Consider the following 288,358-nt stretch of genomic DNA (forward strand, 5'->3'; position numbering starts at 1 on the left):
TAGTCGGGCATTCTCACCCTTTCTCATCAGCTTTTTGCAAATTATGATCTGACATTCACACCTGCTTTTGATAATGTATGGTTGGGCATTCGCACCTTTTCTTACCCATTTTTCAGTAATTATGGGTGGACATTCACACCTTCTTGCAGCTGAACACCTCTCCCGCTATTGATTGTGTACAGTCGGGTATTTTAACCTTTTCTTACCCGCTTTTTACCAAATATGGTCGGACATTCACACCGTCTTACAGCGGAACACCTCTGCTCCCGCTTTTGATGGTGTATAGTCAGGCGCTTGAACCTTTTCTTACCCGCTTTTTACAAACTATGGTCGGACATTCAAACCTTCTTGTAGCCGAAAACCTCCGCTCCCTCTTTTGATTATACATTGTTGGGCATTCGCACCTTATTTACAAACTATAGTCAGACATTCACACCTTGCAGCTGAGCCACCTCAGCTCCCTGTTTTGATAGTGTATGTTCGGGCATTCGAACCTATTCTTACCCCCTTTTTACAAACTATGCTCGGAGATTCACACCTACTCACAGCCGAACAACTCCGCTCCCGCATTTGATGATGTCATCAAGAGCGGGAGCGGAGATGTTCCGCTGTAAGACGGTGTGAATGTCCGACCACGGTTTGTAAAAAGCGGGTAAGAAAAGGTTCGAATGCCCGAATATATACCATCAAAAGTGGAAGTGGATGTGTTCGGCTGCAAGAAGGTGTGAACGTCCGACCAAAGTTTGTAAAAAGCAGTTAAGAAAAGGTTCGAATATCCAACCAAACATAATCAAAAGCGGGAGTAGAGCTGTTCGACTGCAAGTAGGTGTGAATGTCAGATCATAATTTGCAAAAAGCTGATGAGAAAGGGTGAGAATGCCCGGCTATACACCATCAAATGCGGGAGCGGAAGTGTTCGGCTGTTAGTAGGTGTGAATGTCCAACCATAATTGCTGAAAAACGTGTTAGAAGAGACTAGAATGCCGGACAAGACATTCACATCTTCTTGCAGCTGAACGACCTCCGCTCCCTTTTTTGATCATGTATGGTCTGGCAATACTACCTTTTCTTACCCGTTTGTGAGTAATTAATCCCAAAATATTGAGCATAAAATAATGCTTTATGCTGATGATGTATTACTTTTCCTTCAGAACTCACAGACGTCTCTCACTCACACGATCACACTCATAAATAAATTCTCAACACTTTCTGACTACTCTATCAACTGGTCTAAGACCACAGTTCTGCCCATTAACTGTAGGGTCCATAATATACCTGCGATCACTTTACAGTCAGGAAATATTAGATATTTAGGCATAAACATTTCCTCCAGGCTCTCAGAGCTAACAAAGCTAAATTATGTGCAATTATTAAAGACAGTAGAGGACGATCTCTCTCGTTGGAAGTCCTTACCTATATCACTTATGGGGAGAATTACATCCATTAAAATGATGATACTACCAAAAGTTAACTATTTGTTCTCAATGATCCCCATAAAACCATCTGCTACTTGGTTTAAGTAACTAGATTCATGCATCTCCAAATTTCTGTGGAAAAACAAACCACCACGTATTAGTTTAAAAACCCTACAGAAGACCAAGGACAATGGTGGATTAGATTTACCTCATTTTCAGCACTATTCCTTAGCCAATAGGTTACAATATATATCAAAATGGTTTAAACCTTGTTTTTGTCACAGTTCCCAGAGACGTTGTAATCGTTGAGGATTCTATATTCACCCCCTCATTAGAGGCACGTGTTGCAGATTGATGACACTGAATCTTCTTCTCTGTTCATTGCTGGCATCATTCCCAGCATCGTAAGTGTTCGTGGCATTGTTAGCCTCTTCTTCTGGATCTTGATATCGAGAATCCTTTTGTATTTCTGGTTTGTCAGTACTCTCTCTTCGTTCACCGGCGTCTTCGTCTTTTTGTCCTTGAGTTTGGTGATTTTTTCTTCTTTTGATGCCTTGACACAATGTGACAGGTGATACCACGTGGGAGATCCTGTAACTTGGACTGCTGTCCCTGTGCTGCGAAATGGCTGTGCTGCTCAAATGGTCTCTCCTTCATCATGGTTACATGCTGCCATTCCGACATCTCGCCATTCCGACATGGGTCTCCAATTGTCGGAATGGCGACACTTAATTTTTTATCAAACGTCCCACCATTCCGACACTTTTTTCCTCCTATGGTCGGAATGGCGGTATGTTTTTTGTTTTTTTTAACATACCGCCATTCCGACAGTTCCTTTTAATAGCCTATTTTTTACCCAAAACATTTTGCACTAATGATATGCCGGCGCAAATACGCCCTAAAGTTTGGCGCACAAGCTTTGCACATGCAGAGGCCACAGCCTCGCAAACAAACTTTAATAATCTATTATCAAAATCCCCTGAATTTCAAATATAAAAATACAGATATTAATGTAACTCTGGCGAGACTGAAACTGATTAAGCAGAAATACAGTGTCAGTGAGCTGTCACAGCAGCCAGCTGGAGCGGAGCTCTCCACAGAGCCCATGCGTCTTTTGCACGCTGTCATCATATGCAAAAGTAATAATTGCAATAACAGATATCACGGCTACGGCACAGGACACAGTTGCGAGCACTCTGCCTTGCCTTACCAATAGGAGAAGAGAGAAATGACAGCATAGAACGTGTAAAACACAACAAAATGCAGTAAAACCGTTTATTCATGTTATTCACGTGATTTATGAGTACTCGCTCCAATTTTGGGAAGCGCGGATGGGCTTTGCGCATTTGGCACAAACACACAGCCGTTGCGCAAGGCTTTATACAGCCTGTTGATATTTTAAGGACGTAACTGGTCACACCTGGGAGTAAATGTCATGTAGAGATTGTTTTTACATGACATTACAGCTGAACATATAGCTTTCATCCACAAACCAATGTGGGAGAGCCTGAAGACGCATGTGCCAGACGCACATAGGCATGCGTAAAACCAATTTTGACCACTTCATACTGTTTATTTGCTTTCTTTTAGTTAATTTTTGTTTCTTTTGGATTCTTGTGCGTGTTATGGAGCCGTTTTGGTCCATGTTTGTAAGCCTTTTTTTCCTGGATTAAATTTTCGGAAGTTGAAACAAGTGGCATTGGAGTGTGTGATTGAAAACCACCGCGGACTGCTTCTCCTCCTCCAGTTGCCGAGACTTTGTGTTTTTAATAACGCTTGTCTATAAACATGTGTTAAACATATAAATTGCATGAACAGAAAGAAGGGACTCACCTGTTGAGTAACACACATTTCCTTATACAGAAAGCCTTGTCGGAATGGTGGGACATTTGAACGTCGGAATGGTGGGACGTTTGCATGTCGGAATGGTGGTATGTCGGAATGGTGGGATGTCGGAATAGCGGGATGTCGGAATGGCGGGATTTCGGAATGGGTGTTGCCACCCCCTTCATCATATACACAGTTATTTATACATCACCTTCCACCATGAAGCGTTGTCCCTTTTTGTTTCTCTCTTTGTTCTTAAAATGCTGTTATGCATGTCTAAACCAATCCATTAAATTAGATCATTTTGTCAGTAAAGCGATCTACATTGTGCTTGGTCGCAAAGCTGCTCATCTGTGGTAAACAGCTCTTCAGAAAGGCATTCTTCAATTGATTTCACTAATTCTATGTAATAATTTTGTTATTTCCTACAAAACTACACTTCTTCTCCCATCTGTCTGAGTATTTAATATTGTCTGGGTCCCGTTAAAACATGTATTTTTCCCATCTAATTCCTTGTTTGCTTTAAAACAAGAATTCCCCATTTTCTATCCCTTCAGTAGCCAACCAGTTTGTATGGAGTACACTGGAGCAACTTGACTGATCAGTAAAACACTGCTTTTGTTGTCACCGCAAGGCATCCCCCGTCGGTTGTTTCACTGAGACACTACTGAGTAACTATAACTCAACACAGTTTATACACATAACATTCATATACATACTAACAAACAAACAAACAATTATTTATCGGGATTTTCTCATCTCTGTTTGAACGTACACCCAGGTAAATATTCCTGTAGTCTTCTCATACCGACTATGGACCCATTCATTGTTTAACTTCACTGTTTTGCAAATCCTAATTGAATATTACACATTGACATTGAACTTTACTGGATAAGCAGGTCTTCATTGCATTCAGCAACCTATATGTGAGCATCTATGTGTAAGCTGTTCTTCTTTGCATTTATCAGCAGCAAACAATTCTTCATTGCACATGCATATGAAAATAGTAAAACAATTCCAATGCGTTAGCGAAACCTTCTATATCAGGAGTGTCCATCATGATGCTGGGAATAGAACCTCTTTCCCAGAATAGTTCAACCTTCATTACTCAACTGATCATAACTCCGCAATGAGCACATTTCAAAGTATCATTCCTCTACATGTATTCAAAAATCTATGTGTAAATGTTTAATATTTCTTATATTTGTTGATGTCATTCTGTGTGCATGTGGCCTAAACCCAATCTCTGTGTGGCAATTTTAATTTAAACAAGTTGAACTCTGCCTCTGATCATTTAAAAAAGGTGTGTACCAATATCAACCTTTCTCAGGTAATTACTGATCCTACAAAACCAAAGAGATCCTTCAAGGTTGTCCCTGATTGGCTCAATCTTAACAAATCAAAGGTAGAATATCCGCAGTATCTGAACTTGGTGTTAGTTATCACTGCTCAATAGCCTGTATCAGAATTGCAAAAATGAAAACATTAGGTCCACGCTTGGTATCCAGATCCTGAAACATCTCCATGAGCAGGCTTTTTTTTAACTGATCTGTTGAATAGTTATATGACACTGTTAAAATCTCAGATGAAGATCTAGCACTTGACCATTTTTGTAAATCTTCTAATTCCATAGTTGATAAACATGCCCCTTTTAAAAAGTATAGAACTTAGAACAGGTCTAGTCCCTGACTTTCGGCAGAACTGTCTTCTTTACTTTTTTTTTTTTTTCCCCTTGTCCTGTTCAGCATTATGTCAGAAGAATTGTAGTCTGAATACCTTTGATGCCAAACAGATTTGCTTTGCCAAGGGAAGTTTTATAAATGTAAAGCTCCCCTTGATGCCCATTTATTTATTTCTGTTTACAATATATGACATGAACTGAACTGAACCGGACCGGGGGACAAGGAAAGAAGAAGAGGAAAGAAGAGGAAACAGAACAAAAATAGAAACAAAAACCAGACAACCAGCTGCTACACCTGTAAAAACAAAACAGACAACAATCCATGGCCTCTGAGGGGAATCCAGCCTTAGCGCCACCAGGAGCACCTGAAAGCAGACAAGCAGAGAAAAAACAAACACACAAACAACCAAAAACAAGCACAAGAAGCGGCAATCGCATACAACACAGCTGTGGATATAGATGACCTGAGACGACATGATAATACATCAACTGCTTAGCGACCATGCTACTGGACTAATGAATGTGTGTGTGTGTGTGTGTGTGTGAGAACATGCAACACCCATGGCACAGGACCTACATGATAACCGTGCTTAGTTATGAGTGTATAAGCGTACAGGGCCACAATCCACAGCCCCCCCCAAGCAATCAGAAGCAGGCAGAGAGGGCCACAAGACCCAGGCCACCAGCAGCCCCCACAGAGCACAGAACCCAGGCAGCCCACCGCAGGGGCAACCACGCATCCACCCAGAAGACTGCAGAGGAAGCCCCCGGAAAGAGCCCCCATAAGCATAGGGCAGAGGCCCTCCGGGAGCCAGGGGCAACAGCCCACCGACCCCGCCAGGCCCCAGCCGCCCAGACATGGGCCGTGCACTGGACCCGGGCCCCAGGGGCCCGAGCGCCCCCAAACCCCCCGGCAGAGGCCCCACCCAATACCCAGGAGGGCAAAGCGCCCCAGACAGCCACAAAGTGGCCTTTGCCCTTGCCCTTGCCAAGTGGTGACCTGGAAGTCAAGACGTGCCCACAGGTGGGTGAAGTTGCGAGCAGTGGGGAGAGGCAACGCTGACGCCCCATCGGGAGAAGCACAGGCAGGCCAGGCGACAGCAAGTCCCAGATCCAGGCCCAATCATTACCACACACACTTTCACGTCCCATACATCCACACATCCACACGTCCTACATCCCTCGACTCTGCTGGGGTATAGTGCAGCGGGCACACCAGGGGGCCAGCAACCCCCCAGCCACCACAGACCCCGAACCAGCAGAACAATTAATTAATCCTCCTGGCCCCTTCTGCCCCGAACAGACACCAGGAAGCAGGGGTGTGCGAAGAAGACCCCTCCCCTCACCCTTCTGGCTCTTCAATATTTTCTAATAGTGAGCAATTAAAATTCAGGGGCAGCCAAACTTGTAGAACTGGGAGCAGCCTACATACCCAAAGAGCCCCGCCCACCAGATGCCACTCAGTGTAACCACCCCCCAAGACCTAATGTGTGTGTGTGAGTGTGTTTGATAAGTAGTAATGTCTAAGGTGTAATTAAAACAGGGGCAGGGAACTGCAGAGTGCAACCAAAGGGGACCACCTACGTGGCCCCATCCACTACACCCCACCGAACACACACGCCCCCAAAACCCTTCATGTGTGAGTGTGTGCTGTGTACAGGAGCCAGAAGGGAGAGGGGTATGGGGATATATACCGGGGGAGCTACTCTCCCCCAGAGAGGGCAGCCAGGGACTGGCTGTAATAGGCATCCCTGCTACCTGGGAGCCAACAATGGGCAGGAGGGCCTGATGTCCACCAGGCTCGGGGCCTGCAGCGACCATATTCCGGGAGCTACTGTACCCCCAGAAGGTACCCATCCCGCCCCACCCCACTCAACCCAACCCCACCCCGGAGGACCTGTACAAAAAACAAACAAACAACATAAAAAAACAATCAAACAAACCACCCGGTCACACCAGTTGCAGCAGCCCGGGCCTGAGACCCACCATCACCCAGCAACCCACCACCACCACTATGTGATAAAACTAATCAGAGGGGACCAGAGAGAATGAAATTCAGCCAATTGATGTTTTGAGGAGGCAGACATTGTTTCCATGCTAATATAATCTAAAAGAAAATTTCTAAACTGGTTAATACACAGATTGTTCTTTGCTTTCCAGTTCATGAGAATAGTTTTCTTTGCGATACATAACACTGTGAGAACCATGTGTGCTGAGTTAATTTCCATGTTGATGTTGTCTAAGTCACCCAGTATGCACAGTGTGGGGCATGCTGGGATGCTACACTTTAGCCATGTTGATAGGTCCTCACAGACTTCAAGCCAGAACTTCTGGACAGGCGCACAAAACCACAAAGCATGTGCATAATCATCAGGTGTGTTATCTGTGCAATGTGAGCAGATGTTTGAGTGTGTTAGACCCATCCTGAACATCCTTTGTCCTGTATAGTGTGTTCTATGAAGGATTTTGTATTGTATGAGCTGTAAATTAGGATTTCGAGTCATTATGAAGGTGTTCAAACATATTTGTGGTTAGAAGCTATGACCAGAACTGATGGATAAATCTGCCTCCCATTTTGAGGATGGAAGAGACATTGTGTCATCTATCTTAGACAATAATTTATATATTTTTGATAGTAGTTTTGGGGTGCAGATGCTTAGAAATTCTGCTACCCTAGTCGGGAGTTGTAAGTCTGGTTGGTGGAGGATATATCCATCCATCCATCCATCATCTGCCGCTTATCCGGGGGTCGGGTCGCGGGGGCAGGAGCTTGAGCAGAGAAACCCAGACGTCTCTGTCCCCAGCCACTTCCTCCAGCTCTTCCAGGGGGACCCCGAGGCGTTCCCAGGCCAGCCGAGAGACATAGTCTCTCCAACGTGTCCTGGGTCTCCCCCGGGTTCTCCTCCCAGTGGGACGTGCCCGGAACACCTCCCCAGGGAGGCGCCCAGGGGGCATCCTAACCAGATGCCCGAGCCACCTCATCTGACTCCTCTCAATGCGGAGGAGCAGCGGTTCTACTCCGAGCCCCTCCCGGAAGACTGACCTTCTCACCCTATCTCTAAGGGAGAGCCCAGACACCCTGCGGAGGAAACCCATTTCGGCTGCTTGTATTCGCGATCTTGTTCTTTCGGTCACTACCCACAACTCGTGACCATAGGTGAGGATGGGAACGTAGATTGACCAGTAAGTAGAGAGCTTCGCCTTCTGGCTCAGCTCCCTCTTCACAACGACGGGTCGGTGCAGAGCCCGCAACACTGCAGACGCCGCACCGATCCGCCCGTCAATCTCCCGCTCCATTCGTCCCTCACTCGTGAACAAGATCCCGAGATACTTGAACTCCTCCACTTGGGGAAGGATCTCATTCCCGACCCGGAGAGAGCATTCCACCCTTTTCCGGCTGAGAACCATAGTCTCGGATTTGGAGGTGCTGATTCTCATCCCAGCCGCTTCACACTCGGCTGCGAATCGCTCCAGTAAGAGCTGAAGGTCACGGCCTGACGACGCTAACAGAACCACATCATCTGCAAAAAGCAGAGACCCGATTCTGAGGTCGCCAAATCGGACACCCTCAACGCCCTGGCTCCGCCTAGAAATTCTGTCCATAAAAGTTAGGAACAGAATTGGTGACAAAGGGCAGCCCTGACGGAGTCCAACTCTCACCGGAAACGTATCCCACTTACTGCCGGCAATGCGGACCAAACTCTGGCACCGGTCATACAGAGACCGAACGGCCCCTATCAAGGGGTCCGGCACTCCATATTCCCGGAGCAACCCCCACAGGACTCCACGAGGGACATGGTCGAACGCTTTCTCCAAGTCCACAAAACACATGTAGACTGGTTGGGCGAACTCCCAGCAGCTGGTCCACTGTTCCACGGCCAGGACGAAAGCCACACTGCATCTCCTGAATCCGAGGCTCGATTATCCGACGGATCCTCCTCTCCAATACCCCCGAATAGACCTTACCAGGGAGGCTGAGGAGTGTGATACCCCTATAGTTGGAACACACCCTCCGGTCCCCCTTTTTAAAGAGGGGGACCACCACCCCAATCTGCCAGTCCAGAGGCACTGTCCCCGATGTCCACGCGATACTGCAGAGGCGTGTCAGCCAAGACAGCCCTACAACATCCAGAGCCTTGAGAAACTCAGGACGGACCTCATCCACCCCCGGGGCCTTGCCACCGAGGAGCTTTTTAACCACCTCGGCAACCTCAGCCCCAGAAATGGGAGGCCCCGTCTCTGAGCTCTCCGACTCTGCCTCTTCCGAGCACGTGTTGGTAGGATTGAGGAGTTCCTCGAAGTACTCCCCCCACCGACTCACAACATCCCTAGTTGAGGTCAGCAAAGCCCCGTCCCCACTGTAAACAGTGTTGACTGTGAGCCGCTTCCCCCCCCTGAGACGCCGGATGGTGGACCAGAATCTTTTCGAGGCCGTCCGGAAATCGTTCTCCATGGTCTCACCGAACTCCTCCCAGGCCCGAGTTTTTGCCTCAGCAACCGCCGAAGCCGCGGCCCGTCTGGCCCGTCGGTACCTATCAGCTGCTTCCAGGGTCCCACTGGCCAAAAAGGCCCGATAGGACTCCTTCTTCAGCTTGACGGCTTCCCTCACCACTGGTGTCCACCAGCAGGTTGGAGGGTTGCCGCCACGACAGGCACCGACCACCTTACGGCCAAAACTCCGACCAGCTGCCTCGGCAATGGAGTCACGGAACATGGCCCATTCGGACTCAATGTCCCCCACCTCCCCCGGGATATGGTTGAAGCTCTGCCGGAGGTGTGAAGAAAATTTCCGAAAATCAAACCGCACATGATCATAAGTGGGAGAGGGGGTGTTCAGCTGCAAGAAGGTGTGAATGTCCACCCATACATCATCATAAGCAGGAGTGGATGTGTTCGACTACGAGAAGGTGTGAACGTCCAACCAAAGTTTTTAAAAATCAGTTAGGAAAAGGTTTTAATATCCAACCAAACATAATCAAAAGTGGGAGCAGAGCTGTTCGTCTGTGATTAGGTGTGAATCTCTGACCATAATTGCTGAAAAATGTGTTAGAAAAGGTAAGAATGCCGGTCCATACATCATCAAAAGCGAGAAAGATTGTGTTCAGCTGCAAGTAGGTGTGAATATCCAGCCATAATTACTCACAAACGGGTAAGAAAAGGTAGTATTGCCAGACCATACATGATCAAAACAGGGAGCGGAGGTGGTTTAGCTGCAAAAAGGGGTGAATGTCCGACTAAAGTTCAAATATATTAACAAAAGCGGGAAGAGAGGTCTTCGGATGAGAGTGGTTGAGAATTTCCAACCATAATCTAAAAAATGCGGTGAAAAAAAAGGTGTGAAGGAATGAATTTTATAGCAAAATCCGAAATCATGCATAACTCCGCAAAAGGAACGTATTGCTCAACCAAAGGGATGCTTCTTTCTCATTCAGGGTAATATGAGGAACTTTATGCTTGATACATTTTAGACATGGATAACTATGAAGGACAAAGCAATTTTAACTTGGTTTGAGCAAAGCAATTCATTTTATAGGAAAATATGAAATCGTGCAGGACTCATGAAAGTAAGCTTTTTCTCGGATTCCTGATCCTCCAGTTTTGCTCTTTCCTATACTGCAAAATACAACCTTGTTCTTTGTTGAAATCGATCTAGACATTGATAAATATGAAGGACAAAGCCGTTTTAACATAGTTTGAGTAAAGGAATTCATTTTATACATAAAATCCCAAATCATGCAGAACGTATGAAAAGAAAGCTTTTTCTCGGATTCCTGATCCTTCAGTGTTGCTCTTTCTTCTACTGCAAAATACAATGTTGTTCTTTGTTGAAGTCGATCCAGACATTGATAAATATGAAGGACAAAGCAGTTTTAACTTAGTTTGAGTGAAGGAATTCATTTTATACATAAAATCCCAAATCATGCAGAACGTATGAAAATAAGCTTATTCTCGGATTCCTGATCCTTCAGTGTTGCTCTTTCTTCTACTGCAAAATCCAATGTTGTTCTTTGTTGAAGTTGATCTAGACATTGATAAATATGAAGGACAAAGCAGTTTTAACATAGTTTGAGTGAAGGAATTCATTTATAGCAAAATCTGAAATCGTGCAGAATTCATGAAAGCAAGCTTATACTCGGATTCCTGAAACTTTAGATTTGCTCTTTCTTTTACTGCAAAGTACAACGTTGTTTTTTGTTGAAATCTATCAATAGATAGAAATATTGATAAATACCAGCTGAACATCTCTGCTGCCGCTTTTCATCATTTATGGTTGGACATTCTTACCTTTTCTTACCCGCTTTTTACAAATTATAATCTGACATTCACACCTACTTGTAGTCAAACACCTTCTCCGAGCTTATGATCATGTGCGGTTTGATATTCGAAAATTTTCTTTCATGTTTTCTAGCAATTATTAATGGACATTCAGACCGTCTTACAGCGGAGCTCCTCCGCTCCCTCTTTTGATGGTGTATGTTCGGGCATTCGAATCTTTCCTTACCCGCTTTTTACAAACTATGCTCGGACATTCAAACCTTCTTGTAGCCGAACACATCCACTCCTGCTTTTGATTATGTATGGTTGGGCATTCAAACCTACTTGTTGCCCGCTTTTCATTAATTTTGGGTGGACATTCACACCTTGTCACAGCCAAACATCTCCGCTCCCTGTTTTGATCATGTATGGTTGGACATTCGCACCTTTTCTCACCCGCTTTTTGCAAACTATGGTCGGCTGTTCACAGCTTCCTCTCCACCATACTTGTATGGTGGGTTATTCACACCCACTTGCATCCGAAGACCTCCGCCCCCACTTTTGTTGATATTTAGTCGGTCATTCGCAGCTTACCCGCTTTTGGCAAACTATGCTATCTATGCATCTACATGTGTTTTGTGGACTTGGAGAAAGCGTTCGACCGTGTCCCTCGTGGAGTCCTGTGGGGGTTGCTCCGGGAATATGGAGTGCCGGACCCCTTGATAGGGGCCGTTTGGTCTCTGTATGACCGGTGCCAGAGTTTGGTCCGCATTGCCGGCAGTAAGTGGGATACGTTTCCGGTGAGAGTTGGACTCCGTCAGGGCTGCCCTTTGTCACCGATTCTGTTCCTAACTTTTATGGACAGAATTTTTAGGCGGAGCCAGGGCGTTGAGGGTGTCCGATTTGGCGACCTCAGAATCGGGTCTCTGCTTTTTGCAGATGATGTGGTTCTGTTAGCGTCGTCAGGCCGTGACCTTCAGCTCTTACTGGAGCGATTCGCAGCCGAGTGTGAAGCGGCTGGGATGAGAATCAGTACCTCCAAATCCGAGACTATGGTTCTCAGCCGGAAAAGGGTGGAATGCTCTCTCCGGGTCGGGAATGAGATCCTTCCCCAAGTGGAGGAGTTCAAGTATCTCGGGATCTTGTTCACGAGTGAGGGACGAATGGAGCGGGAGATTGACGGGCGGATCGGTGCGGCGTCTGCAGTGTTGCGGGCTCTGCACCGACCCGTCGTAGTGAAGAGGGAGCTGAGCCAGAAGGCGAAGCTCTCTACTTACTGGTCAATCTACGTTCCCATCCTCACCTATGGTCACGAGTTGTGGGTAGTGACCGAAAGAACAAGATCGCGAATACAAGCAGCCGAAATGGGTTTCCTCCGCAGGGTGTCTGGGCTCTCCCTTAGAGATAGGGTGAGAAGGTCAGTCTTCCGGGAGGGGCTCGGAGTAGAACCGCTGCTCCTCCGCATTGAGAGGAGTCAGATGAGGTGGCTCGGGCATCTGGTTAGGATGCCCCCTGGGCGCCTCCCTGGGGAGGTGTTCCGGGCACGTCCCACTGGGAGGAGAACCCGGGGGAGACCCAGGACACGTTGGAGAGACTATGTCTCTCGGCTGGCCTGGGAACGCCTCGGGGTCCCCCCGGAAGAGCTGGAGGAAGTGGCTGGGGACAGAGACGTCTGGGTTTCTCTGCTCAAGCTCCTGCCCCCGCGACCCGACCCCCGGATAAGCGGCAGATGATGGATGGATGGATGGATATATCCTCCACCAACCAGACTTACAACTCCCGACTAGGGTAGCAGAATTTCTAAGCATCTGCACCCCAAAACTACTATCAAAAATATATAAATTATTGTCTAAGATAGATGACACAATGTCTCTTCCATCCTCAAAATGGGAGGCAGATTTATCCATCAGTTCTGGTCATAGCTTCTAACCACAAATATGTTTGAACACCTTCATAAAGACTCGAAATCCTAATTTACAGCTCATACAATACAAAATCCTTCATAGAACACACTATACAGGACAAAGGATGTTCAGGATGGGTCTAACACACTCAAACATCTGCTCACATTGCACAGATAACACACCTGATGATTATGCACATGCTTTGTGGTTTTGTGCGCCTGTCCAGAAGTTCTGGCTTGAAGTCTGTGAGGACCTATCAACATGGCTAAAGTGTAGCATCCCTGCATGCCCCACACTGTGCATACTGGGTGACTTAGACAACATCAACATGGAAATTAACTCAGCACACATGGTTCTCACAGTGTTATGTATCGCAAAGAAAACTATTCTCATGAACTGGAAAGCGAAGAACAATCTGTGTATTAACCAGTTTAGAAATTTTCTTTTAGATTATATTAGCATGGAAACAATGTCTGCCTCCTCAAAACATCAATTGGCTGAATTTCATTCTCTCTGGTCCCCTCTGATTAGTTTTATCACATAGTGGTGGTGGTGGGTTGCTGGGTGATGGTGGGTCTCAGGCCCGGGCTGCTGCGACTGGTGTGACCGGGTGATTTGTTTGATTGTTTTTTTATGTTGTTTGTTTGTTTTTTGTAGAGGTCCTCCGGGGTGGGGTTGGGTTGAGTGGGGTGGGGCGGGATGGGTACCTTCTGGGGGTACAGTAGCTCCCGGAATATGGTCGCTGCAGGCCCCGAGCCTGGTGGACATCAGGCCCTCCTGCCTATTGTTGGCTCCCAGGTAGCAGGGTTGCCTATTACAGCCAGTCCCTGGCTGCCCTCTCTAGGGGAGAGTAGCTCCCCCGGTATATATCCCCATACCCCTCTCCCTTCTGGCTCCTGTACACAGCACACACTCACACATGAAGGGTTTTGGGGGCGTGTGTGTTCGGTGGGGTGAAGTGGATGGGGCCACGTAGGTGGTCCCCTTTGGTTGCACTCTGCAGTTCCCTGCCCCTGTTTTAATTACACCTTAGACATTACTACTTATCAAACACACTCACACACACACATTAGGTCTTGGGGGGCGGTTATACTGAGTGGCATGTGGTGGGCGGGGCTCTTTGGGTATGTAGGCTGCCCAGAGTGCCGCGCTCCCAGTTCTACAAGTTTGGCTGCCCCTGAATTTTAATTGCTCACTATTAGAAAATATTGAAGAGCCAGAAGGGTGAGGGGAGGGGTCTTCTTCGCACACCCCTGCTTCCTGGTGTCTGTTCGGGGCAGGAGGGGCCAGGAGGATTAATTAATTGTTCTGCTGGTTCGGGGTCTGTGGTGGCTGGGGTGTTGCTGGCCCCCTGGTGTGCCCGCTGCACTATACCCCAGCAGAGTCGAGGGAGGTAGGACGTGTGGATGTGAGGATGTATGGGACGTGAAAGTGTGTGTGGTAATGATTGGGCCTGGATCTGGGACTTGCTGTCGCCTGGCCTGCCTGTGCTTCTCCCGATGGGGCGTCAGCGTTGCCTCTCCCCACTGCTCGCGACTTCACCCACCTGTGGGCACGTCTTGACTCCCAGGGCACTTGGCAAGGGGCGCTGGGGCAGACGCTGACCCATTTTGTGGCTGTCTGGGGCGCTTTGCCCTCCTGGGTATTGGGTGGGGCCTCTGCCGGGGGGTTTGGGGGCGCTCGGGCCCCTGTGGCCCGGGTCCAGTGCACGGCCCATGTCTGGGCGGCTGGGGCCTGGCGGGGTCGGTGGGCTGTTGCCCCTGGCTCCCGGAGGGCCTCTGCCCTATAATTATGGGGGCTCTTTCCGGGGGCTTCCTCTGCAGTCTTCTGGGTGGATGCGTGGTTGCCCCTGCGGTGGGCTGCCTGGGTTCTGTGCTCTGTGGGGGCTGCTGGTGGCCTGGGTCTTGTGGCCCTCTCTGCCTGCTTCTGATTGCTTGGGGGGGGCTGTGGATTGTGGCCCTGTACGCTTATACACTCATAACTAAGCACGGTTATCATGTAGGTCCTGTGCCATGGGTGTTGCATGTTCTCACACACACACACACACACACACATTCATTAGTCCAGTAGCATGGTCGCTAAGCAGTTGATGTATTATCATGTCGTCTCAGGTCATCTATATCCACAGCTGTGTTGTATGCGATTGCCGCTTCTTGTGCTTGTTTTTGGTTGTTTGTGTGTTTGTTTTTTCTCTGCTTGTCTGCTTTCAGGTGCTCCTGGTGGCGCTAAGGCTGGATTCCCCTCAGAGGCCATGGATTGTTGTCTGTTTTGTTTTTTACAGGTGTAGCAGCTGGTTGTCTGGTTTTTGTTTCTATTTTTGTTCTGTTTCCTCTTCTTTCCTCTTCTTCTTTCCTTGTCCCCCGGTCCGGTTCAGTTCAGTTCATGTCATATCTTGTAAACAGAAATAAATAAATGGGCATCAAGGGGAGCTTTACATTTATAAAACTTCCCTTGGCAAAGCAAATCTGTTTGGCATCAAAGGTATTCAGACTACAATTCTTCTGACATAATGCTGAACAGGACAAGGGGAAAAAAAAAAAAAAGTAAAGAAGACAGTTCTGCCGAAAGTCAGGGACTAGACCTGTTCTAAGTTCTATACTTTTTAAAAGGGGCATGTTTATCAACTATGGAATTAGAAGATTTACAAAAATGGTCAAGTGCTAGATCTTCATCTGAGATTTTAACAGTGTCATATAACTATTCAACAGATCAGTTAAAAAAAAGCCTGCTCATGGAGATGTTTCAGGATCTGGATACCAAGCGTGGACCTAATGTTTTCATTTTTGCAATTCTGATACAGGCTATTGAGCAGTGATAACTAACACCAAGTTCAGATACTGCGGATATTCTACCTTTGATTTGTTAAGATTGAGCCAATCAGGGACAACCTTGAAGGATCTCTTTGGTTTTGTAGGATCAGTAATTACCTGAGAAAGGTTGATATTGGTACACACCTTTTTTAAATGATCAGAGGCAGAGTTCAACTTGTTTAAATTAAAATTGCCACACAGAGATTGGGTTTAGGCCACATGCACACAGAATGACATCAACAAATATAAGAAATATTAAACATTTACACATAGATTTTTGAATACATGTAGAGGAATGATACTTTGAAATGTGCTCATTGCGGAGTTATGATCAGTTGAGTAATGAAGGTTGAACTATTCTGGGAAAGAGGTTCTATTCCCAGCATCATGATGGACACTCCTGATATAGAAGGTTTCGCTAACGCATTGGAATTGTTTTACTATTTTCATATGCATGTGCAATGAAGAATTGTTTGCTGCTGATAAATGCAAAGAAGAACAGCTTACACATAGATGCTCACATATAGGTTGCTGAATGCAATGAAGACCTGCTTATCCAGTAAAGTTCAATGTCAATGTGTAATATTCAATTAGGATTTGCAAAACAGTGAAGTTAAACAATGAATGGGTCCATAGTCGGTATGAGAAGACTACAGGAATATTTACCTGGGTGTACGTTCAAACAGAGATGAGAAAATCCCGATAAATAATTGTTTGTTTGTTTGTTAGTATGTATATGAATGTTATGTGTATAAACTGTGTTGAGTTATAGTTACTCAGTAGTGTCTCAGTGAAACAACCGACGGGGGATGCCTTGCGGTGACAACAAAAGCAGTGTTTTACTGATCAGTCAAGTTGCTCCAGTGTACTCCATACAAACTGGTTGGCTACTGAAGGGATAGAAAATGGGGAATTCTTGTTTTAAAGCAAACAAGGAATTAGATGGGAAAAATACATGTTTTAACGGGACCCAGACAATATTAAATACTCAGACAGATGGGAGAAGAAGTGTAGTTTTGTAGGAAATAACAAAATTATTACATAGAATTAGTGAAATCAATTGAAGAATGCCTTTCTGAAGAGCTGTTTACCACAGATGAGCAGCTTTGCGACCAAGCACAATGTAGATCGCTTTACTGACAAAATGATCTAATTTAATGGATTGGTTTAGACATGCATAACAGCATTTTAAGAACAAAGAGAGAAACAAAAAGGGACAACGCTTCATGGTGGAAGGTGATGTATAAATAAAAGTGTATATGATGAAGGGGGTGGCAACACCCATTCATCATTTATATGTTTAACACATGTTTATAGACAAGCGTTATTAAAAACACAAAGTCTCGGCAACTGGAGGAGGAGAAGCAGTCCGCGGTGGTTTTCAATCACACACTCCAATGCCACTTGTTTCAACTTCCGAAAATTTAATCCAGGAAAAAAAGGCTTACAAACATGGACCAAAACGGCTCCATAACACGCACAAGAATCCAAAAGAAACGAAAATTAACTAAAAGAAAGCAAATAAACAGTATGAAGTGGTCAAAATTGGTTTTACGCATGCCTATGTGCGTCTGGCACATGCGTCTTCGGGCTCTCCCACATTGGTTTGTGGATGAAAGCTATATGTTCAGCTGTAATGTCATGTAAAAACAATCTCTACATGACATTTACTCCCAGGTGTGACCAGTTACGTCCTTAAGATATTAACAGGCTGTATAAAGCCTTGCGCAACGGCTGTGTGTTTGTGCCAAATGCGCAAAGCCCATCCGCGCTTCCCAAAATTGGAGCGAGTACTCATAAATCACGTGAATAACATGAATAAACGTTTTTACTGCATTTTGTTGTGTTTTATACGTTCTATGCTGTCATTTCTCTCTTCTCCTATTGGCAAGGCAAGGCAGAGTGCTCGCAACTGTGTCCTGTGCCGTAGCCGTGATATCTGTGCAATTATTACTTTTGCATATGATGACAGCGTGCAAAAGACGCATGGGCTCTGTGGAGAGCTCCGCTCCAGCTGGCTGCTGTGACAGCTCACTGACAATGTATTTCTGCTTAATCAGTTTCAGTCTCGCCAGAGTTACATTAATATTTGTATTTTTATATTTGAAATTCAGGGGATTTTGAGAATAGATTATTAAAGTTTGTTTGCGAGGCTGTGGCCTCTGCATGTGCAGAGCTTGTGCGCCAAACTTTAGGGTGTATTTGCGCCGGCATATCATTAGTGCAAAATGTTTTGGGTAAAAACTAGGCTATTAAAAGGAACTGTCGGAATGGCGGTATGTTAAAAAAAAAAAACCTACCGCCATTCCGACCATAGGAGGAAAAAAGTGTCGGAATGGTGGGACGTTTGATAAAAAATTAAGTGTCGCCATTCCGACAATTGGAGACCCATGTCGGAATGGCGAGATGTCGGAATGGCAGCATGTAACCATGATGAAGGAGAGACCATTTGAGCAGCACAGCCATTTCGCAGCACAGGGACAGCAGTCCAAGTTACAGGATCTCCCACGTGGTATCACCTGTCACATTGTGTCAAGGCATCAAAAGAAGAAAAAATCACCAAACTCAAAGACAAAAAGACGAAGACGCCGGTGAACGAAGAGAGAGCACTGACAAACCAGAAATACAAAAGGATTCTCGATATCAAGATCCAGAAGAAGAGGCTAACAATGCCACGAACACTTACGATGCTGGGAATGATGCCAGCAATGAACAGAGAAGAAGATTCAGTGTCATCAATCTGCAACACGTGCCTCTAATGAGGGGGTGAATATAGAATCCTCAACGATTACAACGTCTCTGGGAACTGTGACAAAAACAAGGTTTAAACCATTTTGATATATATTGTAACCTATTGGCTAAGGAATAGTGCTGAAAATGAGGTAAATCTAAACCACCATTGTCCTTGGTCTTCTGTAGGGTTTTAAAACTAATACGTGGTGGTTTGTTTTTCCACAGAAATTTGGAGATGCATGAATCTAGTTACTTAAACCAAGTAGCAGATGGTTTTATGGGGATCATTGAGAACAAATAGTTAACTTTTGGTAGTATCATCATTTTAATGGATGTAATTCTCCCCATAAGTGATATAGGTAAGGACTTCCAACGAGAGAGATCGTCCTCTACTGTCTTTAATAATTGCACATAATTTAGCTTTGTTAGCTCTGAGAGCCTGGAGGAAATGTTTATGCCTAAATATCTAATATTTCCTGACTGTAAAGTGATCGCAGGTATATTATGGACCCTACAGTTAATGGGCAGAACTGTGGTCTTAGACCAGTTGATAGAGTAGTCAGAAAGTGTTGAGAATTTATTTATGAGTGTGATCGTGTGAGTGAGAGACGTCTGTGAGTTCTGAAGGAAAAGTAATACATCATCAGCATAAAGACTTATTTTATGCTCAATATTTTGGGATTAATTACTCACAAACGGGTAAGAAAAGGTAGTATTGCCAGACCATACATGATCAAAACAGGGAGCGGAGGTCGTTCAGCTGCAAGAAGGTGTGAATGTCCAACTAAAGTTTATAAAAAGCGGGTAAGACAAGGTGCGAATGCCCGACAATGCATGATCAAAAGAGGGAGCGGAGGTTTTCAGCTGCAAGAAGGTCTGAATGTCCACCCATAATTCCTGAAAAATGGGTAAAAAAAGGGTGCGAATGCCAAACCATACATCATCAAAAGCAGGAGTGGATGTGTTCGGCTAGAAGAAGGTTTGAATGTCCGACCATAGTTTGTAAAAAGCGGGTAAGAAAAGGTTCGAATGCCCAAACATAGACCATCAAAAGAGGGAGCGGAGGTGTTCCGCTGTAAGAAGGTGTAAATGTCCGACCATAGTTGGTAAAAAGCGGGTAAGAAAAGGTTAAAATACCCGACTGTACACAATCAATAGCGGGAGCGGAGTTGTTCGGCTACAAGAAGGTGTGAAAGTCCGACCACGGTTTGTAAAAAGCGGGTAAGAAAAGGTTCGAATGCCCGAATATATACCATCAAAAGTGGAAGTGGATGTGTTCGGCTGCAAGAAGGTGTGAACGTCCGACCAAAGTTTGTAAAAAGCAGTTAAGAAAAGGTTCGAATATCCAACCAAACATAATCAAAAGCGGGAGCAGAGCTGTTCGACTGCAAGTAGGTGTGAATGTCAGATCATAATTTGCAAAAAGCTGATGAGAAAGGGTGAGAATGCCCGGCTATACACCATCAAATGCGGGAGCGGAAGTGTTCGGCTGTGAGTAGGTGTGAATGTCCGACCATAATTGCTGAAAAATGTGTTAGAAGAGACTAGAATGCCGGACAATACATCATCAAAAGCGGGAGACGTGGTGTTCGGCTGCAAGTAGGTGTGAATGTCCAGCCATAATTACTCACAAATGGGTAAGAAAAGGTAGTATTGCCAGACCATACATGATCAAAACAGGGAGCGGAGGTGGTTCAGCTGCAAGGTGTGAATGTCTGACTAAAGTTTGTAAAAAGCGGGTAAGACAAGGTGCGAATGCCCGACAATGTATGATCAAAAGAGGGAGCAGAGGTGTTCAGCTGCAAGAAGGTCTGAATGTCCACCAATAATTACTGAAAAATGGGTAAGAAAAGGTGCGAATGCCCAACCATACATCATCAAAAGCAGGAGTGGATGTGTTCGGCTACAAGAATGATTGAATGTCCGACCAAAGTTTGTAAAAAGCAGGTAAGAAAAGGTGAAAATACCTGACTGTACACAATCAAAAGAGGGAGCGGAGTTGTTCAGCAACAAAGAGTGAAAGTCTGACCATGGTTTGTAAAAAGTGGGTAAGAAAAGGTTTGTATGCCCGAATATGCAACATCAAAAGCGGAAGCGGAGGTGTTCGGCTGCTTGAAAGTTTGATTGTCCTACCAAAGTTTGTAAAAAGCAGTTAAGAAAAGTTTCGAATATCCAACCAAACATAATCAAAAGCGGGAGAAGAGCATTTCGACTGCAAGTAGGTGTGAATGTCAGATCATAATTTGCAAAAAGCTGATGAGAAAGGGTGAGAATGCCCGACTATACACCATCAAATGCGGGAGCGGAGTTGTTCGGCTGCAAGAAGGTGTGAATCTCCGAGCATATTTTGTAAAAAGGGGGTAAGAATAGATTCGAATGCCCGAACATACACTATCAAAAGAGCGAGCGGAGGTGTTCCGCTGTAAGAAAGTGTGAATGTCCGACCATAGTTGGTAAAAAACGGGTAAGAAAAGGTTAAAATACCCGACTGTACACAATCAATAGTGGGAGCGGAAGTGTTTGGCTACAAGAATGTGTGACAGTCCGACCATGGTTTGTAAAAAACGGGTAAGAAAAGGTGCGAATGCCCGACAATGTATGATCAAAAGAGGGAGCGGAGGTTTTCGGCTACAAGAAGGTTTGAATGTCCGACCATAGTTTGTAAAAAGCGGGTAAGAAAAGGTTCAAATGCCTGACTATACACCATCAAAAGCGGGAGCGGAGGTGTTCCACTGTAAGACGGTGTGAATGTCCGACCATAGTTGGTAAAAAGCGGGTAAGAAAAGGTTAAAATACCTGACTGTACACAATCAATAGCGGGAGCGGAGTTGTTCGGCTACAAGAAGGTGTGAAAGTTCAACCATGGTTTGTAAAAAGCTGCTAAGAAAAGGTTCGAATGCCCGAATATATACCATCAAAAGCGGAAGCGGAGGTGTTCGGCTGCAAGAAGGTGTGAACGTCCGACCAAAGTTTGTAAAAAGCAGTTAAGAAAAGTTTCGAATATCCAACCAAACATAATCAAAAGCGGGAGCAGAGCTTTTCGACTGCAAGTAGGTGTGAATGTCCAGCCATAATTACTCACAAACGGGTAAGAAAAGGTAGTATTGCTAGACCATACATGATCAAAAAAGGGAGCTGAGGTTGTTCAGCTGCAAGGTGTGAATGTCTGACTATAGTTTGTAAAAAGCGGGTAAGATAAGGTGCGAATGCCCAACATTGTATAATCAAAAGAGAGAGCAGAGGTTTTCGGCTACAAGAAGGTTTGAATGTCCGACCATAGTTTGTAAAAAGCGGGTAAGAAAAGGTTCAAATGCCTGACTATACACCATCAAAAGCGCGGAGCAGAGTGGTTCAGCTGCAAGAAGGTCTGAATGTCCATCAGTAATTGCTTTAAAACATGAAAGAAAATTTTCGAATATCATCCGCACATGATCATAAGAATGAGAGGAGTTGTTCAGCTGCAAGAAGGTGTGAATGTCCACCCATAATTCCTGAAAAATGGGTAAAAAAAGGTGCGAATGCCCAACCATACATTATCAAAAGCAGGTGTGAATGTCAGATCATAATTTGCAAAAAGCTGATGAGAAAGGGTGAAAATGCCCGACTATACACCATCAAATGCGGGAGCGGAGGTGTTCGGCTCTGAGTAGGTGTGAATGTCCGACCATAATTGCTGAAAAATGTGTTAGAAAAGGTAAGAATGCCGGACCATACATCATCAAAAGCGAGAGAGGTGGTGTTCGGCTGCAAAAAGGTGTAAATGTTCGACTAAAGTTTGTAAAAAGCGGGTAAGACATGGTGCGAATGCCTGACAAGGTATGATCAAAAGCAGGAGCGGAGGTGTTCAGCTGCAAGAAGGTCTAAATGTCCATCAATAATTGCTAGAAAACATGAAAGAAATTTTTCGAAAATCAAACCGCACATGATCATAAGTGGGAGAGGAGGTGTTCAGCTGCAAGAAGGTGTGAATGTCCAGCCATAATTACTCACAAATGGGTAAGAAAAGGTAGTATTGCCAGACCATACATGATCAAAACAGGGAGCGGAGGTGGTTCAGCTGCAAGGTGTGAATGTCTGACTAAAGTTTGTAAAAAGCGGGTAAGACAAGGTGCGAATGCCCGACAATGTATGATCAAAAGAGGGAGCAGAGGTGTTCAGCTGCAAGAAGGTCTGAATGTCCACCAATAATTACTGAAAAATGGGTAAGAAAAGGTGCGAATGCCCAACCATACATCATCAAAAGCAGGAGTGGATGTGTTCGGCTACAAGAAGGATTGAATGTCCGACCAAAGTTTGTAAAAAGCAGGTAAGAAAAGGTGAAAATACCTGACTGTACACAATCAAAAGAGGGAGCGGAGTTGTTCAGCAACAAAGAGTGAAAGTCCGACCATAGTTGGTAAAAAACGGGTAAGAAAAGGTTAAAATACCCGACTGTACACAATCAATAGTGGGAGCGGAAGTGTTTGGCTACAAGAATGTGTGACAGTCCGACCATGGTTTGTAAAAAACGGGTAAGAAAAGGTGCGAATGCCCGACAATGTATGATCAAAAGAGGGAGCGGAGGTTTTCGGCTACAAGAAGGTTTGAATGTCCGACCATAGTTTGTAAAAAGCGGGTAAGAAAAGGTTCAAATGCCTGACTATACACCATCAAAAGCGGGAGCGGAGGTGTTCCACTGTAAGATGGTGTGAATGTCCGACCATAGTTGGTAAAAAGCGGGTAAGAAAAGTTTAAAATACCTGACTGTACACAATCAATAGCGGGAGCGGAGTTGTTCGGCTACAAGAAGGTGTGAAAGTTCAACCATGGTTTGTAAAAAGCTGCTAAGAAAAGGTTCGAATGCCCGAATATATACCATCAAAAGCGGAAGCGGAGGTGTTCGGCTGCAAGAAGGTGTGAACGTCCGACCAAAGTTTGTAAAAAGCAGTTAAGAAAAGTTTCGAATATCCAACCAAACATAATCAAAAGCGGGAGCAGAGCTTTTCGACTGCAAGTAGGTGTGAATGTCCAGCCATAATTACTCACAAACGGGTAAGAAAAGGTAGTATTGCTAGACCATACATGATCAAAACAGGGAGCTGAGGTTGTTCAGCTGCAAGGTGTGAATGTCTGACTATAGTTTGTAAAAAGCGGGTAAGATAAGGTGCGAATGCCCAACATTGTATAATCAAAAGAGAGAGCAGAGGTTTTCGGCTACAAGAAGGTTTGAATGTCCGACCATAGTTTGTAAAAAGCGGGTAAGAAAAGGTTCAAATGCCTGACTATACACCATCAAAAGCGCGGAGCGGAGGTGTTCCGCTGTAAGACGGTGTGAATGTCCGACCATAGTTGGTAAAAAGCAGGTAAGAAAAGGTTAAAATACCCGACTGTACACAATCAATAGCGGGAGCGGAGTTGTTCGGCTACAAGAAGGTGTGAAAGTCCAACCATGGTTTGTAAAAAGCTGGTAAGAAAAGGTTCGAATGCCAGACAATGTATGATCAAAAGAGGGAGCGGAGGTGTTCGGCTGCAAGAAGGTCTGAATGTCCAACCATAATTTGTAAAAACCGGGAAGGAAAGGCTCGAAAGCCCGACTATACACCATCAAAAGCGGGAGCAGAGTGGTTCAGCTGCAAGAAGGTCTGAATGTCCATCAGTAATTGCTTTAAAACATGAAAGAAAATTTTCGAATATCATCCGCACATGATCATAAGAATGAGAGGAGTTGTTCAGCTGCAAGAAGGTGTGAATGTCCACCCATAATTCCTGAAAAATGGGTAAAAAAAGGTGCGAATGCCCAACCATACATTATCAAAAGCAGGTGTGAATGTCAGATCATAATTTGCAAAAAGCTGATGAGAAAGGGTGAAAATGCCCGACTATACACCATCAAATGCGGGAGCGGAGGTGTTCGGCTCTGAGTAGGTGTGAATGTCCGACCATAATTGCTGAAAAATGTGTTAGAAAAGGTAAGAATGCCGGACCATACATCATCAAAAGCGAGAGAGGTGGTGTTCGGCTGCAAAAAGGTGTAAATGTTCGACTAAAGTTTGTAAAAAGCGGGTAAGACATGGTGCGAATGCCTGACAAGGTATGATCAAAAGCAGGAGCGGAGGTGTTCAGCTGCAAGAAGGTCTAAATGTCCATCAATAATTGCTAGAAAACATGAAAGAAATTTTTCGAAAATCAAACCGCACATGATCATAAGTGGGAGAGGAGGTGTTCAGCTGCAAGAAGGTGTGAATGTCCACCCATTATTCCTGACAAATGGGTAAAAAAAAGGTGCGAATGCCCAACCATACATCATCAAAAGCAGGAGTGGATGTGTTCGGCTACAAGAAGGTGTGAACGTCCAACCAAAGTTTGTAAAAAGCAGTTAAGAAAAGGTTTGAATATCCAACCAAACATAATCAAAAGCGGGAGCATAGCTTTTCGACTGCAAGTAGGTGTGAATGTCAGATCATAATTTGCAAAAAGCTGATGAGAAAGGGTGAGAATGTCCGACTGCACACCATCAAATGCGGGAGCGGAGTTGTTCGGCTGTGAGTAGGTGTGAATTTCCGACTGTAATTTCTGAAAAATGTGTTAGAAAAGGTAAGAATGCCGGTCCATACATCATCAAAAGCGAGAGAGGTGGTGTTCGGCTGCAAGTAAGTGTGAATGTCCAGCCATAATTACTCACAAACGGGTAAGAAAAGGTAGTATTGCCAGACCATACATGATCAAAACAGGGAGCGGAGGTGGTTCAGCTGCAAGAAGGTGTGAATGTCCGACTAAAGTTCAAATATATTAACAAAAGCGGGAGGAGAGGTCTTCGGATGAGAGTGGTTGAGAATTTCCAACCATAATCTATAAAATGCGGTGAAAAAAAAGGTGTGATAGAACACTAAAAGGTGGAGCGGAAGTGTTCGGCTGCAAGAAGGTGTGAATGTCCGACTATATTTGGTGAAAAGCAGGTGAAGCAAGGTCTGAATGCCCAACCTTACATCATCAAAAGCGAGATCAGAGGTGTTTGGCTGCAAGAAGGCCATAGTTTGCCAAAAGCGGGTAAGCTGCGAATGACCAACTAAATATCAACAAAAGTGGGGGCGGAGGTCTTCGGATGCAACTGGGTGTGAACATCCCACCATACAAGTATGGTGGAGAGGAAGCTGTGAACAGCCAACCGTAGTTTGCAAAAAGCGGGTGAGAAAAGGTGCGAATGTCCAACCATACATGATCAAAACAGGGAGCGGAGGTGTTTGGCTGTGACAAGGTGTGAATGTCCACCCAAAATTAATGAAAAGCGGGCAAAAAATTAGGTTTGAATGCCCAAGCATACATCATCAAAAGAAGGAGTGGATGTGTTCGGCTACAAGAAGGTTTGAATGTCCGACCATAGTTTGTACAAAGCGGGTAAGATAAGGTGCGAATGCCCGACAATGTATAATCAAAAGAGGGAGCAGAGGTTTTCGGCTACAAGAAGGTTTGAATGTCCGACCATAGTTTGTAAAAAGCGGGTAAGAAAAGGTTCAAATGCCTGACTATACACCATCAAAAGCGGGAGCGGAGATGTTCCGCTGTAAGACGGTGTGAATGTCCGACCATAGTTGGTAAAAAGCGGGTAAGAAAAGGTTAAAATACCCGACTGTACACAATCAATAGCGGGAGCGGAGTTGTTCGGCTACAAGAAGGTGTGAAAGTCCAACCATTGTTTGTAAAAAGCTGGTAAGAAAAGGTTCGAATGCCCGAATATATACCATCAAAAGCGGAAGCGGAGGTGTTCGGTTGCAAGAAGGTGTGAACGTCCGACCAAAGTTGGCAAAAAGCAGTAAAGAAAAGGTTCGAATATCCAAACATAATTAAAAGCGAGAGAGATTGTGTTCAGCTGCAAGTAGGTGTGAATATCCAGCCATAATTACTCACAAACGGGTAAGAAAATGTAGTATTGCTTGACCATACATGATCAAAACAGGGAGCGGAGGTGGTTTAGCTGCAAAAAGGGGTGAATGTCCAACTAAAGTTCAAATATATTAACAAAAGCGGGAGGAGAGGTCTTCGGATTAGAGTGGTTGAGAATTTCCAACCATAATCTATAAAATGTGGTGAAAAAAAAAGGTGTGAAGGAATGAATTTTATAGCAAAATCCGAAATCATGCATAACTCCGCAAAAGGAACGTATTGCTCAACCAAAGAGATGCTTCTTTCTCATTCAGGGTAATATGAGGAACTTTATGCTTGATACATTTTAGACATGGATAACTATGAAGGACAAAGCAATTTTAACTTGGTTTGAGCAAAGCAATTCATTTTATAGGAAAATCCGAAATCGTGCAGGACTCATGAAAGTAAGCTTTTTCTCGGATTCCTGATCCTCCAGTGTTGCTCTTTCCTATAATGAAAAATACAGCCTTGTTCTTTGTTGAAATTTATATAGACATTGATAAATATGAAGGACAAAGCAGTTTCCACTTTGTTTGAGTGAAGGAATTAATTTTATAGCAAAATCCCAAATCAAGCAGAACGTATGAAAATAAGCTTGTTTTCGGATTCCTGATACTTCAGTGTTGCTATTTCTTCTACTGCAAAATACAATGTTGTTCTTTGTTGAAGTCAATCTACACATTGATAAATATGAAGGACAAAGCAGTTTTAACATAGTTTGAGTAAAGGAATTCATTTTATACATAAAATCCCAAATCATGCAGAACGTATGAAAATAAGTTTATTCTCGGATTCCTGATCCTTCAGTGTTGCTCTTTCTACTACTGCAAAATACAATGTTGTTCTTTGTTGAAGTAAATCTAGACATTGATAAATATGAAGGACAAAGCAGTTTTCACTTGGTTTGAGTGAAGGAATTCATTTTATACATAAAATCCCAAATCATTCAAAACGTATGAAAAGAAGCTTATTCTCGGATTCCTGATCCTTCAGTGTTGCTTTTTCTTCTACTGCAAAATACAATGTTGTTCTTTGTTGAAGTCGATCTAGACATTGATAAATATGAAGGACAAAGCAGTTTTAACTTGGTTTGAGTGAAGGAATTCATTTTATACATAAAATCCCAAATCATGCAGAACGTATGAAAATAAGCTTATTCTCGGATTACTGATCCTTCAGTGTTGCTCTTTCTTCTACTGCAAAATCCAGTGTTGTTCTTTGTTGAAGTCAATCTAGACATTGATAAATATGAAGGACAAAGCAGTTTTAACATAGTTTGAGTGAAGGCATTCATTTATAGTAAAATCAATAATCGTGCAGAACTCATGAAAATAAGCTTATTCTCGGATTCCTAAAACTTTTGATTTGCTCTTTCTTTACTGCAAAGTACAATGTTGTTCTTTGTTGAAGTCGATCTAGACATTGATAAATATGAAGGACAAAGCAGTTTTCACTTGGTTTGAGTGAAGGATTTGCAGCTGAAAACCTCCCGCTCCCGCTTTTGATTGTGTATAGTCGGGCTTTCGAGCCTTTTCTTACCCGGTTTTTAGAAATTATGGTTGGACATTCAGACCTTGCAGCCGAAGACCTCCACTCCCTCTTTTGATCATACATTGTCGGGCATTCGCACCTTGTCTTACCCGCTTTTTACAAACTATAGTCAGACATTCACACCTTGCAGCTGAACCACCTCAGCTCCCTGTTTTGATCATGTATGGTCTGGCAATACTAAATTTTCTTACCCGTTTGTGAGTAATTATGGCTGGACATTCACACCTACTTGCAGTCGAACAGCTCTGCTCCCGCTTTTGATGGTATATATTCGGGCATTCGAACCTTTTCTTAACTGCTTTTTGCAAACTTTGGTCGGATGTTCACACCTTCTTGCAGCCGAACACCTCCGCTTCCGCTTTTGATGGTATATATTCGGGCATTCGAACCTTTTCTTAGCAGCTTTTTACAAACCATGGTTAAACTTTCACACCTTCTTGTAGCCGAACAACTCCGCTCCCGCTATTGATGGTGTACAGTCAGGTATTTTAACCTTTTCTTACCCGCTTTTTACCAACTATGGTCGGACATTCACACCGTCTTACAGCGGAACACCTCCGCTCCCGCTTTTGATGGTGTATAGTCAGGCATTTGAACATTTTCTTACCCGCTTTTTACAAACTATGGTCGGACATTCAAACCTTCTTGTAGCCGAAAACCTCCGCTCCCTCTTTTGATCATACATTGTCGGGCATTCGCACCTTTTCTTACCCGTTTTTTACAAACCATGGTCGGACTGTCACACATTCTTGTAGCCAAACACATCCGCTCCCGCTATTGATTGTGTACAGTCGGGTATTTTAACCTTTTCTTACCCGTTTTTTACCAACTATGGTCGGACATTCACACCTTCTTACAGCGGAACACCTCCGCTCCCTCTTTTGATGGTGTATGTTTGGGCATTCGAACCTTTTCTTACCCGCTTTTTACAAACTATGCTCGGACATTCAAACCTTGTAGCCGAACACATCCACTCCTGCTTTTGATGATGTATGTTTGGGCATTCAAAGCTACTTGTTGCCCGCTTTTCATTAATTTTGGGTGGACATTCACACCTTGTCACAGCCAAACACCTCCGCTCCCTGTTTTGATCATGTATGGTTGGACATTCGCACCTTTTCTCAACCGCTTTTTGCCAACTATGGTCGGCTGTTCACAGCTTCCTCTCCACCATACTTGTATGGTGGGATATTCACACCCACTTGCATCCGAAGACCTTTTGTTGATATTTAGTCGGTCATTCGCAGCTTACCCGCTTTTGGCAAACTATGGCCTTCATGCAGCCAAACACCTCTGATCTCGCTTTTGATGATGTAAGGTTGGGCATTCAGACCTTGCTTCACCTGCTTTTCACCAAATATAGTCGGACATTCACACCTTCTTGCAGCCGAACACTTCCGCTCCACCTTTTAGTGTTCTATCACACCTTTTTTTTCACCGCATTTTATAGATTATGGTTGGAAATTCTCAACCACTCTCATCCGAAGACCTCTCCTCCCGCTTTTGTTAATATATTTGAACTTTAGTCGGACATTCACACCTTCTTGCAGCTGAACCACCTCCGCTCCCTGTTTTGATCATGTATGGTCTGGCAATACTACCTTTTCTTACCCGTTTGTTAGTAATTATGGCTGGACATTCACACCTACTTGCAGCACCTCTCCCGCTTTTGATGATGTATGGACCGGCATTCTTACCTTTTCTAACACATTTTTCAGCAATTATGGTCGGAGATTCACACTTACTCACAGCCGAACAACTCCGCTCCCGCATTTGATGGTGTACAGTCGGGCATTCTCACCCTTTCTCATCAGCTTTTTGCAAATTATGATCTGACATTCACACCTGCTTTTGATAATGTATGGTTGGGCATTCGCACCTTTTCTTACCCATTTTTCAGTAATTATGGGTGGACATTCACACCTTCTTGCAGCTGAACACCTCCTCTCCCGCTATTGATTGTGTACAGTCGGGTATTTTAACCTTTTCTTACCCGCTTTTTACCAAATATGGTCGGACATTCACACCGTCTTACAGCGGAACACCTCTGCTCCCGCTTTTGATGGTGTATAGTCAGGCGCTTGAACCTTTTCTTACCCGCTTTTTACAAACTATGGTCGGACATTCAAACCTTCTTGTAGCCGAAAACCTCCGCTCCCTCTTTTGATTATACATTGTTGGGCATTCGCACCTTATTTACAAACTATAGTCAGACATTCACACCTTGCAGCTGAGCCACCTAAGCTCCCTGTTTTGATAGTGTATGTTCGGGCATTCGAACCTATTCTTACCCCCTTTTTACAAACTATGCTCGGAGATTCACACCTACTCACAGCCGAACAACTCCGCTCCCGCATTTGATGATGTATTGTCCGGCATTCTAGTCTCGTCTAACACATTTTTCAGCAATTATGGTCGGACATTCACACCTACTCACAGCCAAACACTTCCGCTCCCGCATTTGATGGTGTATAGCCGGGCATTCTCACCCTTTCTCATCAGCTTTTTGCAAATTATGATCTGACATTCACACCTACTTGCAGTCGAACAGCTCTTTTCCCGCTTTTGATTATGTTTGGTTGGATATTCGAACCTTTTCTTAACTGCTTTTTACAAACTTTGGTCGGACGTTCACACCTTCTTGCAGCCGAACACATCCACTTCCACTTTTGATGGTATATATTCGGGCATTCGAACCTTTTCTTACCCGCTTTTTACAATCCGTGGTCGGACTTTCACACCTTCTTGTAGCCAAACAACTCCGCTCCCGCTATTGATTGTGTAAAGTCGGGCATTCGAACCATTTCTTACCCGCTTTTTACAAACTATGGTCGGACATTCAAACCTTCTTGTAGCCGAACACATCCACTCCTGCTTTTGATGATGTATGGTTTGGCATTTTCACCTTTTCTTACCCATTTTTCAGTAATTATGGGTGGACATTCACACCTTCTTGCAGCTGAACAACTCCTCTCCCGCTTATGATCATGTGCGGTTTGATATTCGAAAATTTTCTTTCATGTTTTAAAGCAATTATTGATGGACATTCAAATCTTCTTGTAGCCGAACACATCCACTCCTGCTTTTGATGATGTATGGTTTGGCATTCGCACCCTTTTTTTACCCATTTTTCAGGAATTTTGGGTGGACATTCAGACCTTCTTGCAGTCGAAAACCTCCGCTCCCTCTTTTGATCATACATTGTCGGGCATTCGCACCTTATCTTACCCGCTTTTTACAAACTATAGTCAGACATTCACACCTTGCAGCTGAACCACCTCCGCTCCCTGTTTTGATCATGTATGGTCTGGCAATACTACCTTTTCTTACCCGTTTGTGAGTAATTAATCCCAAAATATTGAGCATAAAATAAGTCTTTATGCTGATGATGTATTACTTTTCCTTCAGAACTCACAGACGTCTCTCAGTCACACGATCACACTCATTCTCAGCACTTTCTGACTACTCTATCAACTGGTCTAAGACCACAGTTCTGCCCATTAACTGTAGGGTCCATAATATACCTGCGATCACTTTACAGTCAGGAAATATTAGATATTTAGGCATAAACATTTCCTCCAGGCTCTCAGAGCTAACAAAGCTAAATTATGTGCAATTATTAAAGACAGTAGAGGACGATCTCTCGTTGGAAGTCCTTACCTATATCACTTATGGGGAGAGTTACATCCATTAAAATGATGATACTACCAAAAGTTAACTATTTGTTCTCAATGATCCCCATAAAACCATCTGCTACTTGGTTTAAGTCACTAGATTCATGCATCTCCAAATTTCTGTGGAAAAACAAACCACCACGTATTAGTTTAAAAACCCTACAGAAGACCAAGGACAGTGGTGGATTAGATTTACCTCATTTTCAGCACTATTCCTTAGACAATAGGTTACAATATATATCAAAATGGTTTAAACCTTGTTGTTGTCACAGTTCCCAGAGACGTTGTAAACGTTGAGGATTCTATATTCACCCCCTCATTAGAGGCACGTAATGCAGATTGATGACACTGAATCTTCTTCTCTGTTCATTGCTGGCATCATTTCCAGCATCGTAAGTGTTCGTGGCATTGTTAGCCTCTTCTTCTGGATCTTGATATCGAGAATCCTTTTGTATTTCTGGTTTGTCAGTCCTCTGTCTTCGTTCACCGGAGTCTTTGTCTTTTTGTCCTTGAGTTTGGTGATTTTTTCTTCTTTTGATGCCTTGACACAATGTGACAGGTGATACCACGTGGGAGATCCTTTAACTTGGACTGCTGTCCCTGTGCTGCGAAATGGCTGTGCTGCTCAAATGGTCTCTCCTTCATCATGGTTACATGCTGCCATTCCGACATCTCGCCATTCCGACATGGGTCTCCAATTGTCGGAATGGCGACACTTAATTTTTTATCAAACGTCCCACCATTCCGACACTTTTTTCCTCCTATGGTCGGAATGGCGGTATGTTTTTTGTTTTTTTTAACATACCGCCATTCCGACAGTTCCTTTTAATAGCCTATTTTTTACCCAAAACATTTTGCACTAATGATATGCCGGCGCAAATACGCCCTAAAGTTTGGCGCACAAGCTTTGCACATGCAGAGGCCACAGCCTCGCAAACAAACTTTAATAATCTATTATCAAAATCCCCTGAATTTCAAATATAAAAATACAGATATTAATGTAACTCTGGCGAGACTGAAACTGATTAAGCAGAAATACAGTGTCAGTGAGCTGTCACAGCAGCCAGCTGGAGCGGAGCTCTCCACAGAGCCCATGCGTCTTTTGCACGCTGTCATCATATGCAAAAGTAATAATTGCAATTACAGATATCACGGCTACTGCACAGGACACAGTTGCGAGCACTCTGCCTTGCCTTGCCAATAGGAGAAGAGAGAAATGACAGCATAGAACGTATAAAACACAACAAAATTCAGTAAAAACGTTTATTCATGTTATTCACGTGATTTATGAGTACTCACTCCAATTTTGGGAAGCGCGGATGGGCTTTGCGCATTTGGCACAAACACACAGCCGCAACGGTTGTAGCTTTATACAGCCTGTTGATATCTTAAGGACCTAACTGGTCACACCTGGGAGTAAATGTCATGTAGAGATTGTTTTTACATGACATTACAGCTGAACATATAGCTTTCATCCACAAACCAATGTGGGAGAGCCCGAAGACGCATGTGCCAGACGCACATAGGCATGCGTAAAACCAATTTTGACCACTTCATACTGTTTATTTGCTTTCTTTTAGTTAACTTTCTTTTCTTTTGGATTCTTGTGCGTGTTATGGAGCCGTTTTGGTCCATGTTTGTAAGCCTTTTTTTCCTGGATTAAATTTTCGGAAGTTAAAACAAGTGGCATTGGAGTGTGTGATTGAAAACCACCGCGGACTGCTTCTCCTCCTCCAGTTGCCGAGACTTTGTGTTTTTAATAACGCTTGTCTATAAACATGTGTTAAACATATAAATTGCATGAACAGAAAGAAGGGACTCACCTGTTGAGTAACACACATTTCCTTATACGGAAAGCCTTGTCGGAATGGTGGGACATTTGAACATCAGAATAGCGGGATGTCGCAATGGTGGGATGTCGGAATGGTGGGACGTTTGCATGTCGGAATGGTGGTATGTCGGAATGGTGGTATGTCGGAATGGTGGGATGTCGGAATAGCGGGATATCGGAATGGCGAAATTTCGGAATGGGTGTTGCCACCCCCTTCATCATATACACAGTTATTTATACATCACCTTCCACCATGAAGCGTTGTCCCTTTTTGTTTCTCTCTTTGTTCTTAAAATGCTGTTATGCATGTCTAAACCAATCCATTAAATTAGATCATTTTGGCAGTAAAGCGATCTACAATGTGCTTGGTCGCAAAGCTGCTCATCTGTGGTAAACAGCTCTTCAGAAAGGCATTCTTCAATTGATTTCACTAATTCTATGTAATAATTTTGTGATTTCCTACAAAACTACACTTCTTCTCCCATCTGTCTGAGTATTTAATATTGTCTGGGTCCCGTTAAAACATATATTTTTCCCATCTAATTCCTTGTTTGCTTTAAAACAAGTATTCCCCATTTTCTATCCCTTCAGTAGCCAACCAGTTTGTATGGAGTACACTGGAGCAACTTGACTGATCAGTAAAACACTGCTTTTGTTGTCACCGCAAGGCTTCCCCCGTCGGTTGTTTCACTGAGACACTACTGAGTAACTATAACTCAACACAGTTTATACACATAACATTCCTATACATACTAACAAACAAACAAACAATTATTTATCGCAATTTTCTCATCTCTGTTTGAACGTACACCCAGGTATATATTCCTGTAGTCTTCTCATACCGACTATGGACCCATTCATTGTTTAACTTCACTGTTTTGCAAATCCTAATTGAATATTACACATTGACATTGAACTTTACTTGATAAGCAGGTCTTCATTGCATTCAGCAGCCTATATGTGAGCATCTATGTGTAAGCTGTTCTTCTTTGCATTTATCAGCAGCAAGCAATTCTTCATTGCACATGCATATGAAAATAGTAAAACAATTCCAATGCGTTAGCGAAACCTTCTATATCAGGAGTGTCCATCATGATGCTGGGAATAGAACCTCTTTCCCAGAATAGTTCAACCTTCATTACTCAACTGATCATAACTCCGCAATGAGCACATTTCAAAGTATCATTCCTCTACATATATTCAAAAATCTATGTGTAAATGTTTAATATTTCTTATATTTGTTGATGTCATTCTGTGTGCATGTGGCCTAAACCCAATCTCTGTGTGGCAATTTTAATTTAAACAAGTTGAACTCTGCCTCTGATCATTTAAAAAAGGTGTGTACCAATATCAACCTTTCTCAGGTAATTACTGATCCTACAAAACCAAAGAGATCCTTCAAGGTTGTCCCTGATTGGCTCAATCTTAACAAATCAAAGGTAGAAAATCCGCAGTATCTGAACTTGGTGTTAGTTATCACTGCTCAATAGCCTGTATCAGAATTGCAAAAATGAAAACATTAGGTCCACGCTTGGTATCCAGATCCTGAAACATCTCCATGAGCAGGCTTTTTTTTAACTGATCTGTTGAATAGTTATATGACACTGTTAAAATCCCAGATGAAGATCTAGCACTTGACCATTTTTGTAAATCTTCTAATTCCACAGTTGATAAACACGCCCCTTTTAAAAAGTATAGAACTTAGAACAGGTCTATCCCTGGCTTTCGGCAGAACTGTCTTCTTTACTTTTTTTTCCCCTTGTCCTGTTCAGCATTATGTCAGAAGAATTGTAGTCTGAATACCTTTGATGCCAAACAGATTTGTTTTGCCAAGGGAAGTTTTATAAATGTAAAGCTCCCCTTGATGCCCATTTATTTATTTCTGTTTACAATATATGACATGAACTGAACTGAACCGGACCGGGGGACAAGGAAAGAAGAAGAGGAAAGAAGAGGAAACAGAACAAAAATAGAAACAAAAACCAGACAACCAGCTGCTACACCTGTAAAAAACAAAACAGACAACAATCCATGGCCTATGAGGGGAATCCAGCCTTAGCGCCACCAGGAGCACCTGAAAGCAGACAAGCAGAGAAAAAACAAACACACAAACAAACAAAAACAAGCACAAGAAGCGGCAATCGCATACAACACAGCTGTGGATATAGATGACCTGAGACGACATGATAATACATCAACTGCTTAGTGACCATGCTACTGGACTAATGAATGTGTGTGTGTGTGTGTGAGAACATGCAACACCAATGGCACAGGACCTACATGATAACCGTGCTTAGTTATGAGTGTTTAAGCGTACCATTAACTGTAGGGCCACAATCCACAGCCCCCCCCCCAAGCAATCAGAAGCAGGCAGAGAGGGCCACAAGACCCAGGCCACCAGCAGCCCCCACAGAGCACAGAACCCAGGCAGCCCACCGCAGGGGCAACCACGCATCCACCCAGAAGACTGCAGAGGAAGCCCCCGGAAAGAGCCCCCATAAGCATAGGGCAGAGGCACTCCGGGAACCAGGGGTAACAGCCCACCGACCCCGCCAGGCCCCAGCCGCCCAGACATGGGCCGTGCACTGGACCTGGGCCCCAGGAGCCCGAGCGCCCCCAAACCCCCCGGCAGAGGCCCCACCCAATACCCAGGAGGGCCAAGCGCCCCAGACAGCCACAAAGTGGGTCAGCGCCTGCCCCAGCGCCCCTGGCCAAGTGCCCTGGGAGTCAAGACGTGCCCACAGGTGGGTGAAGTCGCGAGCAGTGGGGAGAGGCAACGCTGATGCCCCATCGGGAGAAACACAGGCAGGCCAGGCGACAGCAAGTCCCAGATCCAGGCCCAATCATTACCACACACACTTTCACGTCCCATACATCCACACATCCACACATCCTACCTCCCTCGACTCTGCTGGGGTGTAGTGCAGCGGGCACACCAGGAGGCCAGCAACCCCCCAGCCACCACAGACCCCGAACCAGCAGAACAATTAATTAATCCTCCTGGCCCCTCCTGCCCCGAGCAGACACCAGGAAGCAGGGGTGTGCGAAGAAGACCCCTCCCCTCACCCTTCTGGCTCTTCAATATTTTCTAATAGTGAGCAATTAAAATTCAGGGGCAGCCAAACTTGTAGAACTGGGAGCGCGGCACTCTGGGCAGCCTACATACCCAAAGAGCCCCGCCCACCAGATGCCACTCAGTGTAACCACCCCCCAAGACCTAATGTGTGTGTGTGAGTGTGTTTGATAAGTAGTAATGTCTAAGGTGAAATTAAAACAGGGGCAGGGAACTGCAGAGTGCAACCAAAGGGGACCACCTACGTGGCCCCATCCACTACACCCCACCGAACACACACGCCCCCAAAACCCTTCATGTGTGAGTGTGTGCTGTGTACAGGAGCCAGAAGGGAGAGGGGTATGGGGATATATACCGGGGGAGCTACTCTCCCCCAGAGAGGGCAGCCAGGGACTGGCTGCAATAGGCATCCCCGCTACCTGGGAGCCAACAATGGGCAGGAGGGCCTGATATCCACCAGGCTCGGGGCCTGCAGCGACCATATTCCGGGAGCTACTGTACCCCCAGAAGGTACCCATCCCGCCCCACCCCACTCAACCCAACCCCACCCAGGAGGACCTCTACAAAAAACAAACAAACAACATAAAAAAACAAACAAACAAACCACCCGGTCACACCAGTCGCAGCAGCCCGGGCCTGAGACCCACCATCACCCAGCAACCCACCACCACCACTATGTGATAAAACTAATCAGAGGGGACCAGAGAGAATGAAATCCAGCCAATTGATGTTTTGAGGAGGCAGACATTGTTTCCATGCTAATATAATCTAAAAGAACATTTCTAAACTGGTTAATACACAGATTGTTCTTCGCTTTCCAGTTCATGAGAATAGTTTTCTTTGCGATACACAACACTGTGACAACCATGTGTGCTGAGTTAATTTCCATGTTGATGTTGTCTAAGTCACCCAGTATGCACAGTGTGGGGCATGCAGGGATGCTACACTTTAGCCATGTTGATAGGTCCTCACAGACTTCAAGCCAGAACTTCTGGACAGGCGCAGAAAACCACAAAGCGTGTGCATAATCATCAGGTGTGTTATCTGTGCAATGTGAGCAGATGTTTGAGTGTGTTAGACCCATCCTGAACATCCTTTGTCCTGTATAATGTGTTCTATGAAGGATTTTGTATTGTATGAGCTGTAAATTAGGATTTTGAGTCTTTATGAAGGTGTTCAAACATATTTGTGGTTAGAAGCTATGACCAGAACTGATGGATAAATCTGCCTCCCATTTTGAGGATGGAAGAGACATTGTGTCATCTATCTTAGACAATAATTTATATATTTTTGATAGTAGTTTTGGGGTACAGATGCTTAGAAATTCCGCTACCCTAGTCGGGGGTTGTAAGTCTGGTTGGTGGAGGATATATCCATCCATCCATCCATCATCTGCCGCTTATCCGGGGGTCGGGTCGCGGGGGCAGGAGCTTGAGCAGAGAAACCCAGACGTCTCTGTCCCCGGCCACTACCTCCAGCTCTTCCGGGGGGACCCCGAGAAGTTCCCAGGCCAGCCGAGAGACATAGTCTCTCCAACGTGTCCTGGGTCTCCCCCGGGGTCTCCTCCCAGTGGGACGTGCCCGGAACACCTCCCCAGGGAGGCGCCCAGGGGGCATCCTAACCAGATGCCCGAGCCACCTCATCTGACTCCTCTCAATGCGGAGGAGCAGCGGTTCTACTCCGAGCCCCTCCCGGATGACTGAGCTTCTCACCCTATCTCTAAGGGAGAGCCCAGACACCCTGCGGAGGAAACCCATTTCGGCCGCTTGTATTCGCGATCTTGTTCTTTCGGTCACTACCCACAACTCGTGACCATAGGTAAGGATGGGAACGTAGATTGACCAGTAAGTAGAGAGCTTCGCCTTCTGGCTCAGCTCCCTCTTCACAACGACGGGTCGGTGCAGAGCCTGCAACACTGCAGGCGCCGCACCGATCCGCCCGTCAATCTCCCGCTCCATTCGTCCGTCACTCGTGAACAAGACCCCGAGATACTTGAACTCCTCCTCTTGGGGAAGGATCTCATTCCCGACCCGGAGAGAGCATTCCACCCTTTTCCGGCTGAGAACCATAGTCTCGGATTTGGAGGTGCTGATTCTCATCCCAGCCGCTTCACACTCGGCTGCGAATCACTCCAGTGAGAGCTGAAGGTCACGGCCTGACGACGCTAACAGAACCACATCATCTGCAAAAAAGCAGAGACCCGATTCTGAGGTCGCCAAATGGGACACCCTCAACGCCCTGGCTCCGCCTAGAAATTCTGTCCATAAAAGTTAGGAACAGAATCGGTGACAAAGGGCAGCCCTGACGGAGTCCAACTCTCACCGGAAACGTATCCGACTTACTGCCGGCAATGCGGACCAAACTCTGGCACCGGTCATACAGAGACCGAACGGCCCCTATCAAGGGCTGTTTGGCGCATAGGCACAAACAACAGTCAGGACGGCACCCCCCACAGGACTCCACGAGGGACACGGTCGAACGCTTTCTCCAAGTCTACAAAACACATGTAGACTGGTTGGGCGAACTCCCATGCACCCTCCAGGATCCTGCCGAGGGTATAGAGCTGGTCCACTGTTCCACGGCCAGGACGAAAGCCACATTGCATCTCCTGAATCCGAGATTCGATTATCCGACGGATCCTCCTCTCCAATACCCCCGAATAGACCTTACCAGGGAGGCTGAGGAGTGTGATACCCCTATAGTTGGAACACACCCTCCGGTCCCCCTTTTTAAAGAGGGGGACCACCACCCCAATCTGCCAGTCCAGAGGCACTGTCCCCGATGTCCACGCAATACTGCAGAGGCGTGTCAGCCAAGACAGCCCTACAACATCCAGAGCCTTGAGAAACTCAGGACGGACCTCATCCACCCCCGGGGCCTTGCCACCGAGGAGCTTTTTAACCACCTCGGCAACCTCAGCCCCAGAAATGGGAGGCCCCGTCTCCGAGCTCTCCGACTCTGCCTCTTCCGAGCACGTGTTGGTAGGATTGAGGAGTTCCTCGAAGTACTCCCCCCACCGACTCACAACATCCCTAGTTGAGGTCAGCAAAGCCCCGTCCCCACTGTAAACAGTGTTGACTGTGAGCCGCTCCCCCCCCCTGAGACGCCGGATGGTGGACCAGAATCTTTTCGAGGCCGTCCGGAAATCGTTCTCCATGGTCTCACCGAACTCCTCCCAGGCCCGAGTTTTTGCCTCAGCAACCGCCGAAGCCGTGGCCCGTCTGGCCCGTCGGTACCTATCAGCTTCTTCCAGGGTCCCACTGGCCAAAAAGGCCCAATAGGACTCCTTCTTCAGCTTGACGGCTTCCCTCACCACTGGTGTCCACCAGCAGGTTCGAGGGTTGCCGCCACGACAGGCACCGACCACATTACGGCCACAACTCCGACCAGCTGCCTCGGCAATGGAGTCACGGAACATGGCCCATTCGGACTCAATGTCCCCCACCTCAAATATGGTTGAAGCTCTGCCGGAGGTGGGAGTTAAAGCTCCTTCTGACGGGGGATTCTGACAAACGCTCCCAGCAGACCCTCACAATACGTTTGGGCCTGCCAGGTCTGATCGGCATCCTCCCCCACCAGGTGATCAGTTGACAGCTCCGCCCCTCTCTTCACCCGAGTGTCCAGGACATACGGCCGCAAGTCCGATGATACAACCACAAAGTCGATCATCGAACTGCGGCCAAGGGTGTCCTGGTGCCAAGTGCTCATATGGACACCCTTATGCCTGAACATGGTGTTCGTTATGGACAGTCTATGACTGGCACAGAAGTCCAACAACATAACACCACTCTGATTCAGATCGGGGGGCCCCCCGATCCTCCCAATCACACCCCTCCAGGTCTCACTGTCATTGCCCACGTGAGCATTGAAGTCCCCCAGCAGAATGAGGGAGTCTCCGGTAGGAGCATTCTCCAGTGCCTCCCCCAGAGACTCCAAAAAGGGTAGGTACTCTGAACTGCTGTTTGGCGCATAGGCACAAACAACAGTCAGGACTCGTCCTCCCACCCAACGGCGGAGGGAGGCTACCCTCTCGTTCACTGGGGTAAACCCCAATGTACTGGCACACAGCCGGGGGGCAATAAGTATGCCCACACCTGCTCTGCGCCTCTCACCACGGGCAACTCCAGAGTGGAAGAGAGTCCAACCCCTCTCAAGAGTACTGGTTCCAGATCCCAAGCCGTGCGTCGAGGTGAGTCCGACTATATCTAACGGTCTGATGAAGTTTCAACAATAAAGAACAAACTTTGTATTATGAGAAAGAACCAGACTCATTCTTCAGGAATCCGAAAATAAGCTCTATTTTACGAGTTATGCACGAATTCGGATTCTCCTATAAAACGAATTCCTTAACTCAAACCAAGTTAAGACTGCTTTGTCCTTCATATTTATTCATGTCTAATCAAGTTTCAATGATAAACAACGTTGTACTTTGTAGAATGAGAAAGAACTTCTTCAGCAATAAGCATCTCTCGACAAATGACGAAATACAGATTTTGCTATAAAATTAATTGCTATCAGCCTGACTTAAAACTGTTTGTCTTCCTTATTTATCCACTTCAAATCAAGTTTCAACAATTAAAAAAAATTTGTAGTTTGAGAAAGAACAACTTAATCTTCAGCAATCAGTATAAAAAGAGGGTAAGCAAAGGTGCGAATGTAAAACCATACATGATCAAAACAGGGAGCGGAGGTGTTTGGCTGAGACAAGGTGTGAATGTCCACCCATAATTAATGAAAAGCGGGCAACAAGTAGGTTCGAATGCCCAACCATACATCATCAAAAGCAGGAGTGGATATGTTCGGCTACAAGAAGGTTTGAACGTCTGACCATAGTTTGTAAAAAGCGGGTAAGAAAAGGTTCGAATGCCCGAACATACACCATCAAAGGAGGGAGCGGAGGTGTTCCGCTGTAAGAAGGTGTGAATGTCCGACCATAGTTGGTAAAAAACGGGTAAGAAAAGGTTAAAATACCCGACTGTACACAATCAGTAGCGGGTGCAGAGTTGTTCGGCTACTAAAAGGTGTGAAAGTCCGACCATGGTTTGTAAAAAGCGGGTAAGAAAAGGTGCGAATGCCCGAAAATGTATGATCAAAAGAGGGAGCGGAGGTGTTCGGCTGCAAGAAGGTGTGAATGTACACCCATAATTACTGAAAAATGGGTAAGAAAAGGTGAAAAAAAATATGTGAATGCCTCATAGAACACTAAAAGCGGAAGTGTTCGGCTGCAAGAAGGTGTGAATGTCCGACTATATTTGGTGAAAAGCAGGTGAAGCAAGGTCTGAATGCCCAACCTTACATCATCAAAAGCGAGATCAGAGGTGTTTGGCTGCAAGAAGGCCATAGTTTGCCAAAAGCGGGTAAGGTGCGAATGACCGAGTAAATATCAACAAAAGTGGGGGCGGATGTCTTCGGATGCAAGTGGGTGTGAATATCCCACCATACAAGTATGGTGGAGAGGAAGCTGTGAATGGCCGACCATAGTAAAAGGCGGGTGAGAGAAGGTGCGAATGTCAAACCATACATAATCAAAAGAAGGAGCGGAGGTGTTCTGCTGTAAGAAGGTGTGAATGTCCAACCATAGTTGGTAAAAAGCGGGTAAGAAAAGGTTAAAATACCCGACTGTACACAATCAATAGCGGGAGCGGAGTTGTTCGGCTACTAAAAGGTGTGAAAGTCCGACCATGGTTTGTAAAAAGCGGGTAAGAAAAGGTGCGAATGCCCGACAATGTATGATCAAAAGAGGGAGTGGAGGTTTTCGGCTGCAAGAAGGTCTGAATGTCCAACCATAATTTGTAAAAACCGGGGAAGAAAAGGCTCGAAAGCCCGACTATACACCATCAAAAGTGGGAGCGGAGGTGTTCAGCTGCAAGACGGTCTGAATGTCCATCAATAATTGCTAGAAAACATGAAAGAAAATTTTCGAATATCAAACTGCACATGATCATAAGCGGGAGAGGAGGTGTTCAGCTGCAAGAAGGTGTGAATGTCTACCCATAATTACTGAAAAATGGGTAAGAAAAGGTGCGAATGCCTAACCATACATCATCAAAAGAGGGAGCGGAGGTGTTCCGCTGTAAGACGGTGTGAATGTCCGACCATAGATGGTAAAAAGCGGGTAAGAAAAGGTTAAATTACCCGACTGTACACAATCAAAAGAGGAAGCGGAGTTGTTCAGCTAAGAGAAGGTGTGAAAGTCCGACCTTGGTTTGTAAAAAGCGGGTAAGAAAAGGTTTGTATGCCCGAATATACACCATCAAAAGCGGAAGCGGAGGTGTTCGGCTGCAAGATATTGTGAACGTCCGACCAAAGTTTGTAAAAAGCAGTTAAGAAAAGGTTTGAATATCTAACCAAACATAATCAAAAGCGGGAGCAGAGCTGTTCAACTGGAAGTAGGTGTGAATGTCAGATCATAATTTGCAAAAAGCTGATGAGAAAGGGTGAGAATGCCCGACTATACACCATCAAATTGCGGTAGGGGATTATTCGGCTGTGAGTAGGTGTGAATCTCCAACCATAATTGCTGAAAAATGTGTTAGAAAAGGTAAAAATGCCGGTCCATACATAATCAAAATCGGGAGAGGTGGTGTTCAGCTGCAAGAAGGTCTAAATGTCCATCAATAATTGCTAGAAAACATGAAAGAAAATTTCCGAAAATCAAACCACACATGATCATAAGTGGGAGAGGAGGTGTTCAGCTGCAAGAAGGTGTGAATGTCCACCCATAATACCTGAAAAATGGGTAAAAAAAAGGTGCGAATGCCCAACCATACATCATCAAAAGCAGGGGTGCATGTGTTCGGCTACAAGAAGGTGTGAACGTCCAACCAAAGTTTGTAAAAAGCAGTTAAGAAAAGGTTCGAATATCCAACCATACATAATCAAAAGCGGGAGCAGAGCTGTTCGACTGCAAGTAGGTGTGAATGTCAGATCATAATTTGCAAAAAGCTGATGAGAAAGGGTGAGAATGCCCGACTATACACCATCAAATGCAGGAGCGGAGGTGTTCGGCTCTTAGTAGGTGTGAATGTCCGACCATAATTGCTGAAAAATGTGTTAGAAAAGGTAAGAATGCTGGACCATACATCATCAAAAGCGGGAGAGGTGGTGTTCGGCTGCAAAAAGGTGTGACTGTTCGACTAAAGTTTGTAAAAAGTGGGTAAGACAAGGTGCGAATGCCTGACAATGTATGATCAAAAGCGGGAGCGGAGGTGTTCAGCTGCAAGAAGGTCTACATGTCCATCAATAATTGCTAGAAAACATGAAAGAAACTTTTCGAAAATCAAACCGCACATGATCATAAGTGGGATAGGAGGTGTTCAGCTGCAAGGTGTGAATGTCCACCCATAATTCCTGAAAAATGGGCAAAAAAAAGGTGTGAATGCCCAACCATACATCATCAAAAGCAGGAGTGGAAGTGTTCGGCTACAAGAAGGTGTGAACGTCCAACCAAAATATGTAAAAAGAAGTTAAGAAAAGGTTCGAATATCCAACCAAACATAATCAAAAGCGGGAGCAGAGCTGTTCGACTGCAAGTAGGTGTGAATGTCAGATCATAATTTGCAAAAAGCTGATGAGAAAGGGTGAGAATGCCCGACTATACATCATCAAATGCGGGAGCGGAGTTGTTCGGCTGTGAGTAGGTGTGAATCTCCGACCATAATTGCTGAAAAATGTGTTAGAAAAGGTAAAAATGCCGGTCCATACATCATCAAAAGCGGGAGCAGAGCTGTTCGACTGCAAGTAGGTGTGAATGTCAGATCATAATTTGCAAAAAGCTGATGAGAAAGGTTGAGAATGCCCGACTATACACCATCAAATGCGGGAGCGGAGTTGTTCGGCTGTGAGTAGGTGTGAATCTCCGACCATAATTGCTGAAAAATGTGTTAGAAAAGGTAAGAATGCCGGTCCATACATCATCAAAAGCGAGAGAGGTTGTGTTCGGCTGCAAGTAGGTGTGAATGTCCAGCCATAATTACTCACAAACGGGTAAGAAAAGGTAGTAGCCAGACCATATATGATCAAAACAGGGAGCGGAGGTGGTTCAGCTGCAAGAAGGTTTGAATGTAAAACTAAAGTTCAAATATATTAACAAAAGCGGGAGGAGAGGTCTTCGGATGAGAGTGGTTGAAAATTTCCAACCATAATGTATAAAATGCGGTGAAAAAAAAGGTGTGATAGAACACTAAAAGGTGGAGCGGAAGTGTTCGGCTGCAAGAAGGTGTGAATGTCCGACTACAGTGTACAGTCGGGTATTTTAACCTTTTCTTACCCGCTTTTTACCAACTATGGTCGGACATTCACACCTTCTTACAGCGGAACACCTCCGCTCCCTCTTTTGATAGTGTATGTTCGGGCATTCGAACCTATTCTTACCCCCTTTTTACAAACTATGCTCGGAGCTCCGCTCTGGTATTTGATGGTGTATAGTCAGGCATTCTCAACCTTTCTCATCAGCTTTTTGCAAATTCAAATTCACACCTACTTGCAGTCGAACAGCTCTGCTCCCGCTTTTGATTATGTTTGGTTGGATATTCGAACCTTTTCTTTACTGCTTTTTAAAAACTTTGGTCGGACGTTCACACCTTCTTGCAGCCGAACACCTCCGCTTCCGCTTTTGATGGTATATATTCGGGCATTCGAACCTTTTCTTACCCGTTTTTTACAAACCATGGTCGGACTGTCACACATTCTTGTAGTCAAACACATCCGCTCCCGCTATTGATTGTGTACAGTCGGGTATTTTAACCTTTTCTTACCCGTTTTATACCAACTATGGTCTGACATTCACACCTTCTTACAGCGGAACTCCTCCGCTCCCTCTTTTGATGGTGTATGTTTGGGCATTCGAACCTTTTCTTACCCGCTTTTTACAAACTATGCTCGGACATTCAAACCTTCTTGTAGCCGAACACATCCACTCCTGCTTTTGATGATGTATGGTTGGGCATTCAAACCTACTTGTTGCCCGCTTTTCATTAATTTTGGGTGGACATTCACACCTTGTCACAGCCAAACACCTCCGCTCCCTGTTTTGATCATGTATGGTTGGACATTCGCACCTTTTCTCACCCGCTTTTTGCAAACTATGGTCGGCTGTTCACAGCTTCCTCTCCACCATACTTGTATGGTGGGATATTCACACCCACTTGCATCCGAAGACCTTTTGTTGATATTTAGTCGGTCATTCGCAGCTTACCCGCTTTTGGCAAACTAAGGCCTTCTTGCAGCCAAACACCTCTGATCTCGCTTTTGATGATGTAAGGTTGGGCATTCAGACCTTGCTTCACCTGCTTTTCACCAAATATAGTCAGACATTCACACCTTCTTGCAGCCGAACACTTCCGCTCCACCTTTTAGTGTTCTATCACACCTTTTTTTTCACCGCATTTTATAGATTATGGTTGGAAAGTCTCAACCACTCTCATCCGAACACCTCTCCTCCCGCTTTTATTAATATATTTGAACTTAAGTCGGACATTCACACCTTCTTGCAGCTGAACCACCTCCGCTCCCGCTTATGATCATGTGCGGTTTGATATTCGAAAATTTTCTTTCATGTTTTAAAGCAATTATTGATGGACATTCAAATCTTCTTGTAGCCGAACACATCCACTCCTGCTTTTGATGATGTATGGTTTGGCATTCGCACTCTTTTTTTACCCATTTTTCAGGAATTATGGGTGGACATTCAGACCTTCTTGCAGCCGAAAACCTCCGCTCCATCTTTTGATCATACATTGTCGGGCATTCGCACCTTGTCTTACCCGCTTTTTATAAACTTTAGTCGGACATTCACACCTTCTTGCAGCTGAACGACCTCCGCTCCCTGTTTTGATCATGTATGGTCTGGCAATACTACCTTTTCTTACCCGTTTGTGAGTAATTAATCCCAAAATATTGAGCATAAAATAAGTCTTTATGCTGATGATGTGTTACTTTTCCTTCAGAACTCACAGACGTCTCTCACTCACACGATCACACTCATAAATAAATTCTCAGCACTTTCTGACTACTCTATCAACTGGTCTAAGACCACAGTTCTGCCCATTAACTGTAGGGTCCATAATATAACTGCGATCACTTTACAGTCAGGAAATATTAGATATTTAGGCATAAACATTTCCTCCAGGCTCTCAGAGCTAACAAAGCTAAATTATGTGCAATTATTAAAGACAGTAGAGGACGATCTCTCTCGTTGGAAGTCCTTACCTATATCACTTATGGGGAGAGTTACATCCATTAAAATGATGATACTACCAAAAGTTAACTATTTGTTTTCAATGATCCCCATAAAACCATCTGCTACTTGGTTTAAGTCACTAGATTCATGCATCTCCAAATTTCTGTGGAAAAACAAACCACCACGTATTAGTTTAAAAACCCTACAGAAGACCAAGGACAGTGGTGTATTAGATTTACCTCATTTTCAGCACTATTCCTTAGCCAATAGGTTACAATATATATCAAAATGGTTTAAACCTTGTTGTTGTCACAGTTCCCAGAGACGTTGTAATCGTTGAGGATTCTATATTCACCCCCTCATTAGAGGCACGTGTTGAAGATTGATGACACTGAATCTTCTTCTCTGTTCATTGCTGGCATCATTCCCAGCATCGTAAGTGTTCGTGGCATTGTTAGCCTCTTCTTCTGGATCTTGATATCGAGAATCCTTTTGTATTTCTGGTTTGTCAGTCCTCTCTCTTCGTTCACCGGAGTCTTCGTCTTTTTGTCCTTGAGTTTGCTGATTTTTTCTTCTTTTGATGCCTTGACACAATGTGACAGGTGATACCACGTGGGAGATCCTTTAACTTGGACTGCTGTCCCTGTGCTGCGAAATGGCTGTGCTGCTCAAATGGTCTCTCCTTCATCATGGTTACATGCTGCCATTCCGACATCTCGCCATTCCGACAGGGGTCTCCAATTGTCGGAATGGCGACACTTAATTTTTTATCAAACGTCCCGCCATTCCGACACTTTTTTCCTCCTATGGTCGGAATGGCGGTATGTTTTTTTTTTAATTTAACATACCGCCATTCCGACAGTTCCTTTTAATAGCCTATTTTTTACCCAAAACATTTTGCACTAATGATATGCCGGCGCAAATACGCCCTAAAGTTTGGCGCACAAGCTCTGCACATCCAGAGGCCACAGCCTCGCAAACAAACTTTAATAATCTATTATCAAAATCCCCTGAATTTCAAATATAAAAATACAGATATTAATGTAACTCTGGCGAGACTGAAACTGATTAAGCAGAAATACAGTGTCAGTGAGCTGTCACAGCAGCCAGCTGGAGCGGAGCTCTCCACAGAGCCAATGCGTCTTTTGCACGCTGTCATCATATGCAAAAGTAATAATTGCAATAACAGATATCACGGCTACTGCACAGGACACAGTTGCGAGCACTCTGCCTTGCCTTGCCAATAGGAGAAGAGAGAAATGACAGCATAGAACGTATAAAACACAACAAAATGCAGTAAAATCGTTTATTCATGTTATTCACGTGATTTATGAGTACTCACTCCAATTTTGGGAAGCGCGGATGGGCTTTGCGCATTTGCTTTCTTTTAGTTAACTTTCGTTTCTTTTGGATTCTTGTGCGTGTTATGGAGCCGTTTTGGTCCATGTTTGTAAGTCTTTTTTTCCTGGATTAAATTTTCGGAAGTTGAAACAAGTAGCATTGGAGTGTGTGATTGAAAACCACCGCGGACTGCTTCTCCTCCTCCAGTTGCCGAGACTTTGTGTTTTTGATAACGCTTGTCTATAAACATGTGTTAAACATATAAATTGCATGAACAGAAAGAAGGGACTCACCTGTTGAGTAACACACATTTCCTTATACGGAAAGCCTTGTCGGAATGGTGGGACATTTGAACGTCGGAATAGCGGGATGTCGGAATGGTGGGATGTCGGAATGGTGGGATGTCGTAATGGTGGGACGTTTGCATGTCGGAATGGTGGTATGTCGGAATGGTGGGATGTCGGAATGGTGGGATGTCGGAATAGCGGGATGTCAGAATGGCGGGATTTCGGAATGGTTGTTGCCACCCCCTTCATCATATACACAGTTATTTATACATCACCTTCCACCATGAAGCGTCCCTTTTTGTTTCTCTCTTTGTTCTTAAAATGCTGTTATGCATGTCTAAACCAATCCATTAAATTAGATCATTTTTGCAGTAAAGCGATCTACAATGTGCTTGGTCGCAAAGCTGCTCATCTGTGGTAAACAGCTCTTCAGAAAGGCATTCTTCAATTGATTTCACTAATTTTATGTAATAATTTTGTGATTTCCTACAAAACTACACTTCTTCTCCCATCTGTCTGAGTATTTAATATTGTCTGGGTCCCGTTAAAACATGTATTTTTCCCATCTAATTCCTTGTTTGCTTTAAAACAAGTATTGCCCATTTTCTATCCCTTCAGTAGCCAATCAGTTTGTATGGAGTACACTGGAGCAACTTGACTGATCAGTAAAACACTGCTTTTGTTGTCACCGCAAGGCTTCCCCCGTCGGTTGTTTCACTGAGACACTACTGAGTAACTATAACTCAACACAGTTTATACACATAACATTCATATACATACTAACAAACAAACAAACAATTATTTATCGCAATTTTCTCATCTCTGTTTGAACGTACACCCAGGTAAATATTCCTGTAGTCTTCTCATACCGACTATGGACCCATTCATTGTTTAACTTCACTGTTTTGCAAATCCTAATTGAATATTACAGATTGACATTGAACTTTACTGGATAAGCAGGTCTTCATTGCATTCAGCAGCCTATATGTGAGCATCTATGTGTAAGCTGTTCTTCTTTGCATTTATCAGCAGCAAGCAATTCTTCATTGCACATGCATATGAAAATAGTAAAACAATTCCAATGCGTTAGCGAAACCTTCTATATCAGGAGTGTCCATCATGATGCTGGGAATAGAACCTCTTTCCCAGAATAGTTCAACCTTCATTACTCAACTGATCATAACTCCGCAATGAGTACATTTCAAAGTATCATTCCTCTACATGTATTCAAAAATCTATGTGTAAATATTTAATATTTCTTATATTTGTTGATGTCATTCTGTGTGCATGTGGCCTAAACCCAATCTCTGTGTGGCAATTTTAATTTAAACAAGTTGGACTCTGCCTCTGATCATTTAAAAAAGGTGTGTACCAATATCAACCTTTCTCAGGTAATTGCTGATCCTACAAAACCAAAGAGATCCTTCAAGGTTGTCCCTGATTTGCTCAATCTTAACAAATCAAACGTAGAAAATCCGCAGTATCTGAACTTGGTGTTAGTTATCACCGCTCAATAGCCTGTATCAGAATTGCAAAAATGAAAAAATTAGGTCCACGCTTGGTATTCAGATCCTGAAACATCTCCATGAGCAGGCTTTTTTTTAACTGATCTGTTGAATAGTTATATGACACTGTTAAAATCCCAGATGAAGATCTAGCACTTGACCATTTTTGTAAATCTTCTAATTCCATAGTTGATAAACACGCCCCTTTTAAAAAGTATAGAACTTAGAACAGGTCTAGTCCCTGGCTTTCGGCAGAACTGTCTTCTTTACTTTTTTTTTTTTTTTCCCTTCAGAAGAATTGTAGTCTGAATACCTTTGATGCCAAACAGATTTGCTTTGCCAAGGGAAGTTTTATAAATGTAAAGCTCCCCTTGATGCCCATTTATTTATTTCTGTTTACAATATATGACATGAACTGAACTGAACCAGACCGGGGGACAAGGAAAGAAGAAGAGGAAAGAAGACTTGGACTGCTGTCCCTGTGCTGCAGTTCAGAGTACCCACCCTTTTTGGAGTCTCTGGGGGAGGCACTGGAGAATGCTCCTACCGGAGACTCCCTCGTTCTGCTGGGGGACTTCAATGCTCACGTGCGCAATGACAGTGAGACCTGGAGGGGTGTGATTGGGAGGAAAGGCCCCCCCGATCTGAACCAGAGTGGTGTTATGTTGTTGGACTTCTGTGCTGGTCATGGACTGTCCATAACGAACACCATGTTCAGACATAAGGGTGTCCATATGTGCACTTGGCACCAGGACACCCTTGGCCGCAGTTCGATGATCGACTTTGTGGTTGTATCATCGGACTTGCGGCCGTATGTCCTGGACACTCGGGTGAAGAGAGGGGCGGAGCTGTCAACTGATCAACGCCTGGTGGTGAGTTGGCTCCGCTGGTGGGGGAGGATGCCGATCAGACCTGGCAGGCCCAAACGTATTGTGAGGGTCTGCTGAGAGCGTTTGTCAGAATCCCCCGTCAGAAGGAGCTTTAACTCCCACCTCCGGCAGAGCTTCAACCATATCCCGGGGGAGGTGGGGGACATTGAGTCCGAATGGGCCATGTTCCGTGACTCCATTGCCGAGGCTGCTGATCGGAGTTGTGGCCGTAAGGTGGTCGGTGCCTGTCGTGGCGGCAACCCTCGAACCTGCTGGTGGACACCAGTGGTGAGGGAAGCCGTCAAGCTGAAGAAAGAGTCCTATCAGGCCTTTTTGGCCAGTGGGACCCTGGAAGCAGCTGATAGGTACCGACAGGCCAGACGGGCCGCGGCGTTGGCGGTTGCAGAGGCAAAAACTCGGGCCTGGGAGGAGTTCGGTGAGACCATGGAGAACGATTTACGGACGGCCTCGAAGAGATTCTGATCCACCATCCGGCGTCTCAGGGGGGGGGGAGCGGCTCACAGTCAACACTGTTTACAGTGGGGACGGGGCTTTGCTGACCTCAACTAGGGATGTTGTGAGTCGGTGGGGGGAGTACTTCGAGGAACTCCTCAATCCTACCAACACGTGCTCGGAAGAGGCAGAGTCGGAGAGCTCGGAGACGGGGCCTCCCATTTCTGGGGCTGAGGTTGCCGAGGTGGTCAAAAAGCTCCTCGGTGGCAAGGCCCCGGGGGTGGATGAGGTCCGTCCTGAGTTTCTCAAGGCTCTGGATGTTGTAGGGCTGTCTTGGCTGACACGCCTCTGCAGCATCGCGTGGACATCAGGGACAGTGCCTCTGGACTGGCAGATTGGGGTGGTGGTCCCCCTCTTTAAAAAGGGGGACCGGAGGGTGTGTTCCAACTATAGTATAACACTCCTCAGCCTCCCTGGTAAGGTCTATTCGGGGGTATTGGAGAGGAGGATCCGTCGGATAATCGAGCCTCGGATTCAGGAGATGCAGTGTGGCTTTCGTCCTGGCCGTGGAACAGTGGACCAGCTCTATACCCTCGGCAGGATCCTGGAGGGTGCATGGGAGTTCGCCCAACCAGTCTACATGTGTTTTGTAGACTTGGAGAAAGCGTTCGACCGTGTCCCTCGTGGAGTCCTGTGGGGGGTGCCGTCCTGACTGTTGTTTGTGCCTATGCGCCAAACAGCCCTTGATAGGGGCCGTTCGGTCTCTGTATGACCGGTGCCAGAGTTTGGTCCGCATTGCCGGCAGTAAGTCGGATACGTTTCCGGTGAGAGTTGGACTCCGTCAGGGCTGCCCTTTGTCACCGATTCTGTTCCTAACTTTTATGGACAGAATTTCTAGGCGCAGCCAGGGCGTTGAGGGTGTCCGATTTGGCGACGTCAGAATCGGGTCTCTGCTTTTTGCAGATGATGTGGTTCTGTTAGCGTCGTCAGGCCGTGACCTTCAGCTCTCACTGGAGCGATTCGCAGCCGAGTGTGAAGCGGCTGGGATGAGAATCAGCACCTCCAAATCCGAGACTATGGTTCTCAGCCGGAAAAGGGTGGAATGCTCTCTCCGGGTCGGGAATGAGATCCTTCCCCAAGTGGAGGAGTTCAAGTATCTCGCGGTCTTGTTCACGAGTGAGGGACGAATGGAGCGGGAGATTGACGGGCGGATCGGTGCGGTGTCTGCAGTGTTGCGGGCTCTGCACCGAACCGTCGTTGTGAAGAGGGAGCTGAGCCAGAAGGCGAAGCTCTCTACTTACTGGTCAATCTACGTTCCCATCCTCACCTATGGTCACGAGTTGTGGGTAGTGACCGAAAGAACAAGATCGCGAATACAAGCGGCCGAAATGGGTTTCCTCCGCAGGGTGTCTGGGCTCTCCCTTAGAGATAGGGTGAGAAGCTCAGTCATCTGGGAGGGGCTCGGAGTAGAACCGCTGCTCCTCCGCATTGAGAGGAGTCAGATGAGGTGGCTCGGGCATCTGGTTAGGATGCCCCCTGGGCGCCTCTCTGGGGAGGTGTTCCGGGCATGTCCCACTGGGAGGAGACCCCGGGGAAGACCCAGGACACGCTGGAGAGACTATGTCTCTCGGCTGGCCTGGGAACGCCTCGGGGTCCCCCCGGAAGAGCTGGAGGAAGTGGCCGGGGACAGAGACGTCTGGGTTTCTCTACTCAAGCTGCAGCCCCCGCGACCCGACCCCCGGATAAGCGGCAGATGATGGATGGATGGATGGATGGTTTAGACATGCATAACAGCATTTTAAGAACAAAGAGAGAAACAAAAAGGGACAACGCTTCATGGTGGAAGGTGATGTATAAATAACTGTGTATATGACGAAGGGGGTGGCAACACCCATTCCGAAATCCCGCCATTCTGACATCCCGCTATTCTGACATCCCACCATTCCGACATACCACCATTCCGACATACCACCATTCCGACATCCCGTTATTCCGACGTTCAAATGTCCCACCATTCCGACAAGGCTTTCCGTATAAGGAAATGTGTGTTACTCAACAGGTGAGTCCCTTCTTTCTGTTCATGCAATTTATATGTTTAACACATGTTTATAGACAAGCGTTATTAAAAACACAAAGTCTCGGCAACTGGAGGAGGAGAAGCAGTCCGCGGTGGTTTTCAATCACACACTCCAATGCAACTTGTTTCAACTTCCGAAAATTTAATCCAGGAAAAAAAGGCTTACAAACATGGACCAAAACGGCTCCATAACACGCACAAGAATCCAAAAGAAACGAAAGTTAACTAAAAGAAAGCAAATAAAAAGTATGAAGTGGTCAAAATTGGTTTTACGCATGCCTATGTGCGTCTGGCACATGCGTCTTCGGGCTCTCCCACGTTGGTTTGTGGATGAAAGCTATATGTTCAGCTGTAATGTCATGTAAAAACAATCTCTACATGACATTTACTCCCAGGTGTGACCAGTTAGGTCCTTAAGATATCAACAGGCTGTATAAAGCCTTGCGCAACGGCTGTGTGTTTGTGACAAATGCGCAAAGCCCATCCGCGCTTCCCAAAATTGGAGCGAGTACTCATAAATCATGTGAATAACATGAATAAACGTTTTTACTGCATTTTGTTGTGTTTTATACGTTCTATGCTGTCATTTCTCTCTTCTCCTATTGGCAAGGCAAGGCAGAGTGCTCGCAACTGTGTCCTGTGCAGTAGCCGTGATATCTGTTATTGCAATTATTACTTTTGCATATGATGACAGCGTGCAAAAGACGCATGGGCTCTGTGGAGAGCGCCGCTCCAGCTGGCTGCTGTGACAGCTCACTGACACTGTATTTCTGCTTAATCAGTTTCAGTCTCGCCAGAGTTACATTAATATCTGTATTTTTATATTTGAAATTCAGGGGATTTTGATAATAGATTATTAAAGTTTGTTTGCCGGCATATCATTAGTGCAAAATGTTTTGGGTAAAAAATAGGCTATTAAAAGGAACTGTCGGAATGGCGGTATGTTAAAAAAAAAAAAAACATACTGCCATTCCGACCATAGGAGGAAAAAAGTTTCGGAATGGCGGGACCTTTGATAAAAAATTAAGTGTCGCCATTCCGACATGGGTCTCCAATTGTCGGAATGGCGACACTTAATTTTTGGTTTTATGGGGATCATTGAGAACAAATAGTTAACTTTTGGTAGTATCATCATTTTAATGGATGTAACTCTCCCCATAAATGATATAGTTAAGGACTTCCAACGAGAGAGATCGTCCTCTACTGTCTTTAATAATTGCACATAATTTAGCTTTGTTAGCTCTGAGAGCCTGGAGGAAATGTTTATGCCTAAATATCTAATATTTCCTGACTGTAAAGTGATCGCAGGTATATTATGGACCCTACAGTTAATGGGCAGAACTGTGGTCTTAGACCAGTTGATAGAGTAGTCAGAAAGTGCTGAGAATTTATTTATGAGTGTGATCGTGTGAGTGAGAGACGTCTGTGAGTTCTGAAGGAAAAGTAATACATCATCAGCATAAAGACTTATTTTATGCTCAATATTTTGGGATTAATTACTCACAAACGGTTAAGAAAAGGTAGTATTGCCAGACCATACATGATCAAAACAGGGAGCGGAGGTCGTTCAGCTGCAAGAAGGTGTGAATGTCCGACTAAAGTTTATAAAAAGCGGGTAAGACAAGGTGCGAATGCCCGACAATGTATGATCAAAAGAGGGAGCGGAGGTTTTCGGCTGCAAGAAGGTCTGAATGTCCACCCATAATTCCTGAAAAATGGGTAAAAAAAGAGTGCGAATGCCAAACCATACATCATCAAAAGCAGGAGTGGATGTGTTCGGCTACAAGAAGATTTGAATGTCCATCAATAATTGCTTTAAAACATGAAAGAAGATTTTCGAATATCAAACAGCACATGATCATAAGCGGGAGAGGAGTTGTTCAGCTACAAGAAGGTGTGAATGTCCACCCATAATTACTGAAAAATGGGTAAGAAAAGGTGAGAATGCCCAACCATACATCATCATAAGCAGGAGTGGATGTGTTCGGCTACAAGAAGGTTTAAATGTCCGACCATAGTTTGTAAAAAGCGGGTAAGAAAAGGTGAAAATACCCGACTGTACACAATCAAAAGAGGGAGCGGAGTTGTTCAGCAACAAAGAGTGAAAGTCTGACCATGGTTTGTAAAAAGTGGGTAAGAATGCCGGTCCATACATCATCAAAAGCGGGAGAGGTGGTGTTCAGCTGCAAGTAGGTGTGAATGTCCAGCCATAATTACTCACAAATGGGTAAGAAAAGGTAGTATTGCCAGACCATACATGATCAAAACAGGGAGCGGAGGTGGTTAAGCTGCAAGAAGGTGTTAATGTCCGACTAAGGTTTGTAAAAAGCGGGTAAGAAAAGGTGCGAATGCCCGACAATGTATGATCAAAAGAGGGAGCGGAGGTTTTCGGCTGAAAGAAGGTCTGAATGTCCAACCATAATTTGTAAAAACCGGGGAAGAAAAGGCTCGAAAGCCCGACTATACACCATCAAAAGCTGGAGCGGAGGTGTTCAGCTGCAAGGTCTGAATGTCCATCAATAATTGCTAGAAAACATGAAAGAGAATTTTTGAATATCAAACCGCACATGATAATAAGCGGGAGAGGAGGTGTTCAGCTGCAAGAAGGTGTGAATGTCCACCCATAATTACTGAAAAATGGGTAAGAAAAGGTGCGAATTCCCAACCATACATCATCAAATGCACGAGTGGATGTGTTCGGCTACAAGAAGGTTTGAATGTCCGACCATAGTTTGTAAAAAGCGGGTAAGAAAAGGTTCGAATGCCCAAACATACACCATCAAAAGAGGGAGCGGAGGTGTTCCGCTGTAAGAAGGTGTGAATGTCCGATCATAGTTGGTAAAAAGCGGGTAAGAAAAGGTTAAAATACCCGACTGTACACAATCAAAAGAGGGAGCGGAGTTGTTCAGCTAAGAGAAGGTGTGAAAGTCCGACCATGGTTTGTAAAAAGCGGGTAAGAAAAGGTTAAAATACCCGACTGTACACAATCAATAGCGGGAGCGGAGTTGTCCGGCTACTAAAAGGTGTGAAAGTCCGACCCTGGTTTTAAAAAGCGGGTAAGAAAAGGTTCGAATGCCCGAACATACACCATCAAAAGAGGTAGCGGAGGTGTTCCGCTGTAAGACGGTGTGAATGTCCGATCATAGTTGGTAAAAAGCGGGTAAGAAAAGGTTAAAATACCCGACTGTACACCATCAAAAGAGGGAGCGGAGTTGTTCAGCTAAGAGAAGGTGTGAAAGTCCGACCATGGTTTGTAAAAGGCGGGTAAGAAAAGGTTCGTATTCCCGAATATACACTATCAAAACCGGAAGCGTAGGTGTTCGGCTGCAAGAAGGTGTGAACGTCCGACCAAAGTTTGTGAAAAAGCAGTTAAGAAAAGGTTCGAATATCTAACCAAACATAATCAAAAGCGGGAGCAGAGCTGTTCGACTGCAAGTAGGTGTGAATGTCAAAGAATAATTTGCAAAAAGCTGATGAGAAAGGGTGAGAAATCCCGACTATACACCATCAAATGCGGTAGCGGAGTTGTTCGGCTGTGAGTAGGTGTGATTCTCCAACCATAATTGCTGAAAAATGTGTTAGAAAAGGTAAGAATGCCGGTCCATACATCATCAAAAGCGGGAGAGGTGGTGTTCGGCTGCAAGTAGGTGTGAATGTCCATTAATAATTGCTTTAAAACATGAAAGAAAATTTTCGAATATCAAACCTTACATGATCATTAGCGGGAGAGGCGGTGTTCAGCTGCAAGAAGGTGTGAATATCCACCCATAATTACTGAAAAATGGGTAGGAAAAGATGCGAATGTCCAACCATAAATCATCAAAAGCAGGAGTGGAGTTGTTCAGCTACAAGAAGGTATGAAAGTCCAACCATGGTTTGTAAAAAGCGGGTAAGAGAAGGTTCGAATACCTGAATATATACCATCAAAAGCGGAAGCGGAGGTGTTCGGCTGCAAGAAGGTGTGAACGTCCGACCAAAGTTTGTAAAAAGCAGTTAAGAAAAGGTTTGAATATCCAACCGAACATAATCAAAAGTGGGAGCAGAGCTGTTCGACTGCAAGTAGGTGTGAATGTCAGATCATAATTGCTGAAAAATGTGATAGAAAAGACTAGAATGCCGGACAATACATCATCAAAAGCGGGAGAGGTGGTTTTTCGGCTGCAAGTAGGTGTGAATGTCCAGACATAATTACTCACAAACGGGGGTAGAAAAGGTAGTATTTCCAGACGACACATGATCAAAACAGGGAATGGAGGTGGTTCAGCTGCAAGGTGTGAATGTCTGACTAAAGTTTGTAAAAACCGTGTAAGACAAGGGGCGAATGCCCGACAATGTATGATCAAAAGAGGGAGCGGAGGTTTTCGGCTGCAAGGTCTGAATGTCCAACCACAATTTGTAAAAATCGGGGAAGAAAAGGCTCGAAAGCCTGACTATACACCATCAAAAGCGGGAGCAGAGGTGTTCCGGTGCAAGAAGGTCTGAATGTCCGACCAAAAATTACTGAAAAATGGGTAAGAAAAGGTGCGAATGCCAAATCATACATCATCAAAAGCAGGAGCGGATGTGTTCGGCTACAAGAAGGTTTGAATGTCCAACCATAGTAAGTAATAGGCGGGGAAGAAAAGGCTCGAATGCCCGACTATATACCATCAAAAGCGGAAGCGGAGGTGTTCGGCTGCAAGACGGTGTGAACGTCCGACCAAAGTTTGTAAAAAGCAGTTAAGAAAATGTTCGAATATCCAACCAAACATAATCAAAAGCGGGAGCAGAGCTGTTCGACTGCAAGTAGGTGTGAATATCAGATCATAATTTGCAAAAAGCTGTTGAGAAAGGGTGAGAATGCCCGACTATACACTATCAAATGTGGGAGCGGAGGTGTTCGTCTGTGAGTAGGTGTGAATGTCCGACCATAATTGCTGAAAAATGTGTTAGAAAAGGTAAGAATGCCGGACCATATATCATCAAAAGCGGGAGAGGTTGTGTTCGGCTGCAAGTAGGTGTGAATGTCAGACCATAATTGCTGAAAAATGTGTTAGAAAAGGTAAGAATACTGAACCATACATCATCAAAAGCGGTAGAGGTGGTGTTCGGCTGCAAGAAGGTGTGAAAGTCCGACAATGGTTTGTAAAAAGCGGGTAATAAAAGGTTCGAATGCCCGAATATACATCATCAAAAGCGGAAGCGGAGGTGTTCGGATGCAAGAAGGTGTGAACGTCCGACCAAAGTTTGTAAAAAGCAGTGAAAAGCGAGAAAAAGCTTTTCTTGAGTTCTGCATGATTTGGGATTTTGCTTATAAAATGCATTACTTCACTCAAACTATGTTAAAACTGATTTGTTCTTCATATTTACCATGTCTACAAAGATTTAAACAAAAAAACAACGTTGTACTTTTTAGTAAAAGAAAGAGCAAATCTAAAGTTTCAGGAATCCGAGTATAAGCCTGCTTTCATGAGTTCTGCACGATTTCGGATTTTGCTATAAAATGAATTGCTTTGCTCAAACCAAGTTAAAACTGCTTTGTCCTTCCATATTCATCAATGTCTAGATCGACTTCAACAAAGAAAAACATTGGACTTTGAAGAAGTTGAAATCCATCTACACATTGATAAATATGAAGGACAAAGCAGTTCCCACTTGCCCATAAGAAAATAAGCTTATTCTCGGATTCCTGATCAGTTCAGGAAACTTCAGTTTTGCTCTTTCTTCTACTGCAAAATGCAATGTTTTTCTTTGTTGAAGTCGATCTAGACATTGATAAATATGAATGAAAAAGCAGTTTTAACTTGGTTTGAGTGAATGAATTCATTTTATACATAAAATCCGAAATCGTGCAGAACTCATGAAAATAAGCTTATTCTCGGATTCCTAAAACTTTTGATTGGCTCTTTCTTTTACTGCAAAGTACAACGTTGTTTTTTTGTTTAAATCTATCGAGACATTGATAAATATGAAGGTAAAAGCCGTTTTAACATAGTTTGAGTGAAGGAATTGATTTTATAGATAAAATCCCAAATCATGCAGAACTCCTCAAAAGGGGCGTATGGCTTAATCACAAGTGTGGCTCTTTCTCATTCAGGGTAGTATGAGGAAGTTTATGCTTGAAATATATGTAGAAATTGGTACATATGAAGGACAAAGCAGTGTTAACTTAGTTTGAGTGAAGGAATTCATTTTATACATAAAATCCCAAATCATGCAGAACTCATGAAAAGAAGCTTATTCTCGGATTCCTGATCCTTCAGTTTTGCTCTTTCTTCTACTGCAAAATACAATGTTGTTCTTTGTTGAAGTCGATCTAGACATTGATAAATATGAAGGAAAAAGCAGTTTTAACTTGGTTTGAGTGAATGAATTCATTTTATACATAAAATCCCAAATCATGCAGAACGTATGAAAAGAAGCTTACTCTCGGATTCCTGATCCTTCAGTTTTGCTCTTTCTTCTACTGCAAAATACAATGTTGTTCTTTGTTGAAGTCGATCTAGACATTGATAAATATGAAGGAAAAAGCAGTTTTAACTTGGTTTGAGTGAATGAATTCATTTTATACATAAAATCCGAAATCGTGCAGAACTCATGAAAATAAGCTTATTCTCGGATTCCTAAAACTTTTGATTTGCTCTTTCTTTTATTGCAAAGTACAACGTTGTTTTTTTGTTTAAATCTATCGAGACATTGATAAATATGAAGGTAAAAGCCGTTTTAACATAGTTTGAGTGAAGGAATTAATTTTATAGATAAAATCCCAAACCATGCAGAACTCCTCAAAAGGGTCGTATGGCTTAATCACAAGTTTGGCTCTTTCTCATTCAGGGTAGTATGAGAAAGTTTATGCTTGAAATATATGTAGAAATGGGTACATATGAAGGACAAAGCAGTGTTAACTTAGTTTGCGTGAAGGAATTCATTTTATACATAAAATCCGAAATCGTGCAGAACTCATGAAAATAAGCTTATTCTCGGATTCCTAAAACTTTTGATTTGCACTTTCTTTTACTGCAAAGTACAACGTTGTTTTTTGTTGAAATCTATCTAGACATTGATAAATACGAGCCGAAACTCTGCTGCCGCTTTTGATAATTTATGGTTGGGCATTCTCACCCTTTCTCATCAGCTTTTTGCAAATTATTCTCTGACATTCACACCTACTTGCAGTCGAACAGCTCTGCTCCCGCTTTTGATTATGTTTGGTTAGATATTCGAACCTTTTCTTAACTGCTTTTTCACAAACTTTGGTCGGACGTTCACACCTTCTTGCAGCCGAACACCTACGCTTCCGGTTTTGATAGTGTATATTCGGGAATACGAACCTTTTCTTACCCGCTTTTTACAAACCATGGTCGGACTTTCACACCTTCTCTTAGCTGAACAACTCCGCTCCCTCTTTTGATGGTGTACAGTCGGGTATTTTAACCTTTTCTTACCCGCTTTTTACCAACTATGATCGGACATTCACACCGTCTTACAGCGGAACACCTCCGCTACCTCTTTTGATGGTGTATGTTCGGGCATTCGAACCTTTTCTTACCCGCTTTTTAAAACCAGGGTCGGACTTTCACACCTTTTAGTAGCCGAACAACTCCGCTCCCGCTATTGATTGTGTACAGTCGGGTATTTTAACCTTTTCTTACCCGCTTTTTACAAACCATGGTCAGACTTTCACACCTTCTCTTAGCTGAACAACTCCGCTCCCTCTTTTGATTGTGTACAGTCGGGTATTTTAACCTTTTCTTACTCGTTTTATACCAACTATGGTCTGACATTCACACCTTCTTACAGCGGAACTCCTCCGCTCCCTCTTTTGATGGTGTATGTTTGGGCATTCGAACCTTTTCTTACCCGCTTTTTACAAACTATGGTCGGACATTCAAACCTTCTTGTAGCCGAACACATCCACTCGTGCATTTGATGATGTATGGTTGGGAATTCGCACCTTTTCTTACCCATTTTTCAGTAATTATGGGTGGACATTCACACCTTCTTGCAGCCGAACACCTCCTCTCCCGCTTATTATCATGTGCGGTTTGATATTCGAAAATTCTCTTTCATGTTTTCTAGCAATTATTGATGGACATTCAGACCTTGCAGCTGAACACCTCCGCTCCAGCTTTTGATGGTGTATAGTCGGGCTTTCGAGCCTTTTCTTCCCCGGTTTTTACAAATTATGGTTGGACATTCAGACCTTCTTTCAGCCGAAAACCTCCGCTCCCTCTTTTGATCATACATTGTCGGGCATTCGCACCTTTTCTTACCCGCTTTTTACAAACCTTAGTCGGACATTAACACCTTCTTGCAGCTTAACCACCTCCGCTCCCTGTTTTGATCATGTATGGTCTGGCAATACTACCTTTTCTTACCCATTTGTGAGTAATTATGGCTGGACATTCACACCTACTTGCAGCCGAACACCACCTCTCCCGCTTTTGATGATGTATGGACCGGCATTCTTACCCACTTTTTACAAACCATGGTCAGACTTTCACTCTTTGTTGCTGAACAACTCCGCTCCCTCTTTTGATTGTGTACAGTCGGGTATTTTCACCTTTTCTTACCCGCTTTTTACAAACTATGGTCGGACATTTAAACCTTCTTGTAGCCGAACACATCCACTCCTGCTTATGATGATGTATGGTTGGGCATTCTCACCTTTTCTTACCCATTTTTCAGTAATTATGGGTGGACATTCACACCTTCTTGTAGCTGAACAACTCCTCTCCCGCTTATGATCATGTGCTGTTTGATATTCGAAAATCTTCTTTCATGTTTTAAAGCAATTATTGATGGACATTCAAATCTTCTTGTAGCCGAACACATCCACTCCTGCTTTTGATGATGTATGGTTTGGCATTCGCACTCTTTTTTTACCCATTTTTCAGGAATTATGGGTGGACATTCAGACCTTCTTGCAGCCGAAAACCTCCGCTCCCTCTTTTGATCATACATTGTCGGGCATTCGCACCTTGTCTTACCCGCTTTTTATAAACTTTAGTCGGACATTCACACCTTCTTGCAGCTGAACGACCTCCGCTCCCTGTTTTGATCATGTATGGTCTGGCAATACTACCTTTTCTTAACCGTTTGTGAGTAATTAATCCCAAAATATTGAGCATAAAATAAGTCTTTATGCTGATGATGTATTACTTTTCCTTCAGAACTCACAGACGTCTCTCACTCACACGATCACACTCATAAATAAATTCTCAGCACTTTCTGACTACTCTATCAACTGGTCTAAGACCACAGTTCTGCCCATTAACTGTAGGGTCCATAATATACCTGCGATCACTTTACAGTCAGGAAATATTAGATATTTAGGCATAAACATTTCCTCCAGGCTCTCAGAGCTAACAAAGCTAAATTATGTGCAATTATTAAAGACAGTAGAGGACGATCTCTCTCGTTGGAAGTCCTTAACTATATCATTTATGGGGAGAGTTACATCCATTAAAATGATGATACTACCAAAAGTTAACTATTTGTTCTCAATGATCCCCATAAAACCAAAAATTAAGTGTCGCCATTCCGACAATTGGAGACCCATGTCGGAATGGCGACACTTAATTTTTTATCAAATGTCCCGCCATTCCGAAACTTTTTTCCTCCTATGGTTGGAATGGCGGTATGTTTTTTTTTTTTTTAACATACCGCCATTCCGACAGTTCCTTTTAATAGCCTATTTTTTACCCAAAACATTTTGCACTAATGATATGCCGGCAAACAAACTTTAATAATCTATTATCAAAATCCCCTGAATTTCAAATATAAAAATACAGATATTAATGTAACTCTGGCGAGACTGAAACTGATTAAGCAGAAATACAGTGTCAGTGAGCTGTCACAGCAGCCAGCTGGAGCGGCGCTCTCCACAGAGCCCATGCGTCTTTTGCACGCTGTCATCATATGCAAAAGTAATAATTGCAATAACAGATATCACGGCTACTGCACAGGACACAGTTGCGAGCACTCTGCCTTGCCTTGCCAATAGGAGAAGAGAGAAATGACAGCATAGAACGTATAAAACACAACAAAATGCAGTAAAAACGTTTATTCATGTTATTCACGTGATTTATGAGTACTCGCTCCAATTTTGGGAAGCGCGGATGGGCTTTGCGCATTTGTCACAAACACACAGCCGTTGCGCAAGGCTTTATACAGCCTGTTGATATCTTAAGGACCTAACTGGTCACACCTGGGAGTAAATGTCATGTAGAGATTGTTTTTACATGACATTACAGCTGAACATATAGCTTTCATCCACAAACCAACGTGGGAGAGCCCGAAGACGCATGTGCCAGACGCACATAGGCATGCGTAAAACCAATTTTGACCACTTCATACTTTTTATTTGCTTTCTTTTAGTTAACTTTCGTTTCTTTTGGATTCTTGTGCGTGTTATGGAGCCGTTTTGGTCCATGTTTGTAAGCCTTTTTTTCCTGGATTAAATTTTCGGAAGTTGAAACAAGTTGCATTGGAGTGTGTGATTGAAAACCACCGCGGACTGCTTCTCCTCCTCCAGTTGCCGAGACTTTGTGTTTTTAATAACGCTTGTCTATAAACATGTGTTAAACATATAAATTGCATGAACAGAAAGAAGGGACTCACCTGTTGAGTAACACACATTTCCTTATACGGAAAGCCTTGTCGGAATGGTGGGACATTTGAACGTCGGAATGGTGGGATGTCGGAATGGTGGGATGTCGGAATGGTGGGACGTTTGCATGTTGGAATGGTGGTATGTCGGAATGGTGGTATGTCGGAATGGTGGGATGTCGGAATAGCGGGATGTCAGAATGGCGGGATTTCGGAATGGGTGTTGCCACCCCCTTCGTCATATACACAGTTATTTATACATCACCTTCCACCATGAAGCGTTGTCCCTTTTTGTTTCTCTCTTTGTTCTTAAAATGCTGTTATGCATGTCTAAACCATCCATCCATCCATCCATCATCTGCCGCTTATCCGGGGGTCGGGTCGCGGGGGCTGCAGCTTGAGTAGAGAAACCCAGACGTCTCTGTCCCCGGCCACTTCCTCCAGCTCTTCCGGGGGGACCCCGAGGCGTTCCCAGGCCAGCCGAGAGACATAGTCTCTCCAGCGTGTCCTGGGTCTTCCCCGGGGTCTCCTCCCAGTGGGACATGCCCGGAACACCTCCCCAGAGAGGCGCCCAGGGGGCATCCTAACCAGATGCCCGAGCCACCTCATCTGACTCCTCTCAATGCGGAGGAGCAGCGGTTCTACTCCGAGCCCCTCCCAGATGACTGAGCTTCTCACCCTATCTCTAAGGGAGAGCCCAGACACCCTGCGGAGGAAACCCATTTCGGCCGCTTGTATTCGCGATCTTGTTCTTTCGGTCACTACCCACAACTCGTGACCATAGGTGAGGATGGGAACGTAGATTGACCAGTAAGTAGAGAGCTTCGCCTTCTGGCTCAGCTCCCTCTTCACAACGACGGGTCGGTGCAGAGCCCGCAACACTGCAGACGCCGCACCGATCCGCCCGTCAATCTCCCGCTCCATTCGTCCCTCACTCGTGAACAAGACCCCGAGATACTTGAACTCCTCCACTTGGGGAAGGATCTCATTCCCGACCCGGAGAGAGCATTCCACCCTTTTCCGGCTGAGAACCATAGTCTCGGATTTGGAGGTGCTGATTCTCATCCCAGCCGCTTCACACTCGGCTGCGAATCGCTCCAGTGAGAGCTGAAGGTCACGGCCTGACGACGCTAACAGAACCACATCATCTGCAAAAAGCAGAGACCCGATTCTGACGTCGCCAAATCGGACACCCTCAACGCCCTGGCTGCGCCTAGAAATTCTGTCCATAAAAGTTAGGAACAGAATCGGTGACAAAGGGCAGCCCTGACGGAGTCCAACTCTCACCGGAAACGTATCCGACTTACTGCCGGCAATGCGGACCAAACTCTGGCACCGGTCATACAGAGACCGAACGGCCCCTATCAAGGGCTGTTTGGCGCATAGGCACAAACAACAGTCAGGACGGCACCCCCCACAGGACTCCACGAGGGACACGGTCGAACGCTTTCTCCAAGTCTACAAAACACATGTAGACTGGTTGGGCGAACTCCCATGCACCCTCCAGGATCCTGCCGAGGGTATAGAGCTGGTCCACTGTTCCACGGCCAGGACGAAAGCCACACTGCATCTCCTGAATCCGAGGCTCGATTATCCGACGGATCCTCCTCTCCAATACCCCCGAATAGACCTTACCAGGGAGGCTGAGGAGTGTTATACTATAGTTGGAACACACCCTCCGGTCCCCCTTTTTAAAGAGGGGGACCACCACCCCAATCTGCCAGTCCAGAGGCACTGTCCCTGATGTCCACGCGATGCTGCAGAGGCGTGTCAGCCAAGACAGCCCTACAACATCCAGAGCCTTGAGAAACTCAGGACGGACCTCATCCACCCCCGGGGCCTTGCCACCGAGGAGCTTTTTGACCACCTCGGCAACCTCAGCCCCAGAAATGGGAGGCCCCGTCTCCGAGCTCTCCGACTCTGCCTCTTCCGAGCACGTGTTGGTAGGATTGAGGAGTTCCTCGAAGTACTCCCCCCACCGACTCACAACATCCCTAGTTGAGGTCAGCAAAGCCCCGTCCCCACTGTAAACAGTGTTGACTGTGAGCCGCTCCCCCCCCCTGAGACGCCGGATGGTGGATCAGAATCTCTTCGAGGCCGTCTGTAAATCGTTCTCCATGGTCTCACCGAACTCCTCCCAGGCCCGAGTTTTTGCCTCTGCAACCGCCAACGCCGCGGCCCGTCTGGCCTGTCGGTACCTATCAGCTGCTTCCAGGGTCCCACTGGCCAAAAAGGCCTGATAGGACTCTTTCTTCAGCTTGACGGCTTCCCTCACCACTGGTGTCCACCAGCAGGTTCGAGGGTTGCCGCCACGACAGGCACCGACCACCTTACGGCCACAACTCCGATCAGCTGCCTCGGCAATGGAGTCACGGAACATGGCCCATTCGGACTCAATGTCCCCCACCTCCCCCGGGATATGGTTGAAGCTCTGCCGGAGGTGGGAGTTAAAGCTCCTTCTGACGGGGGATTCTGACAAACGCTCCCAGCAGACCCTCACAATACGTTTGGGCCTGCCAGGTCTGATCGGCATCCTCCCCCACCAGCGGAGCCAACTCACCACCAGGCGTTGATCAGTTGACAGCTCCGCCCCTCTCTTCACCCGAGTGTCCAGGACATACGGCCGCAAGTCCGATGATACAACCACAAAGTCGATCATCGAACTGCGGCCAAGGGTGTCCTGGTGCCAAGTGCACATATGGACACCCTTATGTCTGAACATGGTGTTCGTTATGGACAGTCCATGACCAGCACAGAAGTCCAACAACATAACACCACTCTGGTTCAGATCGGGGGGGCCGTTCCTCCCAATCACACCCCTCCAGGTCTCACTGTCATTGCGCACGTGAGCATTGAAGTCCCCCAGCAGAACGAGGGAGTCTCCGGTAGGAGCATTCTCCAGTGCCTCCCCCAGAGACTCCAAAAAGGGTGGGTACTCTGAACTGCAGCACAGGGACAGCAGTCCAAGTCTTCTTTCCTCTTCTTCTTTCCTTGTCCCCCGGTCTGGTTCAGTTCAGTTCATGTCATATATTGTAAACAGAAATAAATAAATGGGCATCAAGGGGAGCTTTACATTTATAAAACTTCCCTTGGCAAAGCAAATCTGTTTGGCATCAAAGGTATTCAGACTACAATTCTTCTGAAGGGAAAAAAAAAAAAAAAGTAAAGAAGACAGTTCTGCCGAAAGCCAGGGACTAGACCTGTTCTAAGTTCTATACTTTTTAAAAGGGGCGTGTTTATCAACTATGGAATTAGAAGATTTACAAAAATGGTCAAGTGCTAGATCTTCATCTGGGATTTTATCAGTGTCATATAACTATTCAACAGATCAGTTAAAAAAAGCCTGCTCATGGAGATGTTTCAGGATCTGAATACCAAGCGTGGACATAATTTTTTCATTTTTGCAATTCTGATACAGGCTATTGAGCGGTGATAACTAACACCAAGTTCAGATACTGCGGATTTTCTACGTTTGATTTGTTAAGATTGAGCAAATCAGGGACAACCTTGAAGGATCTCTTTGGTTTTGTAGGATCAGCAATTACCTGAGAAAGGTTGATATTGGTACACACCTTTTTTAAATGATCAGAGGCAGAGTCCAACTTGTTTAAATTAAAATTGCCACACAGAGATTGGGTTTAGGCCACATGCACACAGAATGACATCAACAAATATAAGAAATATTAAATATTTACACATAGATTTTTGAATACATGTAGAGGAATGATACTTTGAAATGTGCTCATTGCGGAGTTATGATCAGTTGAGTAATGAAGGTTGAACTATTCTGGGAAAGAGGTTCTATTCCCAGCATCATGATGGACACTCCTGATATAGAAGGTTTCGCTAACGCATTGGAATTGTTTTACTATTTTCATATGCATGTGCAATGAAGAATTGCTTGCTGCTGATAAATGCAAAGAAGAACAGCTTACACATAGATGCTCACATATAGGCTGCTGAATGCAATGAAGACCTGCTTATCCAGTAAAGTTCAATGTCAATCTGTAATATTCAATTAGGATTTGCAAAACAGTGAAGTTAAACAATGAATGGGTCCATAGTCGGTATGAGAAGACTACAGGAATATTTACCTGGGTGTACGTTCAAACAGAGATGAGAAAATTGTGATAAATAATTGTTTGTTTGTTTGTTAGTATGTATATGAATGTTATGTGTATAAACTGTGTTGAGTTATAGTTACTCAGTAGTGTCTCAGTGAAACAACCGACGGGGGAAGCCTTGCGGTGACAACAAAAGCAGTGTTTTATTGATCAGTCAAGTTGCTCCAGTGTACTCCATACAAACTGATTGGCTACTGAAGGGATAGAAAATGGGCAATACTTGTTTTAAAGCAAACAAGGAATTAGATGGGAAAAATACATGTTTTAACGGGACCCAGACAATATTAAATACTCAGACAGATGGGAGAAGAAGTGTAGTTTTGTAGGAAATCACAAAATTATTACATAAAATTAGTGAAATCAATTGAAGAATGCCTTTCTGAAGAGCTGTTTACCACAGATGAGCAGCTTTGCGACCAAGCACATTGTAGATCGCTTTACTGCAAAAATTATCTAATTTAATGGATTGGTTTAGACATGCATAACAGCATTTTAAGAACAAAGAGAGAAACAAAAAGGGACGCTTCATGGTGGAAGGTGATGTATAAATAACTGTATATGATGAAGGGGGTGGCAACAACCATTCCGAAATCCCGCCATTCTGACATCCCGCTATTCCGACATCCCACCATTCCGACATCCCACCATTCCGACATACCACCATTCCGACATGCAAACGTCCCACCATTCCGACATCCCACCATTCCGACATAAACACATGTTTATAGACAAGCGTTATTAAAAACACAAAGTCTCGGCAACTGGAGGAGGAGAAGCAGTCCGCGGTGGTTTTCAATCACACACTCCAATGCTACTTGTTTCAACTTCCGAAAATTTAATCCAGGAAAAAAAGACTTACAAACATGGACCAAAACGGCTCCATAACACGCACAAGAATCCAAAAGAAACGAAAGTTAACTAAAAGAAAGCAAATGCGCAAAGCCCATCCGCGCTTCCCAAAATTGGAGTGAGTACTCATAAATCACGTGAATAACATGAATAAACGATTTTACTGTATTTTGTTGTGTTTTATACGTTCTATGCTGTCATTTCTCTCTTCTCCTATTGGCAAGGCAAGGCAGAGTGCTCGCAACTGTGTCCTGTGCAGTAGCCGTGATATCTGTTATTGCAATTATTACTTTTGCATATGATGACAGCGTGCAAAAGACGCATTGGCTCTGTGGAGAGCTCCGCTCCAGCTGGCTGCTGTGACAGCTCACTGACACTGTATTTCTGCTTAATCAGTTTCAGTCTCGCCAGAGTTACATTAATATCTGTATTTTTATATTTGAAATTCAGGGGATTTTGATAATAGATTATTAAAGTTTGTTTGCGAGGCTGTGGCCTCTGGATGTGCAGAGCTTGTGCGCCAAACTTTAGGGCGTATTTGCGCCGGCATATCACGGGTAAGAAAAGGTGCGAATGTCCGACAATGTATGATCAAAAGAGAGAGCGGAGGTTTTCGGATACAAGAAGGTTTGAATGTCCGACCATAGTTGGTAAAAAGCGGGTAAGAAAAGGTTAAAATACCCGACTGTACACAATCAATAGCGGGAGCGGAGTTGTTCGGCTACAAGAAGGTGTGAAAGTCCAACCATGGTTTGTAAAAACCGGGAAGAAAAGGCTCGAAAGCCCGACTATACACCATCAAAAAGAAGGTTTGAATGTCCATCAATAATTGCTTTAAAACAAGAAAGTAAATTTTCGAATATCAAACCGCACATGATCATAAGCGGGAGAGGAGGTGTTCGGCTGCAGGAAGGTGTGAATGTCCACCCATAATTCATGAAAAATGGGTAAAAAAAAGGTGCGAATGCCTAACAATACATTATCAAAAGCAGGTGTGAATGTCAGATCATAATTTGTAAAAAGCTGATGAGAAAGGGTGAGAATGCCCGACTATACACCATCAAATGCGGGAGCGGAGGTGTTCGGCTCTGAGTAGGTGTGAATGTCCGACCATAATTGCTGAAGAATGTGTTAGAAAAGGTAAGAATGCTGGACCATACATCATCAAAAGCGGGAGAGGTGGTGTTCGGCTGCAAAAAGGTGTGACTGTTCGACTAAAGTTTGTAAAAAGTGGGTAAGACAAGGTGCGAATGCCTGACAATGTATGATCAAAAGCGGGAGCGGAGGTGTTCAGCTGCAAGAAGGTCTACATGTCCATCAATAATTGCTAGAAAACATGAAAGAAACTTTTCGAAAATCAAACCGCACATGATCATAAGTGGGATAGGAGGTGTTCAGCTGCAAGGTGTGAATGTCCACCCATAATTCCTGAAAAATGGGCAAAAAAAAGGTGTGAATGCCCAACCATACATCATCAAAAGCAGGAGTGGAAGTGTTCGGCTACAAGAAGGTGTGAACGTCCAACCAAAATATGTAAAAAGAAGTTAAGAAAAGGTTCGAATATCCAACCAAACATAATCAAAAGCGGGAGCAGAGCTGTTCGACTGCAAGTAGGTGTGAATGTCACATCATAATTTGCAAAAAGCTGATGAGAAAGGTTGAGAATGCCCGACTATACACCATTAAATGCGGGAGCGGAGTTGTTCGGCTGTGAGTAGGTGTGAATCTCCGACCATAATTGCTGAAAAATGTGTTAGAAAAGGTAAGAATGCCGGTCCATACATCATCAAAAGCGAGAGAGGTTGTGTTCGGCTGCAAGTAGGTGTGAATGTCCAGCCATAATTACTCACAAACGGGTAAGAAAAGGTAGTATTGCCAGACCATATATGATCAAAACAGGGAGCGGAGGTGGTTCATTTGCAAGAAGGTTTGAATGTCCGACTAAAGTTCAAATATATTAACAAAAGCGGGAGGAGAGGTCTTCGGATGAGAGTGGTTGAAAATTTCCGACCATAATGTATAAAATGCGGTGAAAAAAAGGTGTGATAGAACACTAAAAGGTGGAGCGGAAGTGTTCGGCTGCAAGAAGGTGTGAATGTCCGACTATATTTGGTGAAAAGCAGGTGAAGCAAGGTCTGAATGCCCAACCTTACATCATCAAAAGCGAGATCAGAGGTGTTTGGCTGCAAGAAGGCCATAGTTTGCCAAAAGCGGGTAAGGTGCGAATGTCCGACTAAATATCAACAAAATTTGGGGCGGAGGTCTTCGGATGCAAGTGGGTGTGAATATCCCACCATACAAGTATGGTGGAGAGGAAGCTGTGAATAGCCGACCATAGTTTGGAAAAAGCGGGTAAGAAAAGGTTTGAATGCCCGAACATACACCATCAAAAGAGGGAGCGGAGGTGTTCCGCTGTACGAAGGTGTGAATGTCCGACCATACTTGGTAAAAAGCGGGTAAGAAAAGGTTAAAATACCCGACTGTACACAATCAATAGCGGGAGCGGATGTGTTCGGCTACAAGAAGATGTGAAAGTCCGACCATGGTTTGTAAAAAGCGGGTAAGAAAAGGTGCGAATGTCCGACAATGTATGATCAAAAGAGAGAGCGGAGGTTTTTGGATACAAGAAGGTTTGAATGTCCCACCATAGTTTGTAAAAAGCGGGTAAGAAAAGCTTCGAATGCCCGACTATACACCATCAAAAGCGGGAGCAGAGGTGTTCCGCTGTAAGACGGTGTGAATGTCTGACCATAGTTGGTAAAAAGCGGGTAAGAAAAGGTTAAAATACCCGACTGTACACAATCAATAGCGGGAGAGGAGGTGTTCAGCTGCAAGAAGGTGTGAATGTCCACCCATAATTCCTGAAAAATGGGTAAGAAAAGGTGCGAATGCCCAACCATACATTACCAAAAGCAGGTGTGAATGTCAGATCATAATTTGAAAAAAGCTGATGAGAAAGGGTGAGAATGCCCAACTATACACCATCAAAAGCGGGAGAGGTGGTGTTCGGCTGCAAGTAGGTGTGAATGTCCAGCCATAATTACTAACAAACGGGTAAGAAAAGGTAGTATTGCCAGACCATACATGATCAAAACAGGGAGCGGAGGTGGTTCAGCTGCAAGAAGGTGTGAATGTCCGACTAAAGTTCAAATATATTAACAAAAGCGGGAGGAGAGGTCTTCGGATGAGAGTGGTTGAGAATTTCCAACCATAATCTATAAAATGCGGTGAAAAAAAAGGTGTGATAGAACACTAAAAGGTGGAGCGGAAGTGTTCGGCTGCAAGAAGGTGTGAATGTCCGACTATATTTGGTGAAAAGCAGGTGAAGCAAGGTCTGAATGCCCAACCTTACATCATCAAAAGCGAGATCAGAGGTGTTTGGCTGCATGAAGGCCATAGTTTGCCAAAAGCGGGTAAGCTGCGAATGACCGACTAAATATCAACAAAAGGTCTTCGGATGCAAGTGGGTGTGAATATCCCACCATACAAGTATGGTGGAGAGGAAGCTGTGAACAGCCGACCATAGTTGCCAAAAAGCGGGTAAGAAAAGGTGCGAATGTCCAACCATACATGATCAAAACAGGGAGCGGAGGTGTTTGGCTGTGACAAGGTGTGAATGTCCACCCAAAATTAATGAAAAGCGGGCAACAAGTAGGTTTGAATGCCCAACCATACATCATCAAAAACAGGAGTGGATGTGTTCGGCTACAAGGTTTGAATGTCCGAGCATAGTTTGTAAAAAGCGGGTAAGAAAAGGTTCAAATGCCTGACTATACACCATCAAAAGCGGGAGCGGAGGTGTTCCGCTGTAAGACGGTGTGAATGTCCGACCATAGTTGGTAAAAAGCGGGTAAGAAAAGGTTAAAATACCTGACTGTACACAATCAATAGCGGGAGCGGAGTTGTTCGGCTACAAGAAGGTGTGAAAGTTCAACCATGGTTTGTAAAAAGCTGCTAAGTAAAGGTTCGAATGCCCGAATATATACCATCAAAAGCGGAAGCGGAGGTGTTCGGCTGCAAGAAGGTGTGAACGTCCGACCAAAGTTTGCAAAAAGCAGTTAAGAAAAGGTTCGAATGCCCGAATATATACCATCAAAAGCGGGAGCAGAGCTGTTCGACTGCAAGTAGGTGTGAATGTCCAGCCATAATTACTCACAAACGGGTAAGAAAAGGTAGTATTGCCAGACCATACATGATCAAAACAGGGAGCTGAGGTGGTTCAGCACCAAGGTGTGAATGTCTGACTATAGTTTGTAAAAAGCGGGTAAGATAAGGTGCGAATGCCTTACAATGTATAATCAAAAGAGGGAGCAGAGGTTTTCGGCTACAAGAAGGTTTGAATGTCCGACCATAGTTTGTAAAAAGCGGGTAAGAAAAGGTTCAAATGCCTGACTATACACCATCAAAAGCGGGAGCGGAGGTGTTCCGCTGTAAGACAGTGTGAATGTCCGACCATAGTTGGTAAAAAGCGGGTAAGAAAAGGTTAAAATACCCGACTGTACACAATCAATAGGGGGAGCGGAGTTGTTCGGCTACAAGAAGGTGTGAAAGTCCAACCATGGTTGCTCGGACATTCTCGGACATTCAAACCTTGTAGCCGAACACATCCACTCCTGTTTTTGATGATGTATGGTTGGGCATTCAAACCTACTTGTTGCCCGCTTTTCATTAATTTTGGGTGGACATTCACACCTTGTCACAGCCAAACACCTCCACTCCCTGTTTTGATCATGTATGGTTGGACATTCGCACCTTTTCTTACCCGCTTTTTGCCAACTATGGTCGACTGTTCACAGCTTCCTCTCCACCATACTTGTATGGTGGGATATTCACACCCACTTGCATCCGAAGACCTTTTGTTGATATTTAGTCGGTCATTCGCAGCTTACCCGCTTTTGGCAAACTATGGCCTTCATGCAGCCAAACACCTCTGATCTCGCTTTTGATGATGTAAGGTTGGGCATTCAGACCTTGCTTCACCTGCTTTTCACCAAATATAGTCGGACATTCACAACTTCTTGCAGCCGAACACTTCCGCTCCACCTTTTAGTGTTCTATCACACCTTTTTTTCACCGCATTTTATAGATTATGGTTGGAAATTCTCAACCACTCTCATCCGAAGACCTCTCCTCCCGCTTTTGTTAATATATTTGAACTTTAGTCGGACATTCACACCTTCTTGCAGCTGAACCACCTCCGCTCCCTGTTTTGATCATGTATGGTCTGGCAATACTACCTTTTCTTACCCGTTTGTTAGTAATTATGGCTGGACATTCACACCTACTTGCAGCCGAACACCACCTCTCCCGCTTTTGATGGTGTATAGTTGGGCATTCTCACCCTTTCTCATCAGCTTTTTTCAAATTATGATCTGACATTCACACCTGCTTTTGGTAATGTATAGTTGGGCATTCGCACCTTTTCTTACCCATTTTTCAGGAATTATGGGTGGACATTCACACCTTCTTGCAGCTGAACACCTCCTCTCCCGCTATTGATTGTGTACAGTCGGGTATTTTAACCTTTTCTTACCCGCTTTTTACCAACTATGGTCGGACATTCACACCGTCTTACAGCGGAACACCTCTGCTCCCGCTTTTGATGGTGTATAGTCGGGCATTCGAAGCTTTTCTTACCCGCTTTTTACAAACTATGGTGGGACATTCAAACCTTCTTGTATCCGAAAACCTCCGCTCTCTCTTTTGATCATACATTGTCGGACATTCGCACCTTTTCTTACCCGCTTTTTACAAACCATGGTCGGACTTTCACATCTTCTTGTAGCCGAACACATCCGCTCCCGCTATTGATTGTGTACAGTCGGGTATTTTAACCTTTTCTTACCCGCTTTTTACCAAGTATGGTCGGACATTCACACCTTCGTACAGCGGAACACCTCCGCTCCCTCTTTTGATGGTGTATGTTCGGGCATTCAAACCTTTTCTTACCCGCTTTTTCCAAACTATGGTCGGCTATTCACAGCTTCCTCTCCACCATACTTGTATGGTGGGATATTGACACCCACTTGCATCCGAAGACCTCCGCCCCAAATTTTGTTGATATTTAGTCGGACATTCGCACCTTACCCGCTTTTGGCAAACTATGGCCTTCTTGCAGCCAAACACCTCTGATCTCGCTTTTGATGATGTAAGGTTGGGCATTCAGACCTTGCTTCACCTGCTTTTCACCAAATATAGTCGGACATTCACACCCACTTGCATCCGAAGACCTCCGCCCCAAATTTTGTTGATATTTAGTCGGACATTCGCACCTTACCCGCTTTTGGCAAACTATGGCCTTCTTGCAGCCAAACACCTCTGATCTCGCTTTTGATGATGTAAGGTTGGGCATTCAGACCTTGCTTCACCTGCTTTTCACCAAATAAAGTCGGACATTCACACCTTCTTGCAGCCGAACACTTCCGCTCCACCTTTTAGTGTTCTATCACACCTTTTTTTCACCGCATTTTATACATTATGGTCGGAAATTTTCAACCACTCTCATCCGAAGACCTCTCCTCCCGCTTTTGTTAATATATTTGAACTTTAGTCGGACATTCAAACCTTCTTGCAAATGAACCACCTCCGCTCCCTGTTTTGATCATATATGGTCTGGCAATACTACCTTTTCTTACCCGTTTGTGAGTAATTATGGCTGGACATTCACACCTACTTGCAGCCGAACACAACCTCTCTCGCTTTTGATGATGTATGGACCGGCATTCTTACCTTTTCTAACACATTTTTCAGCAATTATGGTCGGAGATTCACACCTACTCACAGCCGAACAATTCCGCTCCCGCATTTGATGGTGTATAGTCGGGCATTCTCAACCTTTCTCATCAGCTTTTTGCAAATTATGATCTGACATTCACACCTACTTGCAGTCGAACAGCTCTGCTCCCGCTTTTGATTATGTTTGGTTGGATATTCGAACCTTTTCTTAACTTCTTTTTACATATTTATGTTGGACGTTCACACCTTCTTGTAGCCGAACACTTCCACTCCTGCTTTTGATGATGTATGGTTGGGCATTCACACCTTTTTTTTGCCCATTTTTCAGGAATTATGGGTGGACATTCACACCTTGCAGCTGAACACCTCCTATCCCACTTATGATCATGTGCGGTTTGATTTTCGAAAAGTTTCTTTCATGTTTTCTAGCAATTATTGATGGACATGTAGACCTTCTTGCAGCTGAACACCTCCGCTCCCGCTTTTGATCATACATTGTCAGGCATTCGCACCTTGTCTTACCCACTTTTTACAAACTTTAGTCGAACAGTCACACCTTTTTGCAGCCGAACACCACCTCTCCCGCTTTTGATGATGTATGGTCCAGCATTCTTACCTTTTCTAACACATTCTTCAGCAATTATGGTCGGACATTCACACCTACTCAGAGCCGAACACCTCCGCTCCCGCATTTGATGGTGTATAGTCGGGCATTCTCACCCTTTCTCATCAGCTTTTTACAAATTATGATCTGACATTCACACCTGCTTTTGATAATGTATTGTTAGGCATTCGCACCTTTTTTTTACCCATTTTTCATGAATTATGGGTGGACATTCACACCTTCCTGCAGCCGAACACCTCCTCTCCCGCTTATGATCATGTGCGGTTTGATATTCGAAAATTTACTTTCTTGTTTTAAAGCAATTATTGATGGACATTCAAACCTTCTTTTTGATGGTGTATAGTCGGGCTTTCGAGCCTTTTCTTCCCGGTTTTTACAAACCATGGTTGGACTTTCACACCTTCTTGTAGCCGAACAACTCCGCTCCCGCTATTGATTGTGTACAGTCGGGTATTTTAACCTTTTCTTACCCGCTTTTTACCAACTATGGTCGGACATTCACACCGTCTTACAGCGGAACACCTCTGCTCCCGCTTTTGATGGTGTATAGTCGGGCATTCGAAGCTTTTCTTACCCGCTTTTTACAAACTATGGTGGGACATTCAAACCTTCTTGTATCCGAAAACCTCCGCTCTCTCTTTTGATCATACATTGTCGGACATTCGCACATTTTCTTACCCGTGATATGCCGGCGCAAATACGCCCTAAAGTTTGGCGCACAAGCTCTGCACATCCAGAGGCCACAGCCTCGCAAACAAACTTTAATAATCTATTATCAAAATCCCCTGAATTTCAAATATAAAAATACAGATATTAATGTAACTCTGGCGAGACTGAAACTGATTAAGCAGAAATACAGTGTCAGTGAGCTGTCACAGCAGCCAGCTGGAGCGGAGCTCTCCACAGAGCCAATGCGTCTTTTGCACGCTGTCATCATATGCAAAAGTAATAATTGCAATAACAGATATCACGGCTACTGCACAGGACACAGTTGCGAGCACTCTGCCTTGCCTTGCCAATAGGAGAAGAGAGAAATGACAGCATAGAACGTATAAAACACAACAAAATGCAGTAAAATCGTTTATTCATGTTATTCACGTGATTTATGAGTACTCACTCCAATTTTGGGAAGCGCGGATGGGCTTTGCGCATTTGCTTTCTTTTAGTTAACTTTCGTTTCTTTTGGATTCTTGTGCGTGTTATGGAGCCGTTTTGGTCCATGTTTGTAAGTCTTTTTTTCCTGGATTAAATTTTCGGAAGTTGAAACAAGTAGCATTGGAGTGTGTGATTGAAAACCACCGCGGACTGCTTCTCCTCCTCCAGTTGCCGAGACTTTGTGTTTTTGATAACGCTTGTCTATAAACATGTGTTTATGTCGGAATGGTGGGATGTCGGAATGGTGGGACGTTTGCATGTCGGAATGGTGGTATGTCGGAATGGTGGGATGTCGGAATGGTGGGATGTCGGAATAGCGGGATGTCAGAATGGCGGGATTTCGGAATGGTTGTTGCCACCCCCTTCATCATATACACAGTTATTTATACATCACCTTCCACCATGAAGCGTCCCTTTTTGTTTCTCTCTTTGTTCTTAAAATGCTGTTATGCATGTCTAAACCAATCCATTAAATTAGATAATTTTTGCAGTAAAGCGATCTACAATGTGCTTGGTCGCAAAGCTGCTCATCTGTGGTAAACAGCTCTTCAGAAAGGCATTCTTCAATTGATTTCACTAATTTTATGTAATAATTTTGTGATTTCCTACAAAACTACACTTCTTCTCCGATCTGTCTGAGTATTTAATATTGTCTGGGTCCCGTTAAAACATGTATTTTTCCCATCTAATTCCTTGTTTGCTTTAAAACAAGTATTGCCCATTTTCTATCCCTTCAGTAGCCAATCAGTTTGTATGGAGTACACTGGAGCAACTTGACTGATCAATAAAACACTGCTTTTGTTGTCACCGCAAGGCTTCCCCCGTCGGTTGTTTCACTGAGACACTACTGAGTAACTATAACTCAACACAGTTTATACACATAACATTCATATACATACTAACAAACAAACAAACAATTATTTATCACAATTTTCTCATCTCTGTTTGAACGTACACCCAGGTAAATATTCCTGTAGTCTTCTCATACCGACTATGGACCCATTCATTGTTTAACTTCACTGTTTTGCAAATCCTAATTGAATATTACAGATTGACATTGAACTTTACTGGATAAGCAGGTCTTCATTGCATTCAGCAGCCTATATGTGAGCATCTATGTGTAAGCTGTTCTTCTTTGCATTTATCAGCAGCAAGCAATTCTTCATTGCACATGCATATGAAAATAGTAAAACAATTCCAATGCGTTAGCGAAACCTTCTATATCAGGAGTGTCCATCATGATGCTGGGAATAGAACCTCTTTCCCAGAATAGTTCAACCTTCATTACTCAACTGATCATAACTCCGCAATGAGCACATTTCAAAGTATCATTCCTCTACATGTATTCAAAAATCTATGTGTAAATATTTAATATTTCTTATATTTGTTGATGTCATTCTGTGTGCATGTGGCCTAAACCCAATCTCTGTGTGGCAATTTTAATTTAAACAAGTTGGACTCTGCCTCTGATCATTTAAAAAAGGTGTGTACCAATATCAACCTTTCTCAGGTAATTGCTGATCCTACAAAACCAAAGAGATCCTTCAAGGTTGTCCCTGATTTGCTCAATCTTAACAAATCAAACGTAGAAAATCCGCAGTATCTGAACTTGGTGTTAGTTATCACCGCTCAATAGCCTGTATCAGAATTGCAAAAATGAAAAAATTAGGTCCACGCTTGGTATTCAGATCCTGAAACATCTCCATGAGCAGGCTTTTTTTAACTGATCTGTTGAATAGTTATATGACACTGTTAAAATCCCAGATGAAGATCTAGCACTTGACCATTTTTGTAAATCTTCTAATTCCATAGTTGATAAACACGCCCCTTTTAAAAAGTATAGAACTTAGAACAGGTCTAGTCCCTGGCTTTCGGCAGAACTGTCTTCTTTACTTTTTTTTTTTTTTTCCCTTCAGAAGAATTGTAGTCTGAATACCTTTGATGCCAAACAGATTTGCTTTGCCAAGGGAAGTTTTATAAATGTAAAGCTCCCCTTGATGCCCATTTATTTATTTCTGTTTACAATATATGACATGAACTGAACTGAACCAGACCGGGGGACAAGGAAAGAAGAAGAGGAAAGAAGACTTGGACTGCTGTCCCTGTGCTGCAGTTCAGAGTACCCACCCTTTTTGGAGTCTCTGGGGGAGGCACTGGAGAATGCTCCTACCGGAGACTCCCTCGTTCTGCTGGGGGACTTCAATGCTCACGTGCGCAATGACAGTGAGACCTGGAGGGGTGTGATTGGGAGGAACGGCCCCCCCGATCTGAACCAGAGTGGTGTTATGTTGTTGGACTTCTGTGCTGGTCATGGACTGTCCATAACGAACACCATGTTCAGACATAAGGGTGTCCATATGTGCACTTGGCACCAGGACACCCTTGGCCGCAGTTCGATGATCGACTTTGTGGTTGTATCATCGGACTTGCGGCCGTATGTCCTGGACACTCGGGTGAAGAGAGGGGCGGAGCTGTCAACTGATCAACGCCTGGTGGTGAGTTGGCTCCGCTGGTGGGGGAGGATGCCGATCAGACCTGGCAGGCCCAAACGTATTGTGAGGGTCTGCTGGGAGCGTTTGTCAGAATCCCCCGTCAGAAGGAGCTTTAACTCCCACCTCCGGCAGAGCTTCAACCATATCCCGGGGGAGGTGGGGGACATTGAGTCCGAATGGGCCATGTTCCGTGACTCCATTGCCGAGGCAGCTGATCGGAGTTGTGGCCGTAAGGTGGTCGGTGCCTGTCGTGGCGGCAACCCTCGAACCTGCTGGTGGACACCAGTGGTGAGGGAAGCCGTCAAGCTGAAGAAAGAGTCCTATCGGGCCTTTTTGGCCAGTGGGACCCTGGAAGCAGCTGATAGGTACCGACAGGCCAGACGGGCCGCGGCGTTGGCGGTTGCAGAGGCAAAAACTCGGGCCTGGGAGGAGTTCGGTGAGACCATGGAGAACGATTTACGGACGGCCTCGAAGAGATTCTGATCCACCATCCGGCGTCTCAGGGGGGGGGAGCGGCTCACAGTCAACACTGTTTACAGTGGGGACGGGGCTTTGCTGACCTCAACTAGGGATGTTGTGAGTCGGTGGGGGGAGTACTTCGAGGAACTCCTCAATCCTACCAACACGTGCTCGGAAGAGGCAGAGTCGGAGAGCTCGGAGACGGGGCCTCCCATTTCTGGGGCTGAGGTTGCCGAGGTGGTCAAAAAGCTCCTCGGTGGCAAGGCCCCGGGGGTGGATGAGGTCCGTCCTGAGTTTCTCAAGGCTCTGGATGTTGTAGGGCTGTCTTGGCTGACACGCCTCTGCAGCATCGCGTGGACATCGGGGACAGTGCCTCTGGACTGGCAGATTGGGGTGGTGGTCCCCCTCTTTAAAAAGGGGGACCGGAGGGTGTGTTCCAACTATAGTATAACACTCCTCAGCCTCCCTGGTAAGGTCTATTCGGGGGTATTGGAGAGGAGGATCCGTCGGATAATCGAGCCTCGGATTCAGGAGATGCAGTGTGGCTTTCGTCCTGGCCGTGGAACAGTGGACCAGCTCTATACCCTCGGCAGGATCCTGGAGGGTGCATGGGAGTTCGCCCAACCAGTCTACATGTGTTTTGTAGACTTGGAGAAAGCGTTCGACCGTGTCCCTCGTGGAGTCCTGTGGGGGGTGCTCCGTCCTGACTGTTGTTTGTGCCTATGCGCCAAACAGCCCTTGATAGGGGCCGTTCGGTCTCTGTATGACCGGTGCCAGAGTTTGGTCCGCATTGCCGGCAGTAAGTCGGATACGTTTCCGGTGAGAGTTGGACTCCGTCAGGGCTGCCCTTTGTCACCGATTCTGTTCCTAACTTTTATGGACAGAATTTCTAGGCGCAGCCAGGGCGTTGAGGGTGTCCGATTTGGCGACGTCAGAATCGGGTCTCTGCTTTTTGCAGATGATGTGGTTCTGTTAGCGTCGTCAGGCCGTGACCTTCAGCTCTCACTGGAGCGATTCGCAGCCGAATGTGAAGCGGCTGGGATGAGAATCAGCACCTCCAAATCCGAGACTATGGTTCTCAGCCGGAAAAGGGTGGAATGCTCTCTCCGGGTCGGGAATGAGATCCTTCCCCAAGTGGAGGAGTTCAAGTATCTCGGGGTCTTGTTCACGAGTGAGGGACGAATGGAGCGGGAGATTGACGGGCGGATCGGTGCGGCGTCTGCAGTGTTGCGGGCTCTGCACCGACCCGTCGTTGTGAAGAGGGAGCTGAGCCAGAAGGCGAAGCTCTCTACTTACTGGTCAATCTACGTTCCCATCCTCACCTATGGTCACGAGTTGTGGGTAGTGACCGAAAGAACAAGATCGCGAATACAAGCGGCCGAAATGGGTTTCCTCCGCAGGGTGTCTGGGCTCTCCCTTAGAGATAGGGTGAGAAGCTCAGTCATCTGGGAGGGGCTCGGAGTAGAACCGCTGCTCCTCCGCATTGAGAGGAGTCAGATGAGGTGGCTCGGGCATCTGGTTAGGATGCCCCCTGGGCGCCTCTCTGGGGAGGTGTTCCGGGCATGTCCCACTGGGAGGAGACCCCGGGGAAGACCCAGGACACGCTGGAGAGACTATGTCTCTCGGCTGGCCTGGGAACGCCTCGGGGTCCCCCCGGAAGAGCTGGAGGAAGTGGCCGGGGACAGAGACGTCTGGGTTTCTCTACTCAAGCTGCAGCCCCCGCGACCCGACCCCCGGATAAGCGGCAGATGATGGATGGATGGATGGATGGATGGTTTAGACATGCATAACAGCATTTTAAGAACAAAGAGAGAAACAAAAAGGGACAACGCTTCATGGTGGAAGGTGATGTATAAATAACTGTGTATATGACGAAGGGGGTGGCAACACCCATTCCGAAATCCCGCCATTCTGACATCCCGCTATTCCGACATCCCACCATTCCGACATACCACCATTCCGACATACCACCATTCCGACATGCAAACGTCCCACCATTCCGACATCCCACCATTCCGACATCCCACCATTCCGACATCCCGTTATTCCGACGTTCAAATGTCCCACCATTCCGACAAGGCTTTCCGTATAAGGAAATGTGTGTTACTCAACAGGTGAGTCCCTTCTTTCTGTTCATGCAATTTATATGTTTAACACATGTTTATAGACAAGCGTTATTAAAAACACAAAGTCTCGGCAACTGGAGGAGGAGAAGCAGTCCGCGGTGGTTTTCAATCACACACTCCAATGCAACTTGTTTCAACTTCCGAAAATTTAATCCAGGAAAAAAAGGCTTACAAACATGGACCAAAACGGCTCCATAACACGCACAAGAATCCAAAAGAAACGAAAGTTAACTAAAAGAAAGCAAATAAAAAGTATGAAGTGGTCAAAATTGGTTTTACGCATGCCTATGTGCGTCTGGCACATGCGTCTTCGGGCTCTCCCACGTTGGTTTGTGGATGAAAGCTATATGTTCAGCTGTAATGTCATGTAAAAACAATCTCTACATGACATTTACTCCCAGGTGTGACCAGTTAGGTCCTTAAGATATCAACAGGCTGTATAAAGCCTTGCGCAACGGCTGTGTGTTTGTGACAAATGCGCAAAGCCCATCCGCGCTTCCCAAAATTGGAGCGAGTACTCATAAATCACGTGAATAACATGAATAAACGTTTTTACTGCATTTTGTTGTGTTTTATACGTTCTATGCTGTCATTTCTCTCTTCTCCTATTAGCAAGGCAAGGCAGAGTGCTCGCAACTGTGTCCTGTGCAGTAGCCGTGATATCTGTTATTGCAATTATTACTTTTGCATATGATGACAGCGTGCAAAAGACGCATGGGCTCTGTGGAGAGCGCCGCTCCAGCTGGCTGCTGTGACAGCTCACTGACACTGTATTTCTGCTTAATCAGTTTCAGTCTCGCCAGAGTTACATTAATATCTGTATTTTTATATTTGAAATTCAGGGGATTTTGATAATAGATTATTAAAGTTTGTTTGCCGGCATATCATTAGTGCAAAATGTTTTCGGTAAAAAAATAGGCTATTAAAAGGAACTGTCGGAATGGAGGTATGTTAAAAAAAAAAAAAACATACCGCCATTCCAACCATAGGAGGAAAAAAGTTTCGGAATGGCGGGACATTTGATAAAAAATTAAGTGTCGCCATTCCGACATGGGTCTCCAATTGTCGGAATGGCGACACTTAATTTTTGGTTTTATGGGGATCATTGAGAACAAATAGTTAACTTTTGGTAGTATCATCATTTTAATGGATGTAACTCTCCCCATAAATGATATAGTTAAGGACTTCCAACGAGAGAGATCGTCCTCTACTGTCTTTAATAATTGCACATAATTTAGCTTTGTTAGCTCTGAGAGCCTGGAGGAAATGTTTATGCCTAAATATCTAATATTTCCTGACTGTAAAGTGATCGCAGGTATATTATGGACCCTACAGTTAATGGGCAGAACTGTGGTCTTAGACCAGTTGATAGAGTAGTCAGAAAGTGCTGAGAATTTATTTATGAGTGTGATCGTGTGAGTGAGAGACGTCTGTGAGTTCTGAAGGAAAAGTAATACATCATCAGCATAAAGACTTATTTTATGCTCAATATTTTGGGATTAATTACTCACAAACGGTTAAGAAAAGGTAGTATTGCCAGACCATACATGATCAAAACAGGGAGCGGAGGTCGTTCAGCTGCAAGAAGGTGTGAATGTCCGACTAAAGTTTATAAAAAGCGGGTAAGACAAGGTGCGAATGCCCGACAATGTATGATCAAAAGAGGGAGCGGAGGTTTTCGGCTGCAAGAAGGTCTGAATGTCCACCCATAATTCCTGAAAAATGGGTAAAAAAAGAGTGCGAATGCCAAACCATACATCATCAAAAGCAGGAGTGGATGTGTTCGGCTACAAGAAGATTTGAATGTCCATCAATAATTGCTTTAAAACATGAAAGAAGATTTTCGAATATCAAACAGCACATGATCATAAGCGGGAGAGGAGTTGTTCAGCTACAAGAAGGTGTGAATGTCCACCCATAATTACTGAAAAATGGGTAAGAAAAGGTGAGAATGCCCAACCATACATCATCATAAGCAGGAGTGGATGTGTTCGGCTACAAGAAGGTTTAAATGTCCAACCATAGTTTGTAAAAAGCGGGTAAGAAAAGGTGAAAATACCCGACTGTACACAATCAAAAGAGGGAGCGGAGTTGTTCAGCAACAAAGAGTGAAAGTCTGACCATGGTTTGTAAAAAGTGGGTAAGAATGCCGGTCCATACATCATCAAAAGCGGGAGAGGTGGTGTTCGGCTGCAAGTAGGTGTGAATGTCCAGCCATAATTACTCACAAATGGGTAAGAAAAGGTAGTATTGCCAGACCATACATGATCAAAACAGGGAGCGGAGGTGGTTAAGCTGCAAGAAGGTGTTAATGTCCGACTAAGGTTTGTAAAAAGCGGGTAAGAAAAGGTGCGAATGCCCGACAATGTATGATCAAAAGAGGGAGCGGAGGTTTTCGGCTGAAAGAAGGTCTGAATGTCCAACCATATTTTGTAAAAACCGGGGAAGAAAAGGCTCGAAAGCCCGACTATACACCATCAAAAGCTGGAGCGGAGGTGTTCAGCTGCAAGGTCTGAATGTCCATCAATAATTGCTAGAAAACATGAAAGAGAATTTTCGAATATCAAACCGCACATGATAATAAGCGGGAGAGGAGGTGTTCAGCTGCAAGAAGGTGTGAATGTCCACCCATAATTACTGAAAAATGGGTAAGAAAAGGTGCGAATTCCCAACCATACATCATCAAATGCACGAGTGGATGTGTTCGGCTACAAGAAGGTTTGAATGTCCGACCATAGTTTGTAAAAAGCGGGTAAGAAAAGGTTCGAATGCCCAAACATACACCATCAAAAGAGGGAGCGGAGGTGTTCCGCTGTAAGAAGATGTGAATGTCCAATCATAGTTGGTAAAAAGCGGGTAAGAAAAGGTTAAAATACCCGACTGTACACAATCAAAAGAGGGAGCGGAGTTGTTCAGCTAAGAGAAGGTGTGAAAGTCCGACCATGGTTTGTAAAAAGCGGGTAAGAAAAGGTTAAAATACCCGACTGTACACAATCAATAGCGGGAGCGGAGTTGTTCGGCTACTAAAAGGTGTGAAAGTCCGACCCTGGTTTTAAAAAGCGGGTAAGAAAAGGTTCGAATGCCCGAACATACACCATCAAAAGAGGTAGCGGAGGTGTTCCGCTGTAAGACGGTGTGAATGTCCGATCATAGTTGGTAAAAAGCGGGTAAGAAAAGGTTAAAATACCCGACTGTACACCATCAAAAGAGGGAGCGGAGTTGTTCAGCTAAGAGAAGGTGTGAAAGTCCGACCATGGTTTGTAAAAAGCGGGTAAGAAAAGGTTCGTATGCCCGAATATACACTATCAAAACCGGAAGCGTAGGTGTTCGGCTGCAAGAAGGTGTGAACGTCCGACCAAAGTTTGTGAAAAAGCAGTTAAGAAAAGGTTCGAATATCTAACCAAACATAATCAAAAGCGGGAGCAGAGCTGTTCGACTGCAAGTAGGTGTGAATGTCAGAGAATAATTTGCAAAAAGCTGATGAGAAAGGGTGAGAATGCCCAACCATAAATTATCAAAAGCGGCAGCAGTGTTTCGGCTCGTATTTATCAATGTCTAGATAGATTTCAACAAAAAACAACGTTGTACTTTGCAGTAAAAGAAAGTGCAAATCAAAAGTTTTAGGAATCCGAGAATAAGCTTATTTTCATGAGTTCTGCACGATTTCGGATTTTATGTATAAAATGAATTCCTTCACGCAAACTAAGTTAACACTGCTTTGTCCTTCATATGTACCCATTTCTACATATATTTCAAGCATAAACTTTCTCATACTACCCTGAATGAGAAAGAGCCAAACTTGTGATTAAGCCATACGACCCTTTTGAGGAGTTCTGCATGGTTTGGGATTTTATCTATAAAATTAATTCCTTCACTCAAACTATGTTAAAACGGCTTTTACCTTCATATTTATCAATGTCTCGATAGATTTAAACAAAAAAACAACGTTGTACTTTGCAATAAAAGAAAGAGCAAATCAAAAGTTTTAGGAATCCGAGAATAAGCTTATTTTCATGAGTTCTGCACGATTTCGGATTTTATGTATAAAATGAATTCATTCACTCAAACCAAGTTAAAACTGCTTTTTCCTTCATATTTATCAATGTCTAGATCGACTTCAACAAAGAACAACATTGTATTTTGCAGTAGAAGAAAGAGCAAAACTGAAGGATCAGGAATCCGAGAATAAGCTTCTTTTCATACGTTCTGCATGATTTGGGATTTTATGTATAAAATGAATTCATTCACTCAAACCAAGTTAAAACTGCTTTTTCCTTCATATTTATCAATGTCTAGATCGACTTCAACAAAGAACAACATTGTATTTTGCAGTAGAAGAAAGAGCAAAACTGAAGGATCAGGAATCCGAGAATAAGCTTCTTTTCATACGTTCTGCATGATTTGGGATTTTATGTATAAAATGAATTCCTTCACTCAAACTAAGTTAACACTGCTTTGTCCTTCATATGTACCCATTTCTACATATATTTCAAGCATAAACTTCCTCATACTACCCTGAATGAGAAAGAGCCACACTTGTGATTAAGCCATACGCCCCTTTTGAGGAGTTCTGCATGATTTGGGATTTTATCTATAAAATCAATTCCTTCATTCAAACTATGTTAAAACGGCTTTTACCTTCATATTTATCAATGTCTCGATAGATTTAAACAAAAAAACAACGTTGTACTTTGCAGTAAAAGAAAGAGCCAATCAAAAGTTTTAGGAATCCGAGAATAAGCTTATTTTCATGAGTTCTGCACGATTTCGGATTTTATGTATAAAATGAATTCATTCACTCAAACCAAGTTAAAACTGCTTTTTCATTCATATTTATCAATGTCTAGATCGACTTCAACAAAGAAAAACATTGTATTTTGCAGTAGAAGAAAGAGCAAAACTGAAGTTTCCTGAACTGATCAGGAATCCGAGAATAAGCTTATTTTCTTATGGGCAAGTGGGAACTGCTTTGTCCTTCATATTTATCAATGTGTAGATGGATTTCAACTTCTTCAAAGTCCAATGTTTTTCTTTGTTGAAGTCGATCTAGACATTGATGAATATGGAAGGACAAAGCAGTTTTAACTTGGTTTGAGCAAAGCAATTCATTTTATAGCAAAATCCGAAATCGTGCAGAACTCATGAAAGCAGGCTTATACTCGGATTCCTGAAACTTTAGATTTGCTCTTTCTTTTACTGCAAAGTACAACGTTGTTTTTTTGTTTGAATCTTTGTAGACATGGTAAATATGATGAACAAATCAGTTTTAACATAGTTTGAGTGAAGTAATGCATTTTATAAGCAAAATCCCAAATCATGCAGAACTCACGAAAAGCTTTTTCTCGCTTTTCACTGCTTTTTACAAACTTTGGTCGGACGTTCACACCTTCTTGCATCCGAACACCTCCACTTCCGCTTTTGATGATGTATATTCGGGCATTCGAACCTTTTATTACCCGCTTTTTACAAACCATTGTCGGACTTTCACACCTTCTTGCAGCCGAACACCACCTCTACCGCTTTTGATGATGTATGGTTCAGTATTCTTACCTTTTCTAACACATTTTTCAGCAATTATGGTCTGACATTCACACCTACTTGCAGCCGAACACAACCTCTCCCGCTTTTGATGATATATAGTCCGGCATTCTTACCTTTTCTAACACATTTTTCAGCAATTATGGTCGGACATTCACACCTACTCACAGACGAACACCTCCGCTCCCACATTTGATAGTGTATAGTCGGGCATTCTCACCCTTTCTCAACAGCTTTTTGCAAATTATGATCTGATATTCACACCTACTTGCAGTCGAACTGCTCTGCTCCCGCTTTTGATTATGTTTGGTTGGATATTCGAACATTTTCTTAACTGCTTTTTACAAACTTTGGTCGGACGTTCACACCGTCTTGCAGCCGAAAACCTCCGCTTCCGCTTTTGATGGTATATAGTCGGGCATTCGAGCCTTTTCTTCCCCGCCTATTACTTACTATGGTTGGACATTCAAACCTTCTTGTAGCCGAACACATCCGCTCCTGCTTTTGATGATGTATGATTTGGCTTTTCTTACCCATTTTTCAGTAATTTTTGGTCGGACATTCAGACCTTCTTGCACCGGAACACCTCTGCTCCCGCTTTTGATGGTGTATAGTCAGGCTTTCGAGCCTTTTCTTCCCCGATTTTTACAAATTGTGGTTGGACATTCAGACCTTGCAGCCGAAAACCTCCGCTCCCTCTTTTGATCATACATTGTCGGGCATTCGCCCCTTGTCTTACACGGTTTTTACAAACTTTAGTCAGACATTCACACCTTGCAGCTGAACCACCTCCATTCCCTGTTTTGATCATGTGTCGTCTGGAAATACTACCTTTTCTTCCCCCGTTTGTGAGTAATTATGTCTGGACATTCACACCTACTTGCAGCCGAAAAACCACCTCTCCCGCTTTTGATGATGTATTGTCCGGCATTCTAGTCTTTTCTATCACATTTTTCAGCAATTATGATCTGACATTCACACCTACTTGCAGTCGAACAGCTCTGCTCCCACTTTTGATTATGTTCGGTTGGATATTCAAACCTTTTCTTAACTGCTTTTTACAAACTTTGGTCGGACGTTCACACCTTCTTGCAGCCGAACACCTCCGCTTCCGCTTTTGATGATTTATGGTTGGACATTCGCATCTTTTCCTACCCATTTTTCAGTAATTATGGGTGGATATTCACACCTTCTTGCAGCTGAACACCTCCTCTCCCGCTAATGATCATGTAAGGTTTGATATTCGAAAATTTTCTTTCATGTTTTAAAGCAATTATTAATGGACATTCACACCTACTTGCAGCCGAACACCACCTCTCCCGCTTTTGATGATGTATGGACCGGCATTCTTACCTTTTCTAACACATTTTTCAGCAATTATGGTTGGAGAATCACACCTACTCACAGCCGAACAACTCCGCTACCGCATTTGATGGTGTATAGTCGGGATTTCTCACCCTTTCTCATCAGCTTTTTGCAAATTATTCTCTGACATTCACACCTACTTGCAGTCGAACAGCTCTGCTCCCGCTTTTGATTATGTTTGGTTAGATATTCGAACCTTTTCTTAACTGCTTTTTCACAAACTTTGGTCGGACGTTCACACCTTCTTGCAGCCGAACACCTACGCTTCCGGTTTTGATAGTGTATATTCGGGCATACGAACCTTTTCTTACCCGCTTTTTACAAACCATGGTCGGACTTTCAAACCTTCTCTTAGCTGAACAACTCCGCTCCCTCTTTTGATGGTGTACAGTCGGGTATTTTAACCTTTTCTTACCCGCTTTTTACCAACTATGATCGGACATTCACACCGTCTTACAGCGGAACACCTCCGCTACCTCTTTTGATGGTGTATGTTCGGGCATTCGAACCTTTTCTTACCCGCTTTTTAAAACCAGGGTCGGACTTTCACACCTTTTAGTAGCCGAACAACTCCGCTCCCGCTATTGATTGTGTACAGTCGGGTATTTTAACCTTTTCTTACCCGCTTTTTACAAACCATGGTCGGACTTTCACACCTTCTCTTAGCTGAACAACTCCGCTCCCTCTTTTGATTGTGTACAGTCGGGTATTTTAACCTTTTCTTACCCGCTTTTTACCAACTATGATCGGACATTCACACCTTCTTACAGCGGAACACCTCCGCTCCCTCTTTTGATGGTGTATGTTTGGGCATTCGAACCTTTTCTTACCCGCTTTTTACAAACTATGGTCGGACATTCAAACCTTCTTGTAGCCGAACACATCTACTCGTGCATTTGATGATGTATGGTTGGGAATTCGCACCTTTTCTTACCCATTTTTCAGTAATTATGGGTGGACATTCACACCTTCTTGCAGCTGAACACCTCCTCTCCCGCTTATTATCATGTGCGGTTTGATATTCGAAAATTCTCTTTCATGTTTTCTAGCAATTATTGATGGACATTCAGACCTTGCAGCTGAACACCTCCGCTCCAGCTTTTGATGGTGTATAGTCGGGCTTTCGAGCCTTTTCTTCCCCGGTTTTTACAAATTATGGTTGGACATTCAGACCTTCTTTCAGCCGAAAACCTCCGCTCCCTCTTTTGATCATACATTGTCGGGCATTCGCACCTTTTCTTACCCGCTTTTTACAAACCTTAGTCGGACATTAACACCTTCTTGCAGCTTAACCACCTCCGCTCCCTGTTTTGATCATGTATGGTCTGGCAATACTACCTTTTCTTACCCATTTGTGAGTAATTATGGCTGGACATTCACACCTACTTGCAGCTGAACACCACCTCTCCCGCTTTTGATGATGTATGGACCGGCATTCTTACCCACTTTTTACAAACCATGGTCAGACTTTCACTCTTTGTTGCTGAACAACTCCGCTCCCTCTTTTGATTGTGTACAGTCGGGTATTTTCACCTTTTCTTACCCGCTTTTTACAAACTATGGTCGGACATTTAAACCTTCTTGTAGCCGAACACATCCACTCCTGCTTATGATGATGTATGGTTGGGCATTCTCACCTTTTCTTACCCATTTTTCAGTAATTATGGGTGGACATTCACACCTTCTTGTAGCTGAACAACTCCTCTCCCGCTTATGATCATGTGCTGTTTGATATTCGAAAATCTTCTTTCATGTTTTAAAGCAATTATTGATGGACATTCAAATCTTCTTGTAGCCGAACACATCCACTCCTGCTTTTGATGATGTATGGTTTGGCATTCGCACTCTTTTTTTACCCATTTTTCAGGAATTATGGGTGGACATTCAGACCTTCTTGCAGCCGAAAACCTCCGCTCCCTCTTTTGATCATACATTGTCGGGCATTCGCACCTTGTCTTACCCGCTTTTTATAAACTTTAGTTGGACATTCACACCTTCTTGCAGCTGAACGACCTCCGCTCCCTGTTTTGATCATGTATGGTCTGGCAATACTACCTTTTCTTAACCGTTTGTGAGTAATTAATCCCAAAATATTGAGCATAAAATAAGTCTTTATGCTGATGATGTATTACTTTTCCTTCAGAACTCACAGACGTCTCTCACTCACACGATCACACTCATAAATAAATTCTCAGCACTTTCTGACTACTCTATCAACTGGTCTAAGACCACAGTTCTGCCCATTAACTGTAGGGTCCATAATATACCTGCGATCACTTTACAGTCAGGAAATATTAGATATTTAGGCATAAACATTTCCTCCAGGCTCTCAGAGCTAACAAAGCTAAATTATGTGCAATTATTAAAGACAGTAGAGGACGATCTCTCTCGTTGGAAGTCCTTAACTATATCATTTATGGGGAGAGTTACATCCATTAAAATGATGATACTACCAAAAGTTAACTATTTGTTCTCAATGATCCCCATAAAACCAAAAATTAAGTGTCGCCATTCCGACAATTGGAGACCCATGTCGGAATGGCGACACTTAATTTTTTATCAAATGTCCCGCCATTCCGAAACTTTTTTCCTCCTATGGTCGGAATGGCGGTATGTTTTTTTTTTTTTTAACATACCGCCATTCCGACAGTTCCTTTTAATAGCCTATTTTTTACCCAAAACATTTTGCACTAATGATATGCCGGCAAACAAACTTTAATAATCCATCCATCCATCCATCATCTGCCGCTTATCCGGGGGTCGGGTCGCGGGGGCAGCAGCTTGAGCAGAGAAACCCAGACGTCTCTGTCCCCGGCCACTTCCTCCAGCTCTTCCGGGGGGACCCCGAGGCGTTCCCAGGCCAGCCGAGAGACATAGTCTCTCCAGCGTGTCCTGGGTCTTCCCCGGGGTCTCCTCCCAGTGGGACGTGCCCGGAACACCTCCCCAGGGAGGCGCCCAGGGGGCATCCTAACCAGATGCCCGAGCCACCTCATCTGACTCCTCTCAATGCGGAGGAGCAGCGGTTCTACTCCGAGCCCCTCCCGGATGACTGAGCTTCTCACCCTATCTCTAAGGGAGAGCCCAGACACCCTGCGGAGGAAACCCATTTCGGCCGCTTGTATTCGCGATCTTGTTCTTTCGGTCACTACCCACAACTCGTGACCATAGGTGAGGATGGGAACGTAGATTGACCAGTAAGTAGAGAGCTTCGCCTTCTGGCTCAGCTCCCTCTTCACAACGACGGGTCGGTGCAGAGCCCGCAACACTGCAGATGCCGCACCGATCCGCCCGTCAATCTCCCGCTCCATTCGTCCCTCACTCGTGAACAAGACCCCGAGATACTTGAACTCCTCCACTTGGGGAAGGATCTCATTCCCGACCTGGAGAGAGCATTCCACCCTTTTCCGGCTGAGAACCATAGTCTCGGATTTGGAGGTGCTGATTCTCATCCCAGCCGCTTCACACTCGGCTGCGAATCGCTCCAGTGAGAGCTGAAGGTCACGGCCTGACGACGCTAACAGAACCACATCATCTGCAAAAAGCAGAGACCCGATTCTGAGGTCGCCAAATGGGACACCCTCAACGCCCTGGCTGCGCCTAGAAATTCTGTCCATAAAAGTTAGGAACAGAATCGGTGACAAAGGGCAGCCCTGACGGAGTCCAACTCTCACCGGAAACGTATCCGACTTACTGCCGGCAATGCGGACCAAACTCTGGCACCGGTCATACAGAGACCGAACGGACCCTATCAAGGGGTCCGGCACTCCATATTCCCGGAGCACCCCCCACAGGACTCCACGAGGGACACGGTCGAACGCTTTCTCCAAGTCCACAAAACACATGTAGACTGGTTGGGCGAACTCCCATGCACCCTCCAGGATCCTGCCGAGGGTATAGAGCTGGTCCACTGTTCCACGGCCAGGACGAAAGCCACACTGCATCTCCTGAATCCGAGGCTCGATTATCCGACGGATCCTCCTCTCCAGTACCCCCGAATAGACCTTACCAGGGAGGCTGAGGAGTGTGATACCCCTATAGTTGGAACACACCCTCCGGTCCCCCTTTTTAAAGAGGGGGACCACCACCCCAATCTGCCAGTCCAGAGGCACTGTCCCCGATGTCCACGCGATGCTGCAGAGGCGTGTCAGCCAAGACAGCCCTACAACATCCAGAGCCTTGAGAAACTCAGGACGGACCTCATCCACCCCCGGGGCCTTGCCACCAAGGAGCTTTTTGACCACCTCGGCAACCTCAGCCCCAGAAATGGGAGGCCCCGTCTCCGAGCTCTCCGACTCTGCCTCTTCCGAGCACGTGTTGGTAGGATTGAGGAGTTCCTCGAAGTACTCCCCCCACCGACTCACAACATCCCTAGTTGAGGTCAGCAAAGCCCTGTCCCCACTGTAAACAGTGTTGACTGTGAGCCGCTTCCCCCCCCTGAGACGCCGGATGGTGGACCAGAATCTCTTCGAGGCCGTCCGGAAATCGTTCTCCATGGTCTCACCGAACTCCTCCCAGGCCCGAGTTTTTGCCTCAGCAACCGCCGAAGCCGCAGCCCGTCTGGCCTGTCGGTACCTATCAGCTGCTTCCAGGGTCCCACTGGCCAAAAAGGCCCGATAGGACTCCTTCTTCAGCTTGACGGCTTCCCTCACCACTGGTGTCCACCAGCAGGTTCGAGGGTTGCCGCCACGACAGGCACCGACCACCTTACGGCCACAACTCCGATCAGCTGCCTCGGCAATGGAGTCACGGAACATGGCCCATTCGGACTCAATGTCCCCCACCTCCCCCGGGATATGGTTGAAGCTCTGCCGGAGGTGGGAGTTAAAGCTCCTTCTGACGGGGGATTCTGACAAACGCTCCCAGCAGACCCTCACAATACGTTTGGGCCTGCCAGGTCTGATCGGCATCCTCCCCCACCAGCGGCGCCAACTCACCACCAGGTGGTGATCAGTTGACAGCTCCGCCCCTCTCTTCACCCGAGTGTCCAGGACATACGGCCGCAAGTCCGATGATACAACCACAAAGTCGATCATCGAACTGCGGCCAAGGGTGTCCTGGTGCCAAGTGCACATATGGACACCCTTATGTCTGAACATGGTGTTCGTTATGGACAGTCCATGACCAGCACAGAAGTCCAACAACATAACACCACTCTGGTTCAGATCGGGGGGGCCGTTCCTCCCAATCACACCCCTCCAGGTCTCACTGTCATTGCCCACGTGAGCATTGAAGTCCCCCAGCAGAACGAGGGAGTCTCCGGTAGGAGCATTCTCCAGTGCCTCCCCCAGAGACTCCAAAAAGGGTGGGTACTCTGAACTGCTGTTTGGCGCATAGGCACAAACAACAGTCAGGACTCGTCCCCCCACCCGAAGGCGGAGGTAGGCTACCCTCTCGTTCACTGGGGTAAACCCCAATGTACTGGCACACAGCCGGGGGGCAATAAGTATGCCCACACCTGCTCTGCGCCTCTCACCACGGGCAACTCCAGAGTGGAAGAGAGTCCAACCCCTCTCAAGAGGACTGGTTCCAGAGCCCAAGCCGTGCGTCGAGGTGAGTCCGACTATATCTAGCCGGAACCGCTCAGCCTCGCGCACCAGCTCCGGCTCCTTCCCCAACAGAGAGGTGACATTCCACGTCCCAAGAGCTAGCTTCAGTAGCCGAGGATCAGACCGCCAAGGCCTCTGCCTTCGGCCGCTACCCAGCTCACATCGCACCCGACCCCCTTGGCCCCTCCCACGGGTGGTGAGCCCATCGGAAGGGGGACCCACGTCATCATTTCGGGCTATGCCCGACCGAGCCCCATGGGCACAGACCCGGCCACCAGGCGCCCGCTGCCGGGCCCCACCCCCGGGCCTGGCTCCGGGGGGAGGCCCCGGTGTCCCATATATACTTTAATAATCTATTATCAAAATCCCCTGAATTTCAAATATAAAAATACAGATATTAATGTAACTCTGGCGAGACTGAAACTGATTAAGCAGAAATACAGTGTCAGTGAGCTGTCACAGCAGCCAGCTGGAGCGGCGCTCTCCACAGAGCCCATGCGTCTTTTGCACGCTGTCATCATATGCAAAAGTAATAATTGCAATAACAGATATCACGGCTACTGCACAGGACACAGTTGCGAGCACTCTGCCTTGCCTTGCCAATAGGAGAAGAGAGAAATGACAGCATAGAACGTATAAAACACAACAAAATGCAGTAAAAACGTTTATTCATGTTATTCACGTGATTTATGAGTACTCGCTCCAATTTTGGGAAGCGCGGATGGGCTTTGCGCATTTGTCACAAACACACAGCCGTTGCGCAAGGCTTTATACAGCCTGTTGATATCTTAAGGACCTAACTGGTCACACCTGGGAGTAAATGTCATGTAGAGATTGTTTTTACATGACATTACAGCTGAACATATAGCTTTCATCCACAAACCAACGTGGGAGAGCCCGAAGACGCATGTGCCAGACGCACATAGGCATGCGTAAAACCAATTTTGACCACTTCATACTTTTTATTTGCTTTCTTTTAGTTAACTTTCGTTTCTTTTGGATTCTTGTGCGTGTTATGGAGCCGTTTTGGTCCATGTTTGTAAGCCTTTTTTTCCTGGATTAAATTTTCGGAAGTTGAAACAAGTTGCATTGGAGTGTGTGATTGAAAACCACCGCGGACTGCTTCTCCTCCTCCAGTTGCCGAGACTTTGTGTTTTTAATAACGCTTGTCTATAAACATGTGTTAAACATATAAATTGCATGAACAGAAAGAAGGGACTCACCTGTTGAGTAACACACATTTCCTTATACGGAAAGCCTTGTCGGAATGGTGGGACATTTGAACGTCGGAATAACGGGATGTCGGAATGGTGGGACGTTTGCATGTCGGAATGGTGGTATGTCGGAATGGTGGGATGTCGGAATGGTGGGATGTCGGAATAGCGGGATGTCAGAATGGCGGGATTTCGGAATGGGTGTTGCCACCCCCTTCATCATATACACAGTTATTTATACATCACCTTCCACCATGAAGCGTTGTCCCTTTTTGTTTCTCTCTTTGTTCTTAAAATGCTGTTATGCATGTCTAAACCATCCATCCATCCATCCATCATCTGCCGCTTATCCGGGGGTCGGGTCGCGGGGGCTGCAGCTTGAGTAGAGAAACCCAGACGTCTCTGTCCCCGGCCACTTCCTCCAGCTCTTCCGGGGGGACCCCGAGGCGTTCCCAGGCCAGCCGAGAGACATAGTCTCTCCAGCGTGTCCTGGGTCTTCCCCGGGGTCTCCTCCCAGTGGGACATGCCCGGAACACCTCCCCAGAGAGGCGCCCAGGGGGCATCCTAACCAGATGCCCGAGCCACCTCATCTGACTCCTCTCAATGCGGAGGAGCAGCGGTTCTACTCCGAGCCCCTCCCAGATGACTGAGCTTCTCACCCTATCTCTAAGGGAGAGCCCAGACACCCTGCGGAGGAAACCCATTTCGGCCGCTTGTATTCGCGATCTTGTTCTTTCGGTCACTACCCACAACTCGTGACCATAGGTGAGGATGGGAACGTAGATTGACCAGTAAGTAGAGAGCTTCGCCTTCTGGCTCAGCTCCCTCTTCACAACGACGGGTCGGTGCAGAGCCCACAACACTGCAGACGCCGCACCGATCCGCCCGTCAATCTCCCGCTCCATTCGTCCCTCACTCGTGAACAAGACCCCGAGATACTTGAACTCCTCCACTTGGGGAAGGATCTCATTCCCGACCCGGAGAGAGCATTCCACCCTTTTCCGGCTGAGAACCATAGTCTCGGATTTGGAGGTGCTGATTCTCATCCCAGCCGCTTCACACTCGGCTGCGAATCGCTCCAGTGAGAGCTGAAGGTCACGGCCTGACGACGCTAACAGAACCACATCATCTGCAAAAAGCAGAGACCCGATTCTGACGTCGCCAAATCGGACACCCTCAACGCCCTGGCTGCGCCTAGAAATTCTGTCCATAAAAGTTAGGAACAGAATCGGTGACAAAGGGCAGCCCTGACGGAGTCCAACTCTCACCGGAAACGTATCCGACTTACTGCCGGCAATGCGGACCAAACTCTGGCACCGGTCATACAGAGACCGAACGGCCCCTATCAAGGGCTGTTTGGCGCATAGGCACAAACAACAGTCAGGACGGCACCCCCCACAGGACTCCACGAGGGACACGGTCGAACGCTTTCTCCAAGTCTACAAAACACATGTAGACTGGTTGGGCGAACTCCCATGCACCCTCCAGGATCCTGCCGAGGGTATAGAGCTGGTCCACTGTTCCACGGCCAGGACGAAAGCCACACTGCATCTCCTGAATCCGAGGCTCGATTATCCGACGGATCCTCCTCTCCAATACCCCCGAATAGACCTTACCAGGGAGGCTGAGGAGTGTTATACTATAGTTGGAACACACCCTCCGGTCCCCCTTTTTAAAGAGGGGGACCACCACCCCAATCTGCCAGTCCAGAGGCACTGTCCCTGATGTCCACGCGATGCTGCAGAGGCGTGTCAGCCAAGACAGCCCTACAACATCCAGAGCCTTGAGAAACTCAGGACGGACCTCATCCACCCCCGGGGCCTTGCCACCGAGGAGCTTTTTGACCACCTCGGCAACCTCAGCCCCAGAAATGGGAGGCCCCGTCTCCGAGCTCTCCGACTCTGCCTCTTCCGAGCAGGTGTTGGTAGGAATCTCTTCGAGGCCGTCCGTAAATCGTTCTCCATGGTCTCACCGAACTCCTCCCAGGCCCGAGTTTTTGCCTCTGCAACCGCCAACGCCGCGGCCCGTCTGGCCTGTCGGTACCTATCAGCTGCTTCCAGGGTCCCACTGGCCAAAAAGGCCTGATAGGACTCTTTCTTCAGCTTGACGGCTTCCCTCACCACTGGTGTCCACCAGCAGGTTCGAGGGTTGCCGCCACGACAGGCACCGACCACCTTACGGCCACAACTCCGATCAGCTGCCTCGGCAATGGAGTCACGGAACATGGCCCATTCGGACTCAATGTCCCCCACCTCCCCCGGGATATGGTTGAAGCTCTGCCGGAGGTGGGAGTTAAAGCTCCTTCTGACGGGGGATTCTGACAAACGCTCTCAGCAGACCCTCACAATACGTTTGGGCCTGCCAGGTCTGATCGGCATCCTCCCCCACCAGCGGAGCCAACTCACCACCAGGTGGTGATCAGTTGACAGCTCCGCCCCTCTCTTCACCCGAGTGTCCAGGACATACGGCCGCAAGTCCGATGATACAACCACAAAGTCGATCATCGAACTGCGGCCAAGGGTGTCCTGGTGCCAAGTGCACATATGGACACCCTTATGTCTGAACATGGTGTTCGTTATGGACAGTCCATGACCAGCACAGAAGTCCAACAACATAACACCACTCTGGTTCAGATCGGGGGGGCCTTTCCTCCCAATCACACCCCTCCAGGTCTCACTGTCATTGCGCACGTGAGCATTGAAGTCCCCCAGCAGAACGAGGGAGTCTCCGGTAGGAGCATTCTCCAGTGCCTCCCCCAGAGACTCCAAAAAGGGTGGGTACTCTGAACTGCAGCACAGGGACAGCAGTCCAAGTCTTCTTTCCTCTTCTTCTTTCCTTGTCCCCCGGTCTGGTTCAGTTCAGTTCATGTCATATATTGTAAACAGAAATAAATAAATGGGCATCAAGGGGAGCTTTACATTTATAAAACTTCCCTTGGCAAAGCAAATCTGTTTGGCATCAAAGGTATTCAGACTACAATTCTTCTGAAGGGAAAAAAAAAAAAAAGTAAAGAAGACAGTTCTGCCGAAAGCCAGGGACTAGACCTGTTCTAAGTTCTATACTTTTTAAAAGGGGCGTGTTTATCAACTATGGAATTAGAAGATTTACAAAAATGGTCAAGTGCTAGATCTTCATCTGGGATTTTAACAGTGTCATATAACTATTCAACAGATCAGTTAAAAAAAAGCCTGCTCATGGAGATGTTTCAGGATCTGAATACCAAGCGTGGACCTAATTTTTTCATTTTTGCAATTCTGATACAGGCTATTGAGCGGTGATAACTAACACCAAGTTCAGATACTGCGGATTTTCTACGTTTGATTTGTTAAGATTGAGCAAATCAGGGACAACCTTGAAGGATCTCTTTGGTTTTGTAGGATCAGCAATTACCTGAGAAAGGTTGATATTGGTACACACCTTTTTTAAATGATCAGAGGCAGAGTCCAACTTGTTTAAATTAAAATTGCCACACAGAGATTGGGTTTAGGCCACATGCACACAGAATGACATCAACAAATATAAGAAATATTAAATATTTACACATAGATTTTTGAATACATGTAGAGGAATGATACTTTGAAATGTGCTCATTGCGGAGTTATGATCAGTTGAGTAATGAAGGTTGAACTATTCTGGGAAAGAGGTTCTATTCCCAGCATCATGATGGACACTCCTGATATAGAAGGTTTCGCTAACGCATTGGAATTGTTTTACTATTTTCATATGCATGTGCAATGAAGAATTGCTTGCTGCTGATAAATGCAAAGAAGAACAGCTTACACATAGATGCTCACATATAGGCTGCTGAATGCAATGAAGACCTGCTTATCCAGTAAAGTTCAATGTCAATCTGTAATATTCAATTAGGATTTGCAAAACAGTGAAGTTAAACAATGAATGGGTCCATAGTCGGTATGAGAAGACTACAGGAATATTTACCTGGGTGTACGTTCAAACAGAGATGAGAAAATTGTGATAAATAATTGTTTGTTTGTTTGTTAGTATGTATATGAATGTTATGTGTATAAACTGTGTTGAGTTATAGTTACTCAGTAGTGTCTCAGTGAAACAACCGACGGGGGAAGCCTTGCGGTGACAACAAAAGCAGTGTTTTATTGATCAGTCAAGTTGCTCCAGTGTACTCCATACAAACTGATTGGCTACTGAAGGGATAGAAAATGGGCAATACTTGTTTTAAAGCAAACAAGGAATTAGATGGGAAAAATACATGTTTTAACGGGACCCAGACAATATTAAATACTCAGACAGATGGGAGAAGAAGTGTAGTTTTGTAGGAAATCACAAAATTATTACATAAAATTAGTGAAATCAATTGAAGAATGCCTTTCTGAAGAGCTGTTTACCACAGATGAGCAGCTTTGCGACCAAGCACATTGTAGATCGCTTTACTGCAAAAATGATCTAATTTAATGGATTGGTTTAGACATGCATAACAGCATTTTAAGAACAAAGAGAGAAACAAAAAGGGACGCTTCATGGTGGAAGGTGATGTATAAATAACTGTGTATATGATGAAGGGGGTGGCAACAACCATTCCGAAATCCCGCCATTCTGACATCCCGCTATTCCGACATCCCACCATTCCGACATCCCACCATTCCGACATACCACCATTCCGACATGCAAACGTCCCACCATTCCGACATCCCACCATTCCGACATCCCACCATTCCGACATCCCGCTATTCCGACGTTCAAATGTCCCACCATTCCGACAAGGCTTTCCGTATAAGGAAATGTGTGTTACTCAACAGGTGAGTCCCTTCTTTCTGTTCATGCAATTTATATGTTTAACACATGTTTATAGACAAGCGTTATCAAAAACACAAAGTCTCGGCAACTGGAGGAGGAGAAGCAGTCCGCGGTGGTTTTCAATCACACACTCCAATGCTACTTGTTTCAACTTCCGAAAATTTAATCCAGGAAAAAAAGACTTACAAACATGGACCAAAACGGCTCCATAACACGCACAAGAATCCAAAAGAAACGAAAGTTAACTATAAGAAAGCAAATGCGCAAAGCCCATCCGCGCTTCCCAAAATTGGAGTGAGTACTCATAAATCACGTGAATAACATGAATAAACGATTTTACTGCATTTTGTTGTGTTTTATACGTTCTATGCTGTCATTTCTCTCTTCTCCTATTGGCAAGGCAAGGCAGAGTGCTCGCAACTGTGTCCTGTGCAGTAGCCGTGATATCTGTTATTGCAATTATTACTTTTGCATATGATGACAGCGTGCAAAAGACGCATTGGCTCTGTGGAGAGCTCCGCTCCAGCTGGCTGCTGTGACAGCTCACTGACACTGTATTTCTGCTTAATCAGTTTCAGTCTCGCCAGAGTTACATTAATATCTGTATTTTTATATTTGAAATTCAGGGGATTTTGATAATAGATTATTAAAGTTTGTTTGCGAGGCTGTGGCCTCTGGATGTGCAGAGCTTGTGCGCCAAACTTTAGGGCGTATTTGCGCCGGCATATCATTAGTGCAAAATGTTTTGGGTAAAAAATAGGCTATTAAAAGGAACTGTCGGAATGGCGGTATGTTAAATTAAAAAAAAAACATACCGCCATTCCGACCATAGGAGGAAAAAAGTGTCGGAATGGCGGGACGTTTGATAAAAAATTAAGTGTCGCCATTCCGACAATTGGAGACCCATGTCGGAATGGCGAGATGTCGGAATGGCAGCATGTAACCATGATGAAGGAGAGACCATTTGAGCAGCACAGCCATTTCGCAGCACAGGGACAGCAGTCCAAGTTAAAGGATCTCCCACGTGGTATCACCTGTCACATTGTGTCAAGGCATCAAAAGAAGAAAAAATCAGCAAACTCAAGGACAAAAAGACGAAGACTCCGGTGAACGAAGAGAGAGGACTGACAAACCAGAAATACAAAAAGATTCTCGATATCAAGATCCAGAAGAAGAGGCTAACAATGCCACGAACACTTACGATGCTGGGAATGATGCCAGCAATGAACAGAGAAGAAGATTCAGTGTCATCAATCTTCAACACGTGCCTCTAATGAGGGGGTGAATATAGAATCCTCAACGATTACAACGTCTCTGGGAACTGTGACAACAACAAGGTTTAAACCATTTTGATATATATTGTAACCTATTGGCTAAGGAATAGTGCTGAAAATGAGGTAAATCTAATACACCACTGTCCTTGGTCTTCTGTAGGGTTTTTAAACTAATACGTGGTGGTTTGTTTTTCCACAGAAATTTGGAGATGCATGAATCTAGTGACTTAAACCAAGTAGCAGATGGTTTTATGGGGATCATTGAAAACAAATAGTTAACTTTTGGTAGTATCATCATTTTAATGGATGTAACTCTCCCCATAAGTGATATAGGTAAGGACTTCCAACGAGAGAGATCGTCCTCTACTGTCTTTAATAATTGCACATAATTTAGCTTTGTTAGCTCTGAGAGCCTGGAGGAAATGTTTATGCCTAAATATCTAATATTTCCTGACTGTAAAGTGATCGCAGTTATATTATGGAACCTACACTTAATGGGCAGAACTGTGGTCTTAGACCAGTTGATAGAGTAGTCAGAAAGTGCTGAGAATTTATTTATGAGTGTGATCGTGTGAGTGAGAGACGTCTGTGAGTTCTGAAGGAAAAGTAACACATCATCAGCATAAAGACTTATTTTATGCTCAATATTTTGGGATTAATTACTCACAAACGGGTAAGAAAAGGTAGTATTGCCAGACCATACATGATCAAAACAGGGAGCGGAGGTCGTTCAGCTGCAAGAAGGTGTGAATGTCCGACTAAAGTTTATAAAAAGCGGGTAAGACAAGGTGCGAATGCCCGACAATGTATGATCAAAAGAGGGAGCGGAGGTTTTCGGCTGCAAGAAGGTCTGAATGTCCACCCATAATTCCTGAAAAATGGGTAAAAAAAGAGTGCGAATGCCAAACCATACATCATCAAAAGCAGGAGTGGATGTGTTCGGCTACAAGAAGATTTGAATGTCCATCAATAATTGCTTTAAAACATGAAAGAAAATTTTCGAATATCAAACCGCACATGATCATAAGCGGGAGCGGAGGTGGTTCAGCTGCAAGAAGGTGTGAATGTCCGACTTAAGTTCAAATATATTAACAAAATAAATCCAACCATAATCTATAAAATGCGGTGAAAAAAAAGGTGTGATAGAACACTAAAAGGTGGAGCGGAAGTGTTCGGCTGCAAGAAGGTGTGAATGTCTGACTATATTTGGTGAAAAGCAGGTGAAGCAAGGTCTGAATGCCCAACCTTACATCATCAAAAGCGAGATCAGAGGTGTTTGGCTGCAAGAAGGCCTTAGTTTGCCAAAAGCGGGTAAGCTGCGAATGACCGACTAAATATCAACAAAAGGTCTTCGGATGCAAGTGGGTGTGAATATCCCACCATACAAGTATGGTGGAGAGGAAGCTGTGAACAGCCGACCATAGTTTGCAAAAAGCGGGTGAGAAAAGGTGCGAATGTCCAACCATACATGATCAAAACAGGGAGCGGAGGTGTTTGGCTGTGACAAGGTGTGAATGTCCACCCAAAATTAATGAAAAGCGGGCAACAAGTAGGTTTGAATGCCCAACCATACATCATCAAAAGCAGGAGTGGATGTGTTCGGCTACAAGAAGGTTTGAATGTCCGAGCATAGTTTGTAAAAAGCGGGTAAGAAAAGGTTCGAATGCCCAAACATACACCATCAAAAGAGGGAGCGGAGGAGTTCCGCTGTAAGAAGGTGTGAATGTCAGACCATAGTTGGTATAAAACGGGTAAGAAAAGGTTAAAATACCCGACTGTACACAATCAATAGCGGGAGCGGATGTGTTTGGCTACAAGAATGTGTGACAGTCCGACCATGGTTTGTAAAAAACGGGTAAGAAAAGGTTCGAATGCCCGAATATATACCATCAAAAGCGGAAGCGGAGGTGTTCGGCTGCAAGAAGGTGTGAACGTCCGACCAAAGTTTTTAAAAAGTAGTAAAGAAAAGGTTCTAATATCCAACCAAACATAATCAAAAGCGGGAGCAGAGCTGTTCGACTGCAAGTAGGTGTGAATTTGAATTTGCAAAAAGCTGATGAGAAAGGTTGAGAATGCCTGACTATACACCCTCAAATACCGGAGCGGAGCTCCGAGCATAGTTTGTAAAAAGGGGGTAAGAATAGGTTCGAATGCCCGAACATACACTATCAAAAGAGGGAGCGGAGGTGTTCCGCTGTAAGAAGGTGTGAATGTCCGACCATAGTTGGTAAAAAGCGGGTAAGAAAAGGTTAAAATACCCGACTGTACACTGTAGTCGGACATTCACACCTTCTTGCAGCCGAACACTTCCGCTCCACCTTTTAGTGTTCTATCACACTTTTTTTTTCACCGCATTTTATACATTATGGTTGGAAATTTTCAACCACTCTCATCCGAAGACCTCTCCTCCCGCTTTTGTTAATATATTTGAACTTTAGTTTTACATTCAAACCTTCTTGCAGCTGAACCACCTCCGCTCCCTGTTTTGATCATATATGGTCTGGCTACTACCTTTTCTTACCCGTTTGTGAGTAATTATGGCTGGACATTCACACCTACTTGCAGTCGAACACAACCTCTCTCGCTTTTGATGATGTATGGACCGGCATTTTTACCTTTTCTAACACATTTTTCAGCAATTATGGTCGGAGATTCACACCTACTCACAGCCGAACAACTCCGCTCCCGCATTTGATGATGTATAGTCGGTCATTCTCACCCTTTCTCATCAGCTTTTTGCAAATTATGATCTGACATGCACACCTACTTGCAGTCGAACAGCTCTGCTCCCGCTTTTGATTATGTTTGGTTGGATATTCGAACCTTTTCTTAACTTATTTTTACATATTTTGGTTGGACGTTCACACCTTCTTGTAGCCGAACACTTCCACTCCTGCTTTTGATGATGTATGGTTGGGCATTCACACATTTTTTTTTCCCATTTTTCAGGAATTATGAGTGGACATTCACACCTTGCAGCTGAACACCTCCTATCCCACTTATGATCATGTGCGGTTTGATTTTCGAAAAGTTTCTTTCATGTTTTCTAGCAATTATTGATGGACATGTAGATCTTCTTGCAGCTGAACACCTCCGCTCCCGCTTTTGATCATACATTGTCAGGCATTCGCACCTTGTCTTACCCACTTATTACAAACTTTAGTCGAACAGTCACACCTTTTTGAAGCCGAACACCACCTCTCCCGCTTTTGATGATGTATGGTCCAGCATTCTTACCTTTTCTAACACATTCTTCAGCAATTATGGTCGGAGATTCACACCTACTCAGAGCCGAACACCACCGCTCCCGCATTTGATGGTGTATAGTCGGGCATTCTCACCCTTTCTCATCAGCTTTTTACAAATTATGATCTGACATTCACACCTACTTTTGATAATGTATTGTTAGGCATTCGCACCTTTTTTTTTACCCATTTTTCATGAATTATGGGTGGACATTCATACCTTCTTGCAGCCGAACACCTCCTCTCCCGCTTATGATCATGTGCGGTTTGATATTCGAAAATTTACTTTCTTGTTTTAAAGCAATTATTGATGGACATTCAAACCTTCTTTTTGATGGTGTATAGTCGGGCTTTCGAGCCTTTTTTTCCCGGTTTTTACAAACCATGGTCGGACTTTCACACCTTCTTGTAGCCGAACAACTCCGCTCCCGCTATTGATTGTGTACAGTCGGGTATTTTAACCTTTTCTTACCCGCTTTTTACCAACTATGGTCGGACATTCACACCATCTTACAGCGGAACACCTCTGCTCCCGCTTTTGATGGTGTATAGTCGGGCATTCAAACCTTTTCTTACCCGCTTTTTACAAACTATGGTGGGACATTCAAACCTTCTTGTATCCGAAAACCTCCGCTCTCTCTTTTGATCATATATTGTCGGACATTCGCACCTTTTCTTACCCGCTTTTTACAAACCATGGTCGGACTTTCACATCTTCTTGTAGCCGAACACATCCGCTCCCGCTATTGATTGTGTACAGTTGGGTATTTTAACCTTTTCTTACCCGCTTTTTACCAAGTATGGTCGGACATTCACACCTTCGTACAGCGGAACAGCTCCGCTCCCTCTTTTGATGGTGTATGTTCGGGCATTCAAACCTTTTCTTACCCGCTTTTTCCAAACTATGGTCAGCTATTCACAGCTTCCTCTCCACCATACTTGTATGGTGGGATATTCACACCCACTTGCATCCGAAGACCTCCGCCCCAAATTTTGTTGATATTTAGTCGGACATTCGAACCTTACCCGCTTTTGGCAAACTATGGCCTTCTTGCAGCCAAACACCTCTGATCTCGCTTTTGATGATGTAAGGTTGGGAATTCAGACCTTGCTTCACCTGCTTTTCACCAAATATAGTCGGACATTCACACCCACTTGCATCCGAACACCTCCGCCCCAAATTTTGTTGATATTTAGTCGGACATTCGCACCTTACCCGCTTTTGGCAAACTATGGCCTTCTTGCAGCCAAACACCTCTGATCTCGCTTTTGATGATGTAAGGTTGGGCATTCAGACCTTGCTTCACCTGCTTTTCACCAAATATAGTCGGACATTCACACCTTCTTGCAGCCGAACACTTCCGCTCCACCTTTTAGTGTTCTATCACACCTTTTTTTCACCGCATTTTATACATTATGGTCGGAAATTTTCAACCACTCTCATCCGAAGACCTCTCCTCCCGCTTTTGTTAATATATTTGAACTTTAGTCGGACATTCAAACCTTCTTGCAGCTGAACCACCTCCGCTCCCTGTTTTGATCATATATGGTCTGGCAATACTACCTTTTCTTACCCGTTTGTGAGTAATTATGGCTGGACATTCACACCTACTTGCAGCCGAACACAACCTCTCTCGCTTTTGATGATGTATGGACCGGCATTCTTACCTTTTCTAACACATTTGTCAGCAATTATGGTCGGAGATTCACACCTACTCACAGCCGAACAACTCCGCTCCCGCATTTGATGGTGTATAGTCGGGCATTCTCAACGTTTCTCATCAGCTTTTTGCAAATTATGATCTGACATTCACACCTACTTGCAGTCGAACAGCTCTGCTCCCGCTTTTGATGATGTATGGACCGGCATTTTTACCTTTTCTAACACATTTTTCAGCAATTATGGTCGGAGATTCACACCTACTCACAGCCGAACAACTCCGCTCCCGCATTTGATGATGTATAGTCGGGCATTCTCACCCTTTCTCATCAGCTTTTTGCAAATTATGATCTGACATTCACACCTACTTGCAGTCGAACAGCTCTGTTCCCGCTTTTGATTATGTTTGGTTGGATATTCGAACCTTTTCTTAACTTCTTTTTACATATTTTGGTTGGACGTTCACACCTTCTTGTAGCCGAACACTTCCACTCCTGCTTTTGATGATGTATGGTTGGGCATTCACACCTTTTTTTGCCCATTTTTCAGGAATTATGGGTGGACATTCACACCTTGCAGCTGAACACCTCCTATCCCACTTATGATCATGTGCGGTTTGATTTTCGAAAAGTTTCTTTCATGTTTTCTAGCAATTATTGATGGACATGTAGACCTTCTTGCAGCTGAACACCTCCGCTCCCGCTTTTGATCATACATTGTCAGGCATTCGCACCTTGTCTTACCCACTTTTTACAAACTTTAGTCGAACAGTCACACCTTTTTGCAGCCGAACACCACCTCTCCCGCTTTTGATGATGTATGGTCCAGCATTCTTACCTTTTCTAAAACATTCTTCAGCAATTATGGTCGGACATTCACACCTACTAAGAGCCGAACACCTCCGCTCCTGCATTTGATGGTGTATAGTCGGGCATTCTCACCCTTTCTCATCAGCTTTTTACAAATTATGATCTGACATTCACACCTGCTTTTGATAATGTATTGTTAGGCATTCACACCTTTTTTTAACCCATTTTTCATGAATTATGGGTGGACATTCACACCTTCCTGCAGCCGAAAACCTCCTCTCCCGCTTATGATCATGTGCGGTTTGATATTCGAAAATTTACTTTCTTGTTTTAAAGCAATTATTGATGGACATTCAAACCTTCTTTTTGATGGTGTATAGTCGGGCTTTCGAGCCTTTTCTGCCCGGTTTTTACAAACCATGGTCGGACTTTCACACCTTCTTGTAGCCGAACAACTCCGCTCCCGCTATTGATTGTGTACAGTCGGGTATTTTAACCTTTTCTTACCCGCTTTTTACCAACTATGGTCGGACATTCACACCGTCTTACAGCGGAACACCTCTGCTCCCGCTTTTGATGGTGTATAGTCGGGCATTCAAACCTTTTCTTACCCGCTTTTTACAAACCATGGTCGGACTGTCACACCTTCTTGTAGCCGAACACATCCGCTCCCGCTATTGATTGTGTACAGTCGGGTATATTAACCTTTTCTTACCCGCTTTTTACCAAGTATGGTTGGACATTCACACCTTCGTACAGCGGAACACCTCCGCTCCCTCTTTTGATGGTGTATGTTCGGGCATTCAAACCTTTTCTTACCCGCTTTTTCCAAACTATGGTCGGCTATTCACAGCTTCCTCTCCACCATACTTGTATGGTGGGATATTCACACCCACTTGTATCCGAAGACCTCCGCCCCAAAATTTGTTGATATTTAGTCGGACATTCGCACCTTACCCGCTTTTGGCAAACTATGGCCTTCTTGCAGCCAAACAACTCTGATCTTGCTTTTGATGATGTAAGGTTGGGCATTCAGACCTTGCTTCACCTGCTTTTCACCAAATATAGTCGGACATTCACACCTTCTTGCAGCCGAACACTTCCGCTCCACCTTTTAGTGTTCTATCACACCTTTTTTTTCACCGCATTTTATACATTATGGTTGGAAATTTTCAACCACTCTCATCCGAAGACCTCTCCTCCCGCTTTTGTTAATATATTTGAACTTTAGTTTGACATTCAAACCTTCTTGCAGCTGAACCACCTCCGCTCCCTGTTTTGATCATATATGGTCTGGCTACTACCTTTTCTTACCCGTTTGTGAGTAATTATGGCTGGACATTCACACCTACTTGCAGTCGAACACAACCTCGCTCGCTTTTGATGATGTATGGACCGGCATTTTTACCTTTTCTAACACATTTTTCAGCAATTATGGGTGGACATTCACACCTTCTTGCAGCTGAACAACTCCGCTCCCGCTATTGATTGTGTACAGTCGGGTATTTTAACCTTTTCTTACCCGCTTTTTACCAAATATGGTCGGACATTCACACCGTCTTACAGCGGAACACCTCTGCTCCCGCTTTTGATGGTGTATAGTCAGGCGCTTGAACCTTTTCTTACCCGCTTTTTACAAACTATGGTCGGACATTCAAACCTTCTTGTAGCCGAAAACCTCCGCTCCCTCTTTTGATTATACATTGTTGGGCATTCGCACCTTATTTACAAACTATAGTCAGACATTCACACCTTGCAGCTGAGCCACCTCAGCTCCCTGTTTTGATAGTGTATGTTCGGGCATTCGAACTTATTCTTACCCCCTTTTCACAAACTATGCTCGGAGATTCACACCTACTCACAGCCGAACAACTCCGCTCCCGCATTTGATGATGTCTTGTCCGGCATTCTAGTCTCTTCTAACACATTTTTCAGCAATTATGGTTGGACATTCACACCTACTCACAGCCGAACACTTCCGCTCCCGCATTTGATGGTGTATAGCCGGGCATTCTCACCCTTTCTCATCAGCTTTTTGCAAATTATGATCTGACATTCACACCTACTTGCAGTCGAACAGCTCTGCTCCCGCTTTTGATAATGTTTGGTTGGATATTCGAACCTTTTCTTAACTGCTTTTTACAAACTTTGGTCGGACGTTCACACCTTCTTGCAGCCGAACACATCCACTTCCGCTTTTGATGGTATACATTCGGGCATTCGAACCTTTTCTTAGCAGCTTTTTACAAACCATGGTTGAACTTTCACACCTTCTTGTAGCCGAACAACTCCGCTCCCGCCATTGATTGTGTACAGTCAGGTATTTTAACCTTTTCTTACCCGCTTTTTACCAACTATGGTTGGACATTCACACCGTCTTACAGCGGAACACCTCCGCTCCCGCTTTTGATGGTGTATAGTCAGGCATTTGAACCTTTTCTTACCCGCTTTTTACTAACTATGGTCGGACATTCAAACCTTCTTGTAGCCGAAAACCTCCGCTCCCTCTTTTGATCATACATTGTCGGGCATTCGCACCTTTTCTTACCCGTTTTTTACAAACCATGGTCGGACTGTCACACATTCTTGTAGCCAAACACATCCGCTCCCGCTATTGATTGTGTACAGTCGGGTATTTTAACCTTTTCTTACCCGTTTTTTACCAACTATGGTCGGACATTCACACCTTCTTACAGCGGAACACCTCCTCTCCCTCTTTTGATGGTGTATGTTTGGGCTTTCGAACCTTTTCTTACCCGCTTTTTACAAACTATCGTCGGACATTCAAACCTTCTTGTAGCCGAACACATCCACTCCTGCTTTTGATAATGTATGGTTGGGCATTCAAACCTACTTGTTGCCCGCTTTTCATTAATTTTGGGTGGACATTCACACCTTGTCACAGCCAAACACCTCTGCTCCCTGTTTTGATCATGTATGGTTGGACATTCGCACCTTTTCTCACCCGCTTTTTGCCAACTATGGTTGGCTGTTCACAGCTTCCTCTCCACCATACTTGTATGGTGGGATATTCACACCCACTTGCATCCGAAGACCTTTTGTTGATATTTAGTCGGTCATTCGCAGCTTACCCGCTTTTGGCAAACTATGGCCTTCATGCAGCCAAACACCTCTGATCTCGCTTTTGATGATGTAAGTTTGGGCATTCAGACCTTGCATCACCTGCTTTTCACCAAATATAGTAGGACATTCACACCTTCTTGCAGCCGAACACTTCCGCTCCACCTTTAAGTGTTCTATCACACCTTTTTTTTCACCGCATTTTATAGATTATTTTTGGAAATTCTCAACCACTCTCATCCGAAGACCTCTCCTCCCGCTTTTGTTAATATATTTGAACTTTAGTCGGACATTCACACCTTCTTGCAGCTGAACCACCTCCGCTCCCTGTTTTGATCATGTATGGTATGGCAATACTACCTTTTTTTACCCGTTTGTTAGTAATTATGGCTGGACATTCACACCTACTTGCAGCCGAACACCACCTCTCCCGCTTTTGATGATGTATGGACCGGCATTCTTACCTTTTCTAACACTTTTTTCAGCAATTATGGTCGGAGATTCACACTTACTCACAGCCGAACAACTCCGCTCCCGCATTTGATGGTGTATAGTCGGGCATTCTCACCCTTTCTCATCAGCTTTTTGCAAATTATGATCTGACATTCACACCTGCTTTTGATAATGTATGGTTGGGCATTCGTACCTTTTCTTACCCATTTTTCAGTAATTATGGGTGGACATTCACACCTTCTTGCAGCTGAACACCTCCTCTCCCGCTATTGATTGTGTACAGTCGGGTATTTTAACCTTTTCTTACCCGCTTTTTACCAAATATGGCCGGACATTCACACCGTCTTACAGCGGAACACCTCTGCTCCCGCTTTTGATGGTGTATAGTCAGGCGCTTGAACCTTTTCTTACCCGCTTTTTACAAACTATGGTCGGACATTCAAACCTTCTTGTAGCCGAAAACCTCCGCTCCCTCTTTTGATTATACATTGTTGGGCATTCGCACCTTATTTACAAACTATAGTCAGACATTCACACCTTGCAGCTGAGCCACCTCAGCTCCCTGTTTTGATAATGTATGTTCGGGCATTCGAACCTATTCTTACCCCCTTTTCACAAACTATGCTCGGAGATTCACACCTACTCACAGCCGAACAACTCCGCTCCCGCATTTGATGATGTCTTGTCCGGCATTCTAGTCTCTTCTAACACATTTTTCAGCAATTATGGTTGGACATTCACACCTACTCACAGCCGAACACTTCCGCTCCCGCATTTGATGGTGTATAGCCGGGCATTCTCACCCTTTCTCATCAGCTTTTTGCAAATTATGATCTGACATTCACACCTACTTGCAGTCGAACAGCTCTGCTCCCGCTTTTGATTATGTTTGGTTGGATATTCGAACCTTTTCTTAACTGCTTTTCACAAACTTTGGTCGGACGTTCACACCTTCTTGCAGCCGAACACATCCACTTCCACTTTTGATGGTATACATTCGGGCATTCGAACCTTTTCTTACCCGCTTTTTACAAACCTGGTCGGACTTTCACACCTTCTTGTAGCCAAACAACTCCGCTCCCGCTATTGATTGTGTACAGTCGGGTATTTTAACCTTTTCTTACCCGCTTTTTACCAACTATGGTCGGACATTTACACCTTCTTACAGAGGAACACCTCCGCTCCCTCTTTTGATGGTCTATGTTCGGGCATTCGAACCTTTTCTTACCCGCTTTTTACAAACTATGGTTGGACATTCAAACCTTCTTGTAGCCGAACACATCCACTCCTGCTTTTGGTGATGTATGGTTGGGCATTTTCACCTTTTCTTACCCATTTTTCAGTAATTATGGGTGGACATTCACACCTTCTTGCAGCTGAACAACTCCTCTCCCGCTTATGATCATGTGCGGTTTGATATTCGAAAATTTTCTTTCATGTTTTAAAGCAATTATTGATGGACATTCAAATCTTCTTGTAGCCGAACACATCCACTCCTGCTTTTGATGATGTATGGTTTGGCATTCGCACCTATTTTTTACCCATTTTTCAGGAATTTTGGGTGGACATTCAGACCTTCTTGCAGCCGAAAACCTCTGCTCCCTCTTTTGATCATACATTGTCGGGCATTCGCACCTTATCTTACCCGCTTTTTACAAACTATAGTCAGACATTCACACCTTGCAGCTGAACCACCTCCGCTCCCTGTTTTGATCATGTATGGTCTGGCAATACTACCTTTTCTTACCCGTTTGTGAGTAATTATGGCTGGACATTCACACCTACTTGCAGTCGAATAGCTCTGCTCCCGCTTTTGATTATGTTTGGTTGGATATTCGAACCTTTTCTTAACTGCTTTTTACAAACTTTGGTCGGACGTTAACACCTTCTTGCAGCCGAACACCTCCGCTTCCGCTTTTGATGGTATATATTCGGGCATTCGAACCTTTTCTTACCAGCTTTTTACAAACCATGGTTGGACTTTCACACCTTCTTGTAGCCGAACAACTCCGCTCCCCCTATTGATTGTGTACAGTCGGGTATTTTAACCTTTTCTTACCCGCTTTTTACCAACTATGGTCGGACATTCACACCGTCTTACAGCGGAACACCTCCGCTCCCGCTTTTGATCATACATTGTCGGGCATTCGCACCTTTTCTTACCCGTTTTTTACAAATCATGGTCGGACTTTCACACATTCTTGTAGCCAAACACATCCGCTCCCGCTATTGATTGTGTACAGTCGGGTATTTTAACCTTTTCTTACCCACTTTTTACCAACTATGGTCGGACATTCACACCTTCTTGTAGCCGAAAACCTCTGCTCCCTCTTTTGATTATACATTGTCGTGCATTCGCACCTTATCTTACCCGCTTTTTACAAACTATAGTCAGACATTCACACCTTGGTGCTGAACCACCTCAGCTCCCTGTTTTGATCATGTATGGTCTGGCAATACTACCTTTTCTTACCCGTTTGTGAGTAATTATGGCTGGACATTCACACCTACTTGCAGTCGAACAGCTCTGCTCCCGCTTTTGATTATGTTTGGTTGGATATTCGAACCTTTTCTTAACTGCTTTTTACAAACTTTGGTCGGATGTTCACACCTTCTTGCAGCCGAACACTTCCGCTTCCGCTTTTGATGGTATATATTCGGGCATTCGAACCTTTTCTTACCAGCTTTTTACAAACCATGGTTGGACTTTCACACCTTCTTGTAGCCGAACAACTCCGCTCCCCCTATTGATTGTGTACAGTCGGGTATTTTAACCTTTTCTTACCCGCTTTTTACCAACTATGGTCGGACATTCACACCGTCTTACAGCGGAACACCTCCGCTCCCGCTTTTGATGGTGTATAGTCAGGCATTTGAACCTTTTCTTACCAGCTTTTTACAAACTATGGTCGGACATTCAAACCTTCTTGTAGCCAAAAACCTCCGCTCCCTCTTTTGATCATACATTGTCGGGCATTCGCACCTTTTCTTACCCGTTTTTTACAAACCATGGTCGGACTTTCACACATTCTTGTAGCCAAACACATTCGCTCCCGCTTTTGATTGTGTACAGTCGGGTATTTTAACCTTTTCTTACCCACTTTTTACCAACTATGGTCGGACATTCACACCTTACAGCGGAACACCTCCGCTCCCTCTTTTGATGGTGTATGTTTGGGCATTCGAACCTTTTCTTACCCGCTTTTTACAAACAATGCTCGGACATTCAAACCTTCTTGTAGCCGAACACATCCACTCCTTCTTTTGATGATGTATGCTTGGGCATTCAAACCTACTTTTTACCCGCTTTTCATTAATTTTGGGTGGACATTCACACCTTGTCACAGCCAAACACCTCTGCTCCCTGTTTTGATCATGTATGGTTGGACATTCGCACCTTTTCTCACCCGCTTTTTGCAAACTATGGTCGGCTGTTCACAGCTTCCTCTCCACCATACTTGTATGGTGGGATATTCACACCCACTTGCATCCGAAGACCTTTTGTTGATATTTAGTTGGTCATTCGCAGCTTACCCGCTTTTGGCAAACTATGGCCTTCTTGCAGCCAAACACCTCTGATCTCGCTTTTGATAATGTAAGGTTGGGCATTCAGACCTTGCTTCACCTGCTTTTCACCAAATATAGTCGGACATTAAAACCTTCTTGCAGCCGAACACTTCCGCTCCACCTTTTAGTGTTCTATCACACGTTTTTTTCACCGAATTTTATAGATTATGGTTGGAAATTCTCAACCACTCTCATCCGAAGACCTCTCCTCCCGCTTTTGTTAATATATTTGAACTTTAGTCGGACATTCACACCTTCTTGCAGCTGAACCACCTCCGCTCCCTGTTTTGATCATGTATGGTCTGGCAATACTACCTTTTCTTACCCGTTTGTGAGTAATTATGGCTGGACATTCACACCTACTTGCAGCCGAACACCACCTCTCTCGCTTTTGATGATGTATGGACCGGCATTCTTACCTTTTCTAACACATTTTTCAGAAATTACAGTCGGAGATTCACACCTACTCACAGCCGAACAACTCCGCTCCCGCATTTGATGGTGTGCAGTCGGACATTCTCACCCTTTCTCATCAGCTTTTTGCAAATTATGATCTGACATTCACACCTACTTGCAGTCGAAAAGCTATGCTCCCGCTTTTGATTATGTTTGGTTGGATATTCAAACCTTTTCTTAACTGGTTTTTACATACTTTGGTTGGACGTTCACACCTTCTTGTAGCCGAACACATCCACTCCTGCTTTTGATGATGTATGGTTGGGCATTCGCACCTTTTTTTTACCCATTTTTCAGGAATTATGGGTGGACATTCACACCTTCTTGCAGCTGAACACCTCTCCTTCTTATGATCATGTGCGGATGATATTCGAAAATTTTCTTTCATGTTTTAAAGCAATTATTGATGGACATTCAGACCTTCTTGCAGCTTAACCACTCTGCTCCCGCTTTTGATGGTGTATAGTCGGGCTTTCGAGCCTTTCCTTCCCGGTTTTTACAAATTATGGTTGGACATTCAGACCTTCTTGCAGCCGAACACCTCCGCTCCCTCTTTTGATCATACATTGTCTGGCATTCGAACCTTTTCTCACCAGCTTTTTACAAACCATGGTTTGACTTTCACACCTTCTTGTAGCCGAACAACTCCGCTCCCGCTATTGATTGTGTACAGTCGGGTATTTTAACCTTTTCTTACCTGCTTTTTACCAACTATGGTCGGACATTCACACCGTCTTACAGCGGAACACCTCCGCTCCGCGCTTTTGATGGTGTATAGTCAGGCATTTGAACCTTTTCTTACCCGCTTTTTACAAACTATGGTCGGACAGTCAAACCTTCTTGTAGCCGAAAACCTCCGCTCTCTCTTTTGATTATACAATGTTGGGCATTCGCACCTTATCTTACCCGCTTTTTACAAACTATAGTCAGACATTCACACCTTGCAGCTGAACAACCTCAGCTCCCTGTTTTGATCATGTATGGTCTGGCAATACTACCTTTTCTTACAAGTTTGTGAGTAATTATGGCTGGACATTCACACCTACTTGCAGTCGAAAAGCTCTGCTCCCGCTTTTGATTATGTTTGGTTGGATATTCGAAACTTTTCTTAACTGCTTTTTACAAACTTTGGTCGGACGTTCACACCTTCTTGCAGCCGAACACCTCCGCTTCCGCTTTTGATGGTATATATTCGGGCATTCGAACCTTTTCTTAGCAGCTTTTTACAAACCATGGTTGAACTTTCACACCTTCTTGTAGCCGAACAACTCCGCTCCCGCTATTTATTGTGTACAGTCAGGTATTTTAACCTTTTCTTACCCGCTTTTTACCAACTATGGTCGGACATTCACACCGTCTTACAGCGGAACACCTCCGCTCCCGCTTTTGATGGTGTATAGTCAGGCATTTGAACCTTTTCTTACCCGCTTTTTTTTTTTTTATGGTCGGACATTCAAACCTTCTTGTAGCCGAAAACCTCCGCTCCCTCTTTTGATCATACATTGTCGGGCATTCGCACCTTTTCTTACCCGTTTTTTACAAACCATGGTCGGACTGTCACACATTCTTGTAGCCAAACACATCCGCACCCGCTATTGATTGTGTACAGTCGGGTATTTTAACCTTTTCTTACCCGTTTTTTACCAACTATGGTCGGACATTCACACCTTCTTACAGCGGAACACCTCCGCTCCCTCTTTTGATAGTGTATGTTCGGGCATTCGAATCTATTCTTACCAACCTTTTTACAAAATATGCTCGGAGATTCACACCTACTCACAGCCGAACAACTCCGCTCCCGCATTTGATGGTGTATAGTCGGGCATTCTCACCGTTTCTCATCAGCTTGTCGGGTATTTTCACCTTTTCTTACCTGCTTTTTACAAACTTTGGTCGGACATTCAAACCTTCTTGTAGCCGAACACATCCACTCCTGCTTTTGATGATGTATGGTTGGGCATTCTTACCTTTTCTTACCCATTTTTCAGTAATTATTGGTGGACATTCAGACCTTCTTGCAGCTGAACACCTCTGCTCCCTCTTTTGATCATACATTGTCGGGCATTCGCACCTTGTCTTACCCGCTTTTTACAAACTTTAGTCAGACATTCACACCTTGCAGCTGAACCACCTCCGCTCCCTGTTTTGATCATGTATGGTCTGGCAATACTACCTTTCCTGCACAGCTGTTGAGAAAGGGTGAGAATGCCCGACTATACACTATCAAATGTGGGAGCGGAGGTGTTCGTCTGTGAGTAGGTGTGAATGTCCGACCATAAATGCTGAAAAATGTGTTAGAAAAGGTAAGAATGCCGGTCCATACATCATCAAAAGCGAGAGAGGTTGTGTTCGGCTGCAAGTAGGTGTGAATGTCCAGCCATAATTACTCACAAACGGGTAAGAAAAGGTAGTATTGCCAGACCATATATGATCAAAACAGGGAGCGGAGGTGGTTCAGCTGCAAGAAGGTTTGAATGTCCGACTAAAGTTCAAATATATTAACAAAAGCGGGAGGAGAGGTCTTCGGATGAGAGTGGTTGAAAATTTCCGACCATAATGTATAAAATGCGGTGAAAAAAAGGTGTGATAGAACACTAAAAGGTGGAGCGGAAGTGTTCGGCTGCAAGAAGGTGTGAATGTCCGACTATATTTGGTGAAAAGCAGGTGAAGCAAGGTCTGAATGCCCAACCTTACATCATCAAAAGCGAGATCAGAGGTGTTTGGCTGCAAGAAGGCCATAGTTTGCCAAAAGCGAGTAAGGTGCGAATGTCCGACTAAATATCAACAAAATTTGGGGCGGAGGTCTTCGGATGCAAGTGGGTGTGAATGTCCGACTATATTTGGTGAAAAGCAGGTGAAGCAAGGTCTGAATGCCCAACCTTACATCATCAAAAGCGAGATCAGAGGTGTTTGGCTGCAAGAAGGCCATAGTTTGCCAAAAGCGGGTAAGGTTCGAATGTCCGACTAAATATCAACAAAATTTGGGGCGGAGGTCTTCGGATGCAAGTGGGTGTGAATATTCCACCATACAAGTATGGTGGAGAGGAAGCTGTGAATAGCTGACCATAGTTTGGAAAAAGCGGGTAAGAAAAGGTTTGAATGCCCGAACATACACCATCAAAAGAGGGAGCGGAGGTGTTCCGCTGTACGAAGGTGTGAATGTCCGACCATACTTGGTAAAAAGCGGGTAAGAAAAGGTTAAAATACCCGACTGTACACAATCAATAGCGGGAGCGGATGTGTTCGGCTACAAGAAGATGTGAAAGTCCGACCATGGTTTGTAAAAAGCGGGTAAGAAAAGGTGCGAATGTCCGACAATGTATGATCAAAAGAGAGAGCGGAGGTTTTCGGATACAAGAAGGTTTGAATGTCCCACCATAGTTTGTAAAAAGCGGGTAAGAAAAGGTTCGAATGCCCGACTATACACCATCAAAAGCGGGAGCAGAGGTGTTCCGCTGTAAGATGGTGTGAATGTCCGACCATAGTTGGTAAAAAGCGGGTAAGAAAAGGTTAAAATACCCGACTGTACACAATCAATAGCGGGAGCAGAGTTGTTCGGCTACAAGAAGGTGTGAAAGTCCGACCATGGTTTGTAAAAACCGGGAAAAAAAGGCTCGAAAGCCCGACTATACACCATCAAAAAGAAGGTTTGAATGTCCATCAATAATTGCTTTAAAACAAGAAAGTAAATTTTCGAATATCAAACCGCACATGATCATAAGCGGGAGAGGAGGTGTTCGGCTGCAAGAAGGTGTGAATGTCCACCCATAATTCATGAAAAATGGGTAAAAAAAAAGGTGCGAATGCCTAACAATACATTATCAAAAGCAGGTGTGAATGTCAGATCATAATTTGTAAAAAGCTGATGAGAAAGGGTGAGAATGCCCGACTATACACCATCAAATGCGGGAGAGGTGGTGTTCGGCTTCAAAAAGGTGTGACTGTTCGACTAAAGTTTGTAAAAAGTGGGTAAGACAAGGTGCGAATGCCTGACAATGTATGATCAAAAGCGGGAGCGGAGGTGTTCAGCTGCAAGAAGGTCTACATGTCCATCAATAATTGCTAGAAAACATGAAAGAAACTTTTCGAAAATCAAACCGCACATGATCATAAGTGGGATAGGAGGTGTTCAGCTGCAAGGTGTGAATGTCCACCCATAATTCCTGAAAAATGGGCAAAAAAAAGGTGTGAATGCCCAACCATACATCATCAAAAGCAGGAGTGGAAGTGTTCGGCTACAAGAAGGTGTGAACGTCCAACCAAAATATGTAAAAAGAAGTTAAGAAAAGGTTCGAATATCCAACCAAACATAATCAAAAGCGGGAGCAGAGCTGTTCGACTGCAAGTAGGTGTGAATGTCAGATCATAATTTGCAAAAAGCTGATGAGAAAGGGTGAGAATGCCCGACTATACACCATCAAATGTGGGAGCGGAGTTGTTCGGCTGTGAGTAGGTGTGAATCTCCGACCATAATTGCTGAAAAATGTGTTAGAAAAGGTAAGAATGCCGGTCCATACATCATCAAAAGCGAGAGAGGTTGTGTTCGGCTGCAAGTAGGTGTGAATGTCAGGCCATAATTACTCACAAACGGGTAAGAAAAGGTAGTATTGCCAGACCATATATGATCAAAACAGGGAGCGGAGGTGGTTCGGCTGCAAGAAGGTTTGAATGTCCGACTAAAGTTCAAATATATTAACAAAAGCGGGAGGAGAGGTCTTCGGATGAGAGTGGTTGAAAATTTCCGACCATAATGTATTAAATGCGGTGAAAAAAAGGTGTGATAGAACACTAAAAGGTGGAGCGGAAGTGTTCGGCTGCAAGAAGGTGTGAATGTCCGACTATATTTGGTGAAAAGCAGGTGAAGCAAGGTCTGAATGCCCAACCTTACATCATCAAAAGCGAGATCAGAGGTGTTTGGCTGCAAGAAGGCCATAGTTTGCCAAAAGCGGGTAAGGTGCGAATGTCCGACTAAATATCAACAAAATTTGGGGCGGAGGTCTTCAGATGCAAGTGGGTGTGAATATCCCACCATACAGGTATGGTGGAGAGGAAGCTGTGAATAGCCGACCATAGTTTGGAAAAAGCGGGTAAGAAAAGGTTTGAATGCCCGAACATACACCATCAAAAGAGGGAGCGGAGGTGTTCCGCTGTACGAAGGTGTGAATGTCCGACCATACTTGGTAAAAAGCGGGTAAGAAAAGGTTAAAATACCCGACTGTACACAATCAATAGCGGGAGCGGATGTGTTCGGCTACAAGAAGATGTGAAAGTCCGACCATGGTTTGTAAAAAGCGGGTAAGAAAAGGTGCGAATGTCCGACAATGTATGATCAAAAGAGAGAGCGGTGGTTTTCGGATACAAGAAGGTTTGAATGTCCCACCATAGTTTGTAAAAAGCGGGTAAGAAAAGGTTCGAATGCCCGACTATACACCATCAAAAGCGGGAGCAGAGGTGTTCCGCTGTAAGACGGTGTGAATGTCCGACCATAGTTGGTAAAAAGCGGGTAAGAAAAGGTTAAAATACCCGACTGTACACAATCAATAGCGGGAGCGGAGTTGTTCGGCTACAAGAAGGTGTGAAAGTCCGACCATGGTTTGTAAAAACCGGGAAGAAAAGGCTCGAAAGCCCGACTATACACCATCAAAAAGAAGGTTTGAATGTCCATCAATAATTGCTTTAAAACAAGAAAGTAAATTTTCGAATATCAAACCGCACATGATCATAAGCGGGAGAGGAGGTGTTCGGCTGCAGGAAGGTGTGAATGTCCACCCATAATTCATGAAAAATGGGTAAAAAAAAGGTGCGAATGCCTAACAATACATTATCAAAAGCAAGTGTGAATGTCAGATCATAATTTGTAAAAAGCTGATGAGAAAGGGTGAGAATGCCCGACTATACACCATCAAATGCGGGAGCGGAGGTGTTCGGCTCTGAGTAGGTGTGAATGTCCGACCATAATTGCTGAAGAATGTGTTAGAAAAGGTAAGAATGCTGGACCATACATCATCAAAAGCGGGAGAGGTGGTGTTCGGCTTCAAAAAGGTGTGACTGTTCGACTAAAGTTTGTAAAAAGTGGGTAAGACAAGGTGCGAATGCCTGACAATGTATGATCAAAAGCGGGAGCGGAGGTGTTCAGCTGCAAGAAGGTCTACATGTCCATCAATAATTGCTAGATAACATGAAAGAAACTTTTCGAATATCAAACCGCACATGATCATAAGCGGGAGAGGAGGTGTTCGGCTGCAGGAAGGTGTGAATGTCCACCCATAATTCATGAAAAATGGGTAAAAAAAAGGTGCGAATGCCTAACAATACATTATCAAAAGCAAGTGTGAATGTCAGATCATAATTTGTAAAAAGCTGATGAGAAAGGGTGAGAATGCCCGACTATACACCATCAAATGCGGGAGCGGAGGTGTTCGGCTCTGAGTAGGTGTGAATGTCCGACCATAATTGCTGAAGAATGTGTTAGAAAAGGTAAGAATGCTGGACCATACATCATCAAAAGCGGGAGAGGTGGTGTTCGGCTTCAAAAAGGTGTGACTGTTCGACTAAAGTTTGTAAAAAGTGGGTAAGACAAGGTGCGAATGCCTGACAATGTATGATCAAAAGCGGGAGCGGAGGTGTTCAGCTGCAAGAAGGTCTACATGTCCATCAATAATTGCTAGAAAACATGAAAGAAACTTTTTGAAAATCAAACCGCACATGATCATAAGTGGGATAGGAGGTGTTCAGCTGCAAGGTGTGAATGTCCACCCATAATTCCTGAAAAATGGGCAAAAAAAAGGTGTGAATGCCCAACCATACATCATCAAAAGCAGGAGTGGAAGTGTTCGGCTACAAGAAGGTGTGAACGTCCAACCAAAATATGTAAAAAGAAGTTAAGAAAAGGTTCGAATATCCAACCAAACATAATCAAAAGCGGGAGCAGAGCTGTTCGACTGCAAGTAGGTGTGAATGTCAGATCATAATTTGCAAAAAGCTGATGAGAAAGGGTGAGAATGCCCGACTATACACCATCAAATGCGGGAGCGCAGTTGTTCGGCTGTGAGTAGGTGTGAATCTCCGACCATAATTGCTGAAAAATGTGTTAGAAAAGGTAAGAATGCCGGTCCATACATCATCAAAAGCGAGAGAGGTTGTGTTCGGCTGCAAGTAGGTGTGAATGTCCAGCCATAATTACTCACAAACGGGTAAGAAAAGGTAGTATTGCCAGACCATATATGATCAAAACAGGGAGCGGAGGTGGTTCAGCTGCAAGAAGGTTTGAATGTCCGACTAAAGTTCAAATATATTAACAAAAGCGGGAGGAGAGGTCTTCGGATGAGAGTGGTTGAAAATTTCCGACCATAATGTATAAAATGCGGTGAAAAAAAGGTGTGATAGAACACTAAAAGGTGGAGCGGAAGTGTTCGGCTGCAAGAAGGTGTGAATGTCCGACTATATTTGGTGGAAAGCAGGTGAAGAAAGGTCTGAATGCCCAACTTTACATCATCAAAAGCGAGATCAGAGGTGTTTGGCTGCAAGAAGGCCATAGTTTGCCAAAAGCGGGTAAGGTGCGAATGTCCGACTAAATATCAACAAAATTTGGGGAGGAGGTCTTCGGATGCAAGTGGGTGTGAATGTCCGACTATATTTGGTGAAAAGCAGGTGAAACAAGGTCTGAATGCCCAACCTTACATCATCAAAAGCGAGATCAGAGGTGTTTGGCTGCAAGAAGGCCATAGTTTGCCAAAAGCGGGTAAGGTTCGAATGTCCGACTAAATATCAACAAAATTTGGGGCGGAGGTCTTCGGATGCAAGTGGGTGTGAATATCCCACCATACAAGTATGGTGGAGAGGAAGCTGTGAATAGCTGACCATAGTTTGGAAAAAGCGGGTAAGAAAAGGTTTGAATGCCCGAACATACACCATCAAAAGAGGGAGCGGAGGTGTTCCGCTGTACGAAGGTGTGAATGTCCGACCATACTTGGTAAAAAGCGGGTAAGAAAAGGTTAAAATACCCGACTGTACACAATCAATAGCGGGAGCGGATGTGTTCGGCTACAAGAAGATGTGAAAGTCCGACCATGGTTTGTAAAAAGCGGGTAAGAAAAGGTGCGAATGTCCGACAATGTATGATCAAAAGAGAGAGCGGTGGTTTTCGGATACAAGAAGGTTTGAATGTCCCACCATAGTTTGTAAAAAGCGGGTAAGAAAAGGTTCGAATGCCCGACTATACACCATCAAAAGCGGGAGCAGAGGTGTTCCGCTGTAAGACGGTGTGAATGTCCGACCATAGTTGGTAAAAAGCGGGTAAGAAAAGGTTAAAATACCCGACTGTACACAATCAATAGCGGGAGCGGAGTTGTTCGGCTACAAGAAGGTGTGAAAGTCCGACCATGGTTTGTAAAAACCGGGAAGAAAAGGCTCGAAAGCCCGACTATACACCATCAAAAAGAAGGTTTGAATGTCCATCAATAATTGCTTTAAAACAAGAAAGTAAATTTTCGAATATCAAACCGCACATGATCATAAGCGGGAGAGGAGGTGTTCGGCTGCAGGAAGGTGTGAATGTCCACCCATAATTCATGAAAAATGGGTAAAAAAAAGGTGCGAATGCCTAACAATACATTATCAAAAGCAGGTGTGAATGTCAGATCATAATTTGTAAAAAGCTGATGAGAAAGGGTGAGAATGCCCGACTATACACCATCAAATGCGGGAGCGGAGGTGTTCGGCTCTGAGTAGGTGTGAATGTCCGACCATAATTGCTGAAGAATGTGTTAGAAAAGGTAAGAATGCTGGACCATACATCATCAAAAGCGGGAGAGGTGGTGTTCGGCTTCAAAAAGGTGTGACTGTTCGACTAAAGTTTGTAAAAAGTGGGTAAGACAAGGTGCGAATGCCTGACAATGTATGATCAAAAGCGGGAGCGGAGGTGTTCAGCTGCAAGAAGGTCTACATGTCCATCAATAATTGCTAGATAACATGAAAGAAACTTTTCGAATATCAAACCGCACATGATCATAAGCGGGAGAGGAGGTGTTCGGCTGCAGGAAGGTGTGAATGTCCACCCATAATTCATGAAAAATGGGTAAAAAAAAGGTGCGAATGCCTAACAATACATTATCAAAAGCAAGTGTGAATGTCAGATCATAATTTGTAAAAAGCTGATGAGAAAGGGTGAGAATGCCCGACTATACACCATCAAATGCGGGAGCGGAGGTGTTCGGCTCTGAGTAGGTGTGAATGTCCGACCATAATTGCTGAAGAATGTGTTAGAAAAGGTAAGAATGCTGGACCATACATCATCAAAAGCGGGAGAGGTGGTGTTCGGCTTCAAAAAGGTGTGACTGTTCGACTAAAGTTTGTAAAAAGTGGGTAAGACAAGGTGCGAATGCCTGACAATGTATGATCAAAAGCGGGAGCGGAGGTGTTCAGCTGCAAGAAGGTCTACATGTCCATCAATAATTGCTAGAAAACATGAAAGAAACTTTTTGAAAATCAAACCGCACATGATCATAAGTGGGATAGGAGGTGTTCAGCTGCAAGGTGTGAATGTCCACCCATAATTCCTGAAAAATGGGCAAAAAAAAGGTGTGAATGCCCAACCATACATCATCAAAAGCAGGAGTGGAAGTGTTCGGCTACAAGAAGGTGTGAACGTCCAACCAAAATATGTAAAAAGAAGTTAAGAAAAGGTTCGAATATCCAACCAAACATAATCAAAAGCGGGAGCAGAGCTGTTCGACTGCAAGTAGGTGTGAATGTCAGATCATAATTTGCAAAAAGCTGATGAGAAAGGGTGAGAATGCCCGACTATACACCATCAAATGCGGGAGCGCAGTTGTTCGGCTGTGAGTAGGTGTGAATCTCCGACCATAATTGCTGAAAAATGTGTTAGAAAAGGTAAGAATGCCGGTCCATACATCATCAAAAGCGAGAGAGGTTGTGTTCGGCTGCAAGTAGGTGTGAATGTCCAGCCATAATTACTCACAAACGGGTAAGAAAAGGTAGTATTGCCAGACCATATATGATCAAAACAGGGAGCGGAGGTGGTTCAGCTGCAAGAAGGTTTGAATGTCCGACTAAAGTTCAAATATATTAACAAAAGCGGGAGGAGAGGTCTTCGGATGAGAGTGGTTGAAAATTTCCGACCATAATGTATAAAATGCGGTGAAAAAAAGGTGTGATAGAACACTAAAAGGTGGAGCGGAAGTGTTCGGCTGCAAGAAGGTGTGAATGTCCGACTATATTTGGTGGAAAGCAGGTGAAGAAAGGTCTGAATGCCCAACTTTACATCATCAAAAGCGAGATCAGAGGTGTTTGGCTGCAAGAAGGCCATAGTTTGCCAAAAGCGGGTAAGGTGCGAATGTCCGACTAAATATCAACAAAATTTGGGGAGGAGGTCTTCGGATGCAAGTGGGTGTGAATGTCCGACTATATTTGGTGAAAAGCAGGTGAAACAAGGTCTGAATGCCCAACCTTACATCATCAAAAGCGAGATCAGAGGTGTTTGGCTGCAAGAAGGCCATAGTTTGCCAAAAGCGGGTAAGGTTCGAATGTCCGACTAAATATCAACAAAATTTGGGGCGGAGGTCTTCGGATGCAAGTGGGTGTGAATATCCCACCATACAAGTATGGTGGAGAGGAAGCTGTGAATAGCTGACCATAGTTTGGAAAAAGCGGGTAAGAAAAGGTTTGAATGCCCGAACATACACCATCAAAAGAGGGAGCGGAGGTGTTCCGCTGTACGAAGGTGTGAATGTCCGACCATACTTGGTAAAAAGCGGGTAAGAAAAGGTTAAAATACCCGACTGTACACAATCAATAGCGGGAGCGGATGTGTTCGGCTACAAGAAGATGTGAAAGTCCGACCATGGTTTGTAAAAAGCGGGTAAGAAAAGGTGCGAATGTCCGACAATGTATGATCAAAAGAGAGAGCGGAGGTTTTCGGATACAAGAAGGTTTGAATGTCCCACCATAGTTTGTAAAAAGCGGGTAAGAAAAGGTTCGAATGCCCGACTATACACCATAAAAAGTGGGAGCGGAGGTGTTCCGCTGTAAGATGGTGTGAATGTCCGACCATAGTTGGTAAAAAGCGGGTAAGAAAAGGTTAAAATACCCGACTGTACAAAATCAATAGCGGGAGCGGAGTTGTTCGGCTACAAGAAGGTGTGAAAGTCCGACCATGGTTTGTAAAAAGCAGTTAAGAAAAGGTTCGAATATCCAACCAAACGTAATCAAAAGCGGGAGCAGAGCTGTTCGACTGCAAGTAGGTGTGAATGTCCAGCCATAATTACTCACAAACGGGGGAAGAAAAGGTAGTATTGCCAGACCATACATGATCAAAACAGGGAGCGGAGGTTCAGCTGCAAGGTGTGAATGTCTGACTATAGTTTGTAAAAAGCTGGTAAGACAAGGAGCGATGTCCCGACATTGTATGATCAAAAGCGGGAGCGGAGGTGTCCAGCTGTGAGTAGGTGTGAATGTCCGACCATAATTGCTGAAAAATGTGTTAGAAAAGGTAAGAATACTGAACCATACATCATCAAAAGCGGTAGAGGTGGTGTTCGGCTGCAAGAAGGTGTGAAAGTCCGACAATGGTTTGTAAAAAGCGGGTAATAAAAGGTTCGAATGCCCGAATATACATCATCAAAAGCGGAAGCGGAGGTGTTCGGATGCAAGAAGGTGTGAACGTCCGACCAAAGTTTGTAAAAAGCAGTGAAAAGCGAGAAAAAGCTTTTCGTGAGTTCTGCATGATTTGGGATTTTGCTTATAAAATGCATTACTTCACTCAAACTATGTTAAAACTGATTTGTTCTTCATATTTACCATGTCTACAAAGATTTAAACAAAAAAAACAACGTTGTACTTTGCAGTAAAAGAAAGAGCAAATCTAAAGTTTCAGGAATCCGAGTATAAGCCTGCTTTCATGAGTTCTGCACGATTTCGGATTTTGCTATAAAATGAATTGCTTTGCTCAAACCAAGTTAAAACTGCTTTGTCCTTCCATATTCATCAATGTCTAGATCGACTTCAACAAAGAAAAACATTGGACTTTGAAGAAGTTGAAATCCATCTACACATTGATAAATATGAAGGACAAAGCAGTTCCCACTTGCCCATAAGAAAATAAGCTTATTCTCGGATTCCTGATCAGTTCAGGAAACTTCAGTTTTGCTCTTTCTTCTACTGCAAAATACAATGTTTTTCTTTGTTGAAGTCGATCTAGACATTGATAAATATGAATGAAAAAGCAGTTTTAACTTGGTTTGAGTGAATGAATTCATTTTATACATAAAATCCGAAATCGTGCAGAACTCATGAAAATAAGCTTATTCTCGGATTCCTAAAACTTTTGATTTGCTCTTTCTTTTATTGCAAAGTACAACGTTGTTTTTTTGTTTAAATCTATCGAGACATTGATAAATATGAAGGTAAAAGCCGTTTTAACATAGTTTGAGTGAAGGAATTAATTTTATAGATAAAATCCCAAACCATGCAGAACTCCTCAAAAGGGTCGTATGGCTTAATCACAAGTTTGGCTCTTTCTCATTCAGGGTAGTATGAGAAAGTTTATGCTTGAAATATATGTAGGAATGGGTACATATGAAGGACAAAGCAGTGTTAACTTAGTTTGCGTGAAGGAATTCATTTTATACATAAAATCCGAAATCGTGCAGAACTCATGAAAATAAGCTTATTCTCGGATTCCTAAAACTTTTGATTTGCACTTTCTTTTACTGCAAAGTACAACGTTGTTTTTTGTTGAAATCTATCTAGACATTGATAAATACGAGCCGAAACTCTGCTACCGCTTTTGATAATTTATGGTTGAGCATTCTTACCTTTTCTTACCCGCTTTTTACAAATTATGATCTTACATTCACACCTACTTGCAGTCGAACACCTTCTCATCCACTTATGATCGTGTGCGGTTGGGCTTTCGCACCTTTTCTTACCCATTTTTCAGTAATTATGGGTGGACATTCAGACCTTCTTGCAGCCGAAAACCTCCGCTCCTCTTTTGATCATACATTGTCGGGCATTCACACCTTGTCTTACCCGCTTTTTACAAACTTTAGTCGGACATTCAAACCTTCTTGCAGCTGAACCACCTCCGCTCCCTGTTTTGATCATATATGGTCTGGCAATAGTACCTTTTCTTAGCCGTTTGTGAGTAATTATGGCTGGACATTCACACCTACTTGCAGCCGAACACAACCTCTCCCGCTTTCGATGATATATGGTCCGGCATTCTTACCTTTTCTAACATATTTTTCAGCATTTATGGTCGGACATTCACACCTACTCACAGACGAACACCTCCGCTCCCACATTTGATAGTGTATAGTCGGGCATTCTCACCCTTTCTCAACAGCTTTTTGCAAATTATGATCTGATATTCACACCTACTTGCAGTCGAACAGCTCTGCTCCCGCTATTGATAATGTTTGGTTGGATATTCGAACATTTTCTTAACTGCTTTTTACAAACTTTGGTCGGACGTTCACACCGTCTTGCAGCCGAACACCTCCGCTTCCGCTTTTGATGGTATATAGTCGGGCATTCGAGCCTTTTCTTACCCGCCTATTACTTACTATGGTTGGACATTCAAACCTTCTTGTAGCCGAACACATCCGCTCCTGCTTTTGATGATGTATGATTTGGCATTCGCACCTTTTCTTACCCATTTTTCAGTAATTTTTGGTCAGACATTCAGACCTTCTTGCACCGGAACACCTCTGCTCCCGCTTTTGATGGTGTATAGTCAGGCTTTCGAGCCTTTTCTTCCCCGATTTTTACAAATTGTGGTTGGACATTCAGACCTTGCAGCCAAAAACCTCCGCTCCCTCTTTTGATCATACATTGTCGGGCATTCGCCCCTTGTCTTACACGGTTTTTACAAACTTTAGTCAGACATTCACACCTTGCAGCTGAACCACCTCCATTACCTGTTTTGATCATGTGTGGTCTGGAAATACTACCCTTTCTTCCCCCGTTTGTGAGTAATTATGTCTGGACATTCACACCTACTTGCAGCCGAAAAACCACCTCTCCCGCTTTTGATGATGTATTGTCCGGCATTCTAGTCTTTTCTATCACATTTTTCAGCAATTATGATCTGACATTCACACCTACTTGCAGTCGAACAGCTCTGCTCCCACTTTTGATTATGTTCGGTTGGATATTCAAACCTTTTCTTAACTGCTTTTTACAAACTTTGGTCGGACGTTCACACCTTCTTGCAGCCGAACACCTCCGCTTCCGCTTTTGATGGTATATATTCGGGTATTCGAACCTTCTCTTACCCGCTTTTTACAAACCATGGTTGGACTTTCATACCTTCTTGTAGCTGAACAACTCCACTCCTGCTTTTGATGATTTATGGTTGGACATTCGCATCTTTTCCTACCCATTTTTCAGTAATTATAGGTGGATATTCACACCTTCTTGCAGCTGAACACCTCCTCTCCCGCTAATGATCATGTAAGGTTTGATATTCGAAAATTTTCTTTCATGTTTTAAAGCAATTATTAATGGACATTCACACCTACTTGCAGCCGAACACCACCTCTCCCGCTTTTGATGATGTATGGACCGGCATTCTTACCTTTTCTAACACATTTTTCAGCAATTATGGTTGGAGAATCACACCTACTCACAGCCGAACAACTCCGCTACCGCATTTGATGGTGTATAGTCGGGATTTCTCACCCTTTCTCATCAGCTTTTTGCAAATTATTCTCTGACATTCACACCTACTTGCAGTCGAACAGCTCTGCTCCCGCTTTTGATTATGTTTGGTTAGATATTCGAACCTTTTCTTAACTGCTTTTTCACAAACTTTGGTCGGACGTTCACACCTTCTTGCAGCCAAACACCTACGCTTCCGGTTTTGATAGTGTATATTCGGGCATACGAACCTTTTCTTACCCGCTTTTTACAAACCATGGTCGGACTTTCACACCTTCTCTTAGCTGAACAACTCCGCTCCCTCTTTTGATGGTGTACAGTCGGGTATTTTAACCTTTTCTTACCCGCTTTTTACCAACTATGATCGGACATTCACACCGTCTTACAGCGGAACACCTCCGCTACCTCTTTTGATGGTGTATGTTCGGGCATTCGAACCTTTTCTTACCCGCTTTTTAAAACCAGGGTCGGACTTTCACACCTTTTAGTAGCCGAACAACTCCGCTCCCGCTATTGATTGTGTACAGTCGGGTATTTTAACCTTTTCTTACCCGCTTTTTACAAACCATGGTCGGACTTTCACACCTTCTCTTAGCTGAACAACTCCGCTCCCTCTTTTGATTGTGTACAGTCAGGTATTTTAACCTTTTCTTACCCGCTTTTTACCAACTATGATTGGACATTCACACCTTCTTACAGCGGAACACCTCCGCTCCCTCTTTTGATGGTGTATGTTTGGGCATTCGAACCTTTTCTTACCCGCTTTTTACAAACTATGGTCGGACATTCAAACCTTCTTGTAGCCGAACACATCCACTCGTGCATTTGATGATGTATGGTTGGGAATTCGCACCTTTTCTTACCCATTTTTCAGTAATTATGGGTGGACATTCACACCTTCTTGCAGCTGAACACCTCTCCCGCTTATTATCATGAGCGGTTTGATATTCGAAAATTCTCTTTCATGTTTTCTAGCAATTATTGATGGACATTCAGACCTTGCAGCTGAACACCTCCGCTCCAGCTTTTGATGGTGTATAGTCGGGCTTTCGAGCCTTTTCTTCCCCGGTTTTTACAAATTATGGTTGGACATTCAGACCTTCTTTCAGCCGAAAAGCTCCGCTCCCTCTTTTGATCATACATTGTCGGGCATTCGCACCTTTTCTTACCCGCTTTTTACAAACCTTAGTCGGACATTAACACCTTCTTGTAGCTTAACCACCTCCGCTCCCTGTTTTGATCATGTATGGTCTGGCAATACTACCTTTTCTTACCCATTTGTGAGTAATTATGGCTGGACATTCACACCTACTTGCAGCCGAACACCACCTCTCCCGCTTTTGATGATGTATGGACCGGCATTCTTACCCACTTTTTACAAACCATGGTCAGACTTTCACTCTTTGTTGCTGAACAACTCCGCTCCCTCTTTTGATTGTGTACAGTCGGGTATTTTCACCTTTTCTTACCCGCTTTTTACAAACTATGGTCGGACATTTAAACCTTCTTGTAGCCGAACACATCCACTCCTGCTTATGATGATGTATGGTTGGGCATTCTCACCTTTTCTTACCCATTTTTCAGTAATTATGGGTGGACATTCACACCTTCTTGTAGCTGAACAACTCCTCTCCCGCTTATGATCATGTGCTGTTTGATATTCGAAAATCTTCTTACATGTTTTAAAGCAATTATTGATGGACATTCAAATCTTCTTGTAGCCGAACACATCCACTCCTGCTTTTGATGATGTATGGTTTGGCATTCGCACTCTTCTTTTAACTGCTTTTTACAAACTTTGGTCGGACGTTCACACCTTCTTGCAGCCGAACACCTCCGCTTCCGCTTTTGATGGTATATATTCGGGTATTCGAACCTTCTCTTACCCGCTTTTTACAAACCATGGTTGGACTTTCATACCTTCTTGTAGCTGAACAACTCCACTCCTGCTTTTGATGATTTATGGTTGGACATTCGCATCTTTTCCTACCCATTTTTCAGTAATTATGGGTGGATATTCACACCTTCTTGCAGCTGAACACCTCCTCTCCCGCTAATGATCATGTAAGGTTTGATATTCGAAAATTTTCTTTCATGTTTTAAAGCAATTATTAATGGACATTCACACCTACTTGCAGCCGAACACCACCTCTCCCGCTTTTGATGATGTATGGACCGGCATTCTTACCTTTTCTAACACATTTTTCAGCAATTATGGTTGGAGAATCACACCTACTCACAGCCGAACAACTCCGCTACCGCATTTGATGGTGTATAGTCGGGATTTCTCACCCTTTCTCATCAGCTTTTTGCAAATTATTCTCTGACATTCACACCTACTTGCAGTCGAACAGCTCTGCTCCCGCTTTTGATTATGTTTGGTTAGATATTCGAACCTTTTCTTAACTGCTTTTTCACAAACTTTGGTCGGACGTTCACACCTTCTTGCAGCCGAACACCTACGCTTCCGGTTTTGATAGTGTATATTCGGGCATACGAACCTTTTCTTACCCGCTTTTTACAAACCATGGTCGGACTTTCACACCTTCTCTTAGCTGAACAACTCCGCTCCCTCTTTTGATGGTGTACAGTCGGGTATTTTAACCTTTTCTTACCCGCTTTTTACCAACTATGATCGGACATTCACACCGTCTTACAGCGGAACACCTCCGCTACCTCTTTTAATGGTGTATGTTCGGGCATTCGAACCTTTTCTTACCCGCTTTTTAAAACCAGGGTCGGACTTTCACACCTTTTAGTAGCCGAACAACTCCGCTCCCGCTATTGATTGTGTACAGTCGGGTATTTTAACCTTTTCTTACCCGCTTTTTACAAACCATGGTCGGACTTTCACACCTTCTCTTAGCTGAACAACTCCGCTCCCTCTTTTGATTGTGTACAGTCAGGTATTTTAACCTTTTCTTACCCGCTTTTTACCAACTATGATTGGACATTCACACCTTCTTACAGCGGAACACCTCCGCTCCCTCTTTTGATGGTGTATGTTTGGGCATTCGAACCTTTTCTTACCCGCTTTTTACAAACTATGGTCGGACATTCAAACCTTCTTGTAGCCGAACACATCCACTCGTGCATTTGATGATGTATGGTTGGGAATTCGCACCTTTTCTTACCCATTTTTCAGTAATTATGGGTGGACATTCACACCTTCTTGCAGCTGAACACCTCCTCTCCCGCTTATTATCATGAGCGGTTTGATATTCGAAAATTCTCTTTCATGTTTTCTAGCAATTATTGATGGACATTCAGACCTTGCAGCTGAACACCTCCGCTCCAGCTTTTGATGGTGTATAGTCGGGCTTTCGAGCCTTTTCTTCCCCGGTTTTTACAAATTATGGTTGGACATTCAGACCTTCTTTCAGCCGAAAACCTCCGCTCCCTCTTTTGATCATACATTGTCGGGCATTCGCACCTTTTCTTACCCGCTTTTTACAAACCTTAGTCGGACATTAACACCTTCTTGCAGCTTAACCACCTCCGCTCCCTGTTTTGATCATGTATGGTCTGGCAATACTACCTTTTCTTACCCATTTGTGAGTAATTATGGCTGGACATTCACACCTACTTGCAGCCGAACACCACCTCTCCCGCTTTTGATGATGTATGGACCGGCATTCTTACCCACTTTTTACAAACCATGGTCAGACTTTCACTCTTTGTTGCTGAACAACTCCGCTCCCTCTTTTGATTGTGTACAGTCGGGTATTTTCACCTTTTCTTACCCGCTTTTTACAAACTATGGTCGGACATTTAAACCTTCTTGTAGCCGAACACATCCACTCCTGCTTATGATGATGTATGGTTGGGCATTCTCACCTTTTCTTACCCATTTTTCAGTAATTATGGGTGGACATTCACACCTTCTTGTAGCTGAACAACTCCTCTCCCGCTTATGATGATGTGCTGTTTGATATTCGAAAATCTTCTTTCATGTTTTAAAGCAATTATTGATGGACATTCAAATCTTCTTGTAGCCGAACACATCCACTCCTGCTTTTGATGATGTATGGTTTGGCATTCGCACTCTTTTTTTACCCATTTTTCAGGAATTATGGGTGGACATTCAGACCTTCTTGCAGCCGAAAACCTCCGCTCCCTCTTTTGATCATACATTGTCGGGCATTCGCACCTTGTCTTACCCGCTTTTTATAAACTTTAGTCGGACATTCACACCTTCTTGCAGCTGAACGACCTCCGCTCCCTGTTTTGATCATGTATGGTCTGGCAATACTACCTTTTCTTAACCGTTTGTGAGTAATTAATCCCAAAATATTGAGCATAAAATAAGTCTTTATGCTGATGATGTATTACTTTTCCTTCAGAACTCACAGACGTCTCTCACTCACACGATCACACTCATAAATAAATTCTCAGCACTTTCTGACTACTCTATCAACTGGTCTAAGACCACAGTTCTGCCCATTAACTGTAGGGTCCAAAATATACCTGCGATCACTTTACAGTCAGGAAATATTAGATATTTAGGCATAAACATTTCCTCCAGGCTCTCAGAGCTAACAAAGCTAAATTATGTGCAATTATTAAAGACAGTAGAGGACGATCTCTCTCGTTGGAAGTCCTTAACTATATCATTTATGGGGAGAGTTACATCCATTAAAATGATGATACTACCAAAAGTTAACTATTTGTTCTCAATGATCCCCATAAAACCAAAAATTAAGTGTCGCCATTCCGACAATTGGAGACCCATGTCGGAATGGCGACACTTAATTTTTTATCAAATGTCCCGCCATTCCGAAACTTTTTTCCTCCTATGGTCGGAATGGCGGTATGTTTTTTTTTTTTTAACATACCGCCATTCCGACAGTTCCTTTTAATAGCCTATTTTTTACCCAAAACATTTTGCACTAATGATATGCCGGCAAACAAACTTTAATAATCTATTATCAAAATCCCCTGAATTTCAAATATAAAAATACAGATATTAATGTAACTCTGGCGAGACTGAAACTGATTAAGCAGAAATACAGTGTCAGTGAGCTGTCACAGCAGCCAGCTGGAGCGGAGCTCTCCACAGAGCCCATGCGTCTTTTGCACGCTGTCATCATATGCAAAAGTAATAATTGCAATAACAGATATCACGGCTACTGCACAGGACACAGTTGCGAGCACTCTGCCTTGCCTTGCCAATAGGAGAAGAGAGAAATGACAGCATAGAACGTATAAAACACAACAAAATGCAGTAAAAACGTTTATTCATGTTATTCACGTGATTTATGAGTACTCGCTCCAATTTTGGGAAGCGCGGATGGGCTTTGCGCATTTGGCACAAACACACAGCCGTTACGCAAGGCTTTATACAGCCTGTTGATATCTTAAGGACCTAACTGGTCACACCTGGGAGTAAATGTCATGTAGAGATTGTTTTTACATGACATTACAGATGAACATATAGCTTTCATCCACAAACCAACATGGGAGAGCCCGAAGACGCATGTGCCAGACGCACATAGGCATGCGTAAAACCAATTTTGACCACTTCATACTGTTTATTTGCTTTCTTTTAGTTAACTTTCGTTTCTTTTGGATTCTTGTGCGTGTTATGGAGCCGTTTTGGTCCATGTTTGTAAGACTTTTTTTCCTGGATTAAATTTTCGGAAGTTGAATTAAGTGGCATTGGAGTGTGTGATTGAAAACCACCGCGGACTGCTTCTCCTCCTCCAGTTGCCGAGACTTTGTGTTTTTAATAACGCTTGTCTATAAACATGTGTTAAACATATAAGTTGCATGAACAGAAAGAAGGGACTCACCTGTTGAGTAACACACATTTCCTTATACGGAAAGCCTTGTCGGAATGGTGGGACATTTGAACATCAAAATAGCGGGATGTCGGAATGGTGGGATGTCGGAATGGTGGGACGTTTGCATGTTGGAATGGTGGTATGTCGGAATGGTGGTATGTCGGAATGGTGGGATGTCGGAATGGTGGGATGTCGGAATAGCGGGATGTCGGAATGGCGGGATTTCGGAATGGGTGTTGCCACCCCCTTCATCATATACACAGTTATTTATACATCACCTTCCACCATGAAGCGTTGTCCCTTTTTGTTTCTCTCTTTGTTCTTAAAATGCTGTTATGCATGTCCAAACCAATCCATTAAATTAGATCATTTTGGCAGTAAAGCGATCTACAATGTGCTTGGTCGCAAAGCTGCTCATCTGTGGTAAACAGCTCTTCAAAAAGGCATTCTTCAATTGATTTCACTAATTTTATGCAATAATTTTGTGATTTCCTACAAAACTACACTTCTTCTCCCATCTGTCTAAGTATTTAATCTTGTCTGGGTCCCGTTAAAACATGTATTTTTCCCATCTAATTCCTTGTTTGCTTTAAAACAAGAATTCCCCATTTTCTATCCCTTCAGTAGCCAACCAGTTTGTATGGAGTACACTGGAGCAACTTGACTGATCAGTAAAACACTGCTTTTGTTGTCACCGCAAGGCTTCCCCCGTCGGTTGTTTCACTGAGACACTATTGAGTAACTATAACTCAACACAGTTTATACACATAACATTCATATACATACTAACAAACAAACAAACAATTATTTATCGCAATTTTCTCATCTCTGTTTGAACGTACACCCAGGTAAATATTCCTGTAGTCTTCTCATACCGACTATGGACCCATTCTGTCACACCGTAATGAAGTGCGGGCCCCGGTGCGGTCACAGAGTCAGGAGAACAAGAACTCTTAGTTCAAACAAAAGTTTATTAGTTAACAGAAAATCTCACACAGAGGAAAAACCTGGCCTGGTGAGCAGGGAAGTCGGCCTGCAGAACCGGAACAAAAAACCAAGGTAATCCAAGAACTGAAAATAATCCACAAAACACCAAAGGTCAGGATCCAGGTCGTGAACCAAACAGGCATAACAAATACATTAACACACGAGCAAAGAAAGGCGGAAAAGACCAGGTATTTAACTAATGGGGCAATCAAGGGAAGATGGAACACAGGTGAGTTACGAACCAGGTGTGACACATTCATTGTTTAACTTCACTGTTTTGCAAATCCTAATTGAATATTACACATTGACATTGAACTTTACTGGATAAGCAGGTCTTCATTGCATTCAGCAACCTATATGTGAGCATCTATGTGTAAGCTGTTCTTCTTTGCATTTATCAGCAGCAAGCAATTCTTCATTGCACATGCATATGAAAATAGTAAAACAATTCCAATGCGTTAGCGAAACCTTCTATATCAGGAGTGTCCATCGTGATGCTGGGAATAGAACCTCTTTCCCAGAATAGTTCAACCTTCATTACTCAACTGATCATAACTCCGCAATGAGCACATTTCAAAGTATCATTCCTCTACATGTATTCAAAAATCTATGTGTAAATGTTTAATATTTCTTATATTTGTTGATGTCATTCTGTGTGCATGTGGCCTAAACCCAATCTCTGTGTGGCAATTTTAATTTAAACAAGTTGAACTCTGCCTCTGATCATTTAAAAAAGGTGTGTACCAATATCAACCTTTCTCAGGTAATTACTGATCCTACAAAACCAAAGACATCCTTCAAGGTTGTCCCTGATTGGCTAAATCTTAACAAATCAAAGGTAGAAAATCCGCAGTATCTGAACTTGGTGTTAGTTATCACTGCTCAATAGCCTGTATCAGAATTGCAAAAATGAAAACATTAGGTCCACACTTGGTATCCAGATCCTGAAACATCTCCATGAGCAGGCTTTTTTTTAACTGATCTGTTGAATAGTTATATGACACTGTTAAAATCCCAGATGAAGATCTAGCACTTGACCATTTTTGTAAATCTTCTAATTCCATAGTTGATAAACACGCCCCTTTTAAAAAGTATAGAACTTAGAACAGGTCTAGTCCCTGGCTTTCGGAAGAACTGTCTTCTTTACTTTTTTTTTTTTTTTTCCCCTTGTCCTGTTCAGCATTATGTCAGAAGAATTGTAGTCTGAATACCTTTGATGCCAAACAGATTTGCTTTGCCAAGGGAAGTTTTATAAATGTAAAGCTCCCCTTGATGCCCATTTATTTATTTCTGTTTACAATATATGACATGAACTGAACTGAACCGGATCGGGGGACAAGGAAAGAAGAAGAGGAAAGAAGAGGAAACAGAACAAAAATAGAAACAAAAACCAGAAAACCAGCTGCTACACCTGTAAAAAACAAAACAGACAACAATCCATGGCCTCTGAGGGGAATCCAGCCTTAGCGCCACCAGGAGCACCTGAAAGCAGACAAGCAGAGAAAAAACAAACACACAAACAAACAAAAACAAGCACAAGAAGTTGCAATCGCATACAACACAGCTGTGGATATAGATGACCTGAGACGACATGATAATACATCAACTGCTTAGCAACCATGCTACAGGTTCACACCTACTTGCAGTCGAACAGCTCTGCTCCCGCTTTTGATTATGTTTGGTTGGATATTCGAACCTTTTCTTAACTGCTTTTTACAAACTTTGGTCGGACGTTCACACCTTCTTGCAGCCGAACACCTCCACTTCCACTTTTGTTGGTATTATTCGGGCATTCGAACCTTTTCTTACCCGTTTTTTACAAACCATGGTCGGACTTTCACACCTTCTTGTAGCCAAACAACTCCGCTCCCGCTATTGATTGTGTACAGTCAGGTATTTTAACCTTTTCTTACCCGCTTTTTACCAACTATGGTCGGACATTTACACCTTCTTACAGCGGAACACCTCCGCTCCCTCTTTTGATGGTCTATGTTCGGGCATTCGAACCTTTTCTTACCCGCTTTTTACAAACTATGGTCGGACATTCAAACCTTCTTGTAGCTGAACACATCCACTCCCTCTTATGATTATGTGCGGTTTGATATTGGAAAATTTTCTTTCATGTTTTAAAGCAATTATTGATGGACATTCAAATCTTCTTGTAGCCGAATACATCCACTCCTGCTTTTGATGATGTATGGTTTGGCATTCGCACTCTTTTTTTACCCATTTTTCAGGAATTATGGGTGGACATTCAGACCTTCTTGCAGCCGAAAACCTCCGCTCCCTCTTTTGATCATACATTGTCGGGCATTCGCACCTTGTCTTACCCGCTTTTTATAAACTTTAGTCGGACATGCACACCTTCTTGCAGCTGAACGACCTCCGCTCCCTGTTTTGATCATGTATGGTCTGGCAATACTACCTTTTCTTAACCGTTTGTGAGTAATTAATCCCAAAATATTGAGCATAAAATAAGTCTTTATGCTGATGATGTATTACTTTTCCTTCAGAACTCACAGACGTCTCTCACTCACACGATCACACTCATAAATAAATTCTCAGCACTTTCTGACTACTCTATCAACTGGTCTAAGACCAGAGTTCTGCCCATTAACTCCAGGCTCTCAGAGCTAACAAAGCTAAATTATGTGCAATTATTAAAGACAGTAGAGGACGATCTCTCTCGTTGGAAGTCCTCACCTATATCATTTATGGGGAGAGTTACATCCATTAAAATGATGTAGTTAACTATTTGTTCTCAATGATCCCCATAAAACCATCTGCTACTTGGTTTAAGTCACTAGATTCATGCATCTCCAAATTTCTGTGGAAAAACAAACCACCACGTATTAGTTTAAAAACCCTACAGAAGACCAAGGACAGTGGTGGATTAGATTTACCTCATTTTCAGCACTATTCCTTAGCCAATAGGTTACAATATATATCAAAATGGTTTAAACCTTGTTGTTGTCACAGTTCCCAGAGACGTTGTAATTGTTGAGGATTCTATATTCAACCCCTCATTAGAGGCACGTGTTGCAGATTGATGACACTGAATCTTCTTCTCTGTTCATTGCTGGCATAATTTCCAGCATCGTAAGTGTTCGTGGCATTGTTAGCCTCTTCTTCTGGATCTTGATATCGAGAATCGTTTTGTATTTCTGGTTTGTCAGTCCTCTCTCTTCGTTCACCGGAGTCTTCGTCTTTTTGTCTTTGAGTTTGGTGATTTTTTCTTCTTTTGATGCCTTGACACAATGTGACAGGTGATACCACGTGGGAGATCCTTTAACTTGGACTGCTGTCCCTGTGCTGCGAAATGGCTGTGCTGCTCAAATGGTCTCTCCTTCATCATGGTTACATGCTGCCATTCCGACATCTCGCCATTCCGACATGGGTCTCCAATTGTCGGAATGGCGACACTTAATTTTTTATCAAACGTCCCGCCGTTCCGACACTTTTTTCCTCCTATGGTCGGAATGGCGGTATGTTTTTTTTTTTTATGAGATCTAATTTAATGGATTGGTTTAGCTCCCCCCTGAGCTGTCACCTTATCGTGGTGGGGGAGTTTGCGTGCCCCAATGAGTCTGGGAGCTATGTTGCCCGGGGCTTTAAGCCCCTGGTAGGGTCACCCAAGGCAAACAGATCCTAGATGAGGGACCAGATAAAGAACAGCTCAAAAGACTCCTTATGATGAACAAAAAATTTGGACCTCGTGATCCCTTGCCCGGATATGGGACACCTGGGCCTCCCCCCGGAGCCAGGCCCGGGGGTGGGGCCCGGCAGCGGGCGCCTGGTGGCCGGGCCTTTGCCCATGGGGCTCGGTCGGGCATAGCCCGAAATGATGACGTGGGTCCCCCTTCCGACGGGCTCACCACCCGTGGGAGGGGCCAAGGGGGTCGGGTGCGATGTGAGCTGGGTAGCAGCCGAAGGCAGAGGCCTTGGCGGTCTGATCCTCGGCTACTGAAGCTAGCTCTTGGGACGTGGAATGTCACCTCTCTGTTGGGGAAGGAGCCGGAGCTGGTGCGCGAGGCTGAGCGGTTCCGGCTAGATATAGTCGGACTCACCTCGACGCACGGCTTGGGCTCTGGAACCAGTCCTCTTGAGAGGGGTTGGTCTCTCTTCCACTCTGGAGTTGCCCTTGGTGAGAGGCGCAGAGCAGGTGTGGGCATACTTATTGCCCCCCGGCTGTGTGCCAGTACATTGGGGTTTACCCCAGTGAACGAGAGGGTAGCCTCCCTCCGCCTTCGGGTGGGGGGACGAGTCCTGACTGTTGTTTGTGCCTATGCGCCAAACAGTAGTTCAGAGTACCCACCCTTTTTGGAGTCTCTGGGGGAGGCACTGGAGAATGCTCCTACCGGAGACTCCCTCGTTCTGCTGGGGGACTTCAATGCTCACATGGGCAATGACAGTGAGACCTGGAGGGTTGTGATTGGGAGGAACGGCCCCCCCGATCTGAACCAGAGTGGTGTTATGTTGTTGGACTTCTGTGCTGGTCATGGACTGTCCATAACGAACACCATGTTCTGACATAAGGGTGTCCATATGTGCACTTGGCACCAGGACACCCTTGGCCGCAGTTCGATGATCGACTTTGTGGTTGTATCATCGGACTTGCGGCCGTATGTCCTGGACACTCGGGTGAAGAGAGGGGCGGAGCTGTCAACTGATCACCAACTGGTGGTGAGTTGGCTCCGCTGGTGGGGGAGGATGCCGATCAGACCTGGCAGGCCCAAACGTATTGTGAGGGTCTGCTGGGAGCGTTTGTCAGAATCCCCCGTCAGAAGGAGCTTTAACTCCCACCTCCGGCAGAGCTTCAACCATATCCCGGGGGAAGTGGGGGACATTGAGTCCGAATGGGCCATGTTCCGTGACTCCATTGCCGAGGCAGCTGATCGGAGTTGTGGCCGTAAGGTGGTCGGTGCCTTTCGTGGCGGCAACCCTCGAACCTGCTGGTGGACACCAGTGGTGAGGGAAGCCGTCAAGCTGAAGAAGGAGTCCTATCGGGCCTTTTTGGCCAGTGGGACCCTGGAAGCAGCTGATAGGTACCGACGGGCCAGACGGGCCGTGGCTTCGGCGGTTGCTGAGGCAAAAACTCGGGCCTGGGAGGAGTTCGGTGAGACCATGGAGAACGATTTCCGGATGGCCTCGAAAAGATTCTGGTCCACCATCCGGCGTCTCAGGGGGGGGAAGCGGCTCACAGTCAACAAAGTTTACAGTGGGGACGGGGCTTTGCTGACCTCAACTAGGGATGTTGTGAGTCGGTGGGGGGAGTACTTCAAGGAACTCCTCAATCCTACCAACACTTGCTCGGAGGAAGCAGAGTCGGAGAGCTCAGAGACAGGGCCTCCCATTTCTGGGGCTGAGGTTGCCGAGGGGTTAAAAAGCTCCTCGGTGGCAAGGCCCCGGGGGTGGATGAGGTCCGTCCTGAGTTTCTCAAGGCTCTGGATGTTGTAGGGCTGTCTTGGCTGACACGCCTCTGCAGTATCGCGTGGACATCGGGGACAGTGCCTCTGGACTGGCAGATTGGGGTGGTAGTCCCCCTCTTTAAAAAGGGGGACCGGAGGGTGTGTTCCAACTACAGGAGTATCACACTCCTCAGCCTCCCTGGGAAGGTCTATTCGGGGGTATTGGAGAGGAGGATCCGTCGGATAATCGAGCCTCGGATTCAGGAGATGCAGTGTGGCTTTCGTCCTGGCCGTGGAACAGTGGACCAGCTCTATACCCTCGGCAGGATCCTGGAGGGTGCATGGGAGTTCGCCCAACCAGTCTACATGTGTTTTGTGGACTTGGAGAAAGCGTTCGACCGTGTCCCTCGTGGAGTCCTGTGGGGGGTGCTCCGGGAATATGGAGTGCCGGACCCCTTGATAGGGGCCGTTCGGTCTCTGTATGACCGGTGCCAGAGTTTGGTCCGCATTGCCGGCAGTAAGTCGGATACGTTTCCGGTGAGAGTTGGACTCCGTCAGGGCTGCCCTTTGTCACCGATTCTGTTCCTAACTTTTATGGACAGAATTTCTAGGCGGAGCCAGGGCGTTGAGGGTGTCCGATTTGGCGACCTCAGAACCGGGTCTCTGCTTTTTGCAGATGATGTGATTCTGTTAGCGTCGTCAGGCCGTGACCTTCAGCTCTCACTGGAGCGATTCGCAGCCGAGTGTGAAGCGGCTGGGATGAGAATCAGCACCTCCAAATACGAGACTATGGTTCTCAGCCGGAAAAGGGTGGAATGCTCTCTCCGGGTCGGGAATGAGATCCTTCCCCAAGTGGAGGAGTTCAAGTATCTCGGGGTCTTGTTCACGAGTGAGGGACGAATGGAGCGGTAGATTGACGGGCGGATCGGTGCGAGGTCTGCAGTGTTGCGGGCTCTGCACCGACCCGTCGTTGTGAAGAGGGAGCTGAGCCAGAAGGCGAAGCTCTCTAATTACTGGTCAATCTACGTTCCCATCCTCACCTATGGTCACGAGTTGTGGGTAGTGACCGAAAGAACAAGATCGCGAATACAAGCGGCCAAAATGGGTTTCCTCCGCAGGGTGTCTGGGCTCTCCCTTAGAGATAGGGTGAGAAGGTCAGTCTTCCGGGAGGGGCTCGGAGTAGAACCGCTGCTCCTCCGCATTGAGAGGAGTCAGATGAGGTGGCTCGGGCATCTGGTTAGGATGCCCCCTGGGCGCCTCCCTGGGGAGGTGTTCCGGGCACGTCCCACTGGGAGGAGACCCTGGGGGAGACCCAGGACACGTTGGAGAGACTATGTCTCTCGGCTGGCCTGGGAACGCCTCGGGGTCCCCCCGGAAGAGCTGGAGGAAGTGGCTGGGGACAGAGACGTCTGGGTTTCTCTGCTCAAGCTGCTGCCCCCGCGACCCGACCCCCGGATAAGGGGCAGATGATGGCTGGATGGATGGATATATCCTCCACCAACCAGACTTACAACTCCCGACTAGGGTAGCAGAATTTCTAAGCATCTGCACCCCAAAACTACTATCAAAAATATATAAATTATTGTCTAAGATAGATGACACAATGTCTCTTCCATCCTCAAAATGGGAGGCAGATTTATCCATCAGTTCTGGTCATAGCTTCTAACCACAAATATGTTTGAACACCTTCATAATGACTCGAAATCCTAATTTACAGCTCATACAATACAAAATCCTTCATAGAACACACTATACAGGACAAAGGATGTTCAGGATGGGTCTAACACACTCAAATATCTGCTCACATTGCACAGATAACACACCTGATGATTATGCACACACTTTGTGGTTTTGTGCGCCTGTCCAGAAGTTCTGGCTTGAAGTCTGTGAGGACCTATCAACATGGCTAAAGTGTAGCATCCCTGCATGCCCCACACTGTGCATACTGGGTGACTTAGACAACATCAACATGGAAATTAACTCAGCACACATGGTTCTCACAGTGTTATGTATCGCAAAGAAAACTATTCTCATGAACTGGAAAGCGAAGAACAATCTGTGTATTAACCAGTTTAGAAATTTTCTTTTAGATTTTATTAGCATGGAAACAATGTCTGCCTCCTCAAAACATCAATTGGCTGAATTTCATTCTCTCTGGTCCCCTCTGATTAGTTTTATCACATAGTGGTGGTGGTGGGTTGCTGGGTGATGGTGGGTCTCAGGCCCGGGCTGCTGCGACTGGTGTGACCGGGTGGTTTGTTTGTTTGTTTTTTGATGTTGTTTGTTTGTTTTTTGTAGAGGTCCTCCGGGTTAGGGGTTGGGTTGAGTGGGGTGGGGCGGGATGGGTACCTTCTGGGGGTACAGTAGCTCCCGGAATATGGTCGCTGCAGGCCCCGAGCCTGGTGGACATCAGGCCCTCCTGCCCATTGTTGGCTCCCAGGTAGCAGGAATGCCTATTGCAGCCAGTCCCTGGCTGCCCTCTCTGGGGGAGAGTAGCTCCCCCGGTATATATCCCCATACCCCTCTCCCTTCTGGCTCCTGTACACAGCACACATTCACACATGAAGGGTTTTGGGGGCGTGTGTGTTCGATGGGGTGTAGTGGATGGGGCCACGTAGGTGGTCCCCTTTGGTTGCACTCTGCAGTTCCCTGCCCCTGTTTTAATTACACCTTAGACATTGCTACTTATCAAACACACTCACACACACACATTAGGTCTTGGGGGGTGGTTACACTGAGTGGCATCTGGTGGGTGGGTCTCTTTGGGTATGTAGGCTACCCAGAGTGCCGCGCTCCCAGTTCTACAAGTTTAGCTGCCCCTCAATTTTAATTGCTCACTATTAGAAAATATTGAAGAGCCAGAAGGGGAGGGGTCTTCTTCGCACACCCCTGCTTCCTTGTGTCTGCTCGGGGCAGGAGGGGCCAGGAGGATTAATTAATTGTTCTGCTGTTTCGGGGTCTGTGGTGGCTGGGGGGTTGCTGGCCCCCTGGTGTGCCCGCTGCACTACACCCCAGCAGAGTCGAGGGAGGTAGGACGTGTGGATGTGTGGATGTATGGGACGTGAAAGTGTGTGTGGTAATGATTGGGCCTGGATCTGGGACTTGCTGTCGCCTGGCCTGCCTGTGCTTCTCCCGATGGGGCGTCAGCGTTGCCTCTCCCCACTGCTCGCAACTTCACCCACCTGTGGGCACGTCTTGACTTCCAGGGCACTTGGCAAGGGGCGCTGGGGCAGGCGCTGACCCACTTTGTGGCTGTCTGGGGCGCTTTGCCCTCCTGGGTATTGGGTGGGGCCTCTGCCGGGGGGTTTGGGGGCGCTCGGGCCCCTGGGGCCCGGGTCCAGTGCACGGCCCATGTCTGGGCGGCTGGGGCCTGGCGGGGTCGGTGGGCTGTTGCCCCTGGCTCCCGGAGGGCCTCTGCCCTATGCTTATGGGGGCTCTTTCCGGGGGCTTCCTCTGCAGTCTTCTGGGTGGATGCGTGGTTGCCCCTGCGGTGGGCTGCCTGGGTTCTGTGCTCTGTGGGGGCTGCTGGTGGCCTGGGTCTTGTGGCCCTCTCTGCCTGCTTCTGATTGCTTGGGGGGGGCTGTGGATTGTGGCCCTGTACGCTTATACACTCATAACTAAGCACGGTTATCATGTAGGTCCTGTGCCATGGGTGTTGCATGTTCTCACACACACACACACACACACACATTCATTAGTCCAGTAGAATGGTCGCTAAGCAGTTGATGTATTATCATGTCGTCTCAGGTCATCTATATCCACAGCTGTGTTGTATGCGATTGCCGCTTCTTGTGCTTGTTTTCGTTTGTTTGTGTGTTTGTTTTTTCTCTGCTTGTCTGCTTTCAGGTGCTCCTGGTGGCGCTAAGGCTGGATTCCCCTCAGAGGCCATGGATTGTTGTCTGTTTTGTTTTTACAGGTGTAGCAGCTGGTTGTCTGGTTTTTGTTTCTATTTTTGTTCTGTTTCCTCTTCTTTCCTCTTCTTCTTTCCTTGTCCCCCGGTCCGGTTCAGTTCAGTTCATGTCATATATTGTAAACAGAAATAAATAAATGGGCATCAAGGGGAGCTTTACATTTATAAAACTTCCCTTGGCAAAGCAAATCTGTTTGGCATCAAAGGTATTCAGACTACAATTCTTCTGACATAATGCTGAACAGGACAAGGGGAAAAAAAAAAAAGTAAAGAAGACAGTTCTGCCGAAAGTCAGGGACTAGACCTGTTCTAAGTTCTACACTTTTTAAAAGGGGCATGTTTATCAACTATGGAATTAGAAGATTTACAAAAATGGTCAAGTGCTAGATCTTCATCTGAGATTTTAACAGTGTCATATAACTATTCAACAGATCAGTTAAAAAAAAGCCTGCTCATGGAGATGTTTCAGGATCTGGATACCAAGCGTGGACCTAATGTTTTCATTTTTGCAATTCTGATACAGGCTATTGAGCAGTGATAACTAACACCAAGTTCAGATACTGCGGATATTCTACCTTTGATTTGTTAAGATTGAGCCAATCAGGGACAACCTTGAAGGATCTCTTTGGTTTTGTAGGATCAGTAATTACCTGAGAAAGGTTGATATTGGTACACACCTTTTTTAAATGATCAGAGGCAGAGTTCAACTTGTTTAAATTAAAATTGCCACACAGAGATTGGGTTTAGGCCACATGCACACAGAATGACATCAACAAATATAAGAAATATTAAACATTTACACATAGATTTTTGAATACATGTAGAGGAATGATACTTTGAAATGTGCTCATTGCGGAGTTATGATCAGTTGAGTAATGAAGGTTGAACTATATGGGAAAGAGGTTCTATTCCCAGCATCATGATGGACACTCCTGATATAGAAGGTTTCGCTAACTCATTGGAATTGTTTTACTATTTTAATATGCATGTGCAATGAAGAATTGCTTGCTGCTGATAAATGCAAAGAAGAACAGCTTACACATAGATGCTCACATATAGGTTGCTGAATGCAATGAAGACCTGCTTATCCAGTAAAGTTCAATGTCAATGTGTAATATTCAATTAGGATTTGCAAAACAGTGAAGTTAAACAATGAATGGGTCCATAGTCGGTATGAGAAGACTACAGGAATATTTACCTGGGTGTACGTTCAAACAGAGATGAGAAAATCGCGATAAATAATTGTTTGTTTGTTTGTTAGTATGTATATGAATGTTATGTGTATAAACTGTGTTGAGTTATAGTTACTCAGTAGTGTCTCAGTGAAACAACCGACGGGGGATGCCTTGCGGTGACAACAAAAGCAGTGTTTTACTGATCAGTCAAGTTGCTCCAGTGTACTCCATACAAACTGGTTGGCTACTGAAGGGATAGAAAATGGGGAATTCTTGTTTTAAAGCAAACAAGGAATTAGATGGGAAAAATACATGTTTTAACGGGACCCAGACAATATTAAATACTCAGACAGATGGGAGAAGAAGTGTAGTTTTGTAGGAAATCACAAAATTATTACATAGAATTAGTGAAATCAATTGAAGAATGCCTTTCTGAAGAGCTGTTTACCACAGATGAGCAGCTTTGCGACCAAGCACATTGTAGATCGCTTTACTGCCAAAATGATCTAATTTAATGGATTGGTTTAGACATGCATAACAGCATTTTAAGAACAAAGAGAGAAACAAAAAGGGACAACGCTTCATGGTGGAAGGTGATGTATAAATAAAAGTGTATATGATGAAGGGGGTGGCAACACCCATTCCGAAATCCCGCCATTCCGACATCCCGCTATTCCGACATCCCACCATTCCGACATACCACCATTCCGACATACCACCATTCCGACATGCAAACGTCCCACCATTCCGACGTTCAAATGTCCCACCATTCCGACAAGGCTTTCTGTATAAGGAAATGTGTGTTACTCAACAGGTGAGTCCCTTCTTTCTGTTCATGCAATTTATATGTTTAACACATGTTTATAGACAAGCGTTATTAAAAACACAAAGTCTCGGCAACTGGAGGAGGAGAAGCAGTCCGCGGTGGTTTTCAATCACACACTCCAATGCCACTTGTTTCAACTTCCGAAAATTTAATCCAGGAAAAAAAGGCTTACAAACATGGACCAAAACGGCTCCATAACACGCACAAGAATCCAAAAGAAACGAAAGTTAACTAAAAGAAAGCAAATAAACAGTATGAAGTGGTCAAAATTGGTTTTACGCATGCCTATGTGCGTCTGGCACATGCGTCTTCGGGCTCTCCCACATTGGTTTGTGGATGAAAGCTATATGTTCAGCTGTAATGTCATGTAAAAACAATCTCTACATGACATTTACTCCCAGGTGTGACCAGTTACGTCCTTAAAATATCAACAGGCTGTATAAAGCCTTGCGCAACGGCTGTGTGTTTGTGCCAAATGCGCAAAGCCCATCCGCGCTTCCCAAAATTGGAGCGAGTACTCATAAATCACGTGAATAACATGAATAAACGGTTTTACTGCATTTTGTTGTGTTTTATACGTTCTATGCTGTCATTTCTCTCTTCTCCTATTGGCAAGGCAAGGCAGAGTGCTCGCAACTGTGTCCTGTGCCGTAGCCGTGATATCTGTTATTGCAATTATTACTTTTGCATATGATGACAGCGTGCAAAAGACGCATGGGCTCTGTGGAGAGCTCCGCTCCAGCTGGCTGCTGTGACAGCTCACTGACACTGTATTTCTGCTTAATCAGTTTCAGTCTCGCCAGAGTTACATTAATATCTGTATTTTTATATTTGAAATTCAGGGGATTTTGATAATAGATTATTAAAGTTTGTTTGCGAGGCTGTGGCCTCTGCATGTGCAAAGCTTGTGCGCCAAACTTTAGGGCGTATTTGCGCCGGCATATCATTAGTGCAAAATGTTTTGGGTAAAAAATAGGCTATTAAAAGGAACTGTCGGAATGGAGGTATGTTAAAAAAAACAAAAAACATACCGCCATTCCGACCATAGGAGGAAAAAAGTGTCGGAATGGTGGGACGTTTGATAAAAAATTAAGTGTCGCCATTCCGACAATTGGAGACCCATGTCGGAATGGCGAGATGTCGGAATGGCAGCATGTAACCATGATGAAGGAGAGACCATTTGAGCAGCACAGCCATTTCGCAGCACAGGGACAGCAGTCCAAGTTACAGGATCTCCCACGTGGTATCACCTGTCACATTGTGTCAAGGCATCAAAAGAAGAAAAAATCAGCAAACTCAAGGACAAAAAGACGAAGACGCCGGTGAACGAAGAGAGAGTACTGACAAACCAGAAATACAAAAAGATTCTCGATATCAAGATCCAGAAGAAGAGGCTAACAATGCCACGAACACTTACGATGCTGGGAATGATGCCAGCAATGAACAGAGAAGAAGATTCAGTGTCATCAATCTGCAACACGTGCCTCTAATGAGGGGGTGAATATAGAATCCTCAACGATTACAACGTCTCTGGGAACTGTGACAAAAACAAGGTTTAAACCATTTTGATATATATTGTAACCTATTGGCTAAGGAATAGTGCTGAAAATGAGGTAAATCTAATCCACCATTGTCCTTGGTCTTCTGTAGGGTTTTTAAACTAATACGTGGTGGTTTGTTTTTCCACAGAAATTTGGAGATGCATGAATCTAGTTACTTAAACCAAGTAGCAGATGGTTTTATGGGGATCATTGAGAACAAATAGTTAACTTTTGGTAGTATCATCATTTTAATGGATGTAATTCTCCCCATAAGTGATATAGGTAAGGACTTCCAACGAGAGAGATCGTCCTCTACTGTCTTTAATAATTGCACATAATTTAGCTTTGTTAGCTCTGAGAGCCTGGAGGAAATGTTTATGCCTAAATATCTAATATTTCCTGACTGTAAAGTGATCGCAGGTATATTATGGACCCTACAGTTAATGGGCAGAATTGTGGTCTTAGACCAGTTGATAGAGTAGTCAGAAAGTGTTGAGAATTTATTTATGAGTGTGATCGTGTGAGTGAGAGACGTCTGTGAGTTCTGAAGGAAAAGTAATACATCATCAGCATAAAGACTTATTTTATGCTCAATATTTTGGGATTAATTACTCACAAACGGGTAAGAAAAGGTAGTATTGCCAGACCATACATGATCAAAAAAGGGAGCGGAGGTCGTTCAGCTGCAAGAAGGTGTGAATGTCTTGTCCGGCATTCTAGTCTCTTCTAACACATTTTTCAGCAATTATGGTTGGACATTCACACCTACTCACAGCCGAACACTTCCGCTCCCGCATTTGATGGTGTATAGCCGGGCATTCTCACCCTTTCTCATCAGCTTTTTGCAAATTATGATCTGACATTCACACCTACTTGCAGTCGAATAGCTCTGCTCCCGCTTTTGATTATGTTTGGTTGGATATTCGAACCTTTTCTTAACTGCTTTTTACAAACTTTGGTCGGACGTTAACACCTTCTTGCAGCCGAACACCTCCGCTTCCGCTTTTGATGGTATATATTCGGGCATTCGAACCTTTTCTTACCAGCTTTTTACAAACCATGGTTGGACTTTCACACCTTCTTGTAGCCGAACAACTCCGCTCCCCCTATTGATTGTGTACAGTCGGGTATTTTAACCTTTTCTTACCCGCTTTTTACCAACTATGGTCGGACATTCACACCGTCTTACAGCGGAACAACTCCGCTCCCGCTTTTGATCATACATTGTCGGGCATTCGCACCTTTTCTTACCCGTTTTTTACAAATCATGGTCGGACTTTCACACATTCTTGTAGCCAAACACATCCGCTCCCGCTATTGATTGTGTACAGTCGGGTATTTTAACCTTTTCTTACCCACTTTTTACCAACTATGGTCGGACATTCACACCGTCTTACAGCGGAACATCTCCGCTCCCGCTTTTGATGGTGTATAGTCAGGCATTTGAACCTTTTCTTACCCGCTTTTTACAAACTATGGTCGGACATTCAAACCTTCTTGTAGCCGAAAACCTCTGCTCCCTCTTTTGATTATACATTGTCGTGCATTCGCACCTTATCTTACCCGCTTTTTACAAACTATAGTCAGACATTCACACCTTGGTGCTGAACCACCTCAGCTCCCTGTTTTGATCATGTATGGTCTGGCAATACTACCTTTTCTTACCCGCTTTTTACAAACCATGGTCGGACTTTCACACCTTCTCTTAGCTGAACAACTCCGCTCCCTCTTTTGATGGTGTACAGTCGGGTATTTTAACCTTTTCTTACCCGCTTTTTACCAACTATGATCGGACATTCACACCGTCTTACAGCGGAACACCTCCGCTACCTCTTTTAATGGTGTATGTTCGGGCATTCGAACCTTTTCTTACCCGCTTTTTAAAACCAGGGTCGGACTTTCACACCTTTTAGTAGCCGAACAACTCCGCTCCCGCTATTGATTGTGTACAGTCGGGTATTTTAACCTTTTCTTACCCGCTTTTTACAAACCATGGTCGGACTTTCACACCTTCTCTTAGCTGAACAACTCCGCTCCCTCTTTTGATTGTGTACAGTCAGGTATTTTAACCTTTTCTTACCCGCTTTTTACCAACTATGATTGGACATTCACACCTTCTTACAGCGGAACACCTCCGCTCCCTCTTTTGATGGTGTATGTTTGGGCATTCGAACCTTTTCTTACCCGCTTTTTACAAACTATGGTCGGACATTCAAACCTTCTTGTAGCCGAACACATCCACTCGTGCATTTGATGATGTATGGTTGGGAATTCGCACCTTTTCTTACCCATTTTTCAGTAATTATGGGTGGACATTCACACCTTCTTGCAGCTGAACACCTCCTCTCCCGCTTATTATCATGAGCGGTTTGATATTCGAAAATTCTCTTTCATGTTTTCTAGCAATTATTGATGGACATTCAGACCTTGCAGCTGAACACCTCCGCTCCAGCTTTTGATGGTGTATAGTCGGGCTTTCGAGCCTTTTCTTCCCCGGTTTTTACAAATTATGGTTGGACATTCAGACCTTCTTTCAGCCGAAAACCTCCGCTCCCTCTTTTGATCATACATTGTCGGGCATTCGCACCTTTTCTTACCCGCTTTTTACAAACCTTAGTCGGACATTAACACCTTCTTGCAGCTTAACCACCTCCGCTCCCTGTTTTGATCATGTATGGTCTGGCAATACTACCTTTTCTTACCCATTTGTGAGTAATTATGGCTGGACATTCACACCTACTTGCAGCCGAACACCACCTCTCCCGCTTTTGATGATGTATGGACCGGCATTCTTACCCACTTTTTACAAACCATGGTCAGACTTTCACTCTTTGTTGCTGAACAACTCCGCTCCCTCTTTTGATTGTGTACAGTCGGGTATTTTCACCTTTTCTTACCCGCTTTTTACAAACTATGGTCGGACATTTAAACCTTCTTGTAGCCGAACACATCCACTCCTGCTTATGATGATGTATGGTTGGGCATTCTCACCTTTTCTTACCCATTTTTCAGTAATTATGGGTGGACATTCACACCTTCTTGTAGCTGAACAACTCCTCTCCCGCTTATGATGATGTGCTGTTTGATATTCGAAAATCTTCTTTCATGTTTTAAAGCAATTATTGATGGACATTCAAATCTTCTTGTAGCCGAACACATCCACTCCTGCTTTTGATGATGTATGGTTTGGCATTCGCACTCTTTTTTTACCCATTTTTCAGGAATTATGGGTGGACATTCAGACCTTCTTGCAGCCGAAAACCTCCGCTCCCTCTTTTGATCATACATTGTCGGGCATTCGCACCTTGTCTTACCCGCTTTTTATAAACTTTAGTCGGACATTCACACCTTCTTGCAGCTGAACGACCTCCGCTCCCTGTTTTGATCATGTATGGTCTGGCAATACTACCTTTTCTTAACCGTTTGTGAGTAATTAATCCCAAAATATTGAGCATAAAATAAGTCTTTATGCTGATGATGTATTACTTTTCCTTCAGAACTCACAGACGTCTCTCACTCACACGATCACACTCATAAATAAATTCTCAGCACTTTCTGACTACTCTATCAACTGGTCTAAGACCACAGTTCTGCCCATTAACTGTAGGGTCCAAAATATACCTGCGATCACTTTACAGTCAGGAAATATTAGATATTTAGGCATAAACATTTCCTCCAGGCTCTCAGAGCTAACAAAGCTAAATTATGTGCAATTATTAAAGACAGTAGAGGACGATCTCTCTCGTTGGAAGTCCTTAACTATATCATTTATGGGGAGAGTTACATCCATTAAAATGATGATACTACCAAAAGTTAACTATTTGTTCTCAATGATCCCCATAAAACCAAAAATTAAGTGTCGCCATTCCGACAATTGGAGACCCATGTCGGAATGGCGACACTTAATTTTTTATCAAATGTCCCGCCATTCCGAAACTTTTTTCCTCCTATGGTCGGAATGGCGGTATGTTTTTTTTTTTTTAACATACCGCCATTCCGACAGTTCCTTTTAATAGCCTATTTTTTACCCAAAACATTTTGCACTAATGATATGCCGGCAAACAAACTTTAATAATCTATTATCAAAATCCCCTGAATTTCAAATATAAAAATACAGATATTAATGTAACTCTGGCGAGACTGAAACTGATTAAGCAGAAATACAGTGTCAGTGAGCTGTCACAGCAGCCAGCTGGAGCGGAGCTCTCCACAGAGCCCATGCGTCTTTTGCACGCTGTCATCATATGCAAAAGTAATAATTGCAATAACAGATATCACGGCTACTGCACAGGACACAGTTGCGAGCACTCTGCCTTGCCTTGCCAATAGGAGAAGAGAGAAATGACAGCATAGAACGTATAAAACACAACAAAATGCAGTAAAAACGTTTATTCATGTTATTCACGTGATTTATGAGTACTCGCTCCAATTTTGGGAAGCGCGGATGGGCTTTGCGCATTTGGCACAAACACACAGCCGTTACGCAAGGCTTTATACAGCCTGTTGATATCTTAAGGACCTAACTGGTCACACCTGGGAGTAAATGTCATGTAGAGATTGTTTTTACATGACATTACAGATGAACATATAGCTTTCATCCACAAACCAACATGGGAGAGCCCGAAGACGCATGTGCCAGACGCACATAGGCATGCGTAAAACCAATTTTGACCACTTCATACTGTTTATTTGCTTTCTTTTAGTTAACTTTCGTTTCTTTTGGATTCTTGTGCGTGTTATGGAGCCGTTTTGGTCCATGTTTGTAAGACTTTTTTTCCTGGATTAAATTTTCGGAAGTTGAATTAAGTGGCATTGGAGTGTGTGATTGAAAACCACCGCGGACTGCTTCTCCTCCTCCAGTTGCCGAGACTTTGTGTTTTTAATAACGCTTGTCTATAAACATGTGTTAAACATATAAGTTGCATGAACAGAAAGAAGGGACTCACCTGTTGAGTAACACACATTTCCTTATACGGAAAGCCTTGTCGGAATGGTGGGACATTTGAACATCAAAATAGCGGGATGTCGGAATGGTGGGATGTCGGAATGGTGGGACGTTTGCATGTTGGAATGGTGGTATGTCGGAATGGTGGTATGTCGGAATGGTGGGATGTCGGAATGGTGGGATGTCGGAATAGCGGGATGTCGGAATGGCGGGATTTCGGAATGGGTGTTGCCACCCCCTTCATCATATACACAGTTATTTATACATCACCTTCCACCATGAAGCGTTGTCCCTTTTTGTTTCTCTCTTTGTTCTTAAAATGCTGTTATGCATGTCCAAACCAATCCATTAAATTAGATCATTTTGGCAGTAAAGCGATCTACAATGTGCTTGGTCGCAAAGCTGCTCATCTGTGGTAAACAGCTCTTCAAAAAGGCATTCTTCAATTGATTTCACTAATTTTATGCAATAATTTTGTGATTTCCTACAAAACTACACTTCTTCTCCCATCTGTCTAAGTATTTAATCTTGTCTGGGTCCCGTTAAAACATGTATTTTTCCCATCTAATTCCTTGTTTGCTTTAAAACAAGAATTCCCCATTTTCTATCCCTTCAGTAGCCAACCAGTTTGTATGGAGTACACTGGAGCAACTTGACTGATCAGTAAAACACTGCTTTTGTTGTCACCGCAAGGCTTCCCCCGTCGGTTGTTTCACTGAGACACTATTGAGTAACTATAACTCAACACAGTTTATACACATAACATTCATATACATACTAACAAACAAACAAACAATTATTTATCGCAATTTTCTCATCTCTGTTTGAACGTACACCCAGGTAAATATTCCTGTAGTCTTCTCATACCGACTATGGACCCATTCTGTCACACCGTAATGAAGTGCGGGCCCCGGTGCGGTCACAGAGTCAGGAGAACAAGAACTCTTAGTTCAAACAAAAGTTTATTAGTTAACAGAAAATCTCACACAGAGGAAAAACCTGGCCTGGTGAGCAGGGAAGTCGGCCTGCAGAACCGGAACAAAAAACCAAGGTAATCCAAGAACTGAAAATAATCCACAAAACACCAAAGGTCAGGATCCAGGTCGTGAACCAAACAGGCATAACAAATACATTAACACACGAGCAAAGAAAGGCGGAAAAGACCAGGTATTTAACTAATGGGGCAATCAAGGGAAGATGGAACACAGGTGAGTTACGAACCAGGTGTGACACATTCATTGTTTAACTTCACTGTTTTGCAAATCCTAATTGAATATTACACATTGACATTGAACTTTACTGGATAAGCAGGTCTTCATTGCATTCAGCAACCTATATGTGAGCATCTATGTGTAAGCTGTTCTTCTTTGCATTTATCAGCAGCAAGCAATTCTTCATTGCACATGCATATGAAAATAGTAAAACAATTCCAATGCGTTAGCGAAACCTTCTATATCAGGAGTGTCCATCGTGATGCTGGGAATAGAACCTCTTTCCCAGAATAGTTCAACCTTCATTACTCAACTGATCATAACTCCGCAATGAGCACATTTCAAAGTATCATTCCTCTACATGTATTCAAAAATCTATGTGTAAATGTTTAATATTTCTTATATTTGTTGATGTCATTCTGTGTGCATGTGGCCTAAACCCAATCTCTGTGTGGCAATTTTAATTTAAACAAGTTGAACTCTGCCTCTGATCATTTAAAAAAGGTGTGTACCAATATCAACCTTTCTCAGGTAATTACTGATCCTACAAAACCAAAGACATCCTTCAAGGTTGTCCCTGATTGGCTAAATCTTAACAAATCAAAGGTAGAAAATCCGCAGTATCTGAACTTGGTGTTAGTTATCACTGCTCAATAGCCTGTATCAGAATTGCAAAAATGAAAACATTAGGTCCACACTTGGTATCCAGATCCTGAAACATCTCCATGAGCAGGCTTTTTTTTAACTGATCTGTTGAATAGTTATATGACACTGTTAAAATCCCAGATGAAGATCTAGCACTTGACCATTTTTGTAAATCTTCTAATTCCATAGTTGATAAACACGCCCCTTTTAAAAAGTATAGAACTTAGAACAGGTCTAGTCCCTGGCTTTCGGAAGAACTGTCTTCTTTACTTTTTTTTTTTTTTTTCCCCTTGTCCTGTTCAGCATTATGTCAGAAGAATTGTAGTCTGAATACCTTTGATGCCAAACAGATTTGCTTTGCCAAGGGAAGTTTTATAAATGTAAAGCTCCCCTTGATGCCCATTTATTTATTTCTGTTTACAATATATGACATGAACTGAACTGAACCGGATCGGGGGACAAGGAAAGAAGAAGAGGAAAGAAGAGGAAACAGAACAAAAATAGAAACAAAAACCAGAAAACCAGCTGCTACACCTGTAAAAAACAAAACAGACAACAATCCATGGCCTCTGAGGGGAATCCAGCCTTAGCGCCACCAGGAGCACCTGAAAGCAGACAAGCAGAGAAAAAACAAACACACAAACAAACAAAAACAAGCACAAGAAGTTGCAATCGCATACAACACAGCTGTGGATATAGATGACCTGAGACGACATGATAATACATCAACTGCTTAGCAACCATGCTACAGGTTCACACCTACTTGCAGTCGAACAGCTCTGCTCCCGCTTTTGATTATGTTTGGTTGGATATTCGAACCTTTTCTTAACTGCTTTTTACAAACTTTGGTCGGACGTTCACACCTTCTTGCAGCCGAACACCTCCACTTCCACTTTTGTTGGTATTATTCGGGCATTCGAACCTTTTCTTACCCGTTTTTTACAAACCATGGTCGGACTTTCACACCTTCTTGTAGCCAAACAACTCCGCTCCCGCTATTGATTGTGTACAGTCAGGTATTTTAACCTTTTCTTACCCGCTTTTTACCAACTATGGTCGGACATTTACACCTTCTTACAGCGGAACACCTCCGCTCCCTCTTTTGATGGTCTATGTTCGGGCATTCGAACCTTTTCTTACCCGCTTTTTACAAACTATGGTCGGACATTCAAACCTTCTTGTAGCTGAACACATCCACTCCCTCTTATGATTATGTGCGGTTTGATATTGGAAAATTTTCTTTCATGTTTTAAAGCAATTATTGATGGACATTCAAATCTTCTTGTAGCCGAATACATCCACTCCTGCTTTTGATGATGTATGGTTTGGCATTCGCACTCTTTTTTTACCCATTTTTCAGGAATTATGGGTGGACATTCAGACCTTCTTGCAGCCGAAAACCTCCGCTCCCTCTTTTGATCATACATTGTCGGGCATTCGCACCTTGTCTTACCCGCTTTTTATAAACTTTAGTCGGACATGCACACCTTCTTGCAGCTGAACGACCTCCGCTCCCTGTTTTGATCATGTATGGTCTGGCAATACTACCTTTTCTTAACCGTTTGTGAGTAATTAATCCCAAAATATTGAGCATAAAATAAGTCTTTATGCTGATGATGTATTACTTTTCCTTCAGAACTCACAGACGTCTCTCACTCACACGATCACACTCATAAATAAATTCTCAGCACTTTCTGACTACTCTATCAACTGGTCTAAGACCAGAGTTCTGCCCATTAACTCCAGGCTCTCAGAGCTAACAAAGCTAAATTATGTGCAATTATTAAAGACAGTAGAGGACGATCTCTCTCGTTGGAAGTCCTCACCTATATCATTTATGGGGAGAGTTACATCCATTAAAATGATGTAGTTAACTATTTGTTCTCAATGATCCCCATAAAACCATCTGCTACTTGGTTTAAGTCACTAGATTCATGCATCTCCAAATTTCTGTGGAAAAACAAACCACCACGTATTAGTTTAAAAACCCTACAGAAGACCAAGGACAGTGGTGGATTAGATTTACCTCATTTTCAGCACTATTCCTTAGCCAATAGGTTACAATATATATCAAAATGGTTTAAACCTTGTTGTTGTCACAGTTCCCAGAGACGTTGTAATTGTTGAGGATTCTATATTCACCCCCTCATTAGAGGCACGTGTTGCAGATTGATGACACTGAATCTTCTTCTCTGTTCATTGCTGGCATAATTTCCAGCATCGTAAGTGTTCGTGGCATTGTTAGCCTCTTCTTCTGGATCTTGATATCGAGAATCGTTTTGTATTTCTGGTTTGTCAGTCCTCTCTCTTCGTTCACCGGAGTCTTCGTCTTTTTGTCTTTGAGTTTGGTGATTTTTTCTTCTTTTGATGCCTTGACACAATGTGACAGGTGATACCACGTGGGAGATCCTTTAACTTGGACTGCTGTCCCTGTGCTGCGAAATGGCTGTGCTGCTCAAATGGTCTCTCCTTCATCATGGTTACATGCTGCCATTCCGACATCTCGCCATTCCGACATGGGTCTCCAATTGTCGGAATGGCGACACTTAATTTTTTATCAAACGTCCCGCCGTTCCGACACTTTTTTCCTCCTATGGTCGGAATGGCGGTATGTTTTTTTTTTTTATGAGATCTAATTTAATGGATTGGTTTAGCTCCCCCCTGAGCTGTCACCTTATCGTGGTGGGGGAGTTTGCGTGCCCCAATGAGTCTGGGAGCTATGTTGCCCGGGGCTTTAAGCCCCTGGTAGGGTCACCCAAGGCAAACAGATCCTAGATGAGGGACCAGATAAAGAACAGCTCAAAAGACTCCTTATGATGAACAAAAAATTTGGACCTCGTGATCCCTTGCCCGGATATGGGACACCTGGGCCTCCCCCCGGAGCCAGGCCCGGGGGTGGGGCCCGGCAGCGGGCGCCTGGTGGCCGGGCCTTTGCCCATGGGGCTCGGTCGGGCATAGCCCGAAATGATGACGTGGGTCCCCCTTCCGACGGGCTCACCACCCGTGGGAGGGGCCAAGGGGGTCGGGTGCGATGTGAGCTGGGTAGCAGCCGAAGGCAGAGGCCTTGGCGGTCTGATCCTCGGCTACTGAAGCTAGCTCTTGGGACGTGGAATGTCACCTCTCTGTTGGGGAAGGAGCCGGAGCTGGTGCGCGAGGCTGAGCGGTTCCGGCTAGATATAGTCGGACTCACCTCGACGCACGGCTTGGGCTCTGGAACCAGTCCTCTTGAGAGGGGTTGGTCTCTCTTCCACTCTGGAGTTGCCCTTGGTGAGAGGCGCAGAGCAGGTGTGGGCATACTTATTGCCCCCCGGCTGTGTGCCAGTACATTGGGGTTTACCCCAGTGAACGAGAGGGTAGCCTCCCTCCGCCTTCGGGTGGGGGGACGAGTCCTGACTGTTGTTTGTGCCTATGCGCCAAACAGTAGTTCAGAGTACCCACCCTTTTTGGAGTCTCTGGGGGAGGCACTGGAGAATGCTCCTACCGGAGACTCCCTCGTTCTGCTGGGGGACTTCAATGCTCACATGGGCAATGACAGTGAGACCTGGAGGGTTGTGATTGGGAGGAACGGCCCCCCCGATCTGAACCAGAGTGGTGTTATGTTGTTGGACTTCTGTGCTGGTCATGGACTGTCCATAACGAACACCATGTTCTGACATAAGGGTGTCCATATGTGCACTTGGCACCAGGACACCCTTGGCCGCAGTTCGATGATCGACTTTGTGGTTGTATCATCGGACTTGCGGCCGTATGTCCTGGACACTCGGGTGAAGAGAGGGGCGGAGCTGTCAACTGATCACCAACTGGTGGTGAGTTGGCTCCGCTGGTGGGGGAGGATGCCGATCAGACCTGGCAGGCCCAAACGTATTGTGAGGGTCTGCTGGGAGCGTTTGTCAGAATCCCCCGTCAGAAGGAGCTTTAACTCCCACCTCCGGCAGAGCTTCAACCATATCCCGGGGGAAGTGGGGGACATTGAGTCCGAATGGGCCATGTTCCGTGACTCCATTGCCGAGGCAGCTGATCGGAGTTGTGGCCGTAAGGTGGTCGGTGCCTTTCGTGGCGGCAACCCTCGAACCTGCTGGTGGACACCAGTGGTGAGGGAAGCCGTCAAGCTGAAGAAGGAGTCCTATCGGGCCTTTTTGGCCAGTGGGACCCTGAAAGCAGCTGATAGGTACCGACGGGCCAGACGGGCCGTGGCTTCGGCGGTTGCTGAGGCAAAAACTCGGGCCTGGGAGGAGTTCGGTGAGACCATGGAGAACGATTTCCGGATGGCCTCGAAAAGATTCTGGTCCACCATCCGGCGTCTCAGGGGGGGGAAGCGGCTCACAGTCAACAAAGTTTACAGTGGGGACGGGGCTTTGCTGACCTCAACTAGGGATGTTGTGAGTCGGTGGGGGGAGTACTTCAAGGAACTCCTCAATCCTACCAACACTTGCTCGGAGGAAGCAGAGTCGGAGAGCTCAGAGACAGGGCCTCCCATTTCTGGGGCTGAGGTTGCCGAGGGGTTAAAAAGCTCCTCGGTGGCAAGGCCCCGGGGGTGGATGAGGTCCGTCCTGAGTTTCTCAAGGCTCTGGATGTTGTAGGGCTGTCTTGGCTGACACGCCTCTGCAGTATCGCGTGGACATCGGGGACAGTGCCTCTGGACTGGCAGATTGGGGTGGTAGTCCCCCTCTTTAAAAAGGGGGACCGGAGGGTGTGTTCCAACTACAGGAGTATCACACTCCTCAGCCTCCCTGGGAAGGTCTATTCGGGGGTATTGGAGAGGAGGATCCGTCGGATAATCGAGCCTCGGATTCAGGAGATGCAGTGTGGCTTTCGTCCTGGCCGTGGAACAGTGGACCAGCTCTATACCCTCGGCAGGATCCTGGAGGGTGCATGGGAGTTCGCCCAACCAGTCTACATGTGTTTTGTGGACTTGGAGAAAGCGTTCGACCGTGTCCCTCGTGGAGTCCTGTGGGGGGTGCTCCGGGAATATGGAGTGCCGGACCCCTTGATAGGGGCCGTTCGGTCTCTGTATGACCGGTGCCAGAGTTTGGTCCGCATTGCCGGCAGTAAGTCGGATACGTTTCCGGTGAGAGTTGGACTCCGTCAGGGCTGCCCTTTGTCACCGATTCTGTTCCTAACTTTTATGGACAGAATTTCTAGGCGGAGCCAGGGCGTTGAGGGTGTCCGATTTGGCGACCTCAGAACCGGGTCTCTGCTTTTTGCAGATGATGTGATTCTGTTAGCGTCGTCAGGCCGTGACCTTCAGCTCTCACTGGAGCGATTCGCAGCCGAGTGTGAAGCGGCTGGGATGAGAATCAGCACCTCCAAATACGAGACTATGGTTCTCAGCCGGAAAAGGGTGGAATGCTCTCTCCGGGTCGGGAATGAGATCCTTCCCCAAGTGGAGGAGTTCAAGTATCTCGGGGTCTTGTTCACGAGTGAGGGACGAATGGAGCGGTAGATTGACGGGCGGATCGGTGCGAGGTCTGCAGTGTTGCGGGCTCTGCACCGACCCGTCGTTGTGAAGAGGGAGCTGAGCCAGAAGGCGAAGCTCTCTAATTACTGGTCAATCTACGTTCCCATCCTCACCTATGGTCACGAGTTGTGGGTAGTGACCGAAAGAACAAGATCGCGAATACAAGCGGCCAAAATGGGTTTCCTCCGCAGGGTGTCTGGGCTCTCCCTTAGAGATAGGGTGAGAAGGTCAGTCTTCCGGGAGGGGCTCGGAGTAGAACCGCTGCTCCTCCGCATTGAGAGGAGTCAGATGAGGTGGCTCGGGCATCTGGTTAGGATGCCCCCTGGGCGCCTCCCTGGGGAGGTGTTCCGGGCACGTCCCACTGGGAGGAGACCCTGGGGGAGACCCAGGACACGTTGGAGAGACTATGTCTCTCGGCTGGCCTGGGAACGCCTCGGGGTCCCCCCGGAAGAGCTGGAGGAAGTGGCTGGGGACAGAGACGTCTGGGTTTCTCTGCTCAAGCTGCTGCCCCCGCGACCCGACCCCCGGATAAGGGGCAGATGATGGCTGGATGGATGGATATATCCTCCACCAACCAGACTTACAACTCCCGACTAGGGTAGCAGAATTTCTAAGCATCTGCACCCCAAAACTACTATCAAAAATATATAAATTATTGTCTAAGATAGATGACACAATGTCTCTTCCATCCTCAAAATGGGAGGCAGATTTATCCATCAGTTCTGGTCATAGCTTCTAACCACAAATATGTTTGAACACCTTCATAATGACTCGAAATCCTAATTTACAGCTCATACAATACAAAATCCTTCATAGAACACACTATACAGGACAAAGGATGTTCAGGATGGGTCTAACACACTCAAATATCTGCTCACATTGCACAGATAACACACCTGATGATTATGCACACGCTTTGTGGTTTTGTGCGCCTGTCCAGAAGTTCTGGCTTGAAGTCTGTGAGGACCTATCAACATGGCTAAAGTGTAGCATCCCTGCATGCCCCACACTGTGCATACTGGGTGACTTAGACAACATCAACATGGAAATTAACTCAGCACACATGGTTCTCACAGTGTTATGTATCGCAAAGAAAACTATTCTCATGAACTGGAAAGCGAAGAACAATCTGTGTATTAACCAGTTTAGAAATTTTCTTTTAGATTTTATTAGCATGGAAACAATGTCTGCCTCCTCAAAACATCAATTGGCTGAATTTCATTCTCTCTGGTCCCCTCTGATTAGTTTTATCACATAGTGGTGGTGGTGGGTTGCTGGGTGATGGTGGGTCTCAGGCCCGGGCTGCTGCGACTGGTGTGACCGGGTGGTTTGTTTGTTTGTTTTTTGATGTTGTTTGTTTGTTTTTTGTAGAGGTCCTCCGGGTTAGGGGTTGGGTTGAGTGGGGTGGGGCGGGATGGGTACCTTCTGGGGGTACAGTAGCTCCCGGAATATGGTCGCTGCAGGCCCCGAGCCTGGTGGACATCAGGCCCTCCTGCCCATTGTTGGCTCCCAGGTAGCAGGAATGCCTATTGCAGCCAGTCCCTGGCTGCCCTCTCTGGGGGAGAGTAGCTCCCCCGGTATATATCCCCATACCCCTCTCCCTTCTGGCTCCTGTACACAGCACACATTCACACATGAAGGGTTTTGGGGGCGTGTGTGTTCGATGGGGTGTAGTGGATGGGGCCACGTAGGTGGTCCCCTTTGGTTGCACTCTGCAGTTCCCTGCCCCTGTTTTAATTACACCTTAGACATTGCTACTTATCAAACACACTCACACACACACATTAGGTCTTGGGGGGTGGTTACACTGAGTGGCATCTGGTGGGTGGGTCTCTTTGGGTATGTAGGCTACCCAGAGTGCCGCGCTCCCAGTTCTACAAGTTTAGCTGCCCCTCAATTTTAATTGCTCACTATTAGAAAATATTGAAGAGCCAGAAGGGGAGGGGTCTTCTTCGCACACCCCTGCTTCCTTGTGTCTGCTCGGGGCAGGAGGGGCCAGGAGGATTAATTAATTGTTCTGCTGTTTCGGGGTCTGTGGTGGCTGGGGGGTTGCTGGCCCCCTGGTGTGCCCGCTGCACTACACCCCAGCAGAGTCGAGGGAGGTAGGACGTGTGGATGTGTGGATGTATGGGACGTGAAAGTGTGTGTGGTAATGATTGGGCCTGGATCTGGGACTTGCTGTCGCCTGGCCTGCCTGTGCTTCTCCCGATGGGGCGTCAGCGTTGCCTCTCCCCACTGCTCGCAACTTCACCCACCTGTGGGCACGTCTTGACTTCCAGGGCACTTGGCAAGGGGCGCTGGGGCAGGCGCTGACCCACTTTGTGGCTGTCTGGGGCGCTTTGCCCTCCTGGGTATTGGGTGGGGCCTCTGCCGGGGGGTTTGGGGGCGCTCGGGCCCCTGGGGCCCGGGTCCAGTGCACGGCCCATGTCTGGGCGGCTGGGGCCTGGCGGGGTCGGTGGGCTGTTGCCCCTGGCTCCCGGAGGGCCTCTGCCCTATGCTTATGGGGGCTCTTTCCGGGGGCTTCCTCTGCAGTCTTCTGGGTGGATGCGTGGTTGCCCCTGCGGTGGGCTGCCTGGGTTCTGTGCTCTGTGGGGGCTGCTGGTGGCCTGGGTCTTGTGGCCCTCTCTGCCTGCTTCTGATTGCTTGGGGGGGGCTGTGGATTGTGGCCCTGTACGCTTATACACTCATAACTAAGCACGGTTATCATGTAGGTCCTGTGCCATGGGTGTTGCATGTTCTCACACACACACACACACACACACATTCATTAGTCCAGTAGAATGGTCGCTAAGCAGTTGATGTATTATCATGTCGTCTCAGGTCATCTATATCCACAGCTGTGTTGTATGCGATTGCCGCTTCTTGTGCTTGTTTTCGTTTGTTTGTGTGTTTGTTTTTTCTCTGCTTGTCTGCTTTCAGGTGCTCCTGGTGGCGCTAAGGCTGGATTCCCCTCAGAGGCCATGGATTGTTGTCTGTTTTGTTTTTACAGGTGTAGCAGCTGGTTGTCTGGTTTTTGTTTCTATTTTTGTTCTGTTTCCTCTTCTTTCCTCTTCTTCTTTCCTTGTCCCCCGGTCCGGTTCAGTTCAGTTCATGTCATATATTGTAAACAGAAATAAATAAATGGGCATCAAGGGGAGCTTTACATTTATAAAACTTCCCTTGGCAAAGCAAATCTGTTTGGCATCAAAGGTATTCAGACTACAATTCTTCTGACATAATGCTGAACAGGACAAGGGGAAAAAAAAAAAAAGTAAAGAAGACAGTTCTGCCGAAAGTCAGGGACTAGACCTGTTCTAAGTTCTACACTTTTTAAAAGGGGCATGTTTATCAACTATGGAATTAGAAGATTTACAAAAATGGTCAAGTGCTAGATCTTCATCTGAGATTTTAACAGTGTCATATAACTATTCAACAGATCAGTTAAAAAAAAGCCTGCTCATGGAGATGTTTCAGGATCTGGATACCAAGCGTGGACCTAATGTTTTCATTTTTGCAATTCTGATACAGGCTATTGAGCAGTGATAACTAACACCAAGTTCAGATACTGCGGATATTCTACCTTTGATTTGTTAAGATTGAGCCAATCAGGGACAACCTTGAAGGATCTCTTTGGTTTTGTAGGATCAGTAATTACCTGAGAAAGGTTGATATTGGTACACACCTTTTTTAAATGATCAGAGGCAGAGTTCAACTTGTTTAAATTAAAATTGCCACACAGAGATTGGGTTTAGGCCACATGCACACAGAATGACATCAACAAATATAAGAAATATTAAACATTTACACATAGATTTTTGAATACATGTAGAGGAATGATACTTTGAAATGTGCTCATTGCGGAGTTATGATCAGTTGAGTAATGAAGGTTGAACTATATGGGAAAGAGGTTCTATTCCCAGCATCATGATGGACACTCCTGATATAGAAGGTTTCGCTAACTCATTGGAATTGTTTTACTATTTTAATATGCATGTGCAATGAAGAATTGCTTGCTGCTGATAAATGCAAAGAAGAACAGCTTACACATAGATGCTCACATATAGGTTGCTGAATGCAATGAAGACCTGCTTATCCAGTAAAGTTCAATGTCAATGTGTAATATTCAATTAGGATTTGCAAAACAGTGAAGTTAAACAATGAATGGGTCCATAGTCGGTATGAGAAGACTACAGGAATATTTACCTGGGTGTACGTTCAAACAGAGATGAGAAAATCGCGATAAATAATTGTTTGTTTGTTTGTTAGTATGTATATGAATGTTATGTGTATAAACTGTGTTGAGTTATAGTTACTCAGTAGTGTCTCAGTGAAACAACCGACGGGGGATGCCTTGCGGTGACAACAAAAGCAGTGTTTTACTGATCAGTCAAGTTGCTCCAGTGTACTCCATACAAACTGGTTGGCTACTGAAGGGATAGAAAATGGGGAATTCTTGTTTTAAAGCAAACAAGGAATTAGATGGGAAAAATACATGTTTTAACGGGACCCAGACAATATTAAATACTCAGACAGATGGGAGAAGAAGTGTAGTTTTGTAGGAAATCACAAAATTATTACATAGAATTAGTGAAATCAATTGAAGAATGCCTTTCTGAAGAGCTGTTTACCACAGATGAGCAGCTTTGCGACCAAGCACATTGTAGATCGCTTTACTGCCAAAATGATCTAATTTAATGGATTGGTTTAGACATGCATAACAGCATTTTAAGAACAAAGAGAGAAACAAAAAGGGACAACGCTTCATGGTGGAAGGTGATGTATAAATAAAAGTGTATATGATGAAGGGGGTGGCAACACCCATTCCGAAATCCCGCCATTCCGACATCCCGCTATTCCGACATCCCACCATTCCGACATACCACCATTCCGACATACCACCATTCCGACATGCAAACGTCCCACCATTCCGACGTTCAAATGTCCCACCATTCCGACAAGGCTTTCTGTATAAGGAAATGTGTGTTACTCAACAGGTGAGTCCCTTCTTTCTGTTCATGCAATTTATATGTTTAACACATGTTTATAGACAAGCGTTATTAAAAACACAAAGTCTCGGCAACTGGAGGAGGAGAAGCAGTCCGCGGTGGTTTTCAATCACACACTCCAATGCCACTTGTTTCAACTTCCGAAAATTTAATCCAGGAAAAAAAGGCTTACAAACATGGACCAAAACGGCTCCATAACACGCACAAGAATCCAAAAGAAACGAAAATTAACTAAAAGAAAGCAAATAAACAGTATGAAGTGGTCAAAATTGGTTTTACGCATGCCTATGTGCGTCTGGCACATGCGTCTTCGGGCTCTCCCACATTGGTTTGTGGATGAAAGCTATATGTTCAGCTGTAATGTCATGTAAAAACAATCTCTACATGACATTTACTCCCAGGTGTGACCAGTTACGTCCTTAAAATATCAACAGGCTGTATAAAGCCTTGCGCAACGGCTGTGTGTTTGTGCCAAATGCGCAAAGCCCATCCGCGCTTCCCAAAATTGGAGCGAGTACTCATAAATCACGTGAATAACATGAATAAACGGTTTTACTGCATTTTGTTGTGTTTTATACGTTCTATGCTGTCATTTCTCTCTTCTCCTATTGGCAAGGCAAGGCAGAGTGCTCGCAACTGTGTCCTGTGCCGTAGCCGTGATATCTGTTATTGCAATTATTACTTTTGCATATGATGACAGCGTGCAAAAGACGCATGGGCTCTGTGGAGAGCTCCGCTCCAGCTGGCTGCTGTGACAGCTCACTGACACTGTATTTCTGCTTAATCAGTTTCAGTCTCGCCAGAGTTACATTAATATCTGTATTTTTATATTTGAAATTCAGGGGATTTTGATAATAGATTATTAAAGTTTGTTTGCGAGGCTGTGGCCTCTGCATGTGCAAAGCTTGTGCGCCAAACTTTAGGGCGTATTTGCGCCGGCATATCATTAGTGCAAAATGTTTTGGGTAAAAAATAGGCTATTAAAAGGAACTGTCGGAATGGAGGTATGTTAAAAAAAACAAAAAACATACCGCCATTCCGACCATAGGAGGAAAAAAGTGTCGGAATGGTGGGACGTTTGATAAAAAATTAAGTGTCGCCATTCCGACAATTGGAGACCCATGTCGGAATGGCGAGATGTCGGAATGGCAGCATGTAACCATGATGAAGGAGAGACCATTTGAGCAGCACAGCCATTTCGCAGCACAGGGACAGCAGTCCAAGTTACAGGATCTCCCACGTGGTATCACCTGTCACATTGTGTCAAGGCATCAAAAGAAGAAAAAATCAGCAAACTCAAGGACAAAAAGACGAAGACGCCGGTGAACGAAGAGAGAGTACTGACAAACCAGAAATACAAAAAGATTCTCGATATCAAGATCCAGAAGAAGAGGCTAACAATGCCACGAACACTTACGATGCTGGGAATGATGCCAGCAATGAACAGAGAAGAAGATTCAGTGTCATCAATCTGCAACACGTGCCTCTAATGAGGGGGTGAATATAGAATCCTCAACGATTACAACGTCTCTGGGAACTGTGACAAAAACAAGGTTTAAACCATTTTGATATATATTGTAACCTATTGGCTAAGGAATAGTGCTGAAAATGAGGTAAATCTAATCCACCATTGTCCTTGGTCTTCTGTAGGGTTTTTAAACTAATACGTGGTGGTTTGTTTTTCCACAGAAATTTGGAGATGCATGAATCTAGTTACTTAAACCAAGTAGCAGATGGTTTTATGGGGATCATTGAGAACAAATAGTTAACTTTTGGTAGTATCATCATTTTAATGGATGTAATTCTCCCCATAAGTGATATAGGTAAGGACTTCCAACGAGAGAGATCGTCCTCTACTGTCTTTAATAATTGCACATAATTTAGCTTTGTTAGCTCTGAGAGCCTGGAGGAAATGTTTATGCCTAAATATCTAATATTTCCTGACTGTAAAGTGATCGCAGGTATATTATGGACCCTACAGTTAATGGGCAGAATTGTGGTCTTAGACCAGTTGATAGAGTAGTCAGAAAGTGTTGAGAATTTATTTATGAGTGTGATCGTGTGAGTGAGAGACGTCTGTGAGTTCTGAAGGAAAAGTAATACATCATCAGCATAAAGACTTATTTTATGCTCAATATTTTGGGATTAATTACTCACAAACGGGTAAGAAAAGGTAGTATTGCCAGACCATACATGATCAAAAAAGGGAGCGGAGGTCGTTCAGCTGCAAGAAGGTGTGAATGTCTTGTCCGGCATTCTAGTCTCTTCTAACACATTTTTCAGCAATTATGGTTGGACATTCACACCTACTCACAGCCGAACACTTCCGCTCCCGCATTTGATGGTGTATAGCCGGGCATTCTCACCCTTTCTCATCAGCTTTTTGCAAATTATGATCTGACATTCACACCTACTTGCAGTCGAATAGCTCTGCTCCCGCTTTTGATTATGTTTGGTTGGATATTCGAACCTTTTCTTAACTGCTTTTTACAAACTTTGGTCGGACGTTAACACCTTCTTGCAGCCGAACACCTCCGCTTCCGCTTTTGATGGTATATATTCGGGCATTCGAACCTTTTCTTACCAGCTTTTTACAAACCATGGTTGGACTTTCACACCTTCTTGTAGCCGAACAACTCCGCTCCCCCTATTGATTGTGTACAGTCGGGTATTTTAACCTTTTCTTACCCGCTTTTTACCAACTATGGTCGGACATTCACACCGTCTTACAGCGGAACAACTCCGCTCCCGCTTTTGATCATACATTGTCGGGCATTCGCACCTTTTCTTACCCGTTTTTTACAAATCATGTTCGGACTTTCACACATTCTTGTAGCCAAACACATCCGCTCCCGCTATTGATTGTGTACAGTCGGGTATTTTAACCTTTTCTTACCCACTTTTTACCAACTATGGTCGGACATTCACACCGTCTTACAGCGGAACATCTCCGCTCCCGCTTTTGATGGTGTATAGTCAGGCATTTGAACCTTTTCTTACCCGCTTTTTACAAACTATGGTCGGACATTCAAACCTTCTTGTAGCCGAAAACCTCTGCTCCCTCTTTTGATTATACATTGTCGTGCATTCGCACCTTATCTTACCCGCTTTTTACAAACTATAGTCAGACATTCACACCTTGGTGCTGAACCACCTCAGCTCCCTGTTTTGATCATGTATGGTCTGGCAATACTACCTTTTCTTACCCGTTTGTGAGTAATTATGGCTGGACATTCACACCTACTTGCAGTCGAACAGCTCTGCTCCCGCTTTTGATTATGTTTGGTTGGATATTCGAACCTTTTCTTAACTGCTTTTTACAAACTTTGGTCGGACGTTCACACCTTCTTGCAGCCGAACACTTCCGCTTCCGCTTTTGATGGTATATATTCGGGCATTCGAACCTTTTCTTACCAGCTTTTTACAAACCATGGTTGGACTTTCACACCTTCTTGTAGCCGAACAACTCCGCTCCCCCTATTGATTGTGTACAGTCGGGTATTTTAACCTTTTCTTACCCGCTTTTTACCAACTATGGTCGGACATTCACACCGTCTTACAGCGGAACACCTCCGCTCCCGCTTTTGATGGTGTATAGTCAGGCATTTGAACCTTTTCTTACCCGCTTTTTACAAACTATGGTCGGACATTCAAACCTTCTTGTAGCCAAAAACCTCCGCTCCCTCTTTTGATCATACATTGTCGGGCATTCGCACCTTTTCTTACCCGTTTTTTACAAACCATGGTCGGACTTTCACACATTCTTGTAGCCAAACACATCCGCTCCCGCTTTTGATTGTGTACAGTCGGGTATTTTAACCTTTTCTTACCCACTTTTTACCAACTATGGTCGGACATTCACACCTTACAGCGGAACACCTCCGCTCCCTCTTTTGATGGTGTATGTTTGGGCATTCGAACCTTTTCTTACCCGCTTTTTACAAACAATGCTCGGACATTCAAACCTTCTTGTAGCCGAACACATCCACTCCTTCTTTTGATGATGTATGCTTGGGCATTCAAACCTACTTTTTACCCGCTTTTCATTAATTTTGGGTGGACATTCACACCTTGTCACAGCCAAACACCTCCGCTCCCTGTTTTGATCATGTATGGTTGGACATTCGCACCTTTTCTCACCCGCTTTTTGCAAACTATGGTCGGCTGTTCACAGCTTCCTCTCCACCATACTTGTATGGTGGGATATTCACACCCACTTGCATCCGAAGACCTTTTGTTGATATTTAGTTGGTCATTCGCAGCTTACCCGCTTTTGGCAAACTATGGCCTTCTTGCAGCCAAACACCTCTGATCTCGCTTTTGATAATGGTTGGGCATTCAGACCTTGCTTCACCTGCTTTTCACCAAATATAGTCGGACATTAAAACCTTCTTGCAGCCGAACACTTCCGCTCCACCTTTTAGTGTTCTATCACACCTTTTTTTCACCGAATGTTATAGATTATGGTTGGAAATTCTCAACCACTCTCATCCGAAGACCTCTCCTCCCGCTTTTGTTAATATATTTGAACTTTAGTCGGACATTCACACCTTCTTGCAGCTGAACCACCTCCGCTCCCTGTTTTGATCATGTATGGTCTGGCAATACTACCTTTTCTTACCCGTTTGTGAGTAATTATGGCTGGACATTCACACTTACTTGCAGCCGAACACCACCTCTCTCGCTTTTGATGATGTATGGACCGGCATTCTTACCTTTTCTAACACATTTTTCAGAAATTACGGTCGGAGATTCACACCTACTCACAGCCGAACAACTCCGCTCCCGCATTTGATGGTGTGCAGTCGGACATTCTCACCCTTTCTCATCAGCTTTTTGCAAATTATGATCTGACATTCACACCTACTTGCAGTCGAAAAGCTATGCTCCCGCTTTTGATTATGTTTGGTTGGATATTCAAACCTTTTCTTAACTGCTTTTTACAAACTTTGGTTGGACGTTCACACCTTCTTGTAGCCGAACACATCCACTCCTGCTTTTGATGATGTATGGTTGGGCATTCGCACCTTTTTTTTACCCATTTGTCAGGAATAATGGGTGGACATTCACACCTTCTTGCAGCTGAACACCTCCTCTCCCACTTATGATCATGTGCGCTTTGATTTTCGAAAATTTTTTTTCATGTTTTCTAGCAATTATTGATGGACATTTAGACCTTCTTGCAGCTGAACACCTCCGCTCCTGCTTTTGATCATACCTTGTCAGGCATTCGCACCATGTCTTACCCGCTTTTTACAAACTTTAGTCGAACATTTACACCTTTTTGCAGCCGAACACCACCTCTCTCGCTTTTGATGATGTATGGTCCGGCATTCTTTCCTTTTCTAACACATTTTTCAGCAATTATGGTCGGACATTCACACCTACTCAGAGCCGAACACCTCCGCTCCCGCATTTGATGGTGTATAGTCGGGCATTCTCACCCTTTCGCATCAGCTTTTTGCAAATTATGATCTGACATTCACACCTGCTTTTGATAATGTATGGTTGGGCATTCGCACCTTTTTTTACCCATTTTTCAGGAATTATGGTTGGACATTCAGACCTTCTTGCAGCCGAACACCTCCGCTCCCTCTTTTGATCATACATTGTCGGGCATTCGAACCTTTTCTTACCAGCTTTTTACAAACCATGGTTGAACTTTCACACCTTCTTGTAGCCGAACAACTCCGCTCCCGCTATTGATTGTGTACAGTCAGGTATTTTAACCTTTTCTTACCCGCTTTTTACCAACTATGGTCAGACATTCACACCGTCTTACAGCGGAACACCTCCGCTCCCTCTTTTGATGGTGTATAGTCAGGCATTTGAACCTTTTCTTACCCGCTTTTTACAAACTATGGTCGGACATTCAAACCTTCTTGTAGCCGAAAACCTCCGCTCCCTCTTTTGATCATACATTGTCGGGCATTCGCACCTTTTCTTACCCGTTTTTTACAAACCATGGTCGGACTGTCACACATTCTTGTAGCCAAACACATCCGCTCCCGCTATTGATTGTGACAGTCGGGTATTTTAACCTTTTCTTACCCGTTTTTTACCAACTATGGTCGGACATTCACACCTTCTTACAGCGGAACACCCCCGCTCCCTCTTTTGATGGTGTATGTTTGGGCATTCGAACCTTTTCTTACCCGCTTTTTATAAACTATGCTCGGACATTCAAACCTTCTTGTAGCCGAACACATCCACTCCTGCTTTTGATGATGTATGGTTGGGCATTCAAACCTAATTTTTTGCCCGCTTTTCATTAATTTTGGGTGGACATTCACACCTTGTCACAGCCAAACACTTCCGCTCCCTGTTTTGATCATGTATGGTTGGACATTCGCACCTTTTCTCACCCGCTTTTTGCAAACTATGGTTGGCTTTTCACAGCTTCCTCTCCACCATACTTGTATCGTGGGATGTTCACACCCAGTTGCATCCGAAGACCTCCGCCCCCACTTTTGTTGATATTTAGTTGGTCATTCGCAGCTAACCCGCTTTTGGCAAACTATGGCCTTCTTGCAGCCAAACACCTCTGATCTCGCTTTTGATGATGAAAGGTTGGGCATTCAGACCTTGCTTCACCTGCTTTTCACCAAATATAGTCGGACATTCACACCTTCTTGCAGCCGAACACTTCCGCTCCACCTTTTAGTGTTCTATCACACCTTTTTTTCACCGAATTTTATAGATTATGGTTGGAAATTCTCAACCACTCTCATCCGAAGACCTCTCCTCCCGCTTTTGTTAATATATTTGAACTTTAGTCGGACATTCACACCTTCTTGCAGCTGAACCACCTCCGCTCCCTGTTTTGATCATGTATGGTCTGGCAATACTACCTTTTCTTACCCGTTTGTGAGTAATTATGGCTGGACATTCACACTTACTTGCAGCCGAACACCACCTCTCTCGCTTTTTATGATGTATGGACCGGCATTCTTACCTTTTCTAACACATTTTTCAGAAATTACAGTCGGAGATTCACACCTACTCACAGCCGAACAACTCCGCTCCCGCATTTGATGGTGTGCAGTCGGACATTCTCACCCTTTCTCATCAGCTTTTTGCAAATTATGATCTGACATTCACACCTACTTGCAGTCGAAAAGCTATGCTCCCGCTTTTGATTATGTTTGGTTGGATATTCAAACCTTTTCTTAACTGGTTTTTACAAACTTTGGTTGGACGTTCACACCTTCTTGTAGCCGAACACATCCTCTCCTGCTTTTGATGATGTATGGTTGGGCATTCGCACCTTTTTTTTACCCATTTTTCAGGAATTATGGGTGGACATTCACACCTTCTTGCAGCTGAACACCTCTCCTTCTTATGATCATGTGCGGATGATATTCGAAAATTTTCTTTCATGTTTTAAAGCAATTATTGATGGACATTCAGACCTTCTTGCAGCTGAACCACTCTGCTCCCGCTTTTGATGGTGTATAGTCGGGCTTTCGAGCCTTTCCTTCCCGGTTTTTACAAATTATGGTTGGACATTCAGACCTTCTTGCAGCCGAACACCTCCGCTCCCTCTTTTGATCATACATTGTCTGGCATTCGAACCTTTTCTCACCAGCTTTTTACAAACCATGGTTGGACTTTCACACCTTCTTGTAGCCGAACAACTCCGCTCCCGCTATTGATTGTGTACAGTCGGGTATTTTAACCTTTTCTTACCTGCTTTTTACCAACTATGGTCGGACATTCACACCGTCTTACAGCGGAACACCTCCGCTCCGCGCTTTTGATGGTGTATAGTCAGGCATTTGAACCTTTTCTTACCCGCTTTTTACAAACTATGGTCGGACAGTCAAACCTTCTTGTAGCCGAAAACCTCCGCTCTCTCTTTTGATTATACAATGTTGGGCATTCGCACCTTATCTTACCCGCTTTTTACAAACTATAGTCAGACATTCACACCTTGCAGCTGAACAACCTCAGCTCCCTGTTTTGATCATGTATGATCTGGCAATACTACCTTTTCTTACAAGTTTGTGAGTAATTATGGCTGGACATTCACACCTACTTGCAGTCGAAAAGCTCTGCTCCCGCTTTTGATTATGTTTGGTTGGATATTCGAAACTTTTCTTAACTGCTTTTTACAAACTTTGGTCGGACGTTCACACCTTCTTGCAGCCGAACACCTCCGCTTCCGCTTTTGATGGTATATATTCGGGCATTCGAACCTTTTCTTAGCAGCTTTTTACAAACCATGGTTGAACTTTCACACCTTCTTGTAGCCGAACAACTCCGCTCCCGCTATTTATTGTGTACAGTCAGGTATTTTAACCTTTTCTTACCCGCTTTTTACCAACTATGGTCGGACATTCACACCGTCTTACAGCGGAACACCTCCGCTCCCGCTTTTGATGGTGTATAGTCAGGCATTTGAACCTTTTCTTACCCGCTTTTTTTTTTTTATGGTCGGACATTCAAACCTTCTTGTAGCCGAAAACCTCCGCTCCCTCTTTTGATCATACATTGTCGGGCATTCGCACCTTTTCTTACCCGTTTTTTACAAACCATGGTCGGACTGTCACACATTCTTGTAGCCAAACACATCCGCTCCCGCTATTGATTGTGTACAGTCGGGTATTTTAACCTTTTCTTACCCGTTTTTTACCAACTATGGTCGGACATTCACACCTTCTTACAGCGGAACACCTCCGCTCCCTCTTTTGATAGTGTATGTTCGGGCATTCGAATCTATTCTTACCAACCTTTTTACAAAATATGCTCGGAGATTCACACCTACTCACAGCCGAACAACTCCGCTCCCGCATTTGATAGTGTATAGTCGGGCATTCTCACCGTTTCTCATCAGCTTTTTGCAAATTATGATCTGACATTCACACCTACTTGCAGTCGAACAGCTCTGCTCCCGCTTTTGATAATGTTTGGTTGGATATTCGAAACTTTTCTTAACTGCTTTTTACAAACTTTGGTAGGACGTTCAAACTTTCAAGCAGCCGAACACCTCCGCTTCTGCTTTTGATGTTGTATATTCGGGCATACAAACCTTTTCTTACCCACTTTTTACAAACCATGGTCAGAGTTTCACTCTTTGTTGCTGAACAACTCCGCTCCCTCTTTTGATTGTGTACAGTCGGGTATTTTCACCTTTTCTTACCTGCTTTTTACAAACTTTGGTCGGACATTCAAACCTTCTTGTAGCCGAACACATCCACTCCTGCTTTTGATGATGTATGGTTGGGCATTCGCACCTTTTCTTACCCATTTTTCAGTAATTATTGGTGGACATTCAGACCTTCTTGCAGCTGAACACCTCTGCTCCCTCTTTTGATCATACATTGTCGGGCATTCGCACCTTGTCTTACCCGCTTTTTACAAACTTTAGTCAGACATTCACACCTTGCAGCTGAACCACCTCCGCTCCCTGTTTTGATCATGTATGGTCTGGCAATACTACCTTTTCTTACCCATTTGTGAGTAATTATGGCTGGACATTCACACCTACTTGCAGCCGAACACCACCTCTCCCGCTTTTGATGATGTATTGTCCGGCATTCTAGTCTCTTCTAACACATTTTTCAGCAATTATGGTCGGACATTCACACCTACTCTCAGCCAAACACTTCCGCTCCCGCATTTGATGGTGTATAGCCGGGCATTCTCACCCTTTCTCATCAGCTTTTTGCAAATTATGATCTGACATTCACACCTACTTGCAGTCGAACAGCTCTGCTCCCGCTTTTGATTATGTTTGGTTGGATATTCGAACCTTTTCTTAACTGCTTTTTACAAACTTTGGTCGGACGTTCACACCTTCTTGCAGCCGAACACCTCCACTTCCACTTTTGATGGTATATATTCGGGCATTCGAACCTTTTCTTACCCGCTTTTTACAAACCGTGGTCGGACTTTCACACCTTCTTGTAGCCGAACAACTCCGCTCCCGCTATTGATTGTGTACAGTCGGGTATTTTAACCTTTTCTTACCCGCTTTTTACCAACTATGGTCGGACATTTACACCTTCTTACAGCGGAACACCTCCGCTCCCTCTTTTGATGGTCTATGTTTGGGCATTCGAACCTTTTCTTACCCGCTTTTTACAAACTATGGTCGGACATTCAAACCTTCTTCTAGCCGAACACATCCACTCCTGCTTTTGATGATGTATGGTTTGGCATTCGCACCCTTTTTTTACCCATTTTCAGCAATTATGGGTGGACATTCAGACCTTCTTGCAGCCGAAAACCTCCGCTCCCTCTTTTGATCATGCATTGTCGGGCATTCGCACCTTGTCTTACCCGCTTTTTATAAACTTTAGTTGGACATTCACACCTTCTTGCAGCTGAACGACCTCCGCTCCCTTTTTTGATCATGTATGGTCTGGCAATACTACCTTTTCTTACCCGTTTGTGAGTAATTAATCCCAAAATATTGAGCATAAAATAAGTCTTTATGCTGATGATGTATTACTTTTCCTTCAGAACTCACAGACGTCTCTCACTCACACGATCACACTCATAAATAAATTCTCAACACTTTCTGACTACTCTATCAACTGGTCTAAGACCACAGTTCTGCCCATTAACTGTAGGGTCCATAATATACCTGCGATCACTTTACAGTCAGGAAATATTAGATATTTAGGCATAAACATTTCCTCCAGGCTCTCAGAGCTAACAAAGCTAAATTATGTGCAATTATTAAAGACAGTAGAGGACGATCTCTCTCGTTGGAAGTCCTTACCTATATCACTTATGGGGAGAATTACATCCATTAAAATGATGATACTACCAAAAGTTAACTATTTGTTCTCAATGATCCCCATAAAACCATCTGCTACTTGGTTTAAGTAACTAGATTCATGCATCTCCAAATTTCTGTGGAAAAACAAACCACCACGTATTAGTTTAAAAACCCTACAGAAGACCAAGGACAATGGTGGATTAGATTTACCTCATTTTCAGCACTATTCCCTCGCCAATAGGTTACAATATATATCAAAATGGTTTAAACCTTGTTTTTGTCACAGTTCCCAGAGACGTTGTAATCGTTGAGGATTCTATATTCACCCCCTCATTAGAGGCACGTGTTGCAGATTGATGACACTGAATCTTCTTCTCTGTTCATTGCTGGCATCATTCCCAGCATCGTAAGTGTTCGTGGCATTGTTAGCCTCTTCTTCTGGATCTTGATATCGAGAATCTTTTTGTATTTCTGGTTTGTCAGTACTCTCTCTTCGTTCACCGGCGTCTTCGTCTTTTTGTCCTTGAGTTTGGTGATTTTTTCTTCTTTTGATGCCTTGACACAATGTGACAGGTGATACCACGTGGGAGATCCTGTAACTTGGACTGCTTTCCCTGTGCTGCGAAATGGCTGTGCTGCTCAAATGGTCTCTCCTTCATCATGGTTACATGCTGCCATTCCGACATCTCGCCATTCCGACATGGATCTCCAATTGTCGGAATGGCGACACTTAATTTTTTATCAAACGTCCCACCATTCCGACACTTTTTTCCTCCTATGGTCGGAATGGCGGTATGTTTTTTGTTTTTTTTAACATACCGCCATTCCGACAGTTCCTTTTAATAGCCTATTTTTTACCCAAAACATTTTGCACTAATGATATGCCGGCGCAAATACGCCCTAAAGTTTGGCGCACAAGCTTTGCACATGCAGAGGCCACAGCCTCGAAAACAAACTTTAATAATCTATTATCAAAATCCCCTGAATTTCAAATATAAAAATACAGATATTAATGTAACTCTGGCGAGACTGAAACTGATTAAGCAGAATTACAGTGTCAGTGAGCTGTAACAGCAGCCAGCTGGAGCGGAGCTCTCCACAGAGCCCATGCGTCTTTTGCACGCTGTCATCATATGCAAAAGTAATAATTGCAATAACAGATATCACGGCTACGGCACAGGACACAGTTGCGAGCACTCTGCCTTGCCTTACCAATAGGAGAAGAGAGAAATGACAGCATAGAACGTATAAAACACAACAAAATGCAGTAAAACCGTTTATTCATGTTATTCACGTGATTTATGAGTACTCGCTCCAATTTTGGGAAGCGCGGATGGGCTTTGCGCATTTGGCACAAACACACAGCCGTTGCGCAAGGCTTTATACAGCCTGTTGATATCTTAAGGACGTAACTGGTCACACCTGGGAGTAAATGTCATGTAGAGATTGTTTTTACATGACATTACAGCTGAACATATAGCTTTCATCCACAAACCAATGTGGGAGAGCCCGAAGACGCATGTGCCAGACGCACATAGGCATGCGTAAAACCAATTTTGACCACTTCATACTGTTTATTTGCTTTCTTTTAGTTAATTTTAGTTTCTTTTGGATTCTTGTGCGTGTTATGGAGCCGTTTTGGTCCATGTTTGTAAGCCTTTTTTTCCTGGATTAAATTTTCGGAAGTTGAAACAAGTGGCATTGGAGTGTGTGATTGAAAACCACCGCGGACTGCTTCTCCTCCTCCAGTTGCCGAGACTTTGTGTTTTTAATAACGCTTGTCTATAAACATGTGTTAAACATATAAATTGCATGAACAGAAAGAGGGGACTCACCTGTTGAGTAACACACATTTCCTTATACAGAAAGCCTTGTCGGAATGGTGGGACATTTGAACGTCGGAATGGTGGGACGTTTGCATGTCGGAATGGTGGTATGTCGGAATGGTGGGATGTCGGAATAGCGGGATGTCGGAATGGCGGGATTTCGGAATGGGTGTTGCCACCCCCTTCATCATATAAACTTTTATTTATACATCACCTTCCACCATGAAGCGTTGTCCCTTTTTGTTTCTCTCTTTGTTCTAAAAATGCTGTTATGCATGTCTAAACCAATCCATTAAATTAGATCATTTTGGCAGTAAAGCGATCTACAATGTGCTTGGTCGCAAAGCTGCTCATCTGTGGTAAACAGCTCTTCAGAAAGGCATTCTTCAATTGATTTCACTAATTCTATGTAATAATTTTGTGATTTCCTACAAAACTACACTTCTTCTCCCATCTGTCTGAGTATTTAATATTGTCTGGGTCCCGTTAAAACATGTATTTTTCCCATCTAATTCCTTGTTTGCTTTAAAACAAGAATTCCCCATTTTCTATCCCTTCAGTAGCCAACCAGTTTGTATGGAGTACACTGGAGCAACTTGACTGATCAGTAAAACACTGCTTTTGTTGTCACCGCAAGGCATCCCCCGTCGGTTGTTTCACTGAGACACTACTGAGTAACTATAACTCAACACAGTTTATACACATAACATTCATATACATACTAACAAACAAACAAACAATTATTTATCGCGATTTTCTCATCTCTGTTTGAACGTACACCCAGGTAAATATTCCTGTAGTCTTCTCATACCGACTATGGACCCATTCATTGTTTAACTTCACTGTTTTGCAAATCCTAATTGAATATTACACATTGACATTGAACTTTACTGGATAAGCAGGTCTTCATTGCATTCAGCAACCTATATGTGAGCATCTATGTGTAAGCTGTTCTTCTTTGCATTTATCAGCAGCAAGCAATTCTTCATTGCACATGCATATGAAAATAGTAAAACAATTCCAATGCGTTAGCGAAACCTTCTATATCAGGAGTGTCCATCATGATGCTGGGAATAGAACCTCTTTCCCATATAGTTTAACCTTCATTACTCAACTGATCATAACTCCGCAATGAGCACATTTCAAAGTATCATTCCTCTACATGTATTCAAAAATCTATGTGTAAATGTTTAATATTTCTTATATTTGTTGATGTCATTCTGTGTGCATGTGGCCTAAACCCAATCTCTGTGTGGCAATTTTAATTTAAACAAGTTGAACTCTGCCTCTGATCATTTAAAAAAGGTGTGTACCAATATCAACCTTTCTCAGGTAATTACTGATCCTACAAAACCAAAGAGATCCTTCAAGGTTGTCCCTGATTGGCTCAATCTTAACAAATCAAAGGTAGAATATCCGCAGTATCTGAACTTGGTGTTAGTTATCACTGCTCAATAGCCTGTATCAGAATTGCAAAAATGAAAACATTAGGTCCACGCTTGGTATCCAGATCCTGAAACATCTCCATGAGCAGGCTTTTTTTTAACTGATCTGTTGAATAGTTATATGACACTGTTAAAATCTCAGATGAAGATCTAGCACTTGACCATTTTTGTAAATCTTCTAATTCCATAGTTGATAAACATGCCCCTTTTAAAAAGTATAGAACTTAGAACAGGTCTTGTCCCTGACTTACGGCAGAACTGTCTTCTTTACTTTTTTTTTTTTTTCCCCTTGTCCTGTTCAGCATTATGTCAGAAGAATTGTAGTCTGAATACCTTTGATGCCAAACAGATTTGCTTTGCCAAGGGAAGTTTTATAAATGTAAAGCTCCCCTTGATGCCCATTTATTTATTTCTGTTTACAATATATGACATGAACTGAACTGAACCGGACCGGGGGACAAGGAAAGAAGAAGAGGAAAGAAGAGGAAACAGAACAAAAATAGAAACAAAAACCAGACAACCAGCTGCTACACCTGTAAAAACAAAACAGACAACAATCCATGGCCTCTGAGGGGAATCCAGCCTTAGCGCCACCAGGAGCACCTGAAAGCAGACAAGCAGAGAAAAAACAAACACACAAACAAACAAAAACAAGCACAAGAAGCGGCAATCGCATACAACACAGCTGTGGATATAGATGACCTGAGACGACATGATAATACATCAACTGCTTAGCGACCATGCTACTGGACTAATGAATGTGTGTGTGTGTGTGTGTGTGTGTGTGTGTGAGAACATGCAACACCCATGGCACAGGACCTACATGATAACCGTGCTTAGTTATGAGTGTATAAGCGTACAGGGCCACAATCCACAGCCCCCCCCAAGCAATCAGAAGCAGGCAGAGAGGGCCACAAGACCCAGGCCACCAGCAGCCCCCACAGAGCACAGAACCCAGGCAGCCCACCGCAGGGGCAACCACGCATCCACCCAGAAGACTGCAGAGGAAGCCCCCGGAAAGAGCCCCCATAAGCATAGGGCAGAGGCACTCCGGGAACCAGGGGTAACAGCCCACCGACCCCGCCAGGCCCCAGCCGCCCAGACATGGGCCGTGCACTGGACCTGGGCCCCAGGAGCCCGAGCGCCCCCAAACCCCCCGGCAGAGGCCCCACCCAATACCCAGGAGGGCCAAGCGCGCCAGACAGCCACAAAGTGGGTCAGCGCCTGCCCCAGCGCCCCTGGCCAAGTGCCCTGGGAGTCAAGACGTGCCCACAGGTGGGTGAAGTCGCGAGCAGTGGGGAGAGGCAACGCTGATGCCCCATCGGGAGAAACACAGGCAGGCCAGGCGACAGCAAGTCCCAGATCCAGGCCCAATCATTACCACACACACTTTCACGTCCCATACATCCACACATCCTACCTCCCTCGACTCTGCTGGGGTGTAGTGCAGCGGGCACACCAGGAGGCCAGCAACCCCCCAGCCACCACAGACCCCGAACCAGCAGAACAATTAATTAATCCTCCTGGCCCCTCCTGCCCCGAGCAGACACCAGGAAGCAGGGGTGTGCGAAGAAGACCCCTCCCCTCACCCTTCTGGCTCTTCAATATTTTCTAATAGTGAGCAATTAAAATTGAGGGGCAGCCAAACTTGTAGAACTGGGAGCGCGGCACTCTGGGCAGCCTACATACCCAAAGAGCCCCGCCCACCAGATGCCACTCAGTGTAACCACCCCCCAAGACCTAATGTGTGTGTGTGAGTGTGTTTGATAAGTAGTAATGTCTAAGGTGAAATTAAAACAGGGGCAGGGAACTGCAGAGTGCAACCAAAGGGGACCACCTACGTGGCCCCATCCACTACACCCCACCGAACACACACGCCCCCAAAACCCTTCATGTGTGAGTGTGTGTGGGTGCTGGGGTGAGCATTCTGACTCGAGGCACCCATGCACTGTCCCCACAGTGCTCCACAAGTCGCTCATGCACCTCTGTGACAGACCACTGGGACAGGGGTTTACATTTGAAAATCAGTGAGAGTTCTGGGTCAGGGCAGTGTCTAACGAACATGGCCGTCAAGACACGGGGCAAACCCTCGAATGACTTACTCTGTCTCTTAAGACAGTCCTCTGTTACGTCCATTGCTCTGTTTAGTCGTAGCCAGTAATCAAAGGGATCCTCACCCTCCTTCGGTAATGTGGCATACAAAATCAGCCAGAGGCATTCCAGAAGAAACTGTGTCGCTGAAGTGCTGCTTCAGAATCTCAAAGATGGGTTCTGGGCCTCCAGACAGGGATACTTGCGGCCTACTACGAACGCCCACTCTAACGACATCCCGTGCCCTCCCACTGAGCTTATTCAGCACCTCCTCAGCCTGTTCAGCAGCTGGAACCCCCTTCTTCTTCAGGTACACCATCATCATTTCCTCCCACTCCTGAAACAGTGTGTCCATCACGACCATCGCCTTTAAACCCAACAGGCTCTTTAGCCTCAGATCTTATCACTACATTTAATAATGATGGATCTATAACGGTGTTACCAGCAGGACCCACAGAGCTATTCCCCAGCCCATTACCCAAACGAGACTCCAGGCATGCAGCGATGGTCTCACCTATGGAGAGGCCAATCTGCGTGGCCACACCAGCCAGGTAATTGCTCGATGCTTCCCCCCCTGGCGGAACTGGCGCTTGCCATCCGTCATGCTACAAGTCCCCAGAAGCACCATCAGCCCCTCCCAGGTTCCTGACACTGAATCCTGGAGTAGATGCCCCTGGAGAGAGCAAGAATGTAGCTCTGCCCCTGCCGACCCAAGGAAGTGGGGTAGATGTCACTGAACCCCTCCCTCTTCCAAAAAACATGTTATTGTCCATCATGTACACACAATACAGTACCTTCAAATATACACAGTCAATGATCAATAAAAAAAACTTTTTTTTTTTTTTTTTTAAATATTCACACTAAGTCAAACGACTCTGAATATATCAACAATGTTCATTAACAACCTGGACTGCCTAACCATACAGTCATCAGTAGGATACACCACCATTTAAAAGTCGAAGCTGCTGGAGATCGCTGCATCCAGAATGACACACTCACACTCCTCAAAGCCGCCGCGAACTGCAGCGCACCACTCTGTCCCCACGTGGTGTAATGTGTGACTACACCTGACGCAGACAGTTGACGTAGACTTGACCAATGAACATGGGACTCCGTTCCCGCCACCGATTGTCTAGCAGTCTTTGATCTCGCCGCAGCGCGCTCAACTGCGCGGCCTGGCTCTGCCCGCAGCAACAGCTCAAAGGAATAGACGGACCCGACGACCCAACTCGACGAAGAAAGAAGCTAAACGGGTCACGGCACCAGTGTAACCATGCCAGCCCTTGGTACTGGTAGGTTCAGTTCTCTTTAATGATAACCTGCGTTGTGTTTTGTTAGCAATTGAGACTTGTTGGTTTCGCCTGCACCGGCCGTTTATTCTCTCCTTTATAACACACGCGAGAATGCTCGTCAGACACGGTTAACTCACACAAGCTCGGGCGCATCCGTCGCAATACTGACATATACACAATGAACAAAATACACATTTACCTGTATAACACACGCGAGAATGCTGGTCAGACACGGTTAACTCACAGAAGCTGCAGAGGAATGGAAATAATTAATAAAGGTAAGTAGCCAACATACCACACACAACAACAATAAACGCAAGTGGAATGACAACCGTTACATGAACGTCCAACCAAAGTTTTAAAAAAAGCAGTTAAGAAAAGAGCTGTCCGGGATCGGAGTTGTTCGGCTGTGAGTAGGTGTGAATCTCCGACCATAATTGCTGAAAAATGTGTTAGAAAAGGTAAGAATGCCGGTCCATACATGATCAAAACAGGGAGCGGAGGTGGTTCAGCTGAAAGAAGGTGTGAATGTCCGACTAAAGTTCAAATATATTAACAAAAGTGGGAGGCGAGGTCTTCGGATGAGAGTGGTTGAGAATTTCCAACCATAATCTATAAAATGCAGTTTCACTGAGGTTAAACTAATTGATCAATGTTGGTTCTGTTTATACTAATATGAACTTAATTGAGGAATGAGGCGGCGTTTCACTGACGTTAAACTCATTGATCAATGTTGCTTCTGTTTATATTAATATGAATAAAATTGATGAATGAGGCTGGGTTTCACTGAGGTTCAGCTTTGTGATCAATGTTGGTTCTGTATATATTTATATGAATATAATTAACGAATGAGGCTGTTTTTCAAAGAAGTTAAACTCATTGATCAATGTTGGTTCTGTTTATATTAATATGAATATAATTGATGTATGAGGCTGGGTTTCACTGAGGTTCAGCTTTGTGATCAATGTTGCTTCTGTTTATATTAATATGAATAAAATTGAGGAATGAGGCTGGGTTTCACTGAGGTTAAACTCATTGATCAATGTTGGTTCTGTTTATATTAATATGAATAAAATTGAGGAATGAGGCTGCTTTTCACTGAGGTTAAACTCATTGATCAATGTTGTTTCTGTTTATATTAATATGAATATAATTGATGAATGAGGCTGGGTTTCACTGAGGTTCAGCTTTGTGATCAACGTTGGTTCTGTATATATTTATATGAATATAATTAATGAATGAGGCTGTTTTTCAAAGAAGTTAAACTCATTGATCAATGTTGGTTCTGTTTATATTAATATGAATATAATTGATGAATAAGAGTGGGTTTCAATGAGGTTAAACTCATTGATCAATGTTGGTTCTGTTTATATTAATATGAATATAACTGAGGAATGAGGCTGGATTTCAATGAGGTTCAGCTTTGTGATCAATGTTGGTTCTGTTTATATTAATATGAATATAATTGATGTATGAGGCTGGGTTTCACTGAGGTTCATCTTTGTGATCAATGTTGCTTCTGTTTATATTAATATGAATAAAATTGAGGAATGAGGCTGGGTTTCACTGACGTTCAGCTTTGTGATCAATGTCGGTTCTGTTTATATTAATATGAATATAATTGATGAATGAGGCTGGGTTTCACTGAGGTTCAGCTTTGTGGTCAATGCTTGTTCTTTTTATATTAATATGTATATAATGGATGAATGAGGCTTGTTTCACTGAGGTTCAACTTTGTGATCAATGTTGGTTCTGTTTATATTAATATGAATATAATTGAGGAATAAGGCTAAGTTTCACTGAGGTTAAACTAATTGATCAATTTTGGTTCTGTTTATATTAATATGAATATAATTTATGATTGAGGCTGGGTTTCACTGAGGTTAAGCTTTGTGATCAATGTTGGTTCTGTTTATACTAATATGAATATAATTGATGAATGAGTCTGGGTTTCAAAGAGGTTAAACTAATTGATCAATGTTGGTTCTGTTTATATTAATATGAATATAATTGATGAATGAGGCTGGGTTTCACTGAGGTTCAGCTTTGTGATCAATGTTGGTTCTGTTTATATTAATATGAATATAATTGATGAATGAGGCTGGGTTTCAAAGAGGTTAAGCTTTGTGATCAATGTTGGTTCTGTTTATATTACTATGAATATAACTGATGAATGAGGCTGGGTTTCACTGAGGTTCAGCTTTGTGGTCAATGTTGGTTCTGTTTATATTAATATGAATATAATTGATGAATGAGGCTGGGTTTCACTGAGGTTCAGCTTTGTGATCAACGTTGGTTCTGTATATATTTATATGAATATAATTAATGAATGAGGCTGTTTTTCAAAGAAGTTAAACTCATTGATCAATGTTGGTTCTGTTTATATTAATATGAATATAAATGATGAATAAGAGTGGGTTTCAATGAGGTTAAACTCATTGATCAATGTTGGTTCTGTTTATATTAATATGAATATAACTGAGGAATGAGGCTGGATTTCAATGAGGTTCAGCTTTGTGATCAATGTTGGTTCTGTTTATATTAATATGAATATAACTGATGAATGAGGCTGGGTTTAACTGAGGTTCAGCTTTGTGATCAACGTTGGTTCTGTTTATAATTATATGAATATAATTAATGAATGAGGCTGTTTTTCAAAGAAGTTAAACTCATTGATCAATGTTGGTTCTGTTTATATTAATATGAATATAATTGATGTATGAGGCTGGGTTTCACTGAGGTTCATCTTTGTGATCAATGTTGCTTCTGTTTATATTAATATGAATAAAATTGAGGAATGAGGCTGGGTTTCACTGCGGTTAAACTCATTGATCAATGTTGGTTCTGTTTATATTAATATGAATAAAATTGAGGAATGAGGCTGCTTTTCACTGAGGTTAAACTCATTGATCAATGTAGGTTCTGTTTATATTATTAATATGAATAAAATTGAGGAATGAGGCTGCTTTTCACTGAGGTTAAACTCATTGATCAATGTTGTTTCTGTTTATATTAATATGAATATAATTGATGAATGAGGCTGGGTTTCAATGAGGTTCAGCTTTGTGATCAATGTTGGTTCTGTTTATATTAATATGATATAATTGAGGAATGAGGCTGGGTTTCACTGAGGTTAAACTCATTGATCAATGTTGGTTCTGTTAATACTAATATGAATATAATTGAGGAATGAGGCTGTGTTTCACTGACGTTAAACTCATTGATCAATGTTGCTTCTGTTTATATTAATATGAATAAAATTGATGAATGAGGCTGGGTTTCACTGAGGTTCAGCTTTGTGATCAATGTCGGTTCTGTTTATATTAATATGAATATAATTGATGAATGAGGCTGGGTTTCACTGAGGTTCAGCTTTGTGGCCAATGCTTGTTCTGTTTATATTAATATGTATATAATTGATGAATGAGGCTGGGTTTCACTGAGGTTCAGCGTTGTGATCAATGTTGGTTCTGTTTATATTAATATGAATATAATTGATGAATGAGGCTGGGTTTCACTGAGGTTCAGCATTGTGATCAATGTTGGTTCTGTTTATATTAATATGAATATAATTGAGGAAGGAGGCTGCGTTTCACTGAGGTTAAACTAATTGATCAATGTTGGTTCTGTTTATATGAATATGAATATAATTGAGGAATGAGGCTGGGTTTCACTGAGGTTAAACTCATTGATCAACGTTGGTTCTGTTTATACTAATATGAATATAATTGATGAATGAGTCTGGGTTTCACTGAGGTTAAACTCATTGATCAATGTTGGTTCTGTTAATACTAATATGAATATAATTGAGGAATGAGGCTGTGTTTCACTGACGTTAAACTCATTGATCAATGTTGCTTCTGTTTATATTAATATGAATAAAATTGATGAATGAGGCTGGGTTTCACTGAGGTTCAGCTTTGTGATCAATGTCGGTTCTGTTTATATTAATATGAATATAATTGATGAATGAGGCTGGGTTTCACTGAGGTTCAGCTTTGTGGCCAATGCTTGTTCTGTTTATATTAATATGTATATAATTGATGAATGAGGCTGGGTTTCACTGAGGTTCAGCGTTGTGATCAATGTTGGTTCTGTTTATATTAATATGAATATAATTGAGGAATGAGGCTGGGTTTCACTGAGGTTCAGCATTGTGATCAATGTTGGTTCTGTTTATATTAATATGAATATAATTGAGGAAGGAGGCTGCGTTTCACTGAGGTTAAACTAATTGATCAATGTTGGTTCTGTTTATATTAATATGAATATAATTGATGAATGAGGGTGGGTTTCACTGAGGTTCAGCTTTGTGATCAATGTTGGTTCTGTATATATTTATATGATTATAATTAATAAATGAGGCTGTTTTTCAATGAGGTTAAACTCATTGATCAGTGTTGGTTCTGTTTATAATAATATGAATATAACTGATGAATGAGACTGGGTTTCAATGAGGTTCAGCTTTGTGATCAATGTTGGTTCTGTTTATATTAATATGAATATAACTGATGAATGAGGCTGGGTTTCACTGAGGTTAAACTCATTGATCAATGTTGGTTCTGTTTATATTTATATGAATATAATTGATGAATAAGAGTGGGTTTCAATGAGGTTAAACTCATTGATCAATGTTGGTTCTCTTTATATTAATATGAATATAACTGATGAATGAGGCTGGGTTTCAATGAGGTTCAGCTTTGTGATCAATGTTGGTTCTGTTTATATTCATATAAATATAATTGATGAATGAGGCTGGCTTTCACTGAGGTTCAGCTTTGTGATCAATGTTGGTTCTGTTTATATTAATATGAATATAATTGATGAATGAGGCTGGGTTTCACTGAGGTTAAACTCATTGATCAATGTTGGTTCTGTTTATATTTATATGAATATAATTGATGAATAAGGCTGGGTTTCAATGAGGTTAAACTCATTGATCAATGTTGGTTCTTTTTATACTAATATGAATATAATTGAGGAATGAGGCTGCGTTTCACTGAGGTTAAACTCATTGATCAATGTTGGTTCTGTTTATATTAATATCAATATAACTGATGAATGAGGCTGCTTTTCACTGAGGTTCAGCTTTGTGATCAATGTTGGTTCTGTTTATATTAATATGAATATAATTGATGAATGAGGCTGGGTTTCACTGAGGTTAAACTCATTGATCAATGTTGGTTCTGTTTATATTAATATGAATATAATTGATGAATAAGAGTGGGTTTCAATGAGGTTAAACTCATTGATCAATGTTGGTTCTGTTTATATTAATATGAATATAACTGATGAATGAGGCTGGGTTTCAATGAGGTTCAGCTTTGTGATCAATGTTGGTTCTGTTTATATTAATATGAATATAATTGATGAATGAGGCTGGGTTTCACTGAGGTTCAGCTTTGTGGTCAATGTTGGTTCTGTTTATATTAATATGAATATAATTGATGAATGAGGCTGGGTTTCACTGAGGTTAAACTCATTGATCAATGTTGGTTCTGTTTATATTAATATGAATATAATTGATGAATAAGAGTGGGTTTCAATGAGGTTAAACTCATTGATCAATGTTGGTTCTGTTTATATTAATATGAATATAATTGATGAATGAGGCTGGGTTTCACTGAGGTTAAACTCATTGATCAATGTTGGTTCTGTTTATATTAATATGAATATAATTGATGAATAAGAGTGGGTTTCAATGAGGTTAAACTCATTGATCAATGTTGGTTCTGTTTATATTAATATCAATATAACTGATGAATGAGGCTGCTTTTCACTGAGGTTCAGCTTTGTGATCAATGTTGGTTCTGTTTATATTAATATGAATATAATTGATGAATAAGGCTGGGTTTCAATGAGGTTAAACTCATTGATCAATGTTGGTTCTGTTTATACTAATATGAATATAATTAAGGAATGAGGCTGCGTTTCACTGAGGTTAAACTCATTGATCAATGTTGGTTCTGTTTATATTAATATGAATATAACTGATGAATGAGGCTGGGTTTCAATGAGGTTCAGCTTTGTGATCAATGTTGGTTCTGTTTATATTAATATGAATATAATTGATGAATGAGGCTGGGTTTCACTGAGGTTCAGCTTTGTGGTCAATGTTGGTTCTGTTTATATTAATATGAATATAATTGATGAATGAGGCTGGGTTTCACTGAGGTTAAACTCATTGATCAATGTTGGTTCTGTTTATATTAATATGAATATAATTGATGAATAAGAGTGGGTTTCAATGAGGTTAAACTCATTGATCAATGTTGGTTCTGTTTATATTAATATGAATATAATTGATGAATGAGGCTGGGTTTCACTGAGGTTAAACTCATTGATCAATGTTGGTTCTGTTTATATTAATATGAATATAATTGATGAATAAGAGTGGGTTTCAATGAGGTTAAGCTTTGTGATCAATGTTGGTTCTGTTTATATTAATATCAATATAACTGATGAATGAGGCTGCTTTTCACTGAGGTTCAGCTTTGTGATCAATGTTGGTTCTGTTTATATTAATATGAATATAATTGATGAATAAGGCTGGGTTTCAATGAGGTTAAACTCATTGATCAATGTTGGTTCTGTTTATACTAATATGAATATAATTAAGGAATGAGGCTGCGTTTCACTGAGGTTAAACTCATTGATCAATGTTGGTTCTGTTTATATTAATATGAATATAATTGATGAATGAGGCTGGGTTTCACTGAGGTTCAGCTTTGTGATCAATGTTGGTTCTGTTTATATGAATATGAATATAATTGAGGAATGAGGCTGGGTTTCACTGAGGTTAAACCCATTGATCAATGTTGGTTCTGTTTATATTAATATGAATATAATTGAGGATTGAGGCTGCTTGTCACTGACGTTAAACTCATTGATCAATGTTGGTTCTGTTTATATTAATATGAATATAATTGATGAATGAGGCTGGGTTTCACTGAGGTACAGCTTTGTGATCAATGTTGGTTCTGTTTATATTAATATGAATATAATTGATGAATGAGGCTGGGTTTCACTGAGGTTCAGCTTTGTGGCCAATGTTTTGTTTCTATTAATATGAATATAATTGATGAATGAGGCTGGGTTTCACTGAGGTTAAACTCATTGATCAATGTTGGTTCTGTTTATATTAATATGAATAAAATTGAGGAATGAGGCTGCTTTTCACTGAGGTTAAACTCATTGATCAATGTTGGTTCTGTTTATATTAATATGAATATAATTGATGAATGAGGCTGTGTTTCACTGAGGTTATGCTTTGTGGCCAATGCTGGTTCTGTTTCTATTAATATGAATATAATTGAGGAATGAGGCTGGGTTTCACTGAGGTTCAGCTTTGTGGTCCATGTTTGTTCTGTTTCTATTAATATGAATATAATTGATGAATGAGGCTGGGTTTCACTGAGGTTAAGCTTTGTGATCAATGTTGGTTCTGTATATATTTATATGAATATAATTAATGAATGAGGCTGTTTTTCAAAGAAGTTAAACTCATTGATCAATGTTGGTTCTGTTTATATTAATATGAATATAATTGATGTATGAGGCTGGGTTTCACTGAGGTTCAGCTTTGTGATCAATGTTGCTTCTGTTTATATTAATATGAATACAATTGAGGAATGAGGCTGGGTTTCACTGAGGTTAAACTCATTGATCAATGTTGGTTCTGTTTATATTAATATGAATAAAATTGAGGAATGAGGCTGCTTTTCACTGAGGTTAAACTCATTGATCAATGTTGTTTCTGTTTATATTAATATGATATAATTGAGGAATGAGGCTGGGTTTCACTGAGGTTAAACTCATTGATCAATGTTGGTTCTGTTTATACTAATATGAATATAATTGATGAATGAGTCTGGGTTTCAAAGAGGTTAAACTAATTGATCAATGTTGGTTCTGTTTATATTAATATGATATAATTGAGGAATGAGGCTGGGTTTCACTGACGTTAAACTCATTGATCAATGTTGCTTCTGTTTATATTAATATGAATATAATTGATGAATGAGGCTGGGTTTCACTGAGGTTCAGCTTTGTGATCAATGTCGGTTCTGTTTATATTAATATGAATATATTTGATGAATGAGGCTGGGTTTCACTGAGGTTCAGCTTTGTGGTCAATACTTGTTCTGTTTATATTAATATGAATATAATTGATGAATGAGGCTGGGTTTCACTGAGGTTCAGTTTTGTGGTCCATGTTTGTTCAGTTTCTATTAATATGAATATAATTGATGAATGAGGCTGGGTTTCACTGAGGTTAAACTCATTGATCAATGTTGGTTCTGTTTATATTAATATGAATAAAATTGAGGAATGACGCTGCTTTTCACTGAGGTAAAACTCATTGATCAATGTTGGTTCTGTTTATATTAATATGAATATAATTGATGAATGAGGCTGGGTTTCACTGAGGTTCAGCTTTGTGGCCAATGCTGGTTCTGTTTCTATTAATATGAATATAATTGATGAATGAGGCTGGGTTTCACTGAGGTTAAGCTTTGTGATCAATGTTGGTTCTGTTTATACTAATATGCATATAATTGATGAATGAGTCTGGGTTTCAAAGAGGTTAAACTAATTGATCAATGTTGGTTCTGTTTATATTAATATGAATATAATTGATGAATAAGAGTGGGTTTCAATGAGGTTAAACTCATTGATCAATGTTGGATCTGTTTATATTAATATGAATATAACTGATGAATGAGGCTGGGTTTCCATGAGGTTCAGCTTTGTGATCAATGTTGGTTCTGTTTATATTAATATGAATATAACTGATGAATGAGGCTGGGTTTCACTGAGGTTCAGCTTTGTGATCAATGTTGGTTCTGTATATATTTATATGAATATAATTAATGAATGAGGCTGTTTTTCAAAGAAATTAAACTCATTGATCAATGTTGGTTCTGTTTATATTAATATGAATATAATTGATGAATGAGGCTGGATTTCACTGAGGTTCAGCTTTGTGATCAATGTTGGTTCTGTTTATACTAATATGCATATAATTGATGAATGAGTCTGGGTTTCAAAGAGGTTAAACTAATTGATCAATGTTGGTTCTGTTTATATTAATATGAATATAATTGATGAATAAGAGTGGGTTTCAATGAGGTTAAACTCATTGATCAATGTTGGATCTGTTTATATTAATATGAATATAACTGATGAATGAGGCTGGGTTTCACTGAGGTTCAGCTTTGTGATCAATGTTGGTTCTGTATATATTTATATGAATATAATTAATGAATGAGGCTGTTTTTCAAAGAAATTAAACTCATTGATCAATGTTGGTTCTGTTTACATTAATATGAATATAATTGATGAATGAGGCTGGGTTTCACTGAGGTTCAGCTTTGTGATCAATGTTGCTTCTGTTTATATTAATATGAATACAATTGAGGAATGAGGCTGGGTTTCACTGAGGTTCAGCTTTGTGATCAATGTTGGTTCTGTTTATATTAATATGAATATAATTGATGAATGAGGCTGGGTTTCACTGAGGTTAAACTCATTGATCAATGTTGGTTCTGTTTATATTTATATGAATATAATTGATGAATAAGGCTGGGTTTCAATGAGGTTAAACTCATTGATCAATGTTGGTTCTGTTTATACTAATATGAATATAATTGAGGAATGAGGCTGCGTTTCACTGAGGTTAAACTCATTGATCAATGTTGGTTCTGTTTATATTAATATCAATATAACTGATGAATGAGGCTGCTTTTCACTGAGGTTCAGCTTTGTGATCAATGTTGGTTCTGTTTATATTAATATGAATATAATTGATGAATAAGGCTGGGTTTCAATGAGGTTAAACTCATTGATCAATGTTGGTTCATTTTATACTAATATGAATATAATTGAGGAATGAGGCTGCGTTTCACTGAGGTTAAACTCATTGATCAATGTTGGTTCTGTTTATATTAATATGAATATAATTGATGAATGAGGCTGGGTTTCACTGAGGTTCAGCTTTGTGATCAATGTTGGTTCTGTTTATATTAATATGAATAAAATTGAGGATTGAGGCTGCTTGTCACTGAGGTTAAACTCATTGATCAATGTTGGTTCTGTTTATATTAATATGAATATAATTGATGAATGAGGCTGGGTTTCACTGAGGCACAGCTTTGTGATCAATGTTGGTTCTGTTTATATTAATATGAATATAATTGATGAATGAGGCTGGGTTTCACTGAGGTTCAGCTTTGTGATCAATGTTGGTTCTGTATATATTTATATGAATATAATTAATGAATGAGGCTGTTTTTCAAAGAAGTTAAACTCATTGATCAATGTTGGTTCTTTTTATATTAATATGAATATAATTGATGAATGAGGCTGGGTTTCACTGAGGTTCAGCTTTGTGGTCAATGTTGGTTCTGTTTATATTAATATGAATATAATTGATGAATGAGGCTGGGTTTCACTGAGGTTAAACTCATTGATCAATGTTCGTTCTGTTTATATTTATATGAATATAATAGATGAATAAGAGTGGGTTTCAATGAGGTTAAACTCATTGATCAATGTTGGTTCTGTTTATATTAATATGAATATAATTGATGAATGAGGCTGGGTTTCACTGAGGTTCAGCTTTGTGATCAATGTTGGTTCTGTTTATATGAATGTGAATATAATTGAGGAATTAAGGCTGGGTTTCACTGAGGTTAAACTCATTGATCAATGTTGGTTCTGTTTATATTAATATGAATAAAATTGAGGATTGAGGCTGCTTGTCACTGAGGTTAAACTCATTGATCAATGTTGGTTCTGTTTATATTAATATGAATATAATTGATGAATGAGGATGGGTTTCACTGAGGTACAGCTTTGTGATCAATGTCGGTTCTGTTTATATTAATATGAATATAATTGATGAATGAGGCTGGGTTTCACTGAGGTTCAGCTTTGTGATCAATGTTGGTTCTGTATATATTTATATGAATATAATTAATGAATGAGGCTGTTTTTCAAAGAAATTAAACTCATTGATCGATGTTGGTTCTTTTTATATTAATATGAATATAATTGATGAATGAGGCTGGGTTTCACTGAGGTTCAGCTTTGTGTTCAATGTTGGTTCTGTTTATATTAATATGAATATAATTGATGAATGAGGCTGGGTTTCACTGATCTTCAGCTTTGTGATCATTGTTGGTTCTGTTTATATTAATATGAATATAATTGAGGAATGAGGCTGCGTTTCACTGAGGTTAAACTCATTGATCAATGTTGGTTCTGTTTATATTGATATGAATATAATTGATGAATGAGGCTGGGTTTCACTGAGGTTCAGCTTTGTGATCAATGTTGGTTCTGTATATATTTATATGAATATAATTAATGAATGAGGCTGTGTTTTAAAGAAGTTAAACTCATTGATCAATGTTGGTTCTTTTTATATTAATATGAATATAATTGATGAATGAGGCTAGGTTTCACTGAGGTTCAGCTTTGTGATCAATGTTGGTTCTGTATATATTTATATGAATATAATTAATGAATGAGGCTGTTTTTCAATGAGGTTAAACTCATTGATCAATGTTGGTTCTGTTTATAATAATATGAATATAACTGATGAATGAGGCTGGGTTTCAATGAGGTTCAGCTTTGTGATCAATGTTGGTTCTGTTTATATGAATATGAATATAATTGATGAATGAGGCTGGGTTTCACTGAGGTTCAGCTTTGTGGCCAATGTTTTGTTTCTATTAATATGAATATAATTGATGAATGAGGCTGGGTTTCACTGAGGTTCAGCTTTGTGGTCCATGTTTGCTCAGTTTCTATTAATATGAATATAATTGATGAATGAGGCTGGGTTTCACTGAGGTTAAACTCATTGATCAATGTTGGTTCTGTTTATATTAATATGAATAAAATTGAGGAATGAGGCTGCTTTTCACTGAGGTTAAACTCATTGATCAATGTTGGTTCTGTTTATATTAATATGATTATAATTGATGAATGAGGCTGGGTTTCACTGAGGTTATGCTTTGTGGCCAATGCTGGTTCTGTTTCTATTAATATGAATATAATTGATGAATGAGGCTGGGTTTCACTGAGGTTCAGCTTTGTGGTCCATGTTTGTTCTGTTTCTATTAATATGAATATAATTGATGAATGAGGCTGGGTTTCACTGAGGTTCAGCTTTGTGATCAATGTTGGTTCTGTTTATACTAATATGCATATAATTGATGAATGAGTCTGGGTTTCAAAGAGGTTAAACTAATTGATCAATGTTGGTTCTGTTTATATTAATATGATATAATTGAGGAATGAGGCTGGGTTTCACTGAGGTTAAACTCATTGATAAATGTTGGTTCTGTTTATACTAATATGAATATAATTGATGAATGAGTCTGGGTTTCAAAGAGGTTAAACTAATTGATCAATGTTGGTTCTGTTTATATTAATATGATATAATTGAGGAATGAGGCTGGGTTTCACTGAGGTTAAACTAATTGATCAATGTTGGTTCTGTTTATACTAATATGAATATAATTGATGAATGAGTCTGGGTTTCAAAGAGGTTAAACTAATTGATCAATGTTGGTTCTGTTTATATTAATATGATATAATTGAGGAATGAGGCTGGGTTTCACTGAGGTTAAACTCATTGATCAATGTTGGTTCTGTTTATACTAATATGAATATAATTGATGAATGAGGCTGGGTTTCACTGAGGTTAAACTCATTGATCAATGTTGGTTCTGTTTATATTAATATGAATAAAATTGAGGAATGAGGCTGCTTTTCACTGAGGTAAAACTCATTGATCAATGTTGGTTCTGTTTATATTAATATGAATAAAATTGAGGAATGAGGCTGCTTTTCACTGAGGTTAAACTCATTGATCAATGTTGTTTCTGTTTATATTAATATGAATATAATTGATGAATGAGGCTGGGTTTCACTGAGGTTCAGCTTTGTGATCAACGTTGGTTCTGTATATATTTATATGAATATAATTAATGAATGAGGCTGTTTTTCAAAGAAGTTAAACTCATTGATCAATGTTGGTTCTGTTTATATTAATATGAATATAATTGATGAATAAGAGTGGGTTTCAATGAGGTTAAACTCATTGATCAATGTTGGTTCTGTTTATATTAATATGAATATAACTGATGAATGAGGCTGGGTTTCACTGAGGTTCAGCTTTGTGGCCAATGCTGGTTCTGTTTCTATTAATATGAATATAATTGATGAATGAGGCTGGGTTTCACTGAGGTTAAACTTTGTGATCAATGTTGGTTCTGTTTATACTAATATGCATATAATTGATGAATGAGTCTGGGTTTCAAAGAGGTTAAACTAATTGATCAATGTTGGTTCTGTTTATATTAATATGAATATAATTGATGAATAAGAGTGGGTTTCAATGAGGTTAAACTCATTGATCAATGTTGGATCTGTTTATATTAATATGAATATAACTGATGAATGAGGCTGGGTTTCCATGAGGTTCAGCTTTGTGATCAATGTTGGTTCTGTTTATATTAATATGAATATAACTGATGAATGAGGCTGGGTTTCACTGAGGTTCAGCTTTGTGGTCCATGTTTGTTCTGTTTCTATTAATATGAATATAATTGATGAATGAGGCTGGGTTTCACTGAGGTTCAGCTTTGTGATCAATGTTGGTTCTGTTTATACTAATATGCATATAATTGATGAATGAGTCTGGGTTTCAAAGAGGTTAAACTAATTGATCAATGTTGGTTCTGTTTATATTAATATGATATAATTGAGGAATGAGGCTGGGTTTCACTGAGGTTAAACTCATTGATAAATGTTGGTTCTGTTTATACTAATATGAATATAATTGATGAATGAGTCTGGGTTTCAAAGAGGTTAAACTAATTGATCAATGTTGGTTCTGTTTATATTAATATGATATAATTGAGGAATGAGGCTGGGTTTCACTGAGGTTAAACTAATTGATCAATGTTGGTTCTGTTTATACTAATATGAATATAATTGATGAATGAGTCTGGGTTTCAAAGAGGTTAAACTAATTGATCAATGTTGGTTCTGTTTATATTAATATGATATAATTGAGGAATGAGGCTGGGTTTCACTGAGGTTAAACTCATTGATCAATGTTGGTTCTGTTTATACTAATATGAATATAATTGATGAATGAGGCTGGGTTTCACTGAGGTTAAACTCATTGATCAATGTTGGTTCTGTTTATATTAATATGAATAAAATTGAGGAATGAGGCTGCTTTTCACTGAGGTAAAACTCATTGATCAATGTTGGTTCTGTTTATATTAATATGAATAAAATTGAGGAATGAGGCTGCTTTTCACTGAGGTTAAACTCATTGATCAATGTTGTTTCTGTTTATATTAATATGAATATAATTGATGAATGAGGCTGGGTTTCACTGAGGTTCAGCTTTGTGATCAACGTTGGTTCTGTATATATTTATATGAATATAATTAATGAATGAGGCTGTTTTTCAAAGAAGTTAAACTCATTGATCAATGTTGGTTCTGTTTATATTAATATGAATATAATTGATGAATAAGAGTGGGTTTCAATGAGGTTAAACTCATTGATCAATGTTGGTTCTGTTTATATTAATATGAATATAACTGATGAATGAGGCTGGGTTTCACTGAGGTTCAGCTTTGTGGCCAATGCTGGTTCTGTTTCTATTAATATGAATATAATTGATGAATGAGGCTGGGTTTCACTGAGGTTAAACTTTGTGATCAATGTTGGTTCTGTTTATACTAATATGCATATAATTGATGAATGAGTCTGGGTTTCAAAGAGGTTAAACTAATTGATCAATGTTGGTTCTGTTTATATTAATATGAATATAATTGATGAATAAGAGTGGGTTTCAATGAGGTTAAACTCATTGATCAATGTTGGATCTGTTTATATTAATATGAATATAACTGATGAATGAGGCTGGGTTTCCATGAGGTTCAGCTTTGTGATCAATGTTGGTTCTGTTTATATTAATATGAATATAACTGATGAATGAGGCTGGGTTTCACTGAGGTTCAGCTTTGTGATCAATGTTGGTTCTGTTTATATTAATATGAATATAATTGATGAATGAGGCTGGGTTTCACTGAGGTTCAGCTTTGTGATCAATGTTGGTTCTGTATATATTTATATGAATATAATTAATGAATGAGGCTGTTTTTCAAAGAAATTAAACTCATTGATCGATGTTGGTTCTTTTTATATTAATATGAATATAATTGATGAATGAGGCTGGGTTTCACTGAGGTTCAGCTTTGTGTTCAATGTTGGTTCTGTTTATATTAATATGAATATAATTGATGAATGAGGCTGGGTTTCACTGATCTTCAGCTTTGTGATCATTGTTGGTTCTGTTTATATTAATATGAATATAATTGAGGAATGAGGCTGCGTTTCACTGAGGTTAAACTCATTGATCAATGTTGGTTCTGTTTATATTGATATGAATATAATTGATGAATGAGGCTGGGTTTCACTGAGGTTCAGCTTTGTGATCAATGTTGGTTCTGTATATATTTATATGAATATAATTAATGAATGAGGCTGTGTTTTAAAGAAGTTAAACTCATTGATCAATGTTGGTTCTTTTTATATTAATATGAATATAATTGATGAATGAGGCTGGGTTTCACTGAGGTTCAGCTTTGTGATCAATGTTGGTTCTGTATATATTTATATGAATATAATTAATGAATGAGGCTGTTTTTCAATGAGGTTAAACTCATTGATCAATGTTGGTTCTGTTTATAATAATATGAATATAACTGATGAATGAGGCTGGGTTTCAATGAGGTTCAGCTTTGTGATCAATGTTGGTTCTGTTTATATTAATATGATTATAATTGATGAATGAGGCTGGGTTTCACCGAGGTTATGCTTTGTGGCCAATGCTGGTTCTGTTTATATTAATATGAATATAATTGATGAATGAGGCTGGGTTTCACTGAGGTTCAGCTTTGTGGCCAATGCTGGTTCTGTTTCTATTAATATGAATATAATTGATGAATGAGGCTGGGTTTCACTGAGGTTAAACTTTGTGATCAATGTTGGTTCTGTTTATACTAATATGCATATAATTGATGAATGAGTCTGGGTTTCAAAGAGGTTAAACTAATTGATCAATGTTGGTTCTGTTTATATTAATATGAATATAATTGATGAATAAGAGTGGGTTTCAATGAGGTTAAACTCATTGATCAATGTTGGATCTGTTTATATTAATATGAATATAACTGATGAATGAGGCTGGGTTTCCATGAGGTTCAGCTTTGTGATCAATGTTGGTTCTGTTTATATTAATATGAATATAACTGATGAATGAGGCTGGGTTTCACTGAGGTTCAGCTTTGTGATCAATGTTGGTTCTGTTTATATTAATATGAATATAATTGATGAATGAGGCTGGGTTTCACTGAGGTTCAGCTTTGTGATCAATGTTGGTTCTGTATATATTTATATGAATATAATTAATGAATGAGGCTGTTTTTCAAAGAAATTAAACTCATTGATCGATGTTGGTTCTTTTTATATTAATATGAATATAATTGATGAATGAGGCTGGGTTTCACTGAGGTTCAGCTTTGTGTTCAATGTTGGTTCTGTTTATATTAATATGAATATAATTGATGAATGAGGCTGGGTTTCACTGATCTTCAGCTTTGTGATCATTGTTGGTTCTGTTTATATTAATATGAATATAATTGAGGAATGAGGCTGCGTTTCACTGAGGTTAAACTCATTGATCAATGTTGGTTATGTTTATATTGATATGAATATAATTGATGAATGAGGCTGGGTTTCACGGAGGTTCAGCTTTGTGATCAATGTTGGTTCTGTATATATTTATATGAATATAATTAATGAATGAGGCTGTGTTTTAAAGAAGTTAAACTCATTGATCAATGTTGGTTCTTTTTATATTAATATGAATATAATTGATGAATGAGGCTGGGTTTCACTGAGGTTCAGCTTTGTGATCAATGTTGGTTCTGTATATATTTATATGAATATAATTAATGAATGAGGCTGTTTTTCAATGAGGTTAAACTCATTGATCAATGTTGGTTCTGTTTATAATAATATGAATATAACTGATGAATGAGGCTGGGTTTCAATGAGGTTCAGCTTTGTGATCAATGTTGGTTCTGTTTATATGAATATGAATATAATTGATGAATGAGGCTGGGTTTCACTGAGGTTCAGCTTTGTGGCCAATGTTTTGTTTCTATTAATATGAATATAATTGATGAATGAGGCTGGGTTTCACTGAGGTTCAGCTTTGTGGTCCATGTTTGCTCAGTTTCTATTAATATGAATATAATTGATGAATGAGGCTGGGTTTCACTGAGGTTAAACTCATTGATCAATGTTGGTTCTGTTTATATTAATATGAATAAAATTGAGGAATGAGGCTGCTTTTCACTGAGGTTAAACTCATTGATCAATGTTGGTTCTGTTTATATTAATATGATTATAATTGATGAATGAGGCTGGGTTTCACTGAGGTTATGCTTTGTGGCCAATGCTGGTTCTGTTTCTATTAATATGAATATAATTGATGAATGAGGCTGGGTTTCACTGAGGTTCAGCTTTGTGGTCCATGTTTGTTCTGTTTCTATTAATATGAATATAATTGATGAATGAGGCTGGGTTTCACTGAGGTTAAGCTTTGTGATCAATGTTGGTTCTGTTTATACTAATATGCATATAATTGATGAATGAGTCTGGGTTTCAAAGAGGTTAAACTAATTGATCAATGTTGGTTCTGTTTATATTAATATGATATAATTGAGGAATGAGGCTGGGTTTCACTGAGGTTAAACTCATTGATCAATGTTGGTTCTGTTTATACTAATATGAATATAATTGATGAATGAGTCTGGGTTTCAAAGAGGTTAAACTAATTGATCAATGTTGGTTCTGTTTATATTAATATGATATAATTGAGGAATGAGGCTGGGTTTCACTGAGGTTAAACTAATTGATCAATGTTGGTTCTGTTTATACTAATATGAATATAATTGATGAATGAGTCTGGGTTTCAAAGAGGTTAAACTAATTGATCAATGTTGGTTCTGTTTATATTAATATGATATAATTGAGGAATGAGGCTGGGTTTCACTGAGGTTAAACTCATTGATCAATGTTGGTTCTGTTTATACTAATATGAATATAATTGATGAATGAGGCTGGGTTTCACTGAGGTTAAACTCATTGATCAATGTTGGTTCTGTTTATATTAATATGAATAAAATTGAGGAATGAGGCTGCTTTTCACTGAGGTAAAACTCATTGATCAATGTTGGTTCTGTTTATATTAATATGAATATAATTGATGAATGAGGCTGGGTTTCACTGAGGTTCAGCTTTTTGGCCAATGCTGGTTCTGTTTCTATTAATATGAATATAATTGATGAATGAGGCTGGGTTTCACTGAGGTTAAACTTTGTGATCAATGTTGGTTCTGTTTATACTAATATGCATATAATTGATGAATGAGTCTGGGTTTCAAAGAGGTTAAACTAATTGATCAATGTTGGTTCTGTTTATATTAATATGAATATAATTGATGAATAAGAGTGGGTTTCAATGAGGTTAAACTCATTGATCAATGTTGGATCTGTTTATATTAATATGAATATAACTGATGAATGAGGCTGGGTTTCCATGAGGTTCAGCTTTGTGATCAATGTTGGTTCTGTTTATATTAATATGAATATAACTGATGAATGAGGCTGGGTTTCACTGAGGTTCAGCTTTGTGATCAATGTTGGTTCTGTATATATTTATATGAATATAATTAATGAATGAGGTCTTTTTTTCAAAGAAATTAAACTCATTGATCAATGTTGGTTCTGTTTATATTAATATGAATATAATTGATGAATGAGGCTGGATTTCACTGAGGTTCAGCTTTGTGATCAATGTTGGTTCTGTTTATACTAATATGCATATAATTGATGAATGAGTCTGGGTTTCAAAGAGGTTAAACTAATTGATCAATGTTGGTTCTGTTTATATTAATATGAATATAATTGATGAATAAGAGTGGGTTTCAATGAGGTTAAACTCATTGATCAATGTTGGATCTGTTTATATTAATATGAATATAACTGATGAATGAGGCTGGGTTTCCATGAGGTTCAGCTTTGTGATCAATGTTGGTTCTGTTTATATTAATATGAATATAACTGATGAATGAGGCTGGGTTTCACTGAGGTTCAGCTTTGTGATCAATGTTGGTTCTGTATATATTTATATGAATATAATTAATGAATGAGGCTGTTTTTCAAAGAAATTAAACTCATTGATCAATGTTGGTTCTGTTTATATTAATATGAATATAATTGATGAATGAGGCTGGGTTTCACTGAGGTTCAGCTTTGTGATCAATGTTGCTTCTGTTTATATTAATATGAATACAATTGAGGAATGAGGCTGGGTTTCACTGAGGTTCAGCTTTGTGGTCAATGTTGGTTCTGTTTATATTAATATGAATATAATTGATGAATAAGGCTGGGTTTCAATGAGGTTAAACTCATTGATCAATGTTGGTTCTGTTTATACTAATATGAATATAATTGAGGAATGAGGCTGCGTTTCACTGAGGTTAAACTCATTGATCAATGTTGGTTCTGTTTATATTAATATGAATATAATTGATGAATGAGGCTGGGTTTCACTGAGGTTCAGCTTTGTGATCAATGTTGGTTCTGTTTATATTAATATGAATAAAATTGAGGATTGAGGCAGCATGTCACTGAGGTTAAACTCATTGATCAATGTTGGTTCTGTTTATATTAATATGAATATAATTGATGAATGAGGCTGGGTTTCACTGAGGCACAGCTTTGTGATCAATGTTGGTTCTGTTTATATTAATATGAATATAATTGATGAATGAGGCTGGGTTTCACTGAGGTTCAGCTTTGTGATCAATGTTGGTTCTGTATATATTTATATGAATATAATTAATGAATGAGGCTGTTTTTCAAAGAAGTTAAACTCATTGATCAATGTTGGTTCTTTTTATATTAATATGAATATAATTGATGAATGAGGCTGGGTTTCACTGAGGTTCAGCTTTGTGGTCAATGTTGGTTCTGTTTATATTAATATGAATATAATTGATGAATGAGGCTGGGTTTCACTGAGGTTAAACTCATTGATCAATGTTGGTTCTGTTTATATTTATATGAATATAATTGATGAATAAGAGTGGGTTTCAATGAGGTTAAACTCATTGATCAATGTTGGTTCTGTTTATATTAATATGAATATAATTGATGAATGAGGCTGGGTTTCACTGAGGTTCAGCTTTGTGATCAATGTTGGTTCTGTTTATATGAATATGAATATAATTGAGGAATGAGGCTGGGTTTCACTGAGGTTAAACTCATTGATCAATGTTGGTTCTGTTTATATTAATATGAATAAAATTGAGGATTGAGGCTGTTTGTCACTGAGGTTAAACTCATTGATCAATGTTGGTTCTGTTTATATTAATATGAATATAATTGATGAATGAGGATGGGTTTCACTGAGGTACAGCTTTGTGATCAATGTCGGTTCTGTTTATATTAATATGAATATAATTGATGAATGAGGCTGGGTTTCACTGAGGTTCAGCTTTGTGATCAATGTTGGTTCTGTATATATTTATATGAATATAATTAATGAATGAGGCTGTTTTTCAAAGAAGTTAAACTCATTGATCGATGTTGGTTCTTTTTATATTAATATGAATATAATTGATGAATGAGGCTGGGTTTCACTGAGGTTCAGCTTTGTGTTCAATGTTGGTTCTGTTTATATTAATATGAATATAATTGATGAATGAGGCTGGGTTTCACTGATCTTCAGCTTTGTGATCATTGTTGGTTCTGTTTATATTAATATGAATATAATTGAGGAATGAGGCTGCGTTTCACTGAGGTTAAACTCATTGATCAATGTTGGTTCTGTTTATATTGATATGAATATAATTGATGAATGAGGCTGGGTTTCACTGAGGTTCAGCTTTGTGATCAATGTTGGTTCTGTATATATTTATATGAATATAATTAATGAATGAGGCTGTGTTTTAAAGAAGTTAAACTCATTGATCAATGTTGGTTCTTTTTATATTAATATGAATATAATTGATGAATGAGGCTGGGTTTCACTGAGGTTCAGCTTTGTGATCAATGTTGGTTCTGTATATATTTATATGAATATAATTAATGAATGAGGCTGTTTTTCAATGAGGTTAAACTCATTGATCAATGTTGGTTCTGTTTATAATAATATGAATATAACTGATGAATGAGGCTGGGTTTCAATGAGGTTCAGCTTTGTGATCAATGTTGGTTCTGTTTATATGAATATGAATATAATTGATGAATGAGGCTGGGTTTCACTGAGGTTCAGCTTTGTGGCCAATGTTTTGTTTCTATTAATATTAATATAATTGATGAATGAGGCTGGGTTTCACTGAGGTTCAGCTTTGTGGTCCATGTTTGCTCAGTTTCTATTAATATGAATATAATTGATGAATGAGGCTGGGTTTCACTGAGGTTAAACTCATTGATCAATGTTGGTTCTGTTTATATTAATATGAATAAAATTGAGGAATGAGGCTGCTTTTCACTGAGGTTAAACTCATTGATCAATGTTGGTTCTGTTTATATTAATATGATTATAATTGATGAATGAGGCTGGGTTTCACTGAGGTTATGCTTTGTGGCCAATGCTGGTTCTGTTTCTATTAATATGAATATAATTGATGAATGAGGCTGGGTTTCACTGAGGTTCAGCTTTGTGGTCCATGTTTGTTCTGTTTCTATTAATATGAATATAATTGATGAATGAGGCTGGGTTTCACTGAGGTTAAGCTTTGTGATCAATGTTGGTTCTGTTTATACTAATATGCATATAATTGATGAATGAGTCTGGGTTTCAAAGAGGTTAAACTAATTGATCAATGTTGGTTCTGTTTATATTAATATGATATAATTGAGGAATGAGGCTGGGTTTCACTGAGGTTAAACTCATTGATCAATGTTGGTTCTGTTTATACTAATATGAATATAATTGATGAATGAGTCTGGGTTTCAAAGAGGTTAAACTAATTCATCAATGTTGGTTCTGTTTATATTAATATGATATAATTGAGGAATGAGGCTGGGTTTCACTGAGGTTAAACTAATTGATCAATGTTGGTTCTGTTTATACTAATATGAATATAATTGATGAATGAGTCTGGGTTTCAAAGAGGTTAAACTAATTGATCAATGTTGGTTCTGTTTATATTAATATGATATAATTGAGGAATGAGGCTGGGTTTCACTGAGGTTAAACTCATTGATCAATGTTGGTTCTGTTTATACTAATATGAATATAATTGATGAATGAGTCTGGGTTTCAAAGAGGTTAAACTAATTGATCAATGTTGGTTCTGTTTATACTAATATGAATATAATTGAGGAATGAGGCGGCGTTTCACTGACATTAAACTCATTGATCAATGTTGCTTCTGTTTATATTAATATGAATATAATTGATGAATGAGGCTGGGTTTCACTGAGGTTCAGCTTTGTGATCAATGTCGGTTCTGTTTATATTAATATGAATATATTTGATGAATGAGGCTGGGTTTCACTGAGGTTCAGCTTTGTGGTCAATACTTGTTCTGTTTATATTAATATGAATATAATTGATGAATGAGAATGGGTTTCACTGAGGTTCAGCTTTGTGGTCCATGTTTGTTCAGTTTCTATTAATATGAATATAATTGATGAATGAGGCTGGGTTTCACTGAGGTTAAACTCATTGATCAATGTTGGTTCTGTTTATATTAATATGAATAAAATTGAGGAATGAGGCTGATTTCACTGAGGTAAAACTCATTGATCAATGTTGGTTCTGTTTATATTAATATGAATATAATTGATGAATGAGGCTGGGTTTCACTGAGGTTCAGCTTTGTGGCCAATGCTGGTTCTGTTTCTATTAATATGAATATAATTGATGAATGAGGCTGGGTTTCACTGAGGTTAAGCTTTGTGATCAATGTTGGTTCTGTTTATACTAATATGCATATAATTGATGAATGAGTCTGGGTTTCAAAGAGGTTAAACTAATTGATCAATGTTGGTTCTGTTTATATTAATATGAATATAATTGATGAATAAGAGTGGGTTTCAATGAGGTTAAACTCATTGATCAATGTTGGATCTGTTTATATTAATATGAATATAACTGATGAATGAGGCTGGGTTTCACTGAGGTTCAGCTTTGTGATCAATGTTGGTTCTGTATATATTTATATGAATATAATTAATGAATGAGGCTGTTTTTCAAAGAAATTAAACTCATTGATCAATGTTGGTTCTGTTTATATTAATATGAATATAATTGATGAATGAGGCTGGGTTTCACTGAGGTTCAGCTTTGTGATCAATGTTGGTTCTGTTTATACTAATATGCATATAATTGATGAATGAGTCTGGGTTTCAAAGAGGTTAAACTAATTGATCAATGTTGGTTCTGTTTATATTAATATGAATATAATTGATGAATAAGAGTGGGTTTCAATGAGGTTAAACTCATTGATCAATGTTGGATCTGTTTATATTAATATTAATATAACTGATGAATGAGGCTGGGTTTCCATGAGGTTCAGCTTTGTGATCAATGTTGGTTCTGTTTATATTAATATGAATATAACTGATGAATGAGGCTGGGTTTCACTGAGGTTCATCTTTGTGATCAATGTTGGTTCTGTATATATTTATATGAATATAATTAATGAATGAGGCTGTTTTTCAAAGAAATTAAACTCATTGATCAATGTTGGTTCTGTTTATATTAATATGAATATAATTGATGAATGAGGCTGGGTTTCACTGAGGTTCAGCTTTGTGATCAATGTTGGTTCTGTTTATACTAATATGCATATAATTGATGAATGAGTCTGGGTTTCAAAGAGGTTAAACTAATTGATCAATGTTGGTTCTGTTTATATTAATATGAATATAATTGATGAATAAGAGTGGGTTTCAATGAGGTTAAACTCATTGATCAATGTTGGATCTGTTTATATTAATATTAATATAACTGATGAATGAGGCTGGGTTTCCATGAGGTTCAGCTTTGTGATCAATGTTGGTTCTGTTTATATTAATATGAATATAACTGATGAATGAGGCTGGGTTTCACTGAGGTTCATCTTTGTGATCAATGTTGGTTCTGTATATATTTATATGAATATAATTAATGAATGAGGCTGTTTTTCAAAGAAATTAAACTCATTGATCAATGTTGGTTCTGTTTATATTAATATGAATATAATTGATGAATGAGGCTGGGTTTCACTGAGGTTCAGCTTTGTGATCAATGTTGCTTCTGTTTATATTAATATGAATACAATTGAGGAATGAGGCTGGGTTTCACTGAGGTTCAGCTTTGTGATCAATGTTGGTTCTGTTTATATTAATATGAATATAATTGATGAATGAGGCTGGGTTTCACTGAGGTTAAACTCATTGATCAATGTTGGTTCTGTTTATATTTATATGAATATAATTGATGAATAAGGCTGGGTTTCAATGAGGTTAAACTCATTGATCAATGTTGGTTCTGTTTATACTAATATGAATATAATTGAGGAATGAGGCTGCGTTTCACTGAGGTTAAACTCATTGATCAATGTTGGTTCTGTTTATATTAATATCAATATAACTGATGAATGAGGCTGCTTTTCACTGAGGTTCAGCTTTGTGATCAATGTTGGTTCTGTTTATATGAATATGAATATAATTGAGGAATGAGGCTGGGTTTCACTGAGGTTAAACTCATTGATCAATGTTGGTTCTGTTTATATTAATATGAATAAAATTGAGGATTGAGGCTGCTTGTCACTGAGGTTAAACTCATTGATCAATGTTGGTTCTGTTTATATTAATATGAATATAATTGATGAATGAGGCTGGGTTTCACTGAGGTACAGCTTTGTGATCAATGTTGGTTCTGTTTATATTAATATGAATATAATTGATGAATGAGGCTGGGTTTCACTGAGGTTCAGCTTTGTGATCAATGTTGGTTCTGTATATATTTATATGAATATAATTAATGAATGAGGCTGTTTTTCAAAGAAGTTAAACTCATTGATCAATGTTGGTTCTTTTTATATTAATATGAATATAATTGATGAATGAGGCTGGGTTTCACTGAGGTTCAGCTTTGTGGTCAATGTTGGTTCTGTTTATATTAATATGAATATAATTGATGAATGAGGCTGGGTTTCACTGAGTTTAAACTCATTGATCAATGTTGGTTCTGTTTATATTTATATGAATATAATTGATGAATAAGAGTGGGTTTCAATGAGGTTAAACTCATTGATCAATGTTGGTTCGGTTTATATTAATATGAATATAATTGATGAATGAGGCTGGGTTTCACTGAGGTTCAGCTTTGTGATCAATGTTGGTTCTGTTTATATGAATATGAATATAATTGAGGAATGAGGCTGAGTTTCACTGAGGTTAAACTCATTGATCAATGTTGGTTCTGTTTATATTAATATGAATAAAATTGAGGATTGAGGCTGCTTGTCACTGAGGTTAAACTCATTGATCAATGTTGGTTCTGTTTATATTAATATGAATATAATTGATGAATGAGGCTGGGTTTCACTGAGGTACAGCTTTGTGATCAATGTCGGTTCTGTTTATATTAATATGAATATAATTGATGAATGAGGCTGGGTTTCACTGAGGTTCAGCTTTGTGATCAATGTTGGTTCTGTATATATTTATATGAATATAATTAATGAATGAGGCTGTTTTTCAAAGAAGTTAAACTCATTGATCGATGTTGGTTCTTTTTATATTAATATGAATATAATTGATGAATGAGGCTGGGTTTCACTGAGGTTCAGCTTTGTGTTCAATGTTGGTTCTGTTTATATTAATATGAATATAATTGATGAATGAGGCTGGGTTTCACTGATCTTCAGCTTTGTGATCATTGTTGGTTCTGTTTATATTAATATGAATATAATTGATGAATGAGGCTGGGTTTCACTGAGGTTAAACTCATTGATCAATGTTGGTTCTGTTTATATTTATATGAATATAATTGATGAATAAGGCTGGGTTTCAATGAGGTTAAACTCATTGATCAATGTTGGTTCTGTTTATACTAATATGAATATAATTGAGGAATGAGGCTGCGTTTCACTGAGGTTAAACTCATTGATCAATGTTGGTTCTGTTTATATTAATATCAATATAACTGATGAATGAGGCTGCTTTTCACTGAGGTTCAGCTTTGTGATCAATGTTGGTTCTGTTTATATGAATATGAATATAATTGAGGAATGAGGCTGGGTTTCACTGAGGTTAAACTCATTGATCAATGTTGGTTCTGTTTATATTAATATGAATAAAATTGAGGATTGAGGCTGCTTGTCACTGAGGTTAAACTCATTGATCAATGTTGGTTCTGTTTATATTAATATGAATATAATTGATGAATGAGGCTGGGTTTCACTGAGGTACAGCTTTGTGATCAATGTTGGTTCTGTTTATATTAATATGAATATAATTGATGAATGAGGCTGGGTTTCACTGAGGTTCAGCTTTGTGATCAATGTTGGTTCTGTATATATTTATATGAATATAATTAATGAATGAGGCTGTTTTTCAAAGAAGTTAAACTCATTGATCAATGTTGGTTCTTTTTATATTAATATGAATATAATTGATGAATGAGGCTGGGTTTCACTGAGGTTCAGCTTTGTGGTCAATGTTGGTTCTGTTTATATTAATATGAATATAATTGATGAATGAGGCTGGGTTTCACTGAGTTTAAACTCATTGATCAATGTTGGTTCTGTTTATATTTATATGAATATAATTGATGAATAAGAGTGGGTTTCAATGAGGTTAAACTCATTGATCAATGTTGGTTCTGTTTATATTAATATGAATATAATTGATGAATGAGGCTGGGTTTCACTGAGGTTCAGCTTTGTGATCAATGTTGGTTCTGTTTATATGAATATGAATATAATTGAGGAATGAGGCTGAGTTTCACTGAGGTTAAACTCATTGATCAATGTTGGTTCTGTTTATATTAATATGAATAAAATTGAGGATTGAGGCTGCTTGTCACTGAGGTTAAACTCATTGATCAATGTTGGTTCTGTTTATATTAATATGAATATAATTGATGAATGAGGCTGGGTTTCACTGAGGTACAGCTTTGTGATCAATGTCGGTTCTGTTTATATTAATATGAATATAATTGATGAATGAGGCTGGGTTTCACTGAGGTTCAGCTTTGTGATCAATGTTGGTTCTGTATATATTTATATGAATATAATTAATGAATGAGGCTGTTTTTCAAAGAAGTTAAACTCATTGATCGATGTTGGTTCTTTTTATATTAATATGAATATAATTGATGAATGAGGCTGGGTTTCACTGAGGTTCAGCTTTGTGTTCAATGTTGGTTCTGTTTATATTAATATGAATATAATTGATGAATGAGGCTGGGTTTCACTGATCTTCAGCTTTGTGATCATTGTTGGTTCTGTTTATATTAATATGAATATAATTGAGGAATGAGGCTGCGTTTCACTGAGGTTAAACTCATTGATCAATGTTGGTTCTGTTTATATTGATATGAATATAATTGATGAATGAGGCTGGGTTTCACTGAGGTTCAGCTTTGTGATCAATGTTGGTTCTGTATATATTTATATGAATATAATTAATGAATGAGGCTGTGTTTTAAAGAAGTTAAACTCATTGATCAATGTTGGTTCTTTTTATATTAATATGAATATAATTGATGAATGAGGCTGGGTTTCACTGAGGTTCAGCTTTGTGATCAATGTTGGTTCTGTATATATTTATATGAATATAATTAATGAATGAGGCTGTTTTTCAATGAGGTTAAACTCATTGATCAATGTTGGTTCTGTTTATAATAATATGAATATAACTGATGAATGAGGCTGGGTTTCAATGAGGTTCAGCTTTGTGATCAATGTTGGTTCTGTTTATATGAATATGAATATAATTGAGGAATGAGGCTGGGTTTCACTGAGGTTAAACTCATTGATCAATGTTGGTTCTGTTTATATTAATATGAATATAATTGATGAATGAGGCTGGGTTTCACTGAGGTACAGCTTTGTGATCAATGTTGGTTCTGTTTATATTAATATGAATATAATTTATGAATGAGGCTGGGTTTCACTGAGGTTCAGCTTTGTGGCCAATGTTTTGTTTCTATTAATATGAATATAATTGATGAATGAGGCTGGGTTTCACTGAGGTTCAGCTTTGTGGTCCATGTTTGCTCAGTTTCTATTAATATGAATATAATTGATGAATGAGGCTGGGTTTCACTGAGGTTAAACTCATTGATCAATGTTGGTTCTGTTTATATTAATATGAATAAAATTGAGGAATGAGGCTGCTTTTCACTGAGGTTAAACTCATTGATCAATGTTGGTTCTGTTTATATTAATATGATTATAATTGATGAATGAGGCTGGGTTTCACTGAGGTTATGCTTTGTGGCCAATGCTGGTTCTGTTTCTATTAATATGAATATAATTGATGAATGAGGCTGGGTTTCACTGAGGTTCAGCTTTGTGGTCCATGTTTGTTCTGTTTCTATTAATATGAATATAATTGATGAATGAGGCTGGGTTTCACTGAGGTTAAGCTTTGTGATCAATGTTGGTTCTGTTTATACTAATATGCATATAATTGATGAATGAGTCTGGGTTACAAAGAGGTTAAACTAATTGATCAATGTTGGTTCTGTTTATATTAATATGAATATAATTGATGAATAAGAGTGGGTTTCAATGAGGTTAAACTAATTGATCAATGTTGGTTCTGTTTATATTAATATGAATATAATTGATGAATAAGAGTGGGTTTCAATGAGGTTAAACTCATTGATCAATTTTGGTTCTGTTTATATTAATATGAATATAACTGATGAATTAGGCTGGGTTTCAATGAGGTTCAGCTTTGTGATCAATGTTGGTTCTGTTTATATTAATATGAATATAATTGATGAATGAGGCTGGGTTTCACTGAGGTTCAGCTTTGTGATCAATGTTGGTTCTGTATATATTTATAAGAATATAATTAATGAATGAGGCTGTTTTTCAATGAGGTTAAACTCATTGATCGATGTTGGTTCTGTTTATAATAATATGAATATAACTGATGAATGAGGCTGGGTTTCAATGAGGTTCAGCTTTGTGATCAATGTTGGTTCTGTTTATATTAATATGAATATAACTGATGAATGAGGCTGGGTTTCACTGAGGTTCAGCTTTGTGATCAATGTTGGTTCTGTATATATTTATATGAATATAATTAATGAATGAGGCTGTTTTTCAAAGAAGTTAAACTCATTGATCAATGTTGGTTCTGTTTATATTAATATGAATATAATTGATGTATGAGGCTGGGTTTCACTGAGGTTCAGCTTTGTGATCAATGTTGGTTCTGTTTATATGAATATGAATATAATTGAGGAATGAGGCTGGGTTTCACTGAGGTTAAACTCATTGATCAATGTTGGTTCTGTTTATATTAATATGAATATAATTGATGAATGAGGCTGGGTTTCACTGAGGTTCAGCTTTGTGATCAATGTTGGTTCTGTTTATATTAATATGAATATAATTGATGAATGAGGCTGGGTTTCACTGAGGTTAAGCTTTGTGATCAATGTTGGTTCTGTTTATATTACTATGAATATAACTGATGAATGAGGCTGGGTTTCACTGAGGTTCAGCTTTGTGGTCAATGTTGGTTCTGTTTATATTAATATGAATATAATTGATGAATGAGGCTTGGTTTCACTGAGGTTAAACTCATTGATCAATGTTGGTTCTGTTTATATTTATATGAATATAATTGATGAATAAGAGTGGGTTTCAATGAGGTTAAACTCATTGATCAATGTTGGTTCTGTTTATATTAATATGAATATAACTGATGAATGAGGCTGGGTTTCAATGAGGTTCAGCTTTGTGATCAATGTTGGTTCTGTTTATATTAATATGAATATAATTGATGAATGAGGCTGGGTTTCACTGAGGTTCAGCTTTGTGATCAATGTTGGTTCTGTTCATATTAATATGAATATAATTGATGAATGAGGCTGGGTTTCACTGAGGTTAAACTCATTGATCAATGTTGGTTCTGTTTATATTTATATGAATATAATTGATGAATAAGGCTGGGTTTCAATGAGGTTAAACTCATTGATCAATGTTGGTTCTGTTTATACTAATATGAATATAATTGAGGAATGAGGCTGCTTTTCACTGAGGTTAAACTCATTGATCAATGTTGGTTCTGTTTATATTAATATCAATATAACTGATGAATGAGGCTGCTTTTCACTGAGGTTCAGCTTTGTGATCAATGTTGGATCTGTTTATATTAATATGAATATAATTGATGAATAAGGCTGGGTTTCAATGAGGTTAAACTCATTGATCAATGTTGGTTCTGTTTATACTAATATGAATATAATTGAGGAATGAGGCTGCGTTTCACTGAGGTTAAACTCATTGATCAATGTTGGTTCTGTTTATATTAATATGAATATAATTGATGTATGAGGCTGGGTTTCACTGAGGTTCAGCTTTGTGATCAATGTTGGTTCTGTTTATATGAATATGAATATAATTGAGGAATGAGGCTGGGTTTCACTGAGGTTAAACTCATTGATCAATGTTGGTTCTGTTTATATTAATAAGAATAAAATTGAGGATTGAGGCTGCTTGTCACTGAGGTTAAACTCATTGATCAATGTTGGTTCTGTTTATATTAATATGAATATAATTGATGAATGAGGCTGGGTTTCACTGAGGTTCAGCTTTGTGGCCAATGTTTTGTTTCTATTAATATGAATATAATTGATGAATGAGGCTGGGTTTCACTGAGGTTCAGCTTTGTGGTCCATGTTTGCTCAGTTTCTATTAATATGAATATAATTGATGAATGAGGCTGGGTTTCACTGAGGTTAAACTCATTGATCAATGTTGGTTCTGTTTATATTAATATGAATAAAATTGAGGAATGAGGCTGCTTTTCACTGAGGTTAAACTCATTGATCAATGTTGGTTCTGTTTATATTAATATGATTATAATTGATGAATGAGGCTGGGTTTCACTGAGGTTATGCTTTGTGGCCAATGCTGGTTCTGTTTCTATTAATATGAATATAATTGATGAATGAGGCTGGGTTTCACTGAGGTTCAGCTTTGTGGTCCATGTTTGTTCTCTTTCTATTAATATGAATATAATTGATGAATGAGGCTGGGATTCACTGAGGTTAAGCTTTGTGATCAATGTTGGTTCTGTTTATACTAATATAAATATAATTGATGAATGAGTCTGGGTTTCAAAGAGGTTAAACTAATTGATCAATGTTGGTTCTGTTTATATTAATATGAATATAATTGATGAATAAGAGTGGGTTTCAATGAGGTTAAACTCATTGATCAATTTTGGTTCTGTTTATATTAATATGAATATAACTGATGAATGAGGCTGGGTTTCAATGAGGTTCAGCTTTGTGATCAATGTTGGTTCTGTTTATATTAATATGAATATAACTGATGAATGAGGCTGGGTTTCACTGAGGTTAAACTAATTGATCAATGTTGGTTCTTTTTATATTAATATGAATATAATTGATGAATAAGAGTGGGTTTCAATGAGGTTAAACTCATTTATCAATGTTGGTTCTGTTTATATTAATATGAATATAACTGATGAATGAGGCTGGTTTTCACTGAGGATCAGCTTTGTGATCAATGTTGGTTCTGTTTATATTAATATGAATATAATTGATGAATGAGGCTGGGTTTCACTGAGGTTCAGCTTTGTGATCAATGTTGGTTCTGTTTATATGAATATGAATATAATTGAGGAATGAGGCTGGGTTTCACTGAGGTTAAACTCATTGATCAATGTTGGTTCTGTTTATATTAATATGAATAAAATTGAGGATTGAGGCTGCTTGTCACTGAGGTTAAACTCATTGATCAATGTTGGTTCTGTTTATATTAATATGAATATAATTGATGAATGAGGCTGGGTTTCACTGAGGTACAGCTTTGTGATCAATGTTGGTTCTGTTTATATTAATATGAATATAATTGATGAATGAGGCTGGGTTTCACTGAGGTTCAGCTTTGTGGCCAATGTTTTGTTTCTATTAATATGAATATAATCGATGAATGAGGCTGGGTTTCACTGAGGTTCAGCTTTGTGGTCCATGTTTGTTCTGTTTCTATTAATATGAATATAATTGATTAATGAGGCTGGGTTTCACTGAGGTTAAGCTTTGTGATCAATGTTGGTTCTGTTTATACTAATATGCATATAATTGATGAATGAGTCTGGGTTTCAAAGAGGTTAAAATAATTGATCAATGTTGGTTCTGTTTATATTAATATGAATATAATTGATGAATAAGAGTGGGTTTCAATGAGGTTAAACTAATTGATCAATGTTGGTTCTGTTTATATTAATATGAATATAATTGATGAATAAGAGTGGGTTTCAATGAGGTTAAACTCATTGATCAATGTTGGTTCTGTTTATACTAATATGAATATAATTGATGAATGAGTCTGGGTTTCAAAGAGGATAAACTAATTGATCAATGTTGGTTCTGTTTATATTAATATGATATAATTGAGGAATGAGGCTGGGTTTCACTGAGGTTAAACTAATTGATCAATGTTGGTTCTGTTTATACTAATATGAATATAATTGAGGAATGAGGCGGCGTTTCACTGACGTTAAACTCATTGATCAATGTTGCTTCTGTTTATATTAATATGAATAAAATTGATGAATGAGGCTGGGTTTCACTGAGGTTCAGCTTTGTGATCAATGTCGGTTCTGTTTATATTAATATGAATATAATTGATGAATTAGGCTGGGTTTCACTGAGGTTCAGCTTTGTGGTCAATGCTTGTTCTGTTTATATTAATATGAATATAATTGATGAATGAGGCTGGGTTTCACTGAGGTTCAGCTTTGTGGTCCATGTTTGTTCAGTTTCTATTAATATGAATATAATTGATGAATGAGGCTGGGTTTCACTGAGGTTAAACTCATTGATCAATGTTGGTTCTGTTTATATTAATATGAATAAAATTGAGGAATGAGGCTGCTTTTCACTGAGGTTAAACTCATTGATCAATGTTGGTTCTGTTTATATCAATATGAATATAATTGATGAATGAGGCTGGGTTTCACTGAGGTTCAGCTTTGTGGCCAATTCTGGTTCTGTTTCTATTAATATGAATATAATTGATGAATGAGGCTGGGTTTCACTGAGGTTCAGCTTTGTGGTCCATGTTTGTTCTGTTTCTATTAATATGAATATAATTGATGAATGAGGCTGGGTTTCACTGAGGTTAAGCTTTGTGATCAATGTTGGTTCTGTTTATACTAATATGAATATAATTGATGAATGAGTCTGGGTTTCAAAGAGGTTAAACTAATTGATCAATGTTGGTTCTGTTTATATTAATATGAATATAACTGATGAATGAGGCTGGGTTTCAATGAGGTTCAGCTTTGTGATCAATGTTGGTTCTTTTTATATTAATATGAATATAACTGATGAATGAGGCTGGGTTTCACTGAGGTTCAGCTTTGTGATCAATGTTGGTTCTGTATATATTTATATGAATATAATTAATGAATTAGGCTTTTTTCAAAGAAGTTAAACTCATTGATCAATGTTGGTTCTGTTTATATTAATATGAATATAATTGATGTATGAGGCTGGGTTTCACTGAGGTTAAACTCATTGATCAATGTTGGTTCTGTTTATACTAATATGAATATAATTGATGAATGAGTCTGGGTTTCAAAGAGGTTAAACTAATTGATTAATGTTGGTTCTGTTTATATTAATATGATATAATTGAGGAATGAGGCTGGGTTTCACTGAGGTTAAACTAATTGATCAATGTTGGTTCTGTTTATACTAATATGAATATAATTGAGGAATGAGGCGGCGTTTCACTGACGTTAAACTCATTGATCAATGTTGGTTCTGTTTATATTTATATGAATATAATTGATGAATAAGGCTGGGTTTCAGTGAGGTTAAACTCATTGATCAATGTTGGTTCTGTTTATACTAATGTTGAGTTATAGTTACTCAGTAGTAAAATAAATTCTCAGCACTTTCTGACTACTCTATCAACTGGTCTAAGACCACAGTTCTGCCCATTAACTGTAGGGTCCATAATATACCTGCGATCACTTTACAGTCAGGAAATATTAGATATTTAGGCATAAACATTTACTCCAGGCTCTCAGAGCTAACAAAGCTAAATTATGTGCAATTATTAAAGACAGTAGAGGACGATCTCTCGTTGGAAGTCCTTACCTATATCACTTATGGGGAGAGTTACATCCATTAAAATGATGATACTACCAAAAGTTAACTATTTGTTCTCAATGATCCCCATAAAACCATCTGCTACTTGGTTTAAGTCACTAGATTCATGCATCTCCAAATTTCTGTGGAAAAACAAACCACCACGTATTAGTTTAAAAACCCTACAGAAGACCAAGGACAGTGGTGGATTAGATTTACCTCATTTTCAGCACTATTCCTTAGACAATAGGTTACAATATATATCAAAATGGTTTAAACCTTGTTGTTGTCACAGTTCCCAGAGACGTTGTAATCGTTGAGGATTCTATATTCACCCCCTCATTAGAGGCACGTAATGCAGATTGATGACACTGAATCTTCTTCTCTGTTCATTGCTGGCATCATTCCCAGCATCGTAAGTGTTCGTGGCATTGTTAGCCTCTTCTTCTGGATCTTGATATCGAGAATCCTTTTGTATTTCTGGTTTGTCAGTCCTCTGTCTTCGTTCACTGGAGTCTTTGTCTTTTTGTCCTTGAGTTTGGTGATTTTTTCTTCTTTTGATGCCTTGACACAATGTGACAGGTGATACCACGTGGGAGATCCTGTAACTTGGATTGCTGTCTCTGTGCTGCGAAATGGCTGGGCTGCTCAAATGGTCTCTCCTTCATCATGGTTACATGCTGCCATTCCGACATCTCGCCATTCCGACATGGGTCTCCAATTGTCGGAATGGCGACACTTAATTTTTTATCAAACGTCCCACCATTCCGACACTTTTTTCCTCCTATGGTCGGAATGGCGGTATGTTTTTTGTTTTTTTTAACATACCGCCATTCCGACAGTTCCTTTTAATAGCCTATTTTTTACCCAAAACATTTTGCACTAATGATATGCCGGCGCAAAGTTTGGCGCACAAGCTTTGCACATGCAGAGGCCACAGCCTCGCAAACAAACTTTAATAATCTATTATCAAAATCCCCTGAATTTCAAATATAAAAATACAGATATTAATGTAACTCTGGCGAGACTGAAACTGATTAAGCAGAAATACAGTGTCAGTGAGCTGTCACAGCAGCCAGCTGGAGCGGAGCTCTCCACAGAGCCCATGCGTCTTTTGCACGCTGTCATCATATGCAAAAGTAATAATTGCAATTACAGATATCACGGCTACTGCACAGGACACAGTTGCGAGCACTCTGCCTTGCCTTGCCAATAGGAGAAGATAGAAATGACAGCATAGAACGTATAAAACACAACAAAATGCAGTAAAAACGTTTATTCATGTTATTCACGTGATTTATGAGTACTCACTCCAATTTTGGGAAGCGCGGATGGGTTTTGCGCATTTGGCACAAACACACAGCCGCAACGGTTGTAGCTTTATACAGCCTGTTGATATCTTAAGGACCTAACTGTTATTTCAACAATAAACAACAAACTTTGTATTATGAGAAAGAACCAGACTCATTCTTTAGGAATCCGAAAATAAGCTCTATTTTACGAGTTATGCACGAATTCGGATTCTCCTATAAAACGAATTCCTTAACTCAAACCAAGTTAAGACTGCTTTGTCCTTCATATTTATTCATGTCTAATCAAGTTTCAATGATAAACAACGTTTTACTTTGTAGAATGAGAAAGAACTTCTTCAGCAATAAGCATCTCTCGACAAATGACGAAATACAGATTTTGCTATAAAATTAATTGCTATCAGCCTGACTTAAAACTGTTTGTCTTCCTTATTTATCCACTTCAAATCAAGTTTCAACAATTAAAAAAATTTTGTAGTTTGAGAAAGAACAACTTAATCTTGAGCAATCAGTATAAAAAGAAGGTAAGCAAAGGTGCGAATGTCAAACCATACATGATCAAAACAGGGAGCGGAGGTGTTTGGCTGAGACAAGGTGTGAATGTCCACCCATAATTAATGAAAAGCGGGCAACAAGTAGGTTCGAATGCCAAACCATACATCATCAAAAGCAGGAGTGGATATGTTCGGCTACAAGAAGGTTTGAACGTCTGACCATAGTTTGTAAAAAGCGGGTAAGAAAAGGTTCGAATGCCCGAACATACACCATCAAAGGAGGGAGCGGAGGTGTTCCGCTGTAAGAAGGTGTGAATGTCCGACCATAGTTGGTAAAAAACGGGTAAGAAAAGGTTAAAATACCCGACTGTACACAATCAGTAGCGGGTGCGGAGTTGTTCGGCTACTAAAAGGTGTGAAAGTCCGACCATGGTTTGTAAAAAGCGGGTAAGAAAAGGTGCGAATGCCCGAAAATGTATGATCAAAAGAGGGAGCGGAGGTGTTCGGCTGCAAGAAGGTGTGAATGTACACCCATAATTACTGAAAAATGGGTAAGAAAAGGTGCGAATGCCTAACTATACATAATCAAAAGCAAGAGTGGATGTGTTCGGCTCCAAGAAGGGTTGAATGTCTGACCATAGTTTGTAAAAAGCTGATAAGAAAAGGTTTGACTGCCCGAATATACACCATCAAAAGAGGGAGCGGAGGTGTTCCGCTGTAAGAAGGTGTGAATGTCCGACCATAGTTGGTAAAAAGCGGGTAAGAAAAGGTTAAAATACCCGACTGTACACAATCAATAGCGGGAGCGGAGTTGTTCGGCTACTAAAAGATGTGAAAGTCCGACTATGGTTTGTAAAAAGCGTGTAAGAAAAGGTGCTAATGCCCGACAATGTATGATCAAAAGAGGGAGTGGAGGTTTTCGGCTGTAAGAAGGTCTGAATGTCCAACTATAATTTGTAAAAACCGGGTAAGAAAAGGCTTGAAAGCCCGACTATACACCATCATAAGCGGGAGAGGAGGTGTTCAGCTGCAAGAAGGTGTGAATGTCCACCCATAATTACTGAAAAATGGGTAAGAAAAGGTGCGAATGCCCAAACATACATCATCAAAAGCAGGAGTGGATGTGTTGGGCTACAAGAAGGTTTGAAAGTCCGACCATGGTTTGTAAAAAACGGGTAAGAAAAGGTGCGAATGCCCGACAACGTATGATCAAAAGAGGGAGCGGAGGTTTTTGGCTACAAGAAGGTTTGAATGTCCGACCATAGTTTGTAAAAAGCGGGTAAGAAAAGGTTCAAATGCCTGACAATACACCATCAAAAGCGGGAGCGGAGGTGTTCCGCTGTAAGACGGTGTGAATGTCCAACCATAGTTGGTAAAAAGCGGGTAAGAAAAGGTTAAAATACCCGACTGTACACAATCAATAGCGGTAGCGGAGTTGTTTGGCTACAAGAAGGTGTGAAAGTCCAACCATGGTTTGTAAAAAGCTGCTAAGAAAAGGTTCGAATGCCCGAATATATACCATCAAAAGCGGAAGCGGAGGTGTTCGGCTGCAAGAAGGTGTGAACGTCCGACCAAAGTTTGTAAAAAGCAGTTAAGAAAAGGTTCGAATATCCAACCAAACATAATCAAAAGCGGGAGCAGAGCTGTTCGACTGCAAGTAGGTGTGAATGTCCAGCCATAATTACTCACAAACGGGTAAGAAAAGGTAGTATTGCTAGACCATACATGATCAAAACAGGGAGCTGAGGTGGTTCAGCACCAAGGTGTGAATGTCTGACTATAGTTTGTAAAAAGCGGGTAAGATAAGGTGCGAATGCCCGACAATGTATGATCAAAAGAGGGAGCGGAGGTTTTTAATACCCGATCAATTATATTCATATTAATATAAACAGAACCGACATTGATCAATGAGTTTAACCTCAGTGAAAAGCAGCCTCATTCCTCAATTTTATTCATATTAATATAAACAGAAACAACATTGATCAATGAGTTTAACCTCAGTGAAACCCAGCCTCATTCATCAATTATATTCATATTAATAGAAACTGAACAAACATGGACCACAAAGCTGAACCTCAGTGAAACCCAGCCTCATTCATCAATTATATTCATATTAATATAAACAGAACAAGCATTGACCACAAAGCTGAACCTCAGTGAAACCCAGCCTCATTCATCAATTATATTCATATTAATATAAACAGAACCGACATTGATCACAAAGCTGAACCTCAGTGAAACCCAGCCTCATTCATCAATTTTATTCATATTAATATAAACAGAAGCAACATTGATCAATGAGTTTAACGTCAGTGAAACGCCGCCTCATTCCTCAATTATGTTCATATTAGTATAAACAGAACCAACATTGATCAATTAGATTAACCTCAGTGAAACCCAGCCTCATTCCTCAATTATATCATATTTATATAAACAGAACCAACATTGATCAATTAGTTTAACCTCTTTGAAACCCAGACTCATTCATCAATTATATTCATATTAGTATAAACAGAACCAACATTGATCACAAAGCTTAACCTCAGTGAAACCCAGCCTCATTCATCAATTATATTCATATTAATAGAAACAGAACAAACATGGACCACAAAGCTGAACCTCAGTGAAACCCAGCCTCATTCATCAATTATATTCATATTAATAGAAACAGAACCAGCATTGGCCACAAAGCTGAACCTCAGTGAAACCCAGCCTCATTCATCAATTATATTCATATTAATATAAACAGAACCAACATTGATCAATGAGTTTAACCTCAGTGAAAAGCAGCCTCATTCCTCAATTTTATTCATATTAATATAAACAGAACCAACATTGATCAATGAGTTTAACCTCAGTGAAACCCAGCCTCATTCATCAATTATATTCATATTAATAGAAACTGAACAAACATGGACCACAAAGCTGAACCTCAGTGAAACACAGCCTCATTCATCAATTATATTCTTATTAATATAAACAGAACAAGCATTGACCACAAAGCTGAACCTCAGTGAAACCCAGCCTCATTCATCAATTATATTCATATTAATATAAACAGAACCGACATTGATCACAAAGCTGAACCTCAGTGAAACCCAGCCTCATTCATCAATTTTATTCATATTAATATAAACAGAAGCAACATTGATCAATGAGTTTAACGTCAGTGAAACCCAGCCTCATTCCTCAATTATATTCATATTAGTATAAACAGAACCAACATTGATCAATTAGTTTAACCTCAGTGAAACCCAGCCTCATTCATCAATTATATCATATTAATATAAACAGAACCAACATTAATCAATTAGTTTAACCTCTTTGAAACCCAGACTCATTCATCAATTATATTCATATTAGTATAAACAGAACCAACATTGATCAATGAGTTTAACCTCAGTGAAACCCAGCCTCATTCCTCAATTGTATTCATATTAATATAAACAGAAGCAACATTGATCACAAAGCTGAACCTCAGTAAAACCCAGCCTCATACATCAATTATATTCATATTAATATAAACAGAACCAACATTGATCAATGAGTTTAACTTCTTTGAAAAAAGCCTCATTCATTAATTATATTCATATAAATATATACAGAACCAACATTGATAACAAAGCTGAACCTCAGTGAAACCCAGCCTCATTCATCAGTTATATTCATATTAATATAAAAAGAACCAACATTGATCACAAAGCTGAACCTCATTGAAACCCAGCCTCATTCATCAGTTATATTCATATTAATATAAACAGAACCAACATTGATCAATTAGTTTAACCTCTTTGAAACCCAGACTCATTCATCAATTATATTCATATTAGTATAAACAGAACCAACATTGATCACAAAGCTTAACCTCAGTGAAACCCAGCCTCATTCATCAATTATATTCATATTAATAGAAACAGAACAAACATGGACCACAAAGCTGAACCTCAGTGAAACCCAGCCTCATTCATCAATTATATTCATATTAATATAAACAGAACCAACATTGATCAATGAGTTTAACCTCAGTGAAAAGCAGCCTCATTCCTCAATTTTATTCATATTAATATAAACAGAACCAACATTGATCAATGAGTTTAACCTCAGTGAAACCCAGCCTCATTCATCAATTATATTCATATTAATAGAAACTGAACAAACATGGACCACAAAGCTGAACCTCAGTGAGACCCAGCCTCATTCATCAATTATATTCGTATTAATATAAACAGAACAAGCATTGACCACAAAGCTGAACCTCAGTGAAACCCAGCCTAATTCATCAATTATATTCATATTAATATAAACAGAACCGACATTGATCACAAAGCTGAACCTCAGTGAAACCCAGCCTCATTCATCAATTTTATTCATATTAATATAAACAGAAGCAACATTGATCAATGAGTTTAACGTCAGTGAAACGCCGCCTCATTCCTCAATTATATTCATATTAGTATAAACAGAACCAACATTGATCAATTAGTTTAACCTCAGTGAAACCCAGCCTCATTCCTCAATTATATCATATTAATATAAACAGAACCAACATTGATCAATTAGTTTATCCTCTTTGAAACCCAGACTCATTCATCAATTATATTCATATTAGTATAAAAAGAACCAACATTGATCAATGAGTTTAACCTCAGTGACAAGCAGCCTCAATCCTCAATTTTATTCATATTAATATAAACAGAACCAACATTGATCAATGAGTTTAACCTCAGTGAAACCCAGCCTCATTCCTCAATTATATTCATATTCATATAAACAGAACCAACATTGATCACAAAGCTGAACCTCAGTGAAACCCAGCCTCATTCATCAATTATATTCATATTAATATAAACAGAACCAACATTGATCACAAAGCTGAACCTCAGTGAAAAGCAGCCTCATTCATCAGTTATATTCATATTAATATAAACAGAACCAACATTGATAAATGAGTTTAACCTCATTGAAACCCACTCTTATTCATCAATTATATTCATATTAATATAAAAAGAACCAACATTGATCAATTAGTTTAACCTCAGTGAAACCCAGCCTCATTCATCAGTTATATTCATATTAATATAAACAGAACCAACATTGATCACAAAGCTGAACCTCATTGAAACCCAGCCTCATTCATCAGTTATATTCATATTAATATAAACAGAACCAAAATTGATCAATGAGTTTAACCTCATTGAAACCCACTCTTATTCATCAATTATATTCATATTAATATAAACAGAACCAACATTGATCAATTAGTTTAACCTCTTTGAAACCCAGACTCATTCATCAATTATATTCATATTAGTATAAACAGAACCAACATTGATCACAAAGCTTAACCTCAGTGAATCCCAGCCTCATTCATCAATTATATTCATATTAATAGAAACCAAACAAACATGGACCACAAAGCTGAACCTCAGTGAAACCCAGCCTCATTCATCAATTATATTCATATTAATAGAAACAGAACCAGCATTGGCCACAAAGCATAACCTCAGTGAAACCCAGCCTCATTCCTCAATTTTATTCATATTAATATAAACAGAACCAACATTGATCAATGAGTTTAACCTCAGTGAAACCCAGCCTCATTCATCAATTATATTCATATTAATAGAAACTGAGCAAACATGGACCACAAAGCTGAACCTCAGTGAAACCCAGCCTCATTCATCAATTATATTCATATTAATAGAAACAAACATTGGCCACAAAGCTGAACCTCAGTGAAACCCAGCCTCATTCATCAATTATATTCATATTAATATAAACAGAACCAACATTGATCACAAAGCTGTACCTCAGTGAAACCCAGCCTCATTCATCAATTATATTCATATTAATATAAACAGAACCAACATTGATCAATGAGTTTAACCTCAGTGACAAGCAGCCTCAATCCTCAATTTTATTCATATTAATATAAACAGAACCAACATTGATCAATGAGTTTAACCTCAGTGAAACCCAGCCTCATTCCTCAATTATATTCATATTCATATAAACAGAACCAACATTGATCACAAAGCTGAACCTCAGTGAAACCCAGCCTCATTCCTCAATTATATTCATATTAATATAAACAGAACCAACATTGATCAATGAGTTTAACCTCAGTGAAACGCAGCCTCATTCCTCAATTATATTCATATTAGTATAAACAGAACCAACATTGATCAATGAGTTTAACCTCATTGAAACCCAGCCTTATTCATCAATTATATTCATATTAATATAAACAGAACCAACATTGATCACAAAGCTGAACCTCAGTGAAAAGCAGCCTCATTCATCAGTTATATTGATATTAATATAAACAGAACCAACATTGATCAATGAGTTTAACCTCAGTGAAAAGCAGCCTCATTCCTCAATTATATTCATATTAGTATAAACAGAACCAACATTGATCAATGAGTTTAACCTCATTGAAACCCAGCCTTATTCATCAATTATATTCATATAAATATAAACAGAACCAACATTGATCAATGAGTTTAACCTCAGTGAAACCCAGCCTCATTCATCAATTATATTCATATTAATATGAACAGAACCAACATTGATCACAAAGCTGAACCTAAGTGAAACCCAGCCTCATTCATCAATTATATTCATATAAATATAAACAGAACCAACATTGATCAATGAGTTTAACCTCAGTGAAACCCAGCCTCATTCATCAATTATATTCATATTAATATGAACAGAACCAACATTGATCACAAAGCTGAACCTAAGTGAAACCCAGCCTCATTCATCAATTATATTCATATTAATATAAACAGAACCAACATTGATCACAAAGCTGAACCTCATTGAAACCCAGCCTCATTCATCAGTTATATTCATATTAATATAAACAGAACCAACATTGATCAATGAGTTTAACCTCATTGAAACCCACTCTTATTCATCAATTATATTCATATAAATATAAACAGAACCAACATTGATCAATGAGTTTAACCTCAGTGAAACCCAGCCTCATTCATCAATTATATTCATATTAATATAAACAGAACCAACATTGACCACAAAGCTGAACCTCAGTGAAACCCAGCCTCATTCATCAGTTATATTCATATTAATATAAACAGAACCAACATTGATCAATGAGTTTAACCTCAGTGAAACCCAGCCTCATTCCTCAATTATATTCATATTCATATAAACAGAACCAACATTGATCACAAAGCTGAACCTCAGTGAAACCCAGCCTCATTCCTCAATTATATTCATATTAATATAAACAGAACCAACATTGATCAATGAGTTTAACCTCAGTGAAACGCAGCCTCATTCCTCAATTATATTCATATTAGTATAAACAGAACCAACATTGATCAATGAGTTTAACTTCATTGAAACCCAGCCTTATTCATCAATTATATTCATATTAATATAAACAGAACCAACATTGATCACAAAGCTGAACCTCAGTGAAAAGCAGCCTCATTCATCAGTTATATTGATATTAATATAAACAGAACCAACATTGATCAATGAGTTTAACCTCAGTGAAAAGCAGCCTCATTCCTCAATTATATTCATATTAGTATAAACAGAACCAACATTGATCAATGAGTTTAACCTCATTGAAACCCAGCCTTATTCATCAATTATATTCATATAAATATAAACAGAACCAACATTGATCAATGAGTTTAACCTCAGTGAAACCCAGCCTCATTCATCAATTATATTCATATTAATATGAACAGAACCAACATTGATCACAAAGCTGAACCTAAGTGAAACCCAGCCTCATTCATCAATTATATTCATATTAATATAAACAGAACCAACATTGATCACAAAGCTGAACCTCATTGAAACCCAGCCTCATTCATCAGTTATATTCATATTAATATAAACAGAACCAACATTGATCAATGAGTTTAACCTCATTGAAACCCACTCTTATTCATCAATTATATTCATATAAATATAAACAGAACCAACATTGATCAATGAGTTTAACCTCAGTGAAACCCAGCCTCATTCATCAATTATATTCATATTAATATAAACAGAACCAACATTGACCACAAAGCTGAACCTCAGTGAAACCCAGCCTCATTCATCAGTTATATTCATAGTAATATAAACAGAACCAACATTGATCACAAAGCTTAACCTCAGTGAAACCCAGCCTCATTCATCAATTATATTCATATTAATATAAACAGAACCAACATTGATCACAAAGCTGAACCTCAGTGAAACCCAGCCTCATTCATCAATTATATTCATATTAATATAAACAGAACCAACATTGATCAATGAGTTTAACCTCAGTGAAACCCAGCCTCATTCCTCAATTATATTCATATTCATATAAACAGAACCAACATTGATCACAAAGCTGAACCTCAGTGAAACCCAGCCTCATACATCAATTATATTCATATTAATATAAACAGAACCAACATTGATCAATGAGTTTAACTTCTTTGAAAAACAGCCTCATTCATTAATTATATTCATATAAATATATACAGAACCAACATTGATCACAAAGCTGAACCTCAGTGAAACCCAGCCTCATTCATCAGTTATATTCATATTAATATAAACAGAACCAACATTGATCACAAAGCTGAACCTCATTGAAACCCAGCCTCATTCATCAGTTATATTCATATTATTATAAACAGAACCAACATCGATCAATGAGTTTAACCTCATTGAAAAACAGCCTCATTCATTAATTATATTCTTATAAATATATACAGAACCAACATTGATCACAAAGCTGAACCTCAGTGAAACCCAGCCTCATTCATCAATTATATTCATATTAATAGAAACAGAACCAGCATTGGCCACAAAGCTGAACCTCAGTGAAACCCAGCCTCATTCATCAATTATATTCATATTAATAGAAACAGAACAAACATGGACCACAAAGCTGAACCTCAGTGAAACCCAGCCTCATTCATCAATTATATTCATATTAATAGAAACAGAACCAGCATTGGCCACAAAGCTGAACCTCAGTGAAACCCAGCCTCATTCATCAATTATATTCATATTAATATAAACAGAACCAACATTGATCAATGAGTTTAACCTCAGTGAAAAGCAGCCTCATTCCTCAATTTTATTCATATTAATATAAACAGAACCAACATTGATCAATGAGTTTAACCTCAGTGAAACCCAGCCTCATTCATCAATTATATTCATATTAATAGAAACTGAACAAACATGGACCACAAAGCTGAACCTCAGTGAAACACAGCCTCATTCATCAATTATATTCTTATTAATATAAACAGAACAAGCATTGACCACAAAGCTGAACCTCAGTGAAACCCAGCCTCATTCATCAATTATATTCATATTAATATAAACAGAACCGACATTGATCACAAAGCTGAACCTCAGTGAAACCCAGCCTCATTCATCAATTTTATTCATATTAATATAAACAGAAGCAACATTGATCAATGAGTTTAACGTCAGTGAAACCCAGCCTCATTCCTCAATTATATTCATATTAGTATAAACAGAACCAACATTGATCAATTAGTTTAACCTCAGTGAAACCCAGCCTCATTCATCAATTATATCATATTAATATAAACAGAACCAACATTAATCAATTAGTTTAACCTCTTTGAAACCCAGACTCATTCATCAATTATATTCATATTAGTATAAACAGAACCAACATTGATCAATGAGTTTAACCTCAGTGAAACCCAGCCTCATTCCTCAATTGTATTCATATTAATATAAACAGAAGCAACATTGATCACAAAGCTGAACCTCAGTAAAACCCAGCCTCATACATCAATTATATTCATATTAATATAAACAGAACCAACATTGATCAATGAGTTTAACTTCTTTGAAAAAAGCCTCATTCATTATTTATATTCATATAAATATATACAGAACCAACATTGATAACAAAGCTGAACCTCAGTGAAACCCAGCCTCATTCATCAGTTATATTCATATTAATATAAAAAGAACCAACATTGATCACAAAGCTGAACCTCATTGAAACCCAGCCTCATTCATCAGTTATATTCATATTAATATAAACAGAACCAACATTGATCAATTAGTTTAACCTCTTTGAAACCCAGACTCATTCATCAATTATATTCATATTAGTATAAACAGAACCAACATTGATCACAAAGCTTAACCTCAGTGAAACCCAGCCTCATTCATCAATTATATTCATATTAATAGAAACAGAACAAACATGGACCACAAAGCTGAACCTCAGTGAAACCCAGCCTCATTCATCAATTATATTCATATTAATATAAACAGAACCAACATTGATCAATGAGTTTAACCTCAGTGAAAAGCAGCCTCATTCCTCAATTTTATTCATATTAATATAAACAGAACCAACATTGATCAATGAGTTTAACCTCAGTGAAACCCAGCCTCATTCATCAATTATATTCATATTAATAGAAACTGAACAAACATGGACCACAAAGCTGAACCTCAGTGAGACCCAGCCTCATTCATCAATTATATTCGTATTAATATAAACAGAACAAGCATTGACCACAAAGCTGAACCTCAGTGAAACCCAGCCTAATTCATCAATTATATTCATATTAATATAAACAGAACCGACATTGATCACAAAGCTGAACCTCAGTGAAACCCAGCCTCATTCATCAATTTTATTCATATTAATATAAACAGAAGCAACATTGATCAATGAGTTTAACGTCAGTGAAACGCCGCCTCATTCCTCAATTATATTCATATTAGTATAAACAGAACCAACATTGATCAATTAGTTTAACCTCAGTGAAACCCAGCCTCATTCCTCAATTATATCATATTAATATAAACAGAACCAACATTGATCAATGAGTTTAACCTCAGTGACAAGCAGCCTCAATCCTCAATTTTATTCATATTAATATAAACAGAACCAACATTGATCAATGAGTTTAACCTCAGTGAAACCCAGCCTCATTCCTCAATTATATTCATATTCATATAAACAGAACCAACATTGATCACAAAGCTGAACCTCAGTGAAACCCAGCCTCATTCATCAATTATATTCATATTAATATAAACAGAACCAACATTGATCACAAAGCTGAACCTCAGTGAAAAGCAGCCTCATTCATCAGTTATATTCATATTAATATAAACAGAACCAACATTGATAAATGAGTTTAACCTCATTGAAACCCACTCTTATTCATCAATTATATTCATATTAATATAAAAAGAACCAACATTGATCAATTAGTTTAACCTCAGTGAAACCCAGCCTCATTCATCAGTTATATTCATATTAATATAAACAGAACCAACATTGATCACAAAGCTGAACCTCATTGAAACCCAGCCTCATTCATCAGTTATATTCATATTAATATAAACAGAACCAAAATTGATCAATGAGTTTAACCTCATTGAAACCCACTCTTATTCATCAATTATATTCATATTAATATAAACAGAACCAACATTGATCAATTAGTTTAACCTCTTTGAAACCCAGACTCATTCATCAATTATATTCATATTAGTATAAACAGAACCAACATTGATCACAAAGCTTAACCTCAGTGAATCCCAGCCTCATTCATCAATTATATTCATATTAATAGAAACCAAACAAACATGGACCACAAAGCTGAACCTCAGTGAAACCCAGCCTCATTCATCAATTATATTCATATTAATAGAAACAGAACCAGCATTGGCCACAAAGCATAACCTCAGTGAAACCCAGCCTCATTCATCAATTATAATCATATTAATATAAACAGAACCAACATTGATCAATGAGTTTAACCTCAGTGAAAAGCAGCCTCATTCCTCAATTTTATTCATATTAATATAAACAGAACCAACATTGATCAATGAGTTTAACCTCAGTGAAACCCAGCCTCATTCATCAATTATATTCATATTAATAGAAACTGAGCAAACATGGACCACAAAGCTGAACCTCAGTGAAACCCAGCCTCATTCATCAATTATATTCATATTAATAGAAACAAACATTGGCCACAAAGCTGAACCTCAGTGAAACCCAGCCTCATTCATCAATTATATTCATATTAATATAAACAGAACCAACATTGATCACAAAGCTGTACCTCAGTGAAACCCAGCCTCATTCATCAATTATATTCATATTAATATAAACAGAACCAACATTGATCAATGAGTTTAACCTCAGTGACAAGCAGCCTCAATCCTCAATTTTATTCATATTAATATAAACAGAACCAACATTGATCAATGAGTTTAACCTCAGTGAAACCCAGCCTCATTCCTCAATTATATTCATATTCATATAAACAGAACCAACATTGATCACAAAGCTGAACCTCAGTGAAACCCAGCCTCATTCCTCAATTATATTCATATTAATATAAACAGAACCAACATTGATCAATGAGTTTAACCTCAGTGAAACGCAGCCTCATTCCTCAATTATATTCATATTAGTATAAACAGAACCAACATTGATCAATGAGTTTAACCTCATTGAAACCCAGCCTTATTCATCAATTATATTCATATTAATATAAACAGAACCAACATTGATCACAAAGCTGAACCTCAGTGAAAAGCAGCCTCATTCATCAGTTATATTGATATTAATATAAACAGAACCAACATTGATCAATGAGTTTAACCTCAGTGAAAAGCAGCCTCATTCCTCAATTATATTCATATTAGTATAAACAGAACCAACATTGATCAATGAGTTTAACCTCATTGAAACCCAGCCTTATTCATCAATTATATTCATATAAATATAAACAGAACCAACATTGATCAATGAGTTTAACCTCAGTGAAACCCAGCCTCATTCATCAATTATATTCATATTAATATGAACAGAACCAACATTGATCACAAAGCTGAACCTAAGTGAAACCCAGCCTCATTCATCAATTATATTCATATAAATATAAACAGAACCAACATTGATCAATGAGTTTAACCTCAGTGAAACCCAGCCTCATTCATCAATTATATTCATATTAATATGAACAGAACCAACATTGATCACAAAGCTGAACCTAAGTGAAACCCAGCCTCATTCATCAATTATATTCATATTAATATAAACAGAACCAACATTGATCACAAAGCTGAACCTCATTGAAACCCAGCCTCATTCATCAGTTATATTCATATTAATATAAACAGAACCAACATTGATCAATGAGTTTAACCTCATTGAAACCCACTCTTATTCATCAATTATATTCATATAAATATAAACAGAACCAACATTGATCAATGAGTTTAACCTCAGTGAAACCCAGCCTCATTCATCAATTATATTCATATTAATATAAACAGAACCAACATTGACCACAAAGCTGAACCTCAGTGAAACCCAGCCTCATTCATCAGTTATATTCATATTAATATAAACAGAACCAACATTGATCAATGAGTTTAACCTCAGTGAAACCCAGCCTCATTCCTCAATTATATTCATATTCATATAAACAGAACCAACATTGATCACAAAGCTGAACCTCAGTGAAACCCAGCCTCATTCCTCAATTATATTCATATTAATATAAACAGAACCAACATTGATCAATGAGTTTAACCTCAGTGAAACGCAGCCTCATTCCTCAATTATATTCATATTAGTATAAACAGAACCAACATTGATCAATGAGTTTAACTTCATTGAAACCCAGCCTTATTCATCAATTATATTCATATTAATATAAACAGAACCAACATTGATCACAAAGCTGAACCTCAGTGAAAAGCAGCCTCATTCATCAGTTATATTGATATTAATATAAACAGAACCAACATTGATCAATGAGTTTAACCTCAGTGAAAAGCAGCCTCATTCCTCAATTATATTCATATTAGTATAAACAGAACCAACATTGATCAATGAGTTTAACCTCATTGAAACCCAGCCTTATTCATCAATTATATTCATATAAATATAAACAGAACCAACATTGATCAATGAGTTTAACCTCAGTGAAACCCAGCCTCATTCATCAATTATATTCATATTAATATGAACAGAACCAACATTGATCACAAAGCTGAACCTAAGTGAAACCCAGCCTCATTCATCAATTATATTCATATTAATATAAACAGAACCAACATTGATCACAAAGCTGAACCTCATTGAAACCCAGCCTCATTCATCAGTTATATTCATATTAATATAAACAGAACCAACATTGATCAATGAGTTTAACCTCATTGAAACCCACTCTTATTCATCAATTATATTCATATAAATATAAACAGAACCAACATTGATCAATGAGTTTAACCTCAGTGAAACCCAGCCTCATTCATCAATTATATTCATATTAATATAAACAGAACCAACATTGACCACAAAGCTGAACCTCAGTGAAACCCAGCCTCATTCATCAGTTATATTCATAGTAATATAAACAGAACCAACATTGATCACAAAGCTTAACCTCAGTGAAACCCAGCCTCATTCATCAATTATATTCATATTAATATAAACAGAACCAACATTGATCACAAAGCTGAACCTCAGTGAAACCCAGCCTCATTCATCAATTATATTCATATTAATATAAACAGAACCAACATTGATCAATGAGTTTAACCTCAGTGAAACCCAGCCTCATTCCTCAATTATATTCATATTCATATAAACAGAACCAACATTGATCACAAAGCTGAACCTCAGTGAAACCCAGCCTCATACATCAATTATATTCATATTAATATAAACAGAACCAACATTGATCAATGAGTTTAACTTCTTTGAAAAACAGCCTCATTCATTAATTATATTCATATAAATATATACAGAACCAACATTGATCACAAAGCTGAACCTCAGTGAAACCCAGCCTCATTCATCAGTTATATTCATATTAATATAAACAGAACCAACATTGATCACAAAGCTGAACCTCATTGAAACCCAGCCTCATTCATCAGTTATATTCATATTATTATAAACAGAACCAACATCGATCAATGAGTTTAACCTCATTGAAAAACAGCCTCATTCATTAATTATATTCTTATAAATATATACAGAACCAACATTGATCACAAAGCTGAACCTCAGTGAAACCCAGCATCATTCATCAATTATATTCATATTAATATAAACAGAACCAACATTGATCACAAAGCTGAACCTCATTGAAACCCAGCCTCATTCATCAGTTATATTCATATTAATATAAACAGAACCAAAATTGATCAATGAGTTTAACCTCATTGAAACCCACTCTTATTCATCAATTATATTCATATTAATATAAACAGAACCAACATTGATCAATTAGTTTAACCTCTTTGAAACCCAGACTCATTCATCAATTATATGCATATTAGTATAAACAGAACCAACATTGATCACAAAGCTTAACCTCAGTGAAACCCAGCCTCATTCATCAATTATATTCATATTAATAGAAACAGAACAAACATGGACCACAAAGCTGAACCTCAGTGAAACCCAGCCTCATTCATCAATTATATTCATATTAATAGAAACAGAACCAGCATTGGCCACAAAGCATAACCTCAGTGAAACCCAGCCTCATTCATCAATTATAATCATATTAATATAAACAGAACCAACATTGATCAATGAGTTTAACCTCAGTGAAAAGCAGCCTCATTCCTCAATTTTATTCATATTAATATAAACAGAACCAACATTGATCAATGAGTTTAACCTCAGTGAAACCCAGCCTCATTCATCAATTATATTCATATTAATAGAAACTGAGCAAACATGGACCACAAAGCTGAACCTCAGTGAAACCCAGCCTCATTCATCAATTATATTCATATTAATAGAAACAAAACATTGGCCACAAAGCTGAACCTCAGTGAAACCCAGCCTCATTCATCAATTATATTCATATTAATATAAACAGAACCAACATTGATCACAAAGCTGTACCTCAGTGAAACCCAGCCTCATTCATCAATTATATTCATATTAATATAAACAGAACCAACATTGATCAATGAGTTTAACCTCAGTGACAAGCAGCCTCAATCCTCAATTTTATTCATATTAATATAAACAGAACCAACATTGATCAATGAGTTTAACCTCAGTGAAACCCAGCCTCATTCCTCAATTATATTCATATTCATATAAACAGAACCAACATTGATCACAAAGCTGAACCTCATTGAAACCCAGCCTCATTCATCAGTTATATTCATATTATTATAAACAGAACCAACATTGATCAATGAGTTTAACCTCATTGAAAAACAGCCTCATTCATTAATTATATTCATATAAATATATACAGAACCAACATTGATCACAAAGCTGAACCTCAGTGAAACCCAGCCTCATTCATCAATTATATTCATATTAATATAAAAAGAACCAACATTGATCAATGAGTTTAACTTCTTTAAAACACAGCCTCATTCATTAATTATATTCATATAAATATATACAGAACCAACATTGATCACAAAGCTGAACCTCAGTGAAACCCAGCCTCATTCATCAATTATATTCATATCAATATAAACAGAACCAACATTGATCAATGAGTTTAACCTCAGTGAAACGCAGCCTCATTCCTCAATTATATTCATATTAATATAAACAGAACCAACAATGATCACAAAGCTGAAGATCAGTGAAACCCAGCCTCATTCATCAATTATATTCATATTAATATAAACAGAACCAACATTGAACACAAAGCTGAACCTCAGTGAAACCCAGCCTCATTCATCAATTATATTCATATTAATATAAAAAGAACCAACATCGATCAATGAGTTTAACTTCTTTGAAAAACAGCCTCATTCATTAATTATATTCATATAAATATATACAGAACCAACATTGATCACAAAGCTGAACCTCAGTGAAACCCAGCCTCATTCATCAATTATATTCATATTAATATAAACAGAACCGACATTGATCACAAAGCTGTACCTCAGTGAAACCCAGCCTCATTCATCAATTTTATTCATATTAATATAAACAGAACCAACATTGATCACAAAGCTGAACCTCAGTGAAACCCAGCCTCATTCATCAATTATATTCATATTAATATAAACAGAACCAACATTGACCACAAAGCTGAACCTCAGTGAAACCCAGCCTCATTCATCAGTTATATTCATATTAATATAAACAGAACCAACATTGATCAATGAGTTTAACCTCAGTGAAACCCAGCCTCATTCCTCAATTATATTCATATTCATATAAACAGAACCAACATTGATCACAAAGCTGAACCTCAGTGAAACCCAGCCTCATTCCTCAATTATATTCATATTAATATAAACAGAACCAACATTGATCAATGAGTTTAACCTCAGTGAAACGCAGCCTCATTCCTCAATTATATTCATATTAGTATAAACAGAACCAACATTGATCAATGAGTTTAACTTCATTGAAACCCAGCCTTATTCATCAATTATATTCATATTAATATAAACAGAACCAACATTGATCACAAAGCTGAACCTCAGTGAAAAGCAGCCTCATTCATCAGTTATATTGATATTAATATAAACAGAACCAACATTGATCAATGAGTTTAACCTCAGTGAAAAGCAGCCTCATTCCTCAATTATATTCATATTAGTATAAACAGAACCAACATTGATCAATGAGTTTAACCTCATTGAAACCCAGCCTTATTCATCAATTATATTCATATAAATATAAACAGAACCAACATTGATCAATGAGTTTAACCTCAGTGAAACCCAGCCTCATTCATCAATTATATTCATATTAATATGAACAGAACCAACATTGATCACAAAGCTGAACCTAAGTGAAACCCAGCCTCATTCATCAATTATATTCATATTAATATAAACAGAACCAACATTGATCACAAAGCTGAACCTCATTGAAACCCAGCCTCATTCATCAGTTATATTCATATTAATATAAACAGAACCAACATTGATCAATGAGTTTAACCTCATTGAAACCCACTCTTATTCATCAATTATATTCATATAAATATAAACAGAACCAACATTGATCAATGAGTTTAACCTCAGTGAAACCCAGCCTCATTCATCAATTATATTCATATTAATATAAACAGAACCAACATTGACCACAAAGCTGAACCTCAGTGAAACCCAGCCTCATTCATCAGTTATATTCATAGTAATATAAACAGAACCAACATTGATCACAAAGCTTAACCTCAGTGAAACCCAGCCTCATTCATCAATTATATTCATATTAATATAAACAGAACCAACATTGATCACAAAGCTGAACCTCAGTGAAACCCAGCCTCATTCATCAATTATATTCATATTAATATAAACAGAACCAACATTGATCAATGAGTTTAACCTCAGTGAAACCCAGCCTCATTCCTCAATTATATTCATATTCATATAAACAGAACCAACATTGATCACAAAGCTGAACCTCAGTGAAACCCAGCCTCATACATCAATTATATTCATATTAATATAAACAGAACCAACATTGATCAATGAGTTTAACTTCTTTGAAAAACAGCCTCATTCATTAATTATATTCATATAAATATATACAGAACCAACATTGATCACAAAGCTGAACCTCAGTGAAACCCAGCCTCATTCATCAGTTATATTCATATTAATATAAACAGAACCAACATTGATCACAAAGCTGAACCTCATTGAAACCCAGCCTCATTCATCAGTTATATTCATATTATTATAAACAGAACCAACATCGATCAATGAGTTTAACCTCATTGAAAAACAGCCTCATTCATTAATTATATTCTTATAAATATATACAGAACCAACATTGATCACAAAGCTGAACCTCAGTGAAACCCAGCATCATTCATCAATTATATTCATATTAATATAAACAGAACCAACATTGATCACAAAGCTGAACCTCATTGAAACCCAGCCTCATTCATCAGTTATATTCATATTAATATAAACAGAACCAAAATTGATCAATGAGTTTAACCTCATTGAAACCCACTCTTATTCATCAATTATATTCATATTAATATAAACAGAACCAACATTGATCAATTAGTTTAACCTCTTTGAAACCCAGACTCATTCATCAATTATATGCATATTAGTATAAACAGAACCAACATTGATCACAAAGCTTAACCTCAGTGAAACCCAGCCTCATTCATCAATTATATTCATATTAATAGAAACAGAACAAACATGGACCACAAAGCTGAACCTCAGTGAAACCCAGCCTCATTCATCAATTATATTCATATTAATAGAAACAGAACCAGCATTGGCCACAAAGCATAACCTCAGTGAAACCCAGCCTCATTCATCAATTATAATCATATTAATATAAACAGAACCAACATTGATCAATGAGTTTAACCTCAGTGAAAAGCAGCCTCATTCCTCAATTTTATTCATATTAATATAAACAGAACCAACATTGATCAATGAGTTTAACCTCAGTGAAACCCAGCCTCATTCATCAATTATATTCATATTAATAGAAACTGAGCAAACATGGACCACAAAGCTGAACCTCAGTGAAACCCAGCCTCATTCATCAATTATATTCATATTAATAGAAACAAAACATTGGCCACAAAGCATAACCTCAGTGAAACCCAGCCTCATTCATCAATTATAATCATATTAATATAAACAGAACCAACATTGATCAATGAGTTTAACCTCAGTGAAAAGCAGCCTCATTCCTCAATTTTATTCATATTAATATAAACAGAACCAACATTGATCAATGAGTTTAACCTCAGTGAAACCCAGCCTCATTCATCAATTATATTCATATTAATAGAAACTGAGCAAACATGGACCACAAAGCTGAACCTCAGTGAAACCCAGCCTCATTCATCAATTATATTCATATTAATAGAAACAAACATTGGCCACAAAGCTGAACCTCAGTGAAACCCAGCCTCATTCATCAATTATATTCATATTAATATAAACAGAACCAACATTGATCACAAAGCTGTACCTCAGTGAAACCCAGCCTCATTCATCAATTATATTCATATTAATATAAACAGAACCAACATTGATCAATGAGTTTAACCTCAGTGACAAGCAGCCTCAATCCTCAATTTTATTCATATTAATATAAACAGAACCAACATTGATCAATGAGTTTAACCTCAGTGAAACCCAGCCTCATTCCTCAATTATATTCATATTCATATAAACAGAACCAACATTGATCACAAAGCTGAACCTCAGTGAAACCCAGCCTCATTCCTCAATTATATTCATATTAATATAAACAGAACCAACATTGATCAATGAGTTTAACCTCAGTGAAACGCAGCCTCATTCCTCAATTATATTCATATTAGTATAAACAGAACCAACATTGATCAATGAGTTTAACCTCATTGAAACCCAGCCTTATTCATCAATTATATTCATATTAATATAAACAGAACCAACATTGATCACAAAGCTGAACCTCAGTGAAAAGCAGCCTCATTCATCAGTTATATTGATATTAATATAAACAGAACCAACATTGATCAATGAGTTTAACCTCAGTGAAAAGCAGCCTCATTCCTCAATTATATTCATATTAGTATAAACAGAACCAACATTGATCAATGAGTTTAACCTCATTGAAACCCAGCCTTATTCATCAATTATATTCATATAAATATAAACAGAACCAACATTGATCAATGAGTTTAACCTCAGTGAAACCCAGCCTCATTCATCAATTATATTCATATTAATATGAACAGAACCAACATTGATCACAAAGCTGAACCTAAGTGAAACCCAGCCTCATTCATCAATTATATTCATATAAATATAAACAGAACCAACATTGATCAATGAGTTTAACCTCAGTGAAACCCAGCCTCATTCATCAATTATATTCATATTAATATGAACAGAACCAACATTGATCACAAAGCTGAACCTAAGTGAAACCCAGCCTCATTCATCAATTATATTCATATTAATATAAACAGAACCAACATTGATCACAAAGCTGAACCTCATTGAAACCCAGCCTCATTCATCAGTTATATTCATATTAATATAAACAGAACCAACATTGATCAATGAGTTTAACCTCATTGAAACCCACTCTTATTCATCAATTATATTCATATAAATATAAACAGAACCAACATTGATCAATGAGTTTAACCTCAGTGAAACCCAGCCTCATTCATCAATTATATTCATATTAATATAAACAGAACCAACATTGACCACAAAGCTGAACCTCAGTGAAACCCAGCCTCATTCATCAGTTATATTCATATTAATATAAACAGAACCAACATTGATCAATGAGTTTAACCTCAGTGAAACCCAGCCTCATTCCTCAATTATATTCATATTCATATAAACAGAACCAACATTGATCACAAAGCTGAACCTCAGTGAAACCCAGCCTCATTCCTCAATTATATTCATATTAATATAAACAGAACCAACATTGATCAATGAGTTTAACCTCAGTGAAACGCAGCCTCATTCCTCAATTATATTCATATTAGTATAAACAGAACCAACATTGATCAATGAGTTTAACTTCATTGAAACCCAGCCTTATTCATCAATTATATTCATATTAATATAAACAGAACCAACATTGATCACAAAGCTGAACCTCAGTGAAAAGCAGCCTCATTCATCAGTTATATTGATATTAATATAAACAGAACCAACATTGATCAATGAGTTTAACCTCAGTGAAAAGCAGCCTCATTCCTCAATTATATTCATATTAGTATAAACAGAACCAACATTGATCAATGAGTTTAACCTCATTGAAACCCAGCCTTATTCATCAATTATATTCATATAAATATAAACAGAACCAACATTGATCAATGAGTTTAACCTCAGTGAAACCCAGCCTCATTCATCAATTATATTCATATTAATATGAACAGAACCAACATTGATCACAAAGCTGAACCTAAGTGAAACCCAGCCTCATTCATCAATTATATTCATATTAATATAAACAGAACCAACATTGATCACAAAGCTGAACCTCATTGAAACCCAGCCTCATTCATCAGTTATATTCATATTAATATAAACAGAACCAACATTGATCAATGAGTTTAACCTCATTGAAACCCACTCTTATTCATCAATTATATTCATATAAATATAAACAGAACCAACATTGATCAATGAGTTTAACCTCAGTGAAACCCAGCCTCATTCATCAATTATATTCATATTAATATAAACAGAACCAACATTGACCACAAAGCTGAACCTCAGTGAAACCCAGCCTCATTCATCAGTTATATTCATAGTAATATAAACAGAACCAACATTGATCACAAAGCTTAACCTCAGTGAAACCCAGCCTCATTCATCAATTATATTCATATTAATATAAACAGAACCAACATTGATCACAAAGCTGAACCTCAGTGAAACCCAGCCTCATTCATCAATTATATTCATATTAATATAAACAGAACCAACATTGATCAATGAGTTTAACCTCAGTGAAACCCAGCCTCATTCCTCAATTATATTCATATTCATATAAACAGAACCAACATTGATCACAAAGCTGAACCTCAGTGAAACCCAGCCTCATACATCAATTATATTCATATTAATATAAACAGAACCAACATTGATCAATGAGTTTAACTTCTTTGAAAAACAGCCTCATTCATTAATTATATTCATATAAATATATACAGAACCAACATTGATCACAAAGCTGAACCTCAGTGAAACCCAGCCTCATTCATCAGTTATATTCATATTAATATAAACAGAACCAACATTGATCACAAAGCTGAACCTCATTGAAACCCAGCCTCATTCATCAGTTATATTCATATTATTATAAACAGAACCAACATCGATCAATGAGTTTAACCTCATTGAAAAACAGCCTCATTCATTAATTATATTCTTATAAATATATACAGAACCAACATTGATCACAAAGCTGAACCTCAGTGAAACCCAGCATCATTCATCAATTATATTCATATTAATATAAACAGAACCAACATTGATCACAAAGCTGAACCTCATTGAAACCCAGCCTCATTCATCAGTTATATTCATATTAATATAAACAGAACCAAAATTGATCAATGAGTTTAACCTCATTGAAACCCACTCTTATTCATCAATTATATTCATATTAATATAAACAGAACCAACATTGATCAATTAGTTTAACCTCTTTGAAACCCAGACTCATTCATCAATTATATGCATATTAGTATAAACAGAACCAACATTGATCACAAAGCTTAACCTCAGTGAAACCCAGCCTCATTCATCAATTATATTCATATTAATAGAAACAGAACAAACATGGACCACAAAGCTGAACCTCAGTGAAACCCAGCCTCATTCATCAATTATATTCATATTAATAGAAACAGAACCAGCATTGGCCACAAAGCATAACCTCAGTGAAACCCAGCCTCATTCATCAATTATAATCATATTAATATAAACAGAACCAACATTGATCAATGAGTTTAACCTCAGTGAAAAGCAGCCTCATTCCTCAATTTTATTCATATTAATATAAACAGAACCAACATTGATCAATGAGTTTAACCTCAGTGAAACCCAGCCTCATTCATCAATTATATTCATATTAATAGAAACTGAGCAAACATGGACCACAAAGCTGAACCTCAGTGAAACCCAGCCTCATTCATCAATTATATTCATATTAATAGAAACAAAACATTGGCCACAAAGCTGAACCTCAGTGAAACCCAGCCTCATTCATCAATTATATTCATATTAATATAAACAGAACCAACATTGATCACAAAGCTGTACCTCAGTGAAACCCAGCCTCATTCATCAATTATATTCATATTAATATAAACAGAACCAACATTGATCAATGAGTTTAACCTCAGTGACAAGCAGCCTCAATCCTCAATTTTATTCATATTAATATAAACAGAACCAACATTGATCAATGAGTTTAACCTCAGTGAAACCCAGCCTCATTCCTCAATTATATTCATATTCATATAAACAGAACCAACATTGATCACAAAGCTGAACCTCATTGAAACCCAGCCTCATTCATCAGTTATATTCATATTATTATAAACAGAACCAACATTGATCAATGAGTTTAACCTCATTGAAAAACAGCCTCATTCATTAATTATATTCATATAAATATATACAGAACCAACATTGATCACAAAGCTGAACCTCAGTGAAACCCAGCCTCATTCATCAATTATATTCATATTAATATAAAAAGAACCAACATTGATCAATGAGTTTAACTTCTTTAAAACACAGCCTCATTCATTAATTATATTCATATAAATATATACAGAACCAACATTGATCACAAAGCTGAACCTCAGTGAAACCCAGCCTCATTCATCAATTATATTCATATCAATATAAACAGAACCAACATTGATCAATGAGTTTAACCTCAGTGAAACGCAGCCTCATTCCTCAATTATATTCATATTAATATAAACAGAACCAACAATGATCACAAAGCTGAAGATCAGTGAAACCCAGCCTCATTCATCAATTATATTCATATTAATATAAACAGAACCAACATTGAACACAAAGCTGAACCTCAGTGAAACCCAGCCTCATTCATCAATTATATTCATATTAATATAAAAAGAACCAACATCGATCAATGAGTTTAACTTCTTTGAAAAACAGCCTCATTCATTAATTATATTCATATAAATATATACAGAACCAACATTGATCACAAAGCTGAACCTCAGTGAAACCCAGCCTCATTCATCAATTATATTCATATTAATATAAACAGAACCGACATTGATCACAAAGCTGTACCTCAGTGAAACCCAGCCTCATTCATCAATTTTATTCATATTAATATAAACAGAACCAACATTGATCACAAAGCTGAACCTCAGTGAAACCCAGCCTCATTCATCAATTATATTCATATTAATATAAACAGAACCAACATTGACCACAAAGCTGAACCTCAGTGAAACCCAGCCTCATTCATCAGTTATATTCATATTAATATAAACAGAACCAACATTGATCAATGAGTTTAACCTCAGTGAAACCCAGCCTCATTCCTCAATTATATTCATATTCATATAAACAGAACCAACATTGATCACAAAGCTGAACCTCAGTGAAACCCAGCCTCATTCCTCAATTATATTCATATTAATATAAACAGAACCAACATTGATCAATGAGTTTAACCTCAGTGAAACGCAGCCTCATTCCTCAATTATATTCATATTAGTATAAACAGAACCAACATTGATCAATGAGTTTAACTTCATTGAAACCCAGCCTTATTCATCAATTATATTCATATTAATATAAACAGAACCAACATTGATCACAAAGCTGAACCTCAGTGAAAAGCAGCCTCATTCATCAGTTATATTGATATTAATATAAACAGAACCAACATTGATCAATGAGTTTAACCTCAGTGAAAAGCAGCCTCATTCCTCAATTATATTCATATTAGTATAAACAGAACCAACATTGATCAATGAGTTTAACCTCATTGAAACCCAGCCTTATTCATCAATTATATTCATATAAATATAAACAGAACCAACATTGATCAATGAGTTTAACCTCAGTGAAACCCAGCCTCATTCATCAATTATATTCATATTAATATGAACAGAACCAACATTGATCACAAAGCTGAACCTAAGTGAAACCCAGCCTCATTCATCAATTATATTCATATTAATATAAACAGAACCAACATTGATCACAAAGCTGAACCTCATTGAAACCCAGCCTCATTCATCAGTTATATTCATATTAATATAAACAGAACCAACATTGATCAATGAGTTTAACCTCATTGAAACCCACTCTTATTCATCAATTATATTCATATAAATATAAACAGAACCAACATTGATCAATGAGTTTAACCTCAGTGAAACCCAGCCTCATTCATCAATTATATTCATATTAATATAAACAGAACCAACATTGACCACAAAGCTGAACCTCAGTGAAACCCAGCCTCATTCATCAGTTATATTCATAGTAATATAAACAGAACCAACATTGATCACAAAGCTTAACCTCAGTGAAACCCAGCCTCATTCATCAATTATATTCATATTAATATAAACAGAACCAACATTGATCACAAAGCTGAACCTCAGTGAAACCCAGCCTCATTCATCAATTATATTCATATTAATATAAACAGAACCAACATTGATCAATGAGTTTAACCTCAGTGAAACCCAGCCTCATTCCTCAATTATATTCATATTCATATAAACAGAACCAACATTGATCACAAAGCTGAACCTCAGTGAAACCCAGCCTCATACATCAATTATATTCATATTAATATAAACAGAACCAACATTGATCAATGAGTTTAACTTCTTTGAAAAACAGCCTCATTCATTAATTATATTCATATAAATATATACAGAACCAACATTGATCACAAAGCTGAACCTCAGTGAAACCCAGCCTCATTCATCAGTTATATTCATATTAATATAAACAGAACCAACATTGATCACAAAGCTGAACCTCATTGAAACCCAGCCTCATTCATCAGTTATATTCATATTATTATAAACAGAACCAACATCGATCAATGAGTTTAACCTCATTGAAAAACAGCCTCATTCATTAATTATATTCTTATAAATATATACAGAACCAACATTGATCACAAAGCTGAACCTCAGTGAAACCCAGCATCATTCATCAATTATATTCATATTAATATAAACAGAACCAACATTGATCACAAAGCTGAACCTCATTGAAACCCAGCCTCATTCATCAGTTATATTCATATTAATATAAACAGAACCAAAATTGATCAATGAGTTTAACCTCATTGAAACCCACTCTTATTCATCAATTATATTCATATTAATATAAACAGAACCAACATTGATCAATTAGTTTAACCTCTTTGAAACCCAGACTCATTCATCAATTATATGCATATTAGTATAAACAGAACCAACATTGATCACAAAGCTTAACCTCAGTGAAACCCAGCCTCATTCATCAATTATATTCATATTAATAGAAACAGAACAAACATGGACCACAAAGCTGAACCTCAGTGAAACCCAGCCTCATTCATCAATTATATTCATATTAATAGAAACAGAACCAGCATTGGCCACAAAGCATAACCTCAGTGAAACCCAGCCTCATTCATCAATTATAATCATATTAATATAAACAGAACCAACATTGATCAATGAGTTTAACCTCAGTGAAAAGCAGCCTCATTCCTCAATTTTATTCATATTAATATAAACAGAACCAACATTGATCAATGAGTTTAACCTCAGTGAAACCCAGCCTCATTCATCAATTATATTCATATTAATAGAAACTGAGCAAACATGGACCACAAAGCTGAACCTCAGTGAAACCCAGCCTCATTCATCAATTATATTCATATTAATAGAAACAAAACATTGGCCACAAAGCTGAACCTCAGTGAAACCCAGCCTCATTCATCAATTATATTCATATTAATATAAACAGAACCAACATTGATCACAAAGCTGTACCTCAGTGAAACCCAGCCTCATTCATCAATTATATTCATATTAATATAAACAGAACCAACATTGATCAATGAGTTTAACCTCAGTGACAAGCAGCCTCAATCCTCAATTTTATTCATATTAATATAAACAGAACCAACATTGATCAATGAGTTTAACCTCAGTGAAACCCAGCCTCATTCCTCAATTATATTCATATTCATATAAACAGAACCAACATTGATCACAAAGCTGAACCTCATTGAAACCCAGCCTCATTCATCAGTTATATTCATATTATTATAAACAGAACCAACATTGATCAATGAGTTTAACCTCATTGAAAAACAGCCTCATTCATTAATTATATTCATATAAATATATACAGAACCAACATTGATCACAAAGCTGAACCTCAGTGAAACCCAGCCTCATTCATCAATTATATTCATATTAATATAAAAAGAACCAACATTGATCAATGAGTTTAACTTCTTTAAAACACAGCCTCATTCATTAATTATATTCATATAAATATATACAGAACCAACATTGATCACAAAGCTGAACCTCAGTGAAACCCAGCCTCATTCATCAATTATATTCATATCAATATAAACAGAACCAACATTGATCAATGAGTTTAACCTCAGTGAAACGCAGCCTCATTCCTCAATTATATTCATATTAATATAAACAGAACCAACAATGATCACAAAGCTGAAGATCAGTGAAACCCAGCCTCATTCATCAATTATATTCATATTAATATAAACAGAACCAACATTGAACACAAAGCTGAACCTCAGTGAAACCCAGCCTCATTCATCAATTATATTCATATTAATATAAAAAGAACCAACATCGATCAATGAGTTTAACTTCTTTGAAAAACAGCCTCATTCATTAATTATATTCATATAAATATATACAGAACCAACATTGATCACAAAGCTGAACCTCAGTGAAACCCAGCCTCATTCATCAATTATATTCATATTAATATAAACAGAACCGACATTGATCACAAAGCTGTACCTCAGTGAAACCCAGCCTCATTCATCAATTTTATTCATATTAATATAAACAGAACCAACATTGATCAATGAGTTTAACCTCAGTGAAACCCAGCCTCATTCCTCAATTATATTCATATTCATATAAACAGAACCAACATTGATCACAAAGGTGAACCTCAGTGAAACCCAGCCTCATTCATCAATTATATTCATATTAATATAAACAGAACCAACATTGATCAATGAGTTTAACCTCATTGAAACCCACTCTTATTCATCAATTATATTCATATAAATATAAACAGAACCAACATTGATCAATGAGTTTAAACTCAGTGAAACCCAGCCTCATTCATCAATTATATTCATATTAATATAAACAGAACCAACATTGACCACAAAGCTGAACCTCAGTGAAACCCAGCCTCATTCATCAATTATATTCATATTAATATAAAAAGAACCAACATTGATCAATGAGTTTAACTTCTTTGAAAAACAGCCTCATTCATTAATTATATTCATATAAATATATACAGAACCAACATTGATCACAAAGCTGAACCTCAGTGAAACCCAGCCTCATTCATCAATTATATTCATATTAATATAAACAGAACCAACATTGATCACAAAGCTGTACCTCAGCGAAACCCAGCCTCATTCATCAATTATATTCATATTAATATAAACAGAACCAACATTGATCAATGAGTTTAACCTCAGTGACAAGCAGCCTCAATCCTCAATTTTATTCATATTAATATAAACAGAACCAACATTGATCAATGAGTTTAACCTCAGTGAAACCCAGCCTCATTCCTCAATTATATTCATATTCATATAAACAGAACCAACATTGATCACAAAGCTGAACCTCAGTGAAACCCAGCCTCATTCATCAATTATATTCATATTAATATAAACAGAACCAACATTGATCAATGAGTTTAACCTCAGTGAAACCCAGCCTCATTCCTCAATTATATTCATATTCATATAAACAGAACCAACATTGATCACAAAGCTGAACCTCAGTGAAACCCAGCCTCATTCATCAATTATATTCATATTAATATAAACAGAACCAACATTGATCAATGAGTTTAAACTCAGTGAAACCCAGCCTCATTCATCAATTATATTCATATTAATATAAACAGAACCAACATTGACCACAAAGCTGAACCTCAGTGAAACCCAGCCTCATTCATCAATTATATTCATATTAATATAAAAAGAACCAACATTGATCAATGAGTTTAACTTCTTTGAAAAACAGCCTCATTCATTAATTATATTCATATAAATATATACAGAACCAACATTGATCACAAAGCTGAACCTCAGTGAAACCCAGCCTCATTCATCAATTATATTCATATTAATATAAACAGAACCAACATTGATCACAAAGCTGTACCTCAGTGAAACCCAGCCTCATTCATCAATTATATTCATATTAATATAAACAGAACCAACATTGATCAATGAGTTTAACCTCAGTGACAAGCAGCCTCAATCCTCAATTTTATTCATATTAATATAAACAGAACCAACATTGATCAATGAGTTTAACCTCAGTGAAACCCAGCCTCATTCCTCAATTATATTCATATTCATATAAACAGAACCAACATTGATCACAAAGCTGAACCTCAGTGAAACCCAGCCTCATTCATCAATTATATTCATATTAATATAAACAGAACCAACATTGATCAATGAGTTTAACCTCAGTGAAACGCAGCCTCATTCCTCAATTATATTCATATTAGTATAAACAGAACCAACATTGATCACAAAGCTGAACCTCAGTGAAAAGCAGCCTCATTCATCAGTTATATTGATATTAATATAAACAGAACCAACATTGATCAATGAGTTTAACCTCAGTGAAACGCAGCCTCATTCCTCAATTATATTCATATTAGTATAAACAGAACCAACATTGATCAATGAGTTTAACCTCATTGAAACCCAGCCTTATTCATCAATTATATTCATATAAATATAAACAGAACCAACATTGATCAATGAGTTTAACCTCAGTGAAACCCAGCCTCATTCATCAATTATATTCATATTAATATAAACAGAACCAACATTGATCACAAAGCTGAACCTCAGTGAAACCCAGCCTCATTCCTCAATTGTATTCATATTAATATAAACAGAAGCAACATTGATCACAAAGCTGAACCTCAGTGAAACCCAGCCTCATTCATCAATTATATTCATATTAATATAAACAGAACCAACATTGATCAATGAGTTTAATTTCTTTGAAAAACAGCCTCATTCATTAATTATATTCATATAAATATATACAGAACCAACATTGATCACAAACCTGAACCTCAGTGAAACCCAGCCTCATTCATCAGTTATATTCATATTAATATAAACAGAACCAACATTGATCACAAAGCTGAACCTCATGGAAACCCAGCCTCATTCATCAGTTATATTGATATTAATATAAACAGAACCAACATTGATCAATGAGTTTAACCTCAGTGAAACGCAGCCTCATTCCTCAATTATATTCATATTAGTATAAACAGAACCAACATTGATCAATGAGTTTAACCTCATTGAAACCCAGCCTTATTCATCAATTATATTCATATTAATATAAACAGAACCAACATTGATCACAAAGCTGAACCTCAGTGAAAAGCAGCCTCATTCATCAGTTATATTGATATTAATATAAACAGAACCAACATTGATCAATGAGTTTAACCTCAGTGAAACGCAGCCTCATTCATCAATTATATTCATATTAGTATAAACAGAACCAACATTGATCAATGAGTTTAACCTCATTGAAACCCAGCCTTATTCATCAATTATATTCATATAAATATAAACAGAACCAACATTGATCAATGAGTTTAACCTCAGTGAAACCCAGCCTCATTCATCAATTATATTCATATTAATATAAACAGAACCAACATTGATCACAAAGCTGAACCTCAGTGAAACCCAGCCTCATTCCTCAATTGTATTCATATTAATATAAACAGAAGCAACATTGATCACAAAGCTGAACCTCAGTGAAACCCAGCCTCATTCATCAATTATATTCATATTAATATAAACAGAACCAACATTGATCAATGAGTTTAATTTCTTTGAAAAACAGCCTCATTCATTAATTATATTCATATAAATATATACAGAACCAACATTGATCACAAACCTGAACCTCAGTGAAACCCAGCCTCATTCATCAGTTATATTCATATTAATATAAACAGAACCAACATTGATCACAAAGCTGAACCTCATGGAAACCCAGCCTCATTCATCAGTTATATTCATATTAATATAAAGAGATCCAACATTGATCAATGAGTTTAACCTCATTGAAACCCACTCTTATTCATCAATTATATTCATATTAATATAAACAGAACCAACATTGATCAATTAGTTTAACCTCTTTGAAACCCAGACTCATTCATCAATTATATGCATATTAGTATAAACAGAACCAACATTGATCACAAAGCTGAACCTCATTGAAATCCAGCCTCATTCATCAATTATATTCATATTAATATAAACAGAACCAACATTGATCAATGAGTTTAATTTCTTTGAAAAACAGCCTCATTCATTAATTATATTCATATAAATATATACAGAACCAACATTGATCACAAAGCTGAACCTCATGGAAACCCAGCCTCATTCATCAGTTATATTCATATTAATATAAACAGATCCAACATTGATCAATGAGTTTAACCTCATTGAAACCCACTCTTATTCATCAATTATATTCATATTAATATAAACAGAACCAACATTGATCAATTAGTTTAACCTCTTTGAAACCCAGACTCATTCATCAATTATATGCATATTAGTATAAACAGAACCAACATTGATCACAAAGCTTAACCTCAGTGAAACCCAGCCTCATTCATCAATTATATTCATATTAATAGAAACAGAACCAGCATTGGCCACAAAGCTGAACCTCAGTGAAACCCAGCCTCATTCATCAATTATATTCATATTAATATAAACAGAACCAACATTGATCAATGAGTTTTACCTCAGTGAAAAGCAGCCTCATTCCTCAATTTTATTCATATTAATATAAACAGAACCAACATTGATCAATGAGTTTAACCTCAGTGAAACCCAGCCTCATTCATCAATTATATTCATATTAATAGAAACTGAACAAACATTGACCACAAAGCTGAACCTCAGTGAAACCCAGCCTCATTCATCAATTATATTCATATTAATATAAACAGAACAAGTATTGACCGCAAAGCTGAACCTCAGTGAAACCCAGCCTCATTCCTCAATTATATTCATATTAGTAAAAACAGAACCAACATTTATCAATTAGTTTAACCTCTTTGAAACCCAGACTCATTCATCAATTATATTCATATTAGTATAAACAGAACCAACATTGATCAATTAGTTTAACTTCAGTGAAACCCAGCCTCATTCCTCAATTATATCATATTAATATAAACAGAACCAACATTAATCAATTAGTTTAACCTCTTTGAAACCCAGACTCATTCATCAATTATATTCATATTAGTATAAACAGAACCAACATTGATCAATGAGTTTAACCTCAGTGAAACCCAGCCTCATTCCTCAATTATATCATATTAATATAAACAGAACCAACATTGATCAATTAGTTTAACCTCTTTGAAACCCAGACTCATTAATCAATTATATGCATATTAGTATAAACAGAACCAACATTGATCACAAAGCTTAACCTCAGTGAAACCCAGCCTCATTCATCAATTATATTCATATTAATAGAAACAGAACAAACATGGACCACAAAGCTGAACCTCAGTGAAACCCAGCCTCATTCATCAATTATATTCATATTAATAGAAACAGAACCAGCATTGGCCACAAAGCATAACCTCAGTGAAACCCAGCCTCATTCATCAATTATAATCATATTAATATAAACAGAACCAACATTGATCAATGAGTTTAACCTCAGTGAAAAGCAGCCTCATTCCTCAATTTTATTCATATTAATATAAACAGAACCAACATTGATCAATGAGTTTAACCTCATTGAAAAACAGCCTCATTCATTAATTATATTCATATAAATATATACAGAACCAACATTGATCACAAAGCTGAACCTCAGTGAAACCCAGCCTCATTCATCAATTATATTCATATTAATATAAAAAGAACCAACATTGATCAATGAGTTTAACTTCTTTAAAACACAGCCTCATTCATTAATTATATTCATATAAATATATACAGAACCAACATTGACCACAAAGCTGAACCTCAGTGAAACCCAGCCTCATTCATCAATTATATTCATATCAATATAAACAGAACCAACATTGATCAATGAGTTTAACCTCAGTGAAACGCAGCCTCATTCCTCAATTATATTCATATTAATATAAACAGAACCAACAATGATCACAAAGCTGAAGATCAGTGAAACCCAGCCTCATTCATCAATTATATTCATATTAATATAAACAGAACCAACATTGAACACAAAGCTGAACCTCAGTGAAACCCAGCCTCATTCATCAATTATATTCATATTAATATAAAAAGAACCAACATCGATCAATGAGTTTAACTTCTTTGAAAAACAGCCTCATTCATCAATTATATTCATATCAATATAAACAGAACCAACATTGATCAATGAGTTTAACCTCAGTGAAACGCAGCCTCATTCCTCAATTATATTCATATTAATATAAACAGAACCAACAATGATCACAAAGCTGAAGATCAGTGAAACCCAGCCTCATTCATCAATTATATTCATATTAATATAAACAGAACCGACATTGATCACAAAGCTGTACCTCAGTGAAACCCAGCCTCATTCATCAATTATATTCATATTAATATAAACAGAACCAACATTGATCAATGAGTTTAACCTCAGTGACAAGCAGCCTCAATCCTCAATTTTATTCATATTAATATAAACAGAACCAACATTGATCAATGAGTTTAACCTCAGTGAAACCCAGCCTCATTCCTCAATTATATTCATATTCATATAAACAGAACCAACATTGATCACAAAGCTGAACCTCAGTGAAACCCAGCCTCATTCATCAATTATATTCATATTAATATAAACAGAACCAACATTGATCAATGAGTTTAACCTCATTGAAACCCACTCTTATTCATCAATTATATTCATATAAATATAAACAGAACCAACATTGATCAATGAGTTTAACCTCAGTGAAACCCAGCCTCATTCATCAATTATATTCATATTAATATAAACAGAACCAACATTGACCACAAAGCTGAACCTCAGTGAAACCCAGCCTCATTCATCAATTATATTCATATTAATATAAAAAGAACCAACATTGATCAATGAGTTTAACTTCTTTGAAAAACAGCCTCATTCATTAATTATATTCATATAAATATATACAGAACCAACATTGATCACAAAGCTGAACCTCAGTGAAACCCAGCCTCATTCATCAATTATATTCATATTAATATAAACAGAACCAACATTGATCACAAAGCTGTGCCTCAGTGAAACCCAGCCTCATTCATCAATTATATTCATATTAATATAAACAGAACCAACATTGATCAATGAGTTTAACCTCAGTGACAAGCAGCCTCAATCCTCAATTTTATTCATATTAATATAAACAGAACCAACATTGATCACAAAGCTGAACCTCAGTGAAACCCAGCCTCATTCATCAATTATATTCATATTAATATAAACAGAACCAACATTGATCAATGAGTTTAACCTCAGTGAAACGCAGCCTCATTCCTCAATTATATTCATATTAGTATAAACAGAACCAACATTGATCAATGAGTTTAACCTCATTGAAACCCAGCCTTATTCATCAATTATATTCATATTAATATAAACAGAACCAACATTGATCACAAAGCTGAACCTCAGTGAAAAGCAGCCTCATTCATCAGTTATATTGATATTAATATAAACAGAACCAACATTGATCAATGAGTTTAACCTCAGTGAAACGCAGCCTCATTCCTCAATTATATTCATATTAGTATAAACAGAACCAACATTGATCAATGAGTTTAACCTCATTGAAACCCAGCCTTATTCATCAATTATATTCATATAAATATAAACAGAACCAACATTGATCAATGAGTTTAACCTCAGTGAAACCCAGCCTCATTCATCAATTATATTCATATTAATATAAACAGAACCAACATTGATCACAAAGCTGAACCTCAGTGAAACCCAGCCTCATTCCTCAATTGTATTCATATTAATATAAACAGAAGCAACATTGATCACAAAGCTGAACCTCAGTGAAACCCAGCCTCATTCATCAATTATATTCATATTAATATAAACAGAACCAACATTGATCAATGAGTTTAACCTCAGTGACAAGCAGCCTCAATCCTCAATTTTATTCATATTAATATAAACAGAACCAACATTGATCACAAAGCTGAACCTCAGTGAAACCCAGCCTCATTCATCAATTATATTCATATTAATATAAACAGAACCAACATTGATCAATGAGTTTAACCTCAGTGAAACGCAGCCTCATTCCTCAATTATATTCATATTAGTATAAACAGAACCAACATTGATCAATGAGTTTAACCTCATTGAAACCCAGCCTTATTCATCAATTATATTCATATTAATATAAACAGAACCAACATTGATCACAAAGCTGAACCTCAGTGAAAAGCAGCCTCATTCATCAGTTATATTGATATTAATATAAACAGAACCAACATTGATCAATGAGTTTAACCTCAGTGAAACGCAGCCTCATTCCTCAATTATATTCATATTAGTATAAACAGAACCAACATTGATCAATGAGTTTAACCTCATTGAAACCCAGCCTTATTCATCAATTATATTCATATAAATATAAACAGAACCAACATTGATCAATGAGTTTAACCTCAGTGAAACCCAGCCTCATTCATCAATTATATTCATATTAATATAAACAGAACCAACATTGATCACAAAGCTGAACCTCAGTGAAACCCAGCCTCATTCCTCAATTGTATTCATATTAATATAAACAGAAGCAACATTGATCACAAAGCTGAACCTCAGTGAAACCCAGCCTCATTCATCAATTATATTCATATTAATATAAACAGAACCAACATTGATCAATGAGTTTAATTTCTTTGAAAAACAGCCTCATTCATTAATTATATTCATATAAATATATACAGAACCAACATTGATCACAAAGCTGAACCTCAGTGAAACCCAGCCTCATTCATCAGTTATATTCATATTAATATAAACAGAACCAACATTGATCACAAAGCTGAACCTCATGGAAACCCAGCCTCATTCATCAGTTATATTCATATTAATATAAACAGATCCAACATTGATCAATGAGTTTAACCTCATTGAAACCCACTCTTATTCATCAATTATATTCATATTAATATAAACAGAACCAACATTGATCAATTAGTTTAACCTCTTTGAAACCCAGACTCATTCATCAATTATATGCATATTAGTATAAACAGATCCAACATTGATCAATGAGTTTAACCTCATTGAAACCCACTCTTATTCATCAATTATATTCATATTAATATAAACAGAACCAACATTGATCAATTAGTTTAACCTCTTTGAAATCCAGCCTCATTCATCAATTATATTCATATTAATATAAACAGAACCAACATTGATCAATGAGTTTAATTTCTTTGAAAAACAGCCTCATTCATTAATTATATTCATATAAATATATACAGAACCAACATTGATCACAAAGCTGAACCTCAGTGAAACCCAGCCTCATTCATCAGTTATATTCATATTAATATAAACAGAACCAACATTGATCACAAAGCTGAACCTCATGGAAACCCAGCCTCATTCATCAGTTATATTCATATTAATATAAACAGATCCAACATTGATCAATGAGTTTAACCTCATTGAAACCCACTCTTATTCATCAATTATATTCATATTAATATAAACAGAACCAACATTGATCAATTAGTTTAACCTCTTTGAAACCCAGACTCATTCATCAATTATATGCATATTAGTATAAACAGAACCAACATTGATCACAAAGCTTAACCTCAGTGAAACCCAGCCTCATTCATCAATTATATTCATATTAATAGAAACAGAACCAGCATTGGCCACAAAGCTGAACCTCAGTGAAACCCAGCCTCATTCATCAATTATATTCATATTAATATAAACAGAACCAACATTGATCAATGAGTTTTACCTCAGTGAAAAGCAGCCTCATTCCTCAATTTTATTCATATTAATATAAACAGAACCAACATTGATCAATGAGTTTAACCTCAGTGAAACCCAGCCTCATTCATCAATTATATTCATATTAATAGAAACTGAACAAAAATGGACCACAAAGCTGAACCTCAGTGAAACCCAGCCTCATTCATCAATTATATTCATATTAATATAAACAGAACAAGTATTGACCACAAAGCTGAACCTCAGTGAAACCCAGCCTCATTCATCAAATATATTCATACTAATATAAACAGAACCGACATTGATCACAAAGCTGAACCTCAGTGAAACCCAGCCTCATTCATCAATTATATTCATATTAATATAAACAGAAGCAACATTGATCAATGAGTTTAACGTTAGTGAAACGCCGCCTCATTCCTCAATTATATTCATATTAGTATAAACAGAACCAACATTGATCAATTAGTTTAACCTCAGTGAAACCCAGCCTCATTCCTCAATTATATCATATTAATATAAACAGAACCAACACTGATCAATTAGTTTAACCTCTTTGAAACCCAGACTCATTCATCAATTATATTCATATTAGTATAAACAGAACCAACATTGATCAATGAGTTTAACCTCAGTGAAACCCAGCCTCATTCCTCAATTATATCATATTAATATAAACAGAAACAACATTGATCAATGAGTTTAACCTCAGTGAAAAGCAGCATCATTCCTCAATTTTATTCATATTAATATAAACAGAACCAACATTGATCAATGAGTTTAACCTCAGTGAAACCCAGCCTCATTCCTCAATTGTATTCATATTAATATAAACAGAACCAACATTGATCAATGAGTTTAACCTCAGTGACAAGCAGCCTCAATCCTCAATTTTATTCATATTAATATAAACAGAACCAACATTGATCAATGAGTTTAACCTCAGTGAAACCCAGCCTCATTCCTCAATTATATTCATATTCATATAAACAGAACCAACATTGATCACAAAGCTGAACCTCAGTGAAACCCAGCCTCATTCATCAATTATATTCATATTAATATAAACAGAACCAACATTGATCAATGAGTTTAACCTCATTGAAACCCACTCTTATTCATCAATTATATTCATATAAATATAAACAGAACCAACATTGATCAATGAGTTTAAACTCAGTGAAACCCAGCCTCATTCATCAATTATATTCATATTAATATAAACAGAACCAACATTGACCACAAAGCTGAACCTCAGTGAAACCCAGCCTCATTCATCAATTATATTCATATTAATATAAAAAGAACCAACATTGATCAATGAGTTTAACTTCTTTGAAAAACAGCCTCATTCATTAATTATATTCATATAAATATATACAGAACCAACATTGATCACAAAGCTGAACCTCAGTGAAACCCAGCCTCATTCATCAATTATATTCATATTAATATAAACAGAACCAACATTGATCACAAAGCTGTACCTCAGTGAAACCCAGCCTCATTCATCAATTATATTCATATTAATATAAACAGAACCAACATTGATCAATGAGTTTAACCTCAGTGACAAGCAGCCTCAATCCTCAATTTTATTCATATTAATATAAACAGAACCAACATTGATCAATGAGTTTAACCTCAGTGAAACCCAGCCTCATTCCTCAATTATATTCATATTCATATAAACAGAACCAACATTGATCACAAAGCTGAACCTCAGTGAAACCCAGCCTCATTCATCAATTATATTCATATTAATATAAACAGAACCAACATTGATCAATGAGTTTAACCTCAGTGAAACGCAGCCTCATTCCTCAATTATATTCATATTAGTATAAACAGAACCAACATTGATCAATGAGTTTAACCTCATTGAAACCCAGCCTTATTCATCAATTATATTCATATTAATATAAACAGAACCAACATTGATCACAAAGCTGAACCTCAGTGAAAAGCAGCCTCATTCATCAGTTATATTGATATTAATATAAACAGAACCAACATTGATCAATGAGTTTAACCTCAGTGAAACGCAGCCTCATTCCTCAATTATATTCATATTAGTATAAACAGAACCAACATTGATCAATGAGTTTAACCTCATTGAAACCCAGCCTTATTCATCAATTATATTCATATAAATATAAACAGAACCAACATTGATCAATGAGTTTAACCTCAGTGAAACCCAGCCTCATTCATCAATTATATTCATATTAATATAAACAGAACCAACATTGATCACAAAGCTGAACCTCAGTGAAACCCAGCCTCATTCCTCAATTGTATTCATATTAATATAAACAGAAGCAACATTGATCACAAAGCTGAACCTCAGTGAAACCCAGCCTCATTCATCAATTATATTCATATTAATATAAACAGAACCAACATTGATCAATGAGTTTAATTTCTTTGAAAAACAGCCTCATTCATTAATTATATTCATATAAATATATACAGAACCAACATTGATCACAAACCTGAACCTCAGTGAAACCCAGCCTCATTCATCAGTTATATTCATATTAATATAAACAGAACCAACATTGATCACAAAGCTGAACCTCATGGAAACCCAGCCTCATTCATCAGTTATATTCATATTAATATAAACAGATCCAACATTGATCAATGAGTTTAACCTCATTGAAACCCACTCTTATTCATCAATTATATTCATATTAATATAAACAGAACCAACATTGATCAATTAGTTTAACCTCTTTGAAACCCAGACTCATTCATCAATTATATGCATATTAGTATAAACAGAACCAACATTGATCACAAAGCTGAACCTCAGTGAAACCCAGCCTCATTCATCAATTATATTCATATTAATATAAACAGAACCAACATTGATCAATGAGTTTAATTTCTTTGAAAAACAGCCTCATTCATTAATTATATTCATATAAATATATACAGAACCAATATTGATCACAAAGCTGAACCTCAGTGAAACCCAGCCTCATTCATCGGTTATATTCATATTAATATAAACAGAACCAACATTGATCACAAAGCTGAACCTCATGGAAACCCAGCCTCATTCATCAGTTATATTCATATTAATATAAACAGATCCAACATTGATCAATGAGTTTAACCTCATTGAAACCCACTCTTATTCATCAATTATATTCATATTAATATAAACAGAACCAACATTGATCAATTAGTTTAACCTCTTTGAAACCCAGACTCATTCATCAATTATATGCATATTAGTATAAACAGAACCAACATTGATCACAAAGCTTAACCTCAGTGAAACCCAGCCTCATTCATCAATTATATTCATATTAATAGAAACAGAACCAGCATTGGCCACAAAGCTGAACCTCAGTGAAACCCAGCCTCATTCATCAATTATATTCATATTAATATAAACAGAACCAACATTGATCAATGAGTTTTACCTCAGTGAAAAGCAGCCTCATTCCTCAATTTTATTCATATTAATATAAACAGAACCAACATTGATCAATGAGTTTAACCTCAGTGAAACCCAGCCTCATTCATCAATTATATTCATATTAATAGAAACTGAACAAACATTGACCACAAAGCTGAACCTCAGTGAAACCCAGCCTCATTCATCAATTATATTCATATTAATATAAACAGAACAAATATTGACCGCAAAGCTGAACCTCAGTGAAACCCAGCCTCATTCCTCAATTATATTCATATTAGTAAAAACAGAACCAACATTTATCAATTAGTTTAACCTCTTTGAAACCCAGACTCATTCATCAATTATATTCATATTAGTATAAACAGAACCAACATTGATCAATTAGTTTAACCTCAGTGAAACCCAGCCTCATTCCTCAATTATTTCATATTAATATAAACAGAACCAACATTGATCAATTAGTTTAACCTCTTTGAAACCCAGACTCATTCATCAATTATATTCATATTAGTATAAACAGAACCAACATTGATCAATGAGTTTAACCTCAGTGAAACCCAGCCTCATTCCTCAATTATATCATATTAATATAAACAGAACCAACATTGATCAATTAGTTTAACCTCTTTGAAACCCAGACTCATTCATCAATTATATGCATATTAGTATAAACAGAACCAACATTGATCACAAAGCTTAACCTCAGTGAAACCCAGCCTCATTCATCAATTATATTCATATTAATAGAAACAGAACAAACATGGACCACAAAGCTGAACCTCAGTGAAACCCAGCCTCATTCATCAATTATATTCATATTAATAGAAATAGAACCAGCATCTGCCACAAAGCATAACCTCAGTGAAACCCAGCCTCATTCATCAATTATAATCATATTAATATAAACAGAACCAACATTGATCAATGAGTTTAACCTCAGTGAAAAGCAGCCTCATTCCTCAATTTTATTCATATTAATATAAACAGAACCAACATTGATCAATGAGTTTAACCTCATTGAAAAACAGCCTCATTCATTAATTATATTCATATAAATATATACAGAACCAACATTGATCACAAAGCTGAACCTCAGTGAAACCCAGCCTCATTCATCAATTATATTCATATTAATATAAAAAGAACCAACATTGATCAATGAGTTTAACTTCTTTAAAACACAGCCTCATTCATTAATTATATTCATATAAATATATACAGAACCAACATTGATCACAAAGCTGAACCTCAGTGAAACCCAGCCTCATTCATCAATTATATTCATATCAATATAAACAGAACCAACATTGATCAATGAGTTTAACCTCAGTGAAACGCAGCCTCATTCCTCAATTATATTCATATTAATATAAACAGAACCAACAATGATCACAAAGCTGAAGATCAGTGAAACCCAGCCTCATTCATCAATTATATTCATATTAATATAAACAGAACCGACATTGATCACAAAGCTGTACCTCAGTGAAACCCAGCCTCATTCATCAATTATATTCATATTAATATAAACAGAACCAACATTGATAAATGAGTTTAACCTCAGTGACAAGCAGCCTCAATCCTCAATTTTATTCATATTAATATAAACAGAACCAACATTGATCAATGAGTTTAACCTCAGTGAAACCCAGCCTCATTCCTCAATTATATTCATATTCATATAAACAGAACCAACATTGATCACAAAGCTGAACCTCAGTGAAACCCAGCCTCATTCATCAATTATATTCATATTAATATAAACAGAACCAACATTGATCAATGAGTTTAACCTCATTGAAACCCACTCTTATTCATCAATTATATTCATATAAATATAAACAGAACCAACATTGATCAATGAGTTTAACCTTAGTGAAACCCAGCCTCATTCATCAATTATATTCATATTAATATAAACAGAACCAACATTGACCACAAAGCTGAACCTCAGTGAAACCCAGCCTCATTCATCAATTATATTCATATTAATATAAAAAGAACCAACATTGATCAATGAGTTTAACTTCTTTGAAAAACAGCCTCATTCATTAATTATATTCATATAAATATATACAGAACCAACATTGATCACAAAGCTGAACCTCAGTGAAACCCAGCCTCATTCATCAATTATATTCATATTAATATAAACAGAACCAACATTGATCACAAAGCTGTGCCTCAGTGAAACCCAGCCTCATTCATCAATTATATTCATATTAATATAAACAGAACCAACATTGATCAATGAGTTTAACCTCAGTGACAAGCAGCCTCAATCCTCAATTTTATTCATATTAATATAAACAGAACCAACATTGATCACAAAGCTGAACCTCAGTGAAACCCAGCCTCATTCATCAATTATATTCATATTAATATAAACAGAACCAACATTGATCAATGAGTTTAACCTCAGTGAAACGCAGCCTCATTCCTCAATTATATTCATATTAGTATAAACAGAACCAACATTGTTCAATGAGTTTAACCTCATTGAAACCCAGCCTTATTCATCAATTATATTCATATTAATATAAACAGAACCAACATTGATCACAAAGCTGAACCTCAGTGAAAAGCAGCCTCATTCATCAGTTATATTGATATTAATATAAACAGAACCAACATTGATCAATGAGTTTAACCTCAGTGAAACGCAGCCTCATTCCTCAATTATATTCATATTAGTATAAACAGAACCAACATTGATCAATGAGTTTAACCTCATTGAAACCCAGCCTTATTCATCAATTATATTCATATAAATATAAACAGAACCAACATTGATCAATGAGTTTAACCTCAGTGAAACCCAGCCTCATTCATCAATTATATTCATATTAATATAAACAGAACCAACATTGATCACAAAGCTGAACCTCAGTGAAACCCAGCCTCATTCCTCAATTGTATTCATATTAATATAAACAGAAGCAACATTGATCACAAAGCTGAACCTCAGTGAAACCCAGCCTCATTCATCAATTATATTCATATTAATATAAACAGAACCAACATTGATCAATGACTTTAACCTCAGTGACAAGCAGCCTCAATCCTCAATTTTATTCATATTAATATAAACAGAACCAACATTGATCACAAAGCTGAACCTCAGTGAAACCCTGCCTCATTCATCAATTATATTCATATTAATATAAACAGAACCAACATTGATCAATGAGTTTAACCTCAGTGAAACGCAGCCTCATTCCTCAATTATATTCATATTAGTATAAACAGAACCAACATTGATCAATGAGTTTAACCTCATTGAAACCCAGCCTTATTCATCAATTATATTCATATTAATATAAACAGAACCAACATTGATCACAAAGCTGAACCTCAGTGAAAAGCAGCCTCATTCATCAGTTATATTGATATTAATATAAACAGAACCAACATTGATCAATGAGTTTAACCTCAGTGAAACGCAGCCTCATTCCTCAATTATATTCATATTAGTATAAACAGAACCAACATTGATCAATGAGTTTAACCTCATTGAAACCCAGCCTTATTCATCAATTATATTCATATAAATATAAACAGAACCAACATTGATCAATGAGTTTAACCTCAGTGAAACCCAGCCTCATTCCTCAATTGTATTCATATTAATATAAACAGAAGCAACATTGATCACAAAGCTGAACCTCAGTGAAACCCAGCCTCATTCATCAATTATATTCATATTAATATAAACAGATCCAACATTGATCAATGAGTTTAACCTCATTGAAACCCACTCTTATTCATCAATTATATTCATATTAATATAAACAGAACCAACATTGATCAATTAGTTTAACCTCTTTGAAACCCAGACTCATTCATCAATTATATGCATATTAGTATAAACAGAACCAACATTGATCACAAAGCTGAACCTCAGTGAAATCCAGCCTCATTCATCAATTATATTCATATTAATATAAACAGAACCAACATTGATCAATGAGTTTAATTTCTTTGAAAAACAGCCTCATTCATTAATTATATTCATATAAATATATACAGAACCAACATTGATCACAAAGCTGAACCTCATGGAAACCCAGCCTCATTCATCAGTTATATTCATATTAATATAAACAGATCCAACATTGATCAATGAGTTTAACCTCATTGAAACCCACTCTTATTCATCAATTATATTCATATTAATATAAACAGAACCAACATTGATCAATTAGTTTAACCTCTTTGAAACCCAGACTCATTCATCAATTATATGCATATTAGTATAAACAGAACCAACATTGATCACAAAGCTTAACCTCAGTGAAACCCAGCCTCATTCATCAATTATATTCATATTAATAGAAACAGAACCAGCATTGGCCACAAAGCTGAACCTCAGTGAAACCCAGCCTCATTCATCAATTATATTCATATTAATATAAACAGAACCAACATTGATCAATGAGTTTTACCTCAGTGAAAAGCAGCCTCATTCCTCAATTTTATTCATATTAATATAAACAGAACCAACATTGATCAATGAGTTTAACCTCAGTGAAACCCAGCCTCATTCATCAATTATATTCATATTAATAGAAACTGAACAAACATGGACCACAAAGCTGAACCTCAGTGAAACCCAGCCTCATTCATCAATTATATTCATATTAATATAAACAGAACAAGTATTGACCACAAAGCTGAACCTCAGTGAAACCCAGCCTCATTCATCAATTATATTCATATTAATATAAACAGAACCAACATTGATCACAAAGCTGAACCTCAGTGAAACCCAGCCTCATTCCTCAATTGTATTCATATTAATATAAACAGAAGCAACATTGATCACAAAGCTGAACCTCAGTGAAACCCAGCCTCATTCATCAATTATATTCATATTAATATAAACAGAACCAACATTGATCAATGACTTTAACCTCAGTGACAAGCAGCCTCAATCCTCAATTTTATTCATATTAATATAAACAGAACCAACATTGATCACAAAGCTGAACCTCAGTGAAACCCAGCCTCATTCATCAATTATATTCATATTAATATAAACAGAACCAACATTGATCAATGAGTTTAACCTCAGTGAAACGCAGCCTCATTCCTCAATTATATTCATATTAGTATAAACAGAACCAACATTGATCAATGAGTTTAACCTCATTGAAACCCAGCCTTATTCATCAATTATATTCATATTAATATAAACAGAACCAACATTGATCACAAAGCTGAACCTCAGTGAAAAGCAGCCTCATTCATCAGTTATATTGATATTAATATAAACAGAACCAACATTGATCAATGAGTTTAACCTCAGTGAAACGCAGCCTCATTCCTCAATTATATTCATATTAGTATAAACAGAACCAACATTGATCAATGAGTTTAACCTCATTGAAACCCAGCCTTATTCATCAATTATATTCATATAAATATAAACAGAACCAACATTGATCAATGAGTTTAATTTCTTTGAAAAACAGCCTCATTCATTAATTATATTCATATAAATATATACAGAACCAACATTGATCACAAAGCTGAACCTCATGGAAACCCAGCCTCATTCATCAGTTATATTCATATTAATATAAACAGATCCAACATTGATCAATGAGTTTAACCTCATTGAAACCCACTCTTATTCATCAATTATATTCATATTAATATAAACAGAACCAACATTGATCAATTAGTTTAACCTCTTTGAAACCCAGACTCATTCATCAATTATATGCATATTAGTATAAACAGAACCAACATTGATCACAAAGCTTAACCTCAGTGAAACCCAGCCTCATTCATCAATTATATTCATATTAATAGAAACAGAACCAGCATTGGCCACAAAGCTGAACCTCAGTGAAACCCAGCCTCATTCATCAATTATATTCATATTAATATAAACAGAACCAACATTGATCAATGAGTTTTACCTCAGTGAAAAGCAGCCTCATTCCTCAATTTTATTCATATTAATATAAACAGAACCAACATTGATCAATGAGTTTAACCTCAGTGAAACCCAGCCTCATTCATCAATTATATTCATATTAATAGAAACTGAACAAACATGGACCACAAAGCTGAACCTCAGTGAAACCCAGCCTCATTCATCAATTATATTCATATTAATATAAACAGAACAAGTATTGACCACAAAGCTGAACCTCAGTGAAACCCAGCCTCATTCATCAAATATATTCATACTAATATAAACAGAACCGACATTGATCACAAAGCTGAACCTCAGTGAAACCCAGCCTCATTCATCAATTATATTCATATTAATATAAACAGAAGCAACATTGATCAATGAGTTTAACGTTAGTGAAACGCCGCCTCATTCCTCAATTATATTCATATTAGTATAAACAGAACCAACATTGATCAATTAGTTTAACCTCAGTGAAACCCAGCCTCATTCCTCAATTATATCATATTAATATAAACAGAACCAACACTGATCAATTAGTTTAACCTCTTTGAAACCCAGACTCATTCATCAATTATATTCATATTAGTATAAACAGAACCAACATTGATCAATGAGTTTAACCTCAGTGAAACCCAGCCTCATTCCTCAATTATATCATATTAATATAAACAGAAACAACATTGATCAATGAGTTTAACCTCAGTGAAAAGCAGCATCATTCCTCAATTTTATTCATATTAATATAAACAGAACCAACATTGATCAATGAGTTTAACCTCAGTGAAACCCAGCCTCATTCCTCAATTGTATTCATATTAATATAAACAGAAGCAACATTGATCACAAAGCTGAACCTCAGTGAAACCCAGCCTCATACATCAATTATATTCATATTAATATAAACAGAACCAACATTGATCAATGAGTTTAACTTCTTTGAAAAACAGCCTCATTCATTAATTATATTCATATAAATATATACAGAACCAACATTGATCACAAAGCTTAACCTCAGTGAAACCCAGCCTCATTCATCAATTATATTCATATTAATAGAAACAGAACAAACATGGACCACAAAGCTGAACCTCAGTGAAACCCAGCCTCATTCATCAATTATATTCATATTAATAGAAACAGAACCAGCATTGGCCACAAAGCATAACCTCAGTGAAACACAGCCTCATTCATCAATTATATTCATATTAATATAAACAGAACCAACATTGATCAATGAGTTTAACCTCAGTGAAACCCAGCCTCATTCCTCAATTTTATTCATATTAATATAAACAGAACCAACATTGATCAATGAGTTTAACCTCAGTGAAACCCAGCCTCATTCATCAATTATATTCATATTAATAGAAACTGAGAAAACATGGACCACAAAGCTGAACCTCAGTGAAACCCAGCCTCATTCATCAATTATATTCATATTAATAGAAACAAAACATTGGCCACAAAGCTGAACCTCAGTGAAACCCAGCCTCATTCATCAATTATATTCATATTAATATAAACAGAACCAACATTGATCACAAAGCTGTACCTCAGTGAAACCCAGCCTCATTCATCAATTATATTCATATTAATATAAACAGAACCAACATTGATCAATGAGTTTAACGTCAGTGACAAGCAGCCTCAATCCTCAATTATATTCATATTAATATAAACAGAACCAACATTGATCAATGAGTTTAACCTCAGTGAAACCCAGCCTCATTCCTCAATTATATTCATATTCATATAAACAGAACCAACATTGATCACAAAGCTGAACCTCAGTGAAACCCAGCCTCATTCATCAATTATATTCATATTAATATAAACAGAACCAACATTGATCAATGAGTTTAACCTCAGTGAAACGCAGCCTCATTCCTTAATTATATTCATATTAGTATAAACAGAACCAACATTGATCAATGAGTTTAACCTCATTGAAACCCAGCCTTATTCATCAATTATATTCATATTAATATAAACAGAACCAACATTGATCACAAAGCTGAACCTCAGTGAAAAGCAGCCTCATTCATCAATTATATTCATATTAATATAAACAGAACCAACATTGATCAATGAGTTTAACCTCAGTGAAACCCAGCCTCATTCATCAATTATATTCATATTAATATAAACAGAACCAACATTGATCAATGAGTTTAACCTCATTGAAACCCACTCTTATTCATCAATTATATTCATATTAATATAAACAGAACCAACATTGATCAATGAGTTTAACCTCAGTGAAACCCAGCCTCATTCATCAATTATATTCATATTAATATAAACAGAACCAACATTGACCACAAAGCTGAACCTCAGTGAAACCCAGCCTCATTCATCATTTATATTCATATTAATATAAACAGAACCAACATTGATCACAAAGCTGAACCTCATTGAAACCCAGCCTCATTCATCAGTTATATTCATATTAATATAAACAGAACCAACATTGATCAATGAGTTTAACCTCATTGAAACCCACTCTTATTCATCAATTATATTCATATTAATATAAACAGAACCAACGTTGATCAATGAGTTTAACCTCAGTGAAACCCAGCCTCATTCATCAATTATATTCATATTAATATAAACAGAACCAACATTGATCACAAAGCTGAACCTCAGTGAAAAGCAGCCTCATTCATCAGTTATATTGATATTAATATAAACAGAACCAACATTGATCAATGAGTTTAACCTCAGTGAAACGCAGCCTCATTCCTCAATTATATTCATATTAGTATAAACAGAACCAACATTGATCAATGAGTTTAACCTCATTGAAACCCAGCCTTATTCATCAATTATATTCATATAAATATAAACAGAACCAACATTGATCAATGAGTTTAACCTCAGTGAAACCCAGCCTCATTCATCAATTATATTCATATTAATATAAACAGAACCAACATTGATCACAAAGCTGAACCTCAGTGAAACCCAGCCTCATTCATCAATTATATTTATATGAATATAAACAGAACCAACATTGATCACAAAGCTGAACCTCATTGAAACCCAGCCTCATTCATCAGTTATATTCATATTAATATAAAGAGAACCAACATTGATCAATGAGTTTAACCTCATTGAAACCCACTCTTATTCATCAATTATATTCATATAAATATAAACAGAACCAACATTGATCAATGAGTTTAACCTCAGTGAAACCCAGCCTCATTCTTCAATTATATTCATATTAATATAAACAGAACCAACATTGACCACAAAGCTGAACCTCAGTGAAACCCAGCCTCATTCATCAGTTATATTCATAGTAATATAAACAGAACCAACATTGATCACAAAGCTTAACCTCAGTGAAACCCAGCCTCATTCATCAATTATATTCATATTAATATAAACAGAACCAACATTGATCACAAAGCTGAACCTCAGTGAAACCCAGCCTCATTCATCAATTATATTCATATTAATATAAACAGAACCAACATTGATCAATTAGTTTAACCTCTTTGAACCCCAGACTCATTCATCAATTATATTCATATTAGTATAAACAGAACCAACGTTGATCAATGAGTTTAACCTCAGTGAAACCCAGCCTCATTCCTCAATTATATTTATATTCATATAAACAGAACCAACATTGATCACAAAGCTGAACCTCAGTGAAACCCAGCCTCATACATCAATTATATTCATATTAATATAAACAGAACCAACATTGATCAATGAGTTTAACTTCTTTGAAAAACAGCCTCATTCATTAATTATATTCATATAAATATATACAGAACCAACATTGATCACAAAGCTGAACCTCAGTGAAACCCAGCCTCATTCATCAGTTATATTCATATTAATATAAACAGAACCAACATTGATCACAAAGCTGAACCTCATTGAAACCCAGTCTCATTCATCAGTTATATTCATATTATTATAAACAGAACCAACATTGATCAATGAGTTTAACCTCATTGAAAAACAGCCTCATTTATTAATTATAATCATATAAATATATACAGAACCAACATTGATAACAAAGCTGAACCTCAGTGAAACCCACCCTCATTCATCAATTATATTCATATTAATATAAACAGAACCAACATTGATCAATTAGTTTAACCTCAGTGAAACGCAGCCTCCTCCCTCAATTATATTCATATTAATATAAACAGAACCAACATTGATCACAATGCTGAACCTCAGTGAAACCCAGCCTCATTCATCAATTATATTCATATTAATATAAACAGAACCAACATTGATCAATTAGTTTAACCTCAGTGAAACGGAGCCTCATTCCTCAATTATATTCATATTAATATAAACAGAACCAACATTGATCACAACGCTGAACCTCAGTGAAACCCAGCCTCATTCATCAATTATATACATATTAATATAAACAGAACAAGCATTGGCCACAAAGCTGAACCTCAGTGAAACCCAGCCTCATTCATCAATTATATTCATATTAATATAAACAGAACCGACATTGATCACAAAGCTGAACCTCAGTGAAACCCAGCCTCATTCATCAATTTTATTCATATTAATATAAACAGAAGCAACATTGATCAATGAGTTTAACGTCAGTGAAACACAGCCTCATTCCTCAATTATATTCATATTAGTATTAACAGAACCAACATTGATCAATGAGTTTAACCTCAGTGAAACCCAGCCTCATTCCTCAATTATATTCATATTCATATAAACAGAACCAACATTGATCACAAAGCTGAACCTCAGTGAAACCCAGCCTCATACATCAATTATATTCATATTAATATAAACAGAACCAACATTGATCAATGAGTTTAACTTCTTTGAAAAACAGCCTCATTCATTAATTATATTCATATAAATATATACAGAACCAACATTGATCACAAAGCTGAACCTCAGTGAAACCCAGCCTCATTCATCAGTTATATTCATATTAATATAAACAGAACCAACATTGATCACAAAGCTGAACCTCATTGAAACCCAGCCTCATTCATCAGTTATATTCATATTATTATAAACAGAACCAACATTGATCAATGAGTTTAACCTCATTGAAAAACAGCCTCATTTATTAATTATAATCATATAAATATATACAGAACCAACATTGATCACAAAGCTGAACCTCAGTGAAACCCACCCTCATTCATCAATCATATTCATATTAATATAAACAGAACCAACATTGATCAATTAGTTTAACCTCAGTGAAACGCAGCCTCCTTCCTCAATCATATTCATATTAATATAAACAGAACCAACATTGATCAATTAGTTTAACCTCAGTGAAACGCAGCCTCCTTCCTCAATTATATTCATATCAATATAAACAGAACCAACATTGATCACAATGCTGAACCTCAGTGAAACCCAGCCTCATTCATCAATTATATTCATATTAATATAAACAGAACCAACATTGATCACAAAGCTGAACCTCAGTGAAACCCAGCCTCATTCATCAATTTTATTCATATTAATATAAACAGAAGCAACATTGATCAATGAGTTTAACGTCAGTGAAACACAGCCTCATTCCTCAATTATATTCATATTAGTATTAACAGAACCAACATTGATCAATGAGTTTAACCTCAGTGAAACCCAGCCTCATTCCTCAATTATATCATATTAATATAAACAGAACCAACATTGATCACAAAGCTGAACCTCATTGAAACCCAGCCTCATTCATCAATTATATTCATATTAATATAAACAGAAACAACATTGATCAATGAGTTTAACCTCAGTGAAAAGCAGCCTCATTCCTCAATTTTATTCATATTAATATAAACAGAACCTACATTGATCAATGAGTTTAACCTCAGTGAAAAGCAGCCTCATTCCTCAATTATATTCATATTAGTATAAACAGAACCAACATTGATCAATGAGTTTAACCTCATTGAAACCCAGCCTTATTCATCAATTATATTCATATTAATATAAACAGAACCAACATTGATCACAAAGCTGAACCTCAGTGAAAAGCAGCCTCAATCATCAGTTATATTGATATTAATATAAACAGAACCAACATTGATCAATGAGTTTAACCTCAGTGAAACACAGCCTCATTCCTCAATTATATTCATATTAGTATAAACAGAACCAACATTGATCAATGAGTTTAACCTCATTGAAACCCAGCCTTATTCATCAATTATATTCATATAAATATAAACAGAACCAACATTGATCAATGAGTTTAACCTCAGTGAAACCCAGCCTCATTCATCAATTATATTCATATTAATATAAACAGAACCAACATTGATCACAAAGCTGAACCTCAGTGAAACCCAGCCTCATTCCTCAATTGTATTCATATTAATATAAACAGAAGCAACATTGATCACAAAGCTGAACCTCAGTGAAACCCAGCCTCATTCATCAATTATATTCATATTAATATAAACAGAACCAACATTGATCAATGAGTTTAACCTCAGTGACAAGCAGCCTCAATCCTCAATTTTATTCATATTAATATAAACAGAACCAACATTGATCACAAAGCTGAACCTCAGTGAAACCCAGCCTCATTCATCAATTATATTCATATTAATATAAACAGAACCAACATTGATCAATGAGTTTAACCTCAGTGAAACGCAGCCTCATTCCTCAATTATATTCATATTAGTATAAACAGAACCAACATTGATCAATGAGTTTAACCTCATTGAAACCCAGCCTTATTCATCAATTATATTCATATTAATATAAACAGAACCAACATTGATCAATGAGTTTAATTTCTTTGAAAAACAGCCTCATTCATTAATTATATTCATATAAATATATACAGAACCAACATTGATCACAAAGCTGAACCTCATGGAAACCCAGCCTCATTCATCAGTTATATTCATATTAATATAAACAGATCCAACATTGATCAATGAGTTTAACCTCATTGAAACCCACTCTTATTCATCAATTATATTCATATTAATATAAACAGAACCAACATTGATCAATTAGTTTAACCTCTTTGAAACCCAGACTCATTCATCAATTATATGCATATTAGTATAAACAGAACCAACATTGATCACAAAGCTTAACCTCAGTGAAACCCAGCCTCATTCATCAATTATATTCATATTAATAGAAACAGAACCAGCATTGGCCACAAAGCTGAACCTCAGTGAAACCCAGCCTCATTCATCAATTATATTCATATTAATAGAAACAGAACCAACATTGATCAATGAGTTTTACCTCAGTGAAAAGCAGCCTCATTCCTCAATTTTATTCATATTAATATAAACAGAACCAACATTGATCAATGAGTTTAACCTCAGTGAAACCCAGCCTCATTCATCAATTATATTCATATTAATAGAAACTGAACAAACATGGACCACAAAGCTGAACCTCAGTGAAACCCAGCCTCATTCATCAATTATATTCATATTAATATAAACAGAACAAGTATTGACCACAAAGCTGAACCTCAGTGAAACCCAGCCTCATTCATCAAATATATTCATACTAATATAAACAGAACCGACATTGATCACAAAGCTGAACCTCAGTGAAACCCAGCCTCATTCATCAATTATATTCATATTAATATAAACAGAAGCAACATTGATCAATGAGTTTAACGTTAGTGAAACGCCGCCTCATTCCTCAATTATATTCATATTAGTATAAACAGAACCAACATTGATCAATTAGTTTAACCTCAGTGAAACCCAGCCTCATTCCTCAATTATATCATATTAATATAAACAGAACCAACACTGATCAATTAGTTTAACCTCTTTGAAACCCAGACTCATTCATCAATTATATTCATATTAGTATAAACAGAACCAACATTGATCAATGAGTTTAACCTCAGTGAAACCCAGCCTCATTCCTCAATTGTATTCATATTAATATAAACAGAAGCAACATTGATCACAAAGCTGAACCTCAGTGAAACCCAGCCTCATACATCAATTATATTCATATTAATATAAACAGAACCAACATTGATCAATGAGTTTAACTTCTTTGAAAAACAGCCTCATTCATTAATTATATTCATATAAATATATACAGAACCAACATTGATCACAAAGCTTAACCTCAGTGAAACCCAGCCTCATTCATCAATTATATTCATATTAATAGAAACAGAACAAACATGGACCACAAAGCTGAACCTCAGTGAAACCCAGCCTCATTCATCAATTATATTCATATTAATAGAAACAGAACCAGCATTGGCCACAAAGCATAACCTCAGTGAAACACAGCCTCATTCATCAATTATATTCATATTAATATAAACAGAACCAACATTGATCAATGAGTTTAACCTCAGTGAAACCCAGCCTCATTCCTCAATTTTATTCATATTAATATAAACAGAACCAACATTGATCAATGAGTTTAACCTCAGTGAAACCCAGCCTCATTCATCAATTATATTCATATTAATAGAAACTGAGAAAACATGGACCACAAAGCTGAACCTCAGTGAAACCCAGCCTCATTCATCAATTATATTCATATTAATAGAAACAAAACATTGGCCACAAAGCTGAACCTCAGTGAAACCCAGCCTCATTCATCAATTATATTCATATTAATATAAACAGAACCAACATTGATCACAAAGCTGTACCTCAGTGAAACCCAGCCTCATTCATCAATTATATTCATATTAATATAAACAGAACCAACATTGATCAATGAGTTTAACGTCAGTGACAAGCAGCCTCAATCCTCAATTATATTCATATTAATATAAACAGAACCAACATTGATCAATTAGTTTAACCTCAGTGAAACCCAGCCTCATTCCTCAATTATATTCATATTCATATAAACAGAACCAACATTGATCACAAAGCTGAACCTCAGTGAAACCCAGCCTCATTCATCAATTATATTCATATTAATATAAACAGAACCAACATTGATCAATGAGTTTAACCTCAGTGAAACGCAGCCTCATTCCTTAATTATATTCATATTAGTATAAACAGAACCAACATTGATCAATGAGTTTAACCTCATTGAAACCCAGCCTTATTCATCAATTATATTCATATTAATATAAACAGAACCAACATTGATCACAAAGCTGAACCTCAGTGAAAAGCAGCCTCATTCATCAATTATATTCATATTAATATAAACAGAACCAACATTGATCAATGAGTTTAACCTCAGTGAAACCCAGCCTCATTCATCAATTATATTCATATTAATATAAACAGAACCAACATTGATCAATGAGTTTAACCTCATTGAAACCCACTCTTATTCATCAATTATATTCATATTAATATAAACAGAACCAACATTGATCAATGAGTTTAACCTCAGTGAAACCCAGCCTCATTCATCAATTATATTCATATTAATATAAACAGAACCAACATTGACCACAAAGCTGAACCTCAGTGAAACCCAGCCTCATTCATCATTTATATTCATATTAATATAAACAGAACCAACATTGATCACAAAGCTGAACCTCATTGAAACCCAGCCTCATTCATCAGTTATATTCATATTAATATAAACAGAACCAACATTGATCAATGAGTTTAACCTCATTGAAACCCACTCTTATTCATCAATTATATTCATATTAATATAAACAGAACCAACGTTGATCAATGAGTTTAACCTCAGTGAAACCCAGCCTCATTCATCAATTATATTCATATTAATATAAACAGAACCAACATTGATCACAAAGCTGAACCTCAGTGAAAAGCAGCCTCATTCATCAGTTATATTGATATTAATATAAACAGAACCAACATTGATCAATGAGTTTAACCTCAGTGAAACGCAGCCTCATTCCTCAATTATATTCATATTAGTATAAACAGAACCAACATTGATCAATGAGTTTAACCTCATTGAAACCCAGCCTTATTCATCAATTATATTCATATAAATATAAACAGAACCAACATTGATCAATGAGTTTAACCTCAGTGAAACCCAGCCTCATTCATCAATTATATTCATATTAATATAAACAGAACCAACATTGATCACAAAGCTGAACCTCAGTGAAACCCAGCCTCATTCATCAATTATATTTATATGAATATAAACAGAACCAACATTGATCACAAAGCTGAACCTCATTGAAACCCAGCCTCATTCATCAGTTATATTCATATTAATATAAAGAGAACCAACATTGATCAATGAGTTTAACCTCATTGAAACCCACTCTTATTCATCAATTATATTCATATAAATATAAACAGAACCAACATTGATCAATGAGTTTAACCTCAGTGAAACCCAGCCTCATTCTTCAATTATATTCATATTAATATAAACAGAACCAACATTGACCACAAAGCTGAACCTCAGTGAAACCCAGCCTCATTCATCAGTTATATTCATAGTAATATAAACAGAACCAACATTGATCACAAAGCTTAACCTCAGTGAAACCCAGCCTCATTCATCAATTATATTCATATTAATATAAACAGAACCAACATTGATCACAAAGCTGAACCTCAGTGAAACCCAGCCTCATTCATCAATTATATTCATATTAATATAAACAGAACCAACATTGATCAATTAGTTTAACCTCTTTGAACCCCAGACTCATTCATCAATTATATTCATATTAGTATAAACAGAACCAACGTTGATCAATGAGTTTAACCTCAGTGAAACCCAGCCTCATTCCTCAATTATATTCATATTCATATAAACAGAACCAACATTGATCACAAAGCTGAACCTCAGTGAAACCCAGCCTCATACATCAATTATATTCATATTAATATAAACAGAACCAACATTGATCAATGAGTTTAACTTCTTTGAAAAACAGCCTCATTCATTAATTATATTCATATAAATATATACAGAACCAACATTGATCACAAAGCTGAACCTCAGTGAAACCCAGCCTCATTCATCAGTTATATTCATATTAATATAAACAGAACCAACATTGATCACAAAGCTGAGCCTCATTGAAACCCAGTCTCATTCATCAGTTATATTCATATTATTATAAACAGAACCAACATTGATCAATGAGTTTAACCTCATTGAAAAACAGCCTCATTTATTAATTATAATCATATAAATATATACAGAACCAACATTGATAACAAAGCTGAACCTCAGTGAAACCCACCCTCATTCATCAATTATATTCATATTAATATAAACAGAACCAACATTGATCAATTAGTTTAACCTCAGTGAAACGCAGCCTCCTCCCTCAATTATATTCATATTAATATAAACAGAACCAACATTGATCACAATGCTGAACCTCAGTGAAACCCAGCCTCATTCATCAATTATATTCATATTAATATAAACAGAACCAACATTGATCAATTAGTTTAACCTCAGTGAAACGGAGCCTCATTCCTCAATTATATTCATATTAATATAAACAGAACCAACATTGATCACAACGCTGAACCTCAGTGAAACCCAGCCTCATTCATCAATTATATACATATTAATATAAACAGAACAAGCATTGGCCACAAAGCTGAACCTCAGTGAAACCCAGCCTCATTCATCAATTATATTCATATTAATATAAACAGAACCGACATTGATCACAAAGCTGAACCTCAGTGAAACCCAGCCTCATTCATCAATTTTATTCATATTAATATAAACAGAAGCAACATTGATCAATGAGTTTAACGTCAGTGAAACACAGCCTCATTCCTCAATTATATTCATATTAGTATTAACAGAACCAACATTGATCAATGAGTTTAACCTCAGTGAAACCCAGCCTCATTCCTCAATTATATTCATATTCATATAAACAGAACCAACATTGATCACAAAGCTGAACCTCAGTGAAACCCAGCCTCATACATCAATTATATTCATATTAATATAAACAGAACCAACATTGATCAATGAGTTTAACTTCTTTGAAAAACAGCCTCATTCATTAATTATATTCATATAAATATATACAGAACCAACATTGATCACAAAGCTGAACCTCAGTGAAACCCAGCCTCATTCATCAGTTATATTCATATTAATATAAACAGAACCAACATTGATCACAAAGCTGAACCTCATTGAAACCCAGCCTCATTCATCAGTTATATTCATATTATTATAAACAGAACCAACATTGATCAATGAGTTTAACCTCATTGAAAAACAGCCTCATTTATTAATTATAATCATATAAATATATACAGAACCAACATTGATCACAAAGCTGAACCTCAGTGAAACCCACTCTCATTCATCAATCATATTCATATTAATATAAACAGAACCAACATTGATCAATTAGTTTAACCTCAGTGAAACGCAGCCTCCTTCCTCAATCATATTCATATTAATATAAACAGAACCAACATTGATCAATTAGTTTAACCTCAGTGAAACGCAGCCTCCTTCCTCAATTATATTCATATCAATATAAACAGAACCAACATTGATCACAATGCTGAACCTCAGTGAAACCCAGCCTCATTCATCAATTATATTCATATTAATATAAACAGAACCAACATTGATCACAAAGCTGAACCTCAGTGAAACCCAGCCTCATTCATCAATTTTATTCATATTAATATAAACAGAAGCAACATTGATCAATGAGTTTAACGTCAATGAAACACAGCCTCATTCCTCAATTATATTCATATTAGTATTAACAGAACCAACATTGATCAATGAGTTTAACCTCAGTGAAACCCAGCCTCATTCCTCAATTATATCATATTAATATAAACAGAACCAACATTGATCACAAAGCTGAACCTCATTGAAACCCAGCCTCATTCATCAATTATATTCATATTAATATAAACAGAAACAACATTGATCAATGAGTTTAACCTCAGTGAAAAGCAGCCTCATTCCTCAATTTTATTCATATTAATATAAACAGAACCTACATTGATCAATGAGTTTAACCTCAGTGAAAAGCAGCCTCATTCCTCAATTTTATTCATATTAATATAAACAGAACCAACATTGATCAATGAGTTTAACCTCAGTGAAACCCAGCCTCATTCCTCAATTTTATTCATATTAATATAAACAGAAGCAACATTGATCACAAAGATGAACCTCAGTGAAACCCAGCCTCATACATCAATTATATTCATATTAATATAAACAGAACCAACATTGATCAATGAGTTTAACTTCTTTGAAAAACAGCCTCATTCATTAATTATATTCATATTAATATAAACAGAACCAACATTGATCACAAAGCTGAATCTCATTGAAATCCAGCCTCATTCATCAGTTATATTCATATTAATATAAACAGAACCAACATTGATCAATGAGTTTAACCTCATTGAAACCCACTCTTATTCATCAATTATATTCATATTAATATAAACAGAACCAACATTGATCAATGAGTTTAACTTCTTTGAAAAACAGCCTCATTCATTAATTATATTCATATAAATATATACAGAACCAACGTTGATCACAAAGCTGAACCTCAGTGAAACCCAGCCTCATTCATCAATTATATTCATATTAATATAAACAGAACCAACATTGACCACAAAGCTGAACCTCAGTGAAACCCAGCCTCATTCATCAGTTATATTCATAGTAATATAAACAGAACCAACATTGATCACAAAGCTTAACCTCTGTGAAACCCAGCCTCATTCATCAATTATATTCATATTAATATAAACAGAACCAACATTGATCACAAAGCTGAACCTCAGTGAAACCCAGCCTCATTCATCAATTATATTCATATTAATATAAACAGAACCAACATCGATCAATTAGTTTAACCTCTTTGAAACCCAGACTCATTCATCAATTATATTCATATTAGTATAAAGAGAACCAACATTGATCACAATGCTTAACCTCAGTGAAACCCAGCCTCAATCATCAATTATATTCATATTAATATAAACAGAACCAAAATTGATCAATTAGTTTAACCTCAGTGAAACTTAGCCTGTGGATTGTGGCCCTGTACGCTTATACACTCATAACTAAGCACGGTTATCATGTAGGTCCTGTGCCATGGGTGTTGCATGTTCTCACACACACACACACACATTCATTAGTCCAGTAGCATGGTCACTAAGCAGTTGATGTATTATCATGTCGTCTCAGGTCATCTATATCCACAGCTGTGTTGTATGCGATTGCCGCTTCTTGTGCTTGTTTTTGTTTGTTCGTGTGCTTGTTTTTTCTCTGCTTGTCTGCTTTCAGGTGCTCCTGGTGGCACTAAGGCTGGATTCCCCTCATAGGCCATGGATTGTTGTCTGTTTTGTTTTTTACAGGTGTAGCAGCTGGTTGTCTGGTTTTTGTTTCTATTTTTGTTCTGTTTCCTCTTCTTTCCTCTTCTTCTTTCCTTGTCCCCCGGTCCGGTTCAGTTCAGTTCATGTCATATATTGTAAACAGAAATAAATAAATGTGCATCAAGGGGAGCTTTACATTTATAAAACTTCCCTTGGCAAAACAAATCTGTTTGGCATCAAAGGTATTCAGACTACAATTCTTCTGACATAATGCTGAACAGGACAAGGGGAAAAAAAAGTAAAGAAGACAGTTCTGCCGAAAGCCAGGGATAGACATGTTCTAAGTTCTATACTTTTTAAAAGGGGCGTGTTTATCAACTGTGGAATTAGAAGATTTACAAAAATGGTTAAGTGCTAGATCTTCATCTGGGATTTTAACAGTGTCATATAACTATTCAACAGATCAGTTAAAAAAAAGCCTGCTCATGGAGATGTTTCAGGATCTGGATACCAAGCGTGGACCTAATGTTTTCATTTTTGCAATTCTGATACAGGCTATTGAGCAGTGATAACTAACACCAAGTTCAGATACTGCGGATTTTCTACCTTTGATTTGTTAAGATTGAGCCAATCAGGGACAACCTTGAAGGATCTCTTTGGTTTTGTAGAGAGTACTGACAAACCAGAAATACAAAAAGATTCTCGATATCAAGATCCAGAAGAAGAGGCTAACAATGCCACGAACACTTACGATGCTGGGAATGATGCCAGCAATGAACAGAGAAGAAGATTCAGTGTCATCAATCTGCAACACGTGCCTCTAATGAGGGGGTGAATATAGAATCCTCAACGATTACAACGTCTCTGGGAACTGTGACAAAAACAAGGTTTAAACCATTTTGATATATATTGTAACCTATTGGCTAAGGAATAGTGCTGAAAAGGAGGTAAATCTAATCCACCATTGTCCTTGGTCTTCTGTAGGGTTTTTAAACTAATACGTGGTGGTTTGTTTTTCCACAGAAATTTGGAGATGCATGAATCTAGTTACTTAAACCAAGTAGCAGATGGTTTTATGGGGATCATTGAGAACAAATGTATGTAATTCTCCCCATAAGTGATATAGGTAAGGACTTCCAACGAGAGAGATCGTCCTCTACTGTCTTTAATAATTGCACATAATTTAGCTTTGTTAGCTCTGAGAGCCTGGAGGAAATGTTTATGCCTAAATATCTAATATTTCCTGACTGTAAAGTGATCGCAGGTATATTATGGACCCTACAGTTAATGGGCAGAACTGTGGTCTTAGACCAGTTGATAGAGTAGTCAGAAAGTGTTGAGAATTTATTTATGAGTGTGATCGTGTGAGTGAGAGACGTCTGTGAGTTCTGAAGGAAAAGTAATACATCATCAGCATAAAGACTTATTTTATGCTCAATATTTTGGGATTAATTACTCACAAACGGGTAAGAAAAGGTAGTATTGCCAGACCATACATGATCAAAAAAGGGAGCGGAGGTCGTTCAGCTGCAAGAAGGTGTGAATGTCCAACTAAAGTTTATAAAAAGCGGGTAAGACAAGGTGCGAATGCCCGACAATGCATGATCAAAAGAGGGAGCGGAGGTTTTCGGCTGCAAGAAGGTCTGAATGTCCACCCATAATTGCTGAAAATGGGTAAAAAAAGGGTGCGAATGCCAAACCATACATCATCAAAAGCAGGAGTGGATGTGTTCGGCTAGAAGAAGGTTTGAATGTCCGACCATAGTTTGTAAAAAGCGGGTAAGAAAAGGTTCGAATGCCCAAACATAGACCATCAAAAGAGGGAGCGGAGGTGTTCCGCTGTAAGAAGGTGTAAATGTCCGACCATAGTTGGTATAAAGCGGGTAAGAAAAGGTTAAAATACCCGACTGTACACAATCAATAGCGGGAGCGGAGTTGTTCGGCTACAAGAAGGTGTGAAAGTCCGACCACGGTTTGTAAAAAGCGGGTAAGAAAAGGTTCGAATGCCCGAATATATACCATCAAAAGTGGAAGTGGAGGTGTTCGGCTGCAAGAAGGTGTGAACGTCCGACCAAAGTTTGTAAAAAGCAGTTAAGAAAAGGTTCGAATATCCAACCAAACATAATCAAAAGCGGGAGCAGAGCTGTTCGACTGCAAGTAGGTGTGAATGTCAGATCATAATTTGCAAAAAGCTGATGAGAAAGGGTGAGAATGCCCGGCTATACACCATCAAATGCGGGAGCGGAAGTGTTTGGCTGTGAGTAGGTGTGAATGTCCGACCATAATTGCTGAAAAATGTGTTAGAAGAGACTAGAATGCCGGACAATACATCATCAAAAGCGGGAGAGGTGGTGTTCGGCTGCAAGTAGGTGTGAATGTCCAGCCATAATTACTCACAAATGGGTAAGAAAAGGTAGTATTGCCAGACCATACATGATCAAAACAGGGAGCGGAGGTGGTTCAGCTGCAAGGTGTGAATGTCTGACTAAAGTTTGTAAAAAGCGGGTAAGACAAGGTGCGAATGCCCGACAATGTATGATCAAAAGAGGGAGCAGAGGTGTTCAGCTGCAAGAAGGTCTGAATGTCCACCAATAATTACTGAAAAATGGGTAAGAAAAGGTGCGAATGCCCAACCATACATCATCAAAAGCAGGAGTGGATGTGTTCGGCTACAAGAAGGTTTGAATGTCCGACCAAAGTTTGTAAAAAGCAGGTAAGAAAAGGTGAAAATACCCGACTGTACACAATCAAAAGAGGGAGCGGAGTTGTTCAGCAACAAAGAGTGAAACTCTGACCATGGTTTGTAAAAAGTGGGTAAGAAAAGGTTTGTATGCCCGAATATACAACATCAAAAGCAGAAGCGGAGGTGTTCGGCTGCTTGAAAGTTTGAACGTCCTACCAAAGTTTGTAAAAAGCAGTTAAGAAAAGTTTCGAATATCCAACCAAACATTATCAAAAGCGAGATCAGAGGTGTTTGGCTGCAAGAAGGCCATAGTTTGCCAAAAGCGGGTAAGCTGCGAATGACCAACTAAATATCAACAAAAGGTCTTCGGATGCAAGTGGGTGTGAATATCCCACCATACAAGTATGGTGGAGAGGAAGCTGTGAACAGCCGACCATAGTTTGCAAAAAGCGGGTGAGAAAAGGTGCGAATGTCCAACCATACATGATCAAAACAGGGAGCGGAGGTGTTTGGCTGTGACAAGGTGTGAATGTCCACCCAAAATTAATGAAAAGCGGGTAAAAAGTAGGTTTGAATGCCCAAGCATACATCATCAAAAGAAGGAGTGGATGTGTTCGGCTACAAGAAGGTTTGAATGTCCGAGCATTGTTTGTAAAAAGCGGGTAAGAAAAGGTTCGAATGCCCAAACATACACCATCAAAAGAGGGAGCGGAGGTGTTCCGCTGTAAGGTGTGAATGTCCGACCATAGTTGGTAAAAAGTGGGTAAGAAAAGGTTAAAATACCCGACTGTACACAATCAATAGCGGGAGCGGATGTGTTTGGCTACAAGAATGTGTGAAAGTCCGACCATGGTTTGTAAAAAACGGGTAAGAAAAGGTGCGAATGCCCGACAATGTATGATCAAAAGAGGGAGCGGAGGTTTTTGGCTACAAGAAGGTTTGAATGTCCGACCAAACATAATCAAAAGCGGGAGCAGAGCTGTTCGACTGCAAGTAGGTGTGAATGTCCAGCCATAATTACTCACAAACGGGTAAGAAAAGGTAGTATTGCCAGACCATACATGATCAAAACAGGGAGCTGAGGTGGTTCAGCACCAAGGTGTGAATGTCTGACTATAGTTTGTAAAAAGCGGGTAAGATAAGGTGCGAATGCACGACAATGTATAATCAAAAGAGGGAGCAGAGGTTTTCGGCTACAAGAAGGTTTGAATGTCCGACCATAATTTGTAAAAAGCGGGTAAGAAAAGGTTCAAATGCCTGACTATACACCATCAAAAGCGGGAGCGGAGATGTTCCGCTGTAAGACGGTGTGAATGTCCGACCATAGTTGGTAAAAAGTGGGTAAGAAAAGGTTAAAATACCCGACTGTACACAATCAATAGCGGGAGCGGATGTGTTTGGCTACAAGAATGTGTGAAAGTCCGACCATGATTTGTAAAAAACGGGTAAGAAAAGGTATGAATGCCCGACAATGTATGATCAAAAGCGGGAGCGGAGGTGTTCCGCTGTAAGACGGTGTGAATGTCCGACCATAGTTGGTAAAAAGCGGGTAAGAAAAGGTTAAAATACCCGACTGTACACAATCAATAGGGGGAGCGGAGTTGTTCGGCTACAAGAAGGTGTGAAAGTCCAACCATGGTTTGTAAAAAGCTGGTAAGAAAAGGTTCGAATGCCCGAATATATACCATCAAAAGCGGAAGCGGAGGTGTTCGGCTGCAAGAAGGTGTTAACGTCCGACCAAAGTTTGTAAAAAGCAGTTAAGAAAAGGTTCGAATATCCAACCAAACATAATCAAAAGCGGGAGCAGAGCTATTCGACTGCAAGTAGGTGTGAATGTCCAGCCATAATTACTCACAAACGGGTAAGAAAAGGTAGTATTGCCAGACCATACATGATCAAAACAGGGAGCGGAGGTGGTTCAGCTGCAAGGTGTGAATGTCTGACTATAGTTTGTAAAAAGCGGGTAAGATAAGGTGCGAATGCCCGACAATGTATGATCAAAAGAGGGAGCAGAGGTTTTCGGCTGCAAGAAGGTCTGAATGTCCACCCAAAATTCCTGAAAAATGGGTAAAAAATAGGTGCGAATGCCAAACCATACATCATCAAAAGCAGGAGTGGATGTGTTCGGCTACAAGAAGATTTGAATGTCCATCAATAATTGCTTTAAAACATGAAAGAAAATTTTCGAATATCAAACCGCACATGATCATAAGCGGGAGAAGAGTTGTTCAGCTGCAAGAAGGTGTGAATGTCCACCCATAATTACTGAAAAATGGGTAAGAAAAGGTGAAAATGCCCAACCATACATCACCAAAAGCAGGAGTGGATGTGTTCGGCTACAAGAAGGTTTGAATGTCCAACCACGGTTTGTAAAAAGCGGGTAAGAAAAGGTTCGAATGCCCGAATGTATACCATCAAAAGTGGAAGTGGATGTGTTCGGCTGCAAGAAGGTGTGAACGTCCGACCAAAGTTTGTAAAAAGCAGTTAAGAAAAGGTTCGAATATCCAACCAAACATAATCAAAAGCGGGAGCAGAGCTGTTCGACTGCAAGTAGGTGTGAATGTCAGATCATAATTTGCAAAAAGCTGATGAGAAAGGGTGAGAATGCCCGGCTATACACCATCAAATGCGGGAGCGGAAGTGTTCGGCTGTGAGTAGGTGTGAATGTCCAACCATAATTGCTGAAAAATGTGTTAGAAGAGACTAGAATGCCGGACAAGACATTCACACCTTCTTGCAGCTGAACGACCTCCGCTCCCTTTTTTGATCATGTATGGTCTGGCAATACTACCTTTTCTTACCCGTTTGTGAGTAATTAATCCCAAAATATTGAGCATAAAATAATGCTTTATGCTGATGATGTATTACTTTTCCTTCAGAACTCACAGACGTCTCTCACTCACACAATCACACTCATAAATAAATTCTCAACACTTTCTGACTACTCTATCAACTGGTCTAAGACCACAGTTCTGCCCATTAACTGTAGGGTCCATAATATACCTGCGATCACTTTACAGTCAGGAAATATTAGATATTTAGGCATAAACATTTCCTCCAGGCTCTCAGAGCTAACAAAGCTAAATTATGTGCAATTATTAAAGACAGTAGAGGACGATCTCTCTCGTTGGAAGTCCTTACCTATATCACTTATGGGGAGAATTACATCCATTAAAATGATGATACTACCAAAAGTTAACTATTTGTTCTCAATGATCCCCATAAAACCATCTGCTACTTGGTTTAAGTAACTAGATTCATGCATCTCCAAATTTCTGTGGAAAAACAAACCACCACGTATTAGTTTAAAAACCCTACAGAAGACCAAGGACAATGGTGGATTAGATTTACCTCATTTTCAGCACTATTCCTTAGCCAATAGGTTACAATATATATCAAAATGGTTTAAACCTTGTTTTTGTCACAGTTCCCAGAGACGTTGTAATCGTTGAGGATTCTATATTCACCCCCTCATTAGAGGCACGTGTTGCAGA

Source organism: Leuresthes tenuis, unplaced genomic scaffold (assembly GCF_036924035.1).
Source record: "Leuresthes tenuis unplaced genomic scaffold, fLeuTen1.0.hap1 SCAF_20, whole genome shotgun sequence".
Taxonomy (NCBI): Eukaryota; Metazoa; Chordata; class Actinopteri; order Atheriniformes; family Atherinopsidae; genus Leuresthes; species Leuresthes tenuis.